Source organism: Mastigoproctus giganteus, chromosome 8 (genome assembly GCF_048544385.1).
Source record: "Mastigoproctus giganteus isolate SK-2022 chromosome 8, ASM4854438v1, whole genome shotgun sequence".
Taxonomy (NCBI): Eukaryota; Metazoa; Arthropoda; class Arachnida; order Uropygi; family Thelyphonidae; genus Mastigoproctus; species Mastigoproctus giganteus.
The window spans coordinates 192145636-192433993 of record NC_143582.1 but is presented as its reverse complement, the minus strand read 5'-3'; the positions used below and the strand labels follow the sequence as shown (position 1 = coordinate 192433993).

The following is a 288358-nucleotide window of genomic DNA, read 5'->3' as shown; positions in this document are numbered from 1 at the left end:
CAAAATTCGGTTCAAGAAAATTAATTGCCACCACAGATTCGATTACATTTCTTACTTCTAATTAGGCTTAGCCTTTCCTTGTGCGTGCGTTCACCGTGTTTGCTCAGTTCTTGTGATGTCTTTGAATATAACCGCAAACTTTAAATTCTTTGGTGCAGAATATCTTAGAATAGCTTCTGTGTGTACTTTATTTCAAAGTAATGTGTAAGTGCAGTGTACTTTGTATGTTCCAAGATCTATACGTGATTTATATTTGAGATAAAACTGATTGGACAGAAATACTGCAAACACCACCTCCAAACCTCGTGTGGGTTTACTGTTGGATTTTGGGTTTACTGTTGTTATTATAGGAAGCAAATTTCTGGTAACTTCTCCTTTTCAAGAATGTGCCATCTAATTTCCTGAGATTTCAGTGGCAAGGACCTAAAAAAAAAGAAATCCGCTACAGATAGGGGTGAGCCAAAACAAAAGGAGTACTTTTTGGGTGATTTTATGCTATTCAGTTTTTGGGAGTAGGGCTCAAGCAATTTCCAGTTGATACGGACGCTAGTTGTAAGTTGAAAAGGGGAGCGAGACTGAAGACTGGGGGGATAGATAGAGAAACGGGGTCCATAGAGAGGATGACCCTAAGTCAGTAGAGCAGGCCCATGCCTACCAGAGTGAAAAGGAGGGGTGGTAATGGAGTGGAGCCCAGGGGTAACCTCTCCCTCCCCCCGAGGAGTGGGAGGATTATCTTGGATTTTAGTGGCAAACCTTAGCCGGAACTCGTCATATTCATGGCAATCATACATCACCTAATCCCACGTTTCTTCAGCCCCGCAGTGACACAGTGGAAGTCTACGGATGTTAGCTTCCCTTTAAAGGGTCCGTGGCCTGTCAATAGAAACGTAGTATGGAGGCCTGGTGAGTACCAGGGAGGAGGCTTTGGACTGATGAGGTTCACAGAGGGAATGAACTTTTTGGTTATTAATCCTTTGTTGGTGGCGTCTCATATCTCTTTCCAGGTCCTGTACATAACTTCAGAGATTCTAAAATATACGAAGATTTCAGATGCCTCCTCCTGACCAGGATACATTACCTTCTTAAAAACCAAGAACAGCACATCTTCGAAAGAGAAGAAGGCTAGGTCGCCTTTGCGCGCTATGCACTGGATTTATTCGCACGACGGATGACCCCAACATGTATGTGGTCTCTATCTGGATCATCGTCTAAACCAAGAGAAGACAACCACCTATGTTCTGGGAATAAATGCAGAGGCCTACCAGCAAATTAGACCACCACCAAACCTGAGAAGATCCAGCATAGGACATCGATAGCTGCATTAATCGGTCAACTTCGTTCTGAGGACTCAGTCACAGGACATTATAACCTGCTTTCGAGGATGTGTCTATCACTCCAGTGCTGAAACCTTTCTGCCCTTGCTCAGATGAGTGTCCTGCAATACAAAAGGACTTCTTCCCGAAAAAACGTTACTTGCTAACACCCTGTTGTAAATATATTTTTTTTGTAAATTTGTCATTTAGGTACTGCAGGCTTCAATCGTGTTGTTTAATTGGTCACGTTATGTCCTGTTATTTTTCTCTCATCTTTGTTTATTGTCATCTTATTCCTTTCGTGTTAAGTCCTGGCTTGTAGCCGTCGAGGCTGCTGTGTACAGGAATGTGCCTTTTGTTTACAATAAAGAATTCTCTTTCATTCTAATCTCTTTGGATTACTGCATCACCTTTTAAAATCTCCTAACCATTATTTCAATAAAATAGATTTATGAGCATTTGGCTCCCACCGATACTTACCCCGCGTCTAATAAGATATGCAGCCCCTTCTTTTCTTTCTTATCTCTCCGGATATGTTCCAAGAGTTCTTGTGAGCTTCTAATACGGTGTACTTCTAATGTAAATAGGTAAGTATTTTGGGGATTGAGAGGATCGTTATCGCATTTCTCCACTTTTACATATTTGTAGACGCTAAATTTTCCATCACCGTAGTAGTCCAATTCAAAATCCCTTGATTCTTTTGGATAGAAGCAGGGAAAAACCCCTAAAAAATAAAAGCGAATGCAGAAATAAGTACAGTTTTAAGTTGAGCAGTTAAATGGTAATCGTCGATTCTTAAAAAGAGTTCAAAATGAAACCACTTTCAATTTAGCTACCGAAAGGTATTCTTGTTATAGTAACGAAACGTGAAGAAGAAGAGCAAAAAGTGAAACGTATTCAATCTTATACCCGTTTAGGCGAAATTAGTCTTATCTGGTTCCGTTGTTCGATGTCAGTGGAAAGTGCGATTGTTGGAACAGATGAACAAATCAATTAAGAAACGAAAGAATTGTTTTTTTAAACCGTTGGATTGTGTTCGTCCCAATATTTGTGTTTCATTATTACACTGGGCGATCATGTTTGCTTCTTTAGACACAAAAATGAGGATTTAATGAAGAAAAAGTACTTTTAATAAAACTGTTTATTTGGTTTTTGCTTAAATTGCCTTTTGCTCTTCTTCTTCTTCACGTGTTGGTCGTGGTTTGGCGTGGACTATTGGCGATCGGACAGAGTCGTAGCCATGGTCATAGGACGTCAGTTCATACGATGTGATAATAGAAAGAAGAAAGCATTTGTTTAGTATTAATATTAAGAGTAGTCCAGGATGCAAGAAAGTTAGTTTAAATAGAATGAGACAAAACAAACAAAGATTGTTTTGTCTCTTACCAAGCCCTAAACAACGATTCAATTCATTTGGATTCCAGTCGTAAAAGTAGGTTACGTCATCATTATTGGAATGGGCCAATAATGATGACGTAACCTACTAATAACGAACCTGTTCCCTTCCTTCGATGGGTTTGTTGAAGAAAGGGAAAAAGTGAACCAATCATTTCATGAGTTTGGGTCCTGTTAAAAGAGGATTGCGATGTAGTCAGGATATTTGCATTTCTGCTTTTGTTCTTTAAGCTTATAAATAATGAATATTTAAATCGCATTTTTCGAGGAGAAAATTGCAAAAAGTAAACTTTAATGCTCAAAAATAAAACTGAATTCCATTTTTCTTTTGTTTTTTTTTACTACATATGTATTCAGTTTATAATTGTGTAAACGGGATTACTCAATAATCAGGGAAAATCTACAAATTCTATTGATTTATTATATGTTAGTTAAGCACTCACATTATCAACTTTCATTCGAAGCTATTCTTAAACATTACCAAGATAAATCTTTTTACATCTTTAAAATGCATTACCTTAAGTTGATTAACGATGCACGAAACGAAACTTATGCAGCGTAAGCCAAAATAAAAAAAGTAATAAAAAATTACTCTACCTTCTTCTAGTCAACCCCTGCAAAAAACTTGAGCGAGCCATTCCACAGAGAGACAAGAAGCCAGCAAGGGATGAGAGGAAGTCAGAACATCCGAACTCTGCTCTCAAGCAGAAAATACCGACAATGTAAAGCAGGAGTCGCTAGATACGACTCTCCCAGAGGGGACGGTACTGGAAAAGACCCTCTCTCTCAGAACAACATTAGAGAACCTCCTTAAAGATGCCAGCAACAGAATAACTACTGGACATCGAGGAAAAATAGTGTCCATCTGGACAAAACTGGAGATGGTCCAACTCCAAACCAAACTAGAGTGCAAAACAACTTAAGCGAAAGTCGAGGCCCTCCAATCTGTGGTAGCAGACCAAATGCCAGTGCGCGCTCCCTCGTATGCAGAAGCGCTGAGGACCCGAACGATTGCTGACCCAACTCCAACTGCGATTACAGCGATGAAAAGCAGGACCCTCCTGCCAACACCACATTTGGTAATACTGCGTCCGACCTCCACAGATAAAAACAGTACCAGAGAACTGGTCAGAAATCAGGTGGTCACAAAGTTAGCAGACGACTTCAGAGATACCATATAAAATGGTTAAGAAAGACGCGAATCGTAGGGCTTATCATCGAGACAAACAAAAGAGGGCGCAACAAAAATCCTACAAAATGAGAAAATTCAAACACTCGGACTTGAAGCCCTACTCCCTAGACGCAAAGGACCTAACCTAAGGATATATAACCTCGACAATGATCTGACACCAACTGCCCTCCAGGAGGAGCTGTATCGCAGAAGCCTCCAGCACGCACATCCTGAAGAAGAACCCGCCAACTTGATCATTCCCAAGTTCAAGACGAAAGCCAGAACAGGAAATACTTACCACTGGGTCATGGAGTTGTCACCAGCGGCCTGGGGCACGCTTAGCCAGACGGACAGTGTTTATAAGCTGCGGCAGTCACCGCTTTACGGAGCACGTAGGCTTCACAAACCACTTCCCGCTAATCCGGACAGTTCTCGCTTATCCAGACGGCGTCGACATGGAAGGAAAACTAGAAAAAAGAAAGGGCTCTCAGCAATCCAACCAGTATGAGGAAGTCCAGATCATCGCAGAAGAAATGGATGATATGGAAGACACTCGACCAAAAGGAAAAACATCAAAAGGACGGGTCCCAAACCGGAACGGGAAACGCGATCCCAGACAGAGACGAGAGAGCATTTGAACACATCATGTCAACAGAAGGAAATGAGTGACGACAAGCAGCAGCATCCGCCGCTGGATTCTACCATGCCAGAGGGTACGGTTTACCAGAAATCCCTGTTACTAAATACGACCCTTGAAAATCTGTTCAAGGAAAACGCAAGTAGAGTATCCGCTAGTCTTAGGGCCCAAATAGTCACAATCATCCACAAAATGGAAACAATATTAGTGAACACGCATCTTGAATGCGAAAGAGCCATCAGGCGTCTAGAAGCATACAAAGAATGTGGGGCAAACCAAATGCCACAGCGAGCTCCTACATATGCCCAACCGCTGAGGACAAATACACAGGAGCCACCAGCGGCAATAAAAAAGCGCAAAACGCTATTACCAACTCCAAACTTGGTTTTCCTCCGACTAACGTCCACAGAAGAGCACGCCACAAGCGAGGCGGTTAGAAATACCGTAATAACAAAACTGGCAGAAGATCTAAAAACAACAAGAATAAAATCTGTCCGCAAAATAAGAAACACTGGGGTCATAATAGAAACCCTGACCAAAGAAGATGCCCAGAAGATAATAACAAACCCGAAAATACAGACTCTGGACCTGTAAGCAGCGCCCCGTAGAAGAAAGGGGCCTAGTATCATCATATATGATCCGGCCAAAAAACTAACACCAGCAACACTGCGTTAAGAACTCTACATAAGAAACCTGCAACAGGATAATCCGGAAGTCGACCCGATGACGCTGATAACACCACGGTACCAGACAAAATCCAGGTCAAGGAATGCCACAAATTGGGTGGTTGAACCTTCGTCGGCAGCATGGAAGACTATAAACCGACACAGCAGAGTTTTTATAAACTGGAGAAGTCATCGCTACAATGAGAATGTGACCGTCCCCAATTGCTTTAGGTGTGGTCGATTTGGACACACTACCTATACCTGTGCCCAAACCATTCCCACATCTGGCCACTGCGCTGAAAAGAGCCACAAATTCAAGGAATGCCCTAAAATAGCAGCACCTCTAACATGCGCAAACTAAGTCGCAACCAATGCAAGCGGATCATTCAATCAGGGATAACAAGTGCCCTGTTTATATTAAAGCAAAGGGAATGTACCAACTAACACTGGACTATGGCAGCACGCCTTAAACACTCTAAGAACAACCGGGTCCATTTCGTCCAGCTAAATGGCCAAAGATCCAAAGCAGTCGCAGCGCAGCTAACCAAAAAAGCTGATGAAGAGAAGATAGACATCCTGCTTATACAGCAGCGTTACACCCACAGTAAAGAGGTCAGGGGATGCCCGCTGAATTGCAAAATAGTCCAAATATATGGGGAACCCCTTGGGCAGCGGTTCTAATAAGAAACCCTAACTACACGGTAACCAAGCTAACAAATTACTGTCTCCCTTGGGCGGCGTGCTCACATTGTCACAGCCCTGGGCGAATTCTATGCGGTTTCACTCTACTGCAGACCAGGAGAAGATATCTTACCATGTGCAGACGTAAACTGTCGCTCACCTGCATGGCACAGTGAAACCCAGGAACGACGTGGTGCTACAAACGAACAGCGCCTTAAGGAATTCCTCACAAACAGTTACTTCACCATCTTAAACCGACCACATAATATGCCGACCTTCTTCGACACCATGGTGGAGGCCACAATAGATATTACACTGGCCACCACCTCTATTGCTGACCACATTACCTTGTGGACTGTTACCGAAGATTGGACAACGTCTGATCATAGAGCAATCACGTTCAACTTGAACCGATCCATAACCAGAATAACAACACCAAGGCAGAAGCAATTTAGATATGCCATCCACAAAGCTGACTGGCCTATGTTCCAGGAGACGCTGCGTATGACTGCCAATACACTTGAAACGGATAGACTAAATCTAGATCAACATCAAACTGTAATAACAAAACTAATCACTGACGCTGCTATCAAAAAGAAAAGACCAATCCCAGGGGCGTCCCCTGGTGGTCCCCAGAGCTCCACCCACTCAGACAGGAGATGAACACCTCCAGGAAAAGCTTCCAGCGTTCCAGGCAACTCCGCTTCAGCAGTTGGCCTACTGCTGAAGCGGAGGCACTGCTGGAGCAATTCCGCGCAATCAGAAATCGATACACAGCTAGGATTCGGGAACGGAAGCAGCGTACATGGAAGCACCTGATCTCTGAGAGAGGAAACAATGATCCTTGGGGAGTGGTTTTTCTTGTGACCACGAAAAAGCTTCCAAGAGGTGTAGTTATCCCAGCAACCAGGAAGTCACAGGGAGAATATACGACGTGGAAAGACTCCATTAATAACATTTTGGACGCCATGTTTCTGGAACACCAGGACCCAATTACGTCGGAACAACTGCTATGCTACCAAAACAGTACCTATACCACAGCAAAAGTAGGGGAGCCTTTCACCAGAATTGACCTAGAAAATGCAGCCACCAATCTACTGAACAAGAAATCACCAGGCGTGGATCTCCTAGTGCCCGAAATCGTACAAAAGGCTGCTGAGGCCATTCCCGAACAAATACTAAACCTTCTCAACAGATGCTTAAAAGAAGGATACTTCCCCCTCGCATGCAGGGCGCCTTGTCTTAAAAACCCTACAAAGCGACAGGACCTCCCAGGATTCTATCGACCCATAGCACTATTGGACAGTGTTAAGCAAGCTCCTAGAACACCTATTGAAAATCACTACACCAACTGAGGACTCCAATCGCCAAACAGGTACGGTTTCGGGAGAGGACAGTCAACTGTTGATGCCCTGGAGAACATCATCAAAGCAGCCGCAGCAACAAACAGAAAATACTTCCTTGTCATAGCAGTGGATTTTGCCAGGGCGTTTGATACCCTCTGGTTGCCAAGCGTCCTGGGCAGGCTCCGGGAGGCTAACCTGCCAACCAATCTTTATAAGTGCATTGCTACCTACCTGTCAAATAGATCCATCACTGTCACAGCCGCGTTCTGCTCAGTCTCAAGATCAGTACATAGAGGATACCAACAAGGCTTTGTCCTAGGCCCACTTTTCTGTAATGTAGTCCTGGACGACTTCTTAAACCTCGATATTGGGAATGCTGAGACACAGGCCTATGCTGACGACCTTGTCTTGATGCTCGCTGAGGACAGTAGAGCTCAATTAGAAAACACGGCAAACCGGGCGCTTGCTGCCTTACAACAGTGGGCCAGTCAAAACAATCTGACAATACCCCAATAAAGGCAAGTTCAATACACCTCGGGGGATTCTGGACGTCAGGAGGCCTCCCCAAATAAAAGTTCAGGGGACCACAGTCAAACTAACAACAGAATTAAAGTATCCCAGTGTCATCTTAGACAAGAACGTATCCTTCACCCCCCACATTAACTATATCCGGAACAAAATTAGAAAATATTCCTGTCTCTTCACAAGAATTACTCGCAAGGACTGGGGCTTGAGAAAGAAGACCCTCCCCTTTACCACAGAACGATCTTCCTGCCAGTCATCCTATATGCATCCGGAGTCTTGTATCCAAAATCAACAACCGCAACAAACAGAAGAAAGCTAGAAACAACGCAACGATACATTTGTGGGGGTGGCAGTTTATATTGTTTCCTTGACTCTATATTTCTATTAATTTAATTTTAAGCTCCCTTATCTTAAAAATCCCCTTTCTCATTTATTATTATTTATATTCTTACTGTACCCCACTTTGCATCTGACTTGTTATCTCACAGAAGAGAGTGGCTCCAGGGAACAGCAGTGGTTATGTGCCCCTCTTTGTTTGTTCAGGCGGGGTATTAGTATGACAAACTCAGTTGCTCTACAAAATATACAATTAGTTTATTATACGTATTTACAAAAAAAAAGGGAATCTAACAAATCATTACACATTATTCACTTGATATTAGTACATGGCATGGATTACCATCCTGGTCATTAGGCCTTCCTATACCTCATATACGTCTTGCCAATGGGCCAGTAACACTCTCTCGCGTTTATATATACATTTTTTTTGAATTGAAGTTCATTAAAACAATCACATTTATTTCTACAGTTATTACACATATCTTTCCTTTAAACCTTTGCTAATACAATTCTCTTCTTCTTAAGCTAACTGATAAGTTTCTCTAGACCAGTCTCACCTTAACATTAATAAAGTTACCATATAAACTTTAATGGTTCTGTCTCACCTTTGGATTTTAAAGGAAAATCTCGGCTATCTGCGGTTAGCAGCGCCACTCCTCTACTTCTGGGACATGTTAACATAACTCTGTCAACCCTATTGATCAACCCTTCCAAAAGGTTGTTATTCTACATTCATTAAAGTTAGGCAGATGAAACGTAACTATGAGCTACCCTTTTATTAATCAATCCGTATGATATTTCTGCACTTATCTATAGAATAAGTATTGAATTAACTACATGTATCCCAAAAGAATCCCCCTTAACCATTTTCTATCTTTAGCTACAGTCCTTTGTATTACCCAATGGTAATACAAAGGAATTAAGACTTACTTCTGATGAGCTGAATTCCTCAGCTAATACAAGGATTGGTCTTTGTCTTTGTGCTCTGCATCGGGATCCACCATCGGGGTCCACCAATTATTTGTACATCCGGAAGCTCAGAATATTTCCAGAACCATCCAGAAAACATCTGCGTCCATTTACTTGATTCGTCTCGTCTTATTATAAAATGACCACCCCCGCTCTGGTAATGGTAAGCAAGGACTGCTCCCCGCTGGTACCCCTATTGTAATCTCTGGAGCAATTGGTCTCCTGCCCTTCTATCCACTGACCCCCCCACTGCTTCGATCTCGCTATCTTCGCTTTCTCTTTTTCGAGTAGTGGGCGCTGATCCTTTATCTCTTTCTAATGTTTATTTTCACGGTATCCCTGCCCTTACATTAAATTTAACCTTCTCTTAAATTAATTCTATCAGCGTGAGACCCCTATCTTAAACAATATTTGTGGACTTTAAGTGTTTTCTCGTAAAGTTTACAATATCACTATAATTTGTATAAAGTCCATAAGAGTTGCTCGCGTCATTGAGAGATTGAACTCTCGCCAGTTGTACCTGGTTGGAGGACGATGATTTCAACCTTTTGATACACTCAAGGGCGTCGGGATAAAGCGTTGTGTAGTTTGAAATGGGGCGATTCCTCCACAAGAAGCGTGGAATAATTCGACTAACGAAAGATTCAAATGTAAGCTTCTTGCAATATAAATACAAAAAATATTATTTTTAAATAAAGAAACCTCCATTAACTAAAGCAATAAGTCATTTTCAGTCACCGAATTGAATATTAATATTTATTCTGAGAAAATACTCACTTTTAAGAAACTCTTTTATTTTACCCATTATCTCCTGTTGTTCTGAAACAGATTTTATTATTTCTGGCACCTTTCACTTCCTAATATTTAATTCTGGAAATTATTCGATCTTCTTCCCGTTTAACTTGAAGTAGTCTTAACACGTTCAGTTGAGCTGTGAGAGTGAGAAAGAGCGATTGTTGGCAGAGACGAACAAATGAACGGATTGAGGAATTGTTGTTACCAAACCCTAAACAACAATTCAATTCATTTGGTCTGTAGTCATAATAGTAGGTTACGTCATCATTATTGGAATCAAACGTTTACTGCCCCTTCATCCATCTCGCGGTGTGTGCAGTTTTCTAAGCTTAATGACTGAACTTTGAATCGAGTGATCCAACACCCTGATGTCAGCTGCCTAACGGACGAGTCGGACCAAACACTTTGGGTGTAGTGTACGGCTATTTTCGAATTTCCCTCTCTGATGAATTCTGTTAAAACGACCACCCGTTTTCATTTGTGCATACAAGCAGTTCTCGCTTTACAAGTTCCCGGGTTTACGAGTTTTTTCCCCCCAAGTATGAACAAAATCGAATATATGAACGTTAATTGCAAGAAAATGAATGTTAAACATTCACAAATACCGCATTTCAACCCACGTGCTTAGCTATACAATACAGTGTACCCAGCTTTACGATATTAATTATGAAAAAATAAATAAATTTTCATAATCTTCTCTTCATTAATTTTTTCGTAAACTTGTTACTCCGCGCAAATCGTGTTAGTTGCAAATTGTGTGTGCCCTTAAAAAATGCTTATGCGTGCAATCGTGAAATTTATAATTAAAAGATTATGTTAGAAACAAACGGCTCTTGAAACATTTCTGAAGATGACTCCGTGTGCAACAAACCAACGAGTGTCGAGCCAATAATGAGTAATCAACTAGTGTGCATTTAGTCGATGATGATGGTGAAGATTCTTTAACATTTGTAATTCGTAAATAATTTCTCTATTATTATAATTTGCTTAATTTTACAGTCTACGTCTTTATTTCTTCCGATTAATCAATAATTTTTTAAATATAAACTAATTAGCTAACTAATTTCATTGTTGAGAACGTAACCCCCAATTTTACCTTATGTCAATGGGAAAAAAAATCGCGCTTTACGCGTTTTCGCTTTACGAGCGCGCGCTAGAAACGAATTAACTTGTAAAGTTGAGAACTACTTGTACATAAAAACAGAAATGTAAGCATAACATAAAACGTTAGGAGTGGAATAAACTGAATAAGCAGTGGGTGCTCAGATTGCTGGGAGAGCGCACTCATGAACGAGAGAGTGTTGAATTTTCTTGCTATGTAAAAAAATTCCCATCTCCCCTCTCTTACGTAGTGGAATAGTCTACCACGTAACCCCACGCTATGAAAACCCTTCAGATGTCCTAGGGACTATCGAGATAACGAAACAGGAGCTCATACGTACCATCAATTCCCTTCCCATAACAGCCACTGCTGGGGAGGATGGAATTCCGCAATTTATGATCAAATTCTTGAGCACACTCATCATAGACCCTCTTCTCTCGATCTACAACAGATGCCTCACTGAACATTATTTTCCAACACAATGGAATAAGTACGGAGTGTATCCCATCCCTAGAAACCAATTTGCCACACACGTCAGCCAGTTTAGACCCATTTTCGTTGCATTCCTATTTGCTAAAAAAAAAACTCTCGATAAGGCTCTGCTACCGACGGTTACTCATCAAATCCTCCAGACGAAACCACTTGAAATCTACTACGCCATCCAAGGAAAATCATCAATCACTAACTGGTAGCCACCACAGAACGCATCCTCTCAGCATTCGAACAAAGAGCTGAGCTGGCAACCATATATCTCGACATAACAGTAGCCTTTGATGCCGTGTCGATCCTGGCCTTGCTCCTTCTACTTAAGTAGAAATTTCATATTCGAGGTGATTTTTTGTGCTCTTTTTGAATCTCTGCTCTGTCGCAGAATACTTGTTCTGCATTGGGAACAACACACCTTATCTTGTGATATTACTGCTGGAGTACCGCAAGGCGGTGTCCTATCTGCTGGACTGTTCACGTCTATCATCGAGCCCATTGCCTCCATGAGCGGTCTCATATGCTATGCTGATGACATCAAACTGCTGACGCAAATTAACACTGGCGACAACTCTCAGCAACAGGATCAATTCCGAACTTAAGGATCTTGAATACTCCACGTGTCATTTGGAGGGGTAACGAACGTACCCTCGCACAAACACACACACACACACACCTTGGTGTTCTGTTTGATCAAAAGATGTCCTTTGTCAACCGGATCTATAAAATCAACACAAATGTTCTCGTCTACGGTGGATATCAAAGCAGCATCTGCTACACGTCCGACATCCCCTCACTGTTAGAAAGTTCATTAGGTTAATTAATGGTTCATCTTTAACAAAGTCTCTCCACTCGCTTTCTCATAGACGCACTGTTTCTGCTGCATGCCTCTTCTACAGATACTTCCATGGGCACTGTTCTTCTGGAGTGGCTTCTATAATTCCCGCTCTCTCTTTCAAAACAGTCCGAACACATGCTGCCACCAGCCAACATCCATTTACTGTCCAACTTCAAACCCACAGAACCAACTTTTCATCTTCCTCATTTATTCATTCAACTGCCGTTTTCTGGAACAACCTTCCTTCATACGTATTTCCTGAAAATTACAATCTACAGAAGTTCAAGTCCAATGTCAACAAATATCTTCTTTCGTCTTCTCAACCTCCAACCCAAGCACGGTACTAAGTACTAGATGTTCTAATACCTCTCGTGTTTGGGGTTTACATAAAAAAAAAAAAAAAAAAACTCCACGAAGAAATCCCACCATTCTCTATGGTGCAGAAATACAGGCCTCAGCCACACCTACAAACGTTCAGCGGGTGTACACTGCTGAATACTGGATATTGAAATGGGCCAACAACAAGCTTCATCTGCCTCCTGTGTGCTACCACAACCACCATGATGGCGCAAGCACTCGAAATCCGGAGGGTGAAGTTTCTGATGGTGGAACAGTGGCTGGTTTTCACAGCCAAACTCATTACAGGCCAGATATCATCTCCGAATATTTGGAACGCTTGCCCTTGGAGGATCCCACAGCCTAGACTGAGATCGTCACCTGCACTTGCGATCACCACAACTGGCTTGCACTCACTGACATCTTTATCCCCAAGCAGATGCTCGCCACCTTGAAGTGTGTGTGGACGCCGGCTTTGACAGGCTAATAAGTAACAAGGACAGCCACAACTTGAACAAGCCCTTTAACCCTGAACTTCTTAAAGTGGATTGTGATCCACCTCTCCCCATGTTCAAATCTGTCATCACTGGAGCCTTGCTGAACCATTGTCAAGTTTTTTTTTTTTTTTTTTGTAACCTGTCTTGTATTTGTAAAAACGGTATATTATTCTGTTTTTCTCAATCTACTTCATGTAAACCCCTGGTGGCCGTGATGGGATAATTTGCTGTTACTCTGTACTTCACAATAAATATTTATTTGATTGCGGCAGTTGCTATATAGGGGAGAGCTCAAGACGGCTTCAGGACCGCATCGCAGAGCATAATAGATCGATTCGCCTAGGTGACACCGATCACTTCGCAATCGTGGAACATTTCTGGTCAAATCATCATAACCTTAACTCAATAAGCGATTCTGAGGTGATCAACCAACCCCGACACTACGTCATCCCCTTCGGTCAGAACCGTTAAATATATCGAGCTGTCCAAAATGCTAAAATCGCTCCAAGGGTAAAAGGCTACACCCAATTTTAGAATCAACAGTTTCGAAACTCGACAAAAGCTGGCAGCCATCCCACCCACGTCTGGGCACCAACAATGAGCGTCGATCTCGTGAAAGAATGTTTGCACAATCCCGCGGTCATGTGCGCTTTCTCAAAGTCAGCTGAGCACGCGCAGCTCATTTAGTATTTATTTTATTCCATCTCTAACGTCTATATTTTATTAGTACGCGTTTATTTCACTTGCTGAAGAAGGCTTTCGTCACCCTGAAACCGACTTGTATTCATCTTAACTTACTTATTAAAATCCAGTTCCAGTCTCCACTAGATGCGTCGTATTATTCTCTTAAATCATGAAATCCAGTGCCAAAGGCCATCTTTTATACTTTAAACAATATTTACAATGTTAATTTCAATTAATCATTTTCTCAATCTCTATTGAAAAATTTGGATCGAGTAGAGTCAATATACATAAAAAGAGAAACAAGTCCATTCTTTGGCTAAATTGTTCCACCGAATACCGTCCTGGATCTCATACAGGTGAACCACGTTCTACTTGGCACTAACCGAAATCTTCTGTTAAAAAACATTTTTAGGAATACACATAACAACAAAAAACCTTAAAATTAAGGTGATTTACAAATAAAAGTGGTAAATTATCTCTGTCTAGGGGTGGAGACCCCTCTCTCAAGTTGACTTCATAGGTGAACATAGAATGGACAGAGGACAATGATATGACTGCCAACCTCCATCTCCGCGCAAAAGAAAAGGCCAGAAGGAACTTAGCTCAATTTAATTAGTCTAGACCTTAGGCCGCGCTCCATCCGAAAGGAAGAGGGATACAAATTGAATTGGTGCGAGGGTCTAATCCCGTAATTCACAGAAGAGACTGAGAGCGAGAATATGAACGTCTCTCTGCTATTCTCAGAGCTGTTCCAGCGAGTTTGCCATGTATTTACAACCAAACCATACATTGTTCTCCAGTATACTGAAGCCACTGCCTCACTGGCCCCACCCAATCTGAGCACGACCAAACACCTAACACTAAAGCAGGGTTACCCCGTGCGAGGTCACACATAAGTCCAGTACGAATGACCAGAACAACAGGTCAGCAGGCAATTTACCTGAAAAAACCTGTATGGCATTTAGCCTTTCTCCTCCAAATCAATTCACGAAAACAATTATATCACGCAGGTAAAATCAACTAGAGAATTTAATGTCCAAATCAAACAGTAGAATCACCACCGGTCTCCGTTTTGAAATCGTGACAATTTGGACAAAACTGGAGACTATAATAGTAAACCAACACGTAGAACAGGAAAGGGCTAAGGCCAAGTTGGAGGCATACCTAGATGAACGGGGCAACCAAATGCCACAGCGCGCCCCCTCGTATGCAGACGCGCTGAGGACTGCACCCAATGGGACACAACTACCAAAAGCAAGTGGACTCCCCTTGGGGAAGAAGACACTGATCAAACAGCCAAACCTTGTCGTTTTAAGACCAACAACGGGATACTGCGCAAACAAGCGAAGAAATCAAAAACCACGTTATGAAAAATCTAAATGAAGAATTGAAAAATACTAAAATCAAAAGCATAAGGAAAACCAGAAACGTGGGAGTGGTCATAGAGACTGAAACCAGGGAGGAAGCCCAAGAAATTATGGAAAACCCAAAGATCCGAACTCTAGGCCTCACTGCTGCAGCCCCCCAAAAGAAAAGGGCCGTCAATTGTCAACTTCGACGTAGATAAAGACATCACCCCCTCCGAGATCACCGATGAAATATACCGACGTAATATACATGGACCTCTCTCGGACCTGGACAAGAGTGACCTTATTATGCCCAGATACTCAACCAAGCCAAGAGTCGGAAATGGAGTAAACTGGATAGTGGAACTAGCACCGATTATCTGGCCTATCTTAAAAGATCAAACGAGGATCTATATCAATTGGGGCAGTTACCGCTTCAGGGAGCACGTGGCTGTACCAAGATGCTATAAATGCTGCAAGTTCGGGCACACTTCACACACCTGTGCCCAGGCTGTCAGGACCTGTGGCCACTGAGCTGAGAAAGGACATGAATTCAACGCATGCCCTAACCAAGAATCTGAGCCTGTCTGTGCAAATTGTAAAAGTAATAAATTAGACCACCACCACTCTATTCGGGACAATACATGTCCGTCCTATATAAACGATGGGCTCACAGCCTAAAAGATAACTACGGAGTTAATAAATTTTTTCAAATCAACGCACAGCGCGCCAGGGCGGTGGCCGATCAGATAAAAATCAAGGCAGACGAAGAAAATACAGATATTCTCATTATACAGGAACCGTACACTCACACGAGGCAGGTGAGAGGTTACCCCCTGACCTACAAAATAATTCAAACTGACCAGGATACCCCCTGGGCTGCAATAGTTATTCGAAATCCAGAAATCACAGCAACTAAAATCTCAGCACTGTGTACAGCCTGGGCTGCCTGTGCCCACCTGATCAGCTCCATGGGATCCTTTTACGTGATCTCCTTATGCTGTAGACCAGGCGAAGAGATTACCTATGCTAACAGATACCTGGAAGATGTCCTGAGAACTCTGCCAAACGCAAAAATCATCATCGGAGCCGATGTCAATTGCCGATCACCAGTCTGGCATAGTTTGACACCAGACAGGCGGAGCACTGCAAATGGTCAACGCCTGGAAGACTTCCTGGCAAACTCGACTATGACAGTCATTAACCAACCGAACAATCCTACCACCTTCTCAAACACCCTATGGGAGGCCACTATTGATATCACTATGGCCTCAAGGAACATTGTCGGCAACATTTCCAACTGGAAGGTCAACGAGGCGTGGACTACTTCGGATCACAGGGTTATTTCCTTCCAGCTAAATAGATCTCTAGCTAGATCCCCAGCCATACGAGTCATGTTAAATAGATATGCAGTTGAAAAGGCGAACTGGGACGTCTTCAGGACAACCCTAACTAATGAGACCCAACCCCACCTACTTCCCAACAACTCAGATGCCCTCCAAACACAAGTCACTGATCTGATCACAACCGCCTGCAACTTGGCAATCAAAAGGAAAAATCCTGCCCCAGGCGCAAAGCCCTGGTGGAGCCCAGAGTTGCATAGGTTGCGCCGAGAAGTCATTATAAGAAGAAGGACTTTCCAGCGTGCCCAGAGGACCTGGCCGCCACGTGAAGTGGAGGCGCTCAGACAGAACTACAGGGAAGTGCGAAACCAGTACACGGCCCTGATCCGCAAACGAAAACAAGAATCCTGGCAACACCTGGTCACCACCACTGGCAATACCGACCCCTGGGGAGTGGTGTACAAGATTACCAGAAACAAACTACCCAGGGGAGAGGTCACCACTTCAACCAAGTCATTACAAGGTACGGAAGCAACCACCTGGCAGCAATCCATAACAAACATTTTGGACGCCATCCTACAACCAGCAACAAACCCAATCATTCAGGAACAAAAATCCCTCTGTGCAGAGAATGAGACTTACCACACTGAAGAGCAGGAATCTCACTTTGACTTAGGAGAACTACAAACTGCTGCGGCACTGATCAAAGATAGGAAATGTCCAGGATCGGACCTGCTGGAGCCTGAGATTATAAAGAAAACAGTGGAGTGTGCCCCCGAATTAATACTACATCTATTCAATAACTGTCTACGTGATAGTCACTACCCAACAGATTGGAAGTCGGCCAACGTAAAACTAATCCTGAAGAACCAGACGAAACCACCTGAACTCCCGAACTCCTACCGTCCCATCGCTCTCCTGTCGGTACTTAGTAAACTCTATGAAAGGCTACTCTACTACAGACTTCTCAAACACTACAACAATGCAAACATGGCTTCTCACAGACAATTTGGATTCAAAACGGGGCACTCCACTGTAGATACACTCCACAATCTCCTTGAAGCAGTAGGAATTACCCAAAAGAAATACTTTCTGGTCATCGCTGTCGACTTTGCTGGGGCGTTCAACTCACTTTGGTGGCCGAGCGTCCTAGGCAGACTGCGCCAATCAAAGCTTCCAGTAAACCTATATAACTCAATCAAAAGCTACCTTTAAAACAGGTCAATCACTGTCAATGCTCCATATATGAAAATTACCAGACAGGTCTACAGAGGATGCCCACAGGGCTCGGTTCTGGGCCCATTCTTGTGGAATCTTGTCCTTGATGAATTCCTTGGCATGGACCTGGGAGAGGTCACCTCTCAGGCCTATGCAGATGATCTCATTATCACAGTTACCGGCGATTCTAGGGCACGACTGGAGACTTTGGCGAATAATGCACTACAGAAGCTACGGGACTGGGCTAAACACCACTACCTCACCATCTCTGCCACCAAAACAGATTCTATTCTTCTCGAAGGTAGTCTCAATGAAGCCAGACTGCCACAGATAAAAATCGACAACAGGACCATAAAATTCTCCACTCAACTTAAGTATCTAGGAGTTATACTTGACAACAAACTGAACTTCCAGCCACATCTTAAATACTTAAGAAAAAAGATACGCAATTACACCGCCCTTGTCACCAGGATCTCCAGACGGGACTGGGGACTCAATAGGCACACTCTGTCCTTATTCTATAAAGTGATATTTACTCCGATTATAACGTACGCAGCAGGCATCTGGTACCCGAAAGCAATCACTGTTAGTGGTAGAAGAATCCTCGACTCTCTGTAAAGAAACATCCTGCTCGCTACTACCCGTGCCTGCTGCACTGTCAGTACCCATGCTCTGCAAATCCTGGCAGGCGCCATGCCACTGGACCTGGAGGTGGTCCGCTGTGGACTACTCTTCCACCTCTCCAAAGCAAATTCCAAGACCATCCTCGACTTCACAACAGACCCCGCAAACGACAGAACAGCAGAAAAGAAGCGTCTCCTCACGCATCTAGCTTCTAGCTGTCCAGGGGGTGGCTCTTTGGCAGAGCAATAAACAGATTTAATAAATAAATAAATCTGCAGCAGGCGTGGCAAGCGAGATGGACTACTTCCAACAAAGGCGAAATCACTAGAAAGTTCTTCCCTTACATTAACAGGGTGTTCCCCAGGCTTCCCCCCTGGTTTTCACCTGGCCTTTATGCTACATACCTGGTAACTGGCCATGGATCATTAAAGGGCAAACTGACGGCCCTGGGAAACATCGATGATCCCACTTGCACCTGTGGTGGGACTGAGAGTTGGTCGCACCTTATGTATGACTGCCCCCTGTATGAGGATCTCCGTTGCACCTTCATCACTTCCTTGACCTACATACCCAAAGACCAAGAAACACACCTGCTTGATAGTAGGGAGGAATATACAGCTTTTACGCGTTTCGCACAAGAGCTCTTCAGCTGAAGGAAATCCTTATCTACAGTTCCTGTACCGGCGCCACAAAGGTCCCAAGAAAGACAACAGAGGGTTTTAGACCATAATGGACTTTCATCCAGACTAGACAGTCATGAACTTGACTACCACACCATCAAACGGACAACTATCTGATGATTGGAGTTTGAAAGCTACTATTAGATTGAATTAAACCCCTGGATTGGACACCACCAGATGTCAATGACAGAGGCGCCAAATGGCGATCCTATCTGTGCTCCCTTGAACAGTCACTTTCGACTCTATTCCTTCCCCTTTCTTCGCCTTCACCTGATTGACTGAGTGTACATTGACTGGTTGGGGATGCCTTCGCCTATATCCCCTTACTCTTACTTTCAATCCCCCTCTTCTTCTGTACACTCTGTACTACCTCACTGTATCTAATCACTGTATTTTTTTCTTTTTTAATTAATTAATTTATTTATTATTATTTATTTATTATATTTTTATTTATTTATTTTTATTTATTTATTTTTTTATTTTTTTTTAACTTTGTCTCCGCTCAGGAAGCTGAGGCGACCCTGACGGAGACTAGCCAGAGAACTATGGGCAGCCTGGCTACCTCCTAGTGGTGTGTGCGGGCAACGTGGAGTTCCATCAGGGGCCCTGCGGCCAAATGCCAGGAAACACAACAGAACCCAACGCAAAATTGCACACTCAACACACTACACTTTTTCTGGCATTTACAGTGTTCTGTATTTCTTCACAGTGTACATATGGCGCAGATGTGGGAAACCACAGGTGGCGCCTGACCCTAACACTATGCACACTATATGCCAAACCCAACCAACAGCCGGACGACAGAGAAACAACGAATAGTGGATCACATGTTGAAGATTTGGCAGCACAGATGGGAGATGTCGCGAAAGGGTCAAGTTACAAGAAGCTTCATACCGACAGTTGCAAAAATGGCTAAATACAACCTTCCTCTTGACGGGCCACGGCCCACTTAAAGCAAAACTGAACGCACTCGGAATAATAGACTAGTCCACATGCACCTGTGGAGAACCTGAAACCTGGCAGCATATTATGCACGACTGTGAATGCTACGAAGAACACAGAAGTAAAGTATATAAAGTATATCTGAAGAATCCTCGACTTCGAGAATCCTCGAAGAAGTAGACTTATAACCGCGATTCAATTCTTGCCGAAAAACCAAGAGTACCATCTACTGGATTCAGAAGATGAATACAAAGCCCTCAGCCGATTTGCACTTGACGTCTTCAATAGAAGACGAACAGAAATAGCCAACCACAACGATTAGATGACCACAAATAATAAATAAAGACAAACTGATAAAACATCAACACAGAGGAAAGGATCGCAAAATACTAAAGACAAAACGGCGTAATATTCAGCAGAATAAATGAGACAGCATGGACCTAGGAACCAATAGGAGTGGCTCCAGCCAGGATATCGCCGCTCCCAGGATGAACTCCCTCACCTAGAAGAGGACTATGCCCCACCAACGAGTCATCATCAGACTGCACTTGCTAGAAGGCACTGCAAATTGCCGCTATCGCGCACTGGGTGGCTCCCTTGCCCAGCCCACTTTCGCTCCCTTTCCCTGGTGGGGTGAAGGGAAGTTTTTTTCTGCTCCCCCCACCGGTTGACCCCCTCTTTTCCATCTGGTTGGGCACAGGCATTCCCCACCGATATACTTGGGGTCGCCTTCCCTATTGACCCCATATTTCTGTCTTTTCCCCCCAGCCTTCCGTCTCTCCCCCTACTCTACCTATATCGCCAGCGAAACGCGAATGTCCCACATAACGTAAAATTTTGAATGCCAAACTCGACACACTTGCAACTTCTTTCGGCCTAATTAGATTCAAGCGTTTATCTCCCCCCCCCCCCTTTTATATATATATATAGGTCCTAGCCACTGAAATCTCAGGAAATTAGGTGGCAGGACCTGCCAGAGTACTTGCGTAAAAATACTGGTGTACCTGGTCTGCCTCCACGGGACCAAGTAAAAATAGAGGAAAATCAAATAGATGTGGTCTTACTTCAAGAACCCTATGTCCGCTCGGGAGTGGTTACAGGGTATCCTGCAACGTACAAAACAGTTTATTGCACAACAGAGAACCTTTGGGCTGCAATAATAGTCAGAAATCCAGATATCACTACCACCAAGATAACGCCACTCTGTACTGCAAACAGTGCCTGCGCACAAATTATAACTCCGCTGGGCCGCTCTTCTTTTTGTCCTTATATACCCATCCTGGAGAAGATATGGCCCCAGCAATCTCAACTATCCAGACAGCTCTTCAACTTCTTTCAGGGGGGCGGTTGCTGCTAGCCATGGATGCAAACTGCCGATCTGTGCTTTGGCACAGTCACACACCTGACAGGTCTGCTCATAGGAATGGTGCACGACTCGAGGATTTCTTCCTCACAACAGGACTTCAAGTTATAAACCGCCCTGGTCATCTCCACACCTACAGCGGCCCCCTCTGGGAAAGCAATATTGACGTTACAGCGGCGACTCCAGATATTGCTGTCAAGCTCGCCAGATGGACTGTTCAAGAATCCTGGACTACGTCAGACCACAGAGCGATTTCATTCTCCCTGGTTCGCTCTCTGGAACGTACCCCTCCAGTCCCCAGAGATGTGATACGTTATAACATCAAGAAGGCTGACTGGGAGCGCTTTCGAACTTAACTGTCAACGAGACTCCCTGAAGATATTCCACTCTTCGACATACTAACTCCGGATGACTATGTGAAAAGCATTACCGCTACTATCAGAAGCGTCTGCGACCTTTCGATCCCACGCAGAAGGCCCTACAGATATGCTGTCCCTTGGTGGAACCACCAGCTAGATGACCTAAGAAGAAGGGTCCACCATGCTAGGAAAATGATCCAGCGGGCAAGGGCGACGATGTCCTCCCAAGAGATTACGGCAGCCAGGGAAGCTTACCGCACAGTCAGGAATGAATATACAAAAGAAATTCGTAAAAACAAAAAGCAATCGTGGCAAACTCTGGTGTCTACCTCCGGAAATGAGAACCCCTGGGGCATCGTTTTCAAAATTGTAACTAATAAATTACCACGTGGTGAGGTGTTTGATACAACACTAAAAATAGACGGTACTTCCACCTATACCTGGGAGGACACTATAAATAACATTCTTGATACCATTTACCCTGTTGAAGAGGCACCCTTGACGCAATAGCAACAAGAAATTATCAACCAGAATTTAAAATACCACACAGCAACGGTGGAGCCCCCGTTCACCGGCTTTGAGATGGACCTGGCAATTAACAAGATGAAAGACGGAAAAACACCATGTGCAGACCTGCTGGAGGTAGAAGTTCTCAAAAAATTCGCTGAGGCCTGCCCAGCTATATTTCTAAGCCTACTGAATAAGTACCTGGCAGAGGGCACCTTCCCAGCTTCATGGAAGACTGCAATCTTAAAACTAATTCTGAAAAACTCGGACAAGTCACCACAGAACCCAACCTCATATCGCCCGATTGCCTTACTCTCCGTGATGGCCAAACTACTGGAGCGTCTACTCTCGTTTCGACTTTCTGCCTGCTATGAGGAACACCAACTCTCCTCAGAAAAACAATATGGCTTTAAAAAAGGCTGCAGCACTGAAGACGCTATCGACAGTCTAATCACCCAAGCAACGCACTCAGCTTTCAAGTACTCTCTTGCTATATTGGTGGACTTTGCTGGAGCTTTCGACCGCCTGTGGTGGCCCAGCGTTCTTCGGAGACTTCGGTAATCAAATGTTTCTAAAAATCTATATAACAGTTTGAAGTCTTATCTAACCAACAGAAAAGTACGAGTTACTAACAAATATTAGACAGTTACCAGATTCATCCACTGGGGATGTCCGCAGGGCTCTGTGCTTGGCCCGTTCCTCTGGTCTATTGTCTTGGACGAGTTCCTGGGCTTGGACCTTGGAGGGGCTGAGCCCTTGGCCTTTGCGGATGATCTTATCCTGTTGGTGCGTACGGACACTAGGTTGTCCTTGGAAATTATTGCAAATGCGGCGCTTGTGACGCTCCAGAACTGGGCAGCCTTGCACAACCTTACCATCTGGGCAGAAAAAACAAAATCCATTCTCCTCAAGGGCAGACTACAAATTAGAAGATCATCTACGATGAAATTAAACTTCACTCCCATCCGACTGTACACAGAGGTTAAATACTTAGGTATTTACATTGACTCGGGTCTTACTTTCCATAACTACCTGAAATATCTAGCCACCAAACTCCGGAAGTATGCCGCCATGATTAGGAGGGTGAGCAGAGCCGACTGGGGCCTGAAGCACAAAGCTCTGACCCTCATATACAAAGCAGTATATGTCCCGATTGTTTGCTCCGGTGCCTCCACCTGGTATAGACAAGCTACACTAACAAAAAAACAAACAGAAGCTGGATACAATTCAAAGGTTCATGCTGCTTTCAATTAGTAGGGCGTTCCGCACTGTTAGCGCCCCTGCCTTGCAAGTTCTAACAGGTTGTCAGCCACTCTACCTAGAAGTAGTCAGGCGAGGCCTATATTACCACCTTAGGAAAGGAACATCAGCTGAAATAGTAAATCTCCAGCTGGATCTTGCAAATGACCCCAAGATAGAGAATAGGAGAATCACCCAACACCTACAAGCGATATGGCAACAGAGCTGGGAAACCACGCAGAAAGGAGACATCACGAGGCGATTCCTCCCAACTATAAATCATACTCACCCAGAGCCCCCTCCCTGGTTCTCACCTGGTCTGCACATGACGTTTATTATTATTATTATTATTAAAATCAGTTTATTTCCCAAGAAACCTTGGGTCACCCCGGGACGGCTCTGTGCCAGAAGGGTGTGAATATTTACAGACTAAGGTGCGAGGAACACAATGTACAATAAACAAGAGTCCATGCGTGCTCGACCCGAGACTTTTACAGGATTAAATATACAATAATGTACAAAATATACAGTAATATACAAAATGTATGATTGCATGAAGACAAAAAGTCTTTGTCATATACAAATAGGCAAGTTAAAAAAAGAAAAAACAGTCTGTCATGTCCAGGAGCAGGTGAGTATTACAGATTCATTATCTGGTAGCAGTTCTTGAGGATTTCCTTCCTGTAGGGCTTGTCTTCACAGAACCTATCATGATGGATCCTAAATTTATTGAAGAACCGAAGACAATTGGCGGGAAACATGTTCCTCAGGGAATCAATGTTTGACAGCGTAAGACGTAGAGGGAGAGAGGAGTCGGGGTGCTCCCCTCTTGCTCTCCTCGGGCCAGAGATTAATGTGGATACCGATGGAGCATCAATTCGCCTGGTTATAAGCCGTGCAAGCGTGAAGACATTTTTTGTCAAGATGATATGTTTCCAGGGAGTGATGCCCAGATTTGCTTGTAGGATAGATCTGGAGATAGTTAGGGGGTGGCCTATCACCCTGTTCATCCATCTAAGCAGCCAGTACTCTAAACTGAGATACTTCTGAAGGTATGAGGCAGGGGCAGATGACCAAATTTCTGAAGCATAGAGAGGAATCGGCGTAATACACCTCAGGATGTGCCGGACAAGCAGCGCTGGCTGATGCACACCAACGAGCTCTTGACGCACCGCACAAAGAGCAGCGTGCGTCTTCTGCCTCATCCTGGCAAAGTGAGGCTGAAATGTGAGCCCAACGTCCCAGGTGAGGCCAAGATCAGTATGAGAGGTCACCTTTTGCACCGGTTCCCCATTAACAAAGATTTGGATATCATTTTTGACTTTCTTCTTGGTTATCGTCAGTTGTGCTGATTTGGAAGGGCTCAGATGCAGCCCTATTGTGGCAAGATAACTTTCCAAGCTCAATGTCTGCCTAGAAGCTTGTTGGTTGATATCATGAATCTGATGATTATGATCTGAGCTCACGTAGAACTTCAGATCGTCGGCATAAGAGACAAAGTTCGGATTCTGAGCAAGGAAAGGCTCCAAAACTGCTGCAAACAGGATAGCTGACAGTACGCTTCCTTGTGGGATGCCTCTTGAGACGTCAATAGTTACTTGAAAGTCATTGTGGGTCACAGACAGATATCTATGGAGTAAAATAGACTTCAAAATTTGAAGTAAAGTATCCGCCAGGCCGAAGTAGTGTTTCAGAATGGTAAAAAGAGCTGGGAGGTGTATTTTATCATAAGCCGATTTTATGTCGAGGAATATGATATCAATCTGTGATTTGTTGTTAAGGGTGCGCTGAATTCTGAAGAGGGTATCAAGAAGATTGGTAGTTGTCGATCTCCTTTGCAGAACGGTATGCAGGTACTCGGGCCTGTGTGCAAAGCAATGCTGGGCAATTGTTGGCTGAATTACTTTTTCGAAAATTTTGAGTAAAGAACAACTGATGGATATTGGTCGCAGGTCTTTAGAAGATTTGGGTTTCTTGATCTTTGGAATGGGCTTGACATGGTAGGTTTTCCAGATTGAAGGAACTATTCCAGATTGCAGGATTTGTCTGAAAAGGTGAAGGAGAAGGTCGACTATATATGGACTGCAAATTTTGATAATAAAGAGTGGGAAACCATCCGGACCTACAGTGGCTTTGTTGGGTAGTTTATTGATGACATCAATTAGGGTCTCTCTAGTTATTTCTATTTCAGACAAGTGTGCCCTAGGTAACCAGTCCTCCTGCGAGAGAAAGGAATCAGAGTCAGGAAAATCTGCCTGCTGCAAGCTGAACTGTGCCAATTCCTGGACAAGCTTTTTGTCAATGGCTAGATGATGATGATGATGCGAAAGGATCCTTCTACCACTCTTCAACCTATTGAGAACAGCTTGGTTAAGGGCCCGCCTTTTCTTTTTCAAGAAGCAAGCTCTTTCTTTCTTAAAGATGGAATGGTCTGAGGGAAGTGGAGTTTTCTGCCATTTCCGGTAGGTCTTCTGCTTCTTGATGAAAGCCATCTTAGTTTCCTTATTGAAACCCCGATTCGACCTGTTACCAATCCTAGTGATTCTGGCTGCACCATGTAGTGCAATTAACTTCAGTTGTTCTGACAAGAGCATAACGGCATTCTCCAACGGCTCAGAATAGAGACGTCCCCAGTCAAACCCAATCAAGCATTGGAGAATGATCTCTGGCTTCAGATATTTGGTAGAGAAGGCTATCCTAGGCAATTCAGCAGTGTGCTCATCAGGTAATCCAAGGGAAGTGCTCAGTAAGGATAGTTTACATGCAATTGGCAAGTGATCAGATTGGAATCGAAAGTTGCTAGGTAGGAATTTGATATCTTGTAAGTTGTGGAAGATTAGGTCCAGCGTTTGACACGCTCTTATCACTGGACACGACCCCTTCCGTCAGAAACTCACAGCTATGGGGATTGAAAGAGACCCGCGGTGCCATTGTGGAGAAGAAGAGTCCTGGGGGCATCTCATGTTCGAGTGCCCTGCCTATGACAACAGTAGAATCAAATTTGTTACCGCAATTCAAAGGAATCCACGTAATCAAGAGTCCTCGCTGCTGCTCAATGAAAACAAGTACAGGGCACTAACTGTGTATGTGCAGGAAATCTTCGCACTGAGGCTAGTCAAGATTGCTGAAATGAGAACAACATTGGATCATGCTGCCCAAGGCCTGAATCAGATTGGCGTGGGTTAGCTCCTTCTCTGCTAGAGGACACTGCCTTGAAAACTTGCTAATCTTTTAAGGGTAGGAACACTGCTGGCACCATTCTGGTGCGGGACTGCTGGCACTCTGGAGAACCTCTGAGTGCGGGATACAGAGTCCATTAGCCTCTGGTGATCATGCAGGGACACCTGTCCGCTGCTACTTTAACTCCCACTCCCAGACTCCTATTTTCACCTCACAAAGAGCGGACTGCTCCTCAAATTCAGTCCGTCCTCCTTCTCTCCTTTTCCCTCTTTCTGTTCCTTCTAACTCGTACTCCTGTTCTATGTTTCCTCCCCCCCCCCTTTTTTTTTACTTGACCTTTGTTAGGAAGCTCAGGCAACCCTGGCAAAGGCCAGCCAGAGTATAATGGGCAGCCTGGCTCACCTCCCAGTGGTGGTGGCGGGCAACGTGAAGTCCCACTAGGGGCTCTGCGGCCAAGCAGCCAGAGACACAACAACAAAACATAACACTACTCTGACAGAAACCAGACATTACACTTTTTCTGGCTTTTACAGAGATTCTGTACTCCTTCACAAAGTACCATGGTGCAGATGTGGGAAAACACAGGTGGCACCTTTCACAAAACACTATGCCACTATGTACTACCTATCTGGAAGTTGTCAAGAGGGGTCTCTTCCAGCGCCTGAAGAAGGCAATCCCAACGCAATTGTTAAACCTGCAGTTGAACCATGCTAATGACCCTAAGAAGGAAAGAAGAAAAATTGCAGACCACCTACAAAACCTCTGGCAAGAAACATGGGACACAACGCCTAAAGGAGCAATCACCAAAAGGTTTATTCCCTCAATTACTCGGACTTCCCCAAAGCCTCCTCCCTGGTACTCGCCTGGATTGCAAGTCACCTTCCTGCTTACAGGCCGTGGACCGTTCCAGCAAAAACTAACAGCCATGAGAGTAGAAAATAACCCATATTGCCACTGTGGTGAAGAGGAGTCCTGGGAACACCTTATGTACGAGTGTCTCACTTACGACAACGCCAGACTTCAATTTGTCACAGAGATTCAAGGAAACCCCCGCAATCAGGAGGCAACTTTACTTCAAGAAGAAGCCACATACCTAGCCTTAACACGCTATGCCCAGGCTGTTTTCAATTGTAGAAGAGCAAGACTTGCGGAACTCAGAGCAGAACAGAATAACGTGCCACCCTAGTGATCCCCTACTGGGATAGGATAATGCAATTTACCCTGGGTGCAGGGTACTCACAGGAGCACCTGCTCCTGTAATTTTCAACTCCCTTCTCCATCCTCTTCCTTAGAGTGGACTGTCTTCCCTCTTTGGTCCACTCCAACTACTGTTCCCCACATTTTGACTTCTTCTTCTTCTCTTACTCCCCCCATATGCTCTCTTATCTTTTTATTTTTTTTATTTTTTTATTATTTTTTTATTTATTTTATTATTACTTTATTATTATTTTATTATTATTTTTTATTATTATTTTTTTATGGCTTTTGTCAGGAAGCTCAGGCAACCCTGGCAGAGACAGCCAGAGTATAATGGGCAGCCTGGTTCACCTCCCAGTGGATGTGGCGGGCAACGTGGAGTCCCAGTAGGGAACCCATGGCCAAGCAGCCAGACACAACAACAGAACAAAGCACAATACTACATTAACCAGACATTACACTTTTTTTCTGGCTGTGCAGTAGTTCTGCATTTCATCACAGAGTACATATGGTGCAGATGTGGGAAACCACCGGTGGCGCCTGAACCTAAATACTATGCCACTATGCCACTATGTACTACCTAGCCTATTGGTGTACCTGGTCTGCCTCCACGGGGCGGAGTGGGGCAACGTTGGGTCCCATTAGGGGCCCAGCGGCTAAATGACCAGATGAACAACAGTACACGACACTACACAATACAAAATTCATATACTTTTAAATCTCTGGCATTTACAGTGTTCTGTTTCACACCCACAATGTGTAGCACGTGGAGATGGGGGAAACCTCTGGTGCCGTTTGACACTAAACACACTATATACTCTACACTCTGTACTACTTAGACAAAGGTACCCCACAGACTTTTCTGGGGTTCACTATTGACCTAACCAGCAACAGAAATGTGGAAAAGAAGAGGATACAAACTCACTTGCAGCAGGCATGGCAGGAAAGGTGGAGCAACTCTAAAAGGGAGAGATCACAAAGAAGTTTCTACCCAATATTGAACAAATCTACCCAACCTCACCCAACTGGTTCTCCCCAGGTCTACAAGTAACTTACTTCTTAACTGGACACGGAGCGATTAATGCCAAACTGTCTCTACTTGGGATCCAGGAATATCCAACTTGCACTTGTGGGGGGCTGGAGAGCTGGCAGCACCTCATATATGACTGCCGGCTCTATGAAGACCTACGTGGTGTTTTACTCACCAGAATCCACTACTTACCACAGGGACAAGAACATCACCTCCTAGACACGAAGGAGGAATATCAAGCCTTCTCGGATTACGCACAGGCACTGTTCGCGAGGAGGAGAGACCAAATGGCCGCCGCCAACAACCCATTGCCATTATAACCAAAGAACATCTGTTCTTCATCTCGCTTGGACTGGGACACCAGAAATGACCCACCCCTAAGAATTAGAAAACTCAGGAAACAAACTATGCCAAAACAGACTAACATGGACGGGACCCATGTCCCATGAATGACAAATGGAAATGACTACCAAACTTAGACACCCCACCAGCTGGGTCTATGTGAACAAGACACATTCCTGAGAACTGGAAGGCTTAGGAAATAAACCACATTAAGGTAAAGGACTAACATGGACGGGACCCAGGTCCCACGGATGACAACTCGGACATGACACCAAATTGGACACCACCAAGAGGGTCATTGTACAGTTTACCTGCAGACGCCTGTTGGCGATCGCACCGGGCTCTCTTTCCTGGTGCCTTTCCACCCCCCTGCCCCTGCGCCGGTAGTGGGACGGTCCTTCCGGCACCCCCTACTTTCTTCTGGTGAGGCATGGGTCTGCCTCACTGACTTCTGGGGTTGCCTACACTATCATCCCCATATTTCTACCTTAACCCCCTAGCCTTCAGTCTCCCACCGATTCTACCTTTATGCCAGCGAATGCCCCACACACAAAAACTTAATTATGTCAAAATTACCATTCGCCCATTTTTCCGGCCTTTATTATGCAAGCGTTATCCTCCTCATGTAACGATCATCAAAACTGACGATGATGGATATATGTATCGCACATATATGGATCTGTCTGTACGTACGTGCATATAAAAGAGCGCGCGCGTTTTTTTGGTGGCAGGACCTGCCAGAGTAAAACTGAAACTTCTGGGTTCCTGGTCTGCCTCCATGGGGCGAAGGTGGGGCAACGTTGGGCCTCAGCAAGGGTACAGTGGCTAAACGACCAGATGAACAACGGTACATATATCCAGGGGCTCATATTTGGTGAGTATGGGCTTGACACACCCAGGGTCCTGAGCTGGATATCATCATTCTTCTCTTTCTTGGTGATTCCCTTCTATTTCTCTCTCTCTCTCTTTCTCAGGGTAACTCAGAAGTTTTTTTTTTTTTTGGCCGGTGCAGCAAAAGCCTCAGGCTTCCTTGCACCATATGGCTAATTGTAATAATAAAAAAAAATAATAATAACATGACACTACACATATACAATATCCATACCATAACTTTTAAACCTCTGGCATTTCCAGCAAACTGGTACACCCACAATGAAAACTACATGGAGATGTGGGAAACCCCTGGTGCTGTTTGACACTAAATACACCTTACACCTATAACTGTCAGCGTATTGCTGACAGTTAATAAAGTTATTTCTTGCATAAAAAAAAAAAAAATCTTCGTAAAAGTCCCTGCGGGCTTGGCTATTTACAAAGATATGCAACCTGACCTTCCCTCCCACTACAGCCTATTTCCTGATTACTTGTAGCAATGTGTTGTGTTAAAAAATTTGATTCTATTAAAAAAAAAAAAAAAAGCCGCGTCCACATCATACAACGTATCAACTGGCTATTCTTACCGATTTCTTAGAAAACATTTGTTATTCATCGTGTAAACTGGTAATAAATATAAAATATAATTGCGTATAATAACGTTTTGGTGCACAGTATCATACATTTTATTGCATATTTGGTCTATTTTATTGGCAAATATTTATGTAGCATATTTTGCCTTTTTGCCCATTTTTACTGCAGTTTATCTGATGTGATAATATCAGATAATTGTTATCGGGCAGCTGGTAAGACTAATTTGGTATGATAAACATATTTATGGATTTTTAACTGCATCGGAGACTAGTTGAACGATGTGAATCTTCAGAAATACATTTCCGTTTGTTTCGTATTAATTAATTAATTAATTGTAAGTAAAATTCTATATTTTCTTTTATGAATTAGAAACGATAGACCATAATCGTGAAACAGGCTTTTGGTAATATTATCTTTCGGTAATAATATTACGTTGTTTGAAATTATAATTGACAGTGCTTCTCCCTTTTTTGCCCCTAATAAAAGCTTACTAACCTCTCGAAGAAATTTCCTTAAAAAAAGTAAACCAGTACAAGTGCCAAATGAATCCACAGCACTTAAATCTTACATGAGCCAACACTAATGTAACTCTGTCAAAAGAATTAAACTGAAGGACACTTTTGTGTAGGTGTCAACTAATTAAGCCATTTTATTCGCTGGAAAGGTCGCTGAATAGCATACATTACACAGTTTTTTTTTTTTAATTTGAGAACCAATGAAGCGATGAATAATTCTCTGTATGAAAGGCTTGCAGCATTAAAATTATTAGTAATGTAATGGCAGCATTGCAAGTGGCGCCTTCTGTCGTCTAAAGCAAGCAATACAACACATGCGCAGTGTCACAATCCAAATGTTTATTATGTGTAGTGTTTGTTGTTTATTATGGAGAATTGTGTTCTTGAATATTTCGGTCTCCCATACAGACCGAAAATTAAATTAAATAAATATATCCATACATATATAAAATAAAAGTTATAAAAATACACATAAATTAAGAATACAAAAATAAAATCGAAAAAAAAAAAATACACATAAATCAGAGGAGCTATTGGAACTGTGTGTTGCCCCTTTTTCAAATCACTAAGTTCACGGATGGTCCTAAAAGGCAGAAATTCAGCCATAGGTCCATAATGGCAATAAAAAGGAAAAGAAAAAAAGGAAGGGGGTTAGAAGAGAGAAGGGGAAATAAATAAAACACTAAGGAAAGAGGAGAGGCCAGTTGTGCACCGATGAAATATGAGCACTTAATGCTTCATTCATAGATGCTGAAGCAACTGTCATCATTGAATAAAATAATGAACTCCATCATAAGATGTATACAGATCTCTTTGTTGTCCCTTCAGATTTTTCTTTTGTCGATACTCTTGTTCAGAAATATTTGAAATTATAGGTAAGACTTTATTTTATGATATAAACCATTAAGTTATCGATCGGTATTAGTCTTTATAAACAAGGCTTTTGAAAAGAAATCATCCAAATCAAATAGGAAGTCGATCCGTTATGATAATAGTTAAACAATTCTCTGAAACTTGGCTGAATGGAAATCTCCCCAAATTTCCCGGCGTTTGAATAAAGAGCATTTTATATCTGTTACCTTACTTTTTGAACAGCCCTTATGTATAGGTACAGCACTATGCATTTATATTTCAAGTCAGGTTTGCACTTTTCCTTGTGTGTGTGTGTGTGTGTGTGTGTGTGTGTGTGTGTGTGTGTGTGTGTGTGTGTGTGTGTGTGTGTGTGTGTGTGATATCATTACACTAATTAGGAGTATTTAATATTAGTACACAGTGAGTCCAATTCATGCAACCCAAATTGAAAGTGATGATAATTTATAATTTATCAATGACAACTTGATGTAATTTTCGTGCTGCAATAGAAGCATTGGTTATCATCAGATTTCCAACAGTTGTTATATGTTAGCTTTTAGTCACTAACTGGTAGTCTCTTGTTTACAACAAAGATAACAGTTCATTTTCCCAGGCAGAGCACATGCGCACAATTAAACATCACGATCCCCAGATTTTTACCTTTCGAACTACTTAATAGGCGTGGTACTAAATAAAACTAACAACTTACATCTTGGAAAAAAATAAAGTCAATATTGAATCAGAAATATAAACGAGAACTTTGCAAGCAGCATACCATATCTAACGAACATGGTGAAAATAGTTTGCGTTTGCAATTTCGGAAGGATTACACGTTCAACGCTCACTACGATCTCAATTATAACTGTTATAATAATAATAATAATAATAATAATAATAATAATAATAATAATAATAACACAGCACCACTCCACCAGGCCATAAGGAAGATAGATAAGTGATATACCCCACTCGACCTAAGCGAGGAAACCCTTCCCGCCCAGACGGTACAAGAAACGAAGTTTGAAAGATGGGCAAAGAAGAAACTCCATGGCAGACACTAAAATGATCTCCATCAAGATCACATCGATAACATTGCTTCCAATGCATGGCTCACAAGCGGACGCTTTTCCCCGAGACTGAAGGATTCATGCTGGCCATCCAAGACCAGATAATCAACACCAGAAACTATAGAAAATACATCGCAAAGGAGCTCTAAATGTCAGATGACACGTGTCGACGATGCCAACTGGCCTCAGAAACGATCCAACACATCACCGCAGGGTGCAAGGTGATCACCCAGACTGAGTACACTCATAGACACGACCAGGTAGCCAGGATAATACATCAGAAGCTAGCGAGGAAATACCAGTTGACCAAAGAAAGTGTACCATACTACAAGTACGAACCCCAGGCAGTACTAGAGACCCGAACCCACAAGCGGTACTGGGACCGCGCCATAATAACGGATAAGACCATCCCGCACAACAGACCGGACATAACCCTTGTGGACAAGATGGAAAAGGCTACCCAACTGATTGACATAGCGGGGCCGAACACTAGCAATATCCAGAAAATCCATGAGAAAAAAATTAGGAAGTACACGAACCTGAGACATGAGGTCAAGGAGATGTGGCATATGCAAGAAGTATCGACCATTCCGATCATCGTGTCAACCACCGGTATGGTACCAAAGACTCTACATAGCGGCTTAACAGCAATAGGTCTCCCAGAGAACACCTACAAGGAACTCCAGAAAGTCACAATCCTGAACACCTGTAGGATAGTCAGAAATTTCCTCGACCAACAGTAACACCAGATATTACAACCACCCGTCACAGAGTGGAATCCCCCAATCAAGGAGAAATAATATAAGAGGAACAACAACAACAACAACAACAACAACAACAACAACAAGAATAATAATAATAATAATAATAATAATAAAATAATAATGTTCTGTCTAGCACTTAACCAACCGTCGCTATGCTCAACAGTATCACGTATGGATATAACCTCAAAGAAGGAAGGAAGAACCTATACACCCTCACCCATCTGATGTATATGGATGACATCAAACTCTACGCTGTAACCGAGAAGCAACTCCAGCAACTACTCCGGATCACTGAAGAATTCAGCAAGGATATCAGGATGGAATTTGGTCAAGAAAATGCAAGACCTACGGATTGCACCAGGTAAAGAGATCGAAGCCATGACAGAGGGAGAGAACTACAAATACTGATGCAGGCTCAGCAGTTAGAGCACAAGAAAATCAAGGCCTGTCTGACCGAAAAATACCATCACAGACTCAGAAACCTGCTGAAAGCAAAGATGAATTGAGGGAACACAGCCATAAACACCTATGCGGCCCCAGTGCTAACATACTCTTTCGTGGTCATAGATTGGACTAACACCGAGCTAGAGGATATCATGAGAAAGACAAGAACAATGATGACCAAGAGCCGCCAACACCACCAGAAGTCAACCGTGGAGAGACTGGCAATAGCTGGGGAGGAGGGAGGAAGGGACCTGATAGACCTCATCGAGCAACGAAAACAGCGATAGCTAATCTGAAGGATTACTTCCCGAAAAACGAAGCAGCACTCAACCAGGGAAAAAGGAAGATAGACAAGCGGCACACCCCACTCCACCTACGCGAGGAGTCCCCTCCTGCCCACACGGCGCAAATGAAGCTAGAAACATGGGCAAAGAAGACACTCGATTGTAGACACTGCAATGACCACCATCAAGACCACACAGATAAAACTGCTTCTAATGGATGGCTCAAGAGTGGGACGCCCTACGCCGAGACTGAAGGATTCATGCTCACCATCCAAGACCAGGTAATCAACACCAGAAACTATAGAACATCAGCTTATACGGCATCAGCAAAAAAAAAAAAAAAAAAAAAAGAAACACTTCCCATTTCACCCATCCATTCGCTCTAAACGTTTGTTCGGTTCTTCCATGAATTTATTTAATCTATCAGCCTCCACAACGACAGATGGAACTTTGTTCCAGCAATCAAACAACCGCTGGCTAAAGGCAAATTTCCGCACATCTACAACTGTCCTTCCTCAATTTATGCCCTTCGGGTTCGTAATCTGAGTAAGAGGAAGAATTCCATCAGCATTGAGCCTGCTCAAACCATGCTTATGCATATCAAATCACCTTGCAGGTGATTAGTCTCCAGACGCTGCAATTTGCTGAACTTAAGCTTTTCTTGGTAAGAGGACCCCCTTCGTTACCCTCCCCAATCTTGTCGACCTTCTCTGTACTCGTTCTAGCAACTCTACATCCTTCATTAAAATGAATCTTCCAGACCTGTAAGCAATACTCAAGGTGTGGGTGGCCTGACCATTGCCTTATACAAGGGATAATCACCTCCTTATCTCTAATAGCAAAATTCCTGTATATCATTGACAAGGTACCATGACTTGCTCTGGCATCCTGTCCGTACTGCTCAGAAAACTTCATATCTGACTACACAATTATCCCAGAACCTTTTCATTCTCTACCATTCTGAGTGTAGTACCAAACAGTTGGTATGTTCCTCTGGGGTTATTTCTACCCATATGTAGTACTTTGCATTTGTCAATGTTAAACTTCAGTTGCTGCCTCTCAGACCATCTGCACAACTTTTCTGGATCCTGTTGCAGTAGTGTACTATCATTAGTCATTAACAACTGCCAACCTTCGTATCGTCTGAAAACTTAGTCATTAATCCTGATATATCTTCATCAATATCATTGATAAATACAGAAAACAACAATGGGCCTAACGCCGAACCCTGGGGGACTCCACTAATAACATTAGTCCACGAAGAGTAGTGTCCATTGATTACCACGCTCTATCTTCTCCCACTCAACCATCCTTTTATTCATTGTAGCAACTTACCCTTAATGCAACTCTGCTCCAATTTGTACAGTAGTCTACCATGTGTAACAGTATCATAAGCTTTCCTAAAATCCAAGTACAGTATAGGATATCAAAATTATTTTTTTGCACCCAGTTCCTTTGTGAACACATGACAGTATCCAATCAGATTTGTGAGACAAGACTTCCTCTTAACAAACCCATGCTGTGTCTTGTCTGAGCTGACACAAGTAATTATAGACCTGTGAGCTTAACTTCTGTTCCAGGAAAATTAATGGAGGCACTGGTTAAAGAAGCACTGCAGGATCATTTAGACAAGACTTCAGTTATAGCTCAGACACAGCATGGTTTTGTTAAGGGGAAGTCTTGCCTGACCAACTTGATTGGATACTATGATGCAGTCACAAAAGAACTGGATGCAGGGAATAACTTTGATATTATATACTTGGATCTTAGAAAGGCTTTTGATACTGTTGCACATGGAAGACTGCTACACAAATTGGAGCAGTGTGACATTGGAGGCAAATTGCTGCTATGGATAAAGGGGTGGTTGAGGGGGAGAAGACAGAGAGTGGTAATCAATGGACACTGCTCATCGTGGACTAATGTTATTAGTGGAGTCCCTCAGGGCTCAGTGTTGGGTCCATTATTGTTTTCTGTATTTATAAATGATATTGATGATGGTATATCAAGCTTAATGTCCAAGTTTGCAGATGATACAAAGGTTGGCAGGGTTGTCAAGGACACTACTGACACTATGCTGCTGCAACAGGATCTGGAAAGGTTGAGCAGATGGGCTGAGAGGTGGCAAATGAAGTTTAACATTGACAAATGTAAAGTACTACACATGGGAAACAGCAACCCCAGAGCAACGTATCAACTCTGTGGTACTACACTGACAGTGGTAGAGAATGAAAGGGACTTGGGGTGGTTGTGCAGGCAGATATGAAGTTCTCTGAGCAGTGCAGACGGGCTGCAAGAGTAGCTCATGGAGTATTGTCAATGATATACAGGAATTTTTCCAGCAGGGATAAGGAGGTGATTATTCCATTGTATAAGGCAATGGTCAGGCCACACCTAGAGTACTGTATACAGGTCTGGAGGCCTCATTTAAAGAAGGATGTAGAGCAGCTGGAACGAGTACAGAGAAGGGCAACAAGATTAGTGAGTGGTACAAAGGGGTTCTCTTACGAAGAAAGGCTTAAGTTTTGCAAATTACAGTGTCTGGAGACTAGGCACCAGCGAGGTGATCTGATAGAGGTGTATAAAGCCTTGAATGGTTTAAGCATGCTCAATGCTGATGGGATTCTTCCTCTAGCTCAGAAAAATCACCTGAGAGGGCATAAATTCAAATTGAGGAAAGACAGATGTAGGATAGACGTGCGGAAATTTGCCTTTAGCCAGCGGGTGGTTGGTTGATGGAACAGACTTCCATCCCTTGTGGTGGAGGTTGATAGCCTAAATAAGTTTAAGGCTCAGCTGGACAGGTATTTTGAACGAACAGAGGGGTGAAGTGGAAGTGGGTTTTTTTTTTTGGCTGATGCTGCATAAGCTTGCTTTCTTGCATCAAATGCCTCTACTAATGCTAAAATGCTAATGCTAACTATAAAACTGCCGTATTGTCTACACTGAGTGGACAGAAATCATGGGATACCTATCTAGTAACGGCATGCAGATGGTCTGGAAGGATGGGCACGTAACCTGGACCATTCAGAGATGCTTCTAGACGTACCAGAGGTCACAACGTGTGCCAGTTGAACGCACTCCAGACCATTACCGAACGTTCACCTGCTTGAACAATTCCTTGTTATGATAGGTACAAAGCTTCGTGTGGTTTCTGCCAGATACGCACCTTCCCCTCGACATAACTGGAAACGGGACTCATCAGACCTGTCTCCTGGTCCAGTGCCGATTTTCTTTCGCCCAGTTGAGGCGTCGAGTCCTGTGTGGTAGCAATGGGACTCTAGTGGGTGGGCAGCTTCCATAATCTATTGCGGCTAATGATAGCCTGATGGAGATATTTCTGGCATCTTCTTCGTTGAAGTCGGCAGTGATTTGTGCCACTGTCACTCTCCGGTTGGATGAAACAATGCGAGACAGACATCGAAGGCCACGTTCATCTTCTCCGCCCACAGCGCTGTCCACGATGAGATGTTATTCGGGAAATGTAGTAATTCCGATACACTCTTGATACTGTCGAACGGGGATAATGCAATTTCTGTCACACCTCCACAATAGAGTTACCCATTCGTCGGGCACCCACTATCATCCCTCTCTCAAAGTCGGTTGTCACGACTTTTATCCATACTGACATCGAATTACCGTCTACGTGAATGTAGTGTACCTATATACTTTCCAAACAGTGGGTTCATCCATGAGCGAGAGGGATGACAGCGTCACGTGGCCCAGGAACCTGGTATTCCATTATTTTGGTCCTTTCAGTGTACAGTAAAGTATAAATTTACTGGTTTATTGATGCCTTTCTAACCTTAAGCACGTGTAATGTTTGCTTGAGATTTTATTCGGCGTATAAAAATAGTCGACCATCAAATTTCAAACGTACCAAAATTATTAGTTTGGTACGTTTTTCAGTGTTTCAAAGATCCAGTTATGTATGTATTTTAATATATATTTCCATCTATCCTTGAAAAAATTCTGGAAAAAAATTGTAAATTGACTTGACAATATTAATAAAAAATAAACCACTCAAGTAGATCAAGAGCAACTGTTTATTTCAATTACAAAATAAAATAAAACTGAAAAACATTATAGTGCACCGTGAGACTTGTTATTGTTATTTACAGCACTGAAAAACAAATCAACAAACAAAGAAAAAAGTAGATGCCGAACTGACATTCAATACAAACAGATGTAACAGTTATCCAGTACAAATGTGTGTACATAGCAAGGATTAAAAAAAGAAAAAAAAGAAAAAGATTTTATTATAGACATCACATCATAAACATTACATAAATTAAAATGAAAACAGGACGTTTAAAGTCCATTTTTGCAGTAACTTTCGTACACTTGATTTTTTCATTTAGACTAATTCTAATATTCACTTTATTAGAACTAGCAATTTCTGCATAAAAATTTCTTTTACTAATATCTACTGAAAATTTGAAATATTTCAGTAGAAATTTTAAGTAAAAATATGGGCGATAAATTGTCAAAAATCGTAATTAAAAATACCAACAGCTTGAAAATTGGTTGTTTCTTTAAAAAATATAAACATAAAAGAAATTACATTATATAATTTTTACATATTTTAATATTAGCAAGATAATAAAAGGAAGCCATGCAAAATTTTGAAAAAAAATTGGATATGAGTGACATCGACATTATGAGTTTTTTATCTCCTACTAATATTTTCATATCTTACTAATAATAAAATGGAATATTTATTATTAAAGTGGACACTTTTAAGTTTTATGAACTCTTATCTATGACCAATGTGTTAAAAATCGATCTGGAATCCGTGTTAGCGCTCACAACATTGTAAAATTTCTGTTTATAATAATTAAAACTCTAGTAAACTTATTTTTATAATATAATTATTACGCATTCTTCTAATCTTCCATACTGTTTTCTGTAATTTTCAGTAATTTGCAGATGTTTTGACTGTACTTGTCAAAAAGACGAGCTATTTTCCTCTGTAGTTTTAATTTCAACAGAAGACTAGTTGTTTCTTCTCTGACTTTTCTACTATCATCGAACAGCAATTCTTTCAATCGGTGGCGAAGTTTTCTATATTTAAAGTCGTTCTTCTTTTTATTTTGTTGTTTGTCCACGAAGCTTTCCTCAAGCTGCCTCTTACTTTCAGAATTTATCTGGGCTTTGGTGTTTTCGAGTGAAAACTTTCCTTCATTATCCAGTAAATCTGATATTTCAACCAAACAAACCTGTGGATTAAGGTTAACGAAAGGGTAGCAGCATGATGAATTCAGATGACACCTATAGTTCGAATCACCAGATTCTATACAATAGAACGAGGTAGTACACGAAAGAGAGGAAGTAAAATCGTAAGAATTATTGGTGCCATCCCCATAAAGTTGCCTATTCCCGTTTACCTCAAACAAAACTTTCTCAGAACTTCGAATAATTTGCGACATATCTGTAAATGTTTTCTTTTCACCTATAAAAATTAAAACGAGCATTTTTATTTTCAATTCTGCAATCCATGCAAACAAATATTCAAAATAATTCATTTCAACTGGAACTTTAGAAGATATTCAGCGTATTAATAAATAAGTTTATTTGAAAATTATTGAAATTATACATTTCCATCAATACAGTTATATACCATAAAACATTTTAAGCGCAAATATTTAAACCCGCTCCTCACTGTTTGAGATTATTGGATTATATTTTATAATTTTTGTGGTAATCACAGTTCTCATTTTATGGTTTATGCGTGATTTTCTGTTCCAACTTCGACTATCAATTACATGTTGGGCCATATATCTGAACAAAAGACTCATTTTATAAGACTATAACAGTAGATGTATCTTCACTTTTTGAGAGCAAACAGTATGATGAGTGTTTTACAGAATGAAAAACTCTATTTCACCTGCTTTTGAATCTACCTATATGTGAACATATGCTAATTTGCAACGTATTTTCATTATATACAGGCAGTTCAAAGTCAGCTGAAGAAGATGCGAAGAGTGAGGGACTGGTATTAAGAAGACCTGGTGGATGTAGACTTAGGAAAGCAACCTCGAATAAAGACAGACAGTTATTGTCAATGACAGATATTCTCCCTATTGACAATAGTATGTATGTGTTTGCACCTCGTGGCCCATGAGATAAATATCTGTATTCTTCTGCTTTATGGAGTTTCATAAGGGTGGTCTCAATGAAAAACAACGATTAATCTATGTGTGTTCACCTCAAGCCTCGTCGTAGTATCTTGAATTGGTATAGACAGCATGTTACATGAGCAGTACTGTTTAGTGATAAATCCATATTTGCTCTACAGGGTAATTCTGAGGTATATTCATATGAAGAGAACCAGATAAAGCTTTTCCTGATACCCTTTTCCACCCTTTAGACCACCCTTTTTCCTGATACCACTGTTGACAGGAATAACTATGGAAGTAGTCTATTGATTTGAGCAGACCTACCGACTTACATATGCTTCTACAGGATTTAAAGAGTTGACATTTAAGCCATGGTCACTTCCATGACGGGATTACGCCATGTTACAAATTTTCAAAAAGATACTGTTTATCTACATATTTTGGTCTTTGCAAATATAACCTTAGTTTCTGTATAGCATCAACGGGATGACCAGAAATAAAAGAAAAGTAAATATGAAATAATACTACATCAAATTTATTAACAATGTTTATTTTCTATACAGACTATTAATTCTTGCTACAATAAACAAGCTAAAAAATGTCAAATTAAAAAAGCAGAAAACCTTCACAGGTTAAATAAAAATATATTTCCTCAAATATACACACTTCATTGTCTCTGTCTTTTGTTTTGTCTTTTGTCACAGCAACTAAAATTGTTAAAATCACTCCCTTTAAGGTCACGAGACATAATGAGACTGAACGACCATGGTATCATGCCACTATGGAACGTATGTAATCTTCACATCTATATAAGCATTGCACATTTACAAAACTCCTCCCTCCTCGGCCAGTGTACGTGCCATAAGCCACACGGGACGGGATGGACACCTGTAAGGATGGACAACGATGGTTGTATGCAAAAGGGGTCTCAACCCTGTTTCATGAAATTTAAGCACTCGACAGTTACTTGATCGTCAGCCAAGTTATGAATTAAGACTTAACAACCACGGTTACAATTAGTTGTACTTATCAACCCACACAAAAGGAGACTGGGAGGCAGTAAGCGAGGAAACGCCTCTCTTGACCACTCCGAAATAATGCCAGATACATATGCAGATGTTTTGGGTCCGATTCAGTTCAAAACCAATCCCATCCCTAAAGAGCAGCAATGTGATCCCGAACCTGCCAATAAAACTTGTTGGAAAAAAGAGGCGCGAATTTGTCCTGCACATTGAGTTGTCTCAATATGCAACGGAAGTCTGAAGCTTCGCTTCAGACTTCCGTTTTCTTTAATATTACTTATGTATTGTAGAGTACTGTACAATACACACATACTCTATGTCACTGGCAAATCCAGTTTGGAGGTTAATGCATTAAGATGTAATGTTAATAACACACGTAACTAGACGGCTTTATCGGATATCTTCCATTCCAGAGAAGGGTAAGCAAATGTATTACAATGAGTATTACCGTTAATAAACTTATTACTTTACATAATGCAGCTTTAATTATAATTACGTATATGTCCGAGTGTGGTGATGCTTGCGGTACTTAATGACACTTATACGTGTAGATGAGTGACTCACTGTGGTGCATACACAGAAGTCATCCTCATGGCCAAATTATTAATTTCCCCATTACACGACTAAATAAGTCGGTCCTAGAAGTATGGGAACTGTGGAGACTATCGTTGGCAAAACACTTTTGCACTGCCAGTACCATGAAATAGGAGAATAAAGTGGCCTTAGACAAGTAACCAATCAATATTCAAGACTCTGATAGTCCAATTACTTGTCCTGACTAATCCACTATAAAATATTCGCGTAAATTAACACAAACCACCAGGGGCGGGCCATCCAGAGGATAGAGGGGTTGCACTGCACCCGAGTGCTAACGTTCAAGGGGCGCTTGAAAACCTGAAACTTACATACACTTATGAAGAAAATTTTAAAGGGGGCGCGCCAAATTTAAATTGGCACCCGGGCGCCACAGACAAAACAGACAAATCGCAAATCGACCAGAGAATGCACGCAATTTACAGACACAACACAACACATGGGTATGTGAATTAACTTTCCGGATGCAATAGTTAGGATTATATCAAGTTTGTCACTAAGCTTTAATGTTGTTCTTCTTTGTATGAGGTTTATTAACTTCAGAAGCCATAGTGAGTGGTTTTTGAATTAAAATAAATGTAAAACAGCGGTATAATCCGTTATATCAGTACAGAATTCACTTTCAAAATGGCGAACGTAAACGAATACATATACAAATACGTAAACAGTAATCACGTGACTTGCCGTTTTCTTTTTTTCGGTACTGCAAGACATCTGCGCTGTATGTAAACATCCGATCTCAATGTGCCGTTAGCTCCAATGTTCCGTTATTTGTGTTGCCGTTATTTCGACAGTCTATTGTATACAGCTCACCCTGCTATAATACAAGACACGTTCCGAAAAAATGGCACGTAATTGAAATGCGGGTTATAGCACGACATTTCAAATAAATCAGGGATTGGTTCCATAAATTGTCAATGCTTGTCTCATTTTCAGACTTAATCAATACATTAACGCTATGATTGATAATTGATTATATATAAATATATAACGCAAAATATGCAACACGCGCGGGCATCCATAATCTTAAATAACTCTAGTGAGAGTGAATGGTGGAGTGTGGGTTTTCGTCAGGACCGATTTCAAACTTGTTGTGGCCCTAAGCTATAACATGTATGAGGCCCTTCTCTCTTACAGTTCACATGTGACAATATTAAAAAAGGATTTTTTAAGATGGAATGAGGCCCCTTGTAATGTGAGGCCCTCAGCTGTAGCTTGTTTAGCTTATATGTAAATCCGGCCCTGGTTTTTGTGAACGTAATGGCGGACAAGTTGTTAAATAAATATGTACGTAAGTTGAAACGTGCGTTGTAAGATGGCATGTTATAGCAGGATCAGCTAGTTGTTTTGGATCAGGTAAGGTGCAGCTGCCTCTTCACATGCTTCGGCTGGACCACATCATATCTAAATTTGACCCTGACAGTACAAGATTTTATATATCACAATACTGGTATGCACATGTCATGAATTTCGCAAAAGCACAAAACCTTCATTTAAAATATTGACACTAGAAAAAAGAAGAGAGAGGTAAAAAAAAGACACCGTCTGATTCAGAGGTAATTTATCAATAAAGATCATTTTATTTTTGAGAGCAAGCTATTTGAGTCCTTCAGGAGCGGGATTGCAGTAGTACACGCTCTTTGAGTAGACCGGGGTTCAAACCTCTGACTGCTAAATACGGTCGATCTGCCAACCCGCACTGGACCAGCGTGGCAGATTATGGTCCATTTTCCTCAACGTGAATTGTTTGAGGAGGCTTCCATTCTGCAGTGGATCGATGAGTACCATAATGACAACTGATATTGAACGCCAAAAACACATTTAATAATGTGTGATTGACATGCTCTTGAGAAATGTATTTCTAACCTACAATTTCCTCCATCATCTCTTCAGGCACTCTGAAATGCCTGATATTTGGTTCCACTTAGAGGTACATGCTGCTTAGGTAAGAAAACCTGTTTGAAAAGGTAGTAACAGATAGTTTCGTAGAAAGAAAAATTAAAGAGAACAAGAGAAAAATGAAAAACTGAGTTTCTTGGTCTGATTTATCCCGAAATCTATAGTTTAGGAATTTCTTCTATTGGTTAATCCGGCCATAACAATATGCAGATTTTCAAGTTATATATTTTGAAATGAAATAGTGTTACACCATATAGTGGTCAGTTCTTAATTCCGTTAACAAAATCCATTTTCTCTCGTGACAAAAATTATGAAAACGGTTGTGGTGAAAAGTAGCCATTTTGCCATCTTAAAACAAACTGTAAGTCGGTAATTTGAAAAAATTGCAAAAAATCAGTTAGCATGCTTATAAAGCTAAATAATTTTTAATAAAGTACACCAACTAATTGTTTAACTAGACAGCATACTTCAACTAGTACTAAATATTTTTAAAAACTAATACAAATATCAGTGTATACCACAAACAAACGAAATATATACTTACCACTCACAGAAAAGCAACTGAGCTTAAAATAGAAAGCACGTGATTTTGGATTGATTGGGGGACGGTACACTAATGATAATTATTACTCTAGTGCTTGTAATTATGTGAAATAAAATTAAAAATTCAAAAGTAGAGTTTTTTAATTACTTTTCAATGTGAAACCAGAAATAAATATAATCAATTATGAATGGTTATCTTATTCGATTACAAACATACCGAATTGAATTTCTTATAGACCGAAGAGCAAAAATGAGGAAATCTTACCAGCAATGTTGTTTTATAGTGATCGAGGATCACTGCTTGAATATTTTATTTATTTTTGGAAAACACATTTAATAACGAAGCAACGGAAAATAACCGCAACAACTTGACATTTATAGATACTCGCTTATCTTATGATATGGGACAAAGTAATGCTTTCACACATCTGAAGAGTTCTTGTTTGTTGCCGCAACAGCCAATATTGGTAATATCTGATGAGCGTAACGAAGTTTCAAATGAACTAGCAGCAAATGCTAGGGAAATAAGCTTACTTAACTTCAACGGGTGTGTCAGCATAGTGACAAACCCAGCTACATGTTAGATTTCTTCAAAAATCACCACAGAAAATTTGATTTTTTTAACAAATTTTTATTAATTTTGGCAGAATTAGTGCACTGAAATTATAACAAAATGCTACTTCTACCAGAATTTTATATTTAAATACACACTTAAATTACTATTAAAAAGGGCAGTATGATAAAACGTCCACTCTAAACATCCACTCTCATTTAAAAACTGATTTACGATGGATCAAATTTTCATTTCTTCGATTTTCTTGTAGTTTCTTCTACTTTATAGACTCTCTTCAGCATCCAGCAAAAGTCAGCCATCATGTGGACATACTACCTACCTCCCCTGGTACCTCATCTCCATGTCTTGAATGTTCTGGTGAAACCACTCACTCTGTTCTTCACTAACGCTTCCTAGATTTTCTGGGAAGTAGTCAATGTGGGACTGTAAAAAATTACCTCTATATTCATGTTGCAGCCCAGCCTCTTGAAGTTTACAACATATTTTCAACTATAACCTTCTAATCTGGATCCTTGTTGTTCCCTAAGAAGTTCTCAATAACAGATCTGAAGCTAATCCATGCCTGTTTTTCTTTTTTATTCATACTTCCATCAAAATATTGGTCCCTCATCAGTTTGAGAATTTGAGGTTCAACAAAGATACCTTGTTTTAGCTTCAGGTGATCGACGGAATTTATTACAAAGGTAGTTGAAGTAGGGATCTTCCTGAGGCAAAGCTTTCAAAAACTGTTTCATCGAAACTAGTTTGATGTGCAAGGTGGAATGAGGACAGCTTTGGGGTTTACCAGTGGTTTATGAACTATGTTCTTCGATCATGACAACAACTGCCCCTCTTTGGCCAGACCTTGATATCCCAGTGCTAGCTCCTTGCCCAGCCGTCCCACTCAAACAAAAAGAAAGGCATTTCTGTGTAGCAGGTTGCTGTCCAAGTAACATGTCTATCACTTTAAGGTCAGCACAGACAAACCACTGAACCATGGTCTTCATACTTAATGTCTGTCAACATTTTTTTCAAGTTCTTCTACGTTTCTTCAAATGCGCAGAGAGAGCTCCTAGAATTTACAAATATTTATTTTCATATATATATTGTGGAGCAACACACTTTTGAGACTCCTCTATGAGTCAATAAAAAGTCTCCACTTTTTAGGATTGTAACTAATTCTTAAATATTTAATTGAGTCATTTATATTACGGCAAAACAACCATAGAATCGTCCTCAGAAAAGTAGGGGACTAGTTCTCGTTCTTTGTGCCTCTGTATCATGAGAAGAACGTTCTATGTGCTAGAAGATTTTTTGACTTAAGTCAAGAATCAAGCAGTTCTCTAGATTCCTTTGGCAAATTTAAATTCCTTACCAAATTATTGAGTCCATGCTGTGCAAACGGTTGACGGATGGACTCAATGTCTCCAGGCATATAGACTTCAGCTTCATCTTCAGTAACTTCACTTTCAGCACTCTCTGCTTCTACATTTTCCAATATAAGTGGAGGGCATGGAATCGGCAGGTTATCGCCATGTGGAACTGGTCTCCTGGCAGATGGAACAGACAGGATTCGAACCCCGGGCCTTTTCCATCCGGTGTGAGGAGGACGGTGGCGAATATTAAGATACATGTATGTATATGTATATTCCCTGTTTATGGCGGCCCCCAGGCATGTGCCTATCTCCACCTAATGTCTCAGTGAAGGCAGAATCTCTGTACAATGGGCCTGGCATAGTATTAACACATGGATAACGCATAGTAGTATGTGTTATCCATGTCAGGCCATTTTGTTTATCTTGGTTTACGCCTGAGACCATTGTTTATCTTGGTCGCCGAGTTTCACTACAACACAAGCACAATAGACATTTTTTTACAAATTCTGTAATATCTTGTCTTTGCTTTAGAACTACCTAACTTCCACAAATATAATAAAATAAGTTCTGATTGTTCAGACACTTGGGTGAAGACAGTTTATTCACTTTTCAGCACAAGTTTGAAACGATGACCTCAAAAATAAACTAGGCTCACACTGATAAACATTTCTGCATGGAGCTCTCAAGGTCAAGAAACAAATAACTGAAGATGTGTTGCCAGCACGTGAAGATTTAGTTTACAAATTCCTAGGACAACTCATGACATCGACTTAAGTGATTTGTAAAAAAACGGTGATAGAAAAAAAACAATAGCATTTCTGAAATCGGTGTAAAGAAACTCAGTTAAAAATAGCTATTAGTTTATAAAACATCGAAAACCGTGCAGAGAGAAGTGTTATCAGTTTCTGCGGGAAGGATGTACTATTATCTCTTGTTTATCCCTAATGTGATTGACCAAAACGACCAAATTAAACTTTATAATGAATTTGCAAATCCATTGGTCTAAAACAGAGGTATCAAATTTAGTTTTCGTGGACAGCACAGTGAAATTACTGAAAAATGTATTTAAACATTTTTACGTATTTCCCCTTTGCCAAAATTTCACGTTGTTATGACTTTTATGAAGTTTCGTACAAGTTTTCAATTATATATATATATATATTTTTTTTTTTTTTTTCTTTTGTTTAGAGATACCAGAATTTCTTATATATAACCATTTATGTAATGTGTCTGTAAATTGCGTATGATCTATGGTCAATTTTCCTGATTTGCTGGACGAAAAAACCTCAGTTTCTGGGGTAAAAAAACTTGCTATCTACGCCTGAGACCGACTAACTCAACTACCGAGTGAAAAAATCCCATTAACGTTCCTGCTGAGGCACAACGTTGCCCACACTAAGCCCCATGGAGGCAGACCAGGTACACCTGTTGTTTTTAGATAAGTACTCTGGCAGGTCTTGCCACCTAGTTTCCTGAGATTTCAGTGGCTAGGACCTACTTGTATAAAAAAAAAAAAAAAAAAAAAGGGATAAGACGCCGTTAGGGTTGGGATGACGATAGAGTTTGCGCATTAATTTGGATGCTTTAAATTTTGGTTGTGTGAAACATTCGCTGTTGATTTTGACAGAGTAGGGAGAGACTGAAGACTGGGGGGGTGAAAGTCAGAGTAGGAGATCGATAGGGAAGGTGACCTCTGGAAAGATCAGTGGGGCAGGCCCTTGTCCCACCGGGAGGAAGAAAATAGGGGGGAAAGGGGAGGAGATAGAGAATCGGTTCCCCCAGGAGGGGGAAAGAAAGTACCATGCAAGGGAGCATTGGTATTGAATCGCCAGTGGGCGCCTTGGCAGCATAGCTGCAAGAGGAAGTCATATCAGGTAGTCCAGATTCTTTTAGTCCAATTCAGTGGGTCCTATCAGATAGTCCAATCCAGTGGGTAATATCAGGTAGTCCAATCCGGTGTAAGTCTGATCTAGTGAGTTGATTTTATCAGTCTAATCCAGTGTATCGCTTGACTGTATTGTTCTGCTGTCATACTTGTGGCACCCAGGTCCAGTCAGTGTACGATCATGTCTCTGTCTTATTGGTCTGTTGGACACGTATCGTGGTTTTAAGTTCAGTGTCATGTTAGAAACAGGGGCTCACTCCTTTGGGTCCTCGTCCTGGTATGTTTGTTGGAGTCCATTGATAGTTCCAGTTTGCACGTCGATGTTCAGTGGTTGAGTTTTCAGTTAGTGAGTGTCTGGTACAAGGGTCCAGGTACTGGAAATCAGGTGGAATGCTGTGGTTGTCTTGTCCAGTTTTGTTCGTGAGTCATGGGACAGAGTCTTCCAGGAGTTTTGAGTTTGGAATGCTTAGGCTGGCTGCGCCATGGTTATCCTTTCCCGATATTGTCTTTGTTCGCAACTTTGTTGACAGTTGGCAACACTTTGGATATCGCCAGTCGTACCTGCCGGGTTTGTACTTGGCGCATCATGGCCTTAGTTCCCCTTGCGCCATAAAAACCAAAATCAAATCAAATCAAACCTGTCTGGTCTAAATATAGTAAATAATTCTGTTTATATTCCGGGATGGCTCTATAAGGTTAGAGAAGTTACAAGAAGTCAACTACATTTAGCAATCACGTCGACCGATCGACTATATACACTTCTCGTCAAAATTAACAGAACAAGCCGACGGAGAATATTTGATATAATAGGCATCCTTGCATGCAAATTCCGAGTATCCAATAGAAATCTACATACCACCTTGTGGTAGACTACATCACTTCATTCCCGTTTTTTTTTTTTTTTTTTTTTTTTTTACTTGCTCAGTCGCATCGCAATACTCAGGCTGGCAAGTCATCGTCTTTTAGATGGAGGAGGTGGATCACCGGCTTCATGTGCCACGCAGTGTCGTATCGGCACTGTGGAAGCAGTTTCAGGAGACAGGAACCATTACAAGTGTTGGCCAAGGTCGCCCGTGGGCTGTGTCAACCAGAACAGATCGCTATCTGGTTCTAACAGCAAGATGGAACCCTACAGTGTCCTCTCATCAACTGTCTCTTGAGTTGCTGCGGCCGCAGGCGAAAATATTTCCAACCGGACTGTGTCAAGAAGGCTCAATTCAAGTGGACTCTACGCAAGAAACCCAGTAGTTTGTGTCCCATTAACCCCAAACCACCGCGTAACTCATTGAAACTGGTGCCACGAACATGTGATTTGGAGCAAAGACAAATGGGCTACAGTTCTGTTCTCTGATGAGTCCAGTCCTGCTTTCACCTACAAACAGATTCTAGATGCTATTTTATCTAGAGACAACGAGAAATGCGTTACAAAATCAGAAAAAGGAACACCTACGGCGGAGGCTGTGTTCTCGTGTGGTGCAGAATAATGATCAACGACCACACCCCTGTTCATGCTTTTTATAAGGGTACCGAGAACAGATCCTCGAACCCTATGTGCGACTTTTTAGGGGCGCGGTTGGCCCATATTTTCTTTTCATGCACGACAACACCACTACACACAGAACTCAAATGGTGAAGGAATATCTTGAAACTGAAGATATCCAACGATTGCTATGACCAGCACGATCAGCAGAATTAAATCCGGTCGAATATGTGTGGGATGCCCTTGGGCGTTGCATTGCACGCCAACAGCCAATTCCTTGGTCACTTGGTGAGCTAAGGCCTGAGCTGGTGGGAGAATGCGATTTGTTGCCACAGAATCTTATAGACACCTTCATGTAGAGCGAGATTCACCGCGGCCTGGCCTGTTTAGTCGTTAGAGGGATCATACATCGTACTGATGTCACGTGACCATATTTTCGAGCATCTTGTATCGACTTCTGTAATGTGATCTTATTGATATTCTTATGCAACCCATATAAATGTTCTTTATACCTGTCTAAGTTTCTCACTGTTTCCTCATTTTATTTACACAACCATACCAAATGTTGTCCCTCTTCATAGCAATCTGCACGAGTTTCACAGCATTTTCTACGTGGTGTAACTCGTGCAGTTACATTAATTAATTTTGTTCAGTAGTGTAGATAGCACATTGACTAGAAATTTTACTAATTAATTTTGTGATGTGATTCTTTTGGATATTGAATTATGATGATTATTATTACTGATTTATATCCGTAATCATGAATTTGCTAAAATGAATATTTTGCGAATTCTAATATGTTATATTATAACAGGTACAAATTTAATAATGAAATTGAAAATGAATAGGTCTAATGTATAAACATCCTTCTGCTTAGAAATTTCACTTATGACATTCAACGTAAATAAAGAAATAATTCGTGAATTTATATTATTTACAAAGTGTATAGTTGCCAAATTCATTAATGGAAAACCATTGAAGGAAAAAATTTAGTCATGCGCAATAAGCATTCTGAAGTGTCTAGATGATTTACCACAATACTGTATATCATTCTGTTTTATGTTTTTGATTTGTATCAATTAAAAGAAAGGTCTCTATCTTTTTAACATATAATCTCCAGTCCTTTTTCAAGGACTATCCTTAAATTTATGGACAATTGGCAACCTCACCTTCAAAGTTTCTGAAATTCGAGTATTTTATACCTTTTTACCAACCCTTCTGTTATTCTGTGACTCGAAATATTTCATAGTATACAAAACGATAAAAAAAAATACCAGTTTAAATACTTTTATACCTATGTATTTTGCAATGGCCACTTATTCTCAAAAACATGTAGTTCAATAAATTATTGACAGTGAAGAGAATGAAAATGATTTCTAATGATTTCTCAACCATTCCATGAATAATGTAAGGTATCTTTGTCATGTATGAATGCTAAAGACTTAATGTTGTGCTTGCATGCATCTACATACAGTACGTGTAGAGGGATAAATCTGAAAACCCGATTTAACCAAAGCATGTTAATATTCTGAATTTCAAAATTACTCATTTTTGTTTTTTTATAGCTTGTCAATCGTATTTCCACTGTTTCAATTAAAACAGGACACTTGTTTAAACTAAATTTGAACTTATTTTACTTTATTGATATCTAATAATGTCCAGCACTTACATGTACGGTTTATGATTTATGTATACATTATATATGCGTACATATACACAAAAGTAATGTATATATGATTTGGCTGTATTCAGCTGTGTGAGTTACACCAACCATGGATAGGTGGCGGTTTCTGAAGCGTGTCGCCCCACGAGACACGAGTGTATTGATGTAGAGAGGAAACGTCTGGGGAAATTCCCACAAAAACCCTGCACTTTCTGAGATTAAGTGCGATGGCTAACAAAGATTAGTTTGAAAAGACCCCAAATAAGTCATCAAATGATTCCAACACAGATTTTCCAAACTGGTGACAAATGATATAATCGCTGTTTAGCCATAGTAACCTATCTGTTCATAAACCAGCATACAATCGACTTACAATGAAAGTAAAAAATAAACATTGAAGGGTATAAGAGGTTTAGCAATAAAGTTCTCGGACTACTGGAGCAATAAAAAGAGCACAATAATGATTTTATTTTTATTCAAAGTAGTTACCACCTGATTGAATATACTTTTTACACCATTCTAAAAGTTTCTGAAAAGAATCAGTGAAGTCGTCTAGAGAGAGATGTTTAGTTCGTCAGTTATGTTTTTCTTCATGTTATCAATATCCTGAAATCCCTTTCCTTTAAGAGCATTTTTCACCTTGGGAAAGTGGAAGTCCGCTGGTGAGATGGCGTGTGGAACCTAGGTCTAGCATCATTTTTTTTTTTTTTTTAATGGTGCTAGACCTAGGTTCCACACGCCATATGGCGATCACATCTGCGCACGTTAACGCAGACACTTTCTACCCCTATCCCCTACCCTTTTTGCCTGATGGAGCTATCAACATACTTTAACTTTATGCTATTTTTTTTTGTTTCCGTCAGGAAGCTCAAGCGACCCTGGCTGAGACCAGCCAGAGTACGTGGGGACTGCCTGGCTTACCTCTCAGAAGTAATGGCGGGCGACGTGGGATCCCACTAGGGGGTTCCGCGACAGATAGGAAGATGAACAACACAACACAACATTTACATAAAACAACACATAACTTACACTTCTGGCTTTTACAGTGTTCTGTTTTACCACACAAGAGAAAACGGTGCAGTTATGGGAAACCACCGGAGGCGACCCCCACCCAAACACTATGCAACTATGGTGCAAGATCGGAGGGGGGGTAGGATGAATGGTTGATCTGTTAAATAGAAATTGGTACCAATGACTAGAATAAAAGAATCACGTTGTCATTTGTCGCTCGAAACGTTTCCTTCGGAATGTTTCCAATATGCCTTGCTGTGTTTTATATCTGCCATGCTTCAATATTTTCTAGGTACACTTTGTCTTTCAAATAACCTCACTACCAAAAATTACATGAACTGTGATCTGGTGGTCAATGTGGCAAGTAATTTGGAACAGAAGGGAAATTATTTAGCCTTACGGAAACCTGCCATGAAACAGCAGGGTCACTGGAAGAGCAATTTGTGCTAGTGCTCCACTTTCCAGGAATTATAGTGTGGTGTTCATCGTGTCCTGCATCAATGGTGGTCGGCCACAACGGTCGACCCACCTGAAAGAAGAGGCTCCTATAATGAATGTAGTAGTGACACTACACTTCATAATACTTTATGAGGAATGCATTGAAATATAATCAACAATACAAGGATGTCATGTTACTTATATTCAACAATTCTGGGTGTTGCATTATCATTCAGTTTGAAGTGCACATTAGCAATTGCTCTATGAAACACTCTCAGACCAATTGCTCATCCTATTCATTTAAATCGAAACGAATAGTTCGTGAATAGTTTGTGAAATAGTTCTTGTGTTGAAAGACTCCCTGTCCATTCTTTGATGTTATCAAGCCACTTTTTTTTTTACTTCCTTTTGCTCTTTTCCCCCTTAATTTTCACTTGCGGGATTAGTCTCTGCAGGTTATATTGAGGGCCTCTTATAATATGCACGAGATAGGCAATCTTCTTCCTTTCCAGGGCCGGTTCTGGTAGGTGTGCAGTGCGTGCATGCACGCAGGCGGCCAAATCCCTAGGGAGGCCGATAGTGCACTTTGAAGAAAAAGTTAAAATGTAATTTAATATTATTTTAATATAGTGATCGGCAATGAAATAGCGAACATGGCATTGTTAATAAATAATATTGTATTCTCTAAAGACCCATTCACAATGAAAATTAAACATAAAACTAACGTAACGTAACAAACGTTACCGTAAAATTAAGAGGTCATACCAACATTCACAATGAGAACATAAACATGACCGTAAACATATTCGGTAACTATGGAAACACAACATGCTCTTCTTTCATGCTTCAAAAAAATGATGTTTGCATGATGACGGATGATATAACTGCGCAGTTTATGGTTATAAATAACGCCGAAGCATACATGTTAGGTGTTTTGCATAAGAAAACTTAGAAGTGCAAGCACAGGCGATGGTGGGGACATCCTATGAACCAGAGAAGAATTCAACAATGGGACTTCCATAACCTCTACGATTGTGTCTTGTTTTAAACCACGTAAACAAAAGCATAAAAGCTTGGAGTTTGCAAACTTTCATGTTAACGCCTTATGACTAAGTTTAAGTCTAATCTTAAACTTAATCATAAGACTTAAGGTTATACTCAGTCCCGGATTCAGATCCGTGACTGAGCGGGCCACTGCAGCAAAGAAAAGTCATTGTCATGTACCTGGAACCATTCCATAGCAATTCGGGCTTTGTGCACCGGCGCATTATCCTGCTGGAAGTAACCATCTGACTGAGGATAAACTGCCAACATCAACGGATGCACTTGGTCAGCAACGATATGATATTCAGATGCGAATCTATGGGTATCAATGTACCCAACGTGTGTCAAGAAAACATACCCCACACCATAATACTGTCCCCACAACCTTGCACAGTAGTCGTCAGATATGACGGGTCAATGGATTCATTTTGGTTTTGCCAAATTCTGAGCCTCCATCAACATGATGCACTAGGAACTTCGACTCATCAGACCAAGCAACTGTTTTCCAATCCTCAATAGTCCAATACGTGTTGCTGTGCCCACAGTAGGCGTGCTCGCTTGTTCTTCATTGATAAAAAAGGTACGCGATGTGGCCGTCGGCTGTTGTAGCCCTTTTGCGACAAAGTGCGACTAGTGGTCCGTTGCGATATTTTGTTCTGCGCACCAAGGTTGTTTTCTGACGTGATGTGCGACGTTATGGCCCGTCTGTTTCCTTACACAATTCTAGTCATCCTCCTCTGAACTCTGTCATCAACAATGCTATCGAGGTAGTGTTAGACGGGTCGGAAAACTGCTAACTTGGGGGGATACAAGGACTAATACATAAACAATAGTCACTGGCAGAGGTGAAAGTGATTCTTGCACTGTTTTTATTGGAATGAGTAGCAGCCTGGAAAACAAGATGCGGGGTATTTCAGAGACTGCTGGGAGTCATTGGGGTACAAGTAACCACATGGGTTGCGTTAGGACAGCCAAGAATAGGAACAGGTGCATGTATACTTGCGTGTACACCAATGCTAGGAGTTGGGTAAATAAATTTGATGAATTTGAGGTATTGCTCGAAACATCAAAGGCAGATATTGTTGGGATATCAGAGACGTGGTGTCATACAGATATATGGAATGCAGAACTGGAATTTGGGGAGAACAATGTTTACAGAAAGTATAGATAGACAGGATAGGAAGGGAGGAGGGGTTATGCTATTAGTTAAGAAACACATAAAATCCAAGGAAGTGAAGCCAGTCGAACATCGCTGGACAATGCAGTGTCGAGTCAGTTTGGTGTGACATTGGGAGATCAAATGTGAGGGTAGGAGTGTGCTATAGGCCTAATGGCTCTGATGAGTATAATAAGAAACTGTACAGGGAAATAGAGTGGGCCAGTAAATCAGAGAGTCTTATAATGGGGGATTTTAATTTCCCAGATATTGACTGGAATTTGTGGGTTGGTCATACACACTAGCAAGGCTGTTGTGGATTTATTGGATTATTGTTTTCTACATCAGCATGTTCGGCAGGCAACTAGAGGGAGTAATACTCTTGATCTGATTATCACTAGTGTTTCTTCGTGCATTAAGAATCTGCAGATAAAGGAACCACTAGGTGGCAGTGATTACAGTGTGCTGAAGTGGGATTTACTCAAAGAGGTAACTACCATCAGGGGTAAAGGGAAAAGTTTTTGCGACTAAGATGGTTTGAGGCAGTATTTAAATTCTATACAGTGGGACCAACTGATGATGTTACCAACAGCAAATTCAAAATGGGAAGCATTCAAAGAACTTATCTTGGAAGCTACTAGGCTTTACATACCAACTAAGAAATATTTTGGAAGCAAATGGGCTTTACATACCAACTAAGAAATATCTTGGAAGCTTCTAGGCTTTACATACCAACTAAGAAATATTGTTCAAGGTTTAGGCCTGAATGGATGTCAGATGAACTAATGAGACATATGGCAGAGAAGAAAAATGCATGGGATACATATAAATTAATGGGTGACATGGAAGCCTATGATAGATATAAGCTGGTCTGTAACCAAGTCACAAAGGAGATTAGGCAGGTAAAGGCAGATTATGAGAAATCTTTGGTAAAGGATACAAAGAAAAACAGAAAAGAGTTCTTTACCTATGTAAACTGTAGAAGGAAAGGGGTGAATCAGATTGGTACACTGGATATTGATGATTCAACAGTTGAGGATCCTGCTCAGGTGGCTAACAAATTAAACGAGAATTTTGCATGTACATTCACACGTGAGGAGTTATTCAGGAAGAGTAATTCCAGAGGTGAAGTAAACTCTGGCAGTGAGCTAGATGATTTTGTAATAACTAAGAGGAAAGTGGAGGAGAAATTGTTGAGGATAAACATAAAAAAGGCACCCGGGGTGGATGGGATCTATCCGGTTATATTAAAGGAGGCAGCAAAGGAAGTAAGCAAACACTTAGTCATAATTATGAGAGCTTCTTTGAATTCAGGGGAGGTACCCATAGACTGAAGATGTACAAATGGGACCCTGATTCACAAAGAAGGATCAAAGGCTGACACAAGTAATTATAGACCTGTGAGTTTAACTTCTGTTCCAGGAAAATTAATGGAGGCACTGGTTAAAGAAGCACTGCAGGATCATCTAGACAAGACTTCAGTGCTCGAACACAGCATGGTTTTGTTAAGGGAAAGTCTTGCCTGAACAATTTGATTGGATTCTATGATGCAGTCACAAAAGAACTGGATGCAGGGAATAACTTTGATATTATATACTTGGATCTTAGAAATGCTTTTGATACTGTTGCACATGGAAGACTGCTGCACAAATTGGAGCAGTGTGGCATTGGAGGCAAATTGCTGCTGTGGATAAAGGGGTGGTTGAGGGGGAGAAGACAGAGAGTGATAATCAATATACACTGCTCATCGTGGACTAATGTTATTAGTGAATCCCTCAGGGTTCAGTGTTGGGTCCATTGTTGTTTTCTGTATTTATAAATGATATTGATGATGGTATATCAAGCTTAATGTCCAAGTTTGCAGACGATACAAAGGTTGGCAGCATTGTATAGGACACTACTGACGCTATGCTGCTGCCACAGGATCTGGAAAGGTTGAGCAGATGGGCTGAAAGGTGATAAATGAAGTTTAACATTTTAACATTTTACTACCATGCCACGTTCAAATGTAAAGTACTACATATGGGAAACAGTAACCCCAGAGCAACGAATCAACTCTGTGGTACTACACTGACAGTGGTAGAGGATGAAAAGGACTTGGGCGTAATTGGCAGGCAGATATGAAGTTCTCTGAGCCGTGCAGACGGGCTGCAAGAGTAGCTCATGGTGTCTTGTCAATGATATACAGGAATTTTTCTAGCAAGGATAAGCGGGTGATTAACCCCTTGTATAAGGCAATGGTCAGGCCACACCTTGAGTACTGTATACAGGTCTGGAGGCCTCATTTCAAGAAGGATGTAGAGCTGCTGGAACGAGAACAGAGAAGGGCAACAAGATTAGTGAATGGAACAAAGGGTTGCTCTTACGAAGAAAGGCTTAAATTTTGCAAATTACAGTGTCTGGAGACTAGGCACCAGCGAGGTGATCTCATAGAGTTGTATGAAGCATTGAATGGTTTGAGTATGCTCAATGCCGATGGGATTATTCCTCTTGCTCAGAATCATCACCTGAGAGGGCATAAATTCAAATTGAGGAAAGACAGATTTCTTGAAAAAATGTGAGGAAATTTGCCTTTAGCCAGTGGGTAGTTGGTTGGTGAAACAGACTTCTATCCCTTGTTGTGGAAGTTGATAGCCTAAATAAATTTAAGGCTTAGCTGGACAGGTATTTTGAACGAACGAAGGGGTGAAGTGGAAGTTTTTTTGTTTTTTTTGGCTGATGCATGCTTTCTTGCATCATATGCCTCTATCAATGCTAATGCTAATTCTAACTAGCGATTTTCTTCCACAGGAATGCTGTTGAGAGGATGTTTTCTGTTCGTTGCATCATTTCGATACACCCTTGAAACGGTGTGCGTGAAAAGTTCAGGAGAACTGCCGTTTCAGAGATGCTTTGTCCAGCACATCTTGCACTTACTACCATGCCACGTTCGAAATCTGTTAGATGACTCCTTTTCCCTATTCTTGCTACGGTTTGTACGCTTAACTGATACTAGAAAGGTTGTTTTCTGCTGCATTTTTATCCACAACTGTTGTCATGTGATTTGCGACGTTGTGGTAAAAACCATTTGTGCACAGCGGTGATTAAATAATTTTATATTATACCGAACAAAAATTTTAATACAAATAGTGTTTAATACATTAAACAACAATATTGTTTTGACCATTTGAGCGCGGGTCCGTGTTTGACAGAACCAGTTGAACATGTTTGTAGCGCAGAGGAAGTTTTAAGAACTTCCTCTGCGCTGGTGTCGCAGAGGAAGTTCTTAAAATTCTTAAATACCGATGGCCATACCGATTCTGCTTCTAATTTCTGTGCCTTGGTCATTATTATTTGTGAAGATCTTTCCTAGATATTTAAGGCTATTGACTTGTTCGATGGAGGTGTTGCCGCAGCATATTTTGATTCTAGGACTAGGTCAGGTGTTTTTGCTTCTGACCATAGTTTTGGTCTTTTTGACATTGATTGTTAAGCCTATCTGTTTGCTGGCTGTTACAACTTTGTTGAGGTGTATTGGTTACTTTTCCTCTGATGTTGCAATGAGAGCAGTATGGTCTGTGTATTACAGGCTTCTGATAATTGAACCATTAACAGTAATTCCTTCTTAGGCTCTTGTATTATATCTATAATGGTTTTGGCATAGAGATTGTACAGCACAGGAGACAACACACAACCTTGCCAGACTACTTTCTCGATTTGTACCCGGTCTGTGTTCTCTCCCTCTACAGTGATTGCCACTTCTTGTTCAAGTTATAGTAGCGTAATATCCTTAGTTCCTTGGGATCACCTGTTTAGTTTGTTCAACAGCTGGAATAGGACGTCACGTCTCAAGCAGTCGAATGCTTTGTTAAAGTCAATGAAGCAGATGAATAGGTTTTGCTGATGTTCAATTCCGCAGCCTAGTGGTCAGGCGCGCGGGTGCATAAGTACACGTGCCTTGAGTGACCGGGGTTCGAGCCCGTGACTATTGAATACGGTGCTGTTTCTTGTATTCTGTCTATCTTGTGAATTCCTCTGACTGTTTGGTCGTCCCGGAGTATAAACAGAAAATTTATTTATTTTATTTTAATTCTGCCGTATATTCATAGAAAATATTGCTTCTCTTGGGCCAGTTCCATTTTTAAAACCCATCTGGTGTTTTCCAATTTGCTCTTGTATCTTGCCTTCAATTCTGTGTAGAATCATATTTAAGAGAACTTCCATGTATGGCTTATGAGGCTTATTGTGCGGTGGTCTGCACATTTGCTGTTTCTGTCTTTTTTGGTATGGGAATAAAGATGAAGCTCAGAAAGTCAAGCGGAAGGTTTCCTCCATTGAGGATATCATTGAAGTTATTGAGGAGCTGTTGTTTTCCTCTTATTCCGAGGTACTTGAGCATTTAGACTGGGATGTTATCAATGCCAATTGCGGAAAGTCAAGCGGAAGGTTTCCTCCATTGAGGATATCATTGAAGTTATTGAGGAGCTGTTGTTTTCCTCTTATTCCGAGGTACTTGAGCATTTAGACTGGGATGTTATCAATGCCAATTGCTTTGTTATTGTTCATTTACTTGATCGCTTGCTCCAGTTCTTCCTGAACATTATGACCACGTACCTAATATGATGTTGGTCCTACATGTACAGCCAAAACAGCTCGTACCTGGCGAGGCATGAACGCTACAAGATTTCTAAATGTGTCTTGTGGTATCTGGTACCAACATGTAACCAGCAGATCCTTTAACTCCCGTAAGGGCCGTGGTTGAGATGCCGCAGATCGGAGTTGCTGTTCCAACACAAATCACAGATGCTCGATGGGATTGATGTCTGGGGAATTTGGAGGCCAAGGCAATACCTGGAAGTCTTCCTCATGTTCCACGAACCAGTCTCGAACAATCCGGGCGGTGTGGCATGGCACATTATCCTGCTGAAAGACGGCACCGACAGAGGGGAAGACCGTTGCCATAAAAGGGTGTACCTGGTCAGCAATGATGTTTAGGGAAAGTATAAAATGTAAAGTGTATTTAGGATCAAACGGCACCAGGAGTTTAGCCCATCTCCGCGTAGTTTACTTTGTGTGGTGATACAGTTCGCTGTAAAGGCAAATTTAGGTAGATGGTAGACGTCAGAGTGCCCAGCACATGGATGACTGGACCCAGGGTATCCCAGCAGAACATCGCCTCAAGCATGACACCGCTGCCACCAGCTTATTTTTGTCCCACGGTGCATCCAGGAGCCATCACTTCTCCAGGTAAACGACGCACACGTACCTGGCCGTCCACATGGTGCAACAGGAAACGTGATTCATCGGACAAGATGACCTTCTAATCACTCAAGGTCCAGTTTCGATGCTCGCGTGCCCATTGTAGGCGCTGTCGTCGGTGAACCGTGGTCAGCATGGGCACTCGGAGCGGCCTGAGGCTTCGCAGCCCCATTTTCAGCAGGGTTCGATGTACTATGTGTTGTGCCACATTACTCCTGTCGCCAGCATTCCAATTACCGGCGAGTTGCGCCACAGTCGCCCTTCTATTGCCACGTACCATCCGGGAGAGCCTTCAGATACCTCGAGCATCGATGAGCCGTGGTCGTCCAACACCTCGCTGGCAGTTCGTGGGTTTTCCCTCCTCGGACCACTTTCGGTAGGCATCAACTACGGCTGACCATGAGCATCCCACCGTGCTGTTTCCTTTGTCAAACTCGCTTAAATCCGCGGGCTTTCCCATCTGAAGAACAAGAGTAACAACTGATTAACGGAGCTCAGTATCAGTGTCCCGATCCGCGCATGCGCCATAGTTCACTTGTAGTTGCTTCGATTTACATAACGACTCGCTGGTCATAATATTTTGTCTCATCAGTGTAGTTCCTTGTGTGCTATGTGGACTAAATGTTCCTTGTGCTCATTTTGCAGATATTCAATTCTTTTGCATCTCTCTTCCACCGTGCTCCAAAAATACCGAAACCAACTATTGTGCCTTAATGAAACTGTCAAATATCTTATATTTTCCCTCATCTTTGTTCTTAAAGTTTTTCTTTGCTGTTTGGCTTTTCTTTGAGCCCATCCAAAAGTTGCATTTGCAGACCAAATTCAACTAAAAATGAAATTTCCATGAAACACAATCACATTACAGGCTGTTTATAAATAAACTGCGTCGTTTTAAAGGCTTATAGAAAATATATAAAAAGATCTGATTGCACACAGCTGAAATTTAGAATAAACAGCCTGTTCTGTTGATACTCCAGCAGGACCGCAAAGTCAAAGGAATTTACAACCACTGCAATCATTTTGATAATAAATTACAATCGTTAACCGTGTTTAGCAATCACATGACTCGAGCTGGTGTCAATCTAAAAGGGGTGGGTCTTTTTTTCACTGATTATTAGGCTGATTATTAGGCTGTAACCACGGGACATTAATAGATACAAACTGCATATTATTATTATTATTATTATTATTATTATTAATATCCATATGATGCAAGGAAGCCTGAGGCTTATGCTGCACCAGGAAAAAAAAAAAAAAAAAAAAAAAACAGTTCCCGAGTAACCCTGAGAGAGAGAGAGAGAGAGAGTGTGTGTGTGTGTGTGTGTCAAAATTAGAAGGGAATCACCAAGAAAGAGAAGAATGATGATATCCAGCTCAGGACCCTGGGTGTGCCAAGCCCATACTCACCAGATGTGAGCCCCCGGGGTTGATCCTTACATATCTCTATGTACGCTACGTCACTGTTTAAAAATTTGAGGTATTTCTTAGTGAAAATATACATGTTTTTTAGAGGACGTCTGTGGTTTACTTTAATAACCATTTCGTCGTATTGATGAAAGACTGTTAAATAATAATAATGTGCTTAAAAGAAACTGTGTTCATTTTTACTAACAACAATTTCAGATTTGCAACTGCTTTTAACTGTGACTTCCATTTCTGCGTTTAAGAACAGGAAGAAAATTAAACATAATGAAGTTACTCGTAGATCATGAAATCAAATTTTTTTTATTGATTAAACAAAAAAAAAAAAAAACAAAACAAAAACATAACAGCTTGTTGAGCAGTGGTGAAAGTATGATTTGTGGGCTTCCGGAAGATTTCCGAATGGCATGATCTTAAACGACCACACAAAATTAACTGTCAGTCCCCTGAATCTTCATTCCCCCTCCCCCTTCTAGCAGTGGCGAATCTGTGAGGTATGGTAGTTTCGCTACTGTTGTTGAAGCTGCAAAGCGGTTTTAATACCCTTTGATGTGCGCAGGATACGGTGCATTTTGTACAGTAAACACCCGGTTGTACAGTTTTGGATAACCGGGATTCATTCTCCCAGGGCACCCTCCTGAATCAAAACAAGAAAAAAAGAGAAAATTACTCGGTTTCCCTAGATAAAACTAGCGTATAAAAGGCTGTCGTGGTAGCATAATGGGTATAATTATTGTTCTTTTTACACATTGGGTGGAAAAGACTTGAATCCTTCGATGACGGAAGGAATTTTTTTGGGTCTTTTTCACAACGTGGCTGATTTAGTTGGTTTCAGGCGAATGTAGCATTGTTTTTCCTCACGGAAATTCGGGTTTTTCGTCCAGTAATCATTCCATTTCCATTTTTTCCATTCATTTGTACACACAGTTATTTCATTTATATACAAAACTTACAAAATATATATACAATTTTATATACATTAACATTCTAGTTATACTTATATAAACAACAATATTATTTATGACCTCCTAGTGCATTGCATACATGAATCCCAGAATCAAGGGCGGCTCCTAGGAAAAAGCCCATCTCCACCTAGTTCATCTGTACAGCCGTAGAACCTGTATGAAGTTGGCCTAAAAACATGTGTGAGGTATTATACCACCGACAGTACAAGGCAGCTGCTACCTGGTGCCTTCTCTAGGCCGGGTTTACATCACCTGTTTGTGCTGAATGCACAATTCCCGCACCCACCAGAGGTAGTGCAATACCGGTGGGTGCCTATCTGGCTTCCAGATTACCCTGATCTTGGAGCGAGCGAAGAATTAAATAAAATGAAATAAGAAATGAATGAGAAGTGAATCACTAGTGGAGAAAATTCCAAAAATTATCCTCAGTACCACCAATAAACAGTAATTATTATATAAACAGATATATACCTCACTCGTTTTAAATGTGTTCAGAGTCTCAGAGTTCCTCAGAATCTGGAAAACAATATACAATTAGTTTACATACAATGGACTAAGTTTAATTACAGAAATACTGTTCAAAGAAAGACCACCTCCACATTCAATTAACAGCACTATCTAATCTTTCCGCTATAACTTCCAAACCTCCTGACATCTTGTCAATAGCAATTGACCTAAATCACCATTGATGAACATAAATTAACACAATAACAATTGACAAAAATCAATACAATAACAATTGACAAAAATCAACACAATAACAATTCTCATAAATCTTCTGTTTCCACATTAACCTTTTGTCTTTTTGTGAAGTCAATTCCCAGGAGAAGCTGAGGCCTCAATGTAAAGACAGTTCTCGAGGTTTGAAGAGCTGTAAAATAGTTCTAAAGTACACGAATCCACTATTTACAAGGATCGGAATAACGTTCCAGTCAGTTAGAATTTTATCTATTTTAACCGTGGTACGAGTGACATCTATGTTGGATACGCCATTCACGGTGGAGAATGTGAACAGTTTGTGAGGCAAGTTTTGCACACTCAAGTTGTAGGACAAATTTAAATCCTCGAGGGCTAATCCTCTATGGTCGGTTAAACCGCTGTGCCAGAAGATGGATTCGGCATTTAGATCCGCTGTTATTATAAGATTTATAGAAGCATAATTAGTACATTTATTGTCCAAACGATAAAGAGTCAATTGTATGTCCTCAATTGGCGGACAGGACAGTAAACAGATTTTATATTTGCCAATATAAAAACTTATGAAAGCTGTGGAGATCATTAAACAGGTCACAGTGTCCGTACTCAGACCTGTAATGTTGCTGACCACCAGATCATTATTTAAAACAACAATTGCACTTTTTGGAGGTTTGTCAAGCGAATGAATAATTGTTGCCGAGGTTGGAAAACCCATAACTTTATGGGCCCCACCTCCTACCTGCAAAGAATGGAAGGGTTCCTGTATGCAAATAATGTCAAACTTATTTCCAAATGCTGATTCTAATCTTATCCATTGCCACTCTTGAGCGCTGACCATTCACCCGAAGAACTTTTACATCCTCATATATAACATCACCCAAAATTGGATTCTTATCAGCCAACTCTGTAACTGAATTTCAACATTATCACTCATGTTTTGTTCTACTGTCCGTAAGCTGTATCGCTTTCAAGAATTCTGGGCACTTAGCATCCCTTACAGAATGATTATAATCTCTACCACGTCTCTTGCAGTTGGTATATTTTGGAGAATCTTCTTTATGGGGACACTCTCCATAGATATGACCACCCTCCCCACAATGTCCACAAGAAACTGCCTTATGAGAACAAAATTGGGCCGAATGGCCGTATCCCAAACAAGGGAAACATTTGCTTACAATCGTAAACCTACGGAATCTGTGTGATGTGAATCCAAGATAGATTCTATCACTCTCCAGAATATACCTCATCATACGAGGACTAAATCCGATCACCCAATTAACCACTTTTGTACTTGATCCGGAACTAATTCTGAAAGACACTTCGTCTTTAACTTCATCCTTTTTCGGATTTCCTAAAGTCCACGAACTGGATCAAACCGATGGAAAAATTCATGGTTTTTACTCATACACACGGTTAAAACCGTGTATAAGTAAAATGAATGCATTTTACCTATACACGGACAGTAAACAGACGCAAGTTTGTTTACTCACAAACATCACAGTTTTTTTCCTGGCTTTTTTTGTGTGCATTTGTGGCATTTGGACGGTTTTCTCGCATCTTGACATCGTCCAATCTGTGGGAAAATCCGTAGCTGTTTAGAACTACGGAAAAAAACTGTTCGTGTGTGGTCGCCCAACATGTCGACATTAAACATATATCGAAAATTTATTTATTATCCTCTTTGAGGTTTTGATCTGCCGGCAAGATCACTTAATTGCTTCAGGGCATACACATCGAGACGAAAGTGTTAATCAAAAGTTTAACCTCTTGGTCTGAGGCGTTGTTGAGTGGCCTTAACCCTTGCGAATAATAACCCTAATTGCAAAACCGTAAGTCATAAGGTCGTAACCCAGTCCTTCCACCGCGCCGTAAAAAAGGCCCGGTTTAAATACTGTCAAGTCGAAAGGAATATTTATAGTTAAAAAAAAAAACTCAAGTTTTATTTAATTATTGTTCATTGACTTTTCAATATAATCGAATTTCCTGTAATGGCGTAGTCGGTTGTCTTTATCAAAATGCGTCACTTCCTCAAAGCGGTGTGTTGTGTGAGTTGGTCTGCTTCGTTGGATTTTTTGGTGCGAGTATTGGTGAAGTGTGGTCATTTTATCATGAGTTGAGTAAGGAGGAAAGTGTTCGCATGATTTGATGATATTTCAACTCCAGAATGATACATTTAATTATGAATAGCCACAATAAGTAATATGAATTACAATCTATTTGACATGCTGTCAATTTGATGTATAAAATATCGGAAATTTATGGACCTTTGGAGTAACGGCAAACGGCCTCGTATTGTGTAATCAATTTTCTTTAATGAGGATGTTTTAATTTTGCAATGCCTTTCATTGCTGAACTCTAATATTTACTTCTGGCTTGCAGTTGGGTTATATTGTTTTACTCAGTATCGTTGGAAGTTGCTGAACTGTTTTATAAAATGCCTGACTACTTCACTCATATGTCATCTCTTATTCACTGTCAGAATTTGGAATTAAGACGTTTCAATGGTTTACCTTTTAAAAAACTTTATTTCTTGCTGTTTTTTAGTTTGTTGGTAGTTATTGCGAAAGGTAATGAAGACTATGTCGGTGTAGGTAATCTGGAAAAACCAAAACCTGATACAGAAGTAGGTAAAAAAGTTGATTATCCAGATGAATATGAATATGTAAGTACACTCTAGATTCCATTTTTCTGTAATCGTGTGTATACAATTTGAATAGAGATAGCTGTCATCTGTAATGTGTGTTCCATACGTGGAATTTACTTTGTAGATAAATTGTTCTTCGTGCATATGGGCGCTCTCATTTCAGCAATGTGTCATTTTACCTTGAACTTTAAAGAAGGGTTGAATGGAGATCAAGCTTGGTCATCCCATGATTAACTAATTTAAATATTAAACAATTTAAGAGATTTCAGAATTTAAAAATGAAAATGCTCACTAGTCTTAAACATGCCGACAGATTTGGAATGCGAAGATTAAATGGTACCTTTATAAGTTATTAATATATTTAGTTAATGAACGTTCGTGTCAACAATCGTATGGATTTTATAACTTCCTTGTGAGATACTCTTTAGATTTTGATTTTTCAGCGTATTTTTTTTGTGCATAAGAGGTGTTTTATTTATTCTATAAAAAGAATAAATCCTGAAGTTATATCACTGTAAGTGGTAGTAGTAGAGGCATGTGATGCAAGAAAGCAAGATTATGTAGCATTAGCCAAAAAAAAAAAAAAAAAAAACATTTCACACATCCATTCTCTCTAAAACTTTGTCCAGTTCCTCCTTGAATTTATTTAAGCTATCAACTTCCACAATGACAGATGGATGTTTGTTCCAGCAATCAACTATCCCTCTGGCTAAAGGCAAACTACCACACATCTATTCTACAACTGTCTTTCCTCCATTTGAATTTGTCCCCTCAGGTTCGTAATCTGAGCAAGAGGAAGAATCCCATCAAAAATTGAGCCTGCTCAATCCATTCAAGGCCTTATACACCTCAATCAGATCATCTCACAGGTGCCTAGTCTCCAGACACTGCAATTTGCAGAACTTAAGCCTTTCTTGGTAAGAGGACCCCTTCGTACCCCTAACCAACCTTATCCTTCTCTGTACATGCTCAAGCAAATCTACATCCTTCCTAAAATGAGGAAGGATGTAGTTGGGTAGATGGGCTGAGAAGTGACAACTTCAGTTGTCACTTCTCAGCCCATCTACCCAACTTTTCTAGATCCTGTTGCAGTAGCACACTGCCATTACTGTCATTAACAACCCTGCCAACCTTTGTATCATCTGCATACTTAGACATTAAGCCTGATATACCTTCATCAATATCATTGATAATATACAAAACAACAGTGGGCCCAACACTGAACCCTGGCGACTCGACTAATAACATTAGTCCATGAAGGGCAGTGTCCATTGATTACCATTCTCTTTTATCCATTGCAGCAACTTGCCCTTAATACCATACTACTCCAGTTTGTACAGTAGTCTTCCATGTGCAATAGCATCAGAAGCTTTCCTGAAATCCATGTATATGTTATCAAAATTATTTTTTGCATCCAGTTCCTTTGTAACCACATCATAGTATTCAATCAGATTGGTCACACAAGACTTTCCCTTCACAAACCAATGCTGTGTCTGAATTATTACTGCAATCTTGTCTAGATGATCCTGCAATGCTTTTTTCACTGGTGACTCTATTATTTTCCCCAAAACAAAAGTTAAACTAACAGGTCTGTAATTACTCGTGTTGCCCTTTGATCCCACTTTGTGAATTGGGGATACATTTGCATGTATCCAGTCCGTTGAGACTTTCCAAGGATGCTTTAAGCGAGGAGTATGGACCAGAAAATTAGGTACATAAGAGAGGGAGCTATTCCAATGTACTCATGAAATAAACAAGCTCAGCTCTTTTAATGCCAGTGGTGTTTCAAATGAAGTTAAAGTTTAGTTTCAACTATGCTTTAAGTGAAACTTGTTCTCTTTTATTTGCACATTATGAACTGAGAATTATTATTGGGTGCAGGGGAAAGTAATAAAACAATTGGCTTTAAAACCCATTAAAACAAATTATAAATGTGTTCAACATTATACAATAATTTTATTAATAATGCTCAAAACAAGAAGATATTAATTAAAAAATAAATGTATAATAGAACTTGTGCCTCCTTGTCACTATAGTAGGTGCATCAGTTTGGTTTCGTTTCTGTCAAAGAAAGGAGGAAATCTTAGCAGCCTCTTCAATTGGAGCTGTAGTTGCTGATTTCACTGGAGATTAGGAGCTTCCTCTTGAAAACTGTGTTCATCACCTACAAACCCTGCAATTTGCCTGTGAAATCACTTTTAACAGATATAATATACATGATAAAAGTCACTTGCAGGACCATATATATTTTTAGCTATTATAACTCAAGTAATCAATAGTCTGATAGACTAACAGAAATCAATTAAAAACATAAATTACACTTACTACTTGAACCAATTGCCAATTCAGTTTAAAAAAAAAAAAAAAGCACTACTTGATGTCTGGTCTTGCCTTGTTAAATTGAACTTGTATACTTTGGTTGCTTTTACCATTAGTAGGGTATATATACCTAAGTGATTAAATATGCAAGATATATAAAGGTAATTGGAAAAAAATTAAATTCTAAGGTTTAAAATGAGAACAAATGTCATTAACTTGTATGATTCTGAATGCTTACGAAGCTGTGGCTGTTTTAATTTCTAAAGAGTAACTGAATTTTTGAATGGAAAAACTAATAAAATAATTTAAAAATAAATAATATATTTAGTAAAAAGTTTTTATTTTTTACCATTCAAAACTACATAGCCATTTTTAAAATTTTTTTACGTATTTTTGAACACCGTTTGAAATAGTTTTAGGATACTTTTAATTTTAAAACAAAATTATGTCCCTTAAACATTTGGCTTCATTTGGTTGCAAAAAAGTCATATTTATGAAAAATCAAAGGATTTTAATAACAAATGAGCATATCAAATAGCATGGATAATGTTATTGAGTAGCCATCATCATCAGCCATTTTCAATCCACTGCAAGGTGTTACTACCCACAAACTCATGAATTTCATCTATCCATCTCCACCGTTGTCTTCCAGGTTTTCTTTTAGCTCCTCTTGGGTACCATTTTGTTATTTTCTTAGTCCATCTGTCATGTCTTCGAGCTATGTGTCCTGCCCAAGACTATTTTAGTTCTTTAGTTTTGATAAGAATGTCCTTTACTTGAGTTTGCTGCCTAATCCATGTATTTCTCTTCTTATCTAACAGTCTGATTCACAATATAATTCATTCCATTCTTTGCTGTGTAGTTCTCAGCTTCTTTTCCATTCTTTTGGTGAGTGCTCAAGTTTCACTTCCAAAAGTCATGGTGGGGAGTATACATTGGTTCATTATTTTACAATTTCAGACAAATTGGGATATTGCTCTTCAGTATGTGACTATATTTCCTGAATGCTATCCATCTAAAATTTATTCTTGACTTCCAGCCATTTATCATTATTACATCTAATAACTTGTCCCAAATAAGTATATGACTCCACCATTTCAATTACTGCTCCTTCAATCATTATGTCCCTTTCTGTGGCATACTTGTTCATCATTACTTTTGTTTTAGCCATATTCATCTTTAGTCCAAAATCCTTACTAATTGAGTAGTAACTAGCATAAATGTCATTAAAGTGATCCCTATTATGGTTTGCAATGTCGTCACCACTAGTTCTTTACTGATCATATAACCAGAAGATACTTTCTGGTAGCATTAATATTGTACCATTTGCTGAATGAAAATTTGTTAAATGAGAATAAAAATTCTTACTAATGTAAGAAAAATTAGTTTATCTGTTCCTGAAATACTCCATAATAGCAAATATATACAGGGTGATTCACTACCAGTGCAACAAACTTGCAGGAGGTGTAGGGGGCACAAAGACGAATCGTAATCACATAGCATTGCAGGGTCCAAAATATCTTAATCATGCGGTAGAGGACGTTGAATGGGAGGTCGCACGAACAGCGATCCCGCTGGAAGACAGCATTTGTTAACCGTTTCTGTTGAAGAAACCAAGTAGCAAAAGTCCTCCGGAGTGGATAATCCGCAGGCTCCAATGATTGGACGCGTTGCAGATGGTATGAACTCATTTGGTTTGTCGACAGTATCTTCCATACAGTGGATTGGGAAATACACAATCGTTGGCCTATCGCTCGAGTATCCGTACTCGGATTGCCTTCTGCAAGACGTAGGACATTCTCCTCATTGTCTGGTGCCCTCGTCGTTCGCTTTCTATTCATGGTACCTCTCGTGAAACAACTAGTCTCACGTAACCTTCTGTGCACACATGCGAAAATCATATGATGAGGAGCACGCCTGTGCGGGAAACATTCCTGGTACAAGCGCAGAGTGGCGTGCCCATTACAGTCTGCAGCTCCATACGCGAGGTGCATGTCGGCCAGTTCAATGTTTGAATACTCGTCCATCCTACGGCCTCGGAAACCGGTTCGCAAATGCTGACTTCCAGCGGGATTGCTGTTCACGCGACCTCCCGTTCAACGTCCTCTACCGCATGATGAAGGTATTTCGGACCCTGCAATGCTATGTGATTCTGATTCGTCTTTGTGCCCCCTACACCTCCTGCATGTTTGTCGCACTGGTAGTGACTCACCCTGTATATTATATATATATAAAAAAAAGATAAGAGCATGTTTATTAAATTAAATACATATTTTTTAAATGAATATCTGTTGTGAATTTAAAAGAATTGGATGGCAGAGTTGATATTTTTTGTAGAATCATATGAATCATGAGGGTATATAGTAACAGCAGGAGCTGGTCTCCTGAAGTATTAGTAGTTCAGGTTTTATTTGTCTGTTCTTCCTTTTCCTCTTGTATAATATTTGTTGGTAGCAAGCTGCTTGCTGGCCATTACAAACCTTCATGCCTCACACAAAATCCGGGTCCTTAGAAACAAATGTTAGGCATTGCTGCAAAAGTCTGAATGTTTGGTCCTTGAGGTTTGTCACAGACATTCTCTCAAGCTAAGTATTGCTACCTGGGAGTCTAAAATGCTGATGGAACTGACATTCAGGTGACACTTGAGTCAAGTGGATTGAATTTCGGCAAAGCCTGGTCATTTTGCAACAACCAGATATTCTGCTTTTCCCTTCACAGTGGCAGGACTGTTAGTAACCATGGGTTCTGAAATAGGGTACTGGAGCAGGGGTTGGGATGTGGCATCATATTGCACAGCGGAATGCTGCCCCTCTGTGTTACCAGGCAATAATTTGTGGTATATGACTCTTATCAAGTGGTGCAATGCCATCACTTTGGTTATTAGAGGCTTCAAGTGATGAAACCCATGTTTAGTTTCCAGAGCAAAGTTCCAGCAAACCTCCCCCCATCTCTTCCATCATATAGTATGATTGATGCATTTGGGATATCACAGTGAGATCAGTCTTCCTTACATTTTGAGGGTACACTCTAAAACAGTGTTAGCAGGCCAGCTCTAGATAGTAGTAGTAGTGGCACGTGATGCAAGAAAGCAAGTGTATGAGCTTATGCGGCATCAGTCAAAAAAAAAACAAAAAAAAACACACCATTCCCTCCAAATGCCTGTCCAGTTCCTCCTTAAATTTATTCAACCTATCAACTTCCACAACAACAGATGGAAGTTTGTTCCAGCAATTAACCACCCGCTGGCTAAAGGCAAATTTCCGCACAGCTATTCTACATCTGTCTTTTCTTAATTTGAATTTATGCCCCCTTAGGTTCGTAATCTGAACAAGTGGAAGGATCCCATCAGAATTCAGCGTGCTCAACCCATTCAAGGCCTTATATACCTCAATCAGATCAACGTGCAGGTGCCTAGTCTCCAGTCATTGCAATTTGCAGAACTTAAGCTTCTCTTGGTAAGAGGATCCCTTCATTCCCCTCACCAATCTTGTTACCCTTCTCTGTACATGCTCAAGTAAATCTACATCCTTCCTAAAATGAGGCCTCCAGACCTGTATGCAGTACTCAAGGCTTATACAGAGGGACAATCACCTCCTTCTCCCTGCTAGCAAATATCATTGACAAAACCCCATGACCTGCCCTGGCAGCCTGTCTGCATTGCTCAGAAAACTTCATATCTGACTGCACAATTACTCCCAGGTCTTTCATTTTCTACCACCTTAAGTGTAGTACCACACAGTTGGTACGTTTCTCTGGGGTTACTTCTACCCATATGCAGTACTTTGCATTTGTCAAGGTTAAACTTCAGTTGCCACTTCTTAGCCCATCTGCCCAAATTATCTAGATCCTGTTGCAGTAGCACACTGCCATTACTGTCATTAACAACCCTGCCAACCTTTGTATCATCTGCAAACTTCGACATTAAGCCTGATATACCTTCATCAGTATCATTGATAAATATACAAAATAATAGTGGATCTAACACTGAACCCTGTGGGACTCCACTAATAACATTAGTCCACGAAGAGCAACACCCATTGATTACCACCCTCTGTCTTCTCCCACTTAACCATCCTTTTATCCATTGTAGCAATTTACCCTTAATACCATTCTGCTCCAATTTGTACAATAGTCTTCCATGCGCAATAGTGTCAAAAGCTTTCCTGAAATCCAAATATATGATATCAAAATTATTTTTTGCATCCAGTTCCTTTGTAACCACATCATAATATCCTATCAAATTTGTCAGACAAGACTTTCCCTTAACAAACTCATGCTGTGTCTGAATTATTGCTGCAGTCTTGTCTAGATGATCCTGCAATGCATCTTTAGTCACTGGATCAAATCGGTTGGTAACTCTAGGATAGGAGTTGCCAACCCATGGCATGCATGCCCAAAGCGGCACATTTACAAATTTTTGGGCACATGGAATTCAGAGTGCCCCAAAAAAATTTCAAACTTCATACAGTGATTTGTTTGAAGTCGGAGTGGTAAGATGTACTGACAAAATTGGGAAATGAAATTAAGAAAAAAAATTCATATTTCACACATTTATTCAGAACATAAGTTATTGGTAAAGTTATATGTGAGATGTATTATCCATATTCAGTATTTAGTATAGCTTCCATTGTCAATTACAGTTTGTATGCGGCGTGGAGATTATTCTTCATTAATTCCCATAAATATTTTAATTGCTATTTGCCCTTTACTGGCTGTTTAGAATGTTAGCTCAACCAGCAAAAGAAACAAAAACGTTCAAATGAAGAGGGGAGTAGCAGAAACGTTCAAGAATCTTGGAGTGAAAGATTTGGTATGATTAAGAAGGATAATAAAGCATTTTGTGTTCTGAAACGTGAGGGTAGTTTTAAAAATATTTAGCCAATTTTGGCATGCACCTTTAATAAGGTTCATCACCCCTGCTCTAGGAGGTATTCAAACCAGTTGTACATTTTTGCTACCTTGACTCTGTCAGATAGTGACTGGAAGGAGTTCAAGTAGTATGTATGTGGAAGTCATTGTCAAGCCCACATTATGTCAAGGAGCTGGATATATTCTTGTGTGTGCCATATCCAAAAGTTTCATTACTTCATACTTCCTCCCTACACCTTTTCTGTACTACTGAATAAATCATAAATAGTCAAACTAATAGAAGAAAGTTATCTGTGAAAAGACTCCCAAACACTTTCTTGTTCAGTTCACAAATATGTGGTCTCAGTTCCAATCTCATTTCCACTTAGTCTGCCAAATTCCACTTACTTTTTCTCACAGAATCCCAGTTATCAGTTGATTCAGCCACTGCTCATCTCAGTTGGCCTAATTATTCACCGTATGATTCCTTTTCACTTCAAAGGTAGTGTACTTGTGTGTATTTCTGCTCTTATATTCCTTATCAAAGATTTAATAATTTTGAATCTCATCTTTTAGATCTTTTCCAGCTTAAAATCTCTGTACCCCATTCTGAAAAATTCATCCTGCCTCTATCGATCAGCCAATTCCACTAATCACTTGGAACTCTTTGCTTCCTTTCTTTGAAGCTTGACTTTCTCCATTGCAACTTTCCTAACAGTGAGGTAAATTTCCTTGGTGATTTTAATAGTTACAACTCTGGTTGAGATTCTGAGGCTTTTGTAGTTACTAATGGTCTCACGCAGATTGTTCGTTTACCTACCAGAATACTAGACAATCCTAATCACAGCCAACACCCTTGATCATTTTCTCACGAACAACCCTTTCAAGTACGCAGTCGAGGTGAGTGATCCTCTAGGCACCTCAGCTTATAACTTTGATGGTCTCTTCTCCAGTGGAGCCATTTTCGATGGCCATTCTAAGCCTCATGTTGTTTGACATTACAAGAATGCAAAATGGGATGGGCTGTGAGATTTCTGTTCCTTTCCTTGGTTGGATTACTCTTTTAAATCTTCTGATGTCACTGTTTGCTCAGATCATGTTAGTGAAATTATTCTTGTAGGGATGAAATCCTTTATTCCACATCCCACTAAAATCTCGTTCTTTATCTAAACCTGGTTTTCCAATAAATCTAAGGCTGTTCAATATGAGAATGTTGCATATTGGAATTGGTTTGCATCCAAATCTCCAGGTTCTGCACACAAGAATTATAAAGCAATTATTAATCAGTCCAAACTAGATTTTGAAGACTCTGTGAGTAGAAAACTTCCATCTTGTCTAATGGTAATCGAGCATTCTGGTCTCTTGCCAAAGCTGTTAGCTACAACTTTTGCCCATCTCTATTCTCACATTTGTCAAAACTGGATGGTTCCATTGCCATCTTAGCTAAAGATAAAGCTAACCTACTAGCATCTTACTTTTCTTCTAACTTGTGTATTGATGAACTTGGTAAACCATCTTCTACCATTCCTAGTACACTCCATTTAGTGCCTCCCTCCTGTGGTATTCCATTAAAAGGATATCAGAAGAATTTTGAACAGTCTTGATGCCTAGAGAGCACCAGGTCCTGATGGTATTTCTCCATTTGTTCTCAAAATCCATGCTTTTGAGCTTACTCCTGTTCTGTGTTACTGTTTTACACTTTCTTATTCCGCTGGTGTTTTTTGTTTTTTTCCTTCGTGGAAATTTTCTTATATCCAGCCAGTTCCTAGAAAGGGAAACAAATTCCTTCCATTCAATTTTCATCTCATTGCACTCGTTCTAAAGTAATGGAGATATCCATTAACTGCCAAATCCGAAGCTTGAAACATTTATCTGATCAACTTTTCACCAAACTTTTCCACTGAATTTGTCCCCAGATTGGGCAAATTCAGCGGAAAAGTTATGTAAAACTTAAGCAGTTGGTCTTGACACTTCAAAGGCTTTTCATTGCGTTTAGCATAAAGGTCTTCTAAATAAGCCTCCATGAATCTTCTTATGTATTGCCGACTGTTTTTTGTAATTGAGTATCCAGTTTTCTTTGTCTCTGCTTCTGGATGATCATAGTTAGCTTTCTGTCTTTTAACTTCTCAACTAATGCTTGTGTTCCACAAAGTTTAGTTCTTTCTCGCACTCATTTGGTTTTACCAATGCTTGCCATGCCATACTGATTCAATTTAATTATCTACTATATATGCTTGTCTTGAATCTACAGGTTATCCAAAAAGTCTGGAACCATAGGATTGGTTAAAAATAATATAAATTAAAACTCATTTTCTGTTCTTCTGCTGCAGAGTATCCATAAACAGAAAAAATCTTGTAAGTATAGAACAAATTTTGTAAAATAAAGTATTTCCCTTGTGGTTCCAGATACTATTTTCTGACACCCTGTATGTGCACATGCAGGGTGTCAGAAAAAAGGTATTCAAAGCATAACATTTCTACTTTGTCACATCTGGTCTACCCTTACATATGTATTTACCACATTAAAATTCTGCATTCAGTTTATCAGAATGACACATTTTCTTGATATTTCTATTGAATAGTCATGTCAGCATTTGTTGACATAACCAGCATCTAAAATTCCTTTATTGTGCTTTTTCTACTCTAAAATCTCTTCTCTTGGTTTTCCAATAAATGTGATAAGGATTCAAGATAAGAATGTAGCGTATCACAATTTTAACATATCTGAGTCTCCAGCAAGATAAGAATGTAGCGTATCACAATTTTAACATATCTGAGTCTCCAGCAAGATAAGAATGTAGCGTATCACAATTTTATCATATCTGAGTCTCCAGCTTAATTTTCTACCTACACTAAAATTCACAACAATTGTAAAACAGTTATTAATCAATACAAACTCTGTTTTGAATAGGCTAAGAGCAAAAGACTTCTTTCTTGTCCAAATGATAGTGCATTTTGATCTCTTGCTAAAGCTATTGATTGCAACTTGCAACTTCTACTTCTGTTGCATTCTCAGTTAAAGATAAAGCAAACTTACTAGCATCTGCTTTTCTTGACTCTTGTATCAAAGATCTTTGTAAACCACCTCCTACCATACCCAGTATATTCCACTCAGTGCCTCCCATGGCCTTCCTACAGAAAGATATTAGGTGAATTCTGAACAACCTTGATGTCAAGAAAGTTCCAGGTTCTGATGGCATTTCTCACTTTTTCTTGAAACCTGTGCTTCTGAGTTTTCTCATTTCTGTGTTTCAATTTTTAAATTTCTTACTCAGGTCCCTTCTTGCTTGAAAATTTGCTCATATCCAGCCATTTCCTAAAAAAGGGGGCCAATTCCCTCTTGTCCAGTTATCACTGCATTTACTTACCTCAGCTCTTTCTAAAGTAATGGAGAAATCAATCAACTGCAAATTCTTAAACTCTCTTGAAACTTTCAATCTGATCAATGATTACCAGTGTGGATTCCATCAGGGTCAATCCACTGTTGATATATTGCTTATGTTACTCATCTTTGGACAAATTCAATGGAGAAGTCTGAAATTCAAGCCATTTATCTCAACATTTCTAAGGCTTTAACTGTTGGCATAAAGATCTAAAACTCCCATCTTATGGATTGGCAACTTTTTTTTTTTTTTTGTTTTGTAAATTGGTCTCTTTCAGTCTTTTAACTTCCTCACTGATGCTGTTGCTTCCCACAGTTCAGTTCTTGCTCTCACTCTTTTCCTTTTGTAAATAACTGGAAATCTTGTTCGTAGTTTCATTGATGATTGAACTCTACATTCCATCTTCTATTTTGAGAAAGCTTGCCTTTGCACAAATAGTCTTAACTTCTTAAATATCTACCATCAATTCCATAAATGCAAATTTACGGGTAATTAAGACTTCGGGACCAAGAAGACTTGTTAACTTCAGTCCTTCAAAAACTGAGGTCTGTTTTTTTTTTTTTTTTTTTTCCCACATAAAAAAAAAAAAAAAGAAAATTTACTGCTCCTGTTCTCATCTGTTACAACACTCAGATTTCTAGCAGTTCATATCTCTAATAGGGCTTACCCTGACTTATTTATCACTCTTTCTAAAACTCATCATAAATAGTGTTATTTATTGTTATTATTAATATATATATATATATATATATATTTTTTTTTTTTTTTTTTTGAAGGAAACTTATTACAGCTGTATTCCCACATTTTATTTAACTGCAAACTGAATCCTGTATACATACTTGCTGCAGGATTTTTTTTTTTTTTTTAAATTCTGGCAAACTCATTCTGGAAATATTATTGCTCTGCTGAGTGATGCACACAAGTGGACCTGCATTGGACAGTCTAAATAAGTTGGTAAATGTTCTTTACCACCAGTGGTGAGCATATTAAAAACATTGTACTTTGTCCTATATGAGTAATCCTTGGCCATTACAAGTCTAATTAGTATTACTATAATGACCCTGACTTTCATTGAAAATCTCATTGACCTATGAAAATGTGTGTTCCCCTTGAAAGTGATGGATGCAGGCACTTATTAAAGTGTCTGCATCTGTAATAGAGAATGTCTGTTTTGGAGAGGTCGTTACCATATAATTTCTAATACCTCTGGCTGAGATCCAAGCTTGAGTGCATAATGGGGGAGTTGTCCCTTTTAGAGAAGTGTCTATTTAGGGAGGTTTTACTGTTTAATTAACTACAGAGATAGACATCTAAATATTTGTGCAATTGTAATAGCTTATATTAGCGCTTAAAGTTGGTTCAGATAAGATGAAATATAATAATTATTGGAAAGTTTCATCTCTAATATATTTTCTAGATTTTAAAGTTGAACGATATTGTGAGCTTTATATTTTTGTACACTATTGTATACTCTGGCCATATTGTTAAGTGTTTAGAGAGAGAGAGAGAGAGAGAGAGAGATTATATTTTTTGTACACTATTGTATACTCTGGCCATATTGTTAAGTGTTTAGAGAGAGAGAGAGAGAGAGAGAGAGAGAGAGAGAGAGAGAGAGAGAGAGAGAGAGAGAGAGAGATTATGGTGTTGCAGTTTAGAATAACTTTTTATGTTGGTTTGACTCTGCATTTAAAAAGGAGTTTCTTGGTTAAATTCCCATTTGCAACTGACATTGACTAACTAAAGCTTTTGATATTGTTCCACATGAACAACATATGTACAAATTGGAGCATTGCCATTAAGGACAAGTTATTGCTATGGATAGTTGAGTAGCAGGAGATGGTGTTTAGATGGCCACTGCTTTCATTGACTATTGTGATTAGTCAATGAAAAGATTTTCTGTTTACAGCATCAGCAAAAAAAAAAAAAAAAAACCGTATCACCTGTCCAACCCCCCTCTAATAATTTGTTTAGTTCATCATTAAATTTATTCAGACTACTCACTTCCACAACACAAAATTCAAATTTCAACATCAACTTTCTGCATATCTGTCCAGCAACCATACTTTCTCAATTTAAATTTTTTCTGAGCAAGAGGAAGGATTAATCGGTATTTAGCTTATTGAATCCATTCAAAGCCTTAAACACCTCATTCAGATCTCCTCTTAGTTTCCCAATGCTGTTTGTAGAACTGAAGCTATTTTTGGTAAGAGTACACTTTTGTTTCCCTTACTAATCTCGTTGCCCTTCTTTGCATCCATTCCAGCCGAGGCTTTCAGACCCGTATGCAGTACTCAAGATATGCCATAGCCATTGCCTTATACAGTGGGATGGTTGCCTCCTTTTACCTGCTTGCAAAGTTTCTGTATATCATTGACAAAACCCCATGAAATATCCTATCTATCTGTCTGCACTGTTTTGAGAACAAGTCTAATTAGTATTACTATAATGACCCTGACTTTCATTGAAAATCTCATTGACCTATGAAAATGTGTGTGTCCCTTGAAAGTGATGGATGCAGGCACTTATTAAAGTGTCTGCATCTTTATGCGCAATCTCATGTGCAATCACCCCCAAGCCTTTTTCATTCTTCACTACCCTGAGTGTGGTATCACACAGTTGGTATGTTATTGTTACAGCTAGCCATATGTAGTACCTTTTTTGTTTGTCAGTCATAAACTTCATTAAACTTCTCATCCCATCTGCATAATTTTCTACATCTTGGGTACAGTAGCCTATTCCAATTACTGTCATTAACCACCCTGCCAACCTTTTATCATTAGATATTAAGCCTTTTATGCCCTCATTAATAAATAATGAAATGAAACAACAGTAGACCCAGCATTGAACTCTGGGGACGACTCCACTAATAACATTCTTCCAAGAAGAGCAATGCCCATTGATAACTACTCTAATCTCATTCAGCCATCTCTTTATCAGCAGCAGCAATTTGCCCCTAATGCCACAATTGTACAGTTTGTATAGCAGTCTTTTATGTGGAACAGTAACAGTGGAACACTAACCAAAATCTAAATATAATGTCAAAATTATTTTTTTCATCTACTTCCTTTGTTTCTGTGTCATAGTATCCAATCATATTGGTCAAGGTTAACCCTTAACAAAACTGCTGTTTGCCATATAACTGCTTTCCTGTTAAGGTAATCCTATATTAATTCTCTAATTAGTGACTACATTATGTTCTCTCAAAGAAAATTAAGCTTACACTTCTATAATTACCACACTTCACCCTTTGATCCTCCCCACCTTTGTTAATTGGGGATACATTTACACATCTTCAGTTCACAGGCACCTTACCTGAATCCTGGAATGCTCTAATAATTACAACCAAAGGTTTATTGACTTTGCTGCTTCTGTTATTATAATTAGACAGATCTCATCAGCTTTCATAGTTTCTCTTTCACTTTCCTGTCAGTTATCATAAAATCATTTAGCCCACTGTAATTTCTTTTGCTTTTCTTGCATCAAATGGTGCACTATGGCCATAGTTGCCGATGTGCCTAATAAATCCCTACTACAACAACAACAATCTTGCATAATTTGCTACTAATAATACTAATGTGATATACTTCTTACATCCCCATCCCAAAAAAAATTTCCCATGTGTAAATGTAGATGTGAAAATATCTGTTCAGTTTTGCCTACAACCTGAGCAGGATTATCAACAGTTATATCATTCATATCTAGCAGACTAATGTGATTTGTCCTTTTTTTTTTTTTTTTTTTTTTTACATCATTTGCATAAAAAAGTTACTTTTCTGGCATCTTGTAGTTTGTTACTGCAAGATATCACGAATTTCTTGTAATCTGCCTTAGCTTGCCTAACCCACTTTGTGCCTTTGTTGCAGGTTAATTTATGCTTACTGTAGGTTTCTGTATCTTCTCATAATTAATGAGTATTCTATGCATTTTTATTCTCTCCACTAGTGTTATCAGCTTATCTGACATCCATTTAAGTCTAATCCTTGAATAATATCTCTTATTTAGAATTTGTTTTTGGTAACATCATCAGCTGTTCTCACTGAACACATTATAAAAACTGTCTGAGGCCACTTTAGTCACTTTTATGAAAGCAAAAGCCCTTCTCTTTGCACTGTATGGTAGTTACATCTTTTAGTAAATCCCACATCAGTATATTGTGATCACTGCACCTTGTGGTATCGTTAGCTACAGATTCTTAATGTATGAAGAGTCACTGCTGATAACATTCTGCTGCTGAGAATATTTTTACACCTGATAGTAATAGAGGCATGTGATGCAAGAAAACAAGCATGGAGCTTATGTAGCATCAGCCAAAAAAAAAAAAAAATTCACACAACCATTCCCTCTAAAAGTTCGTTTAGTTCCTCCTTGAATTTATTTAAGCTATCAACTTCCACAACAACAGATGGAAGTTTGTTCCAGCAATCAACTACCCACTGGCTAAAGGAAAATTTCCACACATACATTCTACAACTGTCTTTCCTCAATTTGAACTTATCTTAAGCCTCTCAGAATGAGCCTGCTGCCTCATTTAATATAATTGGATAGATCCCATCTGCCTCAGGAGCCTTTCTTATGTTTAACTTCAACAATTTCTCCTCCACTTTGCTCTCAGTTATTACAAAATCATTAAGCACCCTGTTACAGTTTCATAAACTTCTGGCATTTTCCTCCCTTAATAACTCCCCATGTGTTAATGTAGATGCGAAATACTCATTCGGTTTGTTATCTATCTCAGCAGCATCATCAACAGTCAAACCATTGATAATTGATATCAAGTGGACCAATCTGATTCACCCCCTTCCTTTTAGAGTTTATATAAGTAAAGCAGTCCTTGCTATTTTTCTTAGCATCCTTTGCCAAAGATTTCTCGTAATCTGCCTTTGCTTGCTTAATCTCCTTGGTGACTTGATTACAGACTAGCTTATCTGCCTTAGGCTTCTGTGTCGCCTGATAATTTATATGTATCCCATGCATCTTTCTTCTCTGCCACGAGTCTCATTAATTCATTTGACAACCATTTAGGCCTAACCCTTGAATAATATTTCTTAATCAGTATGAAAACCTAGTAGCTTCCACGATTAATTCCTTGAATGCTTCCCACTTAAAATTTGTTGTTGGTAACATCATCTAGAATTTGCTGTTGGTAACATCATCAGTTGGTCCCACTGTACAGAATTTAAAAACTGTCTGAGACCACTGTAGTCACCTTTATGGAAGCAAAAACCCTTCCCTTTACACCTGATGGTTATTATATTTTTTAAGTAAATCCCACATCAGTACACTGATCACTGCCACCTAGCAGTTCCTTTATCAGCAAGTTCTTAATGCACGAATAATCACTGCTGATAACCAGATCAAGAGTATTACACTCTCTGGTTGCCTCTTGAACATGCCGCTGCTGCAGAAAACAGTCGTCCAATAAATCCACAAAAGTCTTGCTAGTGTGCGAGTGACCAACCCACAAGTTTCAGTCAGTATCTGGGAAGTTGAAATCCCTCATTATAAGACATTCTGATTTACTAGCCCACTCTATTTCTCTGTACAATTGTTTGTTGTACTCATTCGAGTCATTAGGACTATAACACACTCCTACTCTTATTTTTGCTTTCCCAGTGCTTATGTCACACCAAACTGACTCAACATTGCACTGGCCATCTATGTCAACTGGATGCACTTCCTTAGATTATATTTTTCTTAATTAACAGGATAACCCATCCTCTCTTCCTATCCTTTCTGTGCACATCGTCTTCCGCAAATTCCAATTCTGCATTCCTAATATCTGTGTGACACCACGTCTCTGATATCCTAACAATATACACCTTTAATGTTTTGACCAGTATATAACCCTTGATGAAGGGATATATAAATTTTAATGTTTGCTGATGATACAAAGGTGAGTAGAATGGTTAATAAAGTAATCAGGGTGTGCTACTCCAAGACAGGGGTAAATTAAAGTGATGGTCTGAAAAGTAGCAATTGGTTCAACATTGTAAATGCAGGGTATTGTATTTTAGTAGCAATAATCTCAGGTTATTGCTACCAGACATTCTCCACTATGTTAAATGTGGTGGTAGTACCACACTTAAGGTAATGGAGAATGTAAAAAGAGCTGGCATTAATTTTGCAGTGCATCATGAAGCTATGTGAGAGTGTACACAGGCTACTAGAATAATTCATGGGATAATTATAAACAAGAATTTTGCCAGTAGGACAGAGAGCAATTATCTCATTGTGTAAGGCAGTGGTTAGACAGCATCTTGAGTACTGCATACAGGCTTGGAAGCCTCATTTTAGGAAGGCTGTAGATCTGTTAGAATGGGTGCAGAGAAGAACAACAAGATCTGTCAGGGACAAAGAAGGGTACTTGTACCAAGAAAGACTTGAGTTCTGTAAATTGCAGCACCTGGAAACTAGGTACGGCTGATTGAAGTGTTTAATGCTGTAAATGGTTTGAGTGAACTAAATGCTTATGGGGCATCCTTACTCTTTCTTGGATATCACACAAGCAACATAAATTTAAATTGGAATAGTATGGATGTATAAAAATTTTCTTTCAATTCAAAAGTAATTGTTGGAACCAGCTTCCATTAAGTTGGTAGTTCAAATTAATTTAAAGAATTGGATAAATTATTAGAAGGAATGGTCAAATGAAGTGGGTAGTTCCCCCCCCCCCCCACCAGGCTGATGCCCTATAAGTTTGTTTTCTTGCATCATTCTGCCACAACTAATACTAATTCACTTGCCAAAAAAAAAAAATAAAATAAATATATTTAAAACTTGAAATTGCTTGTAGAAAGTTCTTTCTGATAGTAGAGAGATTCAAATCTAGGCTAGATTGTTCTTTTAAATGGCAAGTTGTTGAAGATAAATATTTGTCACATTTTTGGGCTGTGTGAAAACTAAGACAATTCAGTGGAGGTTGAAAGAAATAGTTCATTTTACTTTTGCCCTTTATTTGACAGTTTTGGTTTCTGATGCTCTGTTGTAGTATTACAGTTTCTCTATTTTATTTTAAAATTATATCGAGTTCTGTTTATAATTTTATTTTATGAAATTAATCTAACTGTACAGAATTCTACATATTTTAAAGTTCACAATGCAAATGTCTTAAACTAGTATGTTTGCTGAGCTGTTTAGACTGTTTTGTTAGAATTTCAGGCTTACCTTTGCCATCTAACTTAAGTTCTCATCTCTTTTCATGTTCATTTTGTTAATGAATTAACATTTTCAGCTTTATAAATGTGAAAAAGTGGATACACATATATTTACTGTAATTGGGTTCTCTAATGGGAAAAGAAGTTATTCATATGATTATAAGTGGTTTATATTAGTTTAGAATAGTATTTTATAAAGAAGTTTCTTTTGAAGTAGTCAAAAACGTGCATTCAACATAACAGATGAGACATTGAAATACCTAATGTATTCATTCTGGAAAATTTACTTCTTGATATAAAGAAATGAAAGTAGACCATATCATATGAAGTGAAAGTACAGGTATTTTGCAAGTTTATTTTTTTTTCATGTTTATAAAAGAAGGTATCTGGATTGCTCTCATATCTCATCTTGTAGATAAAATTGTAAACTTGCCTTGAACCTTTTCCGTGTTTGTAGGAGCAAATGACCCAGTGAAACTAATATTTAGTTTCTTATACATATGCTTCTTATTAACTAACATTGAATAAGAATTTTGGTTGAATACAAATTAGGTGATTTCTATAATAAAATTCTAAATTTTATAATTGTTATAATCTTATTATTATTTTTTATTTTATGCTTAAATTATGAAAGTGGGTTCTTGTTTGCAATATGCCATTAAACTTTTAATATATCTAATGAGCTGTGGAATTTTTATCATTCATATTGCATTTCGAAATGTATTTTCAAACTTTTTGGTTAGATAAACAAATGTGTTCCAGATATTGGATATTTTCAAGTTTGTTGGAGCAAATGACCCATTGAAACTAATATTTAGTTTAACTAAGTTAACATTGATAAAGATTGAGTATGTCATTCAGGCAGTTTTGTACAATGTGATTAAGTGAAATTAAAAAGTTTAAAATTAAAAAGATGAAATTAAAATGTCTATAAAAAAACTTGCTGGACTTTTTTTTTTTTTTTTTCAGCTGATTTGAAAATTTGCACAAATTAGCAATTTATGCAAATTTTACACTTCTGTTCGCTCCATTACATTGACATTACTATAAATAAAAGCTCTCATTCTATTCCCACACATTTTTTTTTTTTTTATGTTAAATAGTGCTAATGGTCACAGGACAGGAAACTTATCCAATTTCTAGTGAACATTCATTGTGAGATGGTGGAAAGAGGTAGACATAATAAATCAACATGTAAAGTACTAGGGTTTGTGATTTAATAGAATAGTTTAATTTCCTGTGAAATGGCAGAATATGAAGTTGTTTCATGAATCCTCTGCTTTTTTTTTTCCAGTCAATAAGTGATCTTTATTACAAATATCTATTCACTTTGTCAGTGTTGGAAGTTATCCATATGCATTTTAGATAGTTGAAAGTCAACTCTAGACTAAGTTTTTCTCTTTATCTTGGAACAAATAAATAGTTTTTACTAAGGTAATTTTCAAAACAAGTAGCTCAGTTCTTAAGTCAAAAGTAGCTGCACACATTTGATGCCTTAACTTTTTATTATGTTTATACAAGAATATTGTACTGGGAGAAAATTAGTAAATATTCCCAAGTTGTAATTGGAGTAACAGTTATGACACTTTTATGTGATTTCCAGCAGTAATGCAATACACATTCAAACAGTAATCAACCTGTTGTTGGCCCAGATGTAACCTGTATAGTGTTATTGTATCAATATCTGTGGTGATCCTTCTCTACCAGATAATTACATCAGTTGGCAAGTGGGGTGGAGAAGTGCTTGAAATCTGGCCCTTAATATAACTCCACAAAAAAGAAGTCTAGTGGTGTGAAGTGAGGTGCCACAGTATTGGACCTACTTGTCCTACCCACTGATCTGGAAAGTAGAGATCCAAACAGCCTCAAACTCCTTTATGGAAGATTAGGAGTGTATGGAATCTTGTTGGAAGGACACATTGTTGCTAGGATCCTCCTGACCAATTTGCAGCATCAGATAATTCTATAGCATGACTTGATACTTGGGACCAGTGATTATTCTCTCTATGAACTGCAGGCTGTGTGCCTTTCTGTAACTTGCAGCACAAAACACATTAACTTTTGAACTATCATGGACACGTTCCAAAACTGTTTGGTTTTACACTTCCTCTGCTCCCAAACTTTGTGTGTTTACCTTCTGTGACATGGAATGCATACTTGTCAACAAACAATGTTTGATGTCTGACCTTGTCAGCCATAATGACTTGTTTCATCTGTAACTTGTATAGTTTTAAATGTGACCACTTATGCAATACTTCACACAGTTTTTTTTTGACCACTTATGTAACACTTCACACAGTTTTTGTGCTACACCAAGTTTTGTGCTGCTCCCATAAGTTGATTTTTGTATACATTGGATGAAACTCCTTACTTTTTTAACAGTTTCCTCACTTACAGTAGGCATTCTGTAAGTAGACCAGAAGGCCTACTGGTCTACTTACTGACCTTGGATAAAATTGTAAAAAATAAAATTTCTCAGAGTATCTGGTAGCTGCAAAAGTTTTATGCTAGTTTCAGATCGAATGTCTACAGGATGGAGTTTTGCCGAACCTTTTACTAAATTTCCAATTAACTTAATGTTGTTGACTTTATTTCTTCCCTCCAAAAAAATGCATTGTGCTCTGGTATCATTGTATGTCTCGGTTTCTGTTTACACCACACTGCCACTGCAGGTGGCTGCTTCAGCAGTCATTAAAAAATGAGCATGACAATTCCGACTTTAATTCTATCTGTTTTTACCACTGTCAGTGCATGTGGCTGTAGTGAGCACATTTATAGACTTTTAAAATTAAAAAGCTACTTTTGACTTACCAGTTATAAGTAAGAACAAATTCCAGTATATATGCCTCTAATAGAACATTACTTGCTGTATGCTATAATTAGCCTCAGTTCAGCAAAGAATGGGATCCTGTAGTTCATAGGTATTTAGAGTATTCCTAATTCATTCCTCGTGAAGAATAATGGAAAATTCATTAGTACATTTTTAGTTGTTGTTTCCTTCCATTTACTGCCCTGTTTAAACGTACCCATGAATGTTTGTAAAGTTTGTATCTGAACTTTCTACATCTAGAAAAGCAAGTTGATGTTGCTGTACCTGAAGCACACTGAACTATGGCTTACTGTAGTCTAATACTGTTGTTCTATGAATATTTCACTCATGAAAAAAGTTGTACAACAGGAAGGTTGTGTTAGAGAAGTGTGTTGGAAATGCATAGCACTGGTGTTAGAGGCAGCACTAGAGACTGTCCTCAGGAGTCACCATGTGATTGCATTTAGTCATTTCAACAAGGCCATAAAGTAAAATAAGTATGCTTGTGTTCCAATTTAATTTAAAAGAAAAGCCTTCCAAATGAATTCAGAACTCTTCCTATATACACTCTGATTTCAAATATTCACTACTGGCTCCTTAGGCTGTGGACAGCACATCGGAACTCAAGCTCCTCCTTCATTAGAGCGAATCCAGAATACCACCACTGAACAGTTACTGATCACTGCTAGAGCATTTTCATATATGAGGGGCATTTGAAAAGTTTGTAGCCTGAATGTGAAGGGTTTATTTGAGGAGTCTGGTAACGTTACTTTTCAACCTGTCCCTTTTGAGTTCAATAACTTTTGCCACTGATGCTGCAATATGTTGATTCCAGCTGCAAAGAAAGTTTTTCTTGCTGTCAGTGGAAAAATAATATATTATATTAATAAATAATATAATATAATAAATAATACCTGGATGCTAGCCAGGTATTTTTGAAAATCAGGAAATAGGTGATGGTCCAAGTTTTTAAAGCCACATTCATTCAGTGCTGTCATGGCAATGATAGACTTGTAAGCAGGTGCATTATCCATGGAACAAGCCTCCTTTATTGAGTTTTCCTTGTCATTTGTCTTTTTTTTTTCTCGCCAATGCCTCATAAGGTCTATGCAGTATACCTTTGTGACTGTCTGGCTTTTCTGAAGGCAGTCCATAGCAACACTCCCCAACAAACTGACTGATGCCATCACCTCCAGCAGAAGGAATCAACTTGGCTTTCTTTTGAGGGCGAGAAGAGCTGTGTTTCCTCTGTGTGGGTCCTTTGTCTCTGGCTGAAAGTGATAGACCCATGTCTCATGATGGTAACAAATCTTGCAAGGAAGTTTGCTTGATCTACTTGGAAACAATGCAAATGTTCATTTGACAACTGTGCATTTTTGATCTGCTGTCACCAACTTTGGTACTTGTTGTGCTGACACTTTTTTCATAGCAAGAATCTCTGTAATGTGATACACACATTCAGATGAGATGCCCAAGGCACTGGCAACGTATCAAACTGTCATTCATCGATCACTCGTTACCAGATCATTCACACTGTTAATTTCTGGAGTGATGGGCATTGCAGGTCTTCCACAGCATGGGTCATCTTCCAAACTTTCCTTTGTTTAAATTCTTCTGCTCACTTCTTAACCATGGAATAGGAAAGGCATCCTCTTTCAGTGTTGTAACCATATCCTCATAAATTTCCTTTGATGTTAGTCCCTTTTCCCCCAAATATTGGATGACTGCACAGTGACTGATTTTGTCCTGCCCTCATTCACACAGCTTTGACTTTGGGATCCGTAATTAAAAAAAGACTGTACCACTACCCTTATATACTAAGGCCACAAACTTTTCAAATGCCCTGCATAGAAAACAGATTTAATCCTGCAGGGTAGAGATAGAAAGTTGCTGTTACTCCCAGATAACCAAGTTATCAGTCACAACTGATTATAAAACACAGTATGCTTAATCCCTTCTTCAGGACTAGAGTATCCTGGTTGGCTCGCCAATTGTGGGGGTGGGACTTGTTTATTGTGGGGGGTGTGTGGTATTATTGTTTTTTTTGGTTGCCCTAATTTTCTTTATATTTCAATTATTGTAATTTATCCCCTTTTTTATATGTATATCCCCGTAGTCCAATTCTCCCACTTAGCATCTGACTTGTTTGTTCTCAGAAGATTACCTGACTCGTAGGGGACCTTAATTATTTTAAATATTTCTCCACAGGATTGGCTGAGTTTAGAAATGACAGACACACACACAAGAATGTAGAATATACAAATTTGTTTTTTATTGTCATATTATATATAAGAAAATTACAATAACCTTTAACAGAATACAGTATTTAGTTTGACACTTGTTATTTTACTAATTTTTAAATGTGTATATATCTTGTAATTTACAGTCAACCTTGTTATCAAAAGAACTACTAAATCCAAATACTTATATATATCTACATATATATCACTGTGTCTCTTCATGTTGCTCTACAAAGATTTCAGTAGGTCCGGGCATTTATTACCCCTCACAACGCACAATCTGTCTCTTTGCTCCTTAACAGTCCATGTAAGTCAATAAACCACCATCAGCCAATGAACAGACAAAATATAATTTCATAAGTGCTCGTTTCCCAACTTATTAGGAAATACATATATATTCATTCCAGAATCCTTACTTGCAAACATGTCAACAGTCAACAATATCCAACCAATTTACTTAGTTACCTTTCCGTTCAATTAATCCACTATTTCACAATTAGGGCTAGATGCTCATTTAATTGTTTACCTGTTTAATCATTTTCTACCCCAAATAAGTCATACTCACAGCAATTTAACATTCACAATAATTCAAGGACAAAATTTTTACTTCCTACTACAGATTAACTTACTCTTAAATTGCATTACTCTGATCTCTATACTAAATTGAATTATCACTCCTTAAGTATTACACTCGTTCAAATATATATGTATATATATTTAGTACTTTGACATTCTCTCTTAAAGCTTATAGCGTCCTCCTAGTGTCCTTTTCATTATTAAATTAGTTCCCCTTTTTTTTCAAATTATATTCTCAGTACTTATTCTAACACTTACGCAATGGTCTGGTATTCCTCCCTGCTCGGTCTCTCTTCCTATCTGCTCGGGTTGAGGACTGGAAAGCGAAAGGTTGCTCATCCGGGGAACACAGTAATCTATCCTGGGTTTCTCTACCGGGTACTGCACGGCTGAAGATAATACCGGATCTTATCTCCTTTCTTCCTCCATCTGCGTTGCGTCCGAGGACTGGGATACCTTCCGGGTCGACTAGTCACTCAACTGCTCAATCGAGAAATTTGCCTCTAGGGCGTTTCACCATTCTTCCTCCATAGACTGCATTAACTTCTTCAAGGGAAAGATACTTCCGACTCTAGACTTTCACAAAATAAATTCTTATAATCAATTCTCCCACTACAGCTTCCATCTCCCCAGGACTGCTTCCACCACAAAAACTCCTCTCCGAATGATCAGTATCAATTTTTTTTTCCCTTCTCTCCTTTCTCTCAAATTTCCCACCGCTTTCTTCCTGGCCAATCGTTGACTTCCCTATCCTTTCCTTCGTGATCCTATTCGTCTCCCTTCATTTCCGTGGGCGTGCTTTCTTTTTCCTAGTGTGACCGAACTTCCGATAATCTGGAAAATACTGGTAATTTCTAGAAATTAAACGTAAGTTCCGGTCAGCTAAGAGAGTTTCAGGCTTTCTTTGTGACCTCACCCCCATATCCATTTCTAGTCGCCCACACCTGCTAGAGGTCGAACCGTGAAATCTATAATAGGGCCACTTCCGCACTCAGTGCCCTTTCTATAGTGTATATGCTCCTGTCTTAATGGGGATTTGTCATGGTACATTACTTTCACTGACTCGTCAAAGAACTTCCATACAAACAAGCTACAACTACACAAGGAGTGACTGGAAGGTATTTTTGAATTCCAGTGTTTCTTAATCCATGTTGTTTGTACCAGAAAACCACTATTCGTACTACAGTTAACATTCTCATAATATTTAACAATTTTTATTAATTAATGTAAGGACGGGTCCTTACATAGCATTCCTCTTCCCCTAAAAAATTTATATTCCATATATAAATTTTTTTTTCTTTTCTGTCCTCAGACGGATATGACCTTATCCCAGATCCACTTTATCGACAGCCAATCTCCTCTAATTGCCTTTCTATATTTTCTAATTACACTTATATACCAGACATTACTTACTTAAACTTATATTAAGCTTCATTAACTACTCCCATCCCATATTTTCGTCGTATACTGCTCCTAGATACATTTGCTGCATCCTGTTTATTTCCTTCAGTTTGTGTGCCTTCTCCTCACTGGAAGCTTCAGTTCTGTAATTTCCTAATCCTTTGATTCCTTTAATTTCTGTTGCTCCATTTAATTTGCGATCCTTCTCATCACAGCCATTCTCTCCCCCTTCATGTGTTTTCTCTCCCGAATGTAAACCGACCCTTTCTCTCGTTTCCAAAATTCCTACGTGTAACACCCTCCCCTTCTCTTGGCACTTTCCCTCATTATTCCTATTTGTTTTGGTGTTCTTATTTAATTCCCATTTGTTTTGTGTAACCAGAACTTTATTATCTGTGCTTGCCTTACACCCTTCTAATTCTTCCCCACTAGCTTCCTTTGGAGTTTCCCCTTTCTCTGGCTCATACTGGGCTCTGACGCCTGCCTTTCGCCTCCTGTCTACCTTTGGACTCGCCTGGGTATTACTGCCGAAGGTAATGCGGCCATTTCTCACATCTATCTTGGCTCTTAACTTCCTTAGGAGGTCCGTGCCTAGTATTGCGTCGTGTCGACGACTGTTTATTCTGTTCGCCACAAAATATGAATGGGCCACCAAGTTATCACACCCCTGTATTCTTACCTTGTCTCTGACAATATAATCGGTGTGAATTTCATCAGCACCTACCCCCTCCACAAGGAAATCGCGGCAACATCTTATATCTCCCTTATTCGGCCTTTTGCAGTATCTAATGAGGTAGTCCCACATTAAAATAGACCTCGAGGCTCCTGTGTCCACCAGAAACTTACCTGGAACCCCTCCTAAGCTGCCTCTCACATATAATAGGTCGTTTCTACTGCCCTTAGCACTTTCCGCACCTAAAGAAATGGCCTTTCCTTTGGCGGTGTTTAAGTGTAATGATGGCCTCCCGCAGCGGGCATGTCTAAAAGATCCATGTCTCTTGACTACGGCATTGTTAATGCGCTCTCGTTCATTCCGATACCCCCCTTGTTTTGCGCAATGCCTTTCCTCCCTGTGCTTGTCCATGTTTCTGGGGGTTTTTACGTGTGGGTACCTGTCTCGTTCCCAATACTCTTCCCTTTCCCAGCTTTCTTTAGCACCCTGTTTCACTTTGCAGTAGCGGGTCCAATGGTCTGAGTTCTGGCACTTATAACACCATTTTCGACCGCCGTCCTTGTCTCCCCCCTCGTTTGTTCGTGAAACTGTACCCAATCTTTGTTTCACTTCCGTTTGTTGCTGATTTTCTCTAGCATCATTGCTTAAAGAGAGCCTTTCCATCATCCACTCCATCTTTCTTTCGATGCTATTTAAATGTTTAGCTAACCCTTCGATTTCGCTTCTCCCAAAATTTTCGCAGTCCTCGCCGCGTTTCCTACCCTTTCTTGGCATTTTTTATTTTATATCTATTAATCTCTAGCTATCAACTTTAACTAATCAATATGTCTGCCGATTAATCTTTCTACAATTCTTTAACTATATTAGATAATCCAATTCAATCTATCATTAACATTTACCTGATTGGTCAATAATCAATTAGTAAAAGTTCAACACCCAATAATTATAAAACTCCTTAAGTTTTACCTATCTATCCTTGAAGTTTCCCTGTTCGGTCTCACTAATTAATTCAATTGTACATAAATAATAATTTCCAGTTCAACACTAAATCAATACTTGCCTCTAAAATCCACCATTATTTACTTGTTCAATCTAAATTCATTCAACAATAATCAACTCAGTAATACATATATAATTCTAACTTACGCTTTCTGGCTCGCCAGCTGAATTTTACAGTTTCAGCAACTGATTACATATATATATATACATGTATGTATATTTTCCTGTCGTTCTGAACTCAGCCTTCCATTGTGCAGAATTATCCTGGCTGGCTCGCCAATTGTGGGGGTGGGTTTTTTTTTTTTTTTTATTCTGAAAATCCTATTCCTCAAAGAGGCCTACAATTATATTATATTATGTTATATTTTTTTTTATCCCCTTATTTTAACCCCTCCCACTTTAACACCTGACTTGATTGATTTCAGAAAATTCCCAGACTCACGGGGACCCCTAATATATTAAGGTATTCTTCCACTGGACTGGCTGAGTTTAGAAATGACAGACACACACACAAGAATGTAGAATATACAAATTTGTTTTTTATTGTCATATTATATATAAGAAAATTACAATAACCTTTAACAGAATACAGTATTTAGTTTGACACTTGTTATTTTACTAATTTTTAAATGTGTATATATCTTGTAATTTACAGTCAACCTTGTTATCAAAAGAACTACTAAATCCAAATACTTATATATATCTACATATATATCACTGTGTCTCTTCATGTTGCTCTACAAAGATTTCAGTAGGTCCGGGCATTTATTACCCCTCACAACGCACAATCTGTCTCTTTGCTCCTTAACAGTCCATGTAAGTCAATAAACCACCATCAGCCAATGAACAGACAAAATATAATTTCATAAGTGCTCGTTTCCCAACTTATTAGGAAATACATATATATTCATTCCAGAATCCTTACTTGCAAACATGTCAACAGTCAACAATATCCAACCAATTTACTTAGTTACCTTTCCGTTCAATTAATCCACTATTTCACAATTAGGGCTAGATGCTCATTTAATTGTTTACCTGTTTAATCATTTTCTACCCCAAATAAGTCATACTCACAGCAATTTAACATTCACAATAATTCAAGGACAAAATTTTTACTTCCTACTACAGATTAACTTACTCTTAAATTGCATTACTCTGATCTCTATACTAAATTGAATTATCACTCCTTAAGTATTACACTCGTTCAAATATATATGTATATATATTTAGTACTTTGACATTCTCTCTTAAAGCTTATAGCGTCCTCCTAGTGTCCTTTTCATTATTAAATTAGTTCCCCTTTTTTTTCAAATTATATTCTCAGTACTTATTCTAACACTTACGCAATGGTCTGGTATTCCTCCCTGCTCGGTCTCTCTTCCTATCTGCTCGGGTTGAGGACTGGAAAGCGAAAGGTTGCTCATCCGGGGAACACAGTAATCTATCCTGGGTTTCTCTACCGGGTACTGCACGGCTGAAGATAATACCGGATCTTATCTCCTTTCTTCCTCCATCTGCGTTGCGTCCGAGGACTGGGATACCTTCCGGGTCGACTAGTCACTCAACTGCTCAATCGAGAAATTTGCCTCTAGGGCGTTTCACCATTCTTCCTCCATAGACTGCATTAACTTCTTCAAGGGAAAGATACTTCCGACTCTAGACTTTCACAAAATAAATTCTTATAATCAATTCTCCCACTACAGCTTCCATCTCCCCAGGACTGCTTCCACCACAAAAACTCCTCTCCGAATGATCAGTATCAATTTTTTTTTCCCTTCTCTCCTTTCTCTCAAATTTCCCACCGCTTTCTTCCTGGCCAATCGTTGACTTCCCTATCCTTTCCTTCGTGATCCTATTCGTCTCCCTTCATTTCCGTGGGCGTGCTTTCTTTTTCCTAGTGTGACCGAACTTCCGATAATCTGGAAAATACTGGTAATTTCTAGAAATTAAACGTAAGTTCCGGTCAGCTAAGAGAGTTTCAGGCTTTCTTTGTGACCTCACCCCCATATCCATTTCTAGTCGCCCACTCCTGCTAGAGGTCGAACCGTGAAATCTATAATAGGGCCACTTCCGCACTCAGTGCCCTTTCTATAGTGTATATGCTCCTGTCTTAATGGGGATTTGTCATGGTACATTACTTTCACTGACTCGTCAAAGAACTTCCATACAAACAAGCTACAACTACACAAGGAGTGACTGGAAGGTATTTTTGAATTCCAGTGTTTCTTAATCCATGTTGTTTGTACCAGAAAACCACTATTCGTACTACAGTTAACATTCTCATAATATTTAACAATTTTTATTAATTAATGTAAGGACGGGTCCTTACACATTTATATGCTACCATAGTTCACAAGCACTAAATGTGGCATTCTAGTCTAAAACAAAATCTCACTTCATAGTTGAAGTAGAACACAGTCCTCTATTTGTTATGATGTAAATTAAAATGAACAGTCATTAATTTATTTCATTCTTACTTCTTTTAATTAGCTAGTAAGTAGTTCAACTTCAAGATTATGTTGAGAAAATAGCTGGTGCCACAGCTGGCTGCTACAAAAATAACAGAATATTTCTCTTTAGCAAAACTGTGCCCTTCTGCTTTCTTTATACTTTCTGCATTAAGATACTATTTCCATGATTCTTTCCCTTATCAGTGGATTTGGATAGGGATCACTTATCACTATCACCTCTTCTCTTACCACCATGTAGTTCAGATAATGTGGGAATTCATGAAAATGGTCATGACAGTTTGTTATAGAACAACAGAAGAATTGTGTGCACAGTGTTGTCATTTCTTTTAGTCTTCTAACATCAACAACATAGATGATGTGTAGGCGCCTCTGTATCCAGGTGGGAAGGAGCAGCAGTGCGTAGCACACGCTTCTTGATTGGACCGGGGTTCGAGCCTGTCACCACCAAATATGGAGGATGCGGAAAGGTCAGGGAATGACCACTGCATATCCCAGAGCAATATGGCCTTAGTTGCTAATGCTCCTAAAAACCAAATAACAAACAACAAACAAACATAGATGATGTTCCAAAGAATTTGGCATTGAATTTAGTGACAAAACATGGATCATTGATTAATACATTTTAAGTAGTGAACAGGAACAGCATTACTTTTCTGTCACTTTGTCATGACACAGAAAAAGATCTAAGTTTAAATTCCACACGAAGTGGCCAATTTGGAAGTACAGCAGTACATGCATTTGAGTTGACTATGGTTATATTCCTCATGACTGCAGTGATTAATGATAATATTCTTGTCAAATAACTAGTTGTAAACCCTTTGTACCTGACGAGTATGAACAGAACATTTGTACAGAATACAGTGTTTCAAAATTGCACAGAACAAATTCATGATTCCCTGTCATTTCAGGACTATTCTTAATGGTTTCAGAAGCTTCCAGAATGATAATTCTCTGTTCGTTCTGCATACATATACTCATGGAATAAACCACGAATTTCATGTGATCTCCCCCCCCCCACACAAAGTAACTTGAGGGTATAAGGATGGATGATCATCACACAGGATGATTCCAACCAATCCATCAGTTATTATATTCCATTGTAAAAGTAGTATTGGGGACTTCTATTTAAGAGGTCAGAAACATTACAGGAAAAGCACCATCTTGGTTCAAGATGCCTAAATGATCAAGATTCCATTGTCAATGGACCCTACTGTTCTGATGTTTTGTTCACAATCCTGCAACATTTCTGATGAAAACAATCAGATAAATAGCCAGTTGAATTTTCCTTATCACACAGTAATACAGTAATCTGATGATTGTTTTCTATGCTCATGATGTCAATCTTAAACTACCAATCTTAAACTAAAATATAGTGCATTATTGGATTAAACAGTTACTGAAGGCATGAGTAGATATCCTAGGACAAATAAGACTAGTGATTTGCCAGTGACATATTCAGTGGCCTGCTAGGTGATGTAGTCCAGATTCAGATTCTGTGCACACTGCTCTGGTTCAGAACAATTTAGTTTTATTGAAGGATTCTTTTGTCAGGAAAATGGCTAACATATTCTGTATAGGTTGGCTTTCAAACCAAGGTACATCTGGAGTGAAAATTGGAGGCATAACAAACAGGTCTTCAGCTTTAAGGAGTCTAACAAGAGCATTATTAACAATGTGAGAATATTATTTCCACATGAATAATAAATTTTCAACATACCTCTATATATATCCAATGATTTGTGGAATAAATATAGGGAAATGCTGGAAACAGTACTGCCACTTTGGTCAGAATACGTGTGTCTTCAATTCTTCTCAAGCACGATAGGAGGGACATGTAATGTGTTCATTGAAATGCATGGGGCAATGCAAGATGGAGGTCATAGCTTGCAAGTGGAAGCACGTCACTGCATTGGTTTTAAAAATGTTTATTGGACTGTGTTAGTACAAATGGATATCCTAAATTGTAAATGGCATCCCAAAATTCAAATATTAATTGTTAGCCCAGTCTAATTAAATGCTTTTTAAAACCAATGTTGAAGTGTGTTACAAGGCTGTGGACTAACTGAAGACAAGTCTTCAGTTAGTACAGTTCCTTGAGGAACTGTACAAGGCTGTGGACTTTGGGGGAATGGAAAGGAGTTTTTATCATCATGGCCCATCCTAGTAGGTAGAAGGAATGCATTTTGTAGAGATGGAGTACATTTGAACAATGGTGATATAATGACCTTTGACAATATTGTTGAAGGGGACCGTAAGGGTTCAGGGAAACTAATTAGGGTGGGGAGGGGTGGGTAATACAGATGCACATTACCTGATGATATGGATCAAAGTAACACAACTCAAATGTTCTTGTATGATGCAACATCAGAAAGCCACTAGTTTTTGATATTGGAAAGAATGCTAGCTAGAATAGATCTTTAGCCCAGTTGGTAAGCCTTTACTCTATAGTAACTGGTGTAGAACATTTTTCAAAAAGACAATATTTATCTTAATTTTGCTGCATTAATGTGACAATGTAGTGATTTTGCTACTTGTCGCTCATTTGGAGAGATTTAAGTTCTGTTGATGACTGGAGTAATTTCTAAAGGTCTCTTCAGTTGGGGCTGTAGTTAGCTGATCTCAATCAAAAGGAGTAAGGTTTATATCCATGCGATATTCTCAGTTTTTCAGCCACCACATGCAGATTGATCATGAACATACACTTGCTCAGACATAACAATGGAACAATATGATTTAAGTTACTGATGCACCCAAAAACGACAACAACAGGATTTACTCTAATTCAGTATGTTACACTGTATTTTTCAACTGAAGGATGTAAAACATGGATTGTGAACATCAAAATTTCATCAACATTCAGAACTTTCAAGATCAATGGAACTCTGTCTGTATAGGAATGAGTATTTGGTTGGTGGCCAACCTGTTCCTTCGGTGTACCACATATTACATTGAAAATGTGCCATCTCTCACCAAGGGTGGACCAGAAGCTACCAGAATCAATATAACCAACACTGATTTGTGTCTGGTGTCACCAAACATTTTTGGTAATCTGTGTAAAAGAATTTTATGGTTTCCAGATCAGTTTCTGGTAAATGTGAATTGAAACTGAATGTTTAAATTCCCATTTATTGGCAGAAACTTCATTTCTGATTTTTTTATATTGGTTGTATTTTTTTTTTCCTCAGGAGGCATGCCACTAACAAGAGCTGCACATGCCATGAGTTGGCTGCCCCTGCTTTAAACAGCCTGATTTTAAAATGTGGTGTGTGTTTTTGTTATTTTATTCTGAAACATTGTCTATATAGTATCTGTTATAGTACATGTATTAGTGGAGTCCAAAAACTGAAAAAAAATCTATTTTTACACCAAAGTTTCAAATTTGTATCAAAAACTTGCATATTGTAATTTATATTTTGTTTTGTTATTCAATTTAGGCTGCAGGAGATTTCAAACGACCAGGTGCCTTTTTACAGAGGTTCAAGAACTTGGGTCATCTGGGTTTTGTGCATGCTTTTATTGCAGCAGTTTCTGTTATCATTGTGTCAGAACTTGGTGACAAAACTTTTTTTATTGCTGCTATTCTGGCAATGAGACATTCTCGAGTGACAGTGTTTTTAGGAGCAATGATGGCTCTTACTGTTATGACAGTTCTATCAGGTAAAGACTGCAAGCTTCAACTTGAAAAATTTAAAATTTTTTTAAGTGTGTAAAGATAAAATTTGATGTGATTTTCCAATAATTCATTTAAGGATATATTGTGAGTTATGCAAGTAGTCAGATGATAATAATGAGCATACTCGCACCACTGCATATGGTAACATTAGAATGTTTGTCTAAAGTTATGAGTCAATTAATAATAATAATAAAAAAGTTAAAAAGGGAGGGAGGAGTGTTTTGCCAACATTTCAAAGTCCACTTTACCTCCTTCTGGGCTATAGTATGAAAGAAAGAGTGGGCAGTAACAAATATTTATCATATAATAAACATCTAACAGTATATAATGATGTTTTACAAACTTAGGGCTGGAGTGAAAAGTCAGGTAAGTCAGCCTCCTACTGATAAATACATTTATGTAAAGTACCAAAGCTTACCTGGGCTGGACTGGCACACTTATAAAACAGAACCCAACCAATGTATGTATGTGGTGTACAATCAAAATGATTCCTGCAGCCTTCAAAAGACAAAGATCATTGTGTGAGCTTTCTGTTAATTGGCTCTGGGAATAGGGCTCTGATTGGCAGTGAGATTCATATGTGACTAATCCTAGTACCTTGGGGGAGCCAATTTTTGAGCTCAGGACCATTGGGTGTAGTGTGGGTAAGGGGGGGGGATTAAATCCTGCTAGCCTGGATGATCTCCTGATGAGGGTGCTGTGGTTGGCTATAGGATGGGGGAGGGTCACACTGTGCCATATTGGCACTGCTTTCTAATGTGCTGGAGTAGTGGCTACTGCCCTCCCAGGAGGTTTCTCTCCTGTTATCGTTTGGCTGCGTGTTTAGCTTTGTCTAACGCTGAACACTCAGCCCTCTGGGATGTCCATGGCGATTCCTTCTTGCATATCAAAAAATAAGACAGGGATGGCAGTGTTGTAGTTTTGTATCAGGCCAATTATTGGGCCAGAATCAACTATTTTGGTTTTGTTGTTATTGACATCAGCCTTGGTTTTGGGGACCTAGGTGTAGTAGCATGCTGAGGATTGGAGGTTTGTATGGAATTGGGGTGAACTGCAAGTCTTTGCTTAAATTAGAGAATTCCTCTTGGGGTAACCTCTTACTGCTAAAGTTGTGTACAACAGGTGTTGTCTTCAAGACAGTGTAACCAGTGATTTTTACTGGCTTTGATCCTCCTGTGGAATGCAAGTTGGGGGGATTAAGAGTAGAAATTAAATAGGAGAGATGGCTCTTTTGGAAGTAGCAGTAGTTATGAGGCAGTGCTGGTTTTGGTTAATGGAATGCAGTGGGCACAGTTTTGCATTGTGGATGATTGACCTACCTACTGGCAGGTTGGCCACATGTGATTAACCCCTGTTCCCACCAAACAAGAATTTATAGACCTCATTCATCTTTTGGCTAGTCAGGCCTACTTCTGCTTCAAGGATAAATTCTAAATTCCCATGCTTTACCCCTTCCCAAAATAAGGGGTGAGGCATGGGAATTGCTTCTGCAGTTAGGGGGAATGTAGGCATTCCCATGCTTCACCCCTTCTTTTGGAGAAGGGGTGAAGCATGGGGAAGCCTGTATTCCCCCTAATTGCAGACACCTTCATGGCCGACTTTGAACTGGTTGCTCTAGCTAAACTGTGGTCCAAATTTATGGTCAATATTTTAATAGTTTGGGAATATATATCAGGGAATATTCAGATCTGTTCCATTCCCATCTTAACAACATTAACACCGGCACCACTTTTTTTTTTTTTTTTTTTCCTAAGGGGAATCCAACCACTCATTATCTTTTTTTTTTTTTTTTTATTTATTATTTATTTTTTTATTTTTTTTTTAGATGTTCTCATTACACTATTAAAAAAAAAAAAAAATGCTCAACCATTGTGAATGAGGTGTACAGGAAACCCACACGCCGATTTGGTACTGCACTTTTATACTAACCACATTCAGGATTAAAACGGGGATAGTGAAGGACATAGTGCTGAGGGCTCTGCTCATCTGAGCCCCCCAAAGCAAACTACCATATAAATCCCACATTACAGCTGCTCATCATATGAACATCATGTAGCCAAGTTTTTACCCCCCTGAGGTGTTATTTGAACATTGAATTGAAGATTCTGAAAAATGATGTACTTGCTTTTGGTTGTCTTCTTGCCTGCTTTATAGCCTCTTAAAATGCAGGTTTTGAGCACTTATAGTAAACACATTCATCATAAACACCCAAATCGATCAAGTTCCCGTGTAGCTGAGTGATCAGGTGTGAGAGTGCCAAGCACATGTATTTGAGTGGACCATGGTTCAAGCTTACGTTACTGCTAAATACAGTTAACAGTTGTATTAGTTGTCAAAATGATTAAATGTAAAAATGTTTTATTTGTACTCTGGCATGACCACAAGGTCCTGTTAGAGTATAAACAGAACATTTTAATCTGTATATTTGGGAGGGTTTTAAGGGTCCTATTTTACAATTGGGAGGGATGTCACTTTGAAATTTTGGGTTCTTTCTATTTAGTTTTATTTAAAGAGGTTTCATTTATTATTTCCTCTGATATGGTTTATATGTTACAAGTTAGTTTTTATATGATGTAATAAATTGTGCACATACTTATCTTACACATTTTATTTTATGAAATAGGCTTTATTCACAGTTTCTTGCTTTATAGTTCTGTTAATATGGCTTGGAGTATAAAGTAAATGTCTTTTTAATGTTTTAATACATGTATTTGTTTTACGTTACAAATATGGTGAGTCTTGGAACTTTGCTCATGTCATTAGTTGCTCCTTATCAAAAGCAGCCTGAGTGCAACAAAAGCATACATTTGGAGCTTACACATACCAGCATAGAAACTGTGTTGTATGAGATAGCTGGAAGCAAAAGGAAAATGAGTGGTGTGTACTATAGACTAGAATATTGTAAAGCATATGACAAGAACCTTTATATGCAGATGAGATGAGCAAGCAAAGCATTGAATACCTTCTTATGAGTGTTTTCAGTTTGCTCCATGGGGCAAATTGAATTGCCATGGATTAAAGCAAGTGAGAGGGAAACTTTTAATGGGGATCAAATAGTTTAAATCAGCGATTTCCAAACTGGGAGGCACGCCTCCCCAGGGAGGCGTGGACTAGTGCAAAAGGAGGTGCGAAAAGTTTAACAGAAATGTAATTTTCATAACATAACATATAAAAATAAAAAATATATATACATATAAATAAACTTTCATAACATAACATTAAATTTTATAACCTATTTTTTAAAGCATTTACCGCCACCTATCTCCCTCTAACTTCAATATAAACATGAGATAAACATTTGGAAAAAAAATATTATATTTTGCTGAAATGGATTGATGAATTATGATTGATATGATGTAATGTAATATATATAAAATTTAGTGTGTACTTATATATATATATATATATAATATATATATATATATATATATATATATGTATATAATAATTATAATATATATATAATTTAGTGTACATTAGCTGCATGGTTGAAAATATGGTTTCAGCGGTGTGCGATTGTGTTTTTTATTGTTTTTGGCGTGATTACTTACTGATAGTAATCGTTAGTAATTTAGAACTACAGATGCTTATTATTTCATGTAGTATTAATAATTATTGTATTAACATATTAAAAATAAGAAATTGCACAATTATAGATGCTTTACTTCAAGGGAGGCACCGGGAAAATTTTACAGGTCAAGGGAGGCGTGGGCTCAGAAAGTTTGAGAACCGCTGGTTTAAATTAACTGGTTGATTGTCATTAACATCACCATGTTAGGGAAAGTATTAGAGGCAGGATTATTCTAGATTTGAACATTACCTATAATCCAGATAGCATCAAAGTTTGATATGTAGAGAAACTAATTGGCCTGACGTAGCCAAGTGGTCAGGAGCGAGAGTGCATAGCATGCGTTCCTTGAGTGGACCGGGGTTCAAGCCTGTGACTATTAAATACGATAAATATTTGTATTGACGATTTATTGTAAACTCTACTGACTTGGTTGTTGTGCCGGACTATAAACAGAAAATTTATTAGTGGGGAGTGGATACATAGTTCTAATTTGCATGGTAAAGAGAGATATCACAGTTGTTAAAGGCATGAGTTTTAATTTCAGATAAAGGCACTATGACAGTCTGAGGTACTGCATATCCTTTATTAATTGAGAAACTGTGGAATATCTTTAACTCAGTGCCATTGGTACTGCTCTCATGAGGTGTAACTCCAAAATAACAAGCTCATATTAATTTTTGTTTGAAGATAAAAATCTGCAATTTTCTGTACCTTCAAATATAAAGAAATTTTTACTTTTACCACTGAAGAGTTAAAGTAGTAGTCCCACAGGTCATGATTGCTTGTATACCATTAATCCTTTGGCAGTTGTCTTTTCATAACACCATTAGTCATACATGATTATTCTCCAATTTAAAAATTCATTTTGTGCTTGTACATTTCATTTTTTTTTTTTTATTTTTTTTAAATTATAATCTCAGTGGAAGTCTGTGGTAAACCCATTCAGAGACATGGTATACAGGTAGGTCTCTGGCAGAAAAGGCACTGTCACAAATAATTGAGTCATCTGATGCACAGCTTATACAATTTGTTTCAAGCATATGCTTGTTAGGCTGTACATTTTGAAAAATATTTCTCTTAAAAAAATAGTTACTAAGTTGATCTTTTAGTAGCTTGGTGAGCAGGTAAATTGAAATGGAAAATAGTGAAAATCTAATATTTCAACTTGAGTAGAATGAAATCTGTATTTAATTTCTTGAAGGAATGTATGCTTCTCAGACTTTGTGGTTCTTCCTGTACCATTACTTCATTGAATGAATTGCCATCCACACACACGCACACATGCCAGAAAATCAGTCACTGAAGAAGTGGTTTAAGAAGCACCATGAAAAGTCTGAGAATTATCGGTATTCCTTCCAGAAGTTTCAGACAGATTTCATTCTATGCAGGTTGAAGTACTGTACTTAGATTTTTAAATATTCTCTAAAATAATAATTGCATTTTATTACTGTAAAAATACAGAAACTGTATTTGTAAGTAAAGCAGAAACTTAAGAAGACACCAATTTTTGTTTAAGTTCTAAATGCTATCATTATTATAGACCATTTTCACAACAATAAAGATTTACAAAATATTTAACTATTGAATGATGTTTTGATTCAGTTATGACTTGTTCAAACAGTTTACATACCTATCATTGTTGTTTCGCTTTCGCATAATTGGGGAAAATTCACTACAAACCTTTTTCCATTATCATTTGGTTGTAGCAGAGTCATGGTCACTACATCTAATACTGTCAGCTTCGACATAGTTATTTCCATTTTCAGAATTATTTAAAATCAGCTCATAATGGATTTTAACTTCCCCTGAACTAAATAATTTTTTCACTAAGCCTGTCTTTTCCACTCCAGTTCCTCTTTTCTGTAACTCATGGCAGTTGTGTACAAAATTTTCTTGTACATGACATCAGTGTCCAGGCTCAGGATAGCTGATCCACCTGTCCTCACTCTAATATTCCTATTTAGTTCATAATTAATGAACACGCAAATTATTGCACGTTCATTAATCCACTCTGTTGTTTCACTTTTTACATTTAAAATGCTGACGCTAATTCTTTTACAGTGCAACATAGCAACATCTACTTTTGCATAAATCAATTAACTTGGTGATTACCACTGAACAGAAACATTGAAGTCTAGAATTAAAAGTAATACTGGAATAATAGTAACATCAATAAATAAAATAACTGCACAGTGCATGGATTATACATTGAATAAGAATGACACACTCTGAAAACCAGAATTGTAACAAGAGTAGTTGTGCAGATTATTATTGTTCTCCACTTCAGTTTGTTCCTAAATTACTTAGAACTACTGACCTACAGCTAATCTCAAATTGCACAGATACTATAAATTAGAGTAAGGAAGGTACGGTGAACTACATCCCTGCAGGTGCAAGTACCAATTATGAGCAACAGTCTTTAAATTTGCTTTAACAACAGTTTTCAATATCCATGCAACAACTAAATGGTTAAGGAAGTTTAGTATGAGGAAGATTCTGAGATGGATGAATGTGTAGCTGGTCAGTTTAATAGAACTGAAAATGTTAGTATGTGTGATCTACAGACAATGAAAGGTGCTGAAGCCCATTAGCATTAGTAGAGGCATTTGATGCAAGAAAGCAAGCTTATGCAGCATCAGCCAAAAAAAAAAAAAAAAAAAAAAATCCACTTCACCTCTCTGTTCGTTCAAAATACCTGTCCAGCTGAGCCTTAAACTTATTTAGGCTATCAACCTCCACTACAAGGGATGGAAGTCTGTTCCACCAACCAACCACCTGCTGGCTAAAGGCAAATTTCTGCACGTCTATCCTACATCTGTCTTTCCTCGATTTGAATTTATGCCCTCTCAGGTGATTATTCTGAGCTAGAGGAAGAATCCCATCAGCATTGAGCATGCTCAAACCATTCAAGGCTTTATACACCTCTATCAGATCACCTCGCTGGTGCCTAGTCTCCAGACACTGTAATTTGCAAAACTTAAGCCTTTCTTCGTAAGAGAACCCCTTTGTTCCACTCACTAATATTGTTGCCCTTCTCTGTACTCGTTCCAGCTGCTCTACATCCTTCTTGAAATGAGGGCTCCAGACCTGTATACAGTACTCTAGGTGTGGCCTGACCATTGCCTTATACAAGGGAATAATCACCTCCTTATCCCTGCTGGAAAAATTCCTGTATATCATTGACAATACTCCATGAGCTACTCTTGCAGCCTGTCTACACTGCTCAGAGAACTTCATATCTGCCTGCACAACCACCCCCAAGTCCCTTTCATTCTCTACCACTGTCAGTGTAGTACCACAGAGTTGATACGTTGCTCTGGGGTTGCTGTTTCCCATGTGTAGTACTTTACATTTGTCAATGTTAAACTTCATTTGCCACCTCTCAGCCCATCTGCTCAACCTTTCCAGATCCTGTTGCAGCAGCATAGTGTCAGTAGTGTCCTTGACAACCCTGCCAACCTTTGTATCGTCTGCAAACTTGGACATTAAGCTTGATATACCATCATCAATATCATTTATAAATACAGAAAACAATAATGGACCCAACACTGAGCCCTGAGGGACTCCACTAATAACATTAGTCCACGATGAGCAGTGTCCATTGATTACCACACTCTGTCTTCTCCCCCTCAACCACCCCTTTATCCATAGCAGCAATTTGGCTCCAATGCCACACTGCTCCAATTTGTGTAGCAGTCTTCCATGTGCAACAGTATCAAAAGCCTTTCTAAGATCCAAGTATATAATATCAAAGCTATTCCCTGCATCCAGTTCTTTTGTGACTGCATCATAGTATCCAATCAAATTGGTCAGGCAAGACTTCCCCTTAACAAAACCATGCTGTGTCCGAGCTATAACTGAAGTCTTGTCTAAATGATCCTGCAGTGCTTCTTTAACCAGTGTCTGCATTAATTTTCCTGGAACAGAAGTTAAGCTCACAGGTCTATAATTACTTGTGTCAGCCTTTGATCCTCCTTTGTGAATTGGGGTCACATTTGCATATTTCCAGTCTATGGGTACCTCCCCTGAGTCCAAGGAAGCTCTCATAATTATGGCTAAGGGTTTGCTTACTTCCTTTGCTGCCTCCTTTAATATAACTGGATAGATCCCATCCACCCCGGGTGCCTATCTTGTGTTTATCTTCAACAGTTTCTCCTCCACTTTACTCCCAGTTATTTCAAGATTCTGTAGCTTACTGCTAGAGTTGAATACACCTCTGGCATTCCCCTCGCTGAATAACTCCTCATGTGTGAATGTCGATGCAAAATATTCATTTAGTTTGTTAGCTACCTGAGCAGGATCATCAACAGTTGACCCATCAATATCAAGTGGACCAATCTGATTCATCCCCTTCCTTCTAGAGTTTACATAAGTAAAGAACTCTTTGCTGTTTTTCTTTGCATCCCTTTCCAAGGATTTCTCGTAATCTGCCTTCGCCTGCCTAACCTCCTTTGTAACTTGGTTGCATATCAACTTGTATCTATCATAGGCTTCTGTGTCATGTGTTAATTTGTAAGTATCCCATGCATTTTTCTTCTCTGCCATATGCCTCATTAGTTCATCTGACATCCATTTTGGCCTAGACCTTGAACAATATTTCTTAGTTGGTATGTAAAGCCTAGTAGCTTCCAAGATAAGTTCTTTGAATGCTTCCCATTTTGAATTTGCTGTTGGTAACATCATCAGTTGGTCCCACTGTATAGAATTTAAATACTGTCTCAGTCCATCGTAGTCGCCTTTACGGAAGCAATAACCCTTCCCTTTACCCCTAATGGTAGTTACCTCTTTGAGTAAATCCCACTTCAGCACACTGTGATCACTGCCACCTAGTGGTTCATTTACCTGCAGATTCTTAATGCATGAAGAATCACTGCTGATAATCAAATCAAGAGTATTACTCCCTCTAGTTGCCTCCTGAACATGCTGATGTAGAAAACAATCATCCAATAAATCCACAAAAGCCTTGCTAGTGTGTGAGTGACCAACCCACAAATTCCAGTCAATATCTGGGAAATTAAAATCTCCCATTATAAGACACTCTGATTTACTGGCCCACTCTATTTCCCTGTACAGTTTCTTATTATACTCATCAGAGTCATTAGGCCTATAGCACACTCCTACTCTCAATTTTGATCTCCCAATGCTTATGTCACACCAAACTGACTCAACACTGCACTGTCCAGCAATGTCGACTGGCTTCACTTCCTTGGTTTTTATGTGTTTCTTAACTAATAGCATAACCCCTCCCCCCTTCCTATCCTGTCTATCCTTTCTGTAGACGTACTCCCCAAATTGCAGTTCTGCATCCCTTATATCTGTGTGACACCACGTCTCTGATATCCCAACAATATCTGCCTTTGATGTTTTGAGCAATACCTCAAATTCATCAAATTTATTTACACGCAAGTATACGCAAGTATACGCAAGTATACACGCAAGTATACCTGCACCTGTTTCTATTCTTAGCTACCCTAACACAACCCATGTGTTTACTTGTACCGCAGTGGCTACCAGCAGTCTCTGAAATATCATGCATCTTGTTTTTCAGGCTTCTGCTCATTCTAATAGAAGCAGTGCAAGAATCTCTTTCACCTCTGCCAGTGGCTACTGTCAATCTATTGGTCTTTGTCTCCCCCCAAGCTAGCAGTTTTCCGACCCACCCAACACTGCCTCGATAGCATCAGCAAATATTCTTGCACCCTTTCTATTTAAGTGTATCCCATCCCTGTAGAAGCAATCTCTCCTGTTAACAAGTACAGTCCAGGCTGAAAAAAATTCTACCCCTTGAGCCTTGCACAATCTTTCCAGGGCCGAATTGATCGACAAGGCTCTCCTCATATACTCCCTCCTGTCGTGTCTGGTCAGAATTGGAGACACTTTCAAATTCAACCCTAAGTCTCGGCTTTTGTTCAACAGTGACCTGTACTTGTTAAGTAATTCTGCCGGTCTTCTACTCTTAATATCATTAGTGCCAACGTGTACAACTATATCACCTTTTGTGTCCTTAAAGATGATATTCGCTCTACAACGTCATCAACCTTTTCCCCATAACAGTTATAAGTTGGTATGTAATAGTACTACAGTTAGGGTTAGGCTGCTGAAGGCTGATTATGAGAAATCACTGGTTAGGAGAGAAAAAACAATGAGTTTTATGGGAATATGAAGAAGAAAAGGACTAATCAGGTCAGACCATTATGTGTAATGTATACAGGAAAGTCAAATAACCCAGCCGATGTTTCCGATGAATTTAACAGCCACTTTGCATCAATCTTTACTGGTGAAAGACCAGAGAACAGAAACTGTGCATGTCAAGTTATCAGTATGTAATCAGTGATATTCAAATTATAGAAGATTACTTATTAGAAAAACTTTATAGAGTGTAAAGGAAGGGCTGTGGCATATATGGCAATTTGGATGGTGGCATTGAGAGAATACATTGAAACATTGTTTATTATGATGGCATCATTGGACTTGGTGGGGGGGGAATTCCTTTGGGTTTCAGAAGTTCTACTGCCATAAAGGTGGTTAAGAGTGAAGTTAATAACTACACTCTTAGAACCTACGTAGTCACTAATTTCAGCAGTAGAGAAAATCAAGGAATCAATTAAAAATGCAATAGGCATCTAGATAGAATTGGTATTCTGAAAGAAACACTGCATGGTTTTAGAAAGGGAAAATTGTGGTTAACTAATTTGGATAGTTATTTTGAAAGTGCCACATCTTGGATGTAGGAAATAATTTTAACATTAACATTTGGACTTCCGTAAAGCATTTGACTTTGTCTAACACGGGAGGTTACTTTATAAACTTGGAACACGGGATCAAGGTGAGACTTTAGACAGATCATGGGATGGTTGGGACAGGAGATAGATGGTTGTAATTACTCTTCAGATTGGACTACTGTTGTTTCTAATTTTCTTAAATGGCATCAACAAAGAGATATAGGGAGTGATGTCAAGGTTGGAGAGTGGTTAAAAACTAGTGTCAAACATTGCTGCTTCAGATTGATTTGGTTAGATTTTGGAGAAGTCAATAAAGTGGCAAATTCGTTTTAATGCTGCAAAAATGCATGGTTTTACACTTTAAAAAAAAATAAAATAAATTATACATTAGGAGGAGTTGAGTTGAAGGCAAAGGAGGATTCAGTTCTAGAGCTTTACAGTTAGACAGACATGTACTGTGAATAATTTATCAGATATTTGCTTATAGTGATAGGGAAGTCATAATCTCCCTGCATAAGGCAGTGATGAGATCACACTTGGAGTACTGTGTCCAAATATAGAGACTTAACTGAAAGACATCAGGCTTCTTGAAAATGTCCAGACATAAGCAATGTGCTTGGTAAAATTGGCATAAGGTGCTCATATGAGGAAAGACTGAATTGATAACTAGATACATTAGAGGGAATCTCATTGAAGGTTTATAAGGTTCTGAGAGAGGATAGTAAAAATGAATGAAAGTGAAATTTTCATGGTTATAATATAGTAGAATTAGGATGGATCCATATGCCTTCACAAAAAGTGCATGGGTCAGTGTTAATTGTGGTGCTGGTATATTGGCTGCCTTATGCAGTTACACTGAAAGTGTTTCCTCTGGTTCAAGTAGTAACTTTATTAGAGCATTAATAATTAGGAGATATGAATTCAAATTATGAGAGGAGGGAGAGAGGTATAAACTGGATGGTTGGAAGTTTTCCTTTAACCAACAAGTTTTAAATCACTGGAATGGGTTACCTCTACTCTACTCCACATAGTTGAGGTTGACAGCATAAGAAAATTCAAAGATCAGCTGAATCAGCATTTATGTGAGGAATGAAACACTGAAAAAGGGGTTTCTTTTATTTATTTTTTATTAATTTTATTTTATTTTGATAGCAGAGCAAAAGTCTCGAGCTTCCTTGCACCATATGGCTAATACTAATTCTTACAGTTTATGATGGTATTTGAATTCTGAAACAAGTGACTGGAGGCTGAATTGGAATGTACCTGGTATTACCAAAAGTATTGGAGCACTAAGAGAAAAGAGTGATTTACAGATCGGTTGTCAATATGGTTTACAGTCTATAATCAGAATTGTCTTTGGAATATTTTCTGTCAGTTTGATATTTCCATTTTGTTATGTATCAGTGAAAATATTTCTCTGTACCTCTAGTGGAATAGTTTTTAATTGGATAAGTGATGTTGGCTCCATGGATGTGCTCTTGCATGTCTTTCCAGTTTGTTTCAAAGTAGGTCTGTTGGAATGTGAACAAGCCAGTCAGTCAGTGTCGCATTGTTTTTCCAAAATCTGGCTATGATCTTAAGGTAATGGTTGGAAGTTTTCCTTTAACCAACAAGTTTTAAATCACTGGAATGAGTTACCTCAACTATGTGGAGGTAACTCATTCCAGTAATACATGTGACCCAGTGGTACGTTTTGTGAGGATGGATCCATATGCCTTCACAAAAAGTGCGTGGGTCAGTGTTAATTGTGGTGCTGGTATATTGGCTGCCTTATGCAGTTACACTGAAAGTGTTTCCTCTGGTTCAAGTAGTAACTTTATTAGAGCATTAAATAAAAATAATTAAGCCATCACACAATGAGCTTTGTGACGGGAATTGTCATGCTGAAAAACACAAGATCCTGCACCATAAATTTGCATCAGTGTTAGAAGAATGCCATTGGAAACATTCCCAGTTGGAGCATTTGAAAATGTAATGTACCAATATATGCCTCTTCTTCTCAAAGGTACCATCTACAAAATGAATAATCCAATGTCATACCATAAAAAAGCAGAATAAAATCATGAAACTACTATTGACCATACTTTATATAATGCAGTTTTTTCAAATTATTTTCCGAATTTTAAATGTAACACACCTATATTCATCCATATGATGAAAACAATGCATATATACAGTCAATTTCGGTTATTTGGTACAAGTCGGGACTAGTGCATTTTGGCCCAATTAAGCGGCTGCCCCAATTATTCAAAGTTTCATGTAAATAGTTAAAAATACAATGTACCCCCCCTTTACAATTAGTTCACTATACAATCAAATCGCATTACAACAAACTCACCATAGTAAAGTACCGTTCACTACACGATGTGTAGTAAGCGCCGGTCATTGTGATCACGTTTGTGAATTGAATTTTAATTTTATTAAACAGCGATTCTAATTAGCGAAAATAGGAGGAATATTATCCACAGGCTATAAAAGTAAAGATATATTAAGCTCAAATTTACCTTTTATTACCTTACCAATTAAAAAATTAAATGATACGTGAAATTTGGAAGGATATACGTGATAATTGGAATAATTAATACGTACTGTAATATGTACATACTAACTAGTTGACATTTTTGTTCACTGACATTTGTAGGTGGGGGTTAAAATTTAAAACAGTAAAAAGAAAAGCAATCAATAACAAAAAACACGGCACACACAAATTGCAAGTAACACAATATGTGCAAGTGAGAACGGAGTAATGAGTTACAAAGCTTTAAAAATAGGAATGAAGAGAAGATCTGAAAATTAATTTTTTTTATATGATTGAAGATTCCATGGAAGTGTAAACACATTTTACCATAATAACCCACAGAATTCCAGCTGTCGGTATCATCGCAAATTCAATAAGATCGAGTTTACTATCCGTTTATGATAGATTGCACTAACAGAAAAGCCCAATAAACAGGTGACTGCTAATTGTTTTTATTGTTTTATGGTTATGACCTCCAGAAATCCGACTGAACTACGTGGTACGGTCGGAGACAATTGTAGGGTAATCTCCAGTGCTGCGGTCTCCTGCCCCAATTAAACGACATTTTGTCCCAATTAAGCGAAGTAAACCCTGGCTATTTTCTCGATTGGGTTCTGTTTTTTAAGATTTGTCCCAAATAAATGGCTGTCCCGATTAACCGGTGGCCCAAATAACCAGAATCCACTGTATATGAAGATTTGTTGCTCCTGAGATTCTTTCCCACTCTTCCAAAGGCTAATTGCTCCAAGTAAACAGTATGAAAGGTTTCTAAGTGGGAACTCATTTATGGAACCTCTGTTGATACAACACTCAAAGCAGTGACACTTAGTGTATGTTTCCTGAGCACAGTTTTTACATACAGCGTGATCAACTATTTAGAGATAACTTGTCAAAATGTATAGTCTCCCAGAGTGATATTAAAGTTTCTTGTGGATAATTTTCTAGGCAAAGGTTTTCAGAATGTTGAGGAGCTCAGAAATCCACTATGTTACCACAAGAGAAAAGAATGGTTTTTTTTTTAATGAAGTCCTGCCTGTGGCATTCCACATATCCATATTCAGATGTACTGAGCCAGTTTCAATGTGATATGCCGATTATAAATACATCTGTACCTTCTGTTTTCACCTACATAACCAACAGTTCATTTGGAATATGCTTATTCATTAGTATCCTAATACTTTGGTAACATAATATATGGTGTTTTAATTTCTTAAACCAAGCTTTGATATGCTTAAAAATTATAAAAATGAATTGAGGCACACTGAATTGTAATTTCTACAAATAAACAAAAAAAAAGAATCCTTGTCTTGTGTAGTAAGATCATGTATTACTTGTTTTTAATGATATTTATGATGTATTTTTTTTATTTAAAGGTTTTAGAACTTTAATTCTAAATGAAGAAAATATTAGTAGCTATATTCAAAATTTAAATTATTTTGTGTTAAATGGAATCATAATATACATATACAATAATTACTGAATAGCACAAACAGTATGGAAATCTGCATATTTTATTTTATTTTATTTTTTTTACTAAAACTGTTGTTTATATCTCATCTATTATGAAATATACTTCACTTATACTGCCAGCATTGAATATTTGATTCATCTCTACCTTACATCTTTCAGCCTCTGTGCTAAGTTCTAAAATGGGCATGCCAGACATTTCTGTGAGAGCTACAGTTCAAGCGTGACTCCCAGAACTATGAACTGGAAAAAATCATGCCTTAAAAAAAAAGTATCAGCTGAATATCTAACAATTTTAATAGAAGTTGTCATTTTCAAGAAACCCACATGCTGTTTCTAACTTTTATTCATATAGAAATATAGTCATCTGAGCCTTGTCTTAGGGAAGTAATAAAAATTCCTAGAAACAGATGTTGCCTTTATTCGTTCAGCATTTCACTATTGGAAAAGGCACTGTTCTGCCACCATAAACATCTGTTGTAAGTAGACTTCATAGTTTAAATAGCCCTTAATGAGGAGTATATATGAATGACTACAAAAATTCAACATTCAACTCCAGTCTTCCCCCCCCTTCATTAACAGTGTTTTACCTGTCATTTTTACTAGTTATATGATAGTATTTTCATAATGTGCCACTTTATTTATTAATAACCACATGCTAAATATAGTTATAACAAAGCTATTAATTGTGATTTTTAAATTGTTTATCTAAACAGTAAATTTTTTTTAATGCATATGTAAATTTTATTTAATAAAATTTATGTGCACTTTTCAGTCTTATTTTCAAGCTTATACTGTATGGCTTTCAGGATTACTGTGATTGATCATTCCTGTTCTAGAAGTTAATAAAATTTTCATAACTAAATAAAATGTTGATTTTGTTTCTTCTAGCTTGTCTTGGTTTTGCAACGACAGTTATTCCCCGGATGTATACTCATTACATATCTACAGCATTATTTGCAATATTTGGTTTGAAAATGTTAAAAGAAGGTGAGTACAGTATTTAGAAAAATTACAAGAGAGAGAGAGAGAGAGAGAGAGAGAGAGAGAGAATAATAATAAGTTTAAAAAAATCCATATTTTAATGTAAGGTTTTTTTTTTTTTAAATATTACACTCACTTATTTCTGTAACAGAGATAGATAGAATCCAGGTAAATATTTCAAGCAATGTGTTATAGCCATCCAATGATGGATCATTGCAAACTAAAAGTGAAATTGGAATTATGGAGTATGAGAATAGTTTTCCATTCTATTAAAATTCTTAGAAAACAATCCATCATTATCTGTATACAGTAGTGCTTTCCAAAAATATTGATACACTTCTAAAATGGACTCTTACAAGACTGCTGAAAAAAACGCTAATAATTGTTGAAGTTATTACTTAAATAATTATTAGGTTTCTTCAGCAGTGTGTCATTTATAATGCAAATAATGATGTCATTTATAATGTAATTAATAATGTAAATAATGTCAAGCATTATTTACATTATGCCTCATCAGATGTCAAAAGTTAGATTACTCATTCTACTCAGTTTTTAACAGTTAATCTAATTTTTAATCATTAAAAACTAATAATAAAAATTATTGAAAAATTGCGTTGTAGAATAGCAGTATTGTTATTCATTCCCCTTCCCTATCCATTGTTACTTCTTTTCCTTTTGCTCCTACTTATTCTGTGTTTTATTGGTTGTCTCTGGAACACTGCTTACAATTAATTTTGATGCAGTATAATTTATCTAAGTCAATGAACAGTATATATTTTTCATAATTTCTAGTGGAAAGCCAATGAATAGTTTATTTTTTCATCATTTATAGTGATATCACTATTCTGTATGATTTTGTCGACTTCTCTGTATAATTTAGTTATCAGGGACACTGTAGGACATTTTACATTCTTGATTTCATCAGCATTGTGTATTATTTCTTCTGATTTTATCATCTTTATGTGTGTATCAGTATTTAATGATGTTTTATAGATGTGTATTTTATAATTTTTCACTTCAGCCCACCTATATTTACATCTGAAGATGTAAAAGCAAGCTGAGCATATTAGAGGATTATTCATAAAGAAATTGAACATGTAGAGTAATTTTAGATAAATAAAAGTAGTTGTGTGGATTTATAAAATGTATTGTGGATTTTTTGACATTATCCCTTTGCAGAAGACAGTCAGTTTTGAAGGATAAGACTATTGGGTGATGTATAATATAATTCAAATTTATTAAAAAATTGTATATTTTGGACTGTAAATGACCTCAATACAGAGCATAAACCACATTGAAAACTACCAGAAAAGAACCACTGCTTTTTTAAATGAGTGCTTATTGGTCCGATTAATATATAGCTGGCCTTCCATTTACAGTATAACCCCAATAATTAATCATATGCTTAATTTGTGACACTGTTTACTTTGTCTTTTTTTTTTCCCCCCCTCCAAAGTCCTGACTGCTTGTCCATTGGTTTTTATGTTTTTAATTAGTCTTTTAATTTGTGAATTAATTTTTTCTACTTAATTTGTCTCTTTTTAATATACACTACGAGGCATTTATCCCAAATAATTTATCATCCTCTGAAGAATAATGCTGCTTCAAAAAAAAATCTTAAAAGTACCAGAGAGATCAGTTTAGTTGGAAAGATGCACAGTATTCTCTTCAAGAGTTTTTCTTTTTGGATGCTTGTAAAATGTATTATGCTGTGTTATCCCACACTTTACAGTGTGGTGTGATTTGTAGCAGTACCATAAGTTGCAGTAGTGGAAGAGTTTCTCGGCCATGTGAAAGAAAAGGTATTTGTCGCCACCTAAGCTGGCAGAAACTAATAGACAAGTCAGAATTGTCAAACTTTTTTCTTGAAATGGCATCTTTCCGTCAAAAGAAAGGGTTCTTGGTTTGGCAGAGTGCTGATTAGCATTCTGCCATCTCAAGAACTCATACTCATTACAGCATTATTTTCAATATTTGGTTTTAAAATGTTAAAAGAAGCTGAGTACAGTATTAAGAAAAATTACGAGAGAGAGAGAGAGAGAGAGAGAGAGAGAGAGAGAGAGAGAGAGAGAGAGAGAGAGAGAGAGCTAATCAGCACTCTGTCATCCCACAAACACTTTCTTTTGATGGAAGGTTGTTATTTCAAGAAAAAAGTTTTAGATAATTCTGACTTGTCTATTAGTTTCTGCCAGTTTATAGAGGAAAAAGAATATTTTATTCTGATCACAACAAAATGAATATGGCAACTTTAACTTGGTTAAAAGCACTTTCAGTGTCTGGCCCACCCCTTAAAAGAGATATATTTATAATTTAAATTAGGTACATATGATTTCTAAGCTTCTGGTTGTTGGTTTGAGTTCTTCAAGCATGACACATGATGTGCTTAATTTGAGGGCGCCTCCGTAGCCAGGTGAGAAGGAGCAGCAGTGCGTAGCACACGCTTCTTGATTAGACCGGGGTTCGAGTCCGTGACCACCAAATATGGAGGATGCAGAAAGGTCAGGGAAGGACCACTGCATATCCCCAGAGCAATATGGCCTTAGTTGCTAATGCTCCCAATAACATAAGCTAACAAGCTTAATTTGACAGAAAATGTGGCATATGCTTTATAACCACTATATTGACGAGTCATACAAAGCTTTATACGTTTGTACTAGAAATGAATAATGGAAGATCTATATAGCTGCTGTGAAGGACAAGCAATGTTAGCTAATTGCTTGTTGCTACAGGTGAAACAACTTTAAATTGTTTCTAGCATGCTGTATTTAAAGATGTTCTTTTGGAACAGAATGACGAAATGTAGTCTGAATGAAGATTTCATGTAGGATGTTGAAGGACATAAAATGTTTAGTATTTTATTTGAAACATTGCATGAAAATGAATACAGCCTTGTAGAGAAAGTGCAAAAGGATTAACAATGTGTTGACACTAATGATGTGGTTTTGTCTTATGTGAGAGTTATTATTAGCCATATGGTGCAAGGAAGCTTGAGGCTTAAGCTGCACCAGCCAAAAAAAAAAAAAAAAAAAAAAAAATTCTGAACTACCCTGAGAGAGAGAGAGAGAGAGAGAGAGAGAGAGAGAGAGAGAGAGAGAGAGATAAAGATAAATAGATGGGAATCACCAAGGAAGAGAAGATGATGATATCCAGCTCAGGACTCTGGGTATGCCAAGCCCACTCACCAGATGTGAGTCCCGGGGTTGATTATGTTGTAAGTAAAATTGCATTTGGAAAATATTTGTTGGAAGTGTGTGAAGGCAGTGATGGAAACAGAATCAATTATGAGTGGAAATGATGCAATTTGTCTACTCAAAATTACTAGAAATTTAGTTACTGTTGATACTAATGATAAAGAATTTTAAATTTCTGCTTTGGAGGAAAAATGGAATTTGGTATTATCTTGGTCTGATTAATATAAAAATTTTTGAAAATTAATATTTAAAAAAAAAAGAATAGATGATTGTTTATTTAATTTTTTTAAATACTCTATACATTGTTTTAATATACTATAATTTTTCATAAAATAAGATTTTTCTCTTAAAATTTGTTTATATTCTTATTTTGTGTACAGTGCAGTACAATACAATAGATAGAAAACATTAGCATTAGCAAAGGCACATGATGCAAGAAAGCAAGCTTATATAGCATCAGCCAAAAAAAAAAAACCCTTATTTAACCCATCCACTCGCTCCAAATGTTTGTCCAATTCTGCCTTGAATCTATTTAAGCTATCAACTTCTACAATGACAGATGGAAGTTCGTTCAAGCAATCAACCACCAGCTGGCTAAAGGCAAACTTCCGCACATCTATCCTACAACCGTCCTTCCTCAACTTGAATTTATGCCCTCTCAGGCGATTATTCTGAGCTAGAGGAAGAATCCCATCAGCATTGAGCATGCTCAAACCATTCAAGGCTTTATACACCTCTATCAGATCACCTTGCTGGTGCCTAGTCTCCAGACACTGTAATTTGCAAGACTTAAGCCTTTCTTCGTAAGAGCAACCCTTTGTTCCATTCACTAATCTTGTTGCCCTTCTCTGTACTCGTTCCAACAGCTCTACATCCTTCTTAAAATGAGGCCTCCAGACCTGTATACTGTACTCAAGGTGTGGCCTGACCATTGCCTTTATACAAGGGGATAATCACCTTATCCCTGCTAGAAAAATTCCTGTATATCATTGACAAGACACCATGAGCTACTCTTGCAGACCATCTGCACTGCTCAGAAAACTTTATATCTGCCTGCACAATTACCCCCAGGTCCTTTTCATTCTCTACCACTGGCATTTATAAATATAGAAAACAACAATGGACCCAACACTGAACCCTGAGGGACTCGACTAATGACATTAGTCCACGAAGAGCAGTGTCCATTTATTACCACTATCTGTCTTCTCCCACTCAACCATCCCTTTATCCATAGCAGCAACAATTTGCCTCCAATGCCACACTGCTCCAATTTGTGCAGCAGTCTTCCATGTGCAACAGTATCAAAGGCTTTTCTAAGATCCAAATATATGATATCAAAGTTATTCTTCAAATTCAGTTCCTTTCACTACATCATAGTATCCAATTAAAAATAGTCAGACAAGACTTCCCCTTAACAAACCCATGCTGTTTCAGAGCTATAACTGAAGTCTTGTCTAGATGATCCTGCAATGCTTCTTTAACGAGTGCCTCTATTAATTTCCATGGAACAGAAGTTAAACTAACAGGTCTGTAATTATCTGTGTTTCCCTTTGATCTTGCTTTGTGGATTGGGGTCACATTTGCACATCTCCAGTCCATGGGTACCTCCCCTGACTCCAGGGAAGCTCTCATAATTATGGCTAAGGGTTTGCTTACTTCCTTTGCTGCCTCCTTTAATATAACTGGATAGATTCCATCCATCCCAGGTGCTTTTTTTGTGTTTATCTTCAACAATTTCTCCTCCACTTTACTCTCAGTTATTACAAGATTATCTAGCTTACTGCCAGAGTTGAATACACCTCTGGCATTCCCCTCCCCAAATAACTCCTCATGTGTGAATGTCGGTGCAAAATATTCATTTAGTTTGTTAGTCACCTGAGCAGGATCAGCAACAGTTGAACCATCGATATCAAGTGGACCAATCTGATTCCTCCCCTTCCTTCTAGAGTTTACATAAGTAAAGAACTATTTGCTGTATACAGTATGTACTGTATCTAGTATATTTCCTTTAATTCATCACATTGGTAAATTTGTCATGATTGTGAGAATCCCTTGTGCATATGTCCATTCTGATACTCTCTGTCAGAGACTTGGTAATTTGGAATCTCCTCTTTTCGATCTCCTCTGGCTTAAAACTCTCTACCTCATTCTGTATAATTCATCTGTTCTCTCTACCATTCTCCCATCTCCACTAATCACTTGGAACTCTCTGATTTCCTCTCTTTGCAACTTGACTTTCTCCATTCCAACTTCCTAACAGTGAGGTAATTTTCCTTGGTGATTTAATGTTCACAACTCCAGCCGGCTTCCGTTTTCTAGTAACACAGACCCAGCTAATCGAGATGCCGAGGCTTTTTTACTAATGACCTTGCACAAATTGCTCATTTACCTACCAGAATACTGGACAACCCTAACCATACAGCCAACACGCTTGAAAGTGAGTGGTCCTTTAGGCACTTCAGATCACAACTTAGTGATTGTCTCTTCTCCAATGGAGACTTTATCTCATAGCTATTCCCAACCTCATGTTGTTTAGCATTACAAGAATGCAAAATGGGATAACTTGCAAGATTTATTTTCTCCTTTTCCTTGCTCGGATTACTGTTTCAAAACTTCTGATATCAACGTTTGCTCAGATCGTGTCAGCGAAATCATTTATTCCGCACTCCACTTTAAAATCTTGTCCTTTATCTAAACCTTGGTTTTCCAATAAATGTGCTAAGGCTGTTCAAGAGAAGAATGTTGCATATCGTAATTGCCTTGTTTCCAGTTCTTCAGTTTCATTTTCTGCCTACGCCAGAGCTCGCAACAATTGTAAAGCAGTTATTAATCATCAGCCCAAACTAGATTTTGAACAGGCTAAGAGTAGAAAACTTGCTTCTTGCCCTAACGGTAGCCGAGCATTCTGTTCTCTTGCCAAAGATATTGGCTGCAACTTTTGCCTACCTCTGTCAAAACCAGATGGTTCTGTTGTCACTTCAGCCAAGGATAAAGCCAACCTGCTAGCATCCCATTTTCCTTCCAACTCATGTATTAATGATCTTGGTGAAACCATTCCCAGCATGCTCCATTCAATGCCTCCTGTGGTCTTCTGTCAAAAGGATGTCAGAAGGATTTTGACGAATCTTGATGCTAAGAAAGCTCCAGTCCTGATGATATTTCTCCACTTGCTCTCAAAACCTGTGCTCCTGAACTTACTCCTGTTTTTTGCCGCATTTTTTTCACTTTGTTATTCCAAAGGTGTTTTTCCTTCTGCTTGGAAATTTGCTCATATCCAGCCAATTCCTAAAAAGGGTGACAAATCCCTCCCTTCCAATTATCGTTACGTTGCAATTACTTCTACTCTTTCAAAGAAATCAATTAACCACCAACTCTTAAACTATTTAGAAACTTTCCGTCTGTTCAACGATCGCCAGTATGGATTCCAAGTATCGAGCCATTGGTGATATTCTGTTTTATGTTACCCATCTATGGGCAAATTCAATGGAAAAGTTTGATGAAACACAAGCAGTTGCTCGTGACACCTCAAAGGCTTTCGATTGTGATTGGCATAAAGGTCTTCTAAACAAGCTTCCATCTTATGGCTTGCTAACTGTTTTTTATAATTGGTTATCCAGTTTTCTCTCTGACCACTCACTGAAGGTGATGGTAGATGACTCTTTGCTTTCTAACTTCTCCACTAATGCTGGTGTCCCCCAAGGTTCAGTTCTTTCCCCCCACTCTTTTTCCTCTTGTATACCAATGATGAATTGGTGATAGTCTACAGGGATGGGATACACTTAAATAGAATGTTTGCTGATGCTATCGAGGCAGTGTTAGGTGGGTCGGAAAACTGCTAGATTGGGGGGATACAAGGACTAATAGATTAACAGTAGCCACTGGCAGAGGTGAAAGTGATTCTTGCACTGCTTCTATTGGAATGAGCCGCAGCCTGGAAAATAAGATGCAGGATATTTCAGAGACTGCAGGAAATCATTGGGGTACAAATAAACACATAGGTTGCGTTAGGGTAGCTAAGAAAAAGAACAGGTGCATGTATACTTGCGTGTACACCAATGCTAGGAGTTTAGTAAATAAATTTGATGAATTTCAGGTAGTGCTCAAAACATCAAAGGCAGATATTGTGTGGATTTCAGAGACGTGGTGTCACACAGATATAAGGAATGCAGAACTGGAATTTGGGGAGTACAATATCTACAGAAAGGATAGACAGGATAGGAAGGGAGGAGGGGTTATGATATTAGTTAAGAAATACATAAAATCCAAGGAAGTGAAGCCAGTCGACATTGCTGGACAGTGCAGTGTCGAGTCAGTTTAATGTGACATAAGCATTGGGAGATCAAAATTGAGAGTAGGAGTGTGCTATAGGCCTAATGACTCTGATGAGTATATTAAGAAACTGTACGGGGAAATAGAGTGGGCCAGTAAATCAGAGAGTCTTATAATGGGGGATTTTAATTTCCCGGATATTGACTGGAATTTGCGGTCTGGTCACTCACACACTAGCAAGGCTTTTGTGGATTTATTGGATGATTGTTTTCTACCTCAGCATGTTCAGGAGGCAACTAGAGGGAGTAATACTCTTGATTTGATTATCAGTAGTGATTCTTCATGCATTAAGAATCTGCAGGTAAATGAACCACTAGGTTGCAGTGATCACAGTGTGCTGAAGTGGGATTTAATCAAAGAGGTAACTACCATTAGGGGTAAAGGGAAGGGTTATTGCTTCCGTAAAGGCGACTACGATGGACTGAGACAGTATTTAAATTCTATACAGTGGGACCAACTGATGATGTTACCAACAGCAAATTCAAAATGGGAAGCATTCAAAGAACTTATCTTGGAAGCTACTAGGCTTTACATACCAACTAAGAAATATTGTTCAAGGTTTAGGCCAAAATGGATGTCAGATGAACTAATGAGGCATATGGCAGAGAAGAAAAATGCATGGGATACTTACAAATTAACACATGACACAGAAGCCTATGATAGATACAAGTTGATATGCAACCAAGTTACAAAGGAGGTTAGGCAGGCAAAGGCAGATTACGAGAAATCCTTGGCAAGGGATGCAAAGAAAAACAGCAAAGAGTTCTTTACTTATGTTAACTCTAGAAGGAAGGGGATGAATCAGATTGGTCCACTTGATATTGATGGGTCAACTGTTGATGATCCTGCTCAGGTAGCTAACAAACTAAATGAATATTTTGCATCGACATTCACACATGAGGAGTTATTCAGCGAGGGGAATGCCAGAGGTGTATTCAACTCTAGCAGTAAGCTACAGAATCTTGAAATAACTGGGAGTAAAGTGGAGGAGAAACTGTTGAAGATAAACACAAGAAAGGCACCCGGGGTGGATGGGATCTATCCAGTTATATTAAAGGAGGCAGCAAAGGAAGTAAGCAAACCCTTAGCCATAATTATGAGAGCTTCCTTGGACTCAGGGGAGGTACCCACAGACTGGAAATGTGCAAATGTGACCCCAATATACAAAGGAGGATCAAAGGCTGACACAAGTAATTATAGACCTGTGAGCTTAACTTCTGTTCCTGGAAAATTAATGGAGGCACTGGTTAAAGAAGCACTGCAGTATCATCTAGACAAGACTTCAGTTATAGCTCAGACACAGCATGGTTTTGTTAAGGGGAAGTCTTGCCTGACCAATTTGATTGGATACTATGATGCAGTCACAAAAGAACTGGATGCAGGGAATAACTTTGATATTATATACTTGGATCTTAGAAAGGCTTTTGATACTGTTGCACATGGAAGACTGCTGCACAAATTGGAGCAGTGTGGCATTGGAGCCAAATTGCTGCTATGGATAAAGGGGTGGTTGAGGGGGAGAAGACAGAGAGTGGTAATCAATGGACACTGCTCATCGTGGACTAATGTTATTAGTGGAGTCCCTCAGGGTTCAGTATTGGGTCCATTACTGTTTTCTGTATTTATAAATGATATTGATGACGGTATATCGAGCTTATGTCCAAGTTTGCAGACGATACGAAAGTTGGCAGGGTTGTCAAGGACACTACTGACTCTATGCTACTGCAACAGGATCTGAAAAGGTTGAGCAGATGGGCTGAGAGGTGGTAAATGAAGTTTAACATTGACAAATGTAAAGTACTACATATGGGAAACAGCAACCCCAGAGCAACATATCAACTCTGTTGTACTACACTGACAGTGGTGGAGAATGAAAGGAAACTGGGGGTGGTTGTGCAAGCAGATATGAAGTTTTCTGAGCAGTGCAGACAGGCTGCAAGAGTAGCTCATGGTGTATTGTCAATGATATATAGGAATTTTTCTAGCAGGGATAAGGAGGTGATTATTCCCTTGTATAAGGCAATGGTCAGACCTCACCTAGAGTACTGTATACAGGTCTGGAGGCATCATTTCAAGAATGATGTAGAGCTGCTGGAACGAGTACAGAGAAGGGCAACAAGATTAGTGAATGGAACAAAGGGGTGCTCTTATGAAGAAAGGCTTACGTTTTGCAAATTACAGTGTCTGGAGACTAGGCACCGGCAAGGTGATCTGATAGAGGTGTATAAAGCCTTGAATGGTTTGAGCATGCTCAATGCTGATGGTATTCTTCCTCTTGCTCAGATGCATAAATCACCTGAGAGGGCATAAATTCAAATTGAGGAAAGACAGATGTAGGATAGACGTGAGGAAATTTGCCTTTAGCCAGCGGGTGGTTGGTTGCTGGAATAGACTTCCATCCCTTGTCGTGGAAGTTGATAGCCTAAATAAGTTTAAGGCTCAGCTGGACAGGTATTTCCAACGAACAGAGGGGTGAAGTGGAAGTGGTTATTTTTTATTTATTTATTTATTATTATATATATTTTTTTGGCTGATGCTGCTTAAACTTTCTTTCTTGCATCAAATGCCTCTACTAATTCTAATGCTAAATCCCGCCCTTCCAATTATCGTCACGTTGCAATTACTTCTACTCTTTCTAAGAAATCAATTAACCACCAAATCTTAAACTGTCTAGAAACTTTCCATCTGATCAACGATCGCCAGTATGGATTCCAAGTGTCGAGCCATTGGTGATATTCTGTTTTATGTTACCCATCTATGGGCAAATTCAATGGAAAAGTTTGGTGAAACACAAGCAGTTGCTCTTGACGCCTCAAAGGCTTTCGATCGTGATTGGCATAAAGGTCTTCTAAACAAGCTTCTATCTTATGGTTTGCTAACTGTTTTTTATAATTGGTTATCCAGTTTTCTCTCTGACCACTCACTGAATGTGATGGTAGATGACTCTTTGCCTTCTTACTTCTCCACTAATGCCGGTGTCCCCCAAGGTTCAGTTCTTTCCCCCCACGCTTTTTCCTCTTGTATATTAATGACCTTTCAGTGTCAACAAATATTTTCTTTCATCTTCTCAACCTCCAACCCATGCATGGTACTAAGTACTATAGGTTCTAATATCTCTAGTGTTTGGGGTTTTCATAAAAAAATAAATACCACTGGTGGTGAATTACTGAGAGTGTATTTTTTTACTTATATATGATCTTTATTATGTTGTTTTACTTTTACATAGTTAGTTAATTATGATCTTTTTGTGGACAATACCACTTCACACTTATATGGTGTAGCACCACAGCTGCTTGGATTAAGTCATCTCAGACATAAATTTCCATACACCAGTTATGACCAAATATAGTTGTCTTCTGCCTCAAAATACCATGTCACTCCTCCATCCTGACACCAGAGATGGTTTGAACTGGTTATGCACACCAGCAGAGGATGTTACTATTTGTTTGGTGGTATGTGAACAGTTCAAAAGAAAACCATTTAAGACATCTTATAGCTTCAATATCATAACTGCCACGGATGATATTACACTGCATTGATTCATCCAGTACATTTTAAGGTGGCTATGTAGAATTCATCTTAATTCTGTGTGCGTGCATGTACACACAAAATTTGCATTTCATTAAAACAGATAAATTCCTTACTGATTTTCTCTGCACTCTTAAACAGACTTCTCATAATCTGTCTTAGTCTGGCTAATACTGCGAGTAATTTGATTACACACTAGTTATGTACTTATTATAGATCTTTGTATCCTCTGACAGTTTATAATCTCATACATTTTTCTTCTCTGTTACTGAGCTTATCAGTTCATCTGAGATCCATTTTTGTTAAATATTGAGCAATATCTCTTAGTTGTATAAAACACATAATAGCCCCTCTGAACACTTCCCATTTGGCAATTACATTTTATAACAAAATCAGTTAGTCCCACTGAAAAAGTTTTAAAAAATGTCTCAGCCCATTGTCAATAATCACCTTTTCAAAAATAAAATCTCTTCCCTTTACCCTTGACGCTACATTTCTTTGAAAAAAAAAAAATCTTATCAATATGCTATGATCACTGCTACCTAAATGTTTTTTTTATTTGAAGGTTCTTAATATATGCTTCTGCTGATAATCAGATCAAGAATTTTGCTTTCTCTTATTGCTTCCTTCTTTGTGTAGAAAGCAGTCATTGACAGAAAATTGAGAAATGTTTTGTTAGTGATTGAGTGAGCTACTAATTCACAAGTTTCAATTGATATCTGAAAGTTAAAATCCCTCATGATATGATATTCTGATTTATAAGATATTGCTGGCCGGGACTGCCTGGTATAGTAATAAAAATAAAAAAAATGGTGTCCTTTCTGTATTCATTTTAGTCATCATATTTGAATTCTGCATTCCCAGTATATCAGAGTTACACTGTTTCTGTTATATCTTTAATTTCAGTCTTCCATAACTTAACCAATACTTCAAACTCATCAGATTTATTTACTAAACAGCTAGCATTAGTGTATAAGCAAGAAAATGTGTACCTGTTTGTTTTTAGTTTTTACTAAACAACCGATGTAGTTGCTAGTCCCATGTCTCTATCACCCCGCCCCACCGGCTTTTCAGGCTACTGCGTCAGAATAGAAGCAGTGAAAGAATCAGTTTCACCTTTGCTTATGGCTGTCATTAAATTAGTTTGTATCCCACCAAACTTACCAGTTATTGACCTACTTAATACTATCCCAAATAACATTGGCAAATATTCTTGCACTTCTGTTCTGTCAGTTATCAAAAGTTGTGCTCCACAAGCCTTGCATAGTCTCTCCAGGGCCAAATTGATGAATTCTTGTGTAAACTTCCTCTTTCTCCAAGATATTTGGAAAAGTCAACAGGTTTTAGATGTATAGACTGTAACTTTCAGTTCATCAGTATGTTCCACTGTGCTTAGGTATTCTGTTTTTGTAAAATTGATATTGTGGCCCCATTGGTCACATGTAAGATGCAATTTTCTCAGCATGTATTCTAAATCATAAGTTTCTTGTGCAATGATAAACTGATCATCAGCAAAATTTAGACTCTAAAGATATCTTTCATTATTGGTACTTCCATTCCATAACAGCTTCTTTTCCATTCTTGTAAAGCATATTCCAAGAAAAAATTCACATATTTGTAACCAATTCCTGTAAACTGAATTGTAATTTGAGATATATGTTTGGTCGATCTCAGGTTATTGAGTAATTTGAATGACTAGTTTGTAATTTAATTATGTTAAAGTAACAGTCTAAAATAGGGTTGGGTAATTCTAAAATCAGCATTTGTCACCAAGATGTCTACATTAAAATACATACAGCAAATGCCTTATAAAATAAATTTAAACTAAATTAACACTATAGCTTGTTATTTATAAAAGGAATGCTCCATGTTAAATTATGCTTCCAATAAAGTACAGTTGATGCTACAGGAGAGGAAAGATGATTTTCTTTTTTTCTAAAAACTCTGAGCTTTCTAGGAATGTACCTTGTGCAGTAGTTTAGCTAGGGGATTAGGTGAACCTGTGTGATAAGGTGGGGTTGGATAAATTTTGATTAACATTGTATATCACTCTGCTTCACAGTAGCTGAGTGAAAATCAATTTAATCAATTATTTTGGTTTTATACTAATTTATCTACAGAAGAGCGTCGATAATCCGAACTAATTGGGACCAGGGATAGTTCGGACTTCTAATTTGTTCAGTTTTTTGAACTTATCAAAAATACTGTTCTGGAGACTGAAAAAAAAAAGGTTTAGTAAGTTTAAAAATAAAAACACTAAGTTGTACTTCTGTATTCATAGGTAACATAACAAATGGATCTTTCAAGCCACAATAACATATCTATAGGCCTTTAACGAAATAATTACTTATTTTTTGCTGCACCATTTTCGAATTTCGTTTCTTGGCTGCCAAATCTCTCTCTCTCTCTTTCGATAAGAGTAGTTGAGAGTTGGATAGAATTCGGTTTGTTGATCGTTTGTTGATTTCTACAAATCATTTAATTTTGTTAATTGATAAGGTAAAAGTGTAAATTTGTCCTTTATATCTTCATTTTTATAGCCTGTCGATAATATTGCTCCGACTTTTGCTTATTAGAATTGCTGTTTAATAGAATCAAAATTAAATTCGCCAACATGATCACAATACCTGGTGCTTATTGTAATTTTGTTATTGCATGCATAAGAAAAAAATAAATGCTGACTTTTTCGGATTATTGATGTTTCGAATTATTGATGTTCAGATTTTTGACATTCTACTGTACTGATCTGTTTGTTGTATTGATCTGTTTTATTTTTCTACTTTGATTACTTTCTTTCTTTCTGTTATTTTATTGTTTACATCTGCCCTGTGTACATCTCTTTATTTCCGTAACTTCGATAAAAAAAAAAAGACACAAAAACGATTATTTTTTTGTTTCTTCTATTTGCTCATTTACTATGTATGTTTCAGAATCAACATTTTTACAAATATTGTTCAGTTATATAATGGAAAAAATCTTTTGAAAGTTGTCTTGAAAAAAAGTAAATTATATACAAGTTGCAATACAAATTAAAAAGATATATATATATATGGGACACTGGCATCTTGGCTTTGCTAGCCAGCTGTTGGCTGGACCAAGTTAATACATATTGTTACGAATTCCTGTAATTTTTTTATGATTCAAAAATAGTTAATATGTAATAAACATATTTAATCATAAATAAAATTTAAAATCACTGCTAATGCACTAAAATGTAAATATGAATTTGCATTTTGGTAAATTCTTATTTACATTTTATATGAATTTTATATTTTACATTTATTGTATTTATATGAATAAATACAATATAAAGCATTTTCATATTGAAAATGCTTTATATAGTTTTAAAAACATTTTCAATTGCAAAAGACGAGAGAGAGAGATGAATGTTAACATCAACTGAAAATTAAAATAACCACAAAGCTTTCAATAAACTATGCTTTTTTTTTTCTGTGTGATTTTTGTGACTACTCCATGGGGTTTTATAATTCCCAGATGGTATTATATTTGTATTGTGAATTAGTTTTATGTGATGATTCCTAACCATAGAGCTTTTTTATATTAAAAAAATGTATTTTTATAAAATTTCTATTTAGTTTTCGACCTTATATAAACTGGGAAGGAGCTTTTTTAAATTTTCAGAACATACATACTCTAAAAACTTTAAAAGATGCTTATAAATTAAACTAAACTAATTAAAATATGCCTATAAATTAAACTAAATAATAAAAAATCATTTTTATTATTATTTAGTTTAATTTTATGAAGAATGCTATGCTTTGCTATTTTACAAGACTGAATTGGAGACCATTTTACCATTTAGATAGATGGACAATAATTTGACCGAATTTTTGGAATTAAAAGACTGGAATTAAATTCAGGGATTATGGAGATGAAAATAAGAACACATAAGAAAACAATATTACACCCTCTGTTTTTTACATTTTTGAATGAATCATATGCATTCTCACCATCCCACCTATACCATTCAACCAATGCAGCATTCCCATGACATTTCACCAAAAAAAAAAAAAAACATGAATAACGAGTGATTACGAATTTTGGTTATTCTTTTTTAATTCATTTTGTAGTGTAAATTTTTAAAAAAGTGCTCAAATAGAAGAAAACAGACAAAAAGAAAATCGGGAGCAGTAATGAAACAGGCCTTCTTTTTTTCATGATTTCAAGCTCTGCTTATATTCTACGTAAGCAGTTAATTCAAGCATAAAAAAAAAATAAAATAAATTGGAATTAGTAATATTAAAAGTGCAGTAAATTTGAATTCCCATATTAATTATAAAAAGTTTAAGTATTAAAAGCAGGAATTGACATTAATATGTGAAAAGTAATAAGTTCTGTCTACTGTACAACATTTCTGAATATGGTATTTCTTTTAAATAAAATATACTTTCAGTAATACTCACTGAAAAAACTATTTTTTCTTTTGTATTGCATGTATTTCACTTATTTATTTGTAAAAGTTGATATTTAATTAAAATAAAGCAAAAATTATTAGTTCTATGTATTATAAAAGTGCAGCAAAGCACAGCAGAATTTATATGATCACATAATGGTTCTTTTGAGATAATTTTAAGCGATTCATTAGAATGAAATGATTTATGCACTCCATGAAGTTACCTCTCATTTGTATTATGTTGTTTTTTTTTTTCCCTTAAACACATATAAAAATACCTGTTTTGTGCCCATATACTTGGAGTTGTGTGTGTGTGTGTGTGTGTGTGTGTGTGTGTGTGTGTGTGTGTGTGTGTGTGTGTGTGTGTGTGTGTGTGTGTGTGGTATATGGAAGTAATACAGTTGATTTTTAAACATATACAATGAATAAAATGCATTTATTTAAATAAGGGTGTGGAAGTTATAGCAACTTCAAGTTGGTATTAAAATATCAGAATTGCATAGGAAAAGAGTATCCCTAGCTTCATATTTTGTATGCTGTCCAAAATATCTGTCTATAAATATTGACAATTCTTTGACTAAAAGCAAATTTCCTTACATTCAGTCTGTAGTTATTTTTCCTTAATTTGAATCAGCCTTTTGATTTGCACTTAAGGAGCAGAAATATATCCCAACATAAAATACTCATTGAAGGCATCTTCAATTGGAGTTTGCAATGTAGCTAGTCACAGACAAATGGAGTAGGCATCTCCTCTCAATCTTATATTTCAGGTTTTTCAGTATACACAGTGCAAATTTGCTGTGAAAAAAAGAAAAAATAAAATAACCAGTCAGCCCTTTGAGAGGTGACTCTTGTTTGTGAAGAGCAATAACTTTGTATATTTCATTATTTTGTGAATGAAATGCTGTAAACTTTTCAAAAGACAGTAATTTAAAACTGTACAACTTGCTGTTGTCTTAAACTTTAGCCAACTTAAATATACTCTGGATAAGCCTAGGAGATCAAGATCTGCCAATTCAGGAACACCAGTTGACAGGTTTGAATTTCCAGTTATTAACCTAAAATATGGAAATAAACTGCCACTCTTCATATGGCTGTTTTGAACCTTCTTAGGTTTTTATCAGTGAAGAGATGGGTAAAACAGAAGGATCAGATTAGGAGATACTCTTATGCATCTTTATAAATACTCTGGGCACAAACTGTTTCAACTCTAGTTAACTGCACACTAACTAAGCATAAAGGTGAGGGTGGTGGTGGGGAGAAAACTAAAAAAAAAAAAATTGTACGCTAAGTGCAAGGCGCCTCTGTGGCCAGGTGGGAAGGAGCAGCAGTTGTGTAGCACACGCTTCTTGATTAAACAGGGGTTCGAGCCCGTCACCACCAAATACGGAGGGTGCGGAAAGGTCAGGGAATGACCACCGCATATCTCGGAGCAATATGGCCTTAGTTGCTAATGCTCCTAAAAACCAAATAACTAACTAACTAACTAACGCTAAGTGCAAAATAACTAAAAAAGCTAAAAGGCCAGTGAAAAAATTTGTACACCAAAAAAAATTAAACCAAACCATAAACTTGATTACTTAAAGATAAGAGAACCATAAAATATCTTAAAATAGAAACTTAAATAATGAACCAAGCATTATATAAATTATTAAAAAAAATCTATTTCATGGATTTGTGGTTCTTTATTTATGTTTCTATTTTAACAAAGTGCTTTGTGGTTCTCTTTCTTCAAGTTATTAAGTTGATGGTTTGGTTTTGTTTTGTTCAGTATTCAAATTTGTTGGTCTTTTAGGTTTTTTAGTTATTTTTGGTTTGGTATAGAAATTTCTTTGGTTTAAGTTATTTCCCCCCTCCCCTATACTTAGTCTAGTGTGCTGTGTTACCCAGGGTTGAAATGGCTTGCACCCAGAGTATTACAAGAATGAACCAAATGAACACACATTCTTGCCTTTTCATTTGGTCTTTCTGTTTCACCTATTTCTTTACTGATGAGGACCTAATAAGGTTCAAAATGGCTGTATGAAGAGTGGCAGTTTATTTCTGTATTTTAGATCAATTGGTGTCCCTGATTTAGCAGGTCTTGAACTCTAGGCTTATTCAAAGTATATTTAGCTGTAAACATTTTTGAATTTGTTGAAGTTGATGATACAGATTCACTAGAATTATTTCCACTGTGTCCTAGAACCTTGCTGTTTGTGTAAATTTCAGTGTGGCTTTCATTTCTCAAACACTCATTTTTATGATTCCAAAATTTTAAGATTTATGATATTTTTTCTTTATGAAGGTTATCATATGTCTGCAGATGAAGCTCAGGAGGAATATGAAGAAGTACAAAAAACAGTCAACAAAAGAGAGACTGAGGTAACTTAATGGATGTTGAAGGGCAATATGAGACATTGTTAAATTATGTTGAATTTGAAGGAATTTTTCTCAGCATACTTAGCAGTAAAATGAATTAGTTTAATTTTGAAATAACTAACTTAAAAATAAATTGAAGATTATACAAATTCAAATATTTTGGAAGTAGTTAATTAAGAAAACACTGAATTCATTTAAAATAACATGCTTAATGTCATGATGAATTTAGATGTGGAATTCTTGAGTCTGGATAGCGAAAACATCCTGAAAACATTTAGAGGGGATATTCTGGATTAAACATTTTTGAGTTGAGTTCATCACGACACTAGTAAGTTTAATTAAGTTATTTCAATGTTATATTAATTACCTAGTCACCAAAGAAGAAAGCAAAATCATTCCAGAACAGCTGGAATTTATCTTAAAAAATGAATTCTTTTTATTACAAGTATGCAATGAAGTGTTCCTGCTGTGTTATATAATTTTTGTAATAAAAATTTTTTTCATTGTAAGTTTTTGTATATATTCTTAAAATTATTGATATAATAGTTACATGGTCTTATGAATATAAATGATCCAATATTTTTCCAAATTAATGTCCTTGAATATTATTTCTAAAAGTCCATATGCTGATCATAACATCAGTGTTTATATATATATATATATATATATACACACTCAGTCCTCGTATAACACGTGTTTACATTACACGAATTCAATCATACACAATTTATAAATAGGGGAACGATATCGTATATAACACGAAACAAATTTGCTTATGCACAATTCGCCTTTTGTATTTACAAGAAATGGCAGTCAAAGGCAGAATCGCCTCAACTGAATGCAACACGATAGGAATGAAGAGAAGATTATGAAAATGTATTTGTTTTATATCAAATGATTTATATCAGTGAAGGGGAAACACATTTCACCAGAATAACGTAAAAACTCGCACAATTCCAGCTATCAGTATTATCGAAAATGCAATTAGATCGAGTTTACTACAAGTTTATAACAGATTCCACTAGCAGAAACACAACTGGAAATTCTTTTTATTGTTTTATGGTAGTAACCCCCAGAAATGTGCATTTAATAAAATGTGAGCTAGTGAAGTGTTAATAGTGTGTCGCTGCCTTTATGGTGTTGTTTATTCAATTGCTACACACACACGCAGCACTGAGGAGGCACAGTTGATACACTGTGCCTCCTCATTTTGTAATTGTGCTTTATTCCCTAAAAATGAGTAAAATACTTAGAAGATGTGAAAAGGAAGCATCCTGGTGAAGACACTACAGATTCAGAGAGAAAAAGAAAAGCAATATTGATAGACAGAGGTGTACTGGTTCAAAAATTCTTACCCGGGAAAATTTGTAGCAGCCTAATGCTAGTGTTTATGGCCAAAATCACACTGGCCTCCGGCCCACCGGGGATTCCCTGGTAAGGCTTATGGCCAGTCCGCCTTTTTCGATAGAGAAAAAATATGAAATTGTAACACTTTGAGTGAAATGAATGACCATGTGATATTGCACTTGCTACAGGCCTAAATGAGGCAACGCCAAGAATTAGAAAGAGTGCAAAGAAAATAAAAACAACTTTCATAGCAGGAACAACTCAAAGTGTAACAAAATCCATTAGATCAAGACACAAAGAATTGGAAGAGATGGAATGTCTGTTTGGAGATCAAACAATGAACAAGTTTGCTTACGATACAAGTAAAAGCATTAGTAATATTTTATTACATAATAGTCATAATAAAATACTTACGTATTTTATTATGATTATTTATTGTGTTTGGTAATGTTTTGGTTACAAATGTGTGTTCAATCTTGGGTGGTCGTCACCTAACCCTATTTTTCCCATAGGGCCTGTTATTTGTATTGCACGATTTTGCATTGCATGAGGGTTTCTTGAAACACAACTATCGTGCTATACGAGGACTGACTGTATATATATTAATTTCTCTGTGTAAACTAAGATTGGCCACACTAAGTGGTTTTTTTTTTTGTTTAATTGAAATCCATAAAAAATTAACTTAATTTTTTAATTACCAACTTATCTGGTGATTACATACCTGTTATATATTGCCTGCACACTAATTAAGACTGAAGGTTTTGTGTTGTTTGCAACAATTTATGCAAAAATGCAAGGGATGCTCAGTAAACAAGTTTTAGGGGCTTCATAAATCCACACCAGTTTATTTACAAAATTTGAGAGCCATATCAAATTATTGATATCCTTCTACTACTTCTGGTGCCTGCTATAGCAGTGTGAGTTGCGTTGATAATGCACATCACCTGCTTACCCAGACATGATACAGTGCTAAGTATGCCCACTAATGTGTGTTGGAGACATAAAGGAGGTGTGGACTGTCATCCAATATGAGTGGTCTTGGGGCACATGTCAGGAAGTGCCATCCACAGTAAGCTGGTAGAAGTGTATGGAGAAGACCTGTTGGAGAAAGTGATGCACAGATGGTGTTGGTTGAGGGAAGGTGAACAAGTCCCTGTGATGAATAACAAAGTCGCCTTCCTTATTCTACTAGTACAGTTGTTAATGTGGGCAAACAACCCAAATGATTCAAGAAAATAGGTTAAAGTGTGTGGTTTTTATATGTATGTGTGAAAGCACAAAGCACAAAAGGTATTAAAATCTATAGTAGTTAGTACTGCATGAGTTGAAGGCTGTGAAGGCAGAAGATAATTGTTAACATTAAACTTGAATTTCTCTAGATTGAAATTTTTGAAAAATAAATGAGAAGGAAGAAGAAAAGAAGTAGAGGGGATAAATGAAGATGAGGGAAGTTGGTTCTGTGAGTTTGTAGTTGGATAGTGAGTGGATGCTGAGTGGTTGCACATGTTTGGAATGGTTTTGGTAGAGAGTGGGGAATGATAGTTGCCAATTCAGAACAATGGCCATGAAAATATCTATACAAGAGGCATACAGCAGAAATATTGTCTGACACATAGTGAAAGATTTTGTAATTGATGGATAATTAATTAACCTGAATGCCCTTTTTTGAATGGAGTCACAAAGCTTGAAAGAGGTGTAGGAGGGCCACTCCAGACATGGTAACAATATTACATGATAGGGCAGATTTGAGATATGTACAGAATGAGTAGTTTTTTTAGAAGAAAGGTAACATGAAGTAAGAAAAAGAAAACAGTTTTTTAGATGCAAAGATAGCAATATTTGATGTGCTTATGCTAGGAGAGATTAATATTAGTAGTAGCAAATGATTGAAGAATGCAAGCTTATACAGCATTAGCCAAAAAAAAAAAAAAAAAAACTCAACACTTCCCATATCACCTATATATCTATTCCCTGTAACAGTTGTCTAATTCTACCTTCTCCCTTCTAACAGAAATTCTTCCAACAAACTACCAGATGGAAGTTTGTCCCAACAATTAACTACATGCTAGCTGGAGACCTATTTTTGCACATCTGTCCTTCAACTATCCTTCCTCAGTTTGAATTTATGCCCCCCTCCATGTGCATAGTGTGAGCAAGAGGAAGGAGTCCATCAGTATATTGAGCTTACACAATAGATTTAGCCGACCGGGCTAGCCGAGTGGGTAAAGTACCTGCCCGGCAACCCAAAGGTCGCGGGTTCGATTCCCGCCTCGGGCTTGGATCAAAGTACTGCAAAAACCTTGGGAGGTGCAATGTGGCCACAGAAGCCGATGCGCCAACAACTACCAAATCAAAAAAAAAAAAAAAAAAAAAAACAATAGATTTAAGCTTTAAACACTGCAATCAGATCTCCTTGCAAGTCTAGTCTCCAGACTCTGCAGTTACAGAATTGAACCATTTCCTAGTAAGAGCACCCTTTTGTTCCCTTCACTAATTCTGTTGTTCTGTGCACCTACTCCAACAGATCCACTACCTTCTGCAAATGAGACTTCCAAACCTGTATGCAATACAAGATATGGCTTAACAATCACCTTATATAACAGGATAATCAGCTTCTTATCCCTGTTGGCAAAATTCCTGTATATCATTGACAAATTCCCATGGATTGTCCTAGCTGCCTGTCCACACTGCACACACACACAGAATTTCATATCTGACTGCGCAGTCACTCCCACATCTTCATTCTCCCCCGAGCATGGTACCATGTAGTTGGTACATTAATATGGGATTACTGCTACTTATGTGAAATACCTTGCATTTGTGAATGTTAAACTTCTCAGCCCATCTACCTAATTTGTCTATATCTTGTTGCAGTAGCATACTCTCATCTACGGCGCCTCCGTAGCCAGGTGGGCAGGAGCAGCAGTGTGTAGCACACGCTTCTTGATTAGACCGGGGTTCAAGCCCATGATCACCAAATACAGAGGATGCGGAAAGGTCAGGGAATGACCTCTGCATATCCCCGGAGCAATATGGCCTTAGTTGCTAATGCTCTTAAAAACCAAATAACAAACAAACCCTAATCTACCTAATTTGTCTACATCTTGTTCCAGTAGCATACCCTAATTACTGTCATTACCCACCCTGCCAGTCTTCGTATCATCTGCAAACTTAGATATTGGGCTTCATATGCCTTCATCAGTATCATTAATAAATGTTGAAAACAGCAGTGGCCCAGCACTAAACCCTGGGTGGACTCCACTAATAACATTTGTCCAAGAAAAGCAGTGCCTATTGATAACAGCTCTGTCTTTTATGTGCAATGTTGTCAAAAGCTTTTCTGAAATCTAAGTAGATGTCAAAATTATTTTTTGCATACAGTTCCTTTGTCACTATGTCATAGTATCCAATCATATTGGTCAGATAAGTCTGCCTCTTAAATCCATGCTGTGACTGCAGTATAAATGCATTCTGCCCTGATGATCCTGCATTACTTTTTTTAACCAGTGACTCCATTATTTTCTAATAAAAAAAATTCCTTGTGTGAATGTAGATGCAGAATACCTATTCAGTTTGTTAGCACCTTGAGCAGGTTCATCAATAGTTAAACAATTGATATCTAGTGGATCAATGTGATTGTTTTCTTGTAGTGTTTACATAATAAAATAAATCTTTGCCAGAGACTTCTCATAATCTTCCTTGGCTTTTCTAACTTCCTTTATGACTTGATTGCAGACTAGTTTATATCAACTCTAGGATTCTGTATCACCTGATAGTTTATATGCATCTCATACATTCAGGGGCTCACATCTGGTGAGTATGGGCTTGGTACACCCAGGGTCCTCAGCTGAATATCATCATTCTTCTCTTCTCTCTCTCTCTCTCTCTCTCTCTCTCTCTCTCTCTCTCTCTCTCTCTCTCTCTCTCTCTCTCTCTCTCTCTCTCTCTCTCTCTCTCTCTCTCTCTCTCTCTCTCTCTCTCTCTCTCACACACACACACACACACACACACACACACACACACACACACACACACACGGTAACTCAGAATTTTTTTTTGCTGTTGCAGCATAAGCCTCAGGCTTCCTTGCACCATATGGCTAATAATAATAAGTCTCATCAGTACATATGATATCCATTTAGGTCTCACCCTCAAATAGCATCTTTTAATTGGTATAAAAAACCTAGTAACTTATATGATTACACCCCTGAATGCTTCCCACTTAGAATTTTCTGTTGATAACTTTCTCGCTTATTTTCATTGCATAGAATTTAACTGTCTGAGACCATTGTAGTAACCTTTACTGAAGCAAAATCCCTTCCCTCTGCTCTTGACAGTAGTTATTCCTTTAACTAAATCATACATTAATACCTTATGAACACCACCTACTGGTTACTTTGTTTGGTGATTCTTAATAAATGGAGAGTTACTGCTGATAATCAGATCAGATGTGCTGAATTCTCTTGCTGCCTCTCTGACATACTAGTGTATGAAACAGTCACCCAAAAAATCCATAGACTTCTTTCTACTGTGTGAGTGGCCAAACCACAAGTTCCAGTCAGTGGAAAGTTAAAATCCCCCATTATAAGAACTGTGATTTACTGGCCCATTCTACATGTATGTACAATTGCTCATTATACCCATATAGTCATTATTCCTATAACATTCCTACTGAGGCGTGTTATAGCCAAAGCAGTTTATGCACCATCACCCCCCCCCCTCCCACAAATACACTCATACTCTCCTTTTTGTTGTCCCAGTACTTATGTCACCCATGACTGACTCCACATTGCACTGGCCATTCATGTCAACTGGATGCACAGCCTTAGATTTTTATATTCTTTTTAACTAAGGGCATAACCCCTCCTGCTCTCTCCTGTCATGTTTGTCTTTTCGGTACATATTGTGCTTTCCTCGTATTCAAATTCTGCATCTCTTATCTGTGTAACACCATGTCCCATTATCCCCACAATGCCTGCATTTGGATGGCTTGACTAGTTCTTTAAATTCATCAAATTTATTTACTATGCTCCTAGCATTGCTGTACATGCAAGTATACATTCACCTTTTTTTAATTTTAGTAACCCTAACACAGCCTATGTATTTGTTTTCTCTAAAGCTAGCAGGCATTCAAATCCCTGACATGTCTTTTTCCAGGCTGCTGCAGTGCAAGAATCACTTGCATCTCTGCCTGTGACTACTGTTAATCTATTATTCAGTGTATCTCCAACTAGCTAGCAGCAGTTCTTCAGACCACCTAGCATTGCCTCAGTAGCATCAACAGATATTCTTGTGCCCCTTCTATTTAATTGTATCCTATCCCTGTAGAAACTCTCTCCTGTTAAAAAGCACAGACCATGCTGAGAAAATTTCTACCTCATGAGTTTTGCAGTCTTTCCAGGGCCGAATTAATTGACAAGACTCATGTACTCCCTTCTATCTTGTATGGGGCAGGATTGCAGGCACTTTAATTACAATCTTGCCTCTTGACTTTTTCTCAGCATTTCTCTGTACTTGTTATTTAAATTCTCAGATCTTTTACTCAATATCATTAGTACCAGTGTATACAACAGTATTACCTTTTGTGTCCTAGAAGAATTATAGGTGCTCTACAGTGTCATTAATTTTTCCCTCCTGCAGACATAACCTGGTTCTATTCCACCTGGCATATTTGCACAATTAGATTAGAAGCAAAGGTAATCCCTAATAGAGATATATGATCTTGTCTAGAAATATGATTGTTATTGAAGAAGATGGGTATAGGAACCGTAGACCACCTTTTTGTGAGAAATAAGACAAGACTGAGTTTTAGAAGGATTGAAGTTAATTAAGTTATCTTTACCTCATTGGAGAATTACCTAGAAACCAAAATTTAAGGAATTTGTGGTAGATTTCAAGCAGTTGAGCCTTTTTGTGTAGGGCAAGGCTTCTGAAAGTGTTAATTGGAATGTAGTATGCTATCATCAGCAAAACATTGGATAGGATTTCTGGTCAGTGGAAGAATGTTATTAATATACAAGAGGCAAAGGGTAGGAGAAAGAACTGTGCCTTAGGAAGCACCAGCATTAGTGGAGAAGTTCGAAAAAAGGTATCATCATTCAGAGAGAAAACTGGATACTCAATCGCAGAAAACATTTGGCAGGCTATATAGCCTGCCAAATGTTTTCTGCGATTGAGTATCCAGTTGAATTTGATTGAATTTGAGTTTCAAGAGTTTTCCATTGAATTTTTCTATGATGAGTAACATCAGTCAGTATATTACTAGTGGATTAACATTGACAGAATCTTCATTGGGGATCATTGAGATCAGGTGGATGGTTTTGAGATAGTGTGAGTTGGTGGTTGATGGATTTTTCCATTACTTTTGAAAGAGTAGAGATAAGGACAGTCATGCAATAAACAGAAGGGAAGGATTGTCTCCCATTTTAGGAAGAAGAAGAAGAACTCTTTATTGCATACAAAAGGCACACGCTGTACACAATACCCTTCACGACTACAAGCCAGGGGTTTACACTAAAGACATACAATGTAATAAACAAGGATGACATATAGGAGAAAAAAAACAATATTACTAATTATACAAGTGTAGGATTAAACATTAGAGAAAAAAAATGACAAATTTACATATGAAAATATACACAACAGCATGTTATCAAGTTAAATTATTCTCCAGAGAGCAGTCCTTTTACAGTGCTGGAGTCATCCAAGCAGGTGCAGAAAGTTGGAGCACTGTAGTGATTGATCCATTGCAATGACAGACAGCTCCTCCGGAGCAGGTTCTAATGTCCTGTGATATGTAGTCCTGAGAATAAAGTCAATGGAGTAATTTCTGCCTATATTTTTTATCAACTGCGAACTTGTAGAGGTCTCCGTCCAAGGAGTGTATGTACTGCACCATTTGCACGGATAAGAACTGATCAGATAACTTTAACCGGTTTAGGGTGGCCTGAAGTACTGGATTGGCCCTAAGGCTTAGTACTGGGATTCTCCATCCACAGTTAGCCCAGAAGTCTGGTTCCGAAATAATGCCAACCATCGTTTTTTACAGCAAAGACGAATCTTCTCTCATGGATAATGGCAGGAAGACGTCTGATGTTTAGAGCTGCCACTCTCTGGGTGGTCTTTGGTGCAGGGGTAAGCTGAAATTTCCATATGGCCCACTTCAGTAGCCAAAATTTGCCCACGAAGATGCGTTGTGGCAGTTGAGTTCCAGACTTCTGTGCCATAAAGTATGAACAGATAGACTCGTCTTAACGTATCTGCACCCAAAAGGCTGGTCATAGACATGCATATAGTTGTTGCTTAAGCATTCACCGGAGTCGACAGAAATTTATTTGCAGGTGGTCTGTGTGGTAGAAAGGAAAGCTTCTGGTCAAAAATAACACCCAGATTGGCGTGTTGCTGAACAGCAGAAATCATGGATCCTCTTTTAAATTGGGTTGCACCATTGTTGGGTCCCGTTTGAACAAGAAAATCAACTGTTTTGACATCTCAGGATTGATGTGAAGGCTGAAACCAGAGAGGAAGGCCTCAAGGTTCTGGATTTTCTCTAGGATTAAGGCATTTTTGTACTCAGCAGTGTCTCCAGGGTTGATAGCAGTGAACAGCTTTATATCATCAGCAAAGGTGACAATATCATTTTGCCCCGTCACAAAAGGCAGAAGAACAGCTGAGAACAAGAAACCACAGAAGACCCCACCTTGTGGTACTCCAGCTGTAATAGTTCTGGTGTAGGGCCGATTGGCATCATGAACAATAATAGTCCTGTTCTCAAGCATTGCCTGTATAAACCAGAGCACATCTTCAATGAGGTAATACTCACGTAGTAGCCTTGCCAACCCGTGAACGGATACGGAATTAAATACTGCCTGGACATTGATATAAGTAACGGTGATTTCCGAACTGTACTTAAATGCCTCGAGGATCTTGGTAGTGGTGGTGACTAGATTTGTAGCAGTGGATCTTGACTGGGTGGCATAGTGGATCTGTGGTGGCTGATGTGGCATTATTTGGGTGGTTAACGTTTCCAGAAGAGATTTCTCAGAGCTTTAATAGGCTTGATGCAGAAGAAATTGGACGGAAGTGACAGGGCTGAGAAGCAGAGCTTATTTTTGGCAGTGGTCTTACTAGATAGACATGCCATATGGGAGGGAAGAATTTTTGATGAAGGATTTTGTTAAATGACGACAGAATGGGATCAACAATAAATGTACTCAGGCATTTCAGCATAAACTGAGGAATCCCTTTGGTGCTGGATGCAGCTGTAGGTGTTAAACTATTTATTGTATCAATCAGCCGATATTTGATGAGTTGAACTGAATTTAAGGGGTCTGTTGAAATCGGATTGATTAGAAATTCCATTGGTGTAGTGGATTCTGGCTGAACCGCTCACCTAATTATATGGTCGAGCCAACTGCTCAGATTGAGCGAGTTGATGGCGTCCTCTGATTTGCTTCTATGGAAGAGCTTCCCCTTATTTATGGTAGCCTCTAGGTGACGTTTTATTGCCTCCCTCTTTTTCCTAATAAAAAGCGCCTAGCTTGAGATAAGGCAGTTCTGTCCAAGGGTGAGCCGGAGTTTTTCCATCTCTTGTGCATTTCTGTTTGGCGTGGAAGCTTTCAGAGACTTTTGTACTCCACCAGGCTCTTGAATGCTCTATAATGGTTAGCTTCTTCATTGTAGCATAGAGAGAGATAGTGGCTATCCATCTTGTCATTAGGTCAATCTGAGTTCAGGGTTGCATTCCTCAAGGACATCCCATAGGATTGCTTGGGCCACATAAACACACCTTTCAGGATTGAGGTATTTGGGCACTGTAATTGTTTTGGCTCTGACCTTCCTCCTGCCAGAAGTGATGGGCATTTCTATTTGCACAGAGAGAATGATGGGGTTACGATCAGACTGTATGTTGCTTGTAGGTTTTTGATTAGCTACACAATTTGCTGATGCAAAGGTGAGGTACAATGTTTTTCACCCCTCTTGGGTGGTGTGCTCACCAGTTTAAGATCTAATATGTCTAGATACTGACTCAGTCTTTTCTTGAGGCTCCCCAGAGTATTTGGGAGATTGAAATCTCCACACATGACGTGCTTCAGTGATGAATGGAGATGGTTAAGCAGCCAATAAGCTACTTGTGCGTCTGGAACTGGCGGGATATATGCTGTGAAAATGTCGAGAGAAATGTTCTGGCTGTTGTTGCTTTTAGGTTTTAGGGTGACTAGAACTGCCTCAAAAGAATCAGACTGGCTTTGATACTGAGTGGAGGATAGAAAATACCTGCTCATTGAAAAAAATTGCAACTCCTCCTCCCCTGCGGTTTTCTCTAGACATACACACCATCTGATATCTTGCAGACCAAGTAGAAGAAAATGTTTCTTCACTGGGGTCAAGCCATGTTTCTGCGAAGCAAACCACATCCATTGCATTGGACAGGTATGTTTGTGTCAGACGGCACCTGGGATTTCTCCCATCTCCGCGATTGGACAGCAAGAGCTCCTCAACTTCATTCAATTTGTTTGGAACTAGTAGAAAAAAAAAACAACCCTACACACTTCTCCCATCCGTACTCCAAGAATTTGTCTAGTTCTTGAATTTATTCATACCATTCACTCCACAACAACACGTGGAAGCCTGTTCCAACAGTCAACCACCCTGGCTGAAGTCAACCTTCCACACGTCTTTCAACCATCCTTCCTCAACTTAAATTTAATCTCCCTCATGTGTAGTCTCAGCAAGCGGAAGCATGCCATACACATTCAGCTTACTCAATCCATTCATGGCCTTAAACACCTCAGTCAGATCACCCTGCAGGTGACTAGGCTTCATAAGCTGCAATTTGCAGAACTGAAGCCTTTCTAGGTAAGAGCACCCTTTTGTTCCATTCACCAATCTGGTTGCCCTTCTCTGCACTTGTTCCAGCAGATCTACATCCTAAAGTGAAGCCTCCAGACTGTATACAATACTCGAGGTGTGGCCTAACCATGGCCTTGTACAAGGGATTAATCACCTCTTTATACCTTGCAAAGCTGTAGGAACTGACTGGATATGAGTAAATTTCCAAGTAGAAGGAAAAACACTGGGTGAATAAGAAAGTGTGAAAAGGTGGCAAAGAATAAGAGCACAGGTTTTGAGAATAAGTGGAGAAGGGTCAGGATCTGGAGCTTTCTTGCCATCATTTTTTCAGAATTCTTCTAACATTTATTTTTCAGAATACCAGTGGAAGCATAAATGGAATGTTAAAAGAATTCAGAAAAATTGATGGCAAGAGATACAAGGGTATAAGCCAAGAGTTACGCACCTTATTAAAGAATTATTGTCTGCCAGGGGCAAAGGTTGATGACGTTGTAGAGCGGATATCATCTTTTAAGGGCACAAAAGGTGATATAGTTGCACACGTTGGCACTAATGATATTAAGAGTAGGAGACTGGCGGAATTACTTAACAAGTACAGGTCACTGTTGAAAAAAAGCCGTGAATTAGGGTTGAATTTGAAAGTGTCTGCAATTCTGCCCAGACACGATAGGAGGGAGTATATGATGAGAGCCCTGTCGATCAATTCGGCCCTGGAAGGATTGTGCAGGGCTCAAGGGGTAGAATTTTTTTCAGCCTGGTGTGTACTTGTTAACAGGAGAGACTGCTTCTACAGGGATGGGATATACTTAAATAGAAAGGGTGCAAGAATATTTGCTGATGCTATCGAGGCAGTGTTAGGTGGGTCGGAAAACTGCTAGATTTGGGGGGATACGAGGACTAATAGATTAACAGTAGCCACTGGCAGAGGTGAAAGTGATTCTTGCACTGCTTCTATTGGAATGAGCCGCAGCCTGGAAAATAAGATGCAGGATATTTCAGAGACTGCTGGGAATCATTGGGCTACAAATAAACACATAGGTTATGTTAGGGTAGCTAAGAAAAAGAACAGGTGCATGTATACTTGCATGTACACCAATGCTAGGAGTTTAGTAAATAAATTTGATGAATTTGAGGTATTGCTCAAAACATCAAAGGCAGATATTGTGGGGATTTCAGAGACGTGGTGTCACACAGATATAAGGAATGCAGAACTGCAATTTGGGGAGTACAATGTCTACAGAAAGGATAGACAGGATAGGAAGGGAGGAGGGGTTATGCTATTAGTTAAGAAATACATAAAATCCAAGGAAGTGAAGCCAGGTCGACATCGCTGGACAGTGCAGTATCGAGTCAGTTTGGTGTGACATAAGCATTGGGAGATCAAAATTGAGAGTAGGAGTGTGCTATAGGCCTAATGACTCTGATGAGTATAATAAGAAACTGTACAGGGAAATAGAGTGGGCCAGTAAATCAGAGAATCTTATAATGGGGGATTTTAATTTCCCAGATATTGACTGGAATTTGGGGGCTGGTCACTCACACACTAGCAAGGCTTTTGTGGATTTATTTGATGATTATTTTCTACATCAGCATGTTCAGGAGGCAACTAGAGGGAGTAATACTCTTGATTTGATTATCAATAGTGATTCTTCATGCATTAAGAATCTGCAGGTAAATGAACCACTAGGTGGCAGTGATCACAGTATGCTGAAGTGGGATTTACTCAAAGAGGTAACTACCATTAGGGGTTCGATTCCCGCCTCGGGCTTGGATCAAAGTACTGCAAAAACCTTGGGAGGTGCAATATGGCCACAGAAGCCGATGCGCCAACAACTACCAAATCAAAAAAAAAAAAAAAAAAAAAAACCATTAGGGATAAAGGGAAGGGTTATTGCTTTCGTAAAGGCGACGACGATGGACTGAGACAGTATTTAAATTCTCTACAGTGGGACCAACTGATGATGTTACCAACAGCAAATTCAAAATGGGAAGCATTCAAAGAACTTATCTTGGAAGCTATTAGGCTTTACATACCAACTAAGAAATATTGTTCAAGGTTTAGGCCTAAGTGGGTGTCAGATGAACTAATGAGACATATGGCAGAGAAGAAAAATGTATGAGATACATATAAATTAATGGGTGACATGGAAGCCTATGATAGATATAGGCTGGTCTGTAACCAAGTTACAAAGGAGGTTAGGCAGGCGAAGGCAGATTACGAGAAATCTTTGGCAAGGGATGCAAAGAAAAACAGGAAAGAGTTCTTTACTTATGTAAACTCTAGAAGGAAGGGGATGAATCAGATTGGTCCACTTGATATCGATGGGTCAACTGTTGATGATCCTGCTCGGGTAGCTAACAAACTAAATGAATATTTTGCATCGACATTCACACATGAGGAGTTATTCAGCGAGGGGAATGCCAGAGGTGTATTCAACTCGGGCAGTAAGCTAGAGAATCTTGTAATAACTGAGACTAAAGTACAGGAGAAATTGTTGAAGATAAATACAAGAAAGGCACCTGGGGTGGATGGGATCTATCCAGTTATATTAAAGGAAGCAGCAAAGGAAGTAAGCAAACACTTAGCCATAATTATGAGAGCTTCCTTGGACTCAGGGGAAGTACCCATGGACTGAAGATGTGCAAATGTGACCCCAATTCACAAAGGAGGATCAAAGGGTGACACAAGTAATTATAGACCTGTTAGTTTAACTTCTGTTCCTGGAAAATTAATGGAGGCACTGGTTAAAGAAGCACTGCAGGATCATCTAGACAAGACTTCAGTTATAGCTCAGACACAGCATGGTTTTGTTAAGGGGAAGTCTTGCCTGACCAATTTGATTGGATACTATGATGCAGTCACAAAAGAACTGGATGCAGGGAATAACTTTGATATTATATACTTGGATCTTAGAAAGGCTTTTGATACTGTTGCACATGGAAGACTGCTGCACAAATTGGAGCAGTGTGGCATTGGAGCCAAATTGCTGGTATGGATGAAGGGGTGGTTGAGGGGGAGAAGACAGAGAGTGGTAATCAATGGACACTGCTCATCGTGGACTAATGTTATTAGTGGAGTCCCTCAGGGTTCAGTATTGGGTCCATTATTGTTTTCTGTATTTATAAATGATATTGATGATGGCATATCAAGCTTAATGTCCAAGTTTGCAGATGATACGAAGGTTGGCAGGGTTGTCAAGGACACTACTGACACTATGCTACTGCAACAGGATCTGGAAAGGTTGAGCAGATGGGCTGAGAGGTAATGAAGTTTAACATTGACAAATGTAAAGTATTACATATGGGAAACAGCAACCCCAGAGCAACGTATCAATTCTGTGGTACTACACTGACAGTGGTAGAGAATGAAAGGAAACTGGGGGTGGTTGTGCAGGCAGATATGAAGTTTTCTGAGCAGTGCAGATGGGCTGCAAGAGTAGCTCATGGTGTATTGTCAATGATATATAGGAATTTTTCTAGCAGGGATAAGGAGGTGATTATTCCCTTGTATAAGGCAATGGTCAGACCGCACCTAGAGTACTGTATACAGGTCTGGAGGCCTCATTTCAAGAAGGATGTAGAGATGCTGGAACGAGTACAGAGAAGGGCAACAAGATTAGTGAATGGAACAAAGGGGTGCTCTTACGAAGAAAGGCTTACGTTTTGCAAATTACAGTGTCTGGAGACTAGGCACCGGCAAGGTGATCTGATAGAGGTGTATAAAGCCTTGAATGGTTTGAGCATGCTCAATGCTGATGGTTTTCTTCCTCTTGCTCACAATAATCACCTGAGAGGGCATAAATTCAAATTGAGGAAAGACAGATGTAGGATAGCCGTGAGGAAATTTGCCTTTAGCCAGTGTGTGGTTGGTTGCTGGAATAGACTTCCATCCCTTGTCGTGGAAGTTGATAGCCTAAATAAGTTTAAGGCTCAGCTGGACACGTATTTTGAACGAACAGAGGGGTGAAGTGGAAGTGGTCATTTTTTTATTTATTTATTTATTTTTTTTGGCTGATGCTGCATAAGCTTGCTTTCTTGCATCAAATGCCTCTACTAATGCTAATGCTAATTACACCCCTTCAAGAATAATTTCATTAACATTGGGATCAGAAAATTGATATCAACCCCTTTGACATTCTTATAATTTAAAACAATGTGAGGTGATAATGGCACCATTGGGGAAGAGACAGTCACTAATTTCTGAGCTGAAGTACCCTGAAGACCACTGATATTGACTGTGTACTTGGAAGGGTTGTTGGTGATAAAAATATCAAGAATGTGTTTTTTTTTTTTGTGTGTGTGTGTGTGTGTGTGTGGTTATGATTTCCTGTTATTCTGGTAGGTAAGTGAATAAGCTATTGATGCTAATTAGTAATTGCAAAAGCCCTAGAATCTTGACCAGCTGAGTCCACATAACTGGCAAATTGAAGCCATCTGGAGCTGTAAACATTAAATTCATCAAGAAAATTACCTCCCCCTTAGGAAAGTTAGACTGAAGAAAGTTGAGTGTCAACGGTAGGAAAAGGATTTCTAGTGATTAGTGAAGTTGATAGAATGATAGAGGCAACAGATGAATTTGACAGAATGGGGTAGAGAGATTTTAAGCCAGAGGGGATCAAATCTAGTGGTCTCTGATAACAAATATCAGGGCAGATGTGTGCAAGCACTGCCTTTGAATCAAAAGGAATCATAAAGAATGGATAATTAGGACAATTGAGATGGGTAGTTGTCCAGGAGATTAACAATTGGGATTCTTTCAAAAAAAGTAAGTGGCTCTTAGCAGAATGTAGATAGCAATGGACATCATTGAGATTGGAACTAAAACCACTTTTATTTGTGAAATGAATGTGGAAGTTTTAAGTTTGTTCTATTAGTTTGACTGTTCATGATGTATTCAGTAGATAAGTAAAAGCAGTGGATGGGAATATGCATATGAATTAATGAAATTTTTGGGTATGGTGTACACACAAACAGGGCATATACAAAGGGTACTAGGAAAGTTTTGCAATATGACGCAACAATGAATCACAGGAAGCTGCTTGTTGCTGCACGTTGAGACATGTTCATACGTGCATAGTAGCCGCCGCGCCAAGTCGATGGGCTCAGTTATTCATTAGTAGTGAGAGTGTAAAGTGCTTGCGATGGCATCATGGTCACGAAATGAGATAAGGACAGTTTTGCGGTATAATTTCGTGCGTGGTTTAACCATAGACCAGTGCTTAGAAGAAATGACTCTTGCACTAGATGATGATTGTCCACATCGTACAACGATATTCAGGTGGTATAGAGAATTCCAAAGGGGAAATTTCACTCTGGAGGATTCTGAGAGGCCGGGAAGGCCACGAACGTCAGTTACGGAGGAAAATGTTACTGCTGTGAGGAAAATGCTTGACGAAAACAGGCGAGTGACCTACCAACAGATAGAGGATACTTTGGGCCTAAATGCACCAGCAATTCGTTCGATGGGGCCACCGTAGCCAGGTGGGAAGGAGCAGCAGTGCGTAGCACACGCTTCTGGATTAGACCGGGGTTCGAGCCCGTCACCACCAAATACGGAGGATGCGGAAAGGTCAGGGAATGACCACCGCATATCCCGGAGCAATATGGCCTTAGTTGCTAATGCTCCTAAAAACCAAAACAACAACAACAATTCGTTCGATTCTGCAAGATCATTTGCACGTGAAGAAACTTTGTTCTCTCTGGGTGCCACATCAACTGACTGAAGAGCAGATGACACGACGTGTGACTTGGTGCCGGGAGATGTTAAAAAAGTTTGATAAGGGACAATCTCGGTATGTGAACAACATCGTGACAGGTGACGAGACTTGGCTGTACTATTACGATCTGCCGACCAAGGCTCAAAACAAAGTTTGGGTCTTTGATGATGACGACACACCCGTAATTGTCAGAAAATCCCGATCTGTAAAGAAGAAAATGATAGCTGTATTTTTCAAATCGAGTGGAATTGTGGAACGTGTCGTTTTGGACACGCAGAAGACAGTCACAGCTAAGTGGTATACTGAACAATGCCTGCCTAAAGTCATTGGATCTATGAAGAACCTGCGGCCAAAGTCAAGAATGGACACCTGGTACCTCCATCACGATAATGCTGCAGCTCACAGCGCCAAAGCCTGCACCGAATATTTGACCACGACAGGACTGAAACTTCTCGAGCACCCTCCCTACAGTCCAGACCTTGCTCCCTGCGACTTTGCACTGTTCCCGCATGTGCAAATGAAGCTAAAAGGGAGGCGGTTTTCCATTGATGAGGACCTTCTACGGGCTTGGGACAACGAGTGTGCTTTACTCCCTAGTGAAACTTGGCAGAACTGGTTTAAAGATTGGTTTCAGAGGATGGAGAGGTGTATTGAATGTAGAGGAAATTGCTTTGAAAAAATTAAATAAACAAAGCTGTATTGCAAAACTTTCCTAGTACCCTTTGTATTCATCTCCTTGAAATAACATAGCCTTGACAATGTAACTTGCATACATGTTGCTTGGACTCCCTCCCATCTTTAACTGGCAGAGTCGAGATTATACACTAGCTGATCTGGATGTCCCATAGAGAGTTACCAATAGGTTTGTTTCAGTAGACTATCTCCTGTTTCAGAGTGGTGTCCTTGATATGTAAGGAACGGTTTTGACCAAAGAAATTGGTATGTCCATTGACTGAAATCTGCTATCCATATCAAGTTTGTTTGTTTGTTTGTTATTTGGTTTTTAGGAGCATTAACAACTAAGGCCATATTGCTCTGGAGATATGCGGTGGTCATTCCCTGACCTTTCCGCATCCTCTGTATTTGGTGGTCATGGGTTCGAACCCCTGTCTAATCAAGAAGCGTGTGCTGCGCACTGCTGCTCCTGCCCACCTGGCTACGAAGGCACCCCATATCAAGTGCCCAGGCTTCTTCACCGAAGATATCATTATGATACTTGCTCACATACTGCCAGATTTGCACAAAATACCTCATTGAGTAATTTGGTTGGGCCTATATCAAGTGCCCAGGCTCCTTCACCGAAGATATCATTATGATACTTGCTCACATACTGCCAGATTTGCACAAAATACCTCATTGAGTAATTTGGTTGGGCCTGGACCTGGCTCCAAGCATCTGTTTTTTTTGTTCCCAGCATTGAGTGAATTGGAAGGTTAGTATTTCAGAAAATCACAGTGGTTCAAAATGGTGGGTGGGAAAGATGTCTGAATGCAGAAGGGGATTATGTTGAGAAGCAGAAGGGTGCCACTGATTTCGACTATAACTTCTGTAATTAAACAAGGACAAATTTACAAAGCCCCAAAACTTATACATTGAGGAAACTTGTTTGTGTTTGAGATCAGTGTCTTCATGGAAGCCACTGATCTTGAACACTAACTGGAACATTTGGCACTAGTTGGGTCACTAATTTGATCCAACTAGTTATCCCACATTTGCTAACAATGGGGGATAGACAGGATCTCACAGTGCATGTTTAGCAAATGCTATGGCATAGAGTAGCGGTTCCCAATCTTTTTTGACATGTGAACCCCTTTCAACGTAATATTTTTAATGCGAACAACTAAGGCTATATTCTCCGAAATCATATAATATTTCTAAATTTTTATTATAAAATATTTCCAGTACTACGTTTTTATGAGTGACATTACATAATAATAAAAATTAAGTATTATTTCTACTTTGTAAAGCAGTTATTAATCGGTTCAAATTAGATTTCGAACAGGATAAGAGTAGAAAACTTGCTTTTAGTCCAGATGGTAGCTGAGCATTCTGGTCTCTTGCCAAAACTATTGGCCACAATTTTTGCCCATCTCTGTTCCCACCTCTGACAAAACCAGATGGTTCTGTTGCCACATCAGCCAAAGATAAAGCTGACCTGCTAGTATCCTATTTTTCTTCCAACTCATGTATTGACGATCTTGGTAAATCACCTCAAACCATTCCCAGCACACTCCATTCAGTGCCTCCTGTGGGCTTCCGTCTAAAGGATATCAGAAGGATTTTGATAAATCTGATGCTAAGAAAACTCCAGGTCCTGATGGTATTTCTCCACTTATTCTCTAAATCTCCTTATCTTTTTTCACTTTCTTATTCCAAAGGTGTTTTTCTTCTGCTTGGAAATTTGCTCATATCCTGGCAGTTCCTAAAAAGGGTGACAAATCTCTTCCATCCAGTTATCGTCCCATCGCGATTACTTCTACTCTTAGCCACCTCCTTAGCCAGGTGGACAGGAGCAGCAGTGTGTAGCACATGCTTCTTGATTAGACCAGGGTTTGAGCCCTTGACCAAATATGGAGGATGTGGAAAGGTCAGGGAATGACCACCACATATCCCCGGAGCAAAATGACCTTAGTTGCTAATGCTCCTGAAAACCAAATAATAATAATAACAACAACAGCTTCTTCTCTTTCCAAAGTAATGGAGAAATCAATTAACTGCCAACTCTTAAAACTATCTGGAAATCTTTCATATGATCAGCAATTGCCAGTATGGATTCCGTCAGTGTCGTTCCACTGATGAAATTCTGGCTTATGTTACCCATCTATAGACAAATTCAGTGGAAAAGTTTGAAACTCAAGCCATTCTCTTGACATTTAAAAGGCTTTTGGTCATGTTTGGCATAAAGGTCTTCTAAATAAGCTTCCATACTATGATTTGCCAGCTGTTTTTTGCAACTGGGTATCCAGTTTTCTCTCTAAACACTCACTGCAGGTGATGGTAGATGGCTCTTTCTTCTAATTTGTCCACTAATGCTGGTGTTCCCCAAAGTTCAGTTCTCTTCCCCACTCTTTTCCTCTTGTATGTTAATGACCTTCTTCCATTGACCAGAAATCCTATCCATAGTTTTGCTTATGATAGCACATTGCATTCCACTTTCCAGTTTGAGAAACCTTGCCCTGCTCAAACAGCTTCAACTTCTCGAGTATCCACTGCCAAATCCTTAAATGTTGATCTCCAATGGGGCAAAGATAACTTAATTTCAATCCTTCTAAAACCTCAATTTCAGCTGAAAATAAAGCGTTGACATTAATGCTGTGTCTAATAAACTGGGTTTTCTCTTTTGCTCTCAGCTTTACTTTTCTTCCAAACAGATGTTGATTGTAGAAATTGCAAATCCTCCCTACCATGGAATATTGTTCCCACATTTGGGGCGGTGCCCCCAAAACCTCTCGGCCGCAACCAGTCAACGTCATTTTGATGTCCAAGTTTAAACTCACAGAACCAACTTTTCTTCTTCCTGATTTATTCATTCAACTTCTGCTTTTAATAACCACCTTCCTTCATACGTATTTCCTGAAAATTACAATCTACAGAAGTTCAAGTTTAATCTCAACAAGTATTTTCTTTCAAATTTTCAACCCATTCACAATACTAAGTACTATAGGTTCTAAAAAAAAAAAAGAAAAAAAAAGTACCTATACATAACAATGATCCTTGAGAATGAAAAAAAATTTAGTATGAAAAACATTTATTTAACATGATATACTGTAAGATAGTAAACTAATTATAAGGAAAAATCGGAGATGTGGTTTCTTTCTTTGGCAATTTTTACTTTTTATTTACTATTTTTTTACTTTATTGTTTATTATTAGTTATATTTTGTAGTTTACAATAATATACCTATGTAAATCTAAGCAGACGCCATTACAGAATTTTTATTGCGAACCCCTAGGGGTTTGCAAACCACAGGTTGGGAATCGCTGGCATAGAGGATTGTTGCACCTGTTAAGGGCTCAAAGACTAGTGTCATTAAGCCTTTAATGAATAGAAAAAATGCCTAGAAAACATCCATTTACAGACAACTGCAGCTGAAAATGTACAGTTGACATAGTGATGTGCTTGATGTTTGGAGCAGATTATCAAGAATTATCACTGTCAAATGACAGAACAATTAACCTCTACATTTAATGCAGGAACAGGCGCCTCCGTAGCCAGGTGGGAAGAAGCAGCAGTGCGTAGCATACACTTCTTGATTAGACCGGGGTTCGAGCCCGTCACCACCAAATACGGAGGATGCGGAAAGGTCAGAGAATGACCACAGCATATCCCGGAGCAATATGGCCTTAGTTGCTAATGCTCCTAAAAACCAAATAACAAACAATGCAGGAACATCACAAGGCACAGTAGTGTACCTGCACCATCAAAGAATCCTACAAGAATTCACATAGGAAACCAATGAACTCAACCACCAACCATAAAATATGACTGTATTGGCTTCAAGAACTCAAAGGATGGACACGAGACTGGAAGCAAGTTAGGTCATTTTAACAAGGCCAGATTTAATGATTTTGCCACCAGTGGATGAGTTGCATACATGTAAGAACTGTGTGAAGCTGTTTTATACTCCATATGAGATTAATGCTGTGTCTAAACAATGTTTTGTTGTTTTGAATTTGTATTGAGGTAACTAAAACCATTACATCAGTATATTGTGCATATTCTAGTCTGTTTTATGTAGAATTTTCTGGAAGGAAAAAGTTGCTACTTTCCAACCCTTTGATTCCATGTCATGCTACGTCAGAGCAGTGATTTGATTTGGGTCAACATCGGTCCAACATACTGTAAACTCCTAGACCTAATAAGATGGCCAGGCAGTGTATAAGAGTAAGCTGTAACAAACAAACATTTATATTTAGATTATAGTACAGTTTATATTATAAAAGGTTATTCTTTCATTATTGCAATGATCTCCCACTGCAAAGCTTTTATAACACTTAGCTTTATATTCGTACCACAAATAAACAGCACTTCCCAAAATAAGAAGTATATTGCTTTTTATTTATTATTAATGCAATGATTAGTTTCGATTGTTTTGAATTTGTACTCATTCAGATCCCCCTCCAAGGCACTTGTTTATGTTTTGTCTGTAAATTGTGTTTATCCAAAAGTAGGTTTGTTGGTTTTTGCGAAATTTTCAGAAAGGGGGAAACCATGCAGCTTTTGCCTGAGACCAACTGAACTACTGTGGGAAAAAAAGAAAAAGAAAAAACATAAAAAAAAATAAAATAAATGAGTGGGAAAATCTGTTTCGACTTGTGTGACACCTTTTCTAGGAAAATAATGCGACAGATTTGAACACTGTATGTGCATGTTGTAATGCTATGCTCTTAATTATGAGAGCTTGTCATTCTGCTACTATATTTTGTTGTGTGCGCATGTACACCAAATTGTTAGTTTCATCTCATATTTTTAAGCTAGTCATTAGTATTAGCCATATAATGCAAAATAAAACAACAGGCTTTGCTGAACCAGCAAAAAAAAAAAAAAAAACAGGAAGAATAAAATAAATAGAAGGAAATAACCTACATATATATGTTTTCCTCATGTATCTAACTATCCAGCTGACCTTTGATTTTTTGAAGGTGTTAACCTCTACTACCCATGGAGAAACTTTGTGTTGAAAAGAAAATTTCCTACAATATTTACTCAGTATTTCTTCCTCCCCATAATTTTAATTTATGGTCCATAGTTCTAGAATCATTTATAATAATGAAAATTTTGCCTTCATTTGTTTTTTTAATATTCTTTCTTAGAGACTTGGGTAATTCATTCCATTCCACTCATCCAAGGCGTGTGGTTATCAAGCAATGTAGTCCACACATTGTCTTTTCTCATCTAACAGCCCTTCTGCAAATCTCACCAAGTGGGTTCCCTTTCTTTGGACATTTCAAGAAGCCCAATGTCATTTTTAGGTGTGGTCTCCATACTTGGATGCTTTATTCCAAGCATGGTCTTATAGTATTCCTAATTTACCTTATACCCTTTCTCTACAGACAAATGATTTTTTAAAACATTGATAGCACATCGTGGGCCTTCCTTTCCATCTGTCTATGCTGCTAAAACTTTGTGTGCCTGTATCACAATCTCCAAATCTCTTTCTTCCTCTACAGTTTTAACTTGGTCCTACCAATTATACAAGTTATTTTGGGATTGCTGGTCTTCAAGGCCTATATTCTGTTGCATAAGACTTGGATAGGCATCAAGGATGCCTATCCATGTCATCATGGTGTGCTGCTTGACATTGATCATTAATCACTCACCTTGTCTTTACATTACTTGCAAATTTTGACATAATGCCTTTTGTCAATGTCATTTAAGAAAATCAGAAACAACAGTGGTCCCAGAACTGATCCTCAGAGGTCTGCACTTCTTACATTAGCCAAATCTGAAGAGTAAATATTAATTACAGCAATCTGCCTTCTGTTGCAGCCATTCTGTGATTCATCTCCCCCTCACAACATCAACACATTCCAGTTTATACAGTAACTTTGCTAAAGCCCAAATAAATAAATAATGTGAAAATTATTTCCTACATCTATCTCATGAATAACTGTATCAAAATAACTAACCACTTTAGTTAAACATGATTTTCCTTTAACCAAACCATGATATCCTTAAATTCCATATCAATTGAATTGTTTCTGTATTGCACTCTTGATCTCCATGATTTTCCCTATTATTGAAGTTAGACTGTCAGTCTGTAGTTATTCACTTCACTCATAGAACTGCCTTTATATATTGGTGATAGATTGCCTTAATGGTTCAGTGTACTGTTTTATCACTTCCCTCAAAATTATTAGATATATGCTGTCATCTCCTTTACTTGCCTTTAGAGTCAAAAGTTTTTCTAATGAACAGTCGTTATAATTGCAGTAATTCTAATTTTTCATACTGCTTAGCCTCACTTGCACAACCTCTTTGCTATGAATGGTCTTTTGTTTGAAAAGATTGTAAAACACCTGTTCAGTTCATCAACAAAATTTCCCTTCATCGCAGTCTCCAAATCCCTTTCTTCCTCTACAGTTTTTAATTTGATTCCACCAAGTGTACAAATTATTTTGGGATTTCTACACTTGTTATACACTGGTCTGATCTTATTTGGTTTCATTCTTCTATTCACATAAATGAAACTCCTTGTCCATGTTCCTTACTCTCTTAGCCATTGATTTATCATAGTTGGCCTTTGCCAGCTTTTCTTTGATTCAGAATTTTATTTCATGCTACTTTTTTTGCTGTATTAAACTGGCCAGTTCTGCATTCATCCATCTTGTCTTTCCTAATGCTGTATTCGTGTTATCTGGAAATGTTGCTTTAAAGATATTCCATAATTCTAGTGTATTCACTCTCCTCGTGGCCGACCGGGCTAGCCAGGTAGGTAAAGTGCCTGCCTGGCAACCCGAAGGTCGTGGGTTTGATTCCTGCCTCGGGCTTGGATCACAGTAAAATGCAAAAACTTTGGGAGGTGCAATATGGCCATAGAAGCTGATGCGCCAACAACTAACAAAAAAAAAAAAAAAAAAAAAAAAAAACTCTCCCCGTGCTAACTGCTCAGTTGATGGTGGCCATGTAATGTCTGAATATCATCTGTCATCATCCCCTTTTCTGAAATTAGAACCCATATTATTACCTTTAACAACTACAGCCTCTTTCTTCATCATCATCCAATTTAGAATTGCATGATCACTTCCTGCTAATGATTCTAGTACTTCTAGCCCAATGATGCCATCTGTTTTGTGGGTTATAATCTTGTCTAGAATATTCTTTCTCCTAGTATTTTCTCTAACATGCTGATACAAATAATAATCTCTAGTTTATTTAAAAATTTTGTTCAAATCTGGCCAAATAAAGCACTGATCAAATAAAATGTTTCAGTAATCTAAGCATCCATCAGCAGTGATTCACTTAGCATTTATTGTTAGAGTGTAGTCTTGTCTGCAGGGTGACATCTAGAAGAATGAGAAGAGAGATAAATCAGAAAGAAGAAACTGTACTTGTAGATTTAAAAAAAAAAAAAAAAATGTTTAATTTGATTTCATTTTTCTACATATGTCCTATTTAAGTTTTGGGCAAAACATATCAAGTTTGTATGCTATTCAAGTAAAATTGTTTTGGTTGAGAGGCAGCTATCTCTTCATGCTTGCTTTAATTTCTTCATTGGAGTCATCTGTTGCCCCAAAGATTTGTTAAAAGCAGTGTAACTTTTAAGCAAGAAAGCATTTTGCTTAAAAGGTGTTACATGTTGGACAGACAACTTGTGTAGCCTCTCCTGTTTTTTACACGATGTCAATGTTTAAAAGTTGTTGTGCATATGTCTGCTCTGATATTTCCCATCACATGGTGCAAGCACTTCCTCATTCATTTCACAAATATGCATGATTTCAGTTCCATCCTCAGTGATGTCCATTTTGCTTAGCCTTCCAAACCCCACTTATTTTTCTGACTGCATTGCAATTATTGGTTGATTCAACCACTGTTCATCTCAGTAGTCTGAATTATTTGCAGTACAGTTTGTTTCATTTCAAAGATGGTACTTGTGTATATGTCTGCTCTGATATTCCTTGTCAAAAACTTAGTAACTTGGAATTTCCTTTTCTCATTCTTCACTTGTTTAAAATCTCTCTACTTCATTCTGTCAAATTCATGTTGCCTCTTACTGTTCTCCCAACTCTACTAATCACTTAGAATCCTTTGACTTCTTTCTCTGAAACCCGATTTTTTTCAGTCCAGCTTTCTAGCAATGAGGTAAATTTTCTTGGTGATTTAATAGTCAACTCCAGTGCTGGCTTCAGTTCTCTAGTCTTATTGACTCAGCTGGTGAAGATGCCAAGACTTTTGTAATTACTAATGATCTCATACACATTGTTCATTTACCTACCTGAATACCTGACAGTCCTAAGTATACAGCCACCACTCTTCATCTTTTTCTCACAAACAACCCTTCCCAGTACACAGTTGATATGAGTAGTCTTCTGGTCACCTCTGATCATAATTTAGTGATGGTCTCTTCTCTAGTGAAGCTCTTCTCTCATGGCCATTCTCAGCCTCGTTGTTTGGAATTATAGGAATGCAAAATGGAATGACATGCAAAATTTTTGTTCTTCTTTTTCTTGGTTGGATTACTGTTTTAAATCTTTTGATGTCACTGTTTGCTCAGATCTTGTCAGTGAAATATTTCTTATAGAGATGATCTCTATACTTCACCTTAAAATTTCATCCTTTATCTAAACCTTGGTTTCCCAGTAAATGTACTAAGGCTGTTCAAGATAAGAATATTGCAAGCAGCTTGCATCCAATTCTCCAGGTTCATTTTCTGCCTACACCAAAGCTTGCAACAATTGTAAAGCAGTTATTAATCAGTCTAAACTACATTTTGAACTGACTAAGAGTAGAAAACTTGCTTTTTGTCCAAATGGTAGTCGAGCAGTCTGGTTTCTTGCCACAGCTATTGTCCACAAATGTGCCCATCTGTACTCCCACCTCTGTTAAAACTGAGTTTCTGTTTCCGTATCAGCTAAAGATAAAGCTGAGCTGCTTGCATCCTACTTTTCTTCTAATTCTTGTAATGATGATCTTGTTAAACCACCTCCTACCATTTCCAGTACACTCCACTCAATGCCTCCTGTGGGCTTCCATTAAAAGGAAGTCATAAGATCAATCTTGATATCAGGAACGTTCCAGGTTGTGATGGTGTTTCTCCATGTGTTCCTGAGCTTACAGTGAGGTAAATTTTCATCCTTTCTGTGTCACCTTTTTACACTTTCTTATTCCATTGGTGTTTTTCTTTCTGCTTTGGAAATTTGCTTATATCCAATCAGTTCCTAAATAAGGTGACAAATCCCTCCCATCCAAATATCCCATTGCACTTCTACTCTTTCTAAAGTAATGAAGAAATCCTATCTCTAGAAACCTTCCATCTGATCAGTGATTGCCAATATGGATTTAGTTGGTGTTGATCCACTGGTGATATACCGACTTACATTACCCATATATAGACAGATTCAGTGGAAAAGTTTAGTGAAACTCAGGCAGTTACTCAAGCAGGTACCTATATAAGGACAAATTCAGTGGAAAAGTTTGGTGAAACCCAAAAAGTTGCTCTTGATATTTCAAAAGCATTTTGACTGTTTGGCATAAAGGTCTTCTAAATAAGTTTCCATTTTATGGCAATCCATAACAGGGAAGCATATTTAGAAGACCTTATTGTAATCCATAAGATGGAAGCTTATTTAGATGGCCTTAATGCCAAACACAGTCAAAAAGCCTTTGAAATGTCAAGAGCAACTGCTTGAGTTTTGCTAAACTTTTTCACCGAATATTACCATAGATCGTTAATGACTGTTTTCTGTAGTAGTAGTAGTAGTAGTGGCATGCGATTCAAGAAAGCAAGCGTTATGACCTTATGTAGCATCAGCTAAAAAAAAAAAAAACAACAATTTCACACATCCAGTCACTCTAAAAGTTTGTCCAGTTCTTCCATGAATTTATTTAAGCTATCAACTACCCGCTGGATAAAGGCAAATTTCCACACATCTATTCTACAACTGTGTTTCCTCAATTTGAATTTATGCCCCCTCAGGGTTGTAATCTGATCAAGCGGAATAATCCCATCAACCCATTCAAGGCCTTATACACTTCACCTTTCAGGTGCCTAGTCTCCAGATGCCACAATTTGCAGAACTTAAGCCTTTCTTGGTAAGAGCACCTCTTCGTTCCCCTCACCAATTTTGTTGCCCTTCTCTGTACTTGCTTAAGCAACTCACATCCTTCCTAAAATGAGGCTTCCAGACCTGTATGCAGTATTCAAGGCATGGCCTGACTATTGCCTTATACAGGAGGATAATCACCTCCTTTTCCCTACTAGCAAAATTTCATTGACCCTGCTCTGGCAGCCTGACTGCACTCTCAGAAAACTTCATATCTGACTGCACAATTACTCCCAGATCATTTTCTGAGTGTAGTACCACACAATTGGTACATTTCTCTAGGGTTACTTCTACCCATATGCAGTACTTTGCATTTATCAATGTTAAACTTCAGTTGCCACTTCTCAGCCCATCTGCCCAACTTTTATAGATCCTGTTGCAGTAGCCACTGCCATTACTGTCATTAAAAACCTTGCTAACTTTTGTATCATCTGCATACTTGGACATTAAGTCTGATATACTTTCATCAATATCATTGATAAATATACAAAACAACAATGGGGCCCAACACCAAACCCTGGGGGACTCCACTAATAACATTAGTCCATCGATTACCATTCTGTCTTCTCCCACTCAACCACCCTTTTATCTATTGTAGCAACTTTCCCTTAATACTAACCTTGACAAATGCAAAGTACTGCATATGGGTAGAAGTAACCCCAGAGAAACGTACCAACTGTGTGGTACTACACTTAAGGTGGTAGAAAATGAAAAAGACCTGGGAGTAATTGTGCAGGCAGATATGAAATTTTCTGAGCAATGCAGACAGGCTGCCAGGGCAGGTCATGGGGTTTTGTCAATGATATATAGGAATTTTGCTAGCAGGGAAAAGGAGGTGATTATCCCTCTGTATAAGGCAATGGTCAGGCCACGCCTTGAGTACTGCGTACAGGTCTGGAGGCCTCATTTTAGGAAGGATGTAGATTTACTTGAGCGTGTACAGAGACGGGCAACAAGATTGGTGAAGGGAATGAAGGGATCCTCTTATCGAGAGAGGCTTAAGTTCTGCAAATTGCAGTGGCTGGAGACTAGGCACCTGCGCGGTGATCTGATTGAGGTGTATAAGGCCTTGAATGGGTTCAGCCCGCTGAATTCTGATGGGATCCTTCCACTCGTTCAGATTACGAACCTAAGGGGGCATAAATTTAAATTAAGAAAGGACAGATGTAGAATAGATGTGCGGAAATTTGCCTTTAGCCAGCGGGTGGTTAATTGCTGGAACACACTTCCATCTGTTGTTGTGGAAGTTGATAGGTTGAATAAATTTAAGGAGGAACTGGACAGGCATTTGGAAGGGAATGGTGTGTTTTTTTTTTTTTTTTTGGCTGATGCTGCATAAGCTCATACATTTGCTTTCTTGCATCACATGCTACTACTACTACTAGTAGTAGTAGCATGTGATGCTCCAATTTGTACAGTAGCCTTCCGTGCACAACAGTATCAAAAGCTTTCCTGAAATCCAAGTATATGATATCAAAATTATTTTTTTGCATCTAGTTCCTTTGTAACCACATAATGTCCAATCAGATTTGTCAGACAAGACTTTCCCTTAACAAACCCATGTTGTGTCTGAATTATTACTGTAGTCTTTTCTAGATGATCCTGCAATGCTTCTTTAACCAGTGACTCCATCATTTCTCCGGAACAGAAGTTAAACCAACAGGTCTGTAATTACTTGTCACCTTTTGATCCCCCTTTGTGAATTGGGGATACATATGAATATCTCTAGTCCGTGGGGAGTTCTTCTGAGTCCAAGGATGCACTCAGAATTATGACTAAGTGCTTACTTCCTTTGCTGCCGCCTTTAATATAACTGGATAGATCCCATCCATCCCAGATGCCTTTCCTCTGTTTAACTTCAACAATTTCTCCTCCACTTTGCTCTCAGTTATTACAAAATCATTAAGCTCCCTGTTAGAGTTTAATAAGATTCTGTTCCGCTTCCCTAAAGAATTCCTCATGTGTGAATGTAGATGCAAAATACTCATTCAGTTTGTCAGCTATCTGAGCAGGATCATTAATAGTCGAACCATCTATATCAAGTGGACCAATCTGATTCATCCCTTCCTTCTAGAGTTTATATAAGTAAAGTAGTCCTTGCTGTTTTTTTTTAGCATCCTTTGTGACTTGATTACAGACTAGCGCATAACCATAGGTGTCTGTGTCTGTTGATAATTTATATGCATCCCATGAATTTTTATTCCCTGCCACGAGTCTCATTTAGTTCATCTGACATCCATTTAGGTCTAAACCTTGAACAGTATTTCTTAATCGGTATGAAAAGCCCAGTAGCTTCCATGATTAATTCTTTGAATGCTTCCCATTTAGAAATTGGATGTCCAGTTTTTTTCTCTCACTGCTGGTGATGGTAGATGGCTCACTGTCTTTTAACTTTGCCAAGAATGCTGGTTTTCTCCAAGGTATGTTTCTTTCTCCCACTCTTTTCCTCTTGTATATTTATTATCTTTCATTGACTGGTAATCCTATTCATATTTTTGCTGATGCTGGCATATCACATTCCACCTTGCAGTTTGAGAAACCTTACCCTTCATATACAGCTTCAACTTCTCGAATATCTGCAACCAATTCTTAAATGATGATATCCATGTAATTCCCCAATAAAGATAACTTAGTTAATTTCAATCATTCAAAAACTCAGTCCTGTCTTATATCTTGTATAAAAAAAAAAAAAAAAAAAAAAAAAGATTATTCTGCACCTGTGCTTAACTTCAATGACACAGATTTCTAGACAAGATCCTATCTCTATTAGGAATTAGCCTGATTTCTAATCTCTCTTGGCATAAGCACATCACAAATGTTGCTTCCTCTGCATCTAAAAAACTGGGTTTTCTGTTTTGCTCTCAGCATTACTTTCTTCAAAAGAGCTACTCATTCTATACAAATCAACAATATTCCTACCATGGAATATTGTTCCCATATCTTGGGCAGTGCCCCATAACCTCTCTCAGGCTTCTAGATTCCATTCAAAAGAGAGCAGTTATACAGAGTGGCCACTGAAAGACTGAAGGGTTTGAAAAAGTCATAACTTGTTCATTTTTAATATTTTTTATTTTCTTTTTTTACTGGTTATAGAGCATCCCTTGGAGATTAAAATGGCTATGTATGATTTCCAGCAACGAGTAAAACTCGTTGGCGTTTTCTATTCCAGTGATCAATTATTGAACTCAGAGACAATACCGGCAACATTTTAAAGTCCTAGCGATAACATGATTCGGAACCTAATCGCCCAGTTTGAAAGAACTGGATCAGTCGGCGATCTTCCGGGAAGAAGTCCTAAGCGCACTGTGCGCAGCAGTGGAAGCTGTACGGCAGAGTGTCCTTGAGGATCCATCTGCCTCTACCTGTCATCGCTCTACTCAACTAGGCATCGCCACAACATCGCTTCAGAAGATTCTGAAAGGGTGGTCAGTCTTTCAGTGGCCACATTTTAATCTCCAAGGGATGCTCTATAACCTGTAAAAAAAGAAAATAAAAAAGATTAAAAATGAACAAGTTATGACTTTTCAAACATTCTCTTTCAGTGGCCACCCTATATTAATTAATGATCCATCACTTACAAAGTCTCTCCACTCTGTCTCATCTATATTCTGTTTCTGCTGCATGCCTTTTCTATAGATACTGCTATGGGCATTGTTCTTCTGAATTCAATTTTATAATTCCCCATTCCTTCCAAACCAGTCTGAACGTATGCCACAACCAGTCAGCAATCTTTTACTATCCTACTTCAAACTCATAGAACTGTACTTCCTCCTCATTCATTCTTTCAACTTCCACTTTCTGGAACAACCCCCTCCCCCCTTCACACATTTTTCCTGAAAATTGTAATATGTGGAAATTCAAGTCTAACATCAAGTATCTTCTTTAATTTTCTCAAACTTCAACCCACGCATTACTAAGTACTGGAAGTTCTAATACCTTTCGTGTTTGGGGTTTCCTCAAAAAAATAAATAAATAACCTGCTGCACATCATATGTTAACTAGAAGCTGTTAGCTACATAGAGTACGTAGTCTGAGCTGCTATTGAGTTATGGACTAAGAGCATTAGTCATAACAATATCTCTAAACGAGACATTTTCCTTTCAGGTGATATCCAACAAGAAATTAACTATTCTAGTACTTTATATGCCACAATAAGTAATTTTAATAAATGAGCATCCTCTCTTAAGAGACATTAATTTTAAGTCTGTCCTTGTACCTTCATATAACTGCTATTTAAGATTACTGATTCAACTAGCTGATTAAGAGGTGACTGCAATAGATGATAAAGTGATTGAATGGTTATAACAGTTTATAAAATAATGTGTTAAACTGATGGCAGAGTGGTTCTTGCCAATGAACACGCAGTAGGAAAGCAGATTGCAAATGGTTTTCATTCTTTGTACTAGACTGATTTTTCAATTTCAAATTTGCATGGACTTCTCAAAGAGCAGTGCTTCCTATAGTTAGCATTAGCAAAGGCACATGATGCAAGAAAGCAAGCTTATATAGTATCAGCAAAAAAAAAAAAAAAGAAAAAACCCTTATTTCACCCATCCACTCGGTCCAAATGTTTGTCAAGTTCTGCCTTGAATCTATTTAATGATATTAAGAGTAGGAGACCATCGGAATTACTTAACAAGTACAGGTCACTGTTGAATTTGAAAGTGTCTCCAATTCTGCCCAGACACGATAGGAGGGAGTATATGATGAGAGCCTTGTCGATCAATTCGGCCCAGGAAAAATTGTGCAAGGCTCAAGGGATAGAATTTTTTTCAGCCTGGTCTGTACTTGTTAATAGGAGAGACCGCTTCTACAGTGATGGGATACACTTAAATAGAAAGGGTGCAAGAATATTTGCTGATGCTATCGAGGCAGTGTTAGGTGGGTTGGAAAACTGCTAGCTTGGGGGGGGGATACAAGGACTAATAGAGTAACAGTAGCCACTGGCAGAGGTGAAAGTGATTCTTGCACTGCTTCTATTGGAATGAGCAGCAGCCTGGAAAACAAGATTCAGGATATTTCAGAGACTGCTGGGAGTTATGGCTGTACAAGTAAACACATGGGTTGTGTTAGGGTAACTAAGCATAGAAACAGGTGCATATACACCAATGCCAAGAATATAGTTAATAAATTTGATGAGCTTGAAGTGCTAGTCAAGACATCAAAGGCAGATATTATTGGGATTTCAGAGATGTGGTGGCACACAGATATAAGGAATGCAGAACTGGAATTTGGGGAGTACAATGTGTACAGAAAGGATAGACAGGATACGAAGGGAGCAGGGGTTATGCTATTAGTTAAGAAAAACATAAAATCCAAGGAAGTGAAGCCAGTCGACATCACTGGACAGTGCAGTGTCAAGTCAGATTGGTGTGACATAAGCATTGGGAGATCAAAATTGAGAGTAGGAGTGTGCTATAATCCTAACAACTCTGATGAGTATAATAAGAAACTGTACAGGGAAGGGCACCTCCGTAGCCAGGTGGGCAGGAGCAGTAGTGCGTAGCACACGCTTCTTGATTAGACCGGGGTTCGAGCCTGTGACCACCAAATGCGGAGGATGCGGAAAGGTCAGGGAATGACCACCGCATATCCCCGGAGCAATATGGCCTTAGTTGCTAATGCTCCAAATGACAAACAACAAATGTACAGGGAAATAGATTGGGCCAATAAATCAGAGAGTCTTATAATGGGGGATTTTAATTTCCCAGATATTGACTGGAATTTGTGGGTTGGTCACTCACTCACTAGCAAAGCTTTTGTGGATTTATTGGATGATTGTTTTCTACATCAGCATGTTCAGGAGGCAACTAGAGGGAGTAATACTGTTGATCTGATTATCAGTAGTGATTCTTTATGCATTAAGAATCTGCAGATAAAGGAACCACTAGGTGGCAGTGATCACAGTGTGCCGAAGTGGGATTTACTTAAAGAGGTAAATGCCATCAGGGGTAAAGGGAAGGGTTTTTGCTTTCATAAAGGCGACTACGATGGACTGAGACAGTATTTAAATTCTATACAGTGGGACCAACTGATGATGTTACCAACAGCAAATTCAAAATGGGAAGCATTCAAAGAACTTAACTTGGAAGCTACTAGGCTTTACATACCAACTAAGAAATATTGTTCAAGGTTTAGGCCTAAGTGGGTGTCAGATGAACTAATGAGACATATGGCAGAGGAGAAAAATGTATGAGATACATATAAATTAATGTGTGACATGGAAACCTATGATAGATATAGGCTGGTCTGTAACCAAGTCACAAAGGAGATTAGGCAGGCAAAGGCAGATTATGAGAAATCCTTGGCAAAGCATGCAAAGAAAAACAGAAAAGAGTTCTTTACCTATGTAAACTCTAGAAGGAAAGGGATGAATCAGATTGGTCCACTGGAAATTGATGGTCCAACAGTTGAGGATCCTGCTCAGGTGGCTAACAAACTAAACGAGTATTTTGCATCTACGTTCACACATGAGGAGTTATTCAGGAAGGGGAATGCCAGAGGTGGAGTAAACTCTGGCAGTGAGCCAGATGATTTTGTAATAACTGAGAGGAAAATGGAGGAGAAATTGTTGAGGATAAACTTAAAAAAGGCCCCGGGTTGTATGGGATCTATCCAGTTATATTAAAGGAGGCAGCAAAGAAAGTAAGCAAACCCGTAGCCATAATTATGAGAGCTTCTTTGGACAGGGAGGTACCCATAGACTGGAGATGAGCAAATGTGACCCCAATTCACAAAGGAGGATCAAAGGCTGACACAAATAATTATAGACTTGTGAGTTTAACTTCTGTTCCAGGAAAATTAATGGAGTCACTGGTTAAAGAAGCACTGCAGGATCATCTAGACAAGATTTCAGTTATAGCTCAGACACAGCATGGTTTTGTTAAGGGGAAGTCTTGCCTGACCAATTTGATTGGATACTATGATGCAGTCACAAAAGAACTGGATGCAGGGAATAACTTTGATATTATATATTTGGATCTTAGAAAAGCCTTTGATACTGTTGCAAATGGAAGACTGCTACACAAATTGGAGCAGTGTGGTATTGGAGGCAAATTGCTGCTATGGATAAAGGGATGGTTGAGGGGGAGAAGACAGAGTGGTAATCAATGGACACTGCTCATTGTGGACTAATGTTATTAGTGGAGTTCCTCAGGGTTCAGTGTTGGGTCCATTATTGTTTTCTGTATATATAAATGATATTGATGATGGTATATCAAGCTTAATGTCCAAGTATGCAGACGATACAAAGGTTGGCAGGGTTGTTAAGGAAACCACTGACGCTATGCGTCTTCAACAGGATCTGGAAAGGTTGAGCAGATGGGCTGAGAGGGGGCAAATAAGGTTTAACATTGACAAACGTAAAGTAGTACATATGAGAAACAGTAACCACAGAGCAATGTGTCAACTCTGTGGTACTACACTGACAGTGGTAGAGAATGAAAAGGACCTGGGGTAATTGTGCAGGCAGATATGAAGTTCTCTGAGCAGTGCAGACAGGCTGCAAGAGTAGCTCATGGTGTCTTGTCAATGACATACAGGAATTTTTCTATCAGGTATAAGGAGGTGATTATTCCCTTGTATAAGGCAATGGTCAGGCCACACCTTGAGTACTGTATACAGGTCTGGGGGCCTCATTTCAAGAAGGATATAGAGCTGCTGGAACAAGTACAGAGAAGGGCAACAAGGTTAGTGAATGGAACAAAGGGTTGCTCTTACGAAGAAAGGCTTAAGTTTTGCAAATTACAGTGTCTGGAGACTAGGCACCGGCGAGGTGATCTGATAGAGGTGTATAAAGCCTTGAATGGTTTAAGCATGCTCAATGCTGATGGGATTCTTCCTCTTGCTCAGAATAATCACCTGAGAGGGCATAAATTCAAATTGGGGAAAGACAGATGTAGGATAGATGTGCGGAAATTTGCCTTTAGCCAGTGGGTAATTGGTTGGGGGAACAGACTTCCATCCCTTGTTGTGGAAGTTGATAGCCTCAATAAATTTAAGGCTCAACTGGACAGGTATTTCGAACAAACGGAGGGGTGAAATGGGAGTGGTTTTTTTTTGGCTGATGCTGCATAAGCTTGCTTTCTTGCATCATATACAGCTACTAATGCTAATTTAAGCTATTAACTTCTATAATGACAGATGGAAGTTTGTTCCACCAATCAACCACCTGTTGGCTAAAGGCAAACTTCCGCACATCTGTCCTACAACCGTCTTTCCTCAATTTGAATTTATGCCCTCTCAGGCAATTATTCTGAGCAAGAGGAAGAATCCTATCTGCATTGAGCATGCTGAAACCATTCAAGGCTTTATACACCTCAATCAGATCACCTCGCAGGTGCCTAGTCTACTGACACTGTAATTTACAAAACTTGAGCCTTTCTTCATAAGAGCAACCCTTTATTCCATTCACTAATCTTGTTTCCCTTCTCTGTACTCATTCCAACAGCTCTACATCCTTCTTAAAATTAGGCCTCCAGACCTGTATACAGTATTCAAGGTGTGGTCTGACCATTGCTTTATACAAAGGGATAATCACCTCCTTATCCCTGCTAGAAAAATTCCTGTATATCATTGGCAAGACACCATGAGCTACTCTTGCAGGCTGTCTGCACTGCTCAGAAACTTCATATCTGCCTGCACAATTACCCCCAGGTCCTTTTCAAACTCTACCACTGTCAGTGTGGTACACCAGAGTTGACACGTTACTCTGGGATTACTGCTTCCCATTTGTCAATGTTAAACTTCATTTGCCACCTCTCAGCCCATCTGCTCAACTTTTCTAGGTCCTGTTGCAGCAGTGTAATGTCATTAACAACCATGCCAACCTTCGTATCGTCTGCAAACTTCGACATTAAGCCTGATATACTATCATCAATACCATTTATAAATACAGAAAATAACAATGAACCCAACACTGAATCCTGAGGAACTCCATTAATAACATTAGTCCACAATTTGCCTCCAGTGCCACACTGCTCCAATTGGTGCATCAGTCTTCCATGTGCAACAGTATCAAAGGCTTTTCTAATTTCCAAATATATGATATCAAAGTTATTCTTTGCATCCAGTTCCTTTGTGACTACATCATAGTATCCAATCAAATTAGTCAGACAAGACTTCCACTTAAACCCATGCCGTGTCCGAGCTATAACTGCAGTGTTGTCTAGATGATCCTGCAATGCTTCTTTTACCAGTGCCTCCATTAATTTCCCTGGAACAGAAGTTAAACTATCAGGTCTGTAATTACCTGTCTCCCTTTGATACTCCTTTGTGAATTGGGGTCAGCTTTGCATATCTCCAGTCCATGGGTACCTCCCCTGAGTTCAGGGAAGCTCTCATAATTATGGCTAAGGGTTTGCTTACTTCCTTTCCTGCCTCCTTTAATATAACTTTATAGATTCCGTCCATCCCAGATGTCTTTCTTGTGTTTATCTTCAACAATTTCTCCTCCACTTTATTCTCAGTGATTACAAGATTATCTAGCTTACTGCCAGAGTTGAATACACCTCTGGCATCCCTCTCTCTGAATAACTCCTCATGTGTGAATGTCGATGCAAAATATTCATTTAGTTTGTTAGCTACCTGAGCAGGATCATCAACAGTTGAACCATCGATATCAAATGGACCAATCTGATTCATCCCCTTCTAGAGTTTACATAAATAAAAACTCTTTGCTGTTTTTCTTTGCTTCCTTTGCCAAATATTTCTCGTAATCTGCCTTTGCCTGCCTAACCTCCTTTGTAACTTGGTTACAGACCAGCTTATATCTATCATAGGCAACTGTGTCACAAGTTAATGTATCCTATGCATTTTTCTTCTGTCCCATGTCTAATTAGTTCATCTGACATCCATTTAGGCCTAAATCTTGAACAATATTCCTTTGTTGGTATGAAAATCCTAGTAGCTTCCAAAATTAAATTCTTTGAATGCTTCCCATTTTGAATTTGCTGTTGGTAACATCATCTGTTGGTTCCACCATATAGAATTTAAATACTGTCTCAGACCACCGTAGTCACCTTTACGAAAGCAAAAACCCTTCCCTTTACCCTTGATGGTAGTTACCTCTTTGAGTAAATTCCACTTCAGCACACTGTGATTACTGCCACCTAGTGGTTCCTTTATCTGAAGATTCTTGATGAATGAAGAATCACTACTGATATTAAGATCAAGAATATTACTTCCTCTAGTTGCCTCCCGAACATGCTGCTGTAGAAAACAATCATTCAATAAATCCACAAAAGCCTTGCTAGTGTGTGAGTGATCAACCCACAAATTCCAGTCAATATCTGGGAAATTAAAATTCCCCATTATAAGACACTCTGGTTTACTGGCCCACTCTATTTCTCTGCACAATTGCTCATTATACTCATCAGATTCATTAGGCCTCTAACACACACCTTCTCTCATATTTCCTTTCCCAGTGCTTATGTCACACCAACAGACTCAACATTGCATTGTCCACCCACATCAATTGGGTGCACTTCCTTAGATTTTGTTTCTTAACTCACAGCATAACTCCTCCTCCCTTCTTGTCCTGTATATCCTTTCTGTACACATTGTACTCCCCAAATTCCAGTTCTGCACTGCTTATGTCTGTGTGACACCATGTCTCTGATATCCCAATAACTGCCTTTGATGTCTTGACTAGCACTTCAAGCTCATCAAATTTAATAACTATATTCCTAGCATTGGTGCACATGCAAGTATACATGCACCTGTTTCTACTCTTAGTTACCCTAACACAACCCATGTATTTACTTGTTCCACTATGACTTCCAGCAGTCCTGGAAATTCCCATTGCCTTGCTTTCCAGGCTGTTGCTCAATTGCATTTCAATAGAAGTAGTGCAAGAATCACTTTTACCTCTGCCAGCTGCTACTGTTAATCTATTAGTCCGTGTATCCCCCAAAGCTAGCAGTTTTCCGACCCATCTAACTCTGCCTCGATAGCATCAGCAAATATTCTTGCACCCTTTCTATTTAAGTCTATCCCATCCCTGTAGAAGCAGTCTCTCCTGTTAACAAGCACAGACTAGGCTGAGAAAAATTCTACACCTTGAGCCTTGCACAATCTCTCCAGGGCAGAATTGATCGACAAGCTTCTCATCATATACTCCCTCCTATTGTATCTGGGCAGAATTGCAAACACTTTCAAATTCAACCCTAACTCACGGCTTGTTTTTTCAGCATTGTCTTGTACTTGTTAAGTAATTCTGCCGGTCTTCTACTCTTAATATCATTAGTGCCAACGTGTACAACAATATCACCCTTTGTGCCCTTAAAAGATATCTGCTCTGCAATGTCATCAACCTTTGCCGCTGGCAGACATACCCTGGTCCTGTTTCATCTATCCTTTTTGCACAATATGTTCCCCATTTCCCTGACAATAGAGTTACCTACAACTAGTTCCTTTGGGACCAGCGCATTCTGCCTTGGGGGTTGCCGCTGTGTTGCGTGATGTTCAAGTGCAAGCTCTTGCATTGATGTGGGCAGCTGAGAGCTTGATGGGCTGTCAATTTAAATCCTCTGAGGGCTTCCACCCTGTCCTTCAAGCTACAATGCCAAGTTGGCGCCTGATTTCTTCGCACTCCTTACATCGCGCACACACACAAAGACATTCCCCTTGGCACTATCATGTCCTGTTCCTGATTGCTCCACAAACATCAAACAAGCAGTGCATTTCAATAGACTGTGATTCAGAGGACAACCGCCCCCCCCCCCCCCCAGTTCTCTCCTGAGCCACAGCACTTCTACTAGTTTGAGCCTTTTGCTTTGTTGCTCTGGTCTGAGTCATGATTTCTATTCAAGTTCAATAAAATTCCAGTACAAAATATAACCCTAAACCTATATCCCAATGCAGTTATAACACTATATATATGTATTTCGGTATCGATTATTATCTCCGAGTTACGTTATATGACTGTCTTATCCCCTGTCAACTTATATGTATTAATTTATGATGTTACGTTTGTAATAACTAGGTCGCTATATTTATTTAGTTAAAAAAGTACAATTCAATTGACAATGAAATTTAATAAGATTAATAAATTTTACTGATTAATTGATACTACTATACTCGCTATCTAGTTTTCCGTTAAATCTTACGCTAGCACGTGTATCATATAACAATGGTGGCAAGTTACGAACAGTTAATCTACGGACACGAGGTATTATTTACTTTCCAAATCGCGCCATCTAAATTCAAAATAAACCACAGAGCTTGACTAGGTCTATACGCTACTTATAGAAAATACAGGTTACAGGAGACAGACCTATTAAGTTGTAGCATACTACACCACCTCATAGAGAACTAGGTTCTCTATGCAGCTAATAGCTAAGCCAATGCAATTACGATAAGAAATAAAAAAAACATTGAACAGAAATTTATGTGGAGATAAAAAATTGAAAGTATCTTTCTTCAAAATACAAGATATTTATGAGAGAGAGAAATTAGTGTTATTTTATTTTTATTTCTCTATCACTCTATAGATAATGAAGAATTTTTACTTGACAGTTATTTAAAAAAATCGGCTAAGTAAAGAAAGCCAACAATGAAAACCACGGCAAACAATGGGAAACTTACTGGACAAACTGGTTTGCCACCACCACAGTTTCTCCCTGCATTCTTGGTAAACAGATGGTGTGTGTTATCGATAGTGGCAGTAGAAGTTGAGAAAGAATGATATATTGATTGAAATAATAGGAAAAGCTTCCCTTATTTTTCTTTATATTTCCTGACCTAACCTTAAAGGTTAGGTTAGGAAATAATAAAGAAAGATTCTTTATATATATACATGTATCATAACGTCAGTCAATCACTTAACGCTATGATGTTATCATCTGTTGTGTTCACACACCAGTCAGTACAACATTTGTCTCACCTATGTATCAATCAATATATCGTTCTCGACTTTTACTGCCACTAACTATAATATGCACCTTCTGTTTACTGTGAGAATGCAGGGAGAAAAACTGCGGTAGCAGAAAACCATTTTGTCTGGTAAGTTTCTCATGGTTTGCTATGGTTCTCGTGTTGGCTTTCTTTACTTTTGCCAAAAAACCTTTAGAATTGTGAAAGATGTATACTATTGCAATTGTATTTATTCAAAATATCAAAATGCGTTCTAATCTTGAGTTTTTGTTTTTTGATGTCCTAATTATTTTTGCAAACTGATCACATTTTCCAAACTTTCAGTTTTCTAAGGATAATGAAGCAGATGATGTTGAGTCTGGAAAAATTTTAAATAATCATACCAAAGCTTTGAAAAGGAAATTGATGGTTTTTGTATCAAGAATTTTTTTGGAATCATTTACTATGACATTTTTGGCTGAATGGGGTGACAGGTCTCAGTTAACAACCATAATATTAGCAGCGAGAGAGGTAACTCTTTTAAAAATTATTTTCTAAAAAGTTTACCTTATTATTGATATTATTTACATACACACAGTAAGATGTGATAATTATTCCTGAGATGATATATTTTTTACATTGTGTGGCCCCCTTTATTATTTTATTGTGGTCATGCTTGTTTTGTATAGTAAGGTAATGTTCATGTCAACAGTGATAGTACAAGGATGTTATGGTCATAATTTTCTCTGGAGCCATTTTTTAACTTGCATTTGGAGAGAAAGAAGCAATCGCCCATTTAAATTGTTATATATACCAAAACCACAAGTACACTGTGTGTATTAATGCATAAATAGTTTGATCAAAAGGTTTGGTGAATGATCTTAGCATTTTTGAAAGCAAAAGCTAAAATATTTTGCAGGGCTTACAAACATCTTTTGAGCATGCACGTAACACCAAATTTTAACATGATGTTATGTGCCAGTTTTGTAGAAAGCTGCTTCAATTCAGCACTTGTTTTCTTATTTGGCATGTACATTGAAAATTATGAAATTTGCTGCCAAGCAAATTTTATTTATTTTTACAGGAATGATGCTGTGATGAGAAAGTTTTTAACTTGGTCCAAAGTTTATATTTACGAGAGAATTTTTTTATCTTGAAGATAAAGAAAGAATCAGTTCCTTCTCAGCATTCTAAAACAACCATAATTTGATCAGATTGACAACTGACCATTTGAGAAATTGCTGAGGAGATAATTTCATTTGGTTCAGTTTATGCCATTTTCACTGAAGATTTGGGCATAAGGTGAGTGAGCACCAAGTTTGCTCCACATGTTCTCACCTGAGCTAAAAGACAGCATCAAGTCTCCATTTCATCTGAGTTGTTCGAGTAATCTGTATTGCATCCCTGCATTTTTAATAAAATTATAACAGGTAATGGATATGCGGTGGATATAATGGTTCAAAGCTCCCAGAGGAAAATGTCACCAAGACTAAGAGGTGAGAGTCAAAATCACATGTGAAGGTAATGTCGATTGCACTTTTTTTGACAATGATAGGATGATGCTATCAGAATGCAAAGTGTTACTGTTAATCCTGTATATTACAAAGAAGTTTTAAAATGGCTGAGAGACTCAATCTGCTGTAAATGGAATGAAAATAGTGAAATGGTGAGCTCCTTCAACACAGCAGTGCACTATGTCATATGTCACTCGCCATTCAGAAATTTTTGACTGAAAAAACATTTCTATTTTGCCACGTCCACCTTAATCATCTGATATGACACTGTGTGGCCTTTTGTCATTTGCAAATTGAAAAAACAGTACAGGAAAGGAAAATGATTAGTCAATTCAAGAGCTTCACTCATACATGAACTGCCGGAAAGCATTACAAAAGACTTCCAAAAATTTTTTGATTAGGGGCAGGCACAATGGAAAAAGTGTGTGATTGAAGGAGATTATATCAATGTAAACATTTGTCATTGAATAAAATTAATGTTTTGCAACATTTACTGAACTTCTTTTTATCAAACCTTGATACTCTGACCAAAAATATGTTTGTGTCAGTTACTAACTGTTTGAAAATGGTCTGGGTTAAAGTTGCACCATAGAAGAGAAACAATTGTAAACATTTTTCAAAATGATGCAGTTCTTAGATGATATCCGAAAGTTCTTACATTTGTCCACAGATGTAAGTACTTTGCAGGAGCCTTATTTTTTTGTAATCAATGTTTGTAACATTTGTAATAAAAAGCTCTGTGTTAATGATAGGTAATAATTATACTGATATACATTAAAACCTTTGCATATGTACAGTGTTCATAAAAAATCAGATGTCATTCATGGACACACCCGAGGGGAAAGGGGAAGTCCAAGAGGTGCTAACAGGCATAATTTTTTATAAACATAATTTCTTATGATCTTTGCAAGCATTAAAATTACATGCATATTTTCTGGCTAAGGAGTTCTTCAAAACACCTACCATTTGGACAGTTGTTAGACTAGCTAAGGCCCCGAGTGACAAGCGATTTTCTTCCTGCGAATATATAGTGATCTCCCAAAGTGTTATAGTTTCGATTCTTTTCTAGCGTCACCTGTTCTTTTGTTTACTTGAAGAGGTTCTGTACTTTAAAGGACAAAAGTAAGAACCGAGAGAGGAAATCTACCTTTCTTTTTTATTCTATATATTCATTATTAACCCTTTATTTACTTCAACAACCGCTTGGTCACTGGTGGCACCGCTCCTGCCTCCACGTGGCGGGGCCAGTAATCTGAGGGATAAGACAACCCCCGGGGCTAAAAGGAGCAGAAATGGAAACAAGTGACTTTCCATGCTTAGAGCCGAAGAGCTCTCAAGCAAATGACATTCATGACACTGACCATGACTTCTCTCTATCGAAGAGAATGAAGAAAGACATTGGCAGACAGGAATTACCAGCATTCCTGATAATACATTCTCTGTCAACACAACCTGTGGGCAAGCTCTCCCCCTTTATCATTCAGAGATGCCTCGAACATGCCGCAGGTTCACCAAAAATGGTGAAACGTCTCCAATCTGGAGATTTATTAATAGAGACCACCAATCCTCGACACTCTGAACTATTATTAAGTTTGACATCTTTGAGTGGAATCCCAGTTCAAATCACACCACATAACACCCTCAATTCTTCAAAGGGGGAGTGATCACTGAATGGGATCTATTAAACGTTCCTGAAGATGAGATAGCCCAGCAACTTAAAGAACAAAAAGTCATTCAGGCAAAGAGGATCATGATCCGAAAAGATGGCAATTTAGTTCCTACCCGGAGTATAATATTAACTTTCAGTTCTCCAAACCTACCAGCTTCAGTCAAGGCAGGATATTTAAACTGTCGCGTTCGGCCATATATTCCGAACCCCCTAAGATGTTTTAAATGCCAGAAATTTGGCCATTCCCAGACAGCATGCCGTGGAGACGCAACATGTGCAAACTGTGGGTGTAAAACTCGCACACAAACAGAATGTAAGGCACCAACCCCACAGTATCCAAATTGCAAGGGCAGCCATCCGGCATACTCCAAAGACTGCGACCTCTGGAAGTTGGGGAAAAAGATACAAAAGTATAAAGTTGAAAATAAAGTTTCCTACTAAGAGGCAAGAAAACAAATAAGATTAAATAATCCAAAATGCACTTATGCCTCTGCTACTTATAGTCACCAGTCAATAGCATGTCAGACAGAAGTGTCCATTCCTCCAGATACATCAATCTCAGACTGGGCTCGATCAGTCCTCTCGGTCCAACATACATCAAAGGCAGTTGATCAATGCAGTAATACGGCACTGACAGTTCCATCCCAGAGACTTCCACATTGCCAAGCAGTGGAAAAATTAGATCCAGTTGAGGTGAAGCAATCTCACCCCTCAAGCATGGACACCAATGATACCACCAACTCAGAAGATCTGCTTGAAATACATGCAGATGATGATATGGAAGAAGGCAATGACTCAAGATGCCCCAATTTTTCAAGAAAAGAAAAATCAAAACACGAGAGATATAAACAAGCCTCTCACAAAAAGCAAACAGACTCCTCTTCTGCTCACAAAACCAAATAATGGAACAAATCATACAATGGAATTGCAGAGGTTTTCGCAGCAATATTGATGATATCTATGAACTAATTAACCATTACAATCCTGCTGCCCTATCTAGAGACAAATCTAACAACAAAAATATCCGTTTCAGTCAAAAACTATACTATCTTCAGAAAAGATCGATCTGAAAATAACAGCCCCCATGGAGGAGTAGCTATACTAGTGGAATCAGGAGTCCCCTCCAAGCACATTCCATTACAAACACCATTAGAAGCTGTTGCTACCCATATAGTAATCGGTATCACACTGACACTAGCCTCAATTTATCTTCTGCCGAATCAATCATGTACAATTCAGCAACTGTTAAATCTAATTTCCCAATTACCACCTCCTGTTTGTTTACTAGGAGATTTTAATGGGCATCATCCATTATGGGGATCTCTGGTCTCAGACGGACGTGGCGAACTCATTGAAATGTTACTTGACCGAGAAAATTTGACACTATTGAATAATGGCTTACCGAGATATATCCATTTTCCTACTGGGTCAACCAGTGCAATAGATCTCTCAATTTGCTCTCCGATCCTCTTCCCAACTATAGAGTGGGCAGTACATGACAATCCTCTAAATAGTGATCACTATCCGCTGATCTGTAGTATTCAAACCACCCATTCCAAACAAACTGAAACAAAAACAAAATGGAAATTTTCCAAAGCAAACTGTACGAAATTTACCAGTTATGTATCTTTTGATGATGACACCATAGTCTTCTGCTATTGACACTGTCACCGATCATATCACAATGCAGATACTAACAGCAGCAAAAGCCGCCATCCCACAGTCTCAAATAAGAAACCATCGGCATACCAATCACTGGTGGAATGGCGATTGTAATAAAGCGAAGAGAGAAAAAAACAAAGCATGGAACACCTTCCGCAAACATCCCACCACTGCCAACCTTATTAACTTCAAGAGACTGAGAGCCAAAGCTCGTTATATCCGGCAGAAGGCGAAAAAAGACTCGTGGATAAAATTTGCCTCCTCAATCAACAAAGATACTGATACCCGAATAATCTGGGAAAAAATAAACTAAATGGTAAATATCATAAGTTGCCTTCTCCTATTATTAATTGGAATGGAAAGGAGATCTCATCTGTTGATGAAATTGCCAATGCCCTAAGAACGGTGTTCTGTGAGTTGTCTGCCTCAACTGCATATCAACCATCTTTTCAAAAAATCAAAGCTGAAGCTGAGAAAAGGAAACTAGACTTCAAAACTGCATGTCCTTTTACCTACAACCAACCACTCACAATATCTGAACTGAAAGAATCTATATATACCTCAAGAAACAGCTCTCCTGGCCCTGATGGAATCTACAATATAATGATTCAACACCTCAATCAGAAATCACTAATTTCATTGCTAAACTTTTACAATAGAATATTCTCAGAACATATATTCCCTACTTCCTGGAGACATTCTTATGTAATAGCCATACCTAAACCTGGAAAAGACCATTCGATTCCTAACAACTATAGACCAATTTCTCTAACCAGCTGCCTGAGTAAGACTTTGGAAAAAATGGTTCACCATCGACTCACCTGGTACCTTGAATCCGAAAACATAATCAGTAATAATCAGTTTGGCTTTCGGAAGAATAGATCTTCCCTAGACCTCATGACCAAAGCCGAATCCAACATAAGAAATGCATTCATCAGAAATCAACATCTCGTCATGATATGCCTTGATATAGAGAAGGCCTTTGATACCACGTGGCGCTACGGTATCCTAAGAGATCCCCATTCTATTCTTATGAGAGGCCATTTACCATATTTTATTCAAAGCTTCCTTCAGCACAGATCTTTCCAAGTGAGGTACCGGCAGGTTTTATCTCAAACATACATTCAAGAAGAAGGAGTCCCACAAGGCTCTGTTCTTAGTGCCGTTCTGTTTGCAATACGAATAAACAACATCACAAACAGCGTTCCAAATACCGTTGACTCGTATCTCTATGCAGATGATCTTACCATATCCTGTCATTCCCAGAATATGAACTATATTGAGAGGCATCTACAAATATCCATTAATAACATTGAATTATGGATTGCGCAAAATGGATACAAACTGTTAAGCCACAAATCTACAGCTATTCATTTCTGCACGAAGTGCGCAATGCATCCTGAACCCGAGTTGCACTTGGCCAATCATCCACTACCAATTGTGAACAGTATTCGCCTCGTAGGGCTAATTTTTGATAAGAAGTTAAACTTCCAGGAGCACATCAAGTATCTAAGAACCACTTGCACAAAGAAAATGAATATACTCCGGGTCATCTCCGGTACATCTTGGGGCGCCGATCGTTATACCTTGCTCCACTTATATAAATCTCTAATTAGATCTCGGTTAGACTACGGAGCACCTGTTTATGACTCAGCTAGGGAGAGCACCTTGGCCCGTCTTGCACCCATCCAACATTCTTCTCTTAGGATAGCCCTAGGTGCATACAGAACATCACCAGTTCAAAGTCTTTATGTTGAGGCTCACAAACCTCCACTTAGCATAAGAAGAAAGATGTTGCTGATAAACTACTCAGCTAAAATTAAAAGTCTGCCTACTCATCCGGTTTGGCCACTGTTGCATAATCCTCAATTGAAAACCCATTATACAAATAAACCTAGAACATTCGACCTTCTGGTATCAGACTGCAGAATCTAACAGAAAGCTGGAATATTCAGCTTGATAATATCATCAGAGAAAAAAAAGATCCGGATCCCCCGTGGACTAACTTCACCCTTCTGATGAATACTTTGAGCAATGGGGTAAAGGCTCTATAGCGGATATTAACATCCAACAACTACATGTTGCTCACTCACAAAAGTACCCACACTTTACCAAGATCTATACTGATGGTTCGAAGTCTGACAGTCGAGTGGGTGCAGCTGCTATCTTTCCTAATACAACTGTCTCAATTTCACTTCCAATCGAATGCAGCAGCTACACTGCTGAACTCCATGCCATTAAGCTTGCTCTGGAAAACATCTCACTAATGTCAATAAATAAAAGTATAATATATACTGATTCACAGAGTGCTATTCTAGCTTTGAAAAGGACTTCTCCACCTAAAAATCCTTTATTAAAGTTCATAAAACATAAGCTGATGCATCTTCACGAGCATCAGAAAACTGTTATCTTTTCATGGATCCCTGGCCACAGTGGTATTCCAGGAAACGAATATGCAGACAGTGCTGCTAAGTATCCTTCCATCATATCCTCAACAAATAACCTAGTCCCATATCCTGATTATAGACATAACATATGGAGAACATCTATGGAACAATGGACACTTCTGTGGAAAATGCAAACCAATAAGCTATTTCAAATAAAACCTGAACCACAATTATGGACTTCTAGCCTTCGGAAAAATAGAAAAGAAGTAATCTTAGCCAGAACTCGTATAGGTCACACTCACCTCACTCATCTCTATCTGCTTACAGGAAATGATCCTCCGCAGTGTGCACACTGTTCGCAACCACTTACAGTAAAACATATACTCCTTGAATGTAACTTGTTCAGCAATGCCCGACGAATGTCTTTTAGTTTCATTTCAGATCTACAGCAACCTCTCTCTCTGAATAGCATAATAGGTAAAGCAAATCTCTCTGAATTCTTTTTGTATATAAAACAAATAAAAATGTATGACCGTTTCTAACTGCCCACCGTGCAGTTATCATAAGTAACTCAATTAATTTAGGAAGCGCAATATGGCCTAAGTAGCTCTTGCGCCAGAAAACACCACAACAACAACCAGACTAACCTGGTTGTTGGTTAGGCTAACCTGGACAGTGAGCAGTTGGAATCTACTATTCTCTGAATCCAAATTTAACTTCCACAGATTGAATGGTAAATGCTATGCTCAGCATAGATGTAACAGAGCTTATTACCCTATTGTATTCAATCAGCAGTAAAGTTTCCATTGGATCAAATTATTTGGGGATGCATAATGAGCAAAGGAGTGGACAGTATACATTTTATAAAGGGTACTCTTAATGGTGACTAGTACACAAATTTTAAAGGAGACTCTTCTGCCTGTCATCAGAGGCCTTTTTCAAGGAACAGAAAATTGTGTTTTTTGAACATGACTCTACACTTTGCATGAATAATCATTTAATACAATTTCTAGTATATTAATTTTAACTTGTTTCAAACACTGACTGTTGTATTGATTTTTTTTTTTTTTTTTTGAAGAAGTTCATGCAAGACTGCAATATTTGATCCTTGGCTAGCAAATAGTCCTAATTTTAACCCAGTTGAAAACTGTGACATGTTCTAAGAGAGAAAATTGCTAAAAAGCCATCAAGCAAGATAACATTACAAGAAACCCTTATTCATTTCTTTTGCCATGGACTAAACAGTTACTATATTAAGAATCTGATATACTCCATGCTATGCAAGGCAGTGATTAAATTTTATCACGGGCCAAAAAAATACTATCTGTTATAGAAGACCTTATGGTATCACAGCTCTATCTGTTTGCTGCTGATATGTTTTTTTATTCCATCTTATAGGTTAATTTCCAACATTGGCTCACGATGAAAAGGAATATGGCCTGTAATTTATTTCTTATGATTATCTTCTTCTTCAAGAGGAGTGTTTCTATTTACAATGGGTTTCCTCAGCATACAAGTTATTTTTTGGTAGGAATTTTTTCCCGCCATAAAATGCAGTTCAAGGTGTCTTGGTCTCTTAAACCTCAGGCTGTCATGCACTCCTGTACTCCATCCATCCATGTCCTCCTAGGTCTTCCTCTTCTCCCAGGAGGCATCCATTACAGAATAGCCTTTGGATATCTGGTTTCTTGCATCCATTTTATATGTTAAAAGCTTTTCTTTGACAATGTCAGTAATATTCTTTTTCACTTCCATTTTCTCTCTTATGATTATTTGTAAATAAATGTCTTAATAGTTTTTTCTTTAATTGATTTTCTTATCAATAAAATGCATGATCATTTTACATGAGTGTATAACATATTTGAGGCTATAGGATCAGTTATTTCAATTGTAATGCTTATTTTGGGAGAAAATTTGCAATGATTCAATTTATGTAGCTACCACTGTATATAAACTTACTACAGTGGATTCCGGTTATTTGGGCCACAATTATTTGGGGCAAATCTTAAAAAACAGAACCCAATCGAAAAAATAGCCAGGGTTTAATTTGCTTAATTGGGACAACATGCTGTTTAATCAGGGCAGGAGACCACAGCACTGGAGATTACCCTATGATTGTCTCCGACAATACCATGTGGTTTGGTCAGATTCCTGGAGGTCACAACCATAAAACAATAAAAACAATTAGCAGTCACCTGTTTATTGGGCTTTTCTGTTAGTGCAATCTATCATAAATGGATATTAAACTCAACCTTATTTAATTTGTGATAATACTGACAGCTGGAATTCTGTAGGTTATTATGGTGGAATGTGTTTACACTTCCATGAAATCTTCAATCATGTAAAAAAATTAATTTTCAGAATCTTCTCTTCATTCCTATTTTTAAAGCTTCATAACTTGTTACTCCGTTCTCATTTGCATGTATCGTGTTACTTGCAATTTGTGTGTTCTTTGTTATTGATTGCTTATCTTTTTACTGTTTTGAATTTTAATCCCCAGCCACAAATGTCAGTGAACAGAAATGTCCACTAGTTAGTATGTACATATTAATTATTCCGATTATCGCGTGTATTTTTTCAGTTTTCACGTATAATTTAATTTTTTAATTGGTAAGGTAATAAAGGGTAAATTTGTGCTTAATATATCTTTACTTTTATAGCTTGTGGATAATATTCTCCTATTTTTGCTAATTAGAATCACTGTTTAATAGAATTAAAATTCAATTCACAAATGTGATCACAATGACCGGCGCTTACTACACATCATATAGTGAACGGTATGGTGAGTCCATCGTAACGTGATTTGATTGTACAGTGAATCAATTGTAAAGCGGGGTCCATTGTATTTTTAACTGTTTATGTGAAACTTCGGATAATTGGGGCAGCTGCTTAATTGGGCCAAAATACACTAGTCCCGATGTGTCCCAAATAACTGGAATTGACTGTATTTTATATTTATGTGATATAGCACTTTTTCTGTTGATTCATCTATTTTTGTGGCTAGTACATTTTAAATTGCAGAGAAGTATTGCAGTGGCCTTAGTATTAACAATAGTACAACATCCTATACCACTAGTTACTTAGGTGTTCACCACTTTAAACAAAATAACGTTGCCAAACATCTAGTTTGATATTTACTGTATTTTCCAGACCACAAAATACACCCAGGATTTTAGAAGATGAATTGTGACAAAGATTATTTTATTGCGTATGTCTGAAACACAAATTCACAAGTGCTTACAAATCAATGAGTCTGTGTAGAATGAATTTGCTGGTTGTCACTACTGTCACACTTGTCATTTCGGAAGTTATGATCTGATTTTTTTTTAAATTAAAATACTGTTATACCATAATGAAGATATAGTTGCAAACTGCAATTGGTAATGCTGATGAGGTGGCAACTGCCACATGCATATAAGCAAAAATTAAAAATAAAATTAGAGAATTTCAGAAATAAATAAATAAATAGGAAACCTACACTCACCCAGAGAAGCAGAATGGCATGGTCTCCTGCTGAAAGTATGGCACAACTGCTGCAAAAACCAGCTAGGATATTCCCATTCCAGTTAACCGAGCAAGCAAATGCAGACACCCACTAAAGAAGAAACCTTGAAAAGAAAGTTCAAGGGAATCACAATAACTACTTTTTCAAGAGGCATTGGTATTGTGTTAATTCCCGAACACTTTCATTTTTGTCATGGCTTGCGTTACAACAAAAGAACTATATTTTCCCCAATGCGAGTGACCAAGACAAACATGGCAACAGAAAACACATATAAATGTGGTTAAACAAGGAAACAACTCAAACAAACTGAAAGACAAAATACAGTTAGCTGATGACTACCCAATCAAAAAGCCAAACTAAAATGGAAATATACAACATAACCTCTACTAACTGAGGCACCTCCGTAGCCAGGTGGGCAGGAGCAGCAGTGCATAGCACATGCTTCTTGATTAGACTGGGGTTCGAGCCTGTGACCACCAAATACGGAGAATGTGGAAAGGTCAGGGAATGACCACCGCATATCCCTGGAGCAATATGGCCTTAGTTGCTAATGCTCCTGAAAACCAAATAATAATAATAATATCTACCAACTGAAATTAAACAGCAAAACTACAAACTAATAACAGAATTAGATTATAGTAAAATTTATACTTTATATATATATATATATATATATATATACAGTGCTTTTTTTGTAAAAAAATAGGTGCCGGTACTCATTCTTTGCTATGAGGAAAAAATGAAAATTAAAAGGATATGAAAAGTATCCTGAAAATTTTTTTTTTCCTGATATTGTTACTTTAGTAGTAATATTTTTGGATTAAGAACAACAAATTTAGTATATTAACACAGTTTATTAAGCATAAATTTATTATTCAAGTATATAAAAAAATAAGTAAATAAATTGGTCAACTACTGTGTGCCGAGCACTCCGGATGAAGGGTCCATAGTCATGGATTGTCGTTAGTGTAGTATCTCAAGTAGAGAGCTTTATGGTAACTGAAAAAAAGTTTCCAGTACCCCTCCTTGGCCTAAAACCAAGGAACTAATGAAAATATTTGTCTATTAGTGTTTTCAGTTGTTGTGAATGACAAGGGTAAGGGTGGAAGAAGCGACTCCGACTTCTTCCTGGAGAAGCAATTAAACCCTTGGGGGAGAAGCGACTGGCAGGTGAGGGCTGTGCAAGGCTCCACACAGGTGCCTACCCACCACCAGCGCCTCAATACTGGCTCTCTGAGTACCTCCTTGCCGGGACAACTCCAGCTTTGAAAATTGTTAAAAAATACTTCTTGTTGCAAAATTTATAAATGACCTTTATAGAATTATTAACTAACTATTTAGCAACCTTTTTGTTACCAAAAGGAGAGTTACTTAGTACAAAGAAGCTCACTATCGAAGTGCAATAATTTTATTTTTATTTTTATTTTTTTTTATTTTAACACAAAAAGTAAATGATAGATTTCAATCGGAATAGTTTTCCCTTGATAAGCATCGAATAACGCATAGCTAACGTGATTTTTAAATTTTTAGCTCCATTAGCGACGGAAATAGGGGGGACACGAAAATTACTCACATTTTCCTGTCTGGCACTGTCATTTTTAATTTTAAAAATATTTTAAAATTATATTTTAAGCCTACTCGTTGAACTCTTTCCAATGGTGTATAATAAGCTATAGATTGTTGACATTTTTTGTCCCCCCACATTTTACCACTCCATTTCTCAGACAAATTTTTATCAACAATGATCAGTATGGCATTATGTTAGCCCACATGATGTACAACCCCATGCAAAATTTCGAGTCAGTAGGTTGAGTGGTTCCAGAGATACAATGCTGCGACAGACGGAGGGACAGACGGACAACCGAGCGACATTATAAGGGCTTTCGTTAGACTGTGGACCCTAAAAATAATAAGTAAAAATAAATAACATAAGTAAAATTAATTTCATAAAGTTTTTGTAGAATATTCCAAATTTTTATTAAGTTCTCATCTGACACCCTATGCCGACTTTTCTTCCTCTTTGTGTGTTGGTTGCTGAATGACGTTTCCGAAGCAGCCACAAATCGACATATTTTGCTGGATCGAAGCAGGTCAGTGGGGGCCTACAATTTTAAGAAACAGTAGTGAAGAAACTATTTTTGTCATCAACAAAGCTCTTGTTGGGCTGGCAATAAGATTCATTTGTGAAAATCCTCGTTCACATTGACTCAATGAAATTGGTATCTTACTCAGAGCATCCATCAAATGCAATTAAGTATTCCCGAAATCCACGAATTGTATCTCTTTCATTTAACTGTAACCTAATTGACAATTTTCTAACTTCATTTTCACCAAGTGGCAACAATTCTTGTTTAGAAGGTTTAATACCTTCGTTTTCCTCGCTTTCCTTCTCTCGTCATCGATGTTGTCATTAGTTCCTTAATTTGAATTTTTTCTTCTTTCTTTCTTTCTTTTTTTTTTTTGAAACTGTCCAAAATGTTAGTGTCATTCGGATATTCAGGTACTGTGATCATGTAAACAGAGATAGGGAAAATTTATGGAAAAATGTTGATAACGCACTTCTGCGAAAGAACAGTTGATTATTTTTCGGGGTAAAAGAAAATCGCTCTCTCCTAATTCTCAAACGGGGCACTTACAGTTGATTCACAGCGGTGCCCAACCTACGGCCCGCCCGGAAAGTCAACTAAATCAGCATAAAGAAATCTAACTTCTTGAATTTTTTTTGAATATGGCCCCTGTATGGGAAAAGTTTGGACACCACTGCAGTAGAAGGTGGACCAGAGCCCATTGGGAATACCTCTTGATCTGCTCACTGTTGACCAGCGTGATTTCTCCATGTGTGGGACAGGTTTAGTAATTGCCTGAAGGCCAGTAATGCAAACAGTGCGTACCGAGTTAATTCTCTCAGTTCACTATATGAAAATTTTCTTTGCTCAACGGAAAGTATTTTAAATGTTACTTCCAAGGGGAATTCAAAATAATTCGCTATAAAAGGACTTCATTAAACAGAGGTCCTACTGAGTAATTTAGAATTATGAAAATGGTTATACAGTTTTATGTAGAAAATATCTTAACAATAGACAGTGAAAAATGCAAATTTAGTTAAATAATTTTAAGCCTATTTGAATAGTAGGTAAACGTGAAAAAATTTATGGAATATTACAAATTTTGAAGCACTGCATCCAAATGTCACACGTCACTGTTAATAAAGGTGCCGGTACGCCATACCATCCCAAAAAAAAAAGGCACTGTATATATATATATATATATATATATAATAAAATAACACTATTATACCACGTGAAAATTCTAAACAAATAGGTTTTATTAAATTCATAACACAAGCTCAATATTATACTAATATAATACAAGCTCAATACACGTCATCAACTAACAGATTAGTTGATGATGTGTCAGGATTCTTACTGAAACTCCATTTCAGACCATAAATGCTATGTGGTGGGTTATAAGAACATCTTCACAACATGAAAATTACTATGAAATTAAGAAATTACAACTAACATTCCACTGGCATTAATGTAAACTTGAGAATATAAAATATTTAGAACGCTATAGTAAAGTTAAACCACAAATTAAATAGAAACATGACAATATACCTACGTACACTTGGAGGAATTGGACTTTGTACTTCCAGCACTCGAATACAAACAACAAAAACTTGCCTTGTACAGGCTATATAAAGAGAACCAGGTAAGATACTGTTTGAGGTTATCAAGGTTCTCTTTATATAGCCCTACACTGACCAAACCATAACTTACCTGGTTCCCTTTATGTAGTCCTGCACAAGGAAAGTTTTTGTTTGTATTACAGTACAGGAAGCAAAAAGTCCACTTCCCCCAAAGTGTATGTAGGTATAATTTGTCATTTTTCTAATTAATATTCAACTTGTAGTTTAACTTGACTATAGAGTCAAGTTAAATTCTAAATGAATCTTCTGTTTTCTCAACATTGTATTAATGCATTTCTTAACTTAAACATTAGTTTTAATTTCTTAATTAATTTCATAGTAATTTTCATGTTGAGGATGTTATATCCTCCCATAGCATTTATGGTCCGAAGATGATGGGGTCTGCAAGAATCTTGAAACATCACCCGCTAACAAATTAGTGTAGTATTGAGCTTGTATTATATTTGAGTTTAATAAAACCTATTTGTTAAGAATTTTCACATAGTATAATAGTGTTATTTTATATATAATATAAATTTTACTGCATGGATAGAAACAATGTAATGTCCATTCCCAATTATTTCAAAATTAGAATAATTTGATAACTAAACACAAACTTAAAAGACAAATTAACAGACTAAATTAAAATAGGGGTAACCATGTTAAAGAATACAATTATAAAGAGGGAAGGAGCAGAAGGATCCAAATTTTCTCTTTTTTCCCCCCTCCCCTTTTACCCAAACAATGATTCCACATTTCTTGATCAATAAAATTCTGCTTCCAGAAGGAAATAGTTTTATTGAATTTATTTTTAAGAATAAAGGAGATATATCTAGTGAGATATGTGTAAAGCCTCACTTGGATATGTCAGTAACAGTATAAAAGTCTGATATAAAATAAATGTACATCACATGTACATACGTGTAGCTAGTGTAATAAGTGGCAGACTAGACTCTCAGTTATGCCACTTGCTTGAAAGTAGTGCAATATCTAGGCAACTTGTAGTGTAGGGATATTGTAGTATAGTATTTTCTATATTTTAAAATCTGCCAACTGCAAAAATATATTTTGACAAACTAGCTGAAGTTAACAGTGGCTTGCTTGCATTACAGGATGTTTGCCAGAAGATCAAGTTGTACTCTGTAGTAAGCTGCATTTTTTCTATCAATAATTACACTCCCTGGTTTAAATTTTTCTAAATTTTGCCTAATGATGAAAGGCATGGTGAGATAATTCAGTCTTCTGCTGAATTATCTCACCATGACTTTCATCATGATCTAATTATCAGCTGCTGTTTGAACCTGACTTGGAGACTTGCATGTCAACTAAAACTACAAATGTGGGAACAAGATATTGTTTTCCAACTCCAGTACTACTTTTTTAATGTGTCTATACTCTAGTGGTACTTTAGAAACTGACCAGTGAGGGCTTTTATTAATTACATGACAGAAATAAAGAAAGAGTGAATAGTGTGATGCCTTAATACATATTTTTCAAAATTCAGAGGTGCTTTCAAAACAGGTTCAGATTTAAGTTTCTCTTATGCTCTACAGTTTGCATTTATTGTACTAGAATTAGAAATTCTAATATACAGGGTGTTTCAAAAATGATGGTCAATAATTTAAAGGTGAAAAGTACAAACTAAAATAAGCAAAAAAGTCCCACTGAACATTGGGCCGCAAATAAACCATTTTCGAAATAACGCACATTTTCTGTTAAGATCTGCCATTGACTATGGGGAGCACTAGTTTAGCAAAAAACTGAATCCTTTTCTAAGGGTGGTTTTATTAAACATAAGATAATACATTTTTAATTTTTGGTTTCAACACCACAGGATTTTACAGATGTTACAGGATGTTACAAAAGGTATTCAAAATACTGTCCTTGCATCTGTACGCAGCTTTGTAGTCTTCTCTGCATTGAGTTAACAATCCTCTCAGGCATTCCTGGGTCATTTCTGATTTGCCGAAAGGCTCCAACCCGACGCTGCAATTCCTCAACTGTGTTAATGTCAGAAGTATACACCAAGCTTCTTTTCATAACCTCAGATACAAAAATCTATAGGATTTAACTATTCTTCGTTGCTGTAACCTCTTTCCATTTTGACTATCCTTTGACAAGTACTAGTATGCCTGCTACATCTAAGAGCATTGAGAGAGGGGAAAGGGAGAGAATGAGAATAACCTAACCTAAACAAACAAGTCAGTAGTGGATCCCAACCATGTACAGTTCACCTTTTCAGTGGTGGATCCCAATTAGAAATGTGCAATATCTCAAAAATGATTCACTTAAGGACCCATGTTTACTAGACTTTTTTTGCATATTGTAGTCTGTGCAGTTCACCTTTAAATTATTGACCATCACTTTTGAAACACCCTGTATATAACTGATTTAAAAATAAATTAGTATGCTTATTTTTTATTCCTTCTTGCCTTATATAATAGATTATTATTTCTTTTCAGGATGCAATTGGTGTAACATTGGGTGCTGTTGTAGGTCACTCTATTTGTACATTATTAGCAGTAGTTGGAGGTAGAATTATTGCTCAAAGGATATCTGTGCGATCAGGTAATTGATGCTATTAATTTAGTTTTGAATTTCATTAATTGGATAAACCAGGAGAGCATTGTTTCCTTTGAGCTTGATTTACAGGGCTCTGTGATTTAGTGGATTTGTTAATACCCCTTTGGAAGAGTATGGCTTTTTCATATAAATAGGAAAACTGGTGTATCCAAACAATTCAGCCCATTTTATTTAGTTTGAATTAATATATTAAAAAACTGTCTACTACATTGAGCTTGATGAACACATACCAGATTCAATGTTTAAGTTTTCAGATGATATGAAGGTTGGCAGTGTGGCTAATGAGGGTTATCAGGTTATGCTATCACAACAAAGATCTAGAAAAATTAGGCTTAGGCAGTTGGGCTGAGAAGTGGCAATTAAAGTTTAACATTGACAAATGGAAGGTAATGCATATGGGCAGCAATAATACCAAATTAACATACCAACTGTGTGGTACCACACATAGGGTAGTGAAGAATGAAAAAGACCCGGGGTAATTGTGTAGTCAGTATTTGTATCAGTAATGGCCACATGGTGCAGCATATGGCTTATGCTGCACCAGCCAAAAAAAAAAAAAAAAGGGAAAATAATAATTAATAATAAGAGGAAAGGAAATAGACAACCTAAGTGTTTCCCTCCTCCTGTAGGTAATAGACAACCTAAGACCTTTGAATTTCCCCAAACTGTCAGCCTCAACCACCCATGTAGGCAACTTATTCCAGTAATTTATAACTTACTGGCTAAAATAAAACTTCCTGCAATCCAGTCTAAACATGTTCCCCGATAACTTAAAATTAAGGCCCCTTGTTCTAGAATCATTTATAACTGTGAAAATTTTGTCTTCATATCAGTATCATTTTGCTTATGTCTCTCAGAGCCTTAAACACCTCAATCAAGTCTCCTCTAAGGTGCCTAGTTTCCAAGCTCTGCAACCCACATATATGAAGTCTTTCCTCATATGGATGCCCATTTTGCCAATCTCACCAGGCGAGTTACCCATCTTTGAAGCCTCTCAAGAAGCACAATGTCTTTCTTTAGGTGTGGTCTCCATACTTCTACACAATATTCCAAGTGTGGTCTAGCCATAGCCTTATATAATGGTATTATGATGTCCTTATCTCTACTCACAATTGTTCGATAAATCATTGATAGGACACCATGTGCCTTCTTTGCAACATTAGCAAAGGCACATGATGCAAGAAAGCAAGCTTATATAGCATCCGCCAAAAAAAAAAAAAACACCACACACCTTTTCATTTCACCCATCCACTTGCTCCAAGTGTTTGTCTAGTTCTACCTTGAATCTGTTTAAGCTATCAACTTTTACTACGACAGATGAAAGTTTGTTCCAGCAATCAACCACCCACTGGCTAATGGCAAACTTCTGCACATCTATTCTACAACTGTCTTTCCTCAATTTGAATTTATACCCTGTCAGGCGATTATTCTGAGCAAGAGGAACAATCACATCAGCATTGAACATGCTCAAACCATTCAAGGCTTTAGACACTGCAATCAGATCACCTTGCAGGTGCCTAGTCTTCGCACACTGTAATTTGCAAAACATAAGCTTTTCTTTGTAAGAGCAATCCATTGTTCTATTCACTAATCTTGTTGCCCTTCTCTGTACTCATTCCAACAGCTCTACATTTTTCTTAAAATGAAGCCTCCAGACCTGTATACAGTACTCAAGGTGTGGCCTGACCATTGCCTTATACAAGGGGATAATCACCTCCTTATCCCTGCTGGAAAAATTCCTGTATATCATTGACAAGACACCATGAGCTACTCTTGCAGAGTATCTGTACTGCTCAGAAAACTTCATATCTGCCTGCACAATTACCCCCAGGTCCTTTTCACACTCTACCACTGTCAGTGTAGTACCACACAGTTGATATGTTACTCTGGGTTTACTACTTCCCATATGCAGTACTTTACATTTATCAATGTTAAACTTTGTTTGCCACCTCTCAGCCCATCTGCTCAACTTTTCTGGATCCTGTTGCAGCAGCATACTGTCATTTGTGTCATTAACAACCCCGCCGACCTTCGTGTTGTCTGCAAACTTGGACATTAAAACTGATATACCACCACTATCATTAATAAATACAGAAAACAACAATGGACCTAACTAAATAACTTTGAGCCCTGGGGGACCTAACTAATAATATTAGTCCACAAAGAGCAGTGTCCATTGATTAAACACTCTGTCTTTTCACAACTCAACCATCCCTTTATCCATAGCAGCAATTTGTCTCCAATGCATGCTACTCTGCTCCAATTTGTGCAGCAGTCTTCCCTGTGCAACAGTATCAAAAGCCTTTCTAAAGGGTGCCTCCTTAGCCAGGTGGGAAGGAGCAGCAGTGCGTAGCACACGCTTCTTGATTAGACCAGGGTTCAAGCCAGTCACCATCAAATACGGAGGATACGGAAAGGTCAGGGAATGACCACCGCATATTCGCATAGCAATATGGCCTTAGTTGCTAATGCTCCTAAAAAAAAAACCAAATAACAAATAGCCTTTCCAAAATCCAAATATATGATATCAAAATTATTCTTTGCATCCAGTTTATTTGTGACCACATCATAGTATCCAATCAAATTGGTCAGACAAGACTTCCCTTTCACAAACCCATGCTGTGTCCGAGCTATAACTGAAGTCTTGTCTAGATGATCCTGCAGTGCTTCTTCTTTCCTGAAATCCAAGTATATGATATCAAACTGTATTTGATATCATATACTTGGATTTCAGGAAAGCTTTTGTTACTGTTGCATATGGAAGACTGCTGTACAAATTGGTACAAATTGGTATAAGTTGCTACAATGAATAAAGGGATGGTTGAGTGAGAGATGACAGAGAGTGGTAATCAATAGACACTGCTCTTCATGGACAAATGTTATTAGTGGAGTTCCCCAGAGTTTGGTGTTGGACCCATTGTTGTTTTGTATATTTATGAATGATATTGATAAAGGTATATCAGGTTTAACGTTCAAGTTTGCAGATGATACAAAGGTTGCTGGGTTGTTAGAGACAGTATGTTACTCCAACTGGATCTAGATAAGTTGGGAAAATGGGCTGAGAAGTGGCAACTGAAGTTTAATATTGACAAATGCAAAGTACTGCATATGGGTAGCAATAACCCAAGAGAAAGTGCCAACTGTGTGGTACTACACTCAGGGAAGTGGAAAGTAAAAAGATCTAGGGGTGTAATTATGCAGTCAAATATGAAGTTTGCTGAGCAGTGCAGAAGGGCTACCAGGGCAGGTCATGGAGTCTTATCAATGATATATAGGAATTTTGCTAGCAGGGATGGGGAGGTGATTATCCTGTTATAAAAGGCAATGGTCAGGCCACACCCAGAGTACTGTGTACAGTTCTGGAGGCCTTATTATAGGAAGGATGTAGAGTTGCTAGAACAAGTAAAAAGAAGGGTAACAAGATTGATGAGAAGAACAAAGGGGTGCTCTTACCAAGAAAGGCTTAAGTTCTGCAAATTGGCAGTGCCTGGAGAGTAGGCACCTGGGAGGTGATGTGGTTGAGGTGTATAAGGCCTTGAATGGGTTGAGCAAGTTGAATGTGGATGGGATTCTTCCTCTTTTTCAGATTAAGAACCTGAGGGGGCACAGAGTCAAATTAAGGAAAGACAGTTGTAGAATAGATGTGCAGAAATTTGCCTTTAGCCAGCGGGTAGTTCATTGGTGGAACAGACTTCCATCTTTTCTTGTGGATGTTGATAGCCTGAATAAATTTAATTCTGAGCTGGACATTCATTTGGAACGAATGGAGGGATGAAATGGGAGGTTTTTTTTTTTTTTTGGCTGATGCTGCACAAGCTTGCTTTTTTGTATCGTATGCTTCTATTAATGCTCATTTCTCCTCCACTTTACTCTCAGTTATTACAAGATTATCTAGCTTACTGCCCGAGTTTAATACACCACCGGCATTCCTGTCCCTAAATAACTCCTCGTGTGAATGTAGATGCAAAATTTTCATTTAGTTCGTTAGCTGCCTGAGCAAGAACATCAACAGTTTAACCGTTGATATCAAGTGGACTAATCTGATTCATCCCCTTCCTTCTAGAATTTACATAAGTAAAGAACTCTTTGTATCCTTAGCCAAAGATCTCTTGTAATCAATCTACCTCTGCCTGCCTAACCTCCTTTGTGACTTGGTTACAGACCAACTTATATCGATCATAGGCCTCCGTGTCACCTGTTAATTTATATGTATCCCATGCATTTTTCTTCTCTGCCACATATCTAATTAGTTCATCTGACATCCATTTAGGCATAAATCTTGAACAGTATTTCTTAGCTGGTATTGAAAAACCTAGTAGCTTCCAAGATTAATTCTTTGAATGCTTCACATTTTGAATTTGCTGTTGGTAACATCATCAGTTGGTCCCACAGTATAGAATTTAAATACTGTCTCAGACCACTGTAGTCACCTTTATGAAAGCAAAAATCTTTCCCTTTACCTCTGATGTAGTTGCCTCTTTTTCAGCACACTGTGGTCACTGTCACCTAGTAGTTCCTTTATCTGCAGATTCTTAATTCACAAAGAATCACTATTGATAATCAGATAGAGAGTATTACTCCCTCTCGTTGCCTCTCGAACATGCTGCTGTAGAAAACAATCATCCAATAAATCCACAAAAGCCTTGCTAATGTGTGAGTGACCAACCCACAAATTCCAGTCAATTTTATTATTATTATTATTAGCTTGATGTTTCAAGGAAGCCTAAGGCTTATGCTGCACCAGCCAAAAAAAAAAAAATCCCCGAGTTATCCTGAGAAAGAGAGAGTCAAAAGTATAAGGGAATCACCAAGAGAGAAAAGAATGATGATATCCAGCTTGGGACCCTGGGTGTGCCAAGCCCATTCTCACCAGATGTGAGCCCCTGGGGTTCTTTTTCGTTCAGTAAACAGCAAAACCACAGAACACACGCAATTTACAGATTATTATTATATACAGAGCAATATAGCCTTAAAGTTCTGATGTGTCTTAAATGACACATCAGAACTTTAAGGCATAAGAACAAAAAAAGGTGGAAATGGACAGAAAGAAAACATTAAATCTGAACAACATAAAATACTTTAATTTGACTGTCCTCTATTTATTTGAGAAAGTCATCAATAAAAATGAAACCGTCATGTGTTTCTGGAAAGTTAATATCTCTGTGTACATTAAAAAAGTTTTCCTCCTAGTGATATTTATTTGAGCCAATGGGAGAAGAGGGCGAGGGAATTACATCACTACAAATGCAATTAATTATTGAATACTGCCTCCGTTACGGAGGCAGTTGTCAATAATTAATTGTCAATAATGCAGACAGTGAATGCACGAGATTAGTGAACGTTACGTTCACTAATCTCGTGCATTCACTGTCTCACATTTGATATTCCATTGTAATGTTTTTGTACATTAATGAATATTGTATATTTGTAAATACAGTAATACCCTGACTTACGCTACCCCGACTTACGCGAACTCGGAGTTACGCGGTTCCTGATTTTTTCGTTTGGCAACGCTGCCGCCCACTATCTTCAAGGTCGTTTTTCATATGTTATCGATATACGGTGCGACGGTGGAGAATGAGAGCGAAAGATGAACAAAATTCAACTTTGCTGCTTTTATGTTTTTTATATCAGTGAAGGGGAAACACACTTTCACCATAATAACGTAAAAACCAACACAATTCCAGCTATCGGTATAATCGCAAATGCAATTAGATCGAGTTTACTACCAGTTTATAACAGATTCCACTAGCAGAAACGCAACTGGATTTTTATTGTTTTATGGTAGTAACCCCTAGAAATGTGAGGTGTTAATAGTGTATCTCTGCCTTTATGGTGTTGTTTATTCAGTTGCTACATGCGCGCAGCTTTGTTTATGCGTATCAAGCGTGCCTCCTCGTTTTGTAATTGTGCTTTATTCCCTAAAAATAAAAAGGAAGCGTCCTGGTGAAGACACTGCAGATTCAGAGAGAAAAAGAAAAGCAATTATCGATAAACAGAGGCGGACTGGGTCAAAAATTCTTACCCGGGAAAATTTATAGTGGCCTCATACTATGGTTTATGGCCAAAATCACACTGGCTCACCGGGGTTTCCCCGGTAAGGCTTATTGCCAGTCCGCCTCTGTCGATAGAGAAAAAAATATGAAATTGTGAAACGCTTTGAGCGAAATGAAAGACCATGTGATATTGCACGTACTACAGGCCTAAATGAAGCAACGGCGAAAAGCACATGACAATTGCAAACTTGACAGGTTGAAAATTGAAAAGGGCTCAATTGTAAAGGGCTTAAAAATTTTAGAAAACATAGACTCCAACGAAGAACGCGTTATAGCTACAAAGCAAGGAATAAAAAAATTATTAGCTTGCTACGAAGAAATTCTGCGTGAAAAAAAGAACGCGCTGTGTCGTCAGACGAATTTGTTAGATTTTATGAAGCCATCGACATCGAAATAACTTTTTAACGTAAGTCATTTGTTTTTTTAATACATATTTTGTATTAATATGTATAAAGAACTGCAATTTTATTAATATTTTTCTTCTAAACTAGTGTTTTTGTTAGTCCTTGGTCCCAATTAAGCAAAATTTATATGTATTTATATGCAAAGTTGTACCCCGACTTACGCGAATTCGACTTACGCGATTTTCGTCGGACCCACCTATCGCGTAACTTCGGGGTATTACTGTACGTACAGTAATTTAGTATTTTGTAAATATTTTAGTCCTGCTCTTTGGAATGCAACAATATTCCTCATGCGTTATGGAACCCGAAGCAACAGACCTTTTCCTAAGTGACCTATGTAAACGCAGGTAAATAATTACATAGTGATATTTTTCGACCTTGAAAATGCCACACACTACAAATGCACAGGTAAATAATTACATAGGATATTTCCTGATTAGATATCGATCACAGTAACATAGTGTTTTTTTGTCTGGCGGCACCGGGGGTCTCTCCCAACTCCACATTTTCACTCTGTGTAGAATACAGTACTCCGCATAAGGCCAGGGTGTGTGTTAGTGTGTGTTTTGTGAAGTATTAGTGTGGGTTGTGTTGTTCCTCTGGCCGCTTAACCTGGGGGTGGCTGTGCAGAGCCACCAACAACCCCAGCTTCCGTCACCGCCACGAGGAGGTGGGCCAGGATACATTAGGAGAGAAGAAAGCTCTGGCAGGGTGAACCATCAGTCTGTCCAGTGAAGAGGCTAAGATAGAACATGCAATTAATAATAACGTTCATTCACTCAACATTCACACAATTTTACTTTTTATAGTTTTTTCTTACACTCTATTTTCTTTTATATATTAGATTAGATATCGACTAGTGTGTTTCGACAGGTGTGTCTTTTACATAGAAAAGATTTGACTTACTTCAATATCTGGGAAATTAAAATCCCCCATTATAAGAAACTCTGATTTACTGGCCCACTCTATTTCTCTGTACAGTTATTTATTGTACTCATCAGAGTCATTAGGCCTATAACATACTCTTACTCTCAATTTTGCTTTCCTATCGCTTATGTCACACCAAACTGACTAGACACATTGCACTGTCCAGCCATGTCGACTGACTGTACTTTCTTGGATTTTGTTTCTTAACTAATAGCATAACCCCTCCTCCCTTCCTCTCCTGTCTATTCTTCCTGTACACATTGTGCTCCCCAAATTCCAGTTCTGTATTTCGTACATCTGTGTGATACCACATCTCTGTTATCCCAACAATATCTGCCTTTGAAATTTTGACCTACACCTCAAATTCATCAAATTTATTTACCAAACTCCTAGCATTGGTGTACACACAAGTATACATGCACCTGTTTCTATTCTTAGCTACCCCAACACAGCCCATGTATTTACTTGTTCCGCAGTGACTCCCCGCAGTCTCTGGAATCCCCTGCACCTAGTTTTTGCAGCTACCGTTAATCTATTAGTCCGTGTATCCACCCAAGCTAGTCATTCATGAAGTTTTCTGGACAGTGCAGACAGGCTGCTAAGACAGCTCATGGAGTGTTATCGATGATATACAGGAACCATTAGGGACATGGAGGTGATTGTCCCATTGTATAAGGTGATGGTTAGGCCAATCTTTGAGTACTGCATACATATCTGGAAGCCTTGTTTTAGGAAGGATCTGGATCAGTTGGAATAGGTGCAGAGAAGGGCAACAAGATTAGTGAGAGGAACAAAGGGTAATCTTATCAAGAAAGGATTCTGTTTTGCAAATTGTAGTGTTTGGAGATTAGACTCATGCAAGGAGATCTGATTGAGGTATTTAAGGAATGAATAAGCTAATTGCTGATGGCATCTTTTCTCTTGCTTAGACAATGCATGTGGGAGCATAAATTTAAGTTGAAGAAGGATGGTTGCAAGGTAGATTTGCAGAAATTTGCCTTCAGCCAGTGGGTAGTTGATTGTTGGAACAAACTTCCATCTGGTGTTGTAGAAGTGGGTAGTCTGAATAAATTCAAGGAAGAACTAGAAAAATTATTAGCACAGGGCTAGTACTAGTGTTTGTGGCACCTGAGGCAAAAGCTTGTAACAGTGCCTAATTCATATAATTCATATTATATCTTAACACCCATATATATGCAGTAGTGCACTAGTAGCACCTAGTTTAAGCTGCACTTGTGGTAACTGCCTCACTTGCGCACTGTTAGCATCTTCTCTATAGCAGGGGATGAACAGGTAATGAGGGACTTTTTTTTTTTTTTTTTTTTTTGTACCGATGCTGTGTAAACTTGTTTTCTTGCATCATTTTCCACTAATACTATTAAAAATTAAAACACCTTGTGAAACCTTTAGTTCTAGCAAATTGCTCTCAAGAATTTTTCATTCTTGAGACTACTCCACCATAGGTTACAACTGCTTAGGGTAGAAAATTCATAAATAAATTTCTAATTTTAAAAAAATAACAAAAAACAGAGGCTTAATTAGGGTTTACACAGGAAACTTATTCAAGTTTCTATCATTATTTAGGCAGCATATTATTATAGTTTTTTTTAAATAATAATTTCAAAATAATTTGTGCTTTTTTGTTTGTTGAAGAAAAAAAATTTAAATAAAATTTTCAAAAATTAACTTTTGCATGCTACTTTCACAATTGATAAATACTGTCAACATTGGATGGTTAAAAGTGGACTTTTTTTTGAGAGGGTGTTTGGATACTTCTCTGCCCTTTTCTGTTCTTTTGTGTACTTCAGATACAAAGTATCATCTTGGTTGTACATGTCACTTGTTACAGATCCATTCTTGCATATAAATTGATTATAATAGGTGACTTGCAGATGTGAATTGTCATGTTGGTTCTTCACCTTTGCCCTCCCAGAGAATGAACAAAAGAAAAACAGATGTCTAGTTATTCTTCTGTTAAAAATTCAGTTGAAATTTAGATATTAAAAAAATCAATCATGGAAATTCTGAAAAAGAGGTATGTTATGTTGCAGTTTGAGTGTTGTAGCTTGAACTACTGTTTTATTTAATGTGGATGACAAGACCATGTTTTTACCTCTCTGACATTAAACATTGATATTAGTTTCTGAACTCTTCATGTGTTTTACAAATCAGTATTTCAGTGCTGAGAAATGGGTTATAATAAAATGTGTAAGTATTCCTCTTTAAGCCTGACATGAATAAGTAAAAAAATTCAATATCATTCATGTGCTTCTCGGAACCAGGCAGTGTTTTGGTGAAGTGTATATGTAAGTACATAAAACAGTTAACTATCTTTGTTTTAGTTATATAGTTTATATAATACATTTTTTTTTCCCTTTTGGAATTCAATTAAATGTAATATTTTGTCCACAGCACATTAGTGAGATGTGCTATTCTAATTAATTTATACCCACATGCAATCCATAATGCCATTGTAAAACAATTAAGCATTACTTGATAGATTTTAAATTAAATAATAATACAAATTGAGAACATTTTTAGGCCTTATTTATCATCTACAAATTGGAATAGTACAAGGTCATTAATAATTACAAAGTAATTATTAATGACCTACAGTAAAATGATGACACCCTGTATAAGAATGTCAAACACTGAACCATAATGCAACATGCAGACCTAACACATGTTTGCATAATTTGTGTTAACTTGTCAGGTAAGTTCTCTGTTTAATTTGCCTTTTAGTACAGTTATGTGAAACTAAAAATAGACAGTTTTTCTTCCCTGCATCCTTTTAGTGTTTGAACAAATGAAAAAGGTTTCTTTGTAAGAAATAATGTAATCTAGCTGAGGTGGAATCTCTTGAGTTCCCACAGATTCTCTGAAACTATGTTTCCGAAGGAACAATATACTTTTAGGCGTATATTAAGATTTTGAAGTAAAACACTCCTTGTAAATAAAAAAAAATAAATAAATAAAAAAAAAATTAAATGTATTACATCCATTCATTATTTATGGATTTAAAAAAGAAAGAAAATGGTTATGTTGTCTACAAAATTGGCATCTTAAGATAATTTTTTTTCCTTTCTTAGCTTAAGTCTTCCCGAAATGTTACCACCTTGTCACAGTGAGGAGGCATGAGTATCCCGATGACCCAGAGAGCTATGCTGGCGGTAGCTAGACTACTGGTAGGGCCACCCTAGCCCGACAGGTCAAAGGGTAGGGATCAGACGAAGAGTAACATACTGGTCCTCCAGGTTGAGGGTTGTGCGGGAAGCTAGTTCCCTCCCCATGTAAAAAAAAAATAAAAACTCATAAAGCTCAAAGAGGAAAACTGGACGGACAAAGGGATGTGACTCGGACTGAAAAAGGAAATGAAAAGGAATAACGGACATTTTAAATATTGTAATATGGAACATAAGAGGAGGATTAGGATATAAAGAAGTCGAACTACTTAAACATTTAAAACAGAAGAAAGTAAATATAGCAGTAATAACAGAAACAAAGAAAAAATTAAAAGGTACGAAAGATTATGATTCTTATACAATGATATACAGTGGAGTAGATCAAAAGGAAAGAGCTAGTGGAGGGGTAGCAATATTAATAGATCGGAAATGGAAAACCAAAATACAGAGCTACACATTTATAAATAATAGAATAATAACAGTAAGATTTAAATTAGATAGAGGTTATTTATGTATGATTGGAATTTATGCCCCAGAAGATGAAAAAGAGGAAGAAACAGATAAATTTTATTTAGAGTTACAAAAAGAACTAGATAAGAATATAAAAAAGGACCATGTAGTTATTTTGAGAGATTATAATGTTCGGGTAGGGAATAAGCCAATAAAAAATATTATGGAATGTTATGGAGAAAATAAAGTAAATGGAGAAATGGATACAAATTAAGAGATTTTGCAACATTTAATAATTTAAAGATAACAAATACATTTTTTAGGAAATGTGATATACATAAATATACATGGTCGGCAAGAGGTACACAATCAATAATAGACTATGTAATAGTAAATCAAAAATTAGCAAAAAAATGTCGAGATACTAGGGTGTTTAGAGGATCTGATATTAATGCTAGGAGTTTAGTAATTAAATTTGATGAATTTGAGGTATTGCTCAAAACATCAAAGGCAGATATTGTTGGGATATCAGAGACGTGGTGTCACACAGATATAAGGGATGCGGAACTGCAATTTGGGGAGTACAACGTCTACAGAAAGGATAGACAGGATAGGAAGGGGGGAGGTGTTATGCTATTAGTTAAGAAACACATAAAAACCAAGGAAGTGAAGCCAGTCGACATCGCTGGACAGTGCAGTGTGGAGTCAGTTTGGTGTGACATAAACATTGGGAGATCAAAATTGAGAGTAGGAGTGTGCTATAGGCCTAATGACTCTGATGAGTATAATAAGGAACTGTACAGGGAAATAGAATGGGCCAGTAAATCAGAGTGTCTTATAATGGGAGATTTTAATTTCCCAGATATTGACTGGAATTTGGGGGCTGGATACTCACACACTAGCAGGGCTTTTGTGGATTTATTGGATGATTGTTTTCTACATCAGCATGTTCGGGAGGCAACTAGAGGGAGCAATACTCTTGATTTGATTATCAGCAGTGATTCTTCATGCATTAAGAATCTGCAGATAAATGAACCACTAGGTGGCAGTGATCACAGTGTGCTGAAGTGGGATTTACTCAAAGAGGTAACTACCATTAGGGGTAAAGGGAAGGGTTATTGCTTCCGTAAAGGCGACTACGATGGACTGAGACAGTATTTAAATTCTATACAGTGGGACCAACTGATGATGTTACCAACAGCAAATTCAAAATGGGAAGCATTCAAAGAACTTATCTTGGAAGCTACTAGGCTTTACATACCAACTAAGAAATATTGTTCAAGGTTTAGGCCAAAATGGATGTCAGATGAACTAATGAGGCATATGGCAGAGAAGAAAAATGCATGGGATACTTACAAATTAACACATGACACAGAAGCCTATGATAGATACAAGTTGATATGCAACCAAGTTACAAAGGAGGTTAGGCAGGCGAAGGCAGATTACGAGAAATCCTTGGCAAGGGATGCAAAGAAAAACAGCAAAGAGTTCTTTACTTATGTAAACTCTAGAAGGAAAGGGATGAATCAGATTGGTCCTCTTGATATTGATGGGTCAAGTGTTGATGATTCTGCTCAGGTAGCTAACAAACTAAATGAATATTTTGCATCGACATTCACACATGAGGAGTTATTCAGCGAGGGGAATGCCAGAGGTGTATTCAACTCTAGCAGTAAGTTACAGAATCTTGAAATAACTGGGAGTAAAGTGGAGGAGAAACTGTTGAAGATAAACACAAGAAAGGCACCCGGGGTGGATGGGATCTATCCAGTTATATTAAAGGAGGCAGCAAAGGAAGTAAGCAAACCCTTAGCCATAATTATGAGAGCTTCCTTGGACTCAGGGGAGGTACCCATAGACTGGAAATGTGCAAATGTGACCCCAATTCACAAAGGAGGATCAAAGGCTGACACAAGTAATTATAGACCTGTGAGCTTAACTTCTGTTCCAGGAAAATTAATGGAGGCACTGGTTAAAGAAGCACTGCAGGATCATTTAGACAAGACTTCAGTTATAGCTCAGACACAGCATGGTTTTGTTAAGGGGAAGTCTTGCCTGACCAACTTGATTGGATACTATGATGCAGTCACAAAAGAACTGGATGCAGGGAATAACTTTGATATTATATACTTGGATCTTAGAAAGGCTTTTGATACTGTTGCACATGGAAGACTGCTACACAAATTGGAGCAGTGTGACATTGGAGGCAAATTACTGCTATGGATAAAGGGGTGGTTGAGGGGGAGAAGACAGAGAGTGGTAATCAATGGACACTGCTCATCGTGGACTGATGTTATTAGTGGAGTCCCTCAGGGCTCAGTGTTGGGTCCATTATTGTTTTCTGTATTTATAAATGATATTGATGATGGTATATCGGGATTAATGTCCAAGTTTGCAGACGATACAAAGGTTGGCAGGGTTGTCAAGGACACTACTGACACTATGCTGCTGCAACAGGATCTGGAAAGGTTGAGCAGATGGGCTGAGAGGTGGCAAATGAAGTTTAACATTGACAAATGTAAAGTACTACACATGGGAAACAGCAACCCCAGAGCAACGTATCAACTCTGTGGTACAACACTGACAGTGGTAGAGAATGAAAGGGACTTGGGGGTGGTTGTGCAGGCAGATATGAAGTTCTCTGAGCAGTGCAGACGGGCTGCAAGAGTAGCTCATGGAGTATTGTCAATGATATACAGGAATTTTTCCAGCAGGGATAAGGAGGTGATTATTCCATTGTATAAGGCGATGGTCAGGCCACACCTAGAGTACTGTATACAGGTCTGGAGGCCTCATTTCATGAAGGATGTAGAGCTGCTGGAATGAGTACAGAGAAGGGCAACAAGATTAGTGAATGGAACAAAGGGGTGCTCTTACGAAGAACGGCTTAAGTTTTGCAAATTACAGTGTCTGGAGACTAGGCACCAGCGAGGTGATCTGATAGAGGTGTATAAAGCCTTGAATGGTTTAAGCATGCTCAATGCTGATGGGATTCTTCCTCTAGCTCAGAATAATCACCTGAGAGGGCATAAATTCAAATTGAGGAAAGACAGATGAAGGATAGACGTGTGGAAATTTGCCTTTAGCCAGCGGGTGGTTGGTTGGTGGAACAGACTTCCATCCCTTGTGGTGGAGGTTGATAGCCTAAATAAGTTTAAGGCTCAGCTGGACAGGTATTTTGAACAAACGGAGGGGTGAAGTGGAAGTGGTTTTTTTTTTTTTTTTTTTTTGGCTGATGCTGCATAAGCTTGCTTTCTTGCATCAAATGCCTCTACTAATGCTAATGCTAATTCAGATAATTTTTTAGTGGCTTCAAAAATAGAGTTATGGGCTAAATGGAAGAAGAGAAAAGCTATTAAACAGGGGAAGGAGGATTTGGGTTATAAAGTATATTTACTTCAAGAAGCAGGTATACAAAATTTATAAAGACGAAATAAGTAAAACATCGGAGAGAGAACAAATAGAAGAAGAATGGAATAATATACGAAATATAATTCAAAAGATAGCAAAAGAGACACTAGGACAATTCGGGGAAAACTATAAGAAGAGGGGGGATAAAGATATGGAATGAAGAAATAGCTAAAGCAGTACAAGATAAATATCTTAAATATATACAAAACAGGACAAGTGAGAATGAAGAAATATATAAACAAGAACGCAATAAAACTAAAGATATAATAAGGAAGGCTAAAGCAGCGTCATGGGATAGATTTATAAGCACAATAGAACATGATTTTCATGGAAGGCAAAATTTGGCATATAAAATGATGAAATACTTCAAGAATAAATATAATAAAGGAAGAACAGTGGAAAAACATTATGAACAATTTTAAAAAGACCCAACATATCAAACAGAAGAGATACAGTTAGACCCAGTTAGTTGACATAGATCCGATAACAAAGGAAGAATTGGAAAAGGCATTGAAAGCTACAAAAAAATAGGAAAGCACTAGGAATGGATGGTATAAATGCAGAACTGATCAAGTATGGAGGAAGTTTTTTAAAAGACAGGATACTAAATTTATTTAATAAATGTTGGGAACAATATAAAATACCGGAAGAATGGAAGATAGCAAAAATTATTTCAATATTTAAAAAAGGAAATAGAAATGATACAGAGAATTATAGAGGGATTAGCATACTAAATACAGTATATAAAATGTATAGCAAAATAATAAATAATAGAATTAAAGTTATTTCTGATGAAATATTAATAGAAGAACAGGCAGGATTCAGAAAAGGAAGATCATGTATAGATAATATATTTATATTAAAACAAATAATAGAAAAATGAAAAGAGTTTAATTTAGAAATGAGTTTAGCATTTATAGATTATGAAAAAGCATTTGATCGAGTAAACAGACGAAAACTACGGGACATATTGAGTAATAAAGGATACCCAAAGCATCTTACAAAAATAATACAGAGTTTATATCAAGGAACAAAAATAGTAATAGATACAGGTAATAAATTAACAGAAGAAAGTATAATAAATAAAGGAGTTAGACAGGGATGTAGCTTGTCACCAACGCTGTTTAACATATATATTGAGGATATGATATATAAATGGAAAGAAGAAATTAATACAGGTATATATTTAAATACAAAGAATAGGATTAATACACTGTTATTTCCAAATGATCAACTAATTATTCAATATAGTGAAGATAATTTACAAAGAGCAGTATTTAAATTAAACCAAATAACAGAAGAATATAAAGTTAAAATATCAATGATGAAAACTAGAACAATGGATTTTAAAGGGAAAAATACAGTGAGAACAAAAATAGTTATAGACAATAAAAATGAATTATCTGTTATTTCAACCACTGCTCATTAAGAAACAGTCTTTGTCCTGTTTTTTACTCTGATTCATTTCACATTATAGGGTATTTGTGCATATAGTGCTTTCCGTACACTTCCTGGTATGAAATCAACTTACTGAGCTCCATTAGAACTTTTTGACTTCTCTGGGAAAAAAAAATTTACAGCCTTACCTTCTTAATGGTAAAGTGATTTTGATGTTCACATTTCCAGCTAACCGCAGTTTTATAGTTATACTGACCCAGCTTGCAGAGATTGAGACTTTGTAATTATTAATGACCTTAACTTGTTCATTTATCCTCTAGAATACAAGACAAACCTAAATACCCAACTAACACTGGATTCACCCCTCAGCATCCATCATCCCTTCCATTCATCCCTCAGATGAATGGATTCATCCATTCAGGGAATAATGTTGAGGTTAGTTATTCTCAGATCACCACTTGGTGGTGATCTAGCACAGCATCTATCAACCTCATTGTTTGGTATTACTACAATACAAAATGACATGAACTGCATGATTTTTGTTTCTCTTTTCCTTGGTTACTTTACTGTTTTAAACTGTTTAACTCTCTGACTTAGATTGTGTTACTGAGATTATTCATTTCATCTCCACTGGACAATAAACTTTTAGCCCATTATCTGTTTTCCACTAAATATGCTAATGCTGTTCAGAACAAGAATGCAGCTTATCACAGTTGGTTTGGGTGCTTCCGTAACCAGGTGAGCAGGAGCAGCAGTGCATAGCACACGCTTCTTGATTAAACCGGGGTTCGAGCCCGTGACCACCAAATACAGAGGAGGCAGAAAGGTCAGGGAATGACCACTGCATATCCCCGGAGCAATATGGTCTTAGTTGCTAATGCTCCTAAAAACCAAAAAACAAACAAACAAACAGTTGGTTTGTGTTATAGCTGCAAGGTTTTTTATGCTTAAATTAAAGCCTTGCAAAAACTGTAAACAAGTTATTAATAAATCAAAATTGAGTTTAAAAATCCAAAGGTAAAATACTTGGCTCTTGTCCAAGAGCCAAATGGTAGTTAGTCCTTCTGGTCTGTTATATCTGATGGTTCTGTTACATCTTCATTGGAATATAAAGCTGAGTTATTAGCTTACTTTTCCTCTATCTAATTCTTGCATTCATCTGTTACTCTACTGTGTACCAAACATATCCCACCCATTACCTCTCTTGATTTCTGACAAAGACAGAGGGATTCTGAATAATCCTGATGCTCAAAGATTCTAGGTTCTGATGAAATTTGTCCATTTTTTTCTTAAAATTTGTGCTCCAGGTTTAATTACCATTTTGTATTGTTTTTTTTTGCACTGTCCTGTTCCACTGGTATTGCCTTCCAAATAAAAATTTGCTGATGTCTAGTCAGCTCTGAGAATGATGACAAATATCTCCTACTTATTGTCCTGTTGTGTATCAACTCTTTCCTAACTAGTGAGAAAATGATCTCCAATATGGCTATTGATTGACAATCCAATAGGGATTCCATTAGTTTTGATACACTGGTGATGTCTTAAGAAGCCTTATAAACTACAAGTAGAAAACTTGAGCAGTTTTTTTCTTGACATTTACAAGTGTTCTAATTATGTTTGCTATAAAAGATGGTGGTCTAGACAAGCCTCCATTCATCTTATGGTCTGCTTTCTGTTTTTTGCAGTTGGGTAGTCAGTTTTATCTCTGATTATTTCCTTTAGATAGCTCTCTCTCTCTGTAGCTAATTTTATAGTTCCCAAAATTCTGTTCTTTCACCTGCTCTTTTCCTCGTGTATAATTAAGGACCTATCATTGACTGTAAATCTTACTTATTTTTTGTTTCACTACATTTCACTTTTCAGTTCAACAAAGCCTGCTCTGCAAAAACAAACAGTAAACCTTGTTGAATATCTGTCACCAATTCCATAAGTATTAATCTCTATGTAATTATATAGTAAGGAAAAGAAACTTAGATGTCTTATTTCTTGCAAAAAAATATATTGTTGGGAAAAAGGCTTTTTCTTTCACTTGTATTACTTTTAGCATTAGCATTAGTAGAGGCATTTGATGCAAGAAAGCAAGCTTATGCAGCATCAGCCAAAAAAAAAAAAAAAAAAACCACTTCCACTTCACCCCTCTGTTCGTTCCAAATACCTGTCCAGCTGAGCCTTAAACTTATTTAGGCTATCAACCTCCACCACAAGGGATGGAAGTCTGTTCCACCAACCAACCACCCGCTGGCTAAAGGCAAATTTCCTCACGTCTATCCTACATCTGTCTTTCCTCAATTTGAATTTATGCCCTCTCAGGTGATTTTTCTGAGCTAGAGGAAGAATCCCATCAGCATTGAGCATGCTTAAACCATTCAAGGCTTTATACACCTCTATCAGATCACCTCACTGGTGCCTAGTCTCCAGACACTGTAATTTGCAAAACTTAAGCCTTTCTTCGTAAGAGCACCCCTTTGTTCCATTCACTAATCTTGTTGCCCTTCTCTGTACTCGTTCCAGCAGCTCTACATCCTTCTTGAAATGAGGCCTCCAGACCTGTATACAGTACTCTAGGTGTGGCCTGACCATTGCCTTATACAATGGAATAATCACCTCCTTATCCCTGCTGGAAAAATTCCTGTATGTCATTGACAATACTCCATGAGCTACTCTTGCAGCCCGTCTGCACTGCTCAGAGAACTTCATATCTGCCTGCACAACCACCCCCAAGTCCCTTTCATTCTCTACCACTGTCAGTGTAGTACCACAGAGTTGATACGTTGCTCTGGGGTTGCTGTTTCCCATGTGTAGTATTTTACATTTGTCAATGTTAAACTTCATTTGCCACCTCTCAGCCCATCTGCTCAACCTTTCCAGATCCTGTTGCAGCAGCATAGTGTCAGTAGTGTCCTTGACAACCCTGCCAACCTTTGTATCATCTGCAGACTTGGACATTAAGCTTGATATACCATCATCTATATCATTTATAAATACAGAAAACAATAATGGACCCAACACTGAGCCCTGAGGGACTCCACTAATAACATTAGTCCACGATGAGCAGTGTCCATTGATTACCACTCTCTGTCTTCTCCCCCTCAACCACTCCTTTATCCATAGCAGCAATTTTCCTCCAATGTCACACTGCTCCAATTTGTGTAGCAGTCTTCCATGTGCAACAGTATCAAAAGCCTTTCTAAGATCCAAGTATATAATATCAAAGTTATTCCCTGCATCCAGTTCTTTTGTGACTGCATCATAATATCCAATCAAGTTAGTCAGGCAAGACTTCCCCTTAACAAAACCATGCTGTGTCTGAGCTATAACTGAAGTCTTGTCTAAATGATCCTGCAGTGCTTCTTTAACCAGTGCCTCCATTAATTTTCCTGGAACAGAAGTTAAGCTCACAGGTCTATAATTACTTGTGTCAGCCTTTGATCCTCCTTTGTATATTGGGGTCACATTTGCACATTTCCAGTCTGTGGGTACCTCCCCTGAGTCCAAGGAAGCTCTCATAATTATGGCTAAGGGTTTGCTTACTTCCTTTGCTGCCTCCTTTAATATAACTGGATAGATCCCATCCACCCCGGGTGCCTTTCTTGTGTTTATCTTCAACAGTTTCTCCTCCACTTTACTCCCAGTTATTTCAAGATTCTGTAGCTTACTGCTAGAGTTGAATACACCTCTGGCATTCCCCTTGCTGAATAACTCCTCATGTGTGAATGTCGATGCAAAATATTCATTTAGTTTGTTAGCTACCTGAGCAGGATCATCAACAGTTGACCCATCAATATCAAGTGGACCAATCTGATTCATCCCCTTCCTTCTAGAGTTAACATAAGTAAAGAACTCTTTGCTGTTTTTCTTTGCATCCCTTGCCAAGGATTTCTCGTAATCTGCCTTTGCCTGCCTAACCTCCTTTGTAACTTGGTTGCATATCAACTTGTATCTATCATAGGCTTCTGTGTCATGTGTTAATTTGTAAGTATCCCATGCATTTTTCTTCTCTGCCATATGCCTCATTAGTTCATCTGACATCCATTTTGGCCTAAACCTTGAACAATATTTCTTAGTTGGTATGTAAAGCCTAGTAGCTTCCAAGATAAGTTCTTTGAATGCTTCCCATTTTGAATTTGCTGTTGGTAACATCATCAGTTGGTCCCACTGTATAGAATTTAAATACTGTCTCAGTCCATCGTAGTCGCCTTTACGGAAGCAATAACCCTTCCCTTTACCCCTAATGGTAGTTACCTCTTTGAGTAAATCCCACTTCAGCACACTGTGATCACTGCCACCTAGTGGTTCGTTTATCTGCAGATTCTTAATGCATGAAGAATCACTGCTGATAATCAAATCAAGAGTATTACTCCCTCTAGTTGCCTCCCGAACATGCTGATGTAGAAAACAATCATCCAATAAATCCACAAAAGCCCTGCTAGTGTGTGAGTAACCAGCCCCCAAATTCCAGTCAATATCTCGGAAATTAAAATCTCCCATTATAAGACTCTCTGATTTACTGGCCCACTCTATTTCCCTGTACAGTTCCTTATTATACTCATCAGAGTCATTAGGCCTATAGCACACTCCTACTCTCAATTTTGATCTCCCATTGCTTATGTCACACCAAACTGACTCAACACTGCACTGTCCGGCGATGTCGACTGGCTTCACTTCCTTGGTTTTTATGTGTTTCTTAACTAATAGCATAACACCTCCCCCCTTCCTATCCTGTCTATCCTTTCTGTAGACGTACTCCCCAAATTGCAGTTCTGCATCCCTTATATCTGTGTGACACCACGTCTCTGATATCCCAACAATATCTGCCTTTGATGTTTTGAGCAATACCTCAAATTCATCAAATTTATTTACTAAACTCCTAGCATTGGTGTACACGCAAGTATACCTGCACCTGTTTCTATTCTTAGCTACCCTAACACAACCCATGTGTTTACTTGTACCGCAATGGCTCCCAGCATAGTAGAAATTATAAAGTCTTCCTGAATCCTCTCTTAACCCTTCTATGGGCATGTTTTGTGTCTCATCAACCAAAAAAAAGAAATTTAAAAATTATGTTGTCTTTTAAAATATGATTACAACTGTGATAATTTCAGTATTCCTTTAGTATATCTGCGTCATTATTTTTGGTTAATTGAAATATCTGTAAAGAAATTCTTTATTGATTTTGTGTTTGTATACAAAGTGCATGCACTGCACATTCACTGAGTTTTGCTGTGTATTGGAAACAGGGTAGTCAGGAAATAATTTTGTATTTTGGATAACAAGACTGTTGTTACTAAAGATGTTACTTGTTTTTATTATCTTGTATTGTGTTAGTATAAAAAATAATATTATAAAATACATAAAGCACACCATTTTCAAATATTTCTTGCCTTTTATCCAAAAAAAATTAAATAGTTAGAGCTAAATTCCTAGACTTTGACAGAGGATAGTCAGATTAATTAATGATCCATCTCTTAGAAACTCACTCTGTTCCCCATCATACAGTTATTCAGTTTATGCTGTATACCTTTCATACAGATATTTCCATGGGTGTTGTGTTGTTCTTATGAATTAGCATTTATAATTAACCCCTTTCTTCCAAACTGGTCCTGATCCTGAATATGTGCAATGACAAGTCAAAACCCATTTAGAGTTCATCTCCAAATTTAGTGGACTAACTTTTGCTCATTTATCCATTCTATTCCTGTTCTTTGGAGCAGCTCTATTATTTCTTGAAAATTATAATCTACAGAAATTCAAGTCTAATATCAAGTAACTTTGTCTCATTAACTGTACACCCATACAAGGTGCCAGAATTCTATAGGTCCGGTACTTGCAAGTTTAGGATCACCATTAAAAATAAATAATAAAAATTAATTATAGTACCGAATGTGATATGCTGTGATAATCAGTCTATTGAACTAATTTATGTCATAAAAATAAAAAATATTCATGAAGAAAGTTGACCTTTTTTATGACCATAACAGGTCAGCTCCTCCACCACATAAGGCTCTGATGCTGGCTGCAAACAATCACCCTGTAGCTTAGTGATGGTGGTCTTAGTGGTCCATATTATTATTAGTATCTTGTTTTGGCAGTTGTCGGCTTTTCCTTTATGAGTGAGCTTCACACATTTTTTAATTTTATTAGAATTGATCTATTCAATGAAGTGAGTGGTGTGAAATGTAAACTTCTCATTGTAACAGAGAGAGAGAGAGGGGTGGGACATTTTTCTTGAAGTTAATATATGTACATTTGGTACAGCATCAGCCAAAAAAAAACAAAACAAAAAAAAAAAAAAAACCCACTTCCCATTTCATCCATTCATTTGCTCCAAAGGTTTGTCCAATTCTTCCTTGAATTTATTTAAACTATCAACTTTCATGACACTGAACCTTGTGAGACTCCACTAATAACATTAGTCCACGAAGAGTCAGTGTCTATTGATTACCACTCTGTCTTCTCCTACTCAACCATCCTCAGTCATCCTTTTATCCATGATCCTGCAATGCTTCTTTAACCAGTGAATCCACTATTTTCCCCAGAAAAGAAGTTAAACTGACAGGTCTGTAATTACTCATGTTAACCCATTTGATTCCCCCTTTGTGAATTGGGGATACATTTGCACATTTCTGAATCCTTGGGGAGCTCCCCTGAGTCCAAGGATGCTAAGGGTGTGCTTACTTCCTTTGTTGCCTCCTTTAATATAACTGGATAGATCCCATCCACCCTAGGTGCCTTTCTTATGTTTAACTTCAATGATTTCTCCTCCACTTTGCTCTCAGTTATTACAAAATCATTAAGCTACTTGTTAAAGTTTAATAAGCTTCTGTCCTCCACTTCCCTACAAAATTCCTTATGTGTGAATGTATTTGCAAAATACCCATTCTGTTTGCAGCTATCTGAGCAGGATCATCAACAGTCAAACCATCAATATCAAGTTGGCCAATCTGATTTATTCCCTTCCTTCTAGAATTCACATAAGTAAAGTAGTCTTTGCTGTTTTTCCTTGTAATCTGCCTTCACTTGCCAACCTCCTTTTTTACTTGATTACAGACTAGCTTAGGCTGCTGTGTTGCCTGATAATTTGTATGCATCCCATGCATTTTTCTTCTCTTCTAAGAGTCTCATTAGTTCATCTGACATCCATTTAGGCCTAAACCCTGAACAGTATTTCTTAGTTGGTATGAAAAGCCTAGTAGCTTCCAAGATTTCTTCCTTGAATGCTTCCCATTTATAATTTGCTGTTGATTACATCCAGTGGTGGGCTATAATGGGCTCTCGAGAGCCCATTGTTATTTTTTTTTTGAAAAATTGCGCGCCCATTGTTGAGACGATCATTTATTTTACAAATGAAATCCTGGATGCAATTATTGAGTATTCAGAGCTGAAAGTACGGTGGGGTGAGCGGGGCCCCATTCCCAGCATTTTAATGGCACAAACGATCGGTTATGTATTTTGAAATTGCTTAATTTTTGATTTAATTACAGTTGGATCTGTGTTCAACCAACTTTTTATACCAAATTTTTTAAAATTCCTCTTGGTAATTACATTTAAAATACAGTAGTTTCTGTAGAACAAAAATAATTTCCATGTAATGAACAGATTAGAAGAGAACTTTTTATGCATTGTTCTCACCTCTGGCCTTTAGGTAATTAGAAAGCGCGAATTAAGGGTGAAAGGGATTACCGTTCCACAACATTAGTGGTGTCCGTAAAACTTATGTAGCCACATTCCGAGAAGTCGCGCTAGTCAATATGCTTTCCATAGCCAGTCAGACGATTAAGAAGATTCCCGACATGGATAATAGCCTCTGGTCAATCTGTGTTGTGGTTCCCCTTTACTCCGACAAATGGGCGTATGTTTTTCGGAGAAGTGAGTGATCCATGCGTTTCAGTAAATTTCTCCGTCTAAGTTTACGTGGTCACAGTAACTGAATATCTGAGTGATTCCTATATTTTGCACAGTATTCAAAGAACTAGTGAGAGTAGCAACGTGGGGGGGGGGAGATTGAGGCAACTAAGATATTATATAAACTTTACGAAGATGAAATGTTGGCATATTTTGAAATTTCATCGAGGCTTACACTATGTAGAAAATGTTCTAAAATATAATGGCATAGGGGGAATAATTAAAAAAAAAAAAAAATGTATCCATTATATCACCAATCTCCAAAACACCAGCTTGAATTATAGATGATTGCTAAAGAACTTGATGTGGAAACTACAAAGATTGGTTGTGTGTTTGGGCTATGAAGAGCAGCTTGTTGTTTGTGGATGGTAATTGCGGGTTAAGGGAATTATCCTGCATTGTGCAAACATTTTGAATCAGAAGTTACATACAGTATTCGGGATTGTTAAATCGACTTTTAAATCTGGAATTTCTTAACCATTTAGTACTAATGATCGACATCCTGCAGGAGCTCTCTTACATTTCAGAAGCTTTACAGATTCACTATGGTAAAAGCAGATAAATTAATTATTTGAACTATCAATGCTATTGCAAATTTGAAAAATTCTGAAGGAAATTATGAAGCTAAAATTAAGAGCACGTTGAAGTGGAAAGAATTTGAAGGAATCAAAATTGAAAGTAAGAACAGTAAAATTACCTTGACAGGTTATTAAATGCATTGTTTTATCCTTAACGGACAAGTTATTAATGTAACAGGATGATTTTAAATTAAATAAAGAAAATAATGATACTATTGAGAGAAATTTTAAACATTCTACCGGAAATCGTGGAATATGAAAGAACTTTTGTCTCGGTGGTAAGACTGTTAAAACCGAATAAGAAATTTGTTTTCTGATAAAATATGAAATAAAAATTAATGATTTTAGAGATTTTGCTGAAGACAGTTTATCTTTAAAATCGAAGGAAATTCCCTTTACAATTCAGAAAGCCAGAAATATCTTGGAAACCATTGTGATTAGCAGTGCTGAAGCTGAGCAAGCTTTCAATGTAATGAATAATATTGTGTGAATCAATGAATGAATAATGTTGACAATTAAACACGGTGCAGATTATGATGACCATACATCTAAATGGAAAACTATTGCTTCAATTTGATCCAGATCGTTATGTCAAATCATTCCTCCTTAATAATAGCTCAGCTATTGAGCAAAAATCAAAAACAAATTAATAAAGAAGTAAATTGTATATGGCAATTTTTAGAATAAAATTTTCTTGAATATTTGTGCAATATCTTTTTCATGTAATCTGTGATTTTTGTGTACAGTTTGTTTTTATATTCTAGAATGCTTTGTGATAATTTGTTATTTGTAATATGGGAAATACTTTTGTTATTTTTTATTTGTAATATTAAAATTTTATCATGAAAAAAAAAACAGTATCCATTATATTTTCCTAGTTGTAAAAAAAAAAAAAAAAAAGTCACGTGAGCACACGCGGTAGGTTTTATGTGAAACATCCTTTGCGTTTCTTTTAGATATTTTGATTTGTATATATTGATTACGAAATAAAAGAGCTTTTGTAATAACTGAAAGGAAAGTGGAGGAGAAATTGTTGAGGATAAACATAAAAAAGGCCACCCAGGGTGGATGGGATCTATCCAGTTATATTAAAGGAGGCAGCAAAGGAAGTAAGCAAACCCTTAGCCATAATTATGAGAGCTTCTTTGGATTCAGGGGAGGTGCCCATAGACTGGAGATGTGCAAATGTGACCCCAAAGGAGGATCAAAGGCTGACACAAGTAATTATAGACCTGTGAGTTTAACTTCTGTTCCAGGAAAATTAATGGAGGTACTGGTTAAAGAAGCACTGCAGGATCATCTAGACAAAACTTCAGTTATAGTTTGGACAAAGCATGGTTTTGTTAAGGGAAAGTCTTGCCTGACCAATTTGATTGGATACTATGATGCAATCACAAAACAACTGGATGCAGGGAATAACTTTGATATTATATATTTGGATCTTAGAAAGGCTTTTGATACTGTTGCACATGGAAGACTGCTGCACAAATTGGAGCAGTGTGGCATTGGAGGCAAATTGTTGCTATGGATAGAGGGATGGTTGAGGGGGAGAAGACAGAGTGGTAATCTATGGACACTGCTCATCATGGACTAATGTTATTAGTGGAGTCCCTCAGGGTTCAGTGTTGGGTCCATTGTTGTTTTCTGTATTTATAAATGATGTTATATCGAGCTTAATGTCCAAGTTTGCAGACAATACAAAGGTTGGCAGGGTTGTTAAGGACACTACTGACAGTATGCTGCTGCAACAGGATCTGGAAGGGTTGAGCAGATGGGCTGTGAGGTGGAAAATGAAGTTTAACAATGACAAATGTAAAGTACTACGCATGGGGAAACAGTAACCCCAGAGCAACGTATCAACTCTGTGGTACTACGCTGTGGTAGAGAATGAAAAGGTCCTGGGGGTAATTGTGCAGGCAGATATGAAGTTTTCTGAGCAATACAGACTAACTGCAAGAGTAGCTCATGGTGTCTTTTCAATGATATACAGGAATTTTTCTAGCAGGGATAAGGAGGTGATTATTCCCTTGTATAAGGCAATGGTCAGGCCGTGCCTTGAGTACTGTATACAGGCCTGGAGGCCTCATTTCAAGAAGGATGTAGAGTTGCTGGAGCGAGTACAGAGAAGGGCAACAAGATTAGTTGGAACAAAGGGTTGCTTTAACGAAGAAAGGCTTAAGTTTGGCAAATTACAGTGTCTGGAGACACTGGTGAGGTGATCTGATAGAGGTGTATAAAGCCTTGAATGGTTTGAGCATGCTCAATGCCAATGGGATTCTTCCTCTTGCTCAGAATAATCACCTGAGAGGGCATAAATTCAAATTGAGGAAAGATAGATGTGTGGAAATTTGCCTTTAGCCAGCGGGTAGTTGGTTGGTGGAACAGACTTCCATCCCTTGTTGTGGAAGTTGATAGCCTAAATAAATTTAAGGCTCAGCTGGACAGGTATTTCGAACAAATGGAGTGGTGAAATGGGAGTGGGGTTTTTTCCCCTTTTGGCTGATGCTGCGTAAGCTTTCTTTCTTGCATCATATGCCTCTATTATGCTAAATATTTTATTGATCATTCAGAAATTTCCATAATTTCTGGAAGACAATATACAATGGATTTATGATAACTAAAGTAAGAGATATATACTTGCTACTGCAACATGCCTAAATCTCTCTGCACCTAACAACATATCTAAATGTCAGGGCACCTAACAATGGAATGTTAAGTGCCCCAAACAGCTGCATACGCGAAAACGAAAATGTGGGACAAAATAAGAAATTGTTGACAAATCTTTGTATTGTTGCCGTCATATGACAAATACTTGCAATCATACTTCTTGCAGTTACTACTGCAGGAAGTATGATTGTGATGTCATACTATTCAAAAATTCCAAAAAGTTAGAACTTGAGATATCGTACTGGTCACGAAAAGTGCATCACTCGCTCTAATCTAATCATACTACTAGTGAGTGTTCCACACAGACTAGTGGATCAGGCACCTCCGAAGCCAGGTGGGCAGGAGCTGCAGTGCACACGCTTCTTGATTAGACCGGGGTTCGAGCCCGTGCCCACCAAATACGGAGGATGCGGAAAGGTCAGGGAATGACCACTGCATATCCCCGGAGCAAATAACAAACTAGTGGCCTGAGCGTGGGAAGCGCCTCTGGCAGACGTCACGGGTAACGTCACTTCCGTGACCGATGAGATTTACTCAGTAGTTACCCCCTCCCCCTTCTGCCGACTTTTTGATGTGAAACATCAAAAAGTCGGCAAAAGTGCGAGCCCATTGTTAAAATAGCTCACCACTGTTTACATAAACATTTGGTCCCACTGCCCAGAATTTAAACCTGTGTGAAACCACTGGAGTCACCCTTACGAAAGCAAACACCCTTCCCTTTACCGCTGATGGTAGTTATATTTTTATGTATATCCCACTTTAGTACACTGATTGTTGCCACCTAGTCGTTCCTTTATCTGCAAATTCTTAATGCATGAATAATCACTGTTGATAATCAGATCAAGTGCTCTGATTGCCTCTTGCACATGCTCGGTCATCCAATAAATCCACAAAAGTCTTGCTAGTGTGTGAGTGACCAACCTACAAATTCCAGTCAATATCTGGGAAGTCAAAATCCCCCATTATAAGACATTGATTTACTGGCCCACTCTAATTTGTTGTATATTTGTTCATTGTACTCATCAGAGGCATTAGGCCTATAACACACTCCTACCATCATTTTTGTTTTCCCAGTGCTTATGTCACACCAAATTGACTCAACATTGCACTCTCCACCAATGTCATATGGATGCACTGCCTTAGATTTTGTGTTTCTTAACTAACAGCATAACCCTTCCTATCCTGTCTATCTTTCTGTACACATTGTACTCCCCAAATTTGAATTTTGCATTCCTTATATCTGTGTGACACCACAAAATTTCTCATAATTGGCTGAGAGAAACATGCTACTTCTCCAATTTGCTGTATTCAGCCCAGTAGAATCTCCCTGTAAATTGCATTTTTTTTTTTTTTTTTTTTGGCACTCCATTACTGGTTGGGTAGGCACCTGCCAACCCAGTTGTTATCACAACTGTCTTGTTAAACTCTGCAGTGATTGTTTGCTCTCTGATGAAATGCCAAAAAGCACTGAAACTGTTGTCTGGGAGGTGGCACTTCATCACCAATAAATAACAAATTTACTTACTCTTTGGAGCAGTGTTTCTTGATCTTTATACAGGAAGCGCATAAAAATGCAGTTCCATATGTATATAGTTTATTCTGATATATACACGAGATTTATGCACTAAATTATCAATTGTTTTATTTTGAACATGATGTTACTGGTCACGAAATTGCACCACAATTATGTCAGTTAACATATGAATTTAATTTGAAAATTGTCTCTCATGAGACCAGTTTGGGTGGCGAAATTGCTGCTGCTACTGCTGTTGTTACTTTTACCTGATTACCTGTCAAGGTTATCTTTATGGAAGACGCGAACTAATTTGGGTTCAGGCCTGGAATCCCATGTTTTTTAACTTGGCCATAGGCATGTGGGACCTGTTGAAGTGCCTTGCAAGAAAAAGTTTTACATGTTAATTGTTGGTTCAAGATTAAAGATAAAAACTGTCTGCCTTTCTAAATATAGATCTAGTTTTGCATAAGTTGTTTTTGAAGTAACATTTTTGTTTTTAACAGAATTCTAGTATGGAAGAACCTGATGGATGCCACATACCTGTATTTTATAACTTTGTGTATGGTAGGAGTGCAGTACCTCACAGGTCCTGTTCTTGTTTCGTGTTTATATTTTGATTACACATCAAATGATTGCATTTCTGGTTCAAGGTTACCCACAAGTTATGCCATGTAACTTTGTAAATATAGCATCATCCCAGTCTGAAAGGAACATTTCAAGGCTTTTGATAATTAGTTGAATTATCAGGATTGCTGAACTCTCAATAGGGTTTGTTCCTGTAACTTTTCTAGTAATATTTTTTTGTGTAGAGTTTTGTGAAGTGAATACATACTCCACTTGTTCAGTTTTTCTGTATGTAAACTACAGGATATTCTGATATGCTAAATATTTTTATTATTATTTTTTTTAATTTTTGTAGAATCCCATTAGAGCCTTTATTGCAATAATAATAAATAGTTACAAAATATTGCAATATTTCCCTACACGAACACCAAGCCTGAGGTTAAGTCCACAGAATTCTAATCTGGAGGCAGGTAATTTTGAAATTGTGTGTGCCTAACAGTTTAAACAATTTTTTCAAATTTAAAAATGAAAGTGACTAATAGTTTTGTTTTAAAAATTTAATAAAAGAATTAAAAGTTCCTTCATTGTTCTACTTGTATACATAATATATAAATAGAACTGTGTGCATGCATAATTTCAACATTTTGTGCTCAAAAAATGTTGATGGTATTCTTCCTCTTGTGGAGACTACACATGCATGAGGGGGCATAAATTCAAATTGAGGCAGGATGGTTGCAGGATAGATGTGTGGAAGTTTGCCTTCAGCCAGCAGGTGGTTGATTGTTGGAACAAATTTCCATCTGTTGTTGTGGAAGTGGGTAGTTTAAATAAATTCAAGAAAAAACTAGACAAATACTTGGAGGGATAGATGGATGAGGTGGGTAGTGTTTTTTTTTTTCCCCCTTGTCTGCTTGCATTATTTGCCACTACTAATGAACTGTAAAAGGGAAGGGCGTAATAGTTTCATGTTTATGCTTTATACAGTTTTATTAATTCTGCTGGGGAAAAAAAAAGTTTCTGCATATTTCTGCTTCAACACTTAATATATAAGCAGAAATAAGGGTACTTTATACAGTTATTTTTATTATATTTTTATTTTCAGCAGAATTGATAAGTTACTGCATATTTCTGTTTCAACATGTAATATACAAGCAGAAATAAGGGTTCAAAATTAATTTTTAAATTTCACACTTTTATTGATTTCATAAACCGGAAAATGGAAGCAACTAATACTTTCCGCTTATATTTTGTTTGTTTTTTCTTATTTTGAGAAGAATTAATAAAAATTTTATTTTATCGAAAATGTGTAGGAAAAAACAAGATTTTCAAATTGAAAAATTTGAAAATAAAAAATAACTAAAAAAATAAATTTCCAGATTTCTATTTGTATGATTTTAATGAAATTTGGAATGACTTGACAAATCTTTTTAAATTCCTAAATATAAAATTTCATGAAAATTTGTCCATTACATTAATTATAACAAGTTACATGTAATAATTAATACAATCCATTATTAATAGGTCAAGCACTAGTGTATAACAAGCATTATTTTAAAAATCAAAAAGGATTTCCAGAAATAAAAAATAAAATTGGGAACCTGTGAAGTTCCACTCCCTTTTTTGCCACTATTCGGGGGGGTGTTTGCTGCCAGGTTAAGATCCTTCCTGTAGGTTCTTGATTTCATTTGTTCACTGGGAAATTTCAAAGTTGATTTGTGGACTAAGAAAAGCTCTTCGTGAATCAGTAGTATTAGCTTTATTTGAGCTATCATATCTTAGTAGGCGCCTCCGTAGCCAGGTGGGAAGGAGCAGCAGTGCGTAGCACATGCTTCTTTATTAGACCGGGGTTCGAGCCCGTCACCACCAAATACGGAGGATGCGGAAAGGTTAAGGAATGATCACCGCATATCCTGGAGCAATATGGCCTTAGTTGCTAATGCTCCTAAAAACCAAACAACAACAACAACATATCTTAGTAGGTCTCACGCACTTAATGTATTAGCAAACGTTTGTAGTGTTCAGTAAATTATGGACCTTGAGGGTGCTAGAATGACATTTGCCATCATCCATTCCTGCTCTAACTTTTCCACTTTCTTGCTTTGGACATAACTTCACTGCATTTATTCTCTTCTCAGTGGATCTTTTTAAGTGCATTAACATATATGCATAATGCATCTGTTGTCTTTACTGTGTATATTTGCATGTAACAACTCAATTCCCAGCAGACAAATTTTCATGAAAATTTATATTTAGGCTTTTTAAGATTTGTCAAGGCATTCCAAATTTCATTAAAATCGTACAAATAGAAATCTGGAAATTATTATTTCTTTTTATTTTTTCTATTATCATATAATCTCTGCTGCCAGTAGATAGATTTTCATGAAATTTTATATTTGGGCCTTTTAGAAAGATTTGGGGAGTCATCCTAAATTTCATTAAAATTAGACTGATAGAAATACATCAGTTATTATTTATTTTTTTATACATATGTTGATAGTATTCTTCCTCTTGCTGAGACTACACATGCATGAGGGGCCATAAATACTGTGAATTGTAGCTGAAGCACTGAATGTTATGTTTGTTGCAAAGCACTAGTGGAGGAATGAATGGGCAATTGTGTGGTGGATGTGCAGAGATGAAATTTTTCTGGCTTGCACATAAAAGTTGTTGCTTTTTGCTCTATGTACATTATTTCAATAAAATTTTAGTGTTCTTAAACCTAAAAACACATACATTAGTTTATAAGCATGTGTAGAAGCTTATGACAAAAATACCATCTTATGATTTATGCTCTCCCTGTATGTAGGAATCAGAATCTGTTTCAACCTTTATGAATCAAATTTTATTATTTGTTTTGATTTAAAACTAACAGAACACATACAAGATATTTATGCAAGTTATGCTGCAGAATAACAATCATTTATGTCATTTATTAACTTTAATCAAAAGGGTTTTCATTAGTGTTGCTGATAACTGGAATACTCATTTATTTTTCAGTTACTTTGATTGGAGGAGTGGTATTTCTAGTCTTTGCGGTTTCTGCACTGGTCATTGGTCCTGGCTCTTGAGGATTTAGGATACTACATTTATTACTTTTCTAAAGATCTGTATTCCTCACACTGTCTACTGCAGTGTTCTTATCCTCAGCAGCCTCTGTACAGTTTGTACATTTTTGAAGACTAGTATTTTTACATGACTACAATCGTGCTTTGTATAAAGTCTTGTAAAGTTAGTGTATATTTTGGCATCATACTGCTGTGAATTTTGTGAATAAGAAATTTAGTAATTGTCATAACTCAAAATTTTACATGGTAGTACTGATATTTTGTCATTTTATTGTTAATGGCTATATATAACAACTTCAATATGCAGTTAATTATTATTTTTCTAACTTACTGGAAAAATTGTAAATGAAAAGTAATGGCACAATTAAAGTATCTCTCTATAAAATGAGAAAAATTCAGGCACAAAAATTAAATTTTAGCTTTCATCATTCAAAATTTTTTTTCCCCATGAAAAAACCAAAACATTTATAGCAGTTGTGTAAAACGTGCCAAATATTTTATTTTTTGTACTTTTGCTGTTGAGATTTTTTTTTGTTTTTGTTTTCTTTTGTGATGAGAAAGCAATGTCGTGGTTAGTGTTTACATAATCTTTGTTTTGATTTTTATGGGTTTTTGGTTTGTTAAAAATGTATATCAACAGTTAAAAAGACTGCCAAAATATTTTAGGCATTGTGATCTGACCATTAAGATGTTTTAAAACTTTTTTTCAGTTGCACACAGTAAATCGGATTGTTTTCCATGAAAATTAGTTAGCTAATTATATTGCTTGTATGTATGGAAAATTTAATATTTATATTAAATATGAGCACAAAATAAATTTAAAGCAATAGTATTTGTTAGTTCTGATGGTGTGCAGCTTGATTACCTTTATTAATTTTTATTGAAATAATATGGAAGAATAGTGGAAAATTAAAGTAAGTTTTAATTTAAAAATTATTTCATTTACTGATTTTCTAGTAATTAGAATAAAATTTAGCATAATAACAACCAAATATTATCTTTAAAGAAGAAACTCCAATTTTTATGTCTCCACTGTCATATTTGTTTTGGAAGTTAGATGACATGTTTAAACATTAATTTATATATAGAATGTTATTTTATTTTGAGTTGTATAAAAGAATAACAACTGTTCATCCATGTTATTCATTTATAATACTAATAAAATTACTTTAACTTAATAAAATGACTGGAAAACAAGATTGCCCTCTTAACTAAATTGCATGAGCATGAACTGTATATAATTATAGTTTCTATGCTAATTAAAGAATTTTAAAATTTAAATAATTATAATTAAAAGTATATTTAAAAATTTTTTAACTGCCCTTGGAATGGATTTATTTGGTAAATGAAGGCAATTAAGGGCGTGACAAGTCCATTGTATTGGTATATGCGATGTTGAATCACCATTACTATAAACTATACCAAAGTCTTCATATCTTTCCATCAGGCATATGTCACCATTATTTATATCTCATCATACAAATTACACATTATTATTAAGGATTAGTAACTTAATAATATTATTATTAATGATCAGTAACTTTTATTTTCTCTTTTTTAATTAATAATCCTGCAGTGGGCTATTTCTTCCAGTGTATAGCATTGTTTACATTGCATCTACATGTTTAGTTAGTTTTCTCAAGATAGGTTTTCATTTTTGTGATACTGCCTTTTTCACATTGAAGATTTATGTGATTTACTCATTGAAAACAATATTTGTAAACTGTGTGCTAGAATAAAAGTACTCACTGAAATACTGTTTACAGATCACTTGATATTTAATGATTAATTGGTTATCAGAAAGTTCAGGGACTGAATTAATAATTGAGAAAACTTCAAGCCTTTCAGCTATTTGGACCGATCTCCTTTGAAGGTTCTGTTTGACCTTGTATACAATGATTCCAACACTTCTGCAATTTCCGGAAATATTCCCGATAAGCTTCTTTTGAAATTGCTAATAGTTTCAAGTCTTGTTCTGAATTATTTTCTTCATCATTGCAAAACTGTGATCTTTCAAGGGATTTTAAGAAAAATTAAATAAATAGAAATCACAGGGAGCTAAATCCAGTAACAAGTAACAATGGTGGTAACTAGAATATTGAATGGAAACAGCCGAGTTTGCTGGAGCACTTTTATGATGCAAATTCCAGTTCCACGAACCCCATTTTTCTAGCTTCTAGTTGTAGTGTGCAATCACTGTATAACTGTTTTTTTTTAATAATTCCTGGTTCATTCTTTAATCATGTGGGACAAATTCATAGTGAACAGTGACTTATGAGTCAGAAATACAGTTAGCATTGATCCTCACTTTTGATTGAGATTGTCTTGCATTTTTGGGCCTTTTAGAAGGCAGTGTCTCCATTTAGAGGGGGAGCCTTTGTTTCTGGGTCATAATCCATGATTTGTCACCAGTAATGAAAAAAATAGTGTGGGTCAGCAGTGGCACAGTGACAAATATCCTTTGATGTGAGGACATTGCTATCTGTAATCATCAATTTGGATACAAAACATACTTTGCTGAAATGCATTGCATTCCCAATCCTTGTATAAAATTTATTGACATATCTCATAAAAAGTACCAATTTCAGTGTCAATCACTCCTGTGTCGAACACAAAGCAATTGAATCATTGAATTTTAAGGTTCAGTGTCGAACACAAAGCAATTGAATCATTGAATTTTAAGGTTGCAAGAGTGAGGATCATCTTCAGCAGATAAGTGGTTGTTTTTAACTTGTGGGTTTCTGTTTCACTTTTTCCTAAAAATTTTAAACAAAATTTTATGTAGATTCACTGCCCAGTAGAATCACATTTTAAAATTCAACAAAACACACAAAAACACTTATTCAACACATGGCAATTGCAGATAAATAATCGATTTTTAAAGTTGCTTTGCTGTCTGGAGGAGTCACCAACATGTTGTTGCAAGTTCCAATGTGCTACAATATCACAATTTTAAGATACAAAATCAGTCTCTGAACTTTTTGATCACACCTCATACATATTAGGGAAAGAAATGTATAGAAGTTTAAACATTTGATTTTGCAAGATTTGATTTTTGTATATACAGAATATATTTTTTTACTGTAGCAGATAATTTTATTTGATATATTTTTAATTTCTGCAATCTTAGAATTGAAAATTTAATGAAAGGCTCTAGAATATTGAATTCATGTTGGAATTCATGATAAATTCATTTTGGAAACTTTGGAACTGTTCTCTCGTAACCTCAAGATTGCAGCAGCCTGTGCTACACATAAAAAATTTTATTTGTTAAAGAGTGCCACCAAAAATGGAAATTCTCTAATTAATAGTCGAGAGAGAGAATTCTTTACAGGTGCAGTAAGAGTTACTGTACATTTTTTTTATGTAATGCACCAATAAAAAATATTGGCATATTTAGCTAAGCATTTGATAGAAAATTGTTGCTTTCATGATCAGTGGAAAGAGCTTGCTGTATCACATGCCTGCCATTGTGTGTGAAACCAGACAACTACAGCAGAACTCATATTCATGTTTCATCACAGGATTTTCATTGGACTCTGCTATCTATTTGGCATCATCCATTGTGTCAGGCTTGCATATGATGGTACCCATCATGTCCTTTGTCCTGATTGAGAAGACAAACCATGTCTGTAAATTGGGTGCCATCAGTGTAGAGTTTTGTTGCCTTACTCAAATCAACCTATGTACAGAATTTTCTTTTTATACTTTAACCACAGTATCAATTTTTGTAGTACTTTCTCAATAAAAACTTACTGCTGCACGTTGTAGGCCAACTTATTGCTTGTTGTTGTTGTTAAGGTTTTAGCTCCCAAGTTGCCAACATAAATCCACATATGTACCTAGAGCTATTTAAATTTTCAGTTCTGAGACTACAAGGGTTAGAAAAATTTATGCAACCAAAATAGTTTTGATGAATTTAAAAAAAAAAAAAAAAAACATGGTATTATCAGTAGTACAGTAATCTTCTGATTTACATGCACAATCAGAAGCAATTTTTCCCATACATATAATGAAATAATAGAAATGTTGTACCAAGCATGCAATTTTTGTTCCCAAAATGGCTTGACAACAAAATCTAAGCATTTTTTAAATTTGAGAATGTAAAAGAATTTTATGCCAATGTCAGTCTAAAAGAGCCCATGCTCACTTGCCAATAATTTTGTATCAGAATTTGCTGCTTTAATTGCTAGATTGATGAGTTCTTTAGTACTATAGTAAGCAATGCTACTATTATAGTATTTTTGAATTCTTTATTTTATATTGATAGTAGTGCTGTGTGTGTAGAGCAGTAAAAACAGTTTGATGCAGTATTGTGTTATGCAACAATAAACTAAGCAGATAATGTTGATGATAACATTATTTGTTTAAAAATTGAGCAGTGGTCCAGTTCCAAAGTGTCTGGATTTGACATTTGTTCAGTATTGATTATTCTAAGTTTTTCTCTTCTTAAATTTCTTGTTGTAGTAGTGACATATTTATGGTATATCATGTTAAGTGTTTCTGTGCTACTTTAAGAATATACCAGCATAAAAACTGGTTTTACTGAAGAGTAAGTATACTGTCCTATATTACGTACACTATCCTGCCAAGTTATATCCATTTTTAGTTGTGAACAAAATATGTTTTTATTCCAATCAATAGAATGTTGTCTCATCTTTGGCTGTAATGATTGCATCAATGTTGTGGAAGACTTTTTATTAATTTCTGGTAGATAGCTATGGTATTGTGTGCCTCCCCTCCATTAAAGCATTTGTGAACACCAATGCAGAGGGCCATCTTGTTCGGCATTCCAGTTCATCCCAGAAATGTTCACTGGATTGAGGTCAGATCTGTTAGCCAATGCAATCTTCTGATGTTCTCTTCAAAACATAAATTTCACAATCCCTGTTTTGGGACATGAAGCATTGTTGTTGGAAGGTGTAATGACCATTTTGAAGATATTGTCTCAAGCTAGGGCACACAATTGCTGAGAACATCAGAGTGAGGTGAAGGCATTTGTGGTTCCATGAATGCTTTTACCCCCACTAAGTTTCATGGTTCCATGCACTGGCGCCTCAGTAGCCAGGTGGGAAGGAGCAGCAGTGCGTAGCACACGCTTCTTGATTAGACTGGGGTTCGAGCCCGTCGCCACCAAATATGGAGGATGCAGAAAGGTCAGAGAATGACCACCGCATATCCCGGAGCAATATGGCCTTAGTTGCTAATGCTCCTAAAAACCAAATAACAAACAGACAGCACTGGTGCCCATTTCCATATCAAGAGAAACCCCAGACCAAGACTACCTCCAGGCATCATGTATACCAGATACATCCATCGGACTGAAAAATTTTGTTCTACAGGACCAGTTTCCATTGATCCATAGTCCAGATTCAGTTTATCTTGCATTGTGCCAAGTGACAGTGTGCATTTGCTTATACTGTTAAAGGTTGTGGTCTGCAGTTCTGTGAAAATTCATGTCATGCAACTCTGCATGTTGTAGATGCACAGACTTGCCTATGGGCACTGGCAGCTCCAAACTCAGATTCTCTAGGGTCTGGCAATGTGAGGTAACCATTGGTCTCAAGGCACACTGGTTCCTTATAATCAACATTTTGAGGCGCCTCCGTAGCCAGGTGGGAAGGAGCAGCAGTGCGTGGCATACGCTTCTTGATTAGACCGGGGTTTGAGCCCGTCACCACCAAATATGGAGGATGCGGAAAGGTCATGGAATGACCACCGCATATTCCCGGAGCAATATGGCCTTAGTTGCTAATGCTCCTAAAAACCAAATAACAACAACATCAACATTTTGCCCATCTTGTAATTTCTTGGATTATCATTACCTCTAGACTTCTTTCTTCAGTGTTATGAATTGTTGGCATGAGTCATCATTTTGGTTTTTTTCAGCAAATAGCACCCAAAGACATTTTCCCCACATGATATCCAATTGTAATTTCTTTATGACCAGGTTTTTTCAGCATTCTCATCCTAGAATTGCAGACTATCTGCTAATCACCTTAGTTGGCCAAGATTGAGCTTTCCATGATTTTTTTTTTTGTGGTGGGGTAGTGTATATTCTGCATTGTTATATATAGTATATTGCATAAATATCAATCGAAAATATATTTATTAGCTCTTTATTTTCAAAATTGTTTCATGGGAGTTAAGTAAAAAAGTTCATAATTTGTCATGTCAAATTCTTTGAAAATTGAAAGTTTATAAATTGGATGCTCGTAAATTGTCAGATTACTGTATTCCCAAATATTTTTATCATTTATAGAACAGCTAAATAAAAGAAATGAAAAAGAAATTTTCTTCTTTAAAAAAGCAATAATTTAAGTACTGAGTTAAAGTTTGTTTGGATTACCATAATTTGTGTTTCTTTTGTATGCATATGGTGGAAAGTGTAAAATTTTGGTTTTCTTCTAAATGTATTTTTCATGATTTTTTTGAATACCTCTGCGTATTAAATAGTCTTTCAATTTACGAAAATGTCATTGTTAGCCTATGGATCATATGTTTCATAAATTTATATTTATGGAAAAGGAATAAAAACACTTTTATTTGGAACTTTGAATATGTCCTTTTATTTATATAATATCCAATTATTAAATTTATGTGATCCTGTTTTCTTGCATTGTAATGTCTGGCTAAATAGAAAAGCTTTGATAACATTTAATGGAATGCTCATTTATGAGCAATTAGATTAAGACAGATTAAGGAAACACTGTAGAAAAGTGCTAGGAAGAACTTGAACGAAAAGGTAAAATAGCATTGCATTATGAGGGGAGTTTGAAAAGTTCAGTGCCTGAGTATGAAAGGCTAGTGGTATAGTGTTAAAAAAATTTTGTACTTAAATGTATAACATTTCAAATAGTAAGTAACCTACTGAGTTTCATGCAGTGATTTTGTCCATATTTGGGAATAAAAGCAACTAAAGGCAAAGGCAATTCATGAGCATATGGTCACAACATTAGGGGAGGATGCTCTTTCCTATTCCAAGGTTAAGAAATGAGAAGCAGAATTTAAACATGGGAAAGATGTTTGAAGATGACACATGTGAAAGACCTGCAACATCCATCACTCCAGAAATTGACAGTGTGCATTATTTGGTATTGAGTGATTGACAAGTGACAGTTTGGAACATTGCCAGCGTCTTGGGCATCTCATCTGAATGTGTACCACATAAGGTGGTACACATATCATGCTACATGTCTACAACATAGCGGTCCTAGCTATGAAAAAGGTGTCAGCATGATGGGCCCCAAAGTTGTTGGCAGATCAAAAACACAAGTTGTCAAGTCAAGTGAACATTTGTGTCATTTTCAAGCAGATCCAGCAATTTCCTTACAAGGTTTGTGATTATGGATGAGATGTGGTCTATTACTTTCAGCTGGAGACAGGAGCAGGCCAAATAGTGGAGAGCTCTTCTCTCACTTCAAAGAAAGCCAAGTAGGTTCCTTCTGGTTGCAATGTGATGGAATCGGTTTTTTTGGAATGCTGAGGAATTTGTGCTAGTGGATTACCTTTAGAAAGGCCTGAAAATCATAGAGGCATGTTATGCAGTCACTTATGAAGTGTTTGCATGAAAATATCAGACACACAGGAATACTCATCAAAGGAATCTTGTTCCACAATGATAGCCTGCCTACTCAAGTCTGTCATTGCCATGGTTGCACTGCATGAATATGGCTTTGAAATCTTGGACAATCTTCCATACTAACCACATCTTGCACCATCAGACTCGCCCATTTCTTAATTTAAAAAAAATACCTGCATCTGTTTTCCCACTGGCAGGGCAGATGCATTCTTGGAGCCCCACGAGAACTTTTTTTTTGGAATTACAGCATCACATTGCAGCATCAGTGGTAAAAGTGTATGGACTCCAAAGGGGAGTGGGGAGTATGTTGAAAAGTAACATTACCAGACTCCTCAAATAAACTTCATTATCAGGCTACGACATTTTCAAACCCTCCTTGTAGTAGCATGTAAAATTGGGCTAGGCAAAGCGGTTCAATTTTGTCCTTTTTTGGCAATGCAGATTCTTGTTTCCTAATTTATTTTATCAGCTTTTTCTTACATTTTAATATGTTTAGTGGTGCTTCATTCAGTGAAGAGCATTATTCTGATGACTTAATGATCCAGTTTTGTGGCATACATTTAACAAGGCTACAAAGTCTAACAGAGCGATATCCATTCAAATAGTCTTTGGCTACTCGACTAAAATGAAGCAGAGTGATGTCATGCATAAACCACCAATGACGTCAAGACAGAAAGGCAAACTTCATCTAGTAAATCATCCAAAGTAAAAGGATTGTAGTGCAGTTTTAGGAGCACCAGCGACTAAGGCCATATTGCATTGTATATACTGTCTGTAAATTGCATGTTCTGTGATCACTTTGCTGGACGAAAAGTTCAAGTTTCTGGGAGGAAATATGATGCTGCCATTGCTTGAGACTCATTAACTCAGCCACGTTATCAAAAAGGCCCATAAAAATTCCTCACATCACTGACAGGATTAGAATTCAGGTCTTTTCCACCCGATGTGGGGAGGATGGTGATTCTACCAACTCTGCTACCCACGATAGCACAAAAGGATTTATTAATCTGCCAGCAATAATTCTGATATGTTAATAAATTGTTGCAGGTGCCTTGACTGGATGATGGCATGTAGATTCTTTTCTGCCCAATCACCATTTTCACCTTCTGAAAATAATATGGAGGGAGGAAAAAGAGTTACGAGCACTTAGAGGAATCAAGTAGAAAAAGCCTTTCTAGTTGTCAACCAGCTTCAGTAATGCTTGTAATCATTGAATGTGGGAAGGATAAAGCCACGGTTTCCATAACATTCTGGATACAATTGTCTTACATTCTCCACTGCTGCCCTTCTGGTGTTATGAGAAATTTCCCACAGGCAATTCTGAACTTATTCTGCCAACTTAACATTCATCTGAGTGCTGATTGATCTACTGTTGGAAACTCAGTTAATGAATGATCCTGTCTCCCCAAAATGCTCTATGCCTTGAAAAATCTTATTTGCCGCTTGGCTATTCAGAAAGCTTTGTGTGCAGACATATCTTATTAATTTTTATTGTTAATTAAATTGTATTTAAACAGAAATCATGCCCCAGACCTAGAGCAGCAAAGCAACGTGCACAAAGCGAAAGTGCTGTGGTTCGGGGAGAACCGAAGAGGGCAATTTTACAACGCATCAGACTAAAAAAATGTGACGTTTGTGGACCTTTCTCAAACAAGATGATCTAGCTGTGGAAGATGTCTTTGCACCAGGTGCAGAGAATGTGAAGAAATTAGGCACCAACTCATATACGCCCATCACTCGATGGGTGTATATGAGTTTGAAGAGTCAGGAAAATGCCCCAAAGGAACTAAAATGGGCGCCCATCAAGCTCTCAGCTGCCCAACTCAATGCTAGAGCACTCTTGTGCACCAGGCAACAGCGACTGACTTCAGGGCAGAATGCACTGGTCCCACAGGAGCTAGTTGTTGGTGACTCAATTGTCAGGGAAATGGGAAATACAGGGTGTTTCAAAAATACATGGCATAACTTCGGGAATGGGTTCCTCATATATAGACAATAAAAATATTTTATATCAACATAGTTCCGGAAATGCTTGGTTCCCGAGTTATTAACCAGAATGTCTTATCTCCCGCAGGTGATTTCCTTCATCACAAGTACTAACAGAATCTGGTGGTTTTCCATTCCGATCATGTACTCAAAATCAGGAGCAAGCGGATATGCACTTTATGTACGGTTTGGGGGATGGCAATGCTCTGGAGGCTCATCGTTTGTACCACGAAATGTTGCCAGAACGAAGATGTCCAAACGTTTTCCTCTCTGGACATCTTCGTTCTGTCAACGAAGATGTCCAGAGAGGAAAACGTTTGAAGGTATCCATTGTCTCCTTTGTGAACGTTTACACCTCGTGCTGCCGACAGAGGACAACCAAGATCTACAACTCCTGAAGTAGAGGAGGAGATTTTGGATGTTGTGTATGCTACTCCTGGAATCAGCACACACAGAATAGCAATGCAACTGGCTGTTCAACGTTCGACTATTTGGAGTGTTGCGAGAACACCAATTGTATCCCTACCATCTGCAATGGGTACAGACCTTGTCACCAGCAGATTACCCTGTGTGAGTAGTGTTCTGCCAGTGGTTCTTGCAGCAGTGTGGTACAACTCACTTTCCTGCCTTAGTGATATTCGAAGCACAGTTCACACGAGACAGAATCCAAAACTTTCACAATCAGCATGTATGGGCTGAGGAAAGCCCACATGCAATTCTTCCATTACATCACCAACAGCGGTTTAGCCTCAACAACTGGGCAGGTGTTTTTTGTGATAAGTTATTTGGGCTCCATGTACTTCCAAATAAACTCACAGGGCAGGCGTACAGAAATTTTCTGGAAAACAATGCCTGATTCCCTGGATGACACCTACTAATCATTCACGAACAAGCACACTTCATGCACGATGGCACTCCCGCACATTTCAGCCACCTAGCCCGCATTTACCTGAATCGAAGGTTCCCTGGTCGGCGGATAGGTAAAGGTGTACAAACTGCCTGGCCTCCACTTTCACTGATTTAAACCCACTAGATTTCTTCTTGTGGGGTCATTGGTGTATTCAACTACGGTAGCTGATGTGGAAACTCTCCGCAATCGAATTATTTTTATTAGCCATATGGTGCAAGGAAGCCTGAGGCTTATGCTACAAAAGCCAAAAAAAAAAAAAAAAAAAAAAAAATTCTGACTTACCCTGAGCGAGAGAGAGAGAGTGATATCCAGCTCAGGACCTTGGGTGTGCCAAGCCTATACTCATCAGACTTGATACGCTGGGATAAATTGTGGCAATTTGTGAGACAATACAAACCATGCCAGGAATCTGGCATCGTCTTCGCGAGTCCATGAGACGTCGATGTGAGGCTTGTGTTCAGGCAGAAGGTGAACATTTTAAACAATTACTACTTGTATAAAGTGATGTGAACAGTTAAGTGTCATAGATAGACCTTCAAAACTCGGAAACTAAGCATTTCCTGAACTATGTTGATATAAAATATTTTTATTGTCTACATATGAGGAACTCATCCTGAAGTTATGCCATGTATTTTTGAGACCCTGTATACTGTGCAAAATTGAGGAGGAGGAGGAGTTATGCTGTTAAACAAAATCTAAGTGCGTGCATCCAGTTGACATAGATGTACAGTGCAATATTGAATAAGTTTGGGGTGACAAGCACTGGTAAAACAAAAATGAGGATAAGAGTTTGTTATAGGCCTAATGATTCGGATACAGAGAAATAGTGGGCCAGTAAATCAGTGTCTTATAATGGGGAATTTTAACTTCCCAGATATTTACTGGAACTTGTGGTTTGGTCACTTTCACACTAGCAAGACTTGGCTTTTGTGGATTTATTGGATGATTGTTTTCTACAGCATGTTACAAAAGCAACTAGAGGGAGCAACTCTTGATCTGATTATCAGCAGTGATTAGTCATTCAATAAGAATTTACAGATAAAAACCACTAGGTGGCAGTGATCACAGTGTACTGATGTGGGAATTACTCAGAGATGTAACTACCATCAGAGGTAAAGGGAAGGGTTTTTGCTTTTGTAAAGGTGACTATATTGGTCACAGAAATTTGTTGCGTTCTATACAGTGGGACCAACTAATGATGTTACCAACAGCAAATTCTAAAAGGAAGGGGATGAATCAGATTGGTCCACTTGATATCAATGGTTTGACTGTAGATGATCATTCTCAGCTAGCTGCCGAACTAAAGTATTTTGCAGCTACATTCACACTTGAGTTATTCGAGGAGGTGAAGGCCAGACGTTTATCAAACTCTAACAGGGAGTTAAATGATTTTGTAATAACTGAGAGCAAGGTGGAGGTGAAATTGTTGAAGTTAAACATAAGACAGGCAACTGGAGTGAATGGGATCTATTCAGTGATATTAAAGGAGGTGGCAACGTAAGTAAGCAAACCCTTAGCCACAATTATGAGAGCATCCTTGGACTCAGCAGAAGTCCCCACGGACTAGAGATGTGCAAATGTATCTCCAATTAATAAAGAGGGATCAGAGGGTGACACGAATAATTACAGACCTGTTAGTTTTACTTTATTCTACGGAAAATAATGGAGCCACTGGTTAAAGCATTGCAGGATCATCTAGACAAGACTGCAATAATAATTCAGACACAGCATGGGTTTGTTAAGGGAAAGTCTTGTTTGACCAATTAGATTGGATACTATGACGTGGTCACAAAGGAACTGGAAAAAAAATAATTTTGATATCATATACACTTGTGTGCAAAACTTAAGGACCAGTCAGGTTTTCACCTGTAGCTTCTCATAGGAGTGGCCTGTATAAGAGAAAAGCATACAAAAGAAACCTCGTGAGGTACAGAAATGATGACGGAAACAAAACGGTACAGAAGGACTTTATTCAAAAATGGCAACATAGCACTGGCTGCCGTGATACAGGTGCATCACTGCGAAAGATGGAACAAAGGGAAGAAATGGTCCTCAGTAGGAGATATGGCCACCCCAAATGTCGATGCAGTCTTTGCACCGCCAGTCCATACTTAGAACAATGTTGATAAGTTCTTGCGGTAACATCGTCCATTCCTCTGTCAGCACCATTTTCTGGTCGGTGTGGATGTGCCGCTAGGCATCTCCTCAGAGCGTCCCATATTTGTTCAATGGGATTTAGATCGGTCGGAGAAACGGACAGGACAATCCATACGAACAATGTCCTCACTTTCCAAAAGCATATCAGCAGCTGCAGTGCGATGGGGTATTGGGTTATCATCCATAAACACGAACTCGGGGCCAATGGCACCTCGGAACAGATGCACATGGGGAAGGATTACCTAAGTACTGTAGCGTGTACCGGTTACAGTACCGCCTTCCAGTATCTGGAGTTGTATACGTTCAAACAAGGGCGTCTCCGTAGTCAGGTGGGCAGGAGCAACAGTGCGTAGCACACGCTTCTTGATTAGGCCGGGGGTTCGAGCCCGTGACCACCAAATACGGAGGATGCGGAAAGGTCAGGGAATGACCACCGCATATGCCCGGAGCAATATGGCCTTAATTGCTAATACTCCTAAAAAAACCAAAACAACAACAACGTCCATCCGAGATAACGCCCAGACGAGAACACCTCAACTGCCATATCGATCTCTTTCAGTGATGTTTGCGGGGTGATGCCATGTGCCAACCTCTCGCCAGATTAGCCGACGTCCAGAATCGCTACTGAGACTGAATCTACTATCATCAGTAAAGCGTACCTTACTCCATTGCGCTGCTGTCCGATCCTTGTGTTCGATGAACCACTGTAAACGGTGTCTCCGATAGGCGACACAGTTAAAGGGACACAGTTTACTGGCCGTCGGGAAAACCGTCCACCTTTGTGGTGTCGCCTGGCCAGAGTAAACCGCCATATCCTGCGTCCTGTACAGCTGGTTTGCAATGGATCCTGCTATCTGATGTCGGTCCCTCTTGGCTTGTAGGAATATATAGCCGTTATCATTGGCCGTTGTTTTTTGTTGACCACCACCACTGGTCCTTCAAACAGCTGTACCTTTCGTTCTGAAGGCCGACCATGCACGTGAAACGATGCTATTATTCGTTTCCGGGTAAAGTCATCTGTTGTCTACTGGCCATCTGTAGCACTCTATGAAGTCAATCGAACGTGTGTAACAATCGTGCTCACCATTCGGTAATTCGCATTTAACTGCTAAACTGCTGCTTTTATCTGTTTATGTGAGCCCTCTTATCACGATTCGAATTTTGGCATGTGCACCAGCTTTCTACTAAACGACCACAGTTATGCAAATTGCCACAGGCTGTTTCGTTTTATTTTGTGGTTGTAACCTTTAGAAATAGTGTTGGTCCTTAAGTTTTGCACACCAGTGTACTTGGATTTCAGGAAAGCTTTTGGTACTGTTGCAAATGGAAAAACATGGTTCAAATTGGAGCAGTATGGCATTAAGGGCAAGTTGCTACAATGGATAAAAGGATGGTTGAGTGGAGAAGACAGAGAGTGGTTATCAATGGACATTGTTCTTCATGGACTAATGTTATTGGTGGTGTTCACCAGGGTTCGGTGTTGGACCCATTGTTGTTTTGTATATTTATCAAAGATATTGATGAAGGTATGTTAAGCTTAATATCAAAGTTTGCAGATGATACAGAGGGTGGGAGGTTTGTTGATAACAGTAATGACAATATGCTGCTGCTGCAACAGGATCTGGAAAACTTGGGTAGATGGGCTGAGAAGTGACAACTGAGGTTTACCCTTGACAAATGCAAGGTACTGCAGTAACCGCAGAGAAATGTACCAACTGGGTGATGTTACACTCAGGACAATGGAGAATGAAAAATACCTGGGGGGGGGGCGTATTTATGCAGTCAGATATGAAGTTTTCCGAGCGAGTAGACAGGCTGCCAGAGTAGGTCATGTGGTCTTGTCAATGATATACAGCAATTTTGCAAGCCGGGATAAGTTAAGTGATTATCGCCTTGTATAAGGTAATGGTCAGACCACGCCTTGAGTGCTGCGTACAGGTCTGGAAGCCTTATTTTAGGAAGGATGTAGAGTTGCTAGAACGAGTATACAGAAGGGCAACAAGACTGGTGAGGGGAACAAAAAATGATATTCTTAGAAAAAAGCTTAAGTTCTGCAAATTGCAGCTTCTAGAGAGTATGCACCTGCGAGGTGATCTGATTGAGGTGTATAAGACTTTGAATGGATTGAGCAGGCTCAATGCTGATGGGATTCTTCCTCTTGCTCAGATTAGAAACGTGAGTGGGCATAAACTGAAATTGAGGAAGAGCAGTTGTCGAATTCTCCGCCATGGACGGTCCCAAGCCTGGCTGCGAAAGGAGGAGGGTGGTCATCCTGCCGAAATGACCAGAACCGGGAAACCAGGGAAACTAGGCAAGAAACCGCATGAAATTCGGAACAAGCTCTTACAACAATGTTACCGCATCCGGGGTAGCCGATGCGCCAGCACTGGGGACCCAGGGTACTGGTGTGAAGTGGACCACTGGCCACAGAACAAGCTCTTATAACAATGTTACCGCATCCAGGGTAGCCGATGCGCCAGCACTGGGGACCCAGGGTGCTGGTGTGAAGTGGATCACTGGCCACAGCAATAAGCTTACTACGCCGAAAAGGACAATTAACATTGGCGAATGGAATGTTCGAACGGGGCACCACGTTGGACAAAAGGAAATCATTGCCCAAGAACTACTTAGGTGCAAGATATCAATCGCGGCATTATCCGAATTAAGGCTCACCGGGTTTGGAACGATGATCATCCAACCACCAGCACCTAACAAAGCGGTTATGCTATTCTACTCTGGTGGTGAGAAACGAGAAGCAGGAGTGGGCTTTATGGTCGATGTTCAGGCCACCAGTAGTGTGATCGCTTTCCAACCAATATCGGACCGCCTGGCAGTCCTTACTGTCAAGGGCACCATCAAGACCCATATTATCTCCGCCTATGCGCCAACTGAGACTAGCCTGGACCCGACCAAGAATGACTTCTACAACCAGCTCCAACATACGCTGGATTCAATTCCACAGACAGAAGTGATCATCCTCGCAGGGGAATTTAATGCCCACATTGGCGTGGACAGATCTGGTTGGGAAACAACAATGGGCAAGTTTGGCCATGGGAAGATCAATGACAACGGACTACGTTTGTTGTCCTTTGCCGCATCTAACAACCTGATCATTGGAAACAGCCATTTCCAGCACCCTCAAAAACATCAACTTACATGGCGAAATCCATCTGGCAAGGACTCAGCAATCCTGGACTACATTTTGATCAATGCCAAATTTCGCTCATCACTCATGGACGTTCGTGCCATGAGGGGACCTGATTGCGGATCTGATCACTACCTCATCCGGGCTAAGGTGCAGCTCAAATTACGGCATGCAAAAAGATCATCTCGGTCAGCCAAGCTGGACTGGAGGCAGCTAATGAATGCTGCCAACAAACAGGCATATCAGATCGCCCTATCCAACCGCTTCGAGATGCTGGCCGTGCCCGAGGATATAAATGAAGAAGAAAAGCAGATCTCTGATGCCATCCTGGAATGTGCCAAGCCCCTATGTCCACCTGCCCGACGTCGAACGCAACCATGGATATCAGACGAGTGCCTCGACCTCGTGGACAAACGGAAACAGGCAAAGTTGGTCGACTTTGAACGGTACCGGCAGCTAAACCGAGAAGTCCGACAAAGAATGACAGCAGAAAGAGAAGCATACTGGAACCAAGTGGCAGACGATCTTGAAGTGGCGGCATTCAAGAACGAGTACCGCACTCTCTACCGCACCCTCAGATGTCTGAGTGGAAAGACCAAATTGACTAGTGACAACATCAAGAATGCTGATGGGACCTTCGTGCGATCACCATCCGAACGCCTGCAACGGTGGAGTGAATTCTTCAAAGCTTTGTATAATCACGGCCCACCTCAGGGACCGCCAGCAACAGCACTCTCGATCGACCCCCCCTGAGGTCTCCATGGTCGATGCTGAGCCTACAGTAGAAGAAGTGAAAGCAGCCATACAATCCCTGAAGAATGGCAGGGCACCAGGAGTGGACCAAGTCACCACAGGAGCGATCAAAGCAGGGGGAGATGTACTGCTTCGCCGACTACACTCGCTCCTCAAAACCATCTGGTGCACTGAACAAATTCCGCTAACATGGAGGAAAGCCATTATCGTACCGATCTACAAGAAAGGTGATAACCGGGACTGCAAGAACTACCGTGGCATCAGCCTCCTTTCTATCATCGGAAAGGTCTTTATGAAGATCATCCAGTCAAGACTGCAAAAACATCGCGAGCAAACCAGTCGAGAAGAACAGGCAGGATTTATACTCGGGCGAGGATGCTGTGATCAAATCTTTGCCATTCGTCAGCTGATGGAGGAGAGGATCCGGTGTGGACAGCGAACCGTCATTGTTTTCATTGACTTTAAGTCTGCTTTCGACTGTGTCCACCGGCCTGCCTTATGGAAACTACTAGAGGTTGAACATGTACCTCGAAAAGTCATCACACTCCTCCAAACTGCATACAACGGCTTAACCAGCCAGGTGCGCATCCAGAACGATTTATCTGAGGAATTTACCATCCAAACTGGAGGTCCGCCAAGGGGATGTAGCCTCCCCGTTGCTTTTCAACATCGTGGTCGACGCCATTATGAGGCAAGCATTCAGAAACAGACAGGGCATACAATATGACAAGGATCACTATGTGACTGATCTGATGTTTGCTGATGATAGTGCTATCCTTGCCAGTAACGACGCTGAAGCCACGGACATCCTCTACGACATTGCCCGCATTGCCCGGCCATACGGTTTGAAGATCAATGCTGGTAAGACAAAGGCCCTGACAACAGATGGGTCGCAAGCCACCATCTATCTCGAAGGCGTCCAGATCGAGCAAGTGCAGGACTTTAAATACCTTGGGTCGCTGGTCCAGGAGAAGAAAGTTGCATCCACCATGGAAATCCACAGCAGAATTGGACAGGCGGCCACTGCGTTCGCCTCGCTCAAATGGTGTCTGTGGAAGAGGACCAACATTTCCACAAAGACTAAAATCCGACTCTTCCGGACTTTGATCCTGCCCATTCTTCTTTACGGATCGGAAACATGGATTTGTCTCAAGTTAGATTTGAACAAACTTGAGGTATTCCAAATGCGATGCCTGCGGCAGATCTTGGGCATCTCTCTTCGCGACCGCATCACTAATGATACCATCTGCGCCAGATGCCAACAGCAACCAACCATTGCCGACCAAATCCAGAAGCGAAGGCTTAGATGGTTTGGCCACGTATGTAGAATGGGCACGAACAGAATACCATCCAGACTCCTTTGGAGACAACGACCCACCCAATGGAGCATCCAACGGACCGCGCCTAGGAAAACGTGGGCCAAGCAAGTGGAAAATGACTTGAAGAGCCGACGTCTCGACCTTAACCAGGGCAGGACTGACGCCATTGATCGTAAGGTATGGAAGAACATCACAGAGCAAGTCCGAAACCCTGCGGCAGCATACTGGTTGCGTGGCCAACCGCCTCCCCCAGCTGCCAGCTAAGGACCAAAGAAGAAGAAGAAGAGTTGTCGAATAGATGTGCGGAAATTTTCATTTACCCAGTGGGTAGTTGATTGATTGGTCCACTTGATATCTATGTTTCAACTGTTGATGATCAGGCTCACGTAGCTAACAAACTAAATGAGTATTTTGCGTCTACATTCACACATTAGTAGTTATTCAGGGAGGGGAATGCCAGAGATGAATTAAACTTTGGCAGTGAGCTAGATGCTTTTGTAATAACTGAGAGGAAAGTGGAGGAGAAATTGTTGAAGATAAACATAAGAAAGGCACCTGGGGTGAATGGGATCTATCCAGTGATATTAAAGGATGCAGCAAAGGAAGTAAGCAAACCCTTAGCCATAATTATGAGAGCTTCCTTGGACTCAGGGGAAGTACCCATGGACTGGAGATGTTCAAATGTAACCCCAATCCACAAAGGAGGATCAAAGGCTGACAAAGTAATTATAGACCTGTGAGTTTAACTTCTGTTCCCGGAAAATTAATGGAGGCACTGGTTAAAGAAGCACTGCAGGATCATCTAGACAAGACTTCAGTTATAGCTCGAACACAGCATGGGTTTGTTAAGGGGAAGTATTGTCTAACCAGTTTGATTGGATACTATGATGTGGTCACAAAAGAACTGGATGCAAAGGATAATTTTAATATCATATATTTGGATCTTAGAAAGGTTTTTGATACTGTTACACATGGAAGACTGCTGAACAAATTGGAGCAGAGTTGAACTGGAGGCAAATTGCAGCTCTGGATAAAGGAACAGTTGAGTGGGAGAAGACAGAGAGTGGTAATCAGTGGACACTGCTCTTCGTGGACTAATGTTATTAGTGGAGTTCCCCAGGGTTCAGTGTTGGCCCATTATTGTTTTCTGTGTTTATTAATGATATTGATGATGGTATAGCAGGCTTAATGTCCAAGTTTGCAGACGATACGAAGGTCGGCAGGGTTGTTAATGACACTATGCTGCTGCAACAGGATCTAGAAAGGAAAGTTGAGTAGGTGTGCTGAGAGGTGGCAAATGAAGTTTAACATTGACAAATGTAAAGTACTAAATATGGGGAGCAGTAACCCCAGAGTAACGTATCAACTGTGTGGTACTACACTGACAAAGTGCAAAGTGTGTTAGTTGTCTGACGGCACCAGGGGTATCCCCCCCATCTCCGCTTTGTGCACTCTGGTTGTGTAGCACAGAACTCTGTGAAGGTCAGAGATTTAAAAAGTGTGTGTGGAGTGGACGGATGTGTACTGTTGTGTACCGTTGTTCTTCTGACTATTTAGCCGTTGAACCCCTGTTGGGACCCACCGTTACCGCACTTGGCCCTGTGGAGACAGGTCAGGTACCCAGTAGATTTTTTTTGTACTCTGGTAGGCCTGCCACCAAGTTTTCAAAGATTTCAGTGGCAAGGGCCTATGTGGAAAAAAAAAATAATAAAAAGGGGGTTAACGCTAGAACATAAAAGGCCAAGAGAGGTTTATTTAAGCATGGTTTAAATTTGGACGTTATTAATTGATAAGTTGTGTCGGGTGTACACTGCGAGTTAGACAGAGTGGGGGGGGGGAGACTGAAGGCTCGGGGAAAAGGCAGAGGTATGGGGACGATAGAGAAGGCGACCCCAGAATTTCAGTGAGGCAGGCCCATGCCTCACTGAATTGTGCAAGCAGATATGAAGTTTTCTGAGCAGTGCAGACGCTCTGCAAGAGTAGGAGATGTAGCATGGTGTCTTGTCAATGATGTTATTGTTGTTGTTTTTAGGAGCATTAGCAACTAAGGCCATATTGCTCCGGGATATGCGGTGGTCATTCCCTGATCTTTCCGCATCCTCCGTATTTGGTGATGACGGGCTCGAACCGCGGTCTAATCAAGAAGCGTGTGCTACGCACTCCAGCTCCTTCCCACCTGGCTACGGAGGCGCCTTGTCAATGATATACACAAGATTTTTTCTAGCAGGAATAAGGAGGTGATTATCCCCTTGTATAAATAAGGCAATGGTCAGGCCACACCTTGAGTACTGTATACAGGTGTGGAGGCCTCATTTTAAGAAGGATGTAGAGCTGTTGGAACGAGTACAGAGAAGGGCAACAAGATTAGTGAATGGAACAAAGGGTTGCTCTTTTGAAGAAAGGCTTAAGTTTGGCAAATTACAGTGTCTGGAAACACCGGTGAGGTGATCTGATAGAGGTGTATAAAGCGTTGAATGGGTTGAGCATGCTCAATGCCGATGGGATTCTTCCTCTTGCTCAGAATAATCACCTGAGAGGGCATAAATTCAAATTGAGGAAAGATAGATGTGTGGAAATTTGCCTTTAGCCAGCGGGTAGTTGGTGGGTGGAACAGACTTCCATCCCTTGTTATGGAAGTTGATAGTCTCAATAAATTTAAGGCTCAGCTGGACAGGTATTTCGAATGAACGGAGGGGTGAAATGGGAGTGGTTTTTTTTTTTTTTTTTTTTTGGCCGATGCTGCGTAAGCTTGCTTTCTTGCATCATATGCCTCTACTAATGCTAATAAGAGAAACAATAATGGCCCTACCACCAAACTTAAGCACCCTACTCATAACCCTGGCCCACTCTGAAGAATGACTATTAGTAACAATTCTCTGTCTCCTGTCATTCAGTTATGTCTTAATTCAACCCAGTATGTTGCATGTAATCCCAATACACTCCATTTTGTAGGGCAACCTCCGTTTAGGGTAATCCATTTAGGATATTATACTCTTCAAGGTGATCTTTTAATGCAATCTCTTTGACCACAGAACTCATGACCCCCCCTGCCATTGAGGTTAAACTTACTGGACTATGGTTACTCATTTGATTGTCCCCCACTCCCCTGCACGTTGATGAGATGTTAGCAGTTCTCCAATCCAATATGGATTACTCCCTGAATCTAATGATTACCTCATAATTAAACCTAACGGTGACACATTCCTCCACAAACACTTCTAATATGACTAGGAAAATATTGTGAGTACCTAGGGCCTTTACCCATTTTTTCACTCAGAACTGTTAGACTCTCCTCTATAATATCAACATCGCATATCCAATAGTACTCAGGTATATTAGCACAATATTCCTTACTCCAAAAGAGATTTTCTATTGAAAGTACCTATTAAGTTCACCATGCTGGATTATTGATTGTGATATTTCCATTACACAAGGATTTAAGGCAGATTCAATTTTCATATGTACTTACAGCTGTTTCTTACATAGAGGATAATTCCAACCACATACAATAAATACAAGAATCACATTCCACGTCCAAAATAATTAAAAACAAAAAAGAAATCTCACAAACAAGACAAAAATGCTAAAACCTATTATATACGTTGCTGCTATTATTGCATACAATATGCAACAGTATGCTGCAAAAAATAAAAACTCATTACCATATAATGGGTGCAACAATAAGTTATGAGCCTTATATATTTAGGGAAGGACGATTCTAAAAAAAACTACGATGGGTTTTAATCTAATATGTGGCCTCTACATCTGATCTGATTGAGGTGTATAAAGTCTTGAATGGTTTGAGCATGCTCAATGCTGATGAGATTCTTCTTCTTGCTCAGAATAATTGCCTGAGAGCGCATAAATTCAAATTGAAAAAAGACAGTTGTAGGATAGATGAAGTTTGCCTTTAGCCAGTGGGTGTTTGATTGCTGGAAAAACTTGTTAGCTTAAATAGATCTAAGGCAGAACTAGACAAACAATTGGAGCGAGTGGATAGGTGAAATGAGAACAGTTTTTTTTTTTTTTTGGATGAGGCTATATAAGCTTGCTTTCTTGCATTATGTGCCTTTACTAATGCTAATGATCGCAAGGTTTTTTTCTCCCGGAAACTCTGGTTTTTCGTACAGCAAACAGTCAAATCGACCAGAGAACCCATACAATTCACAAACATAATACACTTGGTCAGATGAATGAATATTCCGATGGCCCTAGTGTTACATTTATTTATTATACATCTGAGTATGCGGCGCATCGGGGAATACAATAACAATATATGGGATATTGTTTTGCATTCTCCATAGTGTATTGCGATGTCAAGTTTGCACAGTGATCTGCCCTTGAGTCTGTGCAATGTTCTGCACCCTCAGCTTACCACGAACGTCCTCCTTCCGTAATCCTTTACAGTTCTGTCGGAGGAAAGGATAGTTTGATCCGTTCTACACCATTCTTTGTACACCTTAACCATAGTCGGCTTTGAGCAACCAGCAAGACGTTCCGATTTGGAAGCACCAGACACAGGAGATCCCAGAAGCATGCCCTTTTGAAACTCCGTGATGTCTTTACTACGTCCCATAACTGCTACTTTATCACTTTGACCTGCACGACTAGATGCAAATTACCACTTCTCTCTCATACGAAACTGTTTTTAACTGTTTATACTGCGAGCTATGTGACATAGTTCATTACGAATGGGGCAGTCATAATTCAATAATCACTGCGCGTATATTCGTTCAATTCTCACTTTAAAGGCAGCTATCACTTGATAGCACAAACTTTTAAGTTCTTCTTTCCACTCACTGAATTACACTTAGAACTGGTTTTACAGAGCAAAGTTAGCATTAGCATTAGTAGAGGCATATGATGCAAGCTTATGCAGCATCAGCCAATAAAAAAAGAAAAAAAAATCTCTCCAATTTCACCCCCCCCTCGTTCCAAGTGCCTGTCCAGCTCAGCCTTAAATTTATTTAGGCTATCCACTCCCACAACAAAAGATGGAAGTCTTTTCCACCAATCAACCACCCGCTGGTTAAAGGCAAATTTCCGCACATCTATTCTACAACTGTTTTTCCTCAATTTGAATCTATGCTCCCTCAGGTTCTTAATCTGAGCAAGAGGAAGAATACCATCAGCATTCAGCTTGCTCAGCCCATTCAAGGCCTTATACACCTCAACCACATCACCTCCCAGGTGCCTACTCTCCAAGCGCTGCAATTTGCAGACTTAAGCCTTTCTTTGTAAGAGCACCTCTTTGTTCCCCTCACCAATGTTGTTGCCCTTCTTTGTACTCGTTCTAGCAACCCTACATCCTTCGAGACCCGTACACAGTACTCTAGGTGTGGCCTGACGATTGCCTTGTATAACGCAATAATCACCTTCCTGTCCCTGCTAGCAAAATTCCTATATATCATTGACAAGACTGCATGACCTGCCCTGGCAGCCCGTCTGCACTGCTGAACAAACTGTATATTTGACTGCACAATTACCCCCAGGTCTTTTTCACTTTCCACTTTCCTGAGTGTAGTACCACACAGTTGGTACGTTTCACTTGGGTTATTGCTACCCATATGCAGTACTTTGCATTTGTCAATGTTAAACTTCAGTTGCAACTTCTCAGCCCATTTGCCAAACTTGTCTAGTATTAGGATTAGTATTAGTAACGGCCACATGGTGCAAGAAAGCCTATGGCTTATGCTGCACCAGCCAAAAAAAAAAAAAAAAAATCCGAACAAAACAATGATAAAAAAAAAAAAATAATAATAAAAATAAATAAAATAAATAACTAAATAATAATAATTAATAAATAAAAAAAAGATTCAGTTGGAATAGCATACTCTCTTAGCTGTTGTTAACAACCCTGCCAACTTTTGGATCATCTGCAAACTTGGACATTAATCCTGATATACCTTCATCAATATCATTGATGAATACACAAATCAACAATGGGCCCAGCACCGAACCCTGCGGAATTCCACTAATAACATTTGTCCACGAAGAGCGGTGTCCATTCATTACCACTATCTTCGTCTACTACTCAACCATACCTTTATCCAATGTAGCAACTTACCCTTAATGCCATACCTTTTCAATTCGTACAGCAGCCTTCCATGTGCAACGGTATCAAAAGTTTTCCTGAAATCCAAGTATATGATATCAAAATTATTTTTGACATTCAGTTCCTTTGTGACCACATTATAGTATCTAATCAAATTGGTCAGACAAGACCTCACTTTAACAAACCCATGCTGTGTCTTAACTATTACTGCAGTCTTGTCTAGTTGATCCTGCAATGGTTCTTTAACCAGTGACTCCATTATTTTTCCCGGAACACAAGTTAAACTAACAGGTCTATAGTTATTTATGTCACCTTTTGAACCCCCTTTGCGAATTGGTGATACAAAGAAGCTCTTATAATTATGGCTAAGGGTTTGCTTACTTCCTTTGCTGCCTGCTTTAATATAACTGGATAGATCCCATCCACCTCAGGTGCCTTTTTTATGTTTATCTTCAACAATTTCTCCTCCACTTTACTCTCAGTTATTACAAGATTATCTAGCTTACTGCTAGAGTTTAATACACTTCTGGCATTCCCCTCCCTGAATAACTCTTCATGTGTAAATGTAGATCCAAAATATTTATTCAGTTTATCAGCTACCTGAGCATGATCATCAACAGTCAACCCATCTTTGTTAAGTGGTCCAATCTGATTCATCCCTTTCCTTCAAGAGTTTACATAAGTAAAGAACTCTTTACTGTTTTTCTTTGCATCCTTTGCCAAAGATTTCTCGTAATCTGCCTTCGCCTGCCTAACCTCATTTGTGACTTGATTACAGACAAGCTTATTTATGTCATAGGCTTCTCTGTCACCTGATACTTTATATGCATCCCATACATTTTTATTCTCTACGAGCCTTATTAATTGAGTTGGAATGAAAAGCCTAGTAGCCTCTTTTAATTGTATAAATGTAATTTATACAATTGTAATTGTATAAATGTAATTTATACAATTGTAATTGTATAAATTACATTTATACAATTACAATTACAAACAGTAACATATGGTTATGGTTTCAGAATAGACTATTCACACCCGAATGGTAATGAACCCTTTTACCTGATAAATCCAGGAACACGAAAAGGGCTGTGTCTCGGAAACAAAGTAATGACGTCATATTGAGATGCATAGGTTTTCTAGATTCCTATATATTCTTCGTTTCCCTGACAACTCTCTCCTCTGATAAAACTTCCTCTTGAATAAAAACAGGTGACAAGAGAGTATTTGCCGAATGTAAGGGAATTCAGGAAAAGGGAACTATTGTGGTTTGCTCCTGGACTATATGGAACATACCTTCTGTCAGGTCACGGCAGCCTCAATAGCAAGCTGTATAAACTTGGACTGTCTCCTTCCCCTCTTTGTCTCTGTGGAGGTGAAGAGGACGCAGATCACATCCTCTTGGAGTGTCACTATTATACCGACTTACGGAATGAACTACAACTCATTACTGGTTCTTATGGCAGGGAGAATAAGCCTTCTCTGATCCAATCACAAGATGCATTTGAAGCTTTTAACTTATTTGCAACACGAGCATTTAAGCGTCGAGAGGAAACGAGAGCTGCTGCCCTGAGATAGCCTGAACCCGGATCAAGAGAAAGACTTGAACAACGACTGAAATTATCTCTGAAGACTTGAACAAGGACTGCATTATTTCTGAAGACTTGATCAAAGACTGATATTATTTCTGAAGACTTTCAGACTTTCACAAGAACTGCTAACCAGAAAGAATTCATTAATATAAAGTATTTCAATATTTCAAAGAAGCTTCAACTGCTACTTCCTGCATTTTGTCTCACGAACTTGAGGTGATACAACGAGATGGAAACTAAATCCTTATTGATTGGGATGACGAACCTACTGTGTTAGAAATCGTAAATAGTGTTTATAGTATGTCGTTTGACTCTATTTCTAGTGTATTTCTAGTGCTTCAGCTGTGCCATGCCATTGAATACCTATCTAACAATGAAATTAAGCGATTGCTGCAACTACCGAACCTTCTCCTGGTCCGTTGTAGAGTTCTGATATGCCTTTGTTCTAACAGGATTTCCTATCAAACGATGGGAGTGCCAAAGAAATCTTCAACGTTGAAAGAGCTTCTCTTGAAGCTGAAGGATCTATTGAGGATGCGCCTCAACATCTCCCAATCCTGCTCACAGGATAGGAACTGCTAATCCTAAATTAGGATAGGATTGCACCGCGACATGTGGTTTCTACAAAGGCTGAAAATTGCCTCCACCTTTTTTTTTTTTTTTTTTTTTCTCTCTCACTTTTATCTTTTCTCAATTTCTCTTAACTTCCTTTTATTACGGCGGGTCCCTTCTCTGACCCCCCGCTGCACTTCTTTACTTCCGCACCACCCTAACTTTTCCAGCTATTTTTATTTCTTTATTTTATTATTTTTGTTTTGTTTTATTTTATTATTTTATTTATTTATTTTATTTTTTATTTATTTTTTTTATTTATTTTTTATTTTTATTTTTTATTATTATTATTTTTTTTTTATTTATTTATTTATTATTATTTTTTTTATATATATATATATTTTTTTTCCCGAACTTTGCCTATCCTGGAACTTTGTTCCGGTATAGACTAGCATGAAGGTAGTAGATCCTGGCCGCCTCCACGTGGCGGGGATGGGGGTGGGAAGCTGTGACCAGGTGTTGCTGCTTCCCACTTGCTAAGAGCCAGGTACCGGCCGACTACATAACAACAGAACACATCATAACATTTACGCACCCAACACAGTACATACAAATGGCCGGTTCTGGCGTGAGCCTCAAAACAAGAAGTAGTAGCGGCTAATGGGGGAAACCCTGGGGTCCGCCACAACAACACATGAATATCCCCTGAATATCCCCTGAATAAAAACAGTCTGCTCCTAATAATGGATATTTTTGATCTGAATCAGGAGTTCATTCCTATCATATCACTAGATATTTGAATCACTTGCTTCAAAGCCCCAGTAGATTAGTTGTCGTTGTTGTAGTGGGATTTTAGGAGCATTAGTGACTGACTAAGGCCATTTTGCTCTGTGCATAATGTCTGTAAATTGCGTCTGTTCTGAGGTGAATTTTCTGTTTGCCTGACGAAAACCCCAAGTTTCTGGGAGAAAAAACATTCTATCCTCGCCTGATATCGACTAACTGAGCCACGTGGTGAAAAGACTCATAAATATTCCTCAGATCATCGACAGGACTTGGATTCAGGTCTTTCCCACCCGGTGTGGGGAGGAGGGCGTTTCTACCAACTGTCCTACCCCACCAGGGCAAAACAGGACGTTTGGTACACCTGCACATTACTGCATTAGTCTTGTTTTGAAAATACTACGTTTAAGTTAAAGACATTTTCAGTTGTCGCGAATTTGGAAGTTTTACTTTTCATTATTTTCTGCAAGAAATTATTTAGGCTCTTCATAAAAATTTAATTTCTACTGCTTCTCCTTAATCTGTGGAAAAACGTGGGTCATTTTTTCGTGAGTGAAATTCGTAAGTAAAATATTCATTACCTTCGAGTAGATAATTTTATCATAGTCTCTCTTTGTGTCGAAGACGTAATCGACCTCGATTATCTGCGAACTTTTAAACATTGTGATTTATAGCGACATAATGAATAATAACTGGCGGATTAGATAATGTCAGTGAAAGAAAAATGTACTTTAAGATTGTTCTGTGGTGGTGCCTTGTAACAGATGACTTGATCATAAATCTAAATCATTTAGACCATTACAGATGGTGCCTTTATCGTTTTCATCGAAACACTGTAAAGAAATCGGCTCTGCAGTAATGAAATATTTTATTGACAGGGGTTTCTGAATCGCACGTGCTGTCAAGACATTGCCTTCGCCACTTCGAATATAGCAGGAGAGAGGGGGGGATGTCTAGAAAGAAACGCGATATTTAAATACATGGTCTCTCAAGTGCGGATAAGAAGACAGTGACAACGGATATTTCTCTTGAGCGGTGATTAAGGATCATTGATAAAATGCATTCATCTGAAATCGATGACTCTTACATTTAAGAACCGGTATATTTTGAGTTATGTATGGTTTGAGGTCAAAATTGATCAATACTTCATGCAAATTACACAGTAAATCAATGTTCTGATAATATTTATATTTATTCGTGTAATATGCCCGAGCAGGGTTTTGTTTATTCTTTCGTTTGCATTTTTAAATATTGAATTTTTAATGCTGAAAATGTTGGAATGGTGAAACCATTTTTCGAAACTGTTTTGAGCTCAGCGTTCAAATTTAATCTACCTCTTTTTAAAGCTTATTTTTTGGACCCAAAATATGAAAGTTTGAATTCTATACTGAGGCACACGCGGTTCGAAGTTTCATCGTGTTATTTCAAGTCAATACCAACATCAGGTTCTTTAAAGAATACAACAAAAGATCACCTTGGTCAAAGAAAACGAACCTCAGATTTCTGCAGGAAACCTTTTGATGTGGAAATTTAGGATCGACATTTCTTCTTTCTTGGAAAATGAGGGTGTTTCCACTGATAATTTTCTGACTACCCTGCAACAGGGATTTTTAGAATGTCTTGTGGTTTTTTTACTTTCAGTACTTAAATATTAAATCACTACACGCTGGTCCTCTGAGTTTGTTTGTTTAGAGGTCTTCAGGCACATAAGCATCTATGGCTATTGCTCTTCATGCTTCGGTTGTGAAAGTATCGTTGGTCAGATGTGTGGCAAAAATAAGTGCTATCATCTGAATACGGTTTATTCATGATTGTATTTATCTATTCTTTTCAAGAATAAAAAAACTCTTTCTACTTGAACGCTATCACCTAGGAGTGGTGAAAAATTCCTGTGATGTAATTGTGGAGAATTCTGATTGGCGTGAACTTTCATATGCCAAACAGTTCACAAGAATTTAATGGATGGTAAGCGCAGAATTGCGTGGCACACAGGAGGCATTCTTCCTAAATTTTATTTAGGAAGAACGCCCCCTGTTCTTCCAAAATAAAATTTAGGAAGAACAGGGGAAAATTCCCAGAAATTTTGTTTTTTTTTTTTTTACTTCGTGGCTAAGTTAGTCGTCGGTCTGGGGCTTAGACAGAAAGTCTTCCCCCCCCCCCCGGAAACTCGGGTTTTTCGCCCAGCAAAACAAGAAATCGACAGAGAACACACGCAAGTTCGACAGATATAATACACATGGGCATATAAGTTAGTTCTTGGATGACCTTAAATATGACATTTGCTTTGAGAAGATGAGTGAGTGTGCGTCCTATTCGTATCCAAGCTGGTGCGACGTGTTGCCGGCTGGCTCTAAGGGTGTAGAGTCAAGGTTGAAGAACTGGTTTTATGTATTTTAGTTTGTTGTTTATTTGCTAGCTTAGTTACCACTCGTGTTTGCAGCTATTTCGCATTTGTAGTCTTCATTGGTATTTTCATTTCATAATTAGGAGGTGTTGGCTGCATTGCCAACTACTTCATTGCTTAGGACTCCGACATGTTCCGGTAATCAACATAAACATATCTTTCACCAAATACAGATATGGAGTCGAAATTTGCCAGAGGACAGGGTGAGAAAGCTCAAAAGGGTTTCTCATTGCGGGCCCTCGTTGGTGCATAATGCATATAAGCACCGTCCTTCCCATATCGATTGGAAAAGGCTCGGGTCGAATTCCATCAACTACACAAAGAACTTTTATGGGCTTTTTTTGCAACGTGGCTGAGTGAGTTAGTCTCAGGCGATGTTGCACGGGATTTTTCTAGGATTTTTCATCCAGCAAACAGACAAATCGACACGGAACACGCACAGTTTACATATATAATATGTGCGGCGAAATATAATCTAAATCGCTGATGCACCTGAAATCTTAAAACAACAACTACACGCTGATCAGTTTTAGTCTGTTCGAAATGCCATACAAAAAATTAAACAGATTTAGATACAAAATTGTAAATACACTTCTATAACACACATATCTGTGCAAACTGTGTCGAGGGTTTATCTATCATAAGGAGCTTTCGACTGGAAAACTCTGCAGCTATATGCAAACGGCATGTCGGAAGAAGATTCTACAAAATTGGGAACTTCGATTTCTTTTGGGTGATGTAAGCAAATATCGAAAGACAACGCTGCATAATTTCACAAGCATCTTAATCGTAGGCGGATGGTATCCATCTGAAGCAGCACTGCACGATGGCAACTGCGGAGTTGTGGGAAATCACCAGTGCCGCTTGTCAAATAACACTATGCGATGGCAACTATGAGCAGCAGGTCTACTTGCCCTTACTGCATCATGTAAGTCTCTCATTTTGACATTGTATCCAGAGGATAAAACGTTTAATAGTAACAATGTCCCTGCTTCAAGGCAAGGCATCGATTTGAAGAACTGAGAGAATATATGCAACAATTTCATTTTCCACTACTGAGCCCTAGTGTGGAGCACATTGATAGGATCGCCATCCTCCTACACTGGGTGGAAAAGACCTGAGTTCGAGTCCCATTAATGACGGAAGGAATTTTTACGGGCCTTTTTCATAACGTGGCTGAGTTAGTCGGTCTCAGGCGAGGGTAGCATGGTTTTTTATCCAGCAAACAGAAAACAGGATGATCGCTGATCCTCCTAAAACTCTGCTACAGTAACAGTCCCGAAGAACATTGAAAACTCGAAGAGAGATCTGCTTACAAGAATGGGCAAACATCAATAGTGTGTTGGCTCATTAGAACCATTATCAAAGCCAGTAGTTTTTGTGGCTAAAGGAAAATCAATCCATATTTTCTGTTTTAGAATATTTTGGTAAAGAGGTATGGTATTATTAAAAACACTAAGCTACGCAGTGGATCTTCAGTAGACAGAATTATGAAAAGGACTTTTTAAAAGAAATCTTATAAAGCTTGGAAAATTTAGCACTCTTCAAATTTATGTCTAATTCATAATATTTATATTCAACGTCGTTTTAACCAAAGTAAAACTCATAAAGCCGAATGAAATCGAAAAATGCTTGTTGATAGTCAGTGCAAAAAAAATAGGCTTCAGTAGCTTAACACCGAAAACATTAACAGATACTGTAACGACGTGTTTTCTTCGCATTAATTATCACAGATCCCTTCTTATCGATTTTGTACTGCCTCCTGTTCTCAGCACTTAATTTTACTATAAACGAAGAGAATAATAAAAAAAAAGAAAAAAAGAAAGAAGTTGATAGTGAGACAGACAGAGGTACAAAAGATTTCTGGCGTTAGCAGAATTATTCATGAAAGAACATTAATCATTAACCAGTTCATGATCGATCACGAATTTAATTCTGTTTGCATTGTCACAAGACAAAGCTTTAACGAGTTACTTATTTTTATTCATTTTGTAAAAACTCCAACAGTAATTAACGAAAAACCGCCCACACATCATTTTGTAACTTTGTGCTTCTTTATACTTACAATCTTATTAAATCTCTCTCTCTCTCTCTCTCTCTCTCTCTCTCTCTCTTTTGCTTGTTAGTATAAACCGTGATAATTTCTTCACTTTATTTATTATTAAAAGTGGCTGCTTTATTTCGCGAAACACACGTCTTTGAGAAATGAAAAATGAAAGTAAACAAAGCAATATAAATAATTTCGCTTGCATTTTACGTATTTTATAAAACGTACACCAGATGTCACTAGTGTTGTTCATCCTGAAAGCTTTGTACGTCTGTTATTTCTATGTTAAGTTAGAAGTACATTAAACATTTAATCGTTAAAGGGTGTCTTAAAAAAATTGTTTTTATTATTATTTTTTTTTGCTTATCTTTCGCACACCTTACTTAAGGTCTAGGGGTGAATATATGCGTTGGATGGTGTCAAAGAATTTGTAGTGGAAGGCAAAGGCATAAAGTTTAATAGAAAGTGCGTAAAAGCGGGGAAACGAAGTCTTTCTATCGTAAAGGTCTTCCGAAACCGAGTTTGCAACGAGAAAATAAAACTCGGCTGGTGGACATTAAATCGCTTAATAGGCAGGCACCGGGGGTCTCCATGAAACCAACAAGGGGGTTGGAGAGATGACTGTTCCCGTAGGACCTATTTCATTGCAGGATAAGGAACTTCGTTTGGAAACAATGTCTGCTCTTGAATTGGGGGATATTAAACAGTGCCTGGGAGCTAATGACGTTATAGACACTAATAGCCGTCGATTTGCGGGAGTGCAGTGTCGAGTAGCGGAACTCCGCGGTAAGATTGGTCGTAAAATTTATTCGCCCATTGGGCGGAATCCATAAAATTTACATAACGTTCTTCGCAATGGATTCATCATTTATGTCACCAAGATAACCCTCCCTTCAGGAGCATGGACGACTTGTGGAACGCATACTTTGCGTCTACAGGATTAGGTTAGTGACGTCATCGGCCAACTTGATTTGGATTCCCGGGTTGTGTTTTCAACGTTCCTCGAAGATAAGGTGTGGTCTCTCTGGTGATGAAGCAAGTTTTGTTATTGCATTGTTCAGTTGACTGAACTCATTCGTGGATAAACATTGACAAAAAGCGTTCTTATGAACGCCAACGGTGTACTATACCAGCGGACCTTAAACGTTTATGTCTGCACGTTCCAATTCCTATGCATGGGAATGGAATCGTGGTCCTTTTTTTTTTTGTTCTAACTTTCTTTCTGTCTACAGTTCTCGCAAAAGAAAATTTTTGGCTAAAAATTAAATTAGAGAATGCAGTGAATTGTGCATTTTATTTATTTTACGTTTTATAAAAATTCAGAGGTTTAAATAGAATTTTCCATTGAACTGCTAATGCAGGGGGGGGTGGAAGACTGCACAGAGTGGACCAGCATTCCTCTAGCACGCTTTCAACAGTCCTTATTGAGTCTACGCCACGACGAAACCAGATGGCTAAAGTGAGACCTATTCGCTATTAGGTAGGTGTACCTAAATAAGTGGCTATTCAGTGTATATAAATATTGATCAAAAATAATGTTATTTTTAAATTACCATTAACTAGTCTAATTGGGTGATCTGAAAGATGTTTCTTAATTATTTCTTGAAATTTTTAATTTCACAAAGTTTAATAAATATAGTGGTCGTAGACGTAATTAACGTTCTCATACTCTGAGGATTCCTTTAACCTTAAGGAACTGTATCCTTTCTAATTATAATTAGTGTTATTATCTGTTTATGTATACTTTATATTTATTTTTTATCTATTGTTTATCTGAGGTGAATTTAAGTAATGTAAACTTTAATGTCTGTTGAGGGTGAAGTAAACGTTGAAGTGATTTAAAACAAAATGGCGGATCACATTCAAATTTGAAATCTACGTATCCCAAAGAATGCTGAAGAGCTTCAAGAAGGGAAAATAAAATTAGTGTTAATACTCACCACTAGGGGAACAAAGAATGACTATTGTTTAATTCTGAAATAGAATATAAGGACACCGTTTCAACAGTGGATATTAGATGTGATCATGCTTTTCGAGTTGGCAAGGTTGCGAATGTCACAAGGTGGACGTTGTGTTTCAAATATCGTTTATGTCGTGTGATATGTGAAGAAACTCTTAGCATATACACTGTGCTGCCACTTTATTAGGTACACCCCTGCTGTGCACACAAATGGTTTGTCCCACAATGGTGCAAGTCACATGACCACAGTTGTGGATATAAATGCAGCAGAACAAACTTTCTAGTATCAGTTAAGCGTTCAAACCGTAGCAAGAATGGTGAAAAGGAGTGCTCTAACGGACTTCGAACGTGGCATGGTAGTAGGTGCAAGACGTGCTGGACAAAACATCTCTGAAACGGCAGTTCTCCTGAACTTTTCATGCACCACAGTTTCAAGGGTGTATCGAGAATGGTGCAACGAACAGAAAACATCCCCTCAATGGCACTCCTGTGGAAGAAAATCGCTTATTGATGAGAGAGGTCAGAGGAGGATGGCTAGAATTGTGCAAGCAAACAGATGGGCCACAATGTCGCACATCACGTCAGAATACAATCTTGGTGCGCAGAACAAAATATCGCAAAATAAAATTAGTGTCGCACTTTGTCCCGAATGGGCTACAACAGCCGACGGTCACATCGCGTACTTTTGTTATCAATGAAGAACAAGAGAGCACGCCTCCTGTGGGCAAAGCAGCACCAGCACTGGACTATCAAGGATTGGAAAACAGTTGCTTGGTCTAACGAGTCGAAGTTCCTGGTGCATCATATTGATGGAAGGCTCAGAATTTGGCGAAAACATGAATCCATGGACCCGTCATGTCTGACGACTACTGTGCAAGGTGGTGGAGGCAGTGTTATAATGTGGGGAATGTTTCTTGGCACACGTTGGGTACATTAATACCCATAGAGTCACGTCTCAATGCCACATCGTTGCTGACCAAGTGCATTCGTTCATGTTGACAGTTTATCCTCAGTCAGATGGTTAATTCCAGCAGGATAATGCGCCAGTGCGCAAAGCCCCAATCACTATGGAATGGTTCCAGGAACACGACAATGACTTTTCTTTGCTACAGTGACCCGTTCAGTCCGCGGATCTCAATTCTATTGAGCATCTTTGGGATGAGCTGGAAAGGGCTGTTCGCTGCAGGCCTACACCTCCGTCGAATCTCAAAGAACTGCGTGACACACTCATGTCTGCATGGTACTCCAGTCTTGCACAACGTTTTCAGCGTCTTATTCAATCCATGCCTAGACGAATTCAGGCTGTTTTGGAGACTAAAGGATGCTCAACACGCTACTAGGTAGGTGTTCCTAATAAAGTGGCAGCACAGTGTATATATACACTCAGTGATCACTAAATTGTGACCATCCCATTTAATGTACTATGCCACATAGCTCGCAGTATAAAAAGCCGAACAGTTTTCTACCCTAGAGCAGTGATAATTTGCATCTGGTGTGAGTGATAAAGTACCAGTTATGGGACGTAGTAAAGATAATACCGAGTTTAAAAAGGGCGTGATTATGGGAGATCTTGCGTCGAGTGCTTCTGTGAGACTGTGCTTGCTAAGCCAAATTTTTCCCAAAGTTAAGATCAGCCCATAAGCAACCTGACTACGTACTTAGATCAGGAGTTTCCAATTTCTGAAGTTTTACTTTCTTATTATCCCAGCCAAGGTGGTATCAGCGTAGTATTTTCGGGTTGTGTGTTTTTCTCTTTGAGTAAAGGGACTCCGTAGACATGGTAATCAAAAGGAAAACTGTGTGATTTCAAGGGCCACACACATATATATATATATATATATATATATATATATATATATATATATATATATATATATATATATATATATATATATATATATATATATATATATATATATGTATGTATGTATGTATGTATGTATATATGTGTGGCCTTTGAAATCTACTGTACAGACTTATGGTTCTGGAACACAAATCCTCTCAAATCAAATTCACTACACCTCTGAATGCTATCAAATTTACTTGTATATATGGCCCCAACAGCCTTACAATTACAAGGTTATGGTTTAAGTTTACAATTTTAAGGTTAAGTTTACAATTACAAGGTAATGGTTTATGGCTTTAAATCTGTTAGTTATAATTACTTATTGCTTCGTTCGATACAAATTCCAGGAACGGAAAGGTCCATCAGTCTTCCTCATATGTTAAGTTTTCTATAAACATAAAAAAAAAGGAATTACTTTCGATGTCTTTGCTTGACTTCCCTTCATTACCTCATTAAAGTCCTCTGGTTCAGGGCTCCTATGACTAGCCTTCTTCCTAGTGATTGCTGCGTGATACTGGTTTGGCCTTCTTTCCCGAATTTCTCTTCTTTACACAAGTAGAATTGCTCGAGCTTTCCATTGCTTCACTCTAATTCTTATCTCCTTCCTTTTTCTCTCTGTTTGTCTTCTTTACTCTGCTTCACACTACTGCCAATAACCGCGTTTCTTTCTTTTTTCGCGCCTTTTCTTCATCCGGGATACTCTGTATATTAAGCAATACTGCTTTATTCCCCTTTTAAGTAGTCATCAATTAATCATCCCTCTAATACATCTGTTGTAATCTCTTTCTGACCTCAGTTTATTGGCCGCTTCCACCTCCGAAACCACAATTCTTCCTCTCCACCATCCTTGGATGTTATCCCGATCTGCCACTTCATTTAAAGGTTTGTTGTCTTCATGTCTCTCTTCCTTTTGAGATATTTTCTGTCCATTTGCCCTTTCCCTTCACCTTCTCTCATTATTCTCTTTAATTTTGTTCTTTCTCTTCATTTCCCTCAATTCCTCTTGTACATCAGAACTTTATCAAAAGCGTTTGCCCTACACGTTTCTGACTCCATCATACTCCATCCCTTAGGGGAATCCCCTTTTCCTGTCTCATAAGTGTATCACTATCGAAGTTAATATGTCGTGCCAACAACTGTTTACTCTGTTTGCCACTAAATATGAATGGGGCACCATGTTTTCACATCCCTCCAGTCTTATTTTGTCTCCAACTATATGATCAGTGTGAATTTCTTCAGCACCTCTTAAATTCCCCTAACAATTTTTCTAATTTGTTTTCTATCCCGGTTAGCTGTTTCTCTAAATATTCTATCTTCTTATCTCCTTTTGTAGCCTTCCTCTTGCCTTCTTCAGTGTCTTTTTCCGCTATTAATGTGTTAATATCCTTTCTTATGCCCCCACGGTAATGGTTGTCTAGTCTTTCTTCTTCTTTGGCGAGTTCTAGGGCTTGAGTTAGGGATTTCGGATTCCTGCGTAATATTTCTTTGCAGTACTTATCCTTAATACCCTCCAAATATTGTCCCATTAAGATTTCATATCGGATGCAGCACGTCTTGTCAGATGCTCACGGCCCACTGTGAGGTGTACAAAGAATGGTGTCAAATGTGTCAAACCACATATTGCTGACAGAACTGTAAAGGATTACGCAAAGTGGATGTTCGCCATAAGCGAAGGGCACAGCGCATTGCACAGACTCAACTACAGTTTACATCTCAATTCAATATTGGGAATGCAAGAACAATGTCCCAAATGACAATGCGCCACACACTCAGACATATGGGATTCCACAGCAGACGATCCAAGAGACAACCTCTTCTCACCGCTGATCATAGTCAATTGCCATTGCTATGGTGTCAAGAACATACTGGTCGGACACTGGAGGATTGGAAACGAGTGTGCTGGTGGGATCACGAGTCCATGGACTCATCGTGCATGGTGCCTACTATCCAGGCAAATGGCGAAGGTCTTAATATGAGCATGTTTTGCTGGCAAGAACTAGAACCCCTGGTGCGTATGCATGCATCGATGTTTCACTAATGAGGTCTACTGGAGGCTGTTAGGATGCCATGTGTTTCCTGCCATGTTGCATTTTTTCCGGACAGAAACTGGATCTTCTAGGATGAAAATGCTCCTTGTCACCGTGCCCACTCTGTGCACAAGTGGTTTGAGAAACACACTCAGGGTATGACCCATCTTTATTGGCCTCCAAATTCGTCTGACGTCAATCCAAATTAACACCTGTGGGATGTTTTGGAACGGGAAGTAAGGCATACGAACGCGCAACAGTCATTCCAAAATTGTGATAATACTTGCAGGCACCATGGCTGCAGATTCCTGTAGACATTTTTAGACCTCTGGTCGATGTCAATGCCTAGGCAAATAGCGGCTGTTATCCGTGAAAACGTTGGCCCAACACAGTATTATCACTAAATTGTGATCATTGAGTGATCACAAAATTGTGACTGCCCACCTAATACTGTGTATATTGGTAGTAAAGAATTCCAAGAGTGCGCTCACAACCGTTTATGTCGTAAAACCATAGAAGTATGTTCGGGGTCCGATTTGCGTTTTGTGCAAGCTGATAAACCTAGAATAACTCAGTGGAGAATCCCTACTTCCTCCATTTTAGATCTGCTAACTATAGCCTCAAATGATGAGGAATATCGAAATTCCTCCAGTTATAGACAGGATTCGAACCCAGACATCTCCGAACGAGTGACAGAAGGGGCATCCGTGTGGCAGTGGATGTACCATACGATCAAGCTGCCACAGAGTGCTATCCGACAAGTTTGGGTATTCACAGGTCCAAGCTGATCGCTTCGGCATGCACGTAGTGGTCGAAAAGGTTATGATGTGAATCCTTATACTAAAAGGATATTGCAACTTCGTACATTTTCCGCTTCCAGTCATATAATTTCATCGATTAAGCATGAGTGATATCCCCTCACCCTAATAGGGAGCAACATATTTTCGCTCCTATACACTTCTAAATTCTAGTCGCCTAGTGTTCTTAAATTTAGACATCAACTTTCTAAGGTCCATTGATCTCGTCTAACATCAACGAACCTCACTTCTAATAATGAGCTACTTTCATTCTCGTAGAATAATCTTGGGAGCTATATATGATCATGGTCTCAAGATCATGATTACCATCATCAATAATGTGTTATAAACCTACCCAACAGTATATATATAAAAAAAACACGTGACTTCATACGTCTTTTCTCCATTATTCCTGTGATGGTGAATTTTGTAACTAAAATTCTGCTTCCCATCCATAAGCATCCTTTGAAATATGCTGATTCCAAATCGATAGTTCAACAAAGACCTCAGACCCAGAACACTGACAATTGATTCGAAAGATTAGCTAGAAAAATAAATGCTTTGGTGGATAGCACAGTTGGTAGAATCGCCGTCCTCTTCACACCGGGGGTAAAAGAACCGAGTTGGAGTCCTTTCGAGGACGTGAGGAATTTTTATGTTCACAACTTGGCTGAGTTAGTCGGTCTCAGGCGAGAGTAACATGGTTTTTCTTCCGGAATTCGGGTTTTTCATCCCGTAAACAGAAAAGAATGGATTCTATCAGAAGGATGAGGGAATTGCAGTTTTAATAACTCTGAATAAAAGATTTGCACAGTTTGTATAGATTCGGAGTTGATGATTCTAATAGGCAACAGGATTAATAATGGAAGAAGGCGAAGAGCTTTTATTATTGTCATTTCCCAAAGCTGAACCCAGCAACTTATTATTAAAAGAATTCTTACATTTACTTGCTTTAATAAGTGTGCCGTATATTTAGCCTTTCCTACTTTTTTCTTATTCTTTTTTTCCTTCGATATCATCGCAGATATTGGAAAACCCCACATGATCGGGTTTCCCATCTTCTCTCCATACCTCGAGCGCATTTAGTTTCTTGAAAACCAAATGAAACTCACCTTACTTCAAGCTGGAAGTACGCTACATTAAAATGTATATATCCAGGAGGCGCTGCAAATCTTTTATCCAAGGCACGTAACAATTAGATCACTGGCCACGTGCTGGCAAACGTAACACTAGTGTTTCTGATTGGCTATCGAAATAACTGCCATAAAATCCTCCCAGAAGTTTGGAGTGTGATGGTGAAGACAAAAATCTCTCTCATACATATTACTGTTAGGACGCTACTCCTTATTCAACTGTCTAACAATAATATGCACATATTGAATTAGGCCTCTGCCTTGATATAAGCAATTTTATCATTAAGTCTGCGCTTGCAACTTTTTTATGCATACAAAATATCCTAAATCGTTCTTTCTTAGACTATCGAATACAGGTTTAGGAACGTAAGGCAATCTGTTGCCGTGTTAAACTCTAATCAGATGCAACTAGAACGCCCTCTAGCGGTTAGTTACGCTTTCTCTGGAAACTGATTTTTTCTTTTTAAGATCCGTTTCTTTTTCAGTCTTTTTTTTTTTCGCATTTTGAAAAAAAATGTAAATACGAAACTAAACGAATAAATATTTAAAATATAGTTAGAATACAAAAGGCTGTAATTTCAAGATTAATGAATGACGTAGCTGATGTCCAGAATGTCCAATTTAAAATTCATATGGAAAGGCAGTACCGAAACCAGAGGGGGGAGGAAGGGCAAAGTTGTAATTTTATCACCAAAGAATTTCCTCTTATCAGTTGAAATAATTGCGAAGGTTATCGTATCGATTTGCACAATTGCTGACAGCCTATACCATTCAAAGTGAATCTGTAGGTTGTACCACCGCCGTCCAGCAACTCACGGAAGCTAATATACCACGTGACCAGAGGGTATTCGAAAGTGCAGATCTCTTGGAGAAAACAGAAATCTCTGTAGCCTCAATTTTCATGGGATTTCCGAACATCGCCAACCACAATCAACAGTCTCCCTTCCATGATGTAAGGAATGCCGGAATTTGTCCATTGAACAGCGAAACACAGTTCTGTGAGTGGCAAATCTACCACTCATACACCTACCATCAAATGAACCGATGTGGAGGATACCTGTAGAATGTCTGCTGCCGGAGTATATTGTACCAACAATGATGTTTGGAGGAGGCAAGGCTATGATGTTGCAACTGTTACTCACAGTTTGGCCAAGAACCTTTGGGGATTGTATCAGAAATCAAATTGTTTATAGATACAATACAGTGCCACTGGAGGAAGTGATACCAGTGGGTGCCAACCAAACTGCACCCACTTTGGTTAGAAAAAATAAAATAAAATAACGAAATAAAAGAGAGAGACAAGTCAAGACAAATGTGGAGAGAGAGACAAGTCAAGCTCCTGAGACTTATCAGGAGAATATGTTCAAAAACAATACGTTAAAGTTACAGGATTATTAGAAGTATTTTAACCATTTAACATTAAATGTATAAACAGAGGAATAAAATGAAATTTAACGGAAATTTGGAAACAAACGAGCCTGTCTCCAGCCTGTCCACCGTGACAAAGGTCTATACTGGAAAGGCCAAAAAGAAAAAGTTTAGAATTCAAAGAACCGAATCCAATAAGATGAAAATCGGAACAAAGGCTAGAACAGAACCGTTTCAGAAAACTTTTTGAAATAGTAACGTCTAGGAGAAAAGATTTGGTTGTAAGACCTTTCGGAGAAAGAGACCAACGAGATTGTCATTTCTGAAGGAGAAACTGGTAGAAGCGACGTTTTCAGCTTTTGTAGAGATTCCAGGGTTGAATTGTTGAAGTATTGTTTGGCTTCAAAGCCACTGGAAAGTAACAATCACCAGGAAAGCTGCTTCCAATGCCTGCCCCAAACCCCAAGAAGGTGGGCCAACATCTAAAATCACCTCTCGTCCTAGGGAAGGATAAAATCCCGCACTCACTGGAGGGGTTGCAATACCAGTGGGTGACAGATACCCTTTCGCAATATCGTTTAATGATACATTCATAATCATTAAACGTAATTGTGGTTTCAACTGGAAAAGGTATGCGTGACATGTCGTAGGTGTCGCTAACAATTCACATATGACTTATGGGCCCATTTTCCTTGTACTCGCTGTCGCATGTATGCACAACTTTTTTTTATTCAGCTGATGGTGATTGTTTCTGTGTGTTAGATATAGGGAGTGTGGCCACTTAAAATTTACAACTCGATGTACAATTAGGCGAGTTGAGCCTCAGAGAACACGAGCTGATGCCCTAGAGATATCTGTGTCTGATTCCCAAGCGATATCCTTCAGAGTCCGGCCGCAGTAATGCATCTTTCAATGTAGAACTCTCTGGTTCCACAGGGGATAATGTTGCTGGAGGTTCAGTTATAAGGTAAATTGGAAATTAAATATAATCTGTAATAAAGACAGATGGAACATGACCAGAGTATGTCGGCCAGGTGTAGAAATTGATTGTGCCTAATCCTAACCAGCTACTAGTTTTTAAGGAAATTAAAGGGTACACGGTGAGTCATGTGGGTACTAATCACTTAAAACATAAAAAAAAAAAACTGATGACTTGGTTAAGGAATATAAAGGCATGCTGGAAAAATTTCGCGAGAAGGGAGAAAATAGCGTGTCTGCAATTCTGGCCATATTACAGGAGGGAATATATGATGAAGGCCCATTAACTCTAGACTTCGGGGATTCTGCAAGTTTTATAGGGGAATTTTTCCCAGCATGGCCTGTTGTAGTTAACAAAAGAAATTTGTTTTTTGAATATTAAATTTATTTCAACAGAGGAGGTGGAAGAGTTTTTTCAAGTGTTATTCAGGACGCTTTAAGGATTCAGAGGAAAGTGCTAATTTTGGGAGTTATTAGAGTGACACAAGTTAGTGACATGAGCCAAACTCACACTTGCAACCTTCCTCTGAGTACTTGTGTCCAATCTATGATTACCTTACTCACTGAAAGGGATAAAGAATTTCATTATTGTGAATATAGCGAATTTAGGAAGGATAGGAAGGGTCGAAAGGGAGGAGGAGTCATGTTTTTTATCATATGTTCTCTGAAAGTGAACAGACTGTACTCAGAATCAGATCTAGTTCAGATGGACGTTGAGGCTGTGTAGTGTAAGATGACGTGATAAAAAGAAGATGGGAGTCGGCTATGTTACAGACCAAACGATTCTGTTATACGACAAAAATCTCCGTAAGAAACTTGAATGGGCAGTAGCCAAGTGTGATTACCTCACTATGGGTGACTTCTACCTGCCCCCTATGGACTGGAAATCGTGGGCTGGCAATACATCATGGAGAAACAGATTTTTGAGACCATCTGAATGATTGTTATTTATTCCAACATGTCAGAGAAAGGGCAAGGAGCTCTAATATCCTCGACTTGATTCCCATCACGGATTGAAACCCTATCCAAAATTTTACGGTTCAGAAACCAATAGCTGGTAGTGATCAATGCCATCAAATAGCTACTATAGAAAAAGATTTCAGTGGTCAAAGGAAAAGGGGAGAGAGCTCTAATTTCAATACAGGAACTATAGTGGATTGAAGTATTTCTCGGGCTCTATTAACTGGAGAACTAGTTATACGCTGCTTGATATGAGCTCATTATAGGAAGTATTCAAGGAGAATTACATATCCTGGAAGCTACATATGCGTTTGCTCCACGGAGAAGTTCCACACAAGAAAGATGTCCAAGTAGATGACCAGATAGGTTAAGGGTTTAAGTGAGCAAAGTATGGAACAGTTACAGACTATCGCGAGATACTGATTTATATGAGCATTATAAGCATATATGTAACAAAAGCATGATGGGATAAGAAAATATGAGCACAGGAAATCACTAGCAAAGAGTTAAAAATGCGGACAAAGAGCTCTTTTCATACATGAATACAAAGAGGAGGGAGTAAATCAGGTAAGCCTGCTTTAATGGACCTGTGCCACTTGAGAATTGTAGTTTTCTTCAAACACTTGCTCTGTAAACCTTTGACATTTCTCTCAGCCTCTGTGGCACTCACATGACCTCGAACACAATAGCTTAAAACAAACTGTTGCCCAATATTCAAATTTTCCATTATGCAGTGGGTTATACTAACAGCTTATAACTTAAGCCCACTTTTCAACAAAATAAGAACATCAACTGTGTTAGTGAATTCTTTGACGTACACTCTCCCACCATCTATTAACAGTTCGCCGAGACTTCAGGGTTTGTACAGTGGCTCTGCCATTCCGCGAATTAAATAATCAGCGTGTGCATTAGAGCACCCAAAAAAACTTCCAACGTAACCTTCTATAGACCATGACGCACATTTCAGTCACACACCATCTGATCCATTGATGTCGGATCGATTACCTCAAGTTTCTTTCGCCACACTCGGTTTTTACACCTTCCAGCTGGTGTAAATAAAAACATGATTCATCACACAAGCACTTTTTTAACCTTTAACTGTCCAATCACAAATTTACGCCACCATATAAGTCGCAGTTATCGGTGATGTGAAGTTAACTAGGGCCCTCGACTTTAACATCTGTTTTCCTTAAAAGGTGGAAGGCAAGTCGCAATATCTTTCAGGGAATTTCATCTGGACTATCGGCTGGGAAGAGTCCAGCTCAAGAGTTTCTCCAATAGATTACAAAATAGAGCTATTAAAAGTTTATATACGATTTATCTCGTTTATATACGATTATACTCGTATATAAACGAGATATTAAAAGTTTTAGATTATGTATTTCATCGAAATATGGAAGAAGAGCCCTGAAACAAAATCTACAATCTAATATTCTACTAAGAAATGACTAATAGCAGAAGAAATTCCAAAGATTTTATTTAATATAATTTAACTTATTAAAATATCATTTATTATTTCATTTTATTTCATCCGAAATTTTATTTAATATAATTTAACTTATTAAAATATCATTTATTATTTTAAATTTAATTTCATCCGAAATTTAATTTAATGCTTTTAATATTTAAAATAATTTTCTTTTATTATTATTATTTTTTTAGTTTGGAACAATGATTCTAGTTTTCTCCGCTAGAGTGCCACAAGATCAATGTATCAGTATCCATAATGAATTCACAATACAATTGAGCTTTATGCTAAAATTTAGCTTCACTATTCCCAGAGGAAAAGCGCGTTTATATGGACTTAGTAACCACGAGACCACAAATAGCCCAGGATGAGTATAAGAGAATTGGTTAAACTTGCACCAAGCATGTTAATTCTAAAAGAACACGAACTAATTAAACATATGAGGATAGCAATTCACTGTAGCATTGCCCCTGTAAATGATGCCTTCCCACAAAGCAGAAATGCACTCCAAACAAGCACATACTCTGAATAGAGGCTTTAGGTAATTAGGCAGAAAAATTGCTTTTTTTTCCAAACACAATTCATTAACTCGTTAACGTGGGTTTCTTGGGAACGCAGAGAGCACGATATGCATGGAATTAGTAGCATTGCAACGGATTAACTGGTGTATGACGCGAAAAATTACTTTAATTTCGGACTTTATACAAGAATATGGAAAAGCTATTAAGTTAGCCATTAGGATTTTTTGTAATATTCTCATGGCTGTTTGTAATTTTAACTAATTACTGGGGTTTTTCGATATTATCATCAAGTATTATTAATTAAGCAACCATAAGAGTTATGGAAACTATGAAGCTAAATATCAAGCTCGCAAGTAACGCTTGTTTACAAGGAATCATAATCAGTTTCTTCATGAAAATTAGCGAATAAATGATGGAGAATTATTTTAAGGCAACGAAAAAAAAAAATGTATATTTGCGGGGATAAAAAAGATAACGAACTGAAATAAGAGTTCATTATTCTTGAGATTTCGTGATAGTCTTTCATTAGAAAATGATTAAAGAAGTCGCCAAAGTATATCCTGTTTCAAATTAGAGTTTGACGATCACTTTTATAATTAATTCAAACTACACAAAGTAAGATACATTGAGTGGGCAATTTATCAGGCACACCAACCCTTTTCGTGAAATCGAACTTTCCTTCAGTAGCAGCATCACACGTTCGTGCAATACAATATAAAGCAGGTGGATAGATGCGTAGGGATGTTGTACATGTGCAGTTCAGCGCATGAATGGCAATACGAAAACATTAAGTAACTTGGAATGTGGTATGGTAATTGGCGTCAGACGTGCTGGTATGGGTGTCTCGGAAACTGCAACTGGGTTCCTGCTGTTTCACGTTGATGGGAAGACAAGAATATAGATAAAACAATATGAGTTAATGGACGCATCCTGCTGTCATTGTAGGGTTTTAGAAGCATCAGCGACTAAGGCCATATTACTCCGTGTATATTGTCCGTAAATTGCGTGTGTTTTGAGGTCTATTTTCTGGATAAAAAACCAAGTTTCCGGGAGAAAAATCCATGTTACCTTCGCTTGAGACCGACTAATTGAGCCACGTTGTGAAAAAGGCGCATAAAAATTCTTCACGTCATCGACGGGACTCTAACTCAGGTCTTTTCCACCCGGTGTTGGGGAAGACGGCGATCCTACCAACTGTGCTACCCACAAGGGCCTCATCCTGCTAGATGCAAAGGATTCAAGCTCGTGATAGCGGTAAAATGGAGTGAAGAGCGCTTTCCGGACGCACATTGAACCCTTTAATATCTGTGAAGAACCATTTAGATCCCACAAGTTATCTGGAAATTGTTTCTGACCAGGAGCACCCCTTCATGCTGCAGTTGTATCCAGCCGCTAATCGTTCTTGTATCAGGATAATGCGCCATGTAACAATGCCAGAATTGTAAAAAATTGGTTCCAGGAACACGAAAGTGTATTTAGCCTACTGTGATAGGCCCATTACTCATCTGTTCACAATCCATTTGAGCACCTGTGGAATGAGGTAGAAAAAGCTCTTCGGAGTACCGATCCATAACTGCCCGATTTTCAACCATTAAGCGATGCAGTCAGTTGAATCAACATGCACCAGCATCCCTGAGGCACGCTATTGACAACTCGTTTAATCAATTCCATGACGGAACTTGGCTGCTCGCAGAAAAAAGGCGAATTACTGTATATTAAGTGAGTGTACTTAATGAAGTGGCTCTCAATACAGGATTATATCACTGAAAAGACAGAATTCATGGGAGACCTTGTTCTTGGGCAACGCGACGCTGTCATCCCTCTCGCTAGTGGGTGAACCCACCGCTTGGCAGGTATATAGATATACTGCATTCACGTAGACGGTAATATGGATAAACGTCGTGAGTTAACCGACTTTGAAAGAGGGATGATAGTGGGCCCCCGCCGCATGGGTCATTCTATCGCGGAGGTGGTACAGAAATTGCACTATCCCCGTTCGACAGTATCAAGAGTGTATCGGGAATACGCCATTTCCGGAATAACATCTCATATTGGAGAGCGCTGTGGGCGGAGAAAGGTGGTGAATGAACGAGGCCGTCTGTTTCGCATTGTTTCAGCCAACCGGAGAGCGACAGTGGCACAAATTACAGCTGACTTCAACGAGGGTGGTGCCAGAAACGTCTCCACCAAGACCATCAGGCGATCATTAACCGCACCACAATAAGTTATGGGAGCCGCCGACCCACCAGATTCCCATTGCTAACACCACGACACAGGACTTTACGCCTCAACTGGCGACAGAACATCGGCATTGAACCTTAAATGATTGGAGACGGATCTCCTGGTCCGATGAGTCCCGTTTCCAATTATTTCGAGCGGACGAGAGGTGCATATCTGGCTGAAACTGCACGAAGGTATTCACCTGTCATATCAAAATGGAACTGTTCAGGTAGGTGGACAGTCGGTAATGGTCTGAGGCGTATTCAACTGACACACGTTGGGACCTCTGGTACGTCTAGACGCATCTCTGAACGGCCCAGGCTACGTGTCCATCCATGCAGACCATCTGCATCCCTTCATGATCATCCTGCACCCACAGGGCAATGGACTCTTCCAACAGGACAATGCATTTCCTCGTGGTGACTAAAACGTGGTCCGAAGAGCATTCCGCAGATTTTACCAGCATGGAATAGCCTCCCTGTTCACTAGACATGAACCCTGTGGCGCATGTTTGGGATGCTCTGGAAAAGTCCTTTTGAGCTTTGGATCCTCCACCCAGGAATGCAACGGAATTATGGACAGCGGTACAGCAAGCATGGAGTGAAATACCCGTGTGACTGCCTTATCCGGGCGAAAGGTGAGCCTACCTTTTACTAGGTAGGTATCCCATGATTTCTGTCCACTCAGTGTATTTAACTTATCCTGCACAGTGTAATAAAACGGAGGAGATTTGTGTTTTTAAGTATAGTAGGGAGAAATCACAGGCGGCTCAATCAAGATCAGCCAAGTGGCTGATCTTGGAAAATGGAATTGGAATTTTACTGTTTTTTTCTCTACCATTCGAAGAATGCAGGAAATCAGGTACTACATACTGACTCCTCGTAGCCCTAGTCGCTTTGGCGCTTAACACAAACATCTAACTCAAACTTCTTGAAATTAAAATATCAATTTAGGAGTATTCAAAATCGGAATATTCGGGAAAAAAAGCAGAGTAGTAGGATATTCTCGAAATAATCTGATACGGTAAGGTTAAATAAAAGTACTTTACTATTTAGCGGTAGCATATCCTGTCATATATTTCACATGACGGGGCAAATATCTTTCCTCACTCCTCAGCAGGTATAGAAATGTTGAGTAAAACTTCCTCTCAAGAATATATATCGAGCCTTTCTTTATTTTTATAGTCGTACTCTTTCGGAAATCATAAAATAAATTTGTAGTTCGTTCGTAGCTTGTATGGATTCCGGTGATGTTTATTTTCCTACTTCGTAACCTGTGACTAGAAAGGTCGGTAAAAACATCTCCGAGGCTACTCCCGATCAAAAGACACCGGGTAGAAGAGGTGCCACGGAAGCCTTTCAGATTTTTCTAGTGTAGGTCTTATATGTACAGAGACTGGATTGGTAAAATACTTCCTCCTCTGTTGCCAACAAAAAAAAAACCTCTTGTAATATGCCTTTGATAGTGAGTACAAAGAACCCAGCACAAGAGAATAAAGACCAAGTTGCGGCAAGATAAGGAAGAAAAAAGAAAAAAATCAATGTTGTAAAAACAGCCTCGTCTAGCCATAATATTGATTTCCGTTGGCTACTACTCTCTTACGCTTCCCCCCACCTGAAACGGGGTTCTTCTTAAGTTGTTTGTATTAGATTGGCCAGATAAAATAATACGATTTCCACTTTTATCCATACAACTTCTTAAAATGTATGGAAAAATCCTCGAGAGTCTTCGAGGTAAGGATTAACCTTCTTCAGTAATCATGTCCAATGTTGTTGGAGTCTCAATTTGTTGATTTTTGTCTCTGGGATTTGCTTTGTAATTAATTAAGGCCCGAAAAAGCGAATTTAGTTAATAAATCTGAGAGATGGAAGTTAATAAGATGCGTGGATGTAGAGATTTAAATTCCTATTGTTTGAACAGTAAATGAAAATAATAATAATGGAATGTGATTTATATTGAGACGTTTTAGTTCTACCAGATTTTGAGAATATTCTTCTACAGCGAATAAATCTCATTCCAATAATAATGAGAACTTTTGTTTATCAATATGGTTGTTTTTTAGAATTAGCCTAAATGTTTTTCGATAATTCATTTTATGGTATTTAATTTTTACGTTTTAGCATCTTTTCATTAATTCATTTGTTGCTAGTTTTATTTTAATTAGCACGAGACGCGTGGTTCGTTTGATCGTCTGCGTGTTTTATATTGTTGTTTTTTTTTATTAGTGTCTAAAAATTTATTTTTCTTACTTAAAATAGATGACGCATTCTTCCAAAAAGGTAACAATCGCGATTCTCGCGCAAAAATAACAAACATTTTTGACATTTTTTGTTTTGTCAGTTTCCTTTTGTCCCAGTAACAATGTATGTTACAAAGACAAAATGAAATTGACTGTAACAATGTGTTACAAAGACAAAATGAAATTGACAACTATAAATAAAATATGCTTGTTACATGAGACAATGAAATTGACATAATCAAAAATGTTAGGACAAAAGTAAATTGATAATAAAAAAAAATGATTGTTACAAGGACAAAATGAAACTGATAATTATAAAATAATGTGAACTGATAGTTATAAAAAAATTGTTACAAGGACAAAATGAAACTGACAATAGAAAATGTTTGCTTTGTTACAGGGACAAAAGGAAACTGACAAAATAAAAAATTTCAAAAATGTTTGTTACAAGAACAAAATGAAACTTCAATAATAAAAAAAATAGACGACAAAATGAAACTGAAAATTAAAAAAAAAAATGTTTGTTACAAGGACAGAATGAAACTGACAATAATGAAAAATGTTCGTTACAAGGACAGAATGAAACTGACAATAATGAAAAATGTTTGTTACAAGGACAGAATGAAACTGACAATAATGAAAAATGTTTGTTACAAGGACAGAATGAAACTGACAATAATGAAAAATGTTTGTTACAAGGACAGAATGAAACTGACAATAATGAAAAATGTTTGTTACAAGGACAGAATGAAACTGACAATAATGAAAAATGTTTGTTACAAGGACAGAATGAAACTGACAATAATGAAAAATGTTTGTTACAAGGACAGAATGAAACTGACAATAATGAAAAATGTTTGTTACAAGGACAGAATGAAACTGACAATAATGAAAAATGTTTGTTACAAGGACAGAATGAAACTGACAATAATGAAAAATGTTTGTTACAAGGACAGAATGAAACTGACAATAATGAAAAATGTTTGTTACAAGGACAGAATGAAACTGACAATAATGAAAAATGTTTGTTACAAGGATAGAATGAAACTGACAATAATGAAAAATGTTTGTCACAAGGATAGAATGAAACTGACAATAATGAAAAATGTTTGTCACAAGGATAGAATGAAACTGACAATAATGAAAAATGTTTGTCACAAGGATAGAATGAAACTGACAATAATGAAAAATGTTTGTCACAAGGATAGAATGAAACTGACAATAATGAAAAATGTTTGTCACAAGGATAGAATGAAACTGACAATAATGAAAAATGTTTGTTACAAGGATAGAATGAAACTGACAATAATGAAAAATGTTTGTCACAAGGATAGAATGAAACTGACAATAATGAAAAATGTTTGTCACAAGGATAGAATGAAACTGACAATAATGAAAAATGTTTGTCACAAGGATAGAATGAAACTGACAATAATGAAAAATGTTTGTTACAAGGATAGAATGAAACTGACAATAATGAAAGATGTTTGTTACAAGGATAGAATGAAACTGACAATAATGAAAGATGTTTGTTACAAGGATAGAATGAAACTGACAATAATGAAAGATGTTTGTTACAAGGACAAAATGCAACTGACGATAATTAAAAACTTGTTTGTTACAAGGACAAAAGGAACCTGACAATAACAAAAAAAATCTGTTACAAGGAAAAAATGAAACTAACAATAATAAAAAAAGATTTTTACAAGGACAAAATAAAACTGACAAATATAAAAAAATGTTTGTAAGATGGGCAAAATGAAACTGTCAGTAATAAAGAAAAAGATTGTTACAAATACAAAAGGAACCTGACGATAATAAAAAAGTCAGTTGCAAGGACAAAATGAAACATGACAATAATAAAAAATGACAATAATAAAAAAATCTTTGTTACAAGGACAAAACGAAACTGACAATAATAAAAAATGTTTGTTACAAAGACAAAATGAAACTGACAATAATAAAAAATGTTTGTTACAAGGACAAAATGAAACTGACAATAATAAAAAATGTTTTCTATAAGGACAAAATGAAACTGACAATAAAAATGTTTGCTATAAGGACAAAATGAAACTGGCAATAATAAAAAAAAAATTGTTACAAGTACAAAATGAAACTGACAATAATAAAAAATGTTTGTTACAAGGACAAAATGAAACTGACAATAAAAAATGTTTGCTATTAGGGCAAAATGAAACTGGCAATAAAAAAAAAAAATGTTTGTTACAAGTAGAAAATGAAACGGACAACACGAACAACAATGTGCGCATATATGAGAGGATATTTAACACGCTGTACGCCGGAGTAGGATCTTGTCGATTTGTTACTTTTACGCAGAGCAACATCAATTCTATAACCTTACTTTGACAAGCAAAGAGGATAATATAGAGCCCTACAAGTAAACGCTTGTCGCTTGTCACAGACACTTGATAACGGACATGTTTGGAAATGTGAGTCATTAATCACTAAATTCTGTTCCCCTTTTCCCCGAAGGCAAGAGAAAAGTTATGAAGGAGGCGCTGTTTTGATAACCCACATACAATTAACCTGTAAATTTATAGTTCCTGTGGGAGTTTTGTGCGCAGAAAGGATTTTCTTATGAAGCAGCCTTGACGGGCCTTCGTTAATAAGTTATATTGTTTAAGCTTCGCATAACCCACTTATGTGACTTAATTCGGCAGCCAAAAGAAAATCACTCTTAAATGAAGCTTTCCCTCGGATTTTTTCTAACCCCCACAGATCACGCGCTAATATATAGTTGGTTCGATTTACTTTTAATTAGCTCTTCTATTCTCATTAAGGCGCATGAAATTAGTCGGTTTTTTTCGTGGCCTGCAAGAACAAAGGCTTTAGTAAAACGCTGTAGATAACAACAGCTGCTATCGGGGATGGTTAAAAAAAAACTTGGAAGATCAACTTAATTATTTCCAAAGTTGCGACTTCCCTAAAATTTATTATTTTTTAATAGGATGGCGATTTAAATTACGAATGTATCCGCAAGTGCATAATGTGACCCTTAATTCCCCGAGAAGATTTAATTATTTTGTAGAAGTCTTCAAATCTTTCTTAAGGGGTTTTGATTAATGTTATGTCAGTGATGGTGTTTGTTTAATTAAATAAATCTAATAATTAACACTGTTTCTAATTAACATTTTAATTATCAGTTGTGTCTTTTTCATTCTTAATCGTTTTCTCTTTCTCTCTCCATATATCTCGAATTTTCTATTTCTGTATATCTTTATCAGGAGAACAAAGTTTGGGAAAGAGAAAAATGTAGCCAGAAAGTACTCCAATTAATGCTTCCGTGATCTTCTGACAGAAGGATGTTAGGCGAATTCTGAACGATATTGATGGCAAGAAAGCTCCAGTTGTTCTCAAAACCTGCTCCTAAACTTACTCCTTTCGCACTCTCTTAAACTACCAATGACACTGTTCTGATTCGCGTATCTGTAATTCCATCACTTTCTTCCAAAGCAGTCTGAACACGTATCACAAACGAGTCAACATCCATTCGACTCCATCACACAACCAACGTTTCCTCTTCCTCATTTATCCCTTCGAATTTTGTTCTTTGGAATCGCATCTATCCCTCTTCCCAACCTTCAACCGTGCACTTATTACTCTACAAATGCACTTAGTTCTAGAGATTCATATACCTTTGTTTCATAAAAATATATATAAAAAAAGAGATGGGGAGAAGAGATGAAAAAAATGAACGGATAGACAGAAGTCGATAGATGTTGATTCTAAGTGGGATTGAAGCATCTTATGAATAAAGTAGTCATTCTCCAGTACACCCTTCGCATACCTTGAGGCTTAATTAATTATTTCGTTTCTAAGTTGGACTTTTCTTTTTTTTCCAAAATGTCACTCTATTTCCGGTTACTGATTAAACACAAAACCGGTAACAAACGCATCGATATCAGTTGGTGTATGCAAAGCAGTGCAAACAGAAGAGGAAATTCTTTTGTACGCCAAACTCCAACTTTCTTTCATATTACAGGTTCAGGTAATTAGTGGCAGGAAACTCTTGCCTTTGAAGAATGAGAAACCAATTTCCATTCGTCAGAAATACTGTAATATCCGAGGAAATCTACCTCATTTTGATGTAAGAAATCGTTTTTTTTATTAAGAAATTCCAAGAAAAACATTATCCAGAGAAGAACGAATTAAAAAATGTACACCAGCCAGAAAAGAAACTTGGATTTTTTTTAAATCAATTTGATAGTAAACTGAGAGGAAAAGGGTGTTTTGGTCATATCTGTTTACTGAAAACCATATTCCAAGTTTGGATTTGTGCCTTTCCACTGGGATTTGGATTTTGTTTTAAATGCGTGGAGGAATGGTGCAGGACAGAAGAAACAAGAGAAAAGCAATGGTGCTGGTAATAATAGAAACAGAATAGGCTAGAAAAGTAAATAGATTTCTCTATTTACTTTATATAAAATAGATCTTTCTCTATTTATTTCTCTTAGAGAAATAAATAGAGAGAGAGAGAGAGAGAGAGAGAGAGAGAGAGAGAGAGAGAGAGAGAGAGAGAGAGTGAATAGAGAAAAAAATAAAAAGAGAAAAAGGAAGCGAAATATAGAGAATAGAGAGAATAGAAAGAAAGAGAAATAAATAGAGAAACGAAGAGAAAATAGGGAGAGAGGAAGAGAAAATAGAGAGAGAGAGAGAGAAAGGAACAGACAATAAAGAAAAGAAGAGAAAAAAGAGAGAGAGGTGAATAGAGAAAAGAGAAAAAGGAAGCGAAATATAGAGAATAGAAAGAAAGAGAAATAAATAGCGAAACGAAGAGAAAATAGGGAAAGAGGAAGAGAAAGTAGAAAGAGAGAGGGGGAAGGGAAGAGGAAACAGAAAACAGAGAGAGATCTTTCTCCTCTATTTATTTCTCTTAGAGAAATAAATAGAGGAAGAGACAATAGAGAGAGAGGGGGAAGAGGAAACAGAAAACACAGAGAGAGAGAGAGAAAGAGAGAGAGTGAGAGTGAAGGGTGAAGAGGAAATAGAGAACAGAGAGGGAGAGAGATCTTTCTCCTCTTTTTATTGCTCTTAGAGAAATAGAGAAAGGAAGAGACAATAGAGAGAGAGAGAGAGAGAGAGAGAGAGAGAGAGAGGATCAGACAAAAAAGAAAAGGAGAGAGGTGAATAGAGAAAAAGGAAGCGAAATATAGAGAATAGAGAGAGAGAGAAATAAATAAATAGAGAAACGAAAAGAAAATAGGGAGAGAGGAAGAGAAAATAGATAGGGGGAGAGGGAGAGAGAGAGAGAGAGAGAGGGAAGAGAAAAATAGAGAATAAAGGAAAATAAGAGACAAAGAAAGAAATAAGAATAGGAAGGAAGTATGGAGAAAGAAAGACAAATAAAAAGAAGAAAGAAAAAATGAGAACAAACAAGAGAGAAAAATAAAGAGAATGAAAGAATAAAGGAAGGGAAAAGAGAGAAAGAAAACAGAAGCAGATTGAGAGATAGAGACAAAGAAAGAGCGAAAAGACAGAGAAGGAATGAAACAGAGAGAGAAATGGAGAATTGCTGTTGTTGTTGTTGTAGTACAATTTTTTGGGGGGAATTAGCGACTCAGGCCATATGTCTCCGTGTATACTCTCTGTAAATTGCCTGTGTTCTGTGATTGATTTCCTGTTTGCTGAACGAAACACCCGAGTTTCCAGAGGGAAAAAAACCATGCTACCTTCGTCTGAGACCGACTAACTCAGCCACGTTGTGAAAAAGGCCTGTCGTCGATGGGACTCGAACTCAGGTCTTTTCCACCCGGTGTGGGAAGTACAGCGATCATACCAACTGCGCTACCCACGAGAGCAGAAGTGGAGAGAATAAAAGAGTAAAAGAAAAAAAAAAGAAAGGAGAGAGAAAGAAAAAGGAAACAGAGGGAGGGACGGAGACAAAGAAAGAGAACAAACGAAAGAGAAAGAGTAACGAAGAAAAGCAAAACGAAAAGACGGAAAATGAAAGAAAGAGAGACAAAGAAAGAGCGAAAGGAAGAGAGACACCTCATATCTAAATGCTGGCAGGTCAGGCTATATTCAAAAATAAATGTAAATACGCAGTAATTTCCTAAATGAAGTAATCTGTGCGAAGTGTAATTTTCTGTATGATTCCATCTGAGTTTTTCCTGACATCTGAGATTGCGCAGCACTTCTAATGGAGAGCGGTTCTGATGAAAAACAAAGCGTGCAAAGAAAATCAGGTTTGTAGCGTTTGTCATGGGATTTTGGTTTTCTAATTGACTGTCCCGGGTCTTGTATCGCTTCTCCTCAGACGCCACAACAACAGAGAGAAATTAAATTGGATTTATATCAGTATTGTCCCTGTGGTAATAGCAATCCTCCCAATTTATCACGGGTCCGGGAGAGGTAAGAAGTGAAATACAGTCTAGCCAAGAAATTAATCTCATCCCCCCACGTAAACATTGCAGCATCTCATTTTCTTTACAACAAAACTAATTATTTTCTCGGAATTTTTTAATGCGTAATATACTTTTGTTTCCGGCATCATTTGATTTTGGAATTTAAACGTAACGGAAATAATGCTTAAACCCACCACGCTTTAATTTATTAGCGAAGAGGATGCGAACTCACACCCATTCAAGACAAATGAATCAAAAAGAAGATCACACCGCTTCGTTTCGAACATGTCAATGGTAACAAATTGTTTTTACTTTGTAATAAACTTGAAAGAATCGCGACCCCTTTAAAACTTTTCTTCTTTATTGAAACTATTTTGACATCTGCACTTAGGGCAGAACGCAAAATAATTTACATAAATTTCCTAATACGCTTTGCTTTGTTTTTAAATATTAATAAACTACGCTAAGAAAAGAAAAGGTTTCTTAATAAATTTGCCTTTAACAAACAAAAATAATTAAATATTTAAATATGATTTTTAATTATTCTCAATTAACTTAAAGAATACAAAATTTTATTTTTACTCAAATATTAAAATATAATGAAAGTGGTAGCGGTATTTGTAATTTATCTGTTTCAACTGATGGAGAAGAGGCTTATGGGAAAATATTTTGCAAAACTCGCCACTAGAGGGACAATGGTGGCTCAAGCCCGCAGATGTGTGAGCTTGCGTGTTGTTGACTAATCGAACTAGCTGGAACAAGTGGCAAACTTTAATTTTTGAAAAATCAAAAATTTCTATGACATTTGTCACAAGAAATTAACATTTATGTCTGGTCGAATCAAAAAAACAAAAACAAACAAACTATTTATCTCTGATTGGACAAGAAATTAACATCTATGTTTGGACGAATCAAAAAAAAATTATCCCTGGTTGGACAAGAAATTAACATTTATGTCTGGTTGAATCAAAAAAAAAAAAAAAAAAAACATTTATCTCTGATTGGACAAGAAATTAACATCTATGTCTGTCCGAATCAAAAAAAATATATATATATTATCCCTGGTTGGGCAAGAAATTAACATTTATGTCTGGACGAATCAAAAAAACATTTATCTCTGATTGGACAAGAAATTAACATCTATGTCTGGACGAATCAAAAAAACATTTATCTCTGATTGGACAAGAAATTAACATTTATGTCTGTTTTAAACGATAAATCAACATTTATGCCTCGTTGAATTAACTATAACTTTATTTCTAAAAAAGCTTTTTTAAAATAAATAAATATGTTCATATTGAGTGCACGACTGTACTTTAATAGTGAATTTTTATTGAATAATAATGGCAAGCACCACTTGTTTGAGCCTAATAAGATTCATCAAGACGTTTATTCTGAAGCGATCTGAACACCATCATTGAGCTAGGGTTAAACGAGGGTAAATACGCTATCTTGTAAATTCTTGATTAGCAGCGATTGCAGGCTAAAGAGTTAAAATCCTTTGTTTATTAACCTAAGCTTCCTTTGGGTTCTGGATTTGCCACGATACAATCGGATGGTACTTGGTGTCAAAGGAAAAAGAAGGACTTTTTTTTTTTTTTTCCCCTGGAAGACGGTAGCTGCCTTTTTGAGCTAACTCCATTAATTGTTCGTCTAAGATAATGTAGATTAATTGGTCTTCTTGTGCGCAGGATTTTCTTGTTACTCGCTGCGATCTTTATTTATTTTTTTTCCTTGGGAACTTTTCTTAGCACTGTCTAGCCTGCATTCTTGAGATAATAGCGACGTGTAAGTGCACCTCTTGTTAATGAATCATAAGGAAACAGGAAAGAAAAGGTCTTCTTAGAAACTTAATACAGTCTAGGAATAATTGAAGTAAACACCAGGTGAAGCAAAGATATTTTCTTAGAACTAAAACTACACTTCGTTACAAATGCGGTCGTTTTAATTCCCCACAGTTGGACGAGGCTAGAGATTACAAAATTTTGCAAACTTTCTGGACTTTTATAGCAGGGCTACAGTTGAGTGATGTTTATATTTCTGTACAGATGTACTATTTCCTTCGAAAACTACCGTCATTTAAAAAAAAAAGAAGAAAAAAACCCCAGAAAATGTAAATTCATTAAGTGCAACAGAAGAGATAAGCTTGTGTATTAAAAAGTAATCAACAGCATTTTTTTCGCCCACTATGGAAACGTTTACATTTATCAAACCGTACGGAAAAACATTCTAGTAAACAATATTTTCAAAACATACATACTAAGAACACTGAAGTTTGTAAAAGCGCTGGAATGATCGAAATAGTTACCATAACAACGAAAGAAACTGACACTGATGTTTGTAAAAGCGCTGGAATGATCGAAATAGTTACCATAACAACGAAAGAAACTGACACTGATGTTTGTAAAAGCGCTGGAATGATGAACTAGTTACTATAACAACGAAAGAAACTGACACTGATGTTTGTAAAGGCCCTGGAATGATGAACTAGTTACTATAACAACGAAAGAAACTGACACTGATGTTTGTAAAAGCGCTGGAATGATCGAACTAGTTACTATAACAACGAAAAAAACTGACACTGATGTTTGTAAAAGCGCTGGAATGATCGAACTAGTTACTATAACAACGAAAAAAACTGTGACACTGATGTTTGTAAAAGCGCTGGAATGATCGAACTAGTTACTATAACAACGAAAAAAACTGAAAATACTGAATTCCCTCTTGTGACACAGATACTAATCATTAGTATACTGTATTCGCAAAATAAAATTATACTGGCTTATATCTTTAGCAATATACCAAATTGGCCTTTGGTGTATTGGCGAAAAATACCAATACTAATTATTGGTATTACTTTATTATTATTATTATTATTTGAAACTTTAAACTTTTAGATTAATAATAATAATTTAAACAGAACTTCCTTTTATTTTTCTGTCGTTTTTTTATTTTTAAGTATTTAGTCAAAAAAAAATCACTTTTTTATCATGTACGATAGAATTGTTATCAATTCATCATAGGCTTATCACAAAAAATTGCAGTCATATGTTGTCATTTTCTTTATTTTATTTTTTTTTCCAAATAACTAATAGCTTAAGATAAAAAGAGACACTTATTTTAAAAATTAGATATTTTAAATATTTTAAAAAATGTAATTTATTCAATGAAAAGGATTTCAGTATTTACATAAAAAATGCATATAATAAAAAGATACCATTTAAAATCCCACAAAATTCAATTATATATAAAATTATATATTAATATTTTGATTCTTAACTTCATTTCTGCATTCATTTTGTAAATACCAGAAAAAAAACTTTTTTAAAAGGAAGCATTTAAACAATAGAAATATTATTTTTTTTGCCTCGATATTGGCTTTCAAAATATATCTTATAATCTTAGGGTTGACCCAGTATGAGACTAGCCATATCAATAACTCAAAAAAAAAAAAAAACATATACGCCGTCTTAATTTATGCGGTAATTAGATTTTTTGCTTTCCATTAGTACATTAAATTAATTACTCTTTAAAGTCAGTAAATTTCTTGTTTAATTAAAATCGAAGTGTATCAAGTTTAAACAGACTAATTATTTTGTCTAGAATACTTGGAAAATTTTGTTTTTAATGTGTCAAAAGTTAATGAGCCGAGGTGGAGTTACTTGAGACAGGTTTTGCAGTGGGGAGACTAATTCTGCTTAGTTTTCATTTCGGTTATTAAAAATATGAACAACAATAAACCACTTTTATATGAAAGAATCAAAAAACGAAGAAAGAAATATAGAGAAATCACTAGATAGACAAAAAACAGTAAAACATTGAAGTGTATTTTGTGTGCCTGATTTTCTATGTACTTTATCTGAAAACGGCTAGCAATTGGTGGTGAATGCGTTAAAAGTAAAGAAGAAAAAAAAATGCAAACTAACTATTTAGTTTGCGTTTAAATTGCATGTCTTCCCTCTGTGTTTTTATCCCTGTCAACTCATTGACATTTACATTGGAAAAACTAGGCACGGATGTAAACTACTGACGCTTTTATACTAAAAGCGTGCTTACTAAACTCCCATCCATTCTCCTTTTCGAAATAAAAGACAGGCCATGCCCGAAGTCAGGAATGTTGTAAAACACAAATAGAACTACCGTAAAAAGGGGAAATTCTTCGCTTCCAATCGCACACCTCATGCAATGTAAACCGGGCGAATTTCAGGTTTTATAGCGGTTTGGCCTGGAAGGAGCGAACAGAGAGAGTATGAACGCCGAAAATTAGATACAGCCCCCAACAATCGTTCTCTTTCACAATATTTATGGACCGTGGACGTTCTCCAATCCATCGTGCTTCTATGGTGATGACTAGGTGCTCGTGCCTGGAGGAATGCAAATGACCACAATTCCTTGGCTCCTCTGTAGTATGAATGACACGTGATAAATCCTTTCCAAGGACACCACTGTCGCTTTTGCCATACAGAAGACCTGCATTTCTCCTAAAACCCTTTCCTCCTCCCTCCAACAACCACCCGACCAAAACTTAAAGGGATTTCGATGTAAACAAGACTTGGAAAAACAGCATCAGATTTTCTACACGCTTATCTCAACAACGCACTGGATTCGGTGCACAAATAAAAAAGAAAAGAATGGTTCCTGTAAGGAGAAATCAGTGCCTAAAAAGTTACTCTTCTTTCTGATAGACTTTTATACATATAACGGATTATATTTACATTATTAACCGAATTAAATTTTTTTAAAACAAATATCAAATAATTAAATGTGTTTTAAAATATTTTAAGATAACTTTTCGTATATTCGTAAAGAATTTATTTCGAGTTTAAAATGTAGAAAAATACCACTTCATTCGTGATTAAACAGTAATGTTTATCAAAGCAACGCATTAAATCCACTAATGCCAAACGAATCTTATTTACATTGTATTATCTACACTAGCGCCACCTATGGAGCATATGTTGTGAATAACATCCGGTTCTTCCATGCGAAGAATTCGTTAGAATTCTATAATAAGTTTTTCTTCTTTTTTTAAAAACTCATTTAGAAGAGGAAACACTTTGCATAAATTTTCTGAATTGGCAAATGAAGCAAAAGCAACCATGCGTCATGAACAAAATTAAAAATATATGTAAAAAGCTCAGCTTAAGACAAATTTAATATGTTACAGAGAGAGTACATTCGTGAGGATCCTTTGCTTATGGAAATTAATTAAAATTTAACTTAAGTCGGCTATTTGTAGGCAAGAGAAGTTGGAATTACCGAGTAATTTAAAACGAACTTTTGTTGTTTTGTGCCAACTGTCTGATCAAGGTAGGTGTACACGGACGAGTGGGCTGTCGACTGGGAATATTAATCAAACTTTGTTGAGAATCAAATTTCATTAGACTTGACCTTTTTTTTTTAATTTTGAGACATTTTTCGTCTCAAAATTTGTTATTAGTTGTTATTTTGGAATCTATTACAACAGGCAGAATCTTGCCATAAATTAAATACACTGCCCAAAGAAGAGTTTTTTTGTGTCATTTAATTGCTGATACAGGTATGGGCCTTCCCCGAAGTATTGCCATAATGTTGGAAGTGCATAATTGTCCAGGTTGTCCTGGTTTGCACAGCATTCATGGTTTTTTCAATAATGACTGATGGAGCTCCATACCATGACACTGCCTCCACCAAACTTCATTGTTGGGAGGATACAATCAGGAAGGAACTGTTCCTCTGGCATACGTACACCCAGGAACAGCCATCAGAATGGTAGAGTGCGAACCTCGACTCGTCTGTCCAAAGGACTGTTTTCCACTGCTCTAAAGTCCAGGATCCGCGCTCCTTACACCATGTTAATCGGCGTCTAGCATTTGTTGAAGTTCTGTTGAACGTGTCACCTTGCATGCCCACTTTTGCAATTGTCTGTTCAAAGTCCCGTGTGCATATTTATAGCAGGTTCTGTGACGTGTTGCTTGTATAGGACCTGTTTCCCCGTCCATGGAAGGGTGTCCGGATATAAATGGATGGTCATAATGTTTTAGCTTATTCTTCTATTTCTTATTTTATATATACACTCATAAGCAAAAACATTATGACCATCTACTTAACAGCGTGTTGGGTCGCCTTTTGCCGTTATAATCGCTTGCACTCGGACTTTACGAGACCGCGACTCAGGTGTCCTGGACAGAAAGACGACACGGAGCGAGACACTGGCAAATGCTGCTTTCCACAGAATCCCACAAATGTTCGATGGGATTGATATCTGGGGATTTAGGAGCACAAAAGGCTTGGACATGATCTTCGAATCATTCCTGCACAATGTGGGCCTTAAGACACGAGGCATTGTCTTGTTGTGAGTCCAATGCTATTTGCATACGCAGTCACCACGTAGGGCAAAACTTGGTCAGAAACAATGCCAACATAGGATCTGGAGGTGAGGGTGTGCATGTGTGTCTTTGTTTCAGGTGGCTCCAAGGCATAAGCCCATCTCCACCTTGTTCACTTGTGTTGTTATATTTCAACGCCCACCTTGTCAATGCCCACCCACCGATGAGAAGTGGCGCCTCCATAGCCAGGTGGGAAGAAGCAGCAGTGCGTAGCACACGCTTCTTGATTAGATCGGGGTTCGAGCCCGTCACCACCAAATACGGAGGATGCGGAAAGGTCAGGGAATGACCACCGCATATCCCGGAGCAATATGGCCTTAGTTGCTAATGCTCCTGAAAACCAAATAACAACAACAACATCAACCGATGAGAAGTCAATAAGCTTGAAAACTGTGGGAGGTCTTGATGAGGCACTCATTACCGCAAATAGGTAACAATAGTCTTCCCTAATGTGGAAGCGTTGTCTATTCGAGGAATTTATGAGTGGTTTAGTTCAGTTAGGAGTAACTGTCCCTTTCCTCTTTCGAAGGATTCTTTTTATAAAAGAATTTGATTTGTAAAATGCATTTTTAAATGTAAATCTTTTAAATACATTTTAAGCTATTTTGAAATTCTGAGCCACGTAACCGTTTCGAAAATGGCATCATCTTTAAAACGGGTTCGCCCTTCCTTACAATATTCTGTGGTTTACAAAACTCAAAAAACTACCTTAAACAGAACGAAAATAAAAATTGAAACTCTCGTGTACTCTAACACATTAAGAGAACTATTGAACAACATAAATGATGTGATAGGAGCATAGGAGAGTGCACAGGAGAAAAAAATGAAGGAGTTGCTCTGTAGACAGAACATTGTCTACTGTTGTAACTTTTGTTCGCTCGCCACTAACTTGATTTTTGTCATCTCCGAGAGAGAGAGAGAGAGAGAGAGAGAGAGAGAGAGATCATTTCGGCAAACGTCCTTCGTTGAGAACAAATATTTTACGACTTCACCAAGTCCCTCTGGTTGCCTCTTCGCTGGGGAATAATTATGTCATTTTCTTTTGTCGTTGGACAGCGAGCAATCAAATCAGTCTTCCCTTTCGCTTGTACCCGTGGAGACGATGCGAGTTCCGGTAGCATGTAATTGGACAATTGTTGAACTTTGGGTCAGCGCATGGCATTACGGATACGATGTGTAGACGGATTAAGCGATGTCCTTGTGGAATTTGTTGCTAACAATGGCCCCTGTTTGGCCCATTTTAATTACGTGGTCATTTCATGATGACGCAAAAACAGAGTCCAGCAGATCCTTGCCTCTTCTCAAGTGTATTGGCCATCGAAGAAAAGAAAGAACAATAAATCCGACTTGTATACGTTTCTGAACATCCCTGATGACTTTTCTTGCAAAGTGGATTACTTTAACACCTTCTCGTGTTTGGGGAAAAATAAGTCTTTGTATAGAAATTACTTTTAGTTGTTGTTTTAATCAGATATTGAAAATATGCGGATATCGGTGGTTGCTTAATAAATTGGTAGGGCAGTGTGTATGCAAATAATTATAGTTTTATATGTATTATATATTTACAATATTTATGAAATTAAAATATATTATGCGTTGGTAAAGTATACACCATCGTATTGGTACACTAAATGGAAAAACATTTTGGTTACAGAAAGAAATTTTTAATATCATGCATGGCATTGTTATGAAACCAAATGGATCTCATGACATCGACAATTCTCTTTGGAGAAAACGTTTTACAAGTTTGTGGAGATTGAAATCTTCACATAAACACGCAAAAGCAACTAAGATTTTGCATTTGTACAATTGTGTCTGCAATTGCGTGTATTTTAAGGTCGGTTTGCCCTTTTCCGGTAGGGAACAGACCATGAAATCCTCGCCTGGAGACACAAACTAATCCACGTTGCGAAAAAAAAAAAACAAAAAATAACAATTCGTAACATCGTTGATGGGATTCGAACTAGGGCTTTTATCTTATTTTTACTTAGTACTGCCATCTACCTGTCATGTGACCTCTGGAACGAACTATTTTTTTCCTAATGGTGAGGGGTTCCAATACATGTTGGGAGACAGTGGATAAAGCTTTAGATAATTGTAAAATTGAACTTTTAATCTTAAACCACATACTTATCGGCTGTTCTGCTTGTCGGGCTTACACATAAATTTGAATGCAGCGAAATTTAGCGCAGCGCCACCTTAAGGGAAAATATAAAAGATAGAAATGCGTCCTCTACTCGGTTTTACTGGATCTCGCCCTTAAAAAGTTAAAAACCTTGTTCTAGAGGATTGACGCGGATATGATCCTCGAACCCTTCCTGCACAATGTGGGCCGTGTGAAATTTGTATACGGTCACCATGTAGGACAAAACCTGGTCTGAAGGTGAGGGTGTGAAGAGGAGGGGACCCCAGTAGTGTCCATGTAAATATCCCCCCAACCCATGATACCACCTCCACCGGCCTGTTTTTGTCCAACCATGCATCTGCTTGACGTTGGACAGGCACCACTCCATTGGCATGATGGAATTGAAACCTTGATTCATCAGACCAAGCGACTCTTTTCCAGTCGTCCAATATACAAGAACTGCGCTCCTGTGTCCCCTGCAGGATGAGTTGACGATGAAGGTCGGTCAACATGGGTACATCAACAGGTCGCCTACCCCATAGGCCTATCCGCAGGAGCGTCCATTAAATGGTGTGCATGAAACGGTTCTCTGTGCACTCTGGTTATGTAATCTTCCGTACTTGAGGGATCATGAGAAGTCTGTTGTCCCTGATAGCACATTCAAACAGCCGTTCACCTCGATTGTCAATTGGTAGCCTCCCCATCCTGGCACGTTGGGTGGTTGTGCGCCCCTCTTCGAACTATTCCATCATACCTTCACTATGGGGGGCTCCGTCAAACAGACGACAATATCTGTGGTTGCTGAGATGCTGGCACCTGCCTTCAAGAACCTCAAATCATTGCTCTTTTAACACCTTTTCCTCATTCACGGGATTTGTACTGACGAACTGACAGGCACCACCGTGCAGTCACTGTATATACTGCGCTGGTAGGGACGTCGCTCCGGTAAGTTTCGTATGCGTCAAATCGTGGAGATACGAATGGTCATAATATTCTGGCTCATTAGTGTACACTCTCGCGTAAAAGTTTGTAATCAGCATATGACAGTTTTTGTTAATTTTTTTAAAGTTAGTTATGACAATGTAAGGAGAAAAAAACAACAACACACTACAAGGTATTTTAAGATTTTTTATTAAGCACTGAAAATTTTTCAGCAAAAAATATTAAATGATTAATAGGCTTCTTGTCTTAAAATTCCTTCAATTCCGACGTCGTCATCTACTCCAGAAAAACAGAAACAACCCAGATCATGATGGAACCACCGCCCTGCTTGACCGTAGGCACTAAACAGTGTGGTGCCATTTTTGATTCAGTTGATCGTCTCACGTGATCCAAAAATTTCAAATTTGGATATTCATCCGTCCACAGTATGACTTTTCAGTTGTCCAATGTTGATCGCTCTTAGCTCAAGACAACCGTTCTTTCCATTTTCCAATTTTAATAAGGTTTTTGTACCGCTACACTCCTTTAAGACTACACCTCCTTTAAGACTTCGTCTTAAAGACTTCGTCCTCCTTTAAGACTTCGTCTTAAAGGAGGACTTCATGGTTTTTCAGTGGATGTAGACATTGGAGTCTCTCTGTTCTTAATGAACTCAGCTCGGATTTCAGGTGCAGAACGTCGTCGACAGAATTTAGAAATCAGTGTTGTGGTCTTATCTTGTGCTTCCATTGCTATGCGCGGTCTTCCTGGTTGTGGTTTGTCCTTCGAACTAACAGCCTCTCTCTCCTTGATTCGCGAAATGGTAGTTTGTACTCCTTGAAATGAAACACCTATTTTTTTTGCTATATTTTTTGCTTTCTCTATATAGAGTTATAATAGCACTTCTTTTTTTCAACACTCAGTTCCTTATTTCTTGCAATGTCTATCAAGAACCACACAAAACTTAAACCAAACACTCTTTCTGAATGACGGGTGTTCCATTTCATAAGTTACAGCTCTTACTCCACAATTTATATTATTTCAAAATACTCTATAATCCTCTACAATCTTCTATAATATTAAAATAATAATCCCACATTCAAGAATATTCTAGAATCATCTACAATGTTCAGGAATCTTCTACAATGTTCTACCACGTTTAGGAGTCTTCTACAATCGTTTGGAATTCGTATGTACTAGGCTGCCTTCATCTTTGATTTGTGAATGATGCTTGCTTTTTTTTGTAACTTTGAGGAAGCTATAGCTCAGTTGCTCATTAGTAGACCCTGTTATAATAAACGGAAGAGAATCGAGAACGAATTCGAAGTTTTACTGAGTACTTGGGAGTCGTAAGTGGCTTCTTGGTCTTCTACAAGTGTATCTGGAACAAATTAAGACAGAGAAAATGCAGTTTAATAAAAGTACTTTTGTACTTAAGGAGACCTAAGATCCCCATCTTAGGTCTCCTTACTAAATCAACGTGAAAGTATAGTTGTTTACAATGCTTCTCAAGAGGCTACTGGACTTTCCTAAGGATCTCACGTCTTCCCTATTAAGTACTGCCATTTTAAATCCCATAAGCAATAGTCAGAGATGACTATTGCTGATGGCTTAGGCATCTCTGGTCATTTATTATTACTAAAACTCTGCTAGTGGAGCGATGTGACAGAAATTATTAGAATTCATGTATATAAAATCATTTTCTACCATCGAATAAATTGAAATAAATTTCAAATAGAATAAATTGAATAAGCGAGATTAATTATTAAATTTAAAAATTAAATAAAATTTTTAAAGAATTAAAATTAAATTTTATTAAGTTTAAATAAAGTAATCAGTAAATTAAAATGCATATTTATTAAATATATTAAAGTGAAATAAAAGAAATTCAAATTAATAATTAGTTCAATTTGAAAAATGAATAAATTTCGTAAAAATATATTTTATATTTTCTGTTTTTATAGCTTTATATTTTATATATTAAATATAAGATATATTTTATTATATTTTTTATATCTATTTTATATATTCGGTTTTGAAAACTACGTTTAGAATCAACTTGGTTTTTTCAAAATCCAAATATTAATACAGTGTAATAGTGCTGCCATCTAGTGTTCATTGATTAAAGTGTTACATAAGAATTAAATTAATAAAAGTTAACTTTAATTTTTCATTTAAACTATTTCATTAAAATTAATTATTTGGG

General features: G+C 38.2%; 1 protein-coding gene across 2 annotated transcripts; it reads left to right on the top strand.

The window, feature by feature from the left end:
* The first annotated feature begins 65691 nt into the window (after positions 1 to 65691).
* On the top strand, positions 65692 to 221815 carry LOC150082121 (putative divalent cation/proton antiporter TMEM165). 2 transcript variants are annotated; one of them, XM_090379108.1, is made up of 7 exons: positions 65692 to 66302; positions 98592 to 98814; positions 114000 to 114098; positions 131842 to 131918; positions 172792 to 172977; positions 189334 to 189439; positions 221507 to 221815. In XM_090379108.1, the coding sequence occupies exons 1-7, from the start codon at positions 66075 to 66077 to the stop codon at positions 221575 to 221577; spliced, it is 990 nt and encodes a 329-aa protein (XP_090235234.1). In that variant the 5' UTR covers positions 65692 to 66074; the 3' UTR covers positions 221578 to 221815. The 2 variants fall into 2 exon arrangements, with proteins under 2 accessions (XP_090235234.1, XP_090235236.1); XM_090379110.1 differs by lacking the exon at positions 172792 to 172977.
* The last annotated feature ends 66543 nt before the right edge of the window (positions 221816 to 288358 follow it).

What these genes read in the sequence shown, in the direction of transcription:
- LOC150082121 (XM_090379108.1), top strand. Translation starts at nt 66,075, where the DNA reads ATGCCTGACTACTTCACTCATATGTCATCTCTTATTCACTGTCAGAAT. An exon ending in ATCCAGATGAATATGAATAT is followed by an intron (nt 66,303 to 98,591) that starts GTAAGTACACTC and finishes TATTCAATTTAG; the next exon opens with GCTGCAGGAGATTTCAAACG. An exon ending in TAATATTAGCAGCGAGAGAG is followed by an intron (nt 172,978 to 189,333) that starts GTAACTCTTTTA and finishes ATTTCTTTTCAG; the next exon opens with GATGCAATTGGTGTAACATT.